The sequence below is a fragment of the Emydura macquarii genome, unplaced genomic scaffold, assembly GCF_026122565.2.
Source record: "Emydura macquarii macquarii isolate MOO-44397 ecotype Brisbane River unplaced genomic scaffold, CSIRO-AGI_Emac_v2 contig_2768, whole genome shotgun sequence".
Classification (NCBI taxonomy): Eukaryota; Metazoa; Chordata; order Testudines; family Chelidae; genus Emydura; species Emydura macquarii.
Genome location: NW_027132905.1, coordinates 47055492 through 47343849, shown reverse-complemented (window position 1 = coordinate 47343849; position 288358 = coordinate 47055492). Strand labels below are relative to the sequence as shown.

Here is a 288358-nt window from a genome sequence, read left to right as displayed (position 1 = left end):
TCTACAGCAATTAAACAGAAATCCTATCTGGAAAACCTGTTATCCGTGACCGCAGCCAGGCCTGCAATATCTAAGATCATGGACGACTCGACAGATCGAGGAGATGAAGGCTTATTGGGGTTATGAGGAACCGAGGAACCTTCATGGCAAAGCATGCCGGTGCCAGTCATTCTCCAAAGCTGGGATCGCTTCCCTGGCTCCTGTAGCACATAAATAAAAGATCATAAGATCATAAAAAATGCAGAGCAAACATATATTTATATTTCATTACTGAATTCAGTAAGTTCTGGTATTGGGAATGACTTTTACATATCCATGTTCACAGCCCTGATTCAAAATCAGGTGTTAATAGTACATATTAAAATCTATTGCCATTATCAAAATATTCTCATATCAAATCAAATGTGCATAAATCCCTCGTGTATTGGTAACTCTGAGGATATTAGGCTACCTTAACAATATAAATTGTTCAATAATGCTTCATTTTCAAAACATATGCTTTTGATTTAATACCTTTCATTTCTTAAAAGTTTTGTAAAGAAATAATTGGCTTATTTACATTGCCATCTTCTTTTACAACAAAAGGACTTCTTGTATGCAACTTCATCACTACCTCTAATTTTTTTTTCTTGGTTCTCTACACTTCACTATAACCCTACACACATCTGTAAATTTAATATTTCTTACTACTTTTATTTTGATTACTCCCTTTTCTTTATCTATGTCTGACCTTCGAATCTCCCCTTCATCAGTGCATGAAGCTACTTGAACTTTCTTCAACAGAAGATCTCTAGTTTCTTTTCCTTAAATACTCTCACCTTTTTTCTGTCCTGTCCACTCCCTTGATTTCCATACCTGAAATCTCTGCTCTTCTATGCTTTTCTGATAGTAAGAATATCTGCAAGACCCATATCCAAATCTGTTACTATCCACTTCATTCTTCCTTTGATCTATCGATCTGCAGTATCCTTCCTTAAACCCTTATTGGACCATTGCAACCTACTGTATTGTTGGCATCCAACAGTCTCCTCACCTGATACCATTCATACGGTGTATAAGTGGGATCACCTTACTTAGCCTTTATTGACCTGTATCAATTATCTTCTCCCAATGAATACAAACTTGATATCAACCAACTGGTTTTCAAATCTTTGAACAGCTTTGGCTCCACTCACTCTCTACCACACACTACTCTTCCCACCCAGCTGTACTTTTTATTCTGTTGGGTCTGAGCAACTCTGATCTCCCCCTTCCTCGCTATTAAATAATGAAGAAGTGTTATAGAAGTGCTAAATATTATTACTATCATAATTCAAGTCTCATTGGTGACTTTTTTTCTTTACAACAGATTCTCTCTGATCTTCATCTCACAGGGGCTATTAATCTTCACAAATCAAAACCTAAAACACAACATTTCCTCTATTCCCTTTTTCCAACTCCCTTCAGCACTTACCTCATCTCACTCTTTTCTACTCAGTCTATCATACTATGGATGCTGCATTCTTTTTTAACAGAATATGAAATATCATGTAATGCTAAATACACAACTAAACCAAACTAATTGGGTAATATTTAGAAAAGGTTTCTAAAGTTTCTGTGCTACTAGGATCATACAGCAACAATATTCTTAGCAAAATACTGTTTTTAGAAGCCTCACTAGAGTCTCATACCTTTTTCTTTAGTATGACTCTCTGTGTCTTTGGAGAAACATCCAGGACAAGCTCTGCATAAGCAACATCTTTATTTGAAGCAACTGGCCTTCCAGTTTCCTCTTGCAAACTAGAATTGCAAGAAAATCCAACATGCAATCAGATACATATCTATATAGAGTTGCTGTCTCTTCTGAAGACTGAGTCAGAACCACACCCAGCTACTAAAAGGACAACTTATGCTTATCCTTCATTAAACATTAGGCAAATTTAAATCAGATTACCCATTACTCTATTTCCCTTCATTTTTTGAATCGCTGTGGTAAACCATCAGCATGGTATTTAAATTATTAAAAGCGTTGTATGTCTGGAATTAATAACGGAGCCAAATGTCCAACTCAGAGTTCAATTTGGCAGACAAAGTAATGCTTTCATTGCCTACATAACTATTGTTAAGAGAGAGTCAGTATTTTCATCACAACTATCTTCAGTGTTCCATAACTCAGTTATACAAGTTGTCTGGGCAGAAACACGGCGGGTAAGTTACAAGCAATAGTTGCCCTATGGCCTAATGGCAGTACTCTGAACCACCATGTGTAAGATCAAGTTTTGGATACATCTCCTGATTGCTCATTTCCCTGGAGGGCAAATATTGGGGTAACGATACAGAAAGCTAAATCCTTAAGAGGCCACTATGGGAAATGAATAATGCTAAGCTCTTCATCTTTTAACAATTAGTTATCTGGAGGAGATACTGACAGGTTCCAAAAGAAATCATATCCAGAAGAACTGGAGGACAATGTGCTTTGTGCATGTGAAAACCTTAAAATTCCTTTAATGTTTAGTTTGCATTTTAACTAATCTCGGTTTAGTCTCCAATGGGCAACAGGTCAATAATAAGCAATATGTACATGTAGTGACATCTTCCACTATAATCTGCAGTAACAAAGATGTTATCAGAAGGCCTCACTCAAAGATCAACTCCCCTCAGTTTGAGACTTTCAGTGATATGCACTTCAACTGGAGATATCACAAAGAGCAGAAACTACAGCTGAAGACACCAGGTCCTCATCTCACTTTTCTCAGAAATCAGTCCCTCAACCCCATCTCCCAGTGGGTACCATACTAAGCTACCTCCCACCCATATTTTCCACAGTGACCTAATCTGGTATGGAACCAGATTTCTTTCACTCTTCCATTACTGCTCTGGCTGACAGTACTATAGCTCTGTCTTTGCTAAAAGGGGAAAGACTCAATACTCTAATATTAATGGCAGCTTGAGGTTAAAAGAACTGAAAGACCAGTACTAATTAAAAGTAGAGATTCATTCTGCAAGAAAAACGTAATCATGTAAGCAGCATTCTTCAAGCAATACACCAGTTACGCTTTAAATATATGTGCCTGAAGTATTGATTTGTTTGGCAATGTGCACAAATACCTAAAAATATTAAGTATCACAAGAGCACATGAGATGAGCATCTTATTATGAAATTTACAGATAATTAAACTGAGACACAGTGAAGCTATTTGCCCAGGATCTCAGAAAAAGTCAGTGGCAGTGGAAGAAATACAACCCTGGAATCCTTTTCTAACCAGTCAGCTCCTCTTGCTGACCCTGTAGCCAGCATAAGTTTTTCAGTATCTGAAATCCTTACAGTGATTACTACTGTATAAAAGCAACAGTTTTTTTTAAAAAAGATAGCTTTAATTGATGGCTGAATATTCACCATTTGCTTTCAAAGACTATTTTCAATATAATATGAAAAAGAGTTACCCTGAGAAAGTATAAGTAGCAGCAATATAAATGAAATTTTCATAGTAAAGCTGTTTGCTGTCTTGAAAGTCGTTCATGCTACAGGTAATTTCTGAGGAGCCTGCCCCTTTAACTGTCAACATGATAAAAGGTGGTAGGATGGGTTCATCCCATGCATAATCCAAAGAAGTCATTGGCTTCACTTCAGTGCAGAGTCTGGGCTCTGCAACACCATGCTGAGTAAAAACAACTGGGACCTACAATAATGAGAGAAGGCTTTAGAAAATGTTATATGTATGTGATTCAGCAGTCAGCTGCTATTGACAGCGTAGTTCAGGGTTGTCATTTTCCAGTTTTTCAGCATGTTAGTTGTATTCTATATGTCATATGTTATTTTCCTGAACTGACTACAATTTATTCCACACCATTTCAATTTTTGCTTCCTTCTCATGGATGAAGGCATTTTACTCCTTCATCCAAGTCTCAACATTAGAGATTGTCTGATGATGAATGTTAATATATCTTTCACCCAAAGCACCCTATGCCTTCAATCCTCTGGGAGATATTATTTTAGCTAAGGTATAACTAAGTTAGATGACTTGCCCAGGGTGGCACAACAATTCAGCATCTAAGCCTGGAATAGAACTCGACAGCCCTGAATCTTAGTCTCCTATTCTAATCACAAGACATACTTCCTTACTGGATAAAAGTACGAAAGAACTTTTTCTTACAATTGCCGGCATGGAACTTATTGTCATTCTCCAAATAATGCCTCACTGTAGGCATCTCTAGTGGATAGGGTGTAGAACTGAGAATCAGGGACCCTGGAATCTATTCCCAGCTATGCTATTAATGTGCTGTATGACACAGGACTAGTTATAAATCATCTACACTTCAGTTTCCTCATCTGTGAGGATAATGATACCGATCCTCCTTGGAAAAAGAGATTTGAGATCTATACATGAAAAACACAACTTGTGTGTTAAGTATAATGATAATAATAATTAAGAATAATAATTCAGTAAGATGTTGCTTTCTAGTAAGAAGCTCAGCAACACCAACTTGTTCTGAAAACTAAAAAGATTTTAATGCTTAAATATACTAATGCTTCTCACTATGAGAGCTTTCTGATCACTTCACTGTGCAAACAAGTGCACCTCTCTTACAGAATAGTTGGGAACACATCAAGCACACACAATTAAAATTGTTTTTACTTTTCAGTGGATCTATAGCTCTTTACCTTAGAAATATTGTCTATGCGAAATGGAGGGGGTAACTGATCAGTATCACTAAATGAGACGCGGTACGTGGCTCCTCGAAGGGTAATTTCAACTCGTAAAAAGTAACATTTCCCAAGAGTGTCCCTGCAGAACATTTAACAAAAACAGTACAATATATTTAAAGGATTCATAGGCATATTTGTTAAATTGAAGCTATTAACTAGTATCTAGACAATGCTGGGTGTAACCAATGCTGCATCAATTAGTCAAACAATTTCTGAAACAGTTTAGGCATATATTAAAAAGGTACGGCAGAAAAATAATATACTCTAATCTTCCATCTAAATAACTTGCTTGGGCAGGATTTCCCCAAGGTATGTGCAATCATTCATTATTTCTTTTATGCAGTTCTGCTTAGGTTCTTAAACTGGGCCCATCACCATGATATGTGTAAGCTGAATCATCTCCATGCTGATAAAATCCTTGGATTTTAACACTCTAGTACAACATGTCTCACACACACACAAAAAAAGGGCATTTAGACTGTTTCATAGCAAATGTACACATGCATTCACAGCCCTTTTAATTAAGATACCTAACAGTCCACCAGTCAAAGTATCTGCTTTTCACATTGACCTCTTTTTCTTTTGGTTTAAACACAAGAGAGCAGAAATCTGATCTGTGTTATTGCAGTCACAAGTTTAGACATTAGCCTCTTTAGACATAGAAGACAACTTTAAAAATATATCATCTATGTACAGTAACTACCTCATATTGATATGGAAGGAGCTATTTTTATTGACTTCAAAACCCCCAGACCAAGTGCAGTTGGGAACCTCCATTAGCCGTACACATAATAACTGATCATAATCATTACGTGGCCAATGAAACACAACGCTGGAACCAGGAAGGGTGGAGATATAGCCATCAGGATTGGAGATACCCTAAATACAAAAAGACAGACGGTAAGACCACCATGCTAAAAATGATACACTACAAACAAACAATCTATAAAGACCATGAAATTTAAATGAAGTAATTTTTTCATGAAATTAACTGTGGCAACTAGATAAACAGGAAAAGATCATCTCATAACCAAGCTAGAATAGTAGTTTATTTAGTCACATTAACTTTCATCCTCAGGCATCTCCAAATAATTTACAATTATATACATATAGCAACACTGCAAAGGCATCACTTCTTGGATGGAGGGGGCCAGAACCTACAGTCACAGAACATGTTGCACAAAGGTAAGGGGACGGGATATTTTGGGCAAGGGCACATGTACAAACCTCTATTTCTTTAAAAAGAGTCAGGATTTTTAATGTCCTTACAAATGAGACAGGAGCTCATTTTCAAGGTCTGATCCAACAGTCTTTCAAGAAACACAGGTATATCATTCAGAATGGCAGTCAACCTTATTGGGATTTTACCTTATGATACATTTCCCCTCCTTTAAAGAGAACCTGCTATGAAAAATGTTTACACTATTAAAAAAAAATACTACATAATCTCTAGTAGAAAGGAAGTCTTACCTGACCTCTGGCAAATTCTCGTTGAGCAAAGGCTAGCTTGTGTGTTGATTTATTATCTAATAGGTAACGGGGTGCAAATGTTACCATGCAAGTGTCAATATAACGACCTCTGCCCTTCTTAACATCAATACCTAATAAGAAGAAATAGTCTGTTAAAAATAAAAGTATCTACTGCCTGAAAAAATATTTAGTATAAGAAATGTAAAACTTTTAAAATAATGTTTTTCAGAGGCAATACAGATGTTCTACAGCTTGCACATATTTTGAACAGAAATAGTAAACAAAACCTGGTTTATAAAATGCCATCTGCTATACTTTTTTATAAAGTGGAATGTAGTAGCTGGCAGTTTAGTCCTGTCAGCATTATAGATGGCACAGAAACAGCTTGGGGTCCTTTTCAAAAGTACCTTTATTTTCCGCTTTAAAAGAATACTCCAATCCATCTTCAGCTAGAGTCTTACGGATGTGAAGTAAGAGAGTCACCATGATCTACTCAAATCACGAAGACCAGATACATGAACACTGACAGGCAAATACCAATGTTTTTGAGCACTCCAGAAGTTCCTCAAAACACGGTGGGGGGGAAAAAGCACTTCATTGTGAAAATTCAGCCTGAAGTTTGAGTGAATTGTAGAATTCTGAAAGAGGAGGAGTGACTACTTCCTTGGCATGGGGCACTGACAGAGAAGTGAGTAGTCGGGCTCTCCCATTCCTTTTACTGGCATTCTAGTCAGTGCAGTGATTTCTTAGAGATGGGAAAAATGGGACTACATTTTTCTATGAGGCATTATAGTCAAATTGCAGGTTACTGAGTTCTAACCCATTTTGGGCCCCACTCCCTGTCATGCACTTTTATTCAGAATTATATGAACAACATGAGAAAAGAGAAAAACCCAGGAAACAGACACAGTAAAAGGATGAAGGGGGAAAAAAGGAGATAGAAGAGAGGTCTGGAAACAAAAGCACCTATAAATACCCAAACACGGGAGGTAGCCATGTTAGTCTGTTTTTAGCAAAACAGTGAGAGTCCTGTAGCACCTTAAAGACTAACCAATTTATTTGGGCATAAGCTTTCGTGGGCAGAAACACACTACATCGGATGCATGAAGTGGAAATACAGGGAATTTATGGCCTAGAAGCTACAGTACAGAAACCTTCAAAAGAAATTTAGGAAGCATACAACAGCGCCTGCAGAGAGAGTCCAAATGGTGCTTTGGAAACTACTACATAGCTGTAAATATGTCAACATAGGAAGCCTGGAAGGACAGTTTGCAAACAGAGCTCACAAAAACTCAAAGAGCACTGAGGAAATACAAAATAAAAAATAGCTCAGATAACTCATGCTCTTATTGCTTGGAAAGCACATTTTAAATTCTGTAGTCGCTGTTCTAAATAATTCAAGTATTCCTATTGAACTTCTTTGCAGTACTACTGATTCAGTACTTTCCCGATACAACGCAAAAAACTAAGAACTTCAGCTTCCTTTATTTTCCTTAGGATTTCAGCTTCTATCATCATCTATAGCAGCATGCTTCTCTGAAAATACTTTGTGTACATTGAATCAGAAAACATTGGAGCCAGTGGTGCAGTTCCTTAGGCTAGACTCAACAAACCTGAGGCAAGCAAATAATGTATTAAAAATCTGAAATACAGACTAATTTAATTTATATTCTCTCACCCAATTTGACAGCACACTGATATCAGGTTAGCCTCAATATTCGTATGAAAGTTCCAAGTCACTAGCAAAAAAACCTTCATGCAGGTGAAGCCTGTTTTTGTATCAAGGACCCAAAAGTCCAATGAAACCAAAATTTTAGTCATTTACTTTCCCCCTCTGCTTATTAGACTAAATGTGCAAAATTGATTGTGGTAAATTGACACATTCAATTATAATTAGTGACAGCTTGTTTTGATGGGCATGGGTAATTTGCCTCATGCCTTGGTAGTTAATCTTATAGCAAGATTTCTACAGCACATCAGGCAAAAAGGTCCAAATAACAGAAGATTTGTATTTTAAGTCTAAGGATATGTTATAGTTGCAATGCGAAACTACCACCACAGTAAGATGCCCAAACACAGTTTCACTCCATGATTGTTTAAAGACGACTGACTGCTTTGGGAAATGGACCAGCTTGTTATGTTTTCCATTAGCTGAAATAACATTCCTGAACAGCCCCACCTTGCTAATATATGACCTGTGCTGGCTTGCTTCATTAGCTGCACCAAATGTAGATCTGAACCTGAAACCCTGCCTCAGAGAGAAAAACCTCTCTATTCAGAGAGTGGGGCAAACATCTTTTAATGAAAAGGGAAATTGACCCACCCCAAAATTTTAAGGTCAGATTTCTATTACACACACACACACAGTGTCAGCAATGTTTATGTAGCCACTCAGATTGCATTCCAGTAGTACCACAGTCTGTTCATACTAGAAACCCTGAAGTGTTAATGGCGATTTCCATCTCACAGGCCACAAGGACCAAGGATCAAAACCAGAAGTATTCCTGTGTAACATAGATCAACAGAAATAAATATAATGACATTTCTGAGACTGTGATGTTTCCAGAAAGAAGCTAGTCAGAACTGATCTTTACAGGAAAAATCAAGGCAAACAAAATTTTCCACTCATGTTAAAATAATGGAGCAGGAGCCTTAGGCCTAGAGAAAGAGCTAAACCAAACTTCTTTTCACTGCTATGAAAGCATCCTTAAGTCTGCTGCAGGAAAGGAGAGAGAGATGCATTTCCTTCATTGAAGACTGTTTTTTTAAATTGGTATTTGAATGAATGTATCTATAAAATGTATTTATTCCTCAAACAAATTTAAGCCATTTAAATTCTGTTCAAAACTTGAACTGTCAGGTAATCTACTTTTATTTTACCAATTAATTAACACAGTACATACTTATATGTTTTCAGGCATAAATTAATGTTTTTCAGATAGGTTAGATCAGAATGAATCAAGAATGAGATCAAAGAAAAATGCAAGCTGCTGGGTGCTGAGTTCTTTTGAAAATCTGATGTTGTTACTTATAAGTAACATCACAACATTTTAAAGCACTTTACCCTCTTTATTCTTACAACACGCCTGAGGGGTAAGTACAGTAGGTGTTATCCTCATTTTACAGATGGGAAAACTCAGGTAGAGTTTAAGCTATTGCTCAAAGCCACAGAAGGTATCTGTGTCGGTTAGGATTAGAACACAGGAATTCTGGGGTCCAAGTCCCTGTGTTTAGATCAAACCACTTGCTTATTGTATTAACCTTTCCCAGTTAGTTTTGAAATCCCATTATACCATTGGCATAATGAGTTTAGTAACCTAAATCTGTCCATATCACAAGAGCACTGAATAATTCAGTGGAAAAAATCTTGACAACAATTTACATTAGGAAGTCTTTCTTCACTGAAAAATGAAGTTATAAATAAAGTTAAATGTAGGGAGGTTGCTCCCCAAAACTCTTTATATTCACTACAATATCTGAGATACAGAGTATGCATGTGCGGTTTTGTTTGGAGAGGTAGAGGAAGAAAAAAAAAGGTTTTACACAGTTGTGCAATATTTAAGGAATTGCTCCATGATTACATACCAATGTTATAAATGAGGCCAGGTCGGTGTCCCTGCTGAATCACTTTAAGGGCTCGGACACCGCTGCCTCCATCCAGTGAGAATCCCTGGCACCAGCCAGGCATACCTTCGGGATGGATTCCTTTCCCAATTCGCATTGTACAACTAAGGATAGTGAAAGGACATGTTGATTTACTCCTCTAAATGAAGAGTTAAGTATCAGAACAATACTTTGGTGGTGTTCTACTGAATGCAGATATATTCAGACTGTATACAATAACACAAAAACCATTAAAAACCACAAGCAAAATCTCTTGCCTAGTAATAACACATTACCCATTTCAGCATATTTTATCTAAAACTATTTAAGCATCTTGCAAAATTAATGAAAACTCAATGGCCACAGGAGGCAGGTATTATTATCACTATTTTTCAGATGAGAAAACTGAGGCAAGAAGCGGTTCAGTGACTTGAATAATTTTTTTTAGAAGGAAAATACGTATGTGACTATAAACAAATTTCAATCACATTTTTCTAAAATTAGTAACCAACTTAGCATTTTTACCTTCCAATGTTTTGTTCATGGAACACCAGATAAACCACCTCTTAAGAATCAACAAGTCTATGTTTCCGTTCAATAATAATAACCACCACCACAACTACCTAGATCTTATGTAGCACTACTCATTAGTAGAACTCAAAGCACTTGAAGAAGCTGTGATGTACTCAATAAAATGTTGCCAATCCAAATAATTTTCCTTCCTCAGATTAGGTTCAACTTTATATTAGAGAAGTCCTATTTTTCAGAGCACATTACAAAAATCACCATCCCAATTGGCAGTATCCGTTATCCTTCTGACAATCTTAACAGAAAGGCTTAGGAATGAAAGTAAGCTTGGAGAGAATTTTTCATTTACAAAACTGAAAAAAAATATTTTTTTAAAAAAAAGTCAGGATTTTTTAAAAATATACCTTTTCACCAATGATTAAGAATAGTTAAATGGGTCATTAAAGTGATGGTGAATCTTGTTTCCAGAGCATAATCCATTAAGAAATCTCCTGACAGACTGCTGTATCTATAGCATTCCTTGCAACCATACATCATGGGGATCAATGATCAGCGGATCCATACGGTAACAGATTCTCCGAAAGAACAACTGTTTATAGCTACACAGGAAGCCTGTGCAGAGATGAGCTTCATGACGCAACAGGATTAAAAATATCTGATGTGTTGGCTCCAAAATCCTGCCATTCCCTTGTGCATCAGAAATATAGCTGCTCTGTTACAGGCAGTACTTAACTCCTAAATGAAGTGGATGGTTTGGGGCAGTTTTTGAGGCTGATGGATATGTTCAGAATAATAACTCAAAACAGGAAGGAAATCACCAAAGAACTAAGCTATGTCCAAAATGAGTCACTGAAGCAATAATAAGCCACCACAAATTATAAAGGCTTCTCAATTTTCCCTTTTTGCTATTAAATATTTTCAATATGTTTATATGTTTGTGTGTGTCATTTAAATTTGTCCCTATTTTTTGACAAGTTCAGTCAATTAATTTGTTAAACTCACAAACATAAAAAGGTAGACTTTTTTTTAAAACACATTTTTTGGGTAATTGTTTACTGTTTACCCAATGTGCTTGTCTTTTTGTGCTAGTCAAACTATTTTAGTTGTAGTAAGGACATTATCAGAGTGAGCAGTCTGATAAATGTCCTCAAGGAAAAGATAATTTGCATTTTCGTGCTTTACCAAGTTATGAAAAGAAATATCATTTCAATATATGTGAAATAAAAACACAGCAGACTGCATTTACAATAAAACTAGCCAACTAAATGGTTAGTGTTCAGTATTAAATGTCTAAATATTGCATAAACTCATGTCAATATCTCAAACCAAATACCTTACCAGGTCATCTTGCCAATGAAGGATTTTTCCTACAGGATATTCATACTGAAGTATCAGCACCTGATCCTTTCACTAATTATTTTCATTCTTTTTAAACATTTTTCCTTCTCATCAACAATACTTACAGGTTTGGCTGTTCTTTGTCAGCATAACAGAAGAGAAGTGGGCTCAGGCTTCTGGCAAGCTCATGTTCTTCAAACTGACCTGCAGCATCTGTCTTTGCATTGTCCTGTCTGAAGATCAGTGGTAATCCTTTAAGCAAACAGAATCATAAATGAAACTTTAATTTACACTCAAATTTAAAACAAAAATATATACTTCATTTAGGACCAGGGATTATATTATTAGTTGTGAAAATGGGAACAATAGCAGCAATTTTAAGAACAATTTTAAAGTTTGATGTAATATGTAAGCCACTGGTCACCATATGTTGTATATTACACTCTGTGACTGACCCACAGAGGACATGAGACTAACAGTTCCAAGCTATACAGCCAGGCTTTTTAGTTCAAGCTGCAGAGTCTGATGCTTTCAGCTCCGAAGTTCTCTGCTTCATATCCTTGTGTATTGGCCAAGATGGCACCATCACAATACAATTACTGCTCTAGACTTCTGTTACTTGATGAAGGTTCTTCAGTGTTTGAAAAACAAATTCTTTTATTTTGATGTATACAGAGCCTAACCAAGCTCTTTGGGTATTTCTATACTGATGGTGGCAAAGTCGCCGCCGTCAGATCAACCTATCTGGATCGATTGAGCGGTCAGTGAAGACCCACTCAATCGATCCAGAAGTTGACACTGGTAAAGCACCCCCTCAAGTGGCGTAGTGCTGCGTCGACGGGAACGTGGTTCCCATCGGCGCAGTGCAGTGAAGACATCGTGAAGACGGAAAGCACAGCAGTCGACGGGAGTTACGCAAGCTCCCGTCGACTGCCGCCGAATCGCCAGGTGAGTGTAGACCAGGGATTCGACACCTTACTACATTTAAAAACGCATAACTATGAAGTTTTAAAATCTTCAGCACAATAACTCAGTTATTTAATTATAATGTAATTGTTTATAAGACCTGCACAATAAGAATGGCTATTTGCTATTTGATGCAGCCTATTTTCTGCAACTTCATTTTCCTTAATCCATTTTCAAAAGTTCTACATGGCTGCACAGCAGATCAATTCTAAAAGGAATCTTTATTTCCAAGTGAGTGACCATCATTAGTGGTTATGAAAGTTAAACATACCTGTTTTGTTAATTAGCCAATATGGTGCAGAAATGAATATTTTTAGAGACCCTTCAGCTCGGCATACAATCCTTATTGTTAGGTTTAGTTGTCGCTTGTTGGCATCATACAATCGCATTCGGACCATATAGTTTTGTGTCCCAGGAGGAATCAACAGCTCCTTGCACAGTGGAAAATTTTCCAGTGATACCCCTAAGAAACAAACACACACAAAAAAGCATGTTCTCCGGGACTGTTATGAGAAGGAGTCGTCTTCCTAGAATATTTCATACAGCTTTCCCTGACTTTACTTCCTTTTAAAACTACCTGTTTGACCTTCGAATATGAGCTAAGAAGGTACTGTGATCACAGTCCTCAAACTAAATCTCAAATGATATATAAGCTTTGTGCAGGCTCTCTGCACAGGAACAAATTTCACCTTTTGAGAATATTCTCACAGCACAACCACCGTTCAGAAAAATAATTCTGTCATATCTATATCTACCTTCAATACCAGTATTTCTAATGCACTCTTCCCAGTAGCACATGGACACTGAATATCTGAATTTAAAATTAACTAGGATATTTTAAATAGCTATTGTTAAAAATAAAGCAATTTCTTGTGGCCTTAAAATTAGCTGATGAGAAAATTTTCCCATGAACATGAATACCTGAAGAGGAGCACCCATTCAGACACTACTCAGAGAAGAAGTACCTCATACCAGTCTGCTGCCCACTGAACATTCCCTAGTGCACTCTGATCAAAGCACACTACTGACCTTTTAAGCACACAGCCACGGAGTCCACACAGACACTTAATGCACATTAGGCTAGTATGAGGTAGATTTATACCCCAGCTTGCTGCGAAATAAGTTTTTATACAGCCACGCCTTCATAGTCCACTAAAATCTGAAAACGGGTCTAACTTGAAAATTTCACGCATTACAAATTTTTCACTGTTGCCATCTCATGATTTTACTGCAAGTTTTGCAATATTAGAGCAAAGGGAAAGAGGTGAGGGAAAAGGGGAGCAATTCGGATATCTTTCAGGTGTGTGTGTGTGTGTGATGAACAATTCCATAAGAAATGTTGCAAACCACTGAAAATATCACATTGTATCAAAAAAGCTTATTTTTCCTTTTGCTGCCATAGTTGTTTGTGTAACAAAACATGCAGTCATTCTGAGCTGCTTTTGTAGTAGCAGCAAATAATAATGCCCCTGTAACACCTTACCGAGCTCGATGTTCTGAGATGTATCAGCTGTATGCAATGCTGCCTCCTTGCCAGGTTTTAGTGTCCCGGTAATTGGCATCCCTTTAACATAAAATTCGAGTTCACAAGGTAGCAAGTTACAGATTACCACAGTTGGCAAGAGATAAATGGTATGCCCAGGCTGTCTGAAAATCTGTTTAGCACTGTCAGAAAATATGTTTGAGGGCATGTAATCTGGATAAGTCTCTTTCTTTATAGCCACACAAAACCTATGAAGAAAGACAGATGTGTGTGAAAAATAAGCCATTTCTTGAATGGAATAGTTGTACTTTGGCTTCCCAAGCACTAGATTGAATCTCATGCCACAGTGCAATTTACACAATTCATAACCCATAGAGTATTTAGAATTATTCTCCATAATCAACATTTTAAACTTGATTGTAAAATATTCCAAATATTTTGCACTTATACTACCCCTCATCTGCAACTCTCAAAACAGTTCACAAACAATTCCACCTCATAAGAAGTCTGTGAATTATAACAAGTAATTATACTAGAATTCTCCATCTACAAATCTGATTATCCTTTGCAAAAAAAAGGTCTCATTGCACTTCTCAACATGTACTTAATAGCAAAGCACAGTATGCAAAGAGGTCTCAGAGGTTATTAAACTTTTATTTTTACAAAATATATTACAATACATTTGCTGGTATGCTATGAAGTATTGATTAATTAAAACTAAATTATACTAGTCAAAATAAATTAAAATTACATTCTGTAATACAATTGGATTTGTGTTTTTCTTGTCCTCCCTGCTCTAACCAATAGACAATATTGTCTTTGGGGGTTTAAATTAGACAATCAAATGAGGATGTAAGATAATAATACTTCTTCAGATAAGTTCTTTGGAGAGGTACTCATGTCTTAGAAAAATTGTTTAGCATCCTACAGTAATGACCTCAAAACAGTATATATTTTTTAAAAATCTGAACTATAAAGTGATGTCTTTTTGAAATGATAACTATTCACTAAACAAAGGTAATTTCCCTCAACTATTTTTAGGAATGCTATATATAAAGCCTAGAGAGACAAGGTGGGTGAGGTAATATCTTTTCGTGGACCAACTTCTGATGATGAGAGCGAGAAGCTTTTGAGTCACACAGTGTTCTTCTTCAGGTCTGGGAAGGCCTAACAAGTGGATGGCATCACTAGTTGTATCAAACTAAAGAAGTATGAGATACCATTCAGTGTTCATTATAAGTTGACATTATGGGGATTAAAACAAAACACTGAGTATTTTGGACAAAAAACATGAACCGTAGGGAACAATCCTGCATTAGCGGAAGGACAGGCTAGGTAACCCAGCAGGTTATACCCATCTCTAATTTCTATTATTTGACTTTATTACATTGAAGGTTAGTAGAACGTTTGTTTTGTAATTTTACACTTTTGCTATACGGATGGTCAAGTAAGGGTATAAGAACTATTTTGGTCTTAAGACAGAAACTGAGAAAAAGCCTCTAGTGCTTCACTGTTTTCTGATTCCTAAGAAGATTCTATACTCTCCTGATGTCAGCAAAGAAGAAACTGCCACAGCCAAGCTAATGCCAATTTCTGCTTGCTGTTCCTGTAGTGGCTTTTTATCGAAGGAAGTTGGAGGAGTGAGTTGTGGTTTCCTACCCTTTTACATTCAGCCACAGTTTGTGGGATTGGGAATGGAGACCTGATGATCTTCCTTCCGACCAACATGGCAGGGCTCATTTCCTATTTTTAAATAACCTGATGGATATGACCTCATATCCCATCTAACCTTCCAGGTAAAATTACAGTATAGCCGCACTTAAAAATCTCATATTATAAAGGTGTCAAACAAAAAACAAAACACCACAACGGTTATCTCGGAACAACCAACCACTTTCCCATTCCCCTTTTAGCTTTTTCTAGCATTACTTACTTTCATATTCATTCACCTATCCGTAACTGGTCAGTTATAGCACAATGTTTACCCTTATAACGTCATAATTACCTGAAAAATCGGCTGTTTTCAGACTCCATCGAATGGCACTCTCGTTTGCTGCTACATACCTCTGCTGCCTTCTGCACGTTAGTCCAATGAATGGGAGTCTTACAGAAAAAGACTCCCATTCCTTTTGGCCTGGCCTGCAATCGCCAAGATGTAAGGTGCAATGGAATAGCAAAGGAATCCCCTGGCATTACTGCTGGAAGCACTACAGGTTCTGCAACCAAATCACAAAGAAAACACATGCTTCAGGTTGGGTCCTTTGGTCAAACTATAAATAAATTTCTTCCATTATAAACTTTGTATCATGCATTTAATGAAAGACGTTTCCCATTATACGTAGATCAACCAATCCAAACGCCAAGCTGCTGTTTACAGCGCCGCTAGTAGTGAGTCAAACAGCAAGAAAGTCCTGCTTATAAAGCTAACGGTCTGATTCTAGATAAATCAGGACTTGATTAAAAAAATATTAGCGGGAGTTCTAAACTTTGTTTCTCTGGCTGTTTTGGTTAAAAGTCCCATTTTAAGTGTGTGTGGAAAGAAAAGTTACTCATCCATTACTAGAGATCTTCACGCAAATTGTCAAAATAGATCTACACTCCTGGACTATATCTGCACACAGTGCCAAAGAGTGAAACCCTCCGCAAAGTTCTGACTGTTGGATGGCACAATGACTTCATCTCAACTGTGGCACGTTCTAAACATGGACCCATAAGGAAATGTGGCCCTCTTGCAGCCTCAGCTCCTCCAATTCACTTAAGCCAGCAAGTTGAAACTCCCTTTGGTCTCTTCAATGTAGCTTGTTGACCATTTTCTCCTTAGATAGGGCTATTTTGTTGTCAGTACAAGTAGGATTGAAATCTATAGGGTTTTCACCCCTTCTTTTCCATCAGCCCCATCCCCCCAAGAAAAAGCAAATTCAGGTGTTATTCAGAAATTTGGTTCCAGAAACCATACTTCTAACTTCACTGAGCTAATCAGTTCTTCCGCCATTATAGTGGACACAAAAAGACAATTTGGTTTAAAAATTGTTCAGGGTGGATGTGAGATCACTATATCTAGTACCTCAGATCTGTACTGAAATACTCCAAAGTACAGGGTTCATTTCTTTGCCAGTACTAGTGTTTGCCTTGCTGATGTGAAAGATGACTGTTACCTAACTGCTGTTAAAGAAAACGAAGCAGCCCTCTCTCACATTAAAATATACTGTAAACTCTTTCAAATGCTCTTGTTTGTAGAGCTCTTAGCTGTTTGACTAAGATGATGAAGTTGGATAAAACATCTGTTGTAGAAAAAAAAACTTACGTAAGTTTTGACTTAAGGCAAAGAAATGCAAGATAGAGAAGCCTGACTCTTCTAAACTGACGGTAAGTAAACAAAGCACAATACTTTAAACATTCCTTTCTTCTGCTTTGAAGAAGCTGGGGACAGGAATATCACACTCTAACATGACAACATCGTAACACAAATTCTATCTGTTGCTTGAGATTTCAGACTTTATCCTCAGGAAAAATCTCCACATAAGATTTTTAGGGAAGTCTTACTTGCTTTTATACTTTGAATATTTTGATGGCATTTTCTAGACATTCTTTTTTACTAGAGAACAAGACAAGAAAACATTTGAGACAACCAAAACTGGGGCCATCATAAATGGTTCTGACCGTAAGGTTTTCCTCACTGATATGTTGTAGGGTGTGGTGAGAGTGTTCTGAGACTTACTGTCAGGAGCTGAAGGGCTATCCAGCCTTAATTCCATTGGTGTTTCCAGCCTGTTTTTCACAATCAACGCAGAGCGCACAGTTATCACCTTCCGAGCGCTACCTTCCATAGTAACTTCAAATACCACACGAACTGGAGGCAATGTAGAAAACTGCAAAGCCATTTAAAAAGTTTAAGTATCAGAAAATGCAATGAAGATATCTAGAAAACAAATGCCCCAACTTTGCAGTAACTGCAGCTTGCCAGTAGCCCAAGGGCCACACCTAACTTATACATTTAATATATTTTTTAAAATACCCATAATATTTACTTGTGCTTATATCATCTTTGATAAACACAAACTCATTATTTGGGCTTGTCAACCTAAAGAAAGAAAGCAATGAAAATAAAAATACAAGCAACTCACTAGAAAGCAATAGCAGATTTGGCCTGCTACAATCCTTTATGAACTGCAACTCCCTAGACATGATAGCAAACAGGAAAGTGGCTGCATCCTGGACTTTCCTGAGCTAGAATATTGAGAGCATTATTTATGCTAAGCATTTTTATTAGTATGCTTCATGTTGTCCAAAAAAAAAATTCAAAATAGTTTCTGATAATTCAAGGTTCTGTTCATTCTCCTTTTCCTTAGTGCTTCTCAATCACTGCCTTCTACGTACACAGCCAGAAAAATAGCCTCAGATATCTAGATTAACACATAGCTTTTTATATATATACACAATGCACTATTACAAAATCTTTAGTGATATAAACTTTAAAACAATTCATTTTCCCTTCACACTACAGAAACGTAAAAAAATCCATACTGTATATGGACCCAAAGAAAAATCGCAACAGTAAATATTATTTTAAGAGACTGTGCCCAGAACATGCTGACAATGTTTTTGTATTTGAGAAAGAATGGACAGTTGGGCCAGGATTTTGAACTGCCAATATCTTTATTAAAACAATGTAAAAAAAACAAACACCACAATGAAATGTACATAGTTTTGCTGAAAGTTGCCAGAAGCACATTCAGCAAGTCTAAGATCATAGGGAAAAACACAGAAGTATTTTATTTTTTTAAACACAGCTCCAGTTCTGGCTACAAAGCTCACAGGAAGGGTTTAAATAAAACAACTGAGAGACCTCAACTAAACTCACCATCCAATGAAAGCAAGTCACAATACTAACTTTAGTTATGGGGTTAGTAATTTACTTGAGATTTTCTATTTAAAAATATTATGTCAAAAAAGAATTCTAAAGATTTTGAAGAGAAGTATTAAAAATATAATCTTGCTATCATGTTATATTATAGTATTCTTTATTTAATTCTTAAAAGTTTTGCTCTGAAATATTGCTGGTGAACTCTGAATCCAGTTCAGGTGGAACATGAATAGTTCTGCATTTAACCTTGTGCTCCCAGCTCTGCTGACAATAACAGCAGCAGGATAAAATGAGAGGCGCCAAGATCTCTTAGCTTCACCATTTAGGATTGTTGTTTTTAAACTGATTCAATAAAAAAAAAAAAAAAAAAAAAAAAAAAAAAAAAAATTCTGGCAGGGAGAAACTTCAACACTTTTTTTTTTTTCCCTGGAATTAGTGACTCTGTCCAAGAGTCTTTCAATGATAATGTTTGCGGAGACAGTACTCTTCTTTCAAAAATATAGTTTGTCATTCTGCTATTTGTGCAGACTGATTTTTGAATAATCTTGCAGTTTGGCTCTTTTGTGGTTATGGCGGTTGCCAGTACCAATGTTCCCTTCCTTTGCAGGTAGCTCATATTACTGCAACACTGAACACGTTTTATAAAATTTAAATCAAAGGTTTACGCTCTATGGGAGATGCCTTAATCTACCTTTCCCTAAGATGCTATACTTTAGCACCATAGGATATGATCCTCAGTGGAATTAAGGGACATGCTCCAAAACACTGTTAGGCAATGGAGAATTTCCACTAATTTCAATAGGCTTTGGATCAGGCCTCAAAGAGGTACACACGTGAACTGAAATTTCCATTCAATTGGCTCATGCCTCAGTCTTCCCCCATACCTAATTGTGTACACTAAATATCATAGTTTGAAAGAGAGTTTTACGGTGTGAAGATGTGCCCAGAACCAGTGTTTTATTTAGAAGGGAAGCTGGATCTTTTTGTTGTGTGTATGCAGTACTTGGAAGAAACCAAGATTGGGGCCTCTAGGTGGTATCACAACACAAATAAATAAACAATAGGTTACAGGTAGAGAAAGAGGAACTTGCTATAGCTTATGCTTCCTTTGCATAGGAGTATGTGTGTCAAGCAGTGCCAGCTTGTAAAAGATTCATTCTCCTTTGCAGTTTGGTGCACATTAGGGTGTCAAAGTAGATGAGAACAGAGCTGAGAAAACAGACTGCAATGGTTCTTAAAGCCAGATCATGATTGGGGGGGGGGGGGGGTGTGTGTGTGTGTGTGTGTGTGTGTGTGTTCTGGAACAGCCTTCCAAGGAGAGCAGTGGGGGCAAAAACCCTAACTGGCTTCATCAGCTTGATAAGTTTATGGAAGGGATGGTATGATGAGACTGCCTACAATGGCACGTAGCGGATCTGCGACTGCTAGCAGCAGATACTCCAATGGCTGGTGATGGGACACTAGATGGGGAGGCTCTGAGTTACTAGAGAGAATTCTTTCCCAGATGTCTCGCTAGTCAGTGGGTCTTGTCCACATGCTCAGGATCTAACTGATCGCCATATTTGGGGTCAGGAAGGAATTCCCCCCCCCCCCCCGCATCAGATTGGCAGAGACCCTGGCGGTTTTTTGTCTTCCACTGCAGCATGGAGCATTGGATCACTTGCAGGTTTAAACTAGTGTAAATGGTGGACTCTCTGTACCTTGGAAGTGTTTCAATCATGATTTGGACTTCAGTAAATCAGCAGAGGTTAGGGGCCTATTACAAGAGCGGGTGGGTGAGTTCTCAGCCTAGATGATCATGATGGTCCCTTCTGACCTTAAAGTCTATGAGTGGTCAGTTCTCAAAAAAGATTTGCATTAAAATATACAGAAAATTAAATAACTATCATAAATCTATACCAAGAAAACTCTCCCAGATACTCCTATTATCCTTTTTCTCTCTTACCTGCCCTAAAAATTCACAGATCCTCTTCCCTATTTAAGAAAGTCATTGCCAGAGCGAACTAGTTACAGTTCTGGACAGTCACATTTAACAAGTGCTCAGTCATCCTGGAAAATAGTGAGATCTTATTCTCCAAATGCTTTGCCCTTTATGTAATCATTTACATCTGGTAACACTTTTATTTTTACAGCAACAGAGAGCATATTCAGAACAAAGCAGCAAACAAGAGGATACAGGAATATCTGCATTGAAAGAAAGGAGAATATTTCTGGTAGAAAAGGACAGTGAAAGAGGAAGAAGGATGAAAGGAACAGGATCAACAGGAGATGAAACTGGAATCAAAGAAGGTGAAAAGCTAGGCAAGAGCTCCAAACGAAGTCTGGACTCATTTCACGTATACACAAAGGTGTATATCATCTGGGTTTCTTGTGAATTGTTCGAACTATGGAGTGAGGTTCAAGATGCTCCCTAACCCACAAGAATGCTATTTTACTAGCTCAGTGGATTCTCTGCCAACAAGAAAAAGCACTGCAGTTATACAAACAACTTTCCACATTTGTGGTATGTGGAAGATCTGATGTTGACTCTTCATTTCATAGAATCATAGAAGAGTAGGGTTGGAAGAGACCTCAGGAGGTCATTTAGTCCAACCCACTGCTCAACGCAGGACATTTGAATATTGAAGAATGATGAACAGTTTTCTTGGGTCTCCTGAATTATTACTACATAACTATTATTGCTGTGCAGCATCCCCAGTGCCTCAGAAATAAAATGATTTATAAATCATCTAATGTGCAAACAGACCAGTGTTCCACCCAGCACTGCTTGAGATGATGGAGAAGCAGCAATGTATGGGGCCATTGTAAAATTCGTATGAAATGAGGCAAGTCACACGGAAGAGTAAGGATCTTTGTTTTTATGAAGAGTGCCCTTTAAGGTGGAAATCAGTTGTTATTCCTTGGGGATTTGAGGCAGACGGGGTGGGGTGGGGACTTTTCTTGCAAAGGAATTTGGAATGAAAGTAGCCATACAATAGGTTCATTGAAATATGAGTGATTAAATCAGATGTCAAATACACTGCAGTTTCCATAATCAGATAAGCATCACTGCCTGGGTACAATTTGTACCAAGTCTATCAAACTGTTTTATAAAGAGAGAATAATAATCACTCCATTCATAGAATTATGCTACTTTAATTAAAGCAAATCTGAAGGAACAGTGATAAAATGTACTCACATAGACGTGTGGATGTATTTTATTTGTTCTACTGATGGGGCTCCCAACCTACACAAGAATAAAGATTGATTAAAAAAAAAAAAAAAAAAAAAAAAAAGCTTTACCAATCAGAGCACACTGTAACCTGCAAATGTCATTTCTAAAGTATCTCATTGCTTTGTAAGAAACAAAGCTAAAATGTAGTCAACAGTCTTCCTGATGTTCTCCATGGCTTTGGAGAGGTATCAGGAAGATTAGTTCCAAAAAGTAATATGTGATTTTTTTTCCTGTACTTTGTAGTTCTTTTATTTTGTAATAAAGAATGGAGGAGAGTTGCCTGAAAATGTGTCAGTATAAGAGAGAGATGCAGATTAATTTCAAACACCGAGTAATTCTTTACCACATCATTTTCCTGGTATAAGCAAAAATAGACCTTCAATATATATGTATGGCAAGGAAATTGAGATGATACTATACTTGTTATAATATGCAACTGTCAGGACTACTGAAAATATTTAACAACTCCTCCACCTCCAAAACTCCTGCTGAATAGCAATTTGCCCTTTCAATAATCTTATAAAATTAGAGCCAAGTCTTGCCTGATGCCAAGAGACGATCAACTCTTCATTTCCCTGCGGGCTCAGCAACTTGCAGGAAAAGGCTTTTAAGTTTCTTTATCTACTTCTCATTGCCTACAGGATTGCTTTGTCATTAGGTCCCACCATGAATGCCACTGTGTGGGCTGGCCCAATTAAATTATTTCATTCACAAAACAGACTCAAAGCAGCCACACCCCAACATAGCCCCAAAATTATACAAAATTGTCAATATAGTTTATTTTCAGTAAATTAACTACTGAAAGCAGACCTAATAAGCCTACAACAGAGGAACAGGACATAGGAGCAATGTTGGTGGGATTCATCATTTTAATCAATGGATCCATGACACCATTACTATGCAATATTTCTGTCATTCCAAGCCCTGATTCTCCGCTGAGCACAGATTTTAACTTTGATTATTACGGTATGTATGTTGTTTTTGCAACGTGTAAAACTGTCAGGTGATAACTGACCCAAGATTTGTTTTACTGAGTGAAGAGAAAGAAGGTCCCATCAGTGAACACGCACTGCTTTAGAAAAGAAGATTACTACTCAAGTAAACTGTGTGAAAAGGTATCGTCACTGAAATACACTCCGAATCAGAACTTACAGTGGAAGATGATGTGTTCTTGTCAGGTGCTGCATATCGGAAAAATGTTCCAACTTTGTCTACCGACACTGGACTGACTTGTTCCCAGCCATTCACTCTCACTTGCAACTGATGAATTCTTAAATCGTGTGTGTGCCTAACAGTTCCAAAAAAGTCAAATCATCATTAAGGCATCATCTCACAAGGGAAAGCCAAGACAATAATCAGAATCAATATATGTCTGGATTCATCTGTTGCATTAAGAGATTAATTCTTGATTATTCAAATGTAAACATACAGTTTTCTATTCCAAGGATAAAAAAATATGCTTTTAATTTATGAGGCAGCGAACATAAAATATACCCATATGCAGTACACACAAAACAAAAACTAAATATTAAATTTATTAAATATGTTAAATATTTGTTTGTATCCTCTAGTTTTAAATTCAGCTGTTAACCAACATGCAATCTTCAGAGTGTGCAGACATTCAGTCAAGCAAACTGACAATTTTCTCTAGAAATACAGGAAATATCACTTTTACAAAATTAAAATGAGAAAAACCATTTATATTAATAAGTTTCAATGGTCAAATCCTGACCTCAGATGCACAACTCCCATTGACAGGAGTGTGACTAGGTTGCTGATGGCAGAATTTAGCCAGAGATTATATATTTCCAAGTATGTAAAAATCAACGAAAGATTAAAAAATTGCCAAATATTTTTTAAAAATCTACTGGACAGCATCCCAAAAAGTATGTTCCCATGAATGTTTGTGTGTGTGTTTCCATGAAAGTGTGTATAAATTCCCAAGGATAATTGATGGTTTGCTCCTTCACCTGTGTCTTAGTTTCCCTCTGGCTTCAAATTCGAATGGAATTTCCTCACCAGTGAGAACTTCTCGCCACTCACTGACATTGTGTGCATCATCAAGAAACGTTCCATTTTCCTCAGGAACAACACCTGGACTCCCACTGTGAGATAGTGCTGCACTGTAAACAGAATCATACCAAACTAAAGCTTATACGGTATAAATTGTTGTTCTTAATTTATACATATTCCTGAACAAAAAGGCAACTTAACAATGTGGTAAAACCTGTCTTCTGAGAGAAAGCAAAGGGCTCTCCAAAAAAAAATTTAAAAAAAATTGTCTAATGAAGATGGTCTTTAAAAGATTTAAAAAGAAAACCAAACATTATACTGAAAACTTTGGGAATGCTTCAAAGTGATTACAGGATTATTATGATTAGAGATTTTAGTTTTTGTTAAGAAATGTAGATCCAATACGAATAAGTTTTTTTTGTTGTTTTTTTTTAAAAGTTTGTTCCAAACATCACCAAGCTTTCTCTTGGCTTCATCTTAAAAATTTTTCAATAAATAAATATTAAAAAGTTGCTAGGAAGGGCAAGAAACATCAACAGAAAACAGATCTAAATTTCCTCTCTTTTTCCATGGCACCTGCATCGGAGAAAGGCATGACAAATATTGTTACAATGACACCATAACAGTTCTTTACCGTGTAGGAGTGGTAGTTAGGGTAGCAAACCATAGAGTGCAGCCAGTGTGATTCCGCAGCGCAAATGGTACAAAGGGCTGTCTGCGTTTTGGGGTCTTCATTTCAGCTATGAAAGAATAAAAGAGGGCTTTATTAAATTATAATAAATCAGAAAGCCTATATTCACCAGACAGGTATACAGTGAGCATAGGAAGCTCTCCCCACACAGCCTCATGAATCTGCATCAGCCCCATATCAGAGGCTCTTCCCTTTAGGAATCAAAAGTCAGTTTATTCGTCATGCCTTTCATTCCTTGGTGCCTTTACCTAGGCTGGCAAACAAATATGTCCACACTGGTGGTGATTATTATGTTAATAGCTGTTCAACTAGGAGATCCACCAACACACTGCATATATGTATACGTGTATATGGTAACCACACACAGTTACTAGTAACCTGGGCTGGATTTAAGTCATCAGCTAAAGAAGAAAAGCTCTGCATTAATCACTACAAACCATTGAGCCATCCAATAACCACTTAAAAGCTATTTTTAATAATTAACAATGACAACAAGGCAGAAATATGTTCTGTGCATAGCTTAAGGTGGTTTTAAATCACAAAGTAAACAAAAACAAAATCAATGCATCCAAAGAAAAAACCAAAACTGTTAAAATGTTGCACTAAAGACTACAAAAACACTGAAAAATGAAGTTCATCTATCATATTTGACCTTTTTCATATAAAAGTGTGCATATGTTAAGAACGTTTTATTAACAAGAGAGCAGATTCTACACTGCTATTTCGTATTATATTGCATTCTGTCAATTTAGGCTATTGTCATAACAGGATATTGGTTCTGACAAAAACAAATCGGCAACTTCAAAGATTTTATTATTTTATTATTATTATTATTATAATAATAAAGAAAAAGTGGCTGCTCACTAGACCTAATCATTGGGAATACAACACCAGAACAAAATGGTTTTAAAAAATATAAAGGAATGAAGCCTAACATATTACTCAGGATACATTTTTCTAAAACATGAAAGTCAGAAAAAGAGCACAATATTTTAACTATTGCCTTTCATTGCCTTCCGGTGGTGACTGGATTCATGAAAAAACAGCAAAGAAATTAAATATTATAAATCATTGACAATTTATTTATTTTCAGATATAAATGAGTGTTTCTAATGGTTAATTGTTGCCTTTATTTTAAGATGAAAATCCATGTAAGTACAGGTACTTCCACAATTCAGTATTTCTCATACTCTGCGGCGTTATTCTCCCACCACAACATACAGGCCATAGTTACTGAGTTCAACAGGAGTTACATGTACCCTGAAGCAGGTCTCTAGTTTTCTATACATACTGGGACAGGTCCTCAGCATGTGCAAGTTGTCATAGCTCCACTGACTTTAACGGAGAGATGACAAATTACAGCTACTGAGCATCTGCCCCATGAAATACAGGAATGTATCAGTTGGTAAGAGAGAATACCATCATTGCCAAGGGCTTAGTCTTGCATGGTTTGTTCAATTGTTTACTCACATAAATAAAATACATTTTCTCCACTTAAAGTCACCCTGACACACACATTATCTTATTTATTTTGACACTTTTATATATTCTTATGGCAATATAAAGTTTTGAAAATATGTAGAATTAGAAAGTTGAAAGTTAAGGAATAATTATGAAGCTTCTCAGCAACAGTGGTTAGGACTGCCTATCAACAGTAAAAACTTTACAGCAGTCTAGAAGGTCTACAAAATATAATATGGCACCTTAGTATGTCTTTCACACACATACCCTCAAATTGCAAAAAATAGTCCATTCTTCCATGTGTTACTGATCATCAGATTCAACTGTATTCCAAAGACTGAATGAAAAAGGCTGTCTATATTCTTAAGAAAGTCAGCTATGGCTTAATACTGATTCCACTGAAACTGGTAGCAAAATTTCTAGTCATTTCAAAGACAGGAAGATCAAGTTCTTCCAGATCAAAATTTTGTCTTCTGCCAATCACAGATTCGCAATCATCTTTCTAGAGTTAGTAAAATATGGTTGCCTCCAGTTACATAGAATTACAGAGCAGAAGTAAAACAAACTTTTAATCTGGCACTTAATCAGGTGTTGATTTATATTTTCAAGAGTAATTACAAAGTAAATTTTTGAATGTCAATAATGTTATGGTATGATGATTTTCATAATAAAACATGCTGTACAGACTGCAGCGTTTCAAACTGCTGATTCAAAATATCAGACGTCAGAACCAAGAAGGATTTTTTTTTGCACAAGTTACTTATTTTCTTTTGTTTTGTTTCAACTCTCATTAAAGTCAATTGTAACAGTGTAAAACACTATAATTTAGTCTTCCAGTAACCAAATTTTGGATCAACTCCAGGAACTCTTACTTAGGCAAATTTTCAACAGGATTTTCACTTTTACATACAATATTCTGAATGTATCCGTGTGTATTTCATTTTAGTACAAAAACTCGTTAAACTGTATAAGCAAACTAATTTACATCTCAAAAATTAAATCCCCATATAGTTCTTTTATTTTAAACTTTTTTTTTTTTATTCTATGAACTATCTGTGCACCAAGAATAAACATTTATGAAGTGTGATATAAAAAGACTTCAAATGTAGTTTTATGGCAGGCTTTCCCACCAACCATTTGTTAACCTTTTCTCATGGGGAAATGACTTATGGCAAACATGTTATTTACTTTTCCATAATGTATAAAATTGAAAATAACCTACTATTTTCAACAGGAAAGCTTTGTCAAAAAGTCAGTAGACGTTAAATAGCAAATAAATTAACATTTCATTTATTAAAAATGTTTTACTTTCTGATACTCATTGAAAACAGATAAATATGCTGTGCAAATCATCCTAATTTTTAATAGCTAAATGTGTACACTGATTATAGCAGAGGTATTCAAAGACTATCAGATCATCTTGGTATTTAAGTATTGTATTTATAGGACTTGTCCATATACTGAGAAATTCCTACCAAACTTCTACCCTATTGCCTAGGAAATGGACTCAGAGCACAATATGACTCCTCTTTCATACCCTCAAGGAGATAGCCTTCGTAGGTGGGGCTAGCTGTTCTACTTCCCACTCTGCTGACAGACCAAAGAAACCACCGGAGAAATATATAGGGTGCATGACAGGGATGAACAACATATATGTACAGCAATTGTTAGCTTTTATATATAGGAATTAGAGGCTTGATTTATAGGCAAGTCACATATACAGTGCAGTATTTGTTGTACAAGATCATTCATAGAAAAAGCAAAGCATTTTCTCTCTCTCTGCAGTACAGTACCTCTAGTATAGATCTGGTGTTCTAGGTTAGTCAGACTGGCTGTACTCCTAGTTCTAAGGTAGACAAGGGGAAGGCCTGGCAGACAGGAAAGACAAAGTTAGCAGGTAAGGAAAAATGCAGATATACAGGCAGTTGCTTCTCCATTACGCATACAAGAATAAAGAGAGTTAGACAGACTGTTGGCATCATGCAATCAGTGAATGGGCACTGTCCATTTCCTAGTGCTAAACTAGAACTTGAGACTTTCTAATCCTTGCGGGAAAAAAGTCCCAAACACCACATGAGGGGAGGAGGGCAAGTCAGGAGCTAGCATACACAATGTTCTGTTAGAATTAAGATGAACATTCAAAGCAAAATGTTTAGCCACATTTAATATAGTTTCACTCAGAAATTCAGTTGTTGTCAAAATGGTTAATCTTAATATCTCCTGGTTGATGTGAGAGACATGGAGTTAAGTCAAGGAAAGCTGCAATGTTTATTTCTCAACTGATTTAAAAAACAAACCAACAAAAAACAGATCATGAGGATCGTATTTTCTCTTTGATGGAGATATTTCATTGTTCATATTCAATGCTCACTGTTAAGTAAAACGAAAGTAGTCAGGCCAAATTATAGTCAGTATAACACCACCATAAACCTTGCTTGGATATTAAATGAATAGACTCTTGGTGCTGGGACCACCATTGTTACTGCAGTTTCACATTGGAAGCTGGCACTGATACAAAAAGGTTTATAAGTCCCAGGAATACATTTGCTATGACATCAAGAAAACCTTCAATAAAACAAAAGAGACATGTACTTTTTTTCTTAGGCCAGGAGAGGTGTTGTTTTAAAAAATCATGTTTCTGCAGGAACCGACTGAGTAGCAGTGAAGTGGCATTTGGATTGCAAAATGAACATATGCCTCATCAGGGCTGCAGCTCAGACAACTGACATCATCCAAAGATTTTAGAACTTTCTGAAACTTTAGGCCTGTTCATTGAGGAGGGGAAACTTATCTTCTGTATTCTTGGGCAAATATACCTCATAGTTGAATAGGGCAGCCCAGTGTGAATGAGACAGACGAGTGTTTTTTTCTTTTTTAAATTGACTCCTGAATAATCTAAGAACCCTATGGAAGAGGAGCCGAAAAATAACAAACAGCTGCTTTTTGTTGTTTCTTCTTTTTTCCCTATTCTCTTTCTTTTAGATGTAAAAGCCAAACAAACAAAGTAACTTTGCCCATCTGGAGGAGAGAAATTGATTCAAGCATTTTAGGGGTAAAGAGCTTTTTATTTGGCAATGAAATGTTTGCTGAATGGAGGAGAAGCTTTTTGCTGAATGAATGGAGAAGCTTTCACTGGAAATGTGGAGTCAAGACAAAACCTGAATTCTCCAAAGAAACTAGAAAAACTGCTAAGACTCCTAGAACTTCAGAAAGATCACATTAGGTCATGTGACAACTAGAAGCAAGTCAGCTGTCCAGCAAAGAGTTCTCTAACTCTCAACACCCTTAGGGGATTAAGACTTGGTACAGAGAAGACTGGAGTGAGCTTACTTTGGAGATCATTAACACCACCACACAGTAAGCAAAAGAGGTCACCACTGAGCAACACGAGGCACAAAACTTCCCCAGCGTTGAATGTACTGCTACTATTATACTCCTAACCTGTTTATTCTTTTATATGATAGTGTTATAAAATAGTTTGCCATTCAAAGTGTCTGACAGACGTAAAGATGTAAAATTAGCAATGCACATTCTTAATTCAAAGCCAGTAGCCTGACACAGAAAATGCTCTTTAGAAAGATTATTGCAGTGCAACAGAAACTAACATAGCTCTTCTTCTTGCCCTAAATTCCTTAAAATGCACTGTGATAAACTTTGAGCTTGTAATTGGTAAGAGTGAAATGGCTGCATGTGTCAGGACTTCAAAATAAAGAAAGACATGATTAATGAATATCATACTCTGTCCAAAGGATGGTGGGTCCACAGAAGATCCCATCCATTCTTCTGACTTGACCGTGTCCACTTCTTTGTCCTGTTTACAGTAATCTGCCATCCATGACTGTTTGGTACTAGTGTACTGTTCTAGAGAGACATAAAACAAAAAGCTTGTAAGAATAAGGACAAATGCGAAATGTCTGTTGATATGACAGTTAAATAAAGTACCAGCTAAGTAAGTGAAATGTATGTTAAAGTCATAGGACTAAAATTAATCTTCATATTGAAGTGACTAATAATTAATCTCAAAAGTTATTTTAGCTGCTAGTTGCAATAGGCCATTTTCACAGGTTAATTTCAAGCCACAACTCACAAAATCACAGCAGTCTTCTCAAAACAACTATTCTCAGTAGCACTCACATACTGAGTTTATCTATATTATCTTCCTATGATTGTTGTTGTGATACTTTGATAACATGCCTACCATTAGTTTTCTTAAAAGGTTCTTGGTGGGTAATATCACATTTTACAGGGGAAATTCATCTTATTTGCTATATCAGCTTCGGGCACAACTTGTAATGGTTCTGAAAGTACCATGCAAGATTATGGTTCTCTTTCATATAGATATAAACCATATATATATATAAAACCATGCACAGGGGAGAATAATCAAAGTAACATTAATCATACCAGTTTGCTGGTTTTAACAAGTTTTAATAGAATGCCTAGAAAAAAAAATAAAGTGTGGACTGAGATGATTCCCCACCACCCAAGCTCCTCTGCTCTGCCAGCACCACTTGGAGCAGGACAATTTAAGAAATACTTGAATCCCTGATGTGGCATTTGAAGGAGACTATAAGCCTTCTTCCTCACTGCGATCAAGCCTAGAGTAAACCAAAGGTCCTTAGGCTGACTCAATAAACTCATGAATAAGGACAGCTAAATGTAAACTGTTGATGTTTTGTTGTTTGCAGTTTATTCTTGTACTGCTGTACCATGGATACCTGGAACCTTGATCAGAACAGGAAATGTGTATAATAACCACCTCTCCACTACTGATGCAGAAAAAGACAAAGGCAAATATTCTGTTTGGTTAGAAGACCCAATATCCAAAGTGTCAGGTGATGGTGAAAGGGCATTTATTTAGGCAAGAGGTCACTCTTGGCTTTAAAGCGGAATCAAAGAAGTGAGCACTTCACGATTCAGTCTCCCTATAAGAACATCTATACATATCGTTACTGGACTAAATGAGTAGTCATTATACATCATACCTGTCAGATTGCTGAAAATTGATAAGCGTCTTAAAATATTTTTAAATTCTTAAAATCTGAGACGTTTTAAATGAAAGCCTGCTTTTCATTAAAAATACATTACTCCTAGCATATGAATTAAGAGAATTCAGATGACCAAAGTAAGAATGCCTACTAAGCTGTAAAATATGTAGTTAAACACTTCACCCTTTTACAAACGCTAATAAAATATAGACTGAAGGAGCACCTGCCTACAACAACAGTCTGAAGAATCTAAAGACACATATGCCAAGGCTTATGTCAGAAGATACAGATGGGACTCAGTTACCAATGTCTACTGTCAGTAGTGTGTGCAAAAATGAAAAAGCTATACTGGATAATATTCTAAGAGTATTCTCATACACACCTGTTAACACAGAGGTAATATTGATATCTAAACGATGTTTAGCCTTTGCTTCCAGCTTTAGACGAGAAGGGTGGAGGCGGCTGGCTGCCTGTTGTTGCCAGGATACGGAGCATGGCCATGGCTCAATAAATGGCTCCCAGCCTAAGAGAACACAAGAAATGTTACCTCTATTACACAAACATCTGAAGTTCATGTTCGAAAGCTCTTTACATAAATAAGTGTCCAGTAAAGGCAAACCTTGGTGAAAAGTCCTACAACTTTCAATTGCTGTTCAAGATGAACTTGTATATTCAACAGTCGAGCAAATTTCCAGATCATATAAAGTTGTTCAAATAGGAACCATGACATATATACATGGAGATTCTTAACTAGTCATGGCAGGTCTTAGAAAAAACTACAGTCTCGAGTGAAAATCAGTTAGTCGTATGACTGAGTACCAAATTCTTTCCTTGTATAAACAGGCAGAATTTCACACAATAGCCGAGAATTTGGCCTTGAATTGATTGATGTCTACTACATGATATTATGAAACAAGAGGATTTGAAATACATCCCAAAACTGGGAAAGAAATTACTCATCCTGTCTAGCCAGTGTAATGTAGCTTTATCATTGAAAGATTATTCCTGAAGAGGTCTTCACTGTCAACATTGTTAATAATTGAGGTTTTTTATCTAAATTGTAGACTGTAAACTAGCATAAAATTTAGTTGTTCCTCCCTCTCTTCTTTTATACGCTGATCCAGGAGAGTTTGTACACTTTAAAAATATCTTATCTAAAATCATGGTGATGTTCTCATTGTCCATGTAAATGTCTAATCCTATTTGCCTTTTATCAGCTCCAAATGTGTTGGATTTAAAATTTAATTGGATGTCCTCTTTAGAGAAACGAAAGTGACTATAAAACAACAAGAAATAGATTTATTTAGGTTGTAATTAATAATACAAGTAAGGAGTTTAAAATATATTTTATTTTCATGTTGACAGTGTCTCTATAAATTTCTTTTTCCATCATGTGTATTTAAGGAAACCCCTTTGTTCCTTTTACAGACGACTTGCTGACACAACAGCCGTTCCCACCCGTTACATAAAATTTATGTTGAGTGAACTCCAGACTGCTAAAGCATGCAAGACTGCTTTCCAACTCCTACAATAATATATATATTTTATATTTACCTGAAAGCTCACGGTTATAATAATCTCCAGAGAGTATAAAATAAGCATAGCCTTCAGGACTGGCTCTCACATGTTGGAGAAAATTCAAACCTGTAATGAAAGTAAACATTATACTAATATAAGAAATATATGACTGAGTCCTTAATTTGAAGTTGCATTAACAAGCAATGAAGAGTTTTATAAAAAAAATTGAATAGTACAAACAAAACACCACACTTGACAATTTTCTTTAAATCAAATAATGTGATGTACAAATATTTAAGGGTAATTATAAACAGATATTATTAAATTTAAATTATAAACAGAGAATTACCATTACAGTACCCCAGGGCTCCAAACCAGGGCAGGGGCCCTACTGCACTAATATTCTGTGCAATCCAAGGTAGACACAGTCCCAGCCCCACAGAGTTTGTAATCTGCCTATTGACACCACCATTCCCATCCCAGTAACACAGAATGAAACACTCGTGATTGTCATAGGTTCCCAGAAATATTTAAGTCTACTCTAACACAACAGACTGCTCAACTGAATCTCCTTAATTTTCATAGATTGCCAATCTTTTTTTTTAACCTCAGATTAAACAAAAAGTATGACAAGGTCACTTCTCCAAATATAATATGGCAGAAGGCACCAAAACAAAACCCACTACAGTATAGTCACCCAGGTTCTAAAGCAGTGCCAAACAGCACAGCTAAATTTGAGGGGTTAATGAATGGCCTTAAGGTTTAGTATCTTGATAACTAACAAGACTAGAAATAAATGCTGCATACAAGTGATGAACTGTGAAAGCACTGGAATGCCTTGATTGATAGCATTCACAAATTGCCCCAAAACAATCTTAGTTTTTAAAAATAGTGTATATGGAATTACCATCTTTTTGATTCACATTTCAGTTAACATGAAGATAGCAACTAGTATTTTGATAGCTATTCAAAACTAAACACCATTACAAAATACTCTCTGCAAGTAGCTAGGAATACCAAATTTAAAGTAATATAAAGCATTCATCTCTAATTTTAGCAACCTGTGATAAAGTTAGTGCTGGAATCCTTTGCAATTGAGGTAGGGGAAAACAGCAAATGGTGGTCAGCATGATATAATTTAAAGGTCCAATACCACAAACTTCAAGAACTAGAAACACTTCAAGAGACCAATACGAATACTACCAGGACCAATACATTTCCCAAGCTTTGTCCTGGACCAGCGATCAGAAAGGAAGTAAATGTTATGAGCTCTGCAAGGTAATCTGCCAAAAGACATAATTGTAAGTTACTTTAATGGAGGAAATGTTCCTTTCTTTTCCTGTGTGTGAGATCTATGCATAAAACACTGAGTCACTTTTGTCCGAGGTCAAGATGGACAGTTATTTAACTTCCTTCCTTAATAAAAGGCTTAATTACCTACTTTAATGGAACACAGCCTCCCATAACCTTCAGTCGGATTTCATAGGCAAAGGAACACAGTGAAACAAAATGAAAAAACATAAGGCTGGAAGAAAAAAATTCCATACAAACCATTTTGATTACTTCTCTTTTATCAAAGGTAGGCTCTCTTCAGTGAAAAAAGCATCAACTCTATAGCAAAGGACGCATTTTGAAATCACAAGTCATAAACTTTAAGGCCAGAAGGGAACACGGTCTTCTTGTCTGACCTTGCGTAGAGCACAGGCCACCAATACCACCCAGCAGCCGCACACTAAACCCAACAATTGAAATTAGACCAAAGCATTACAGCCCACAAGGGACTAGACTATTATGTGCACAAACACAGAATAGGACAGACTGAGGGGCACCAGCAGGAAAATGATTAAGAGAGATATACCCAGATAATCCTGGCAAGTGACCAGGACCCCTATGCTGCCAAGGAAGGAGGGGAAAAAAATCTGATGGTCACTGCCACCCTGAGGGGGAAGAGGTGAATTCTTCCCTGATCCCATATATGGCGATCATTTAGACCCTGAGAATGTGAGCAAGAACCAGCCAGCCAAGAACCTGTAAGAGAAAATGCTTAGTGTCATCTCAGAGCTCTACCCCACCCCATCCAATGTCCCATCTCCAGCTATTACCATCCTTGATGCTTCAGAGGACAAAGGTTTTAAAAAAATAGAATATATTGGGGGGGGGAATCCCTTCCTGACACCTGCAGGGGGGCCATCTGAAACCCTGTAGCATGAGCTTTTCGGAAGATATGACATAAATTGGAAGTGAGCTCCAGGGCTGCTGAGGGCCCTGCCCCTACCACCACAAGCAACTCTGTCACAATCCCACTCAATGTGTTTAAAAAAAAACAGCTGGATAAATTTAAATTGTCTGCCTGCACACAACTCCTATTGGCCTGAGTTTACTCATGACCAGTTTATTCCCATTTGGTTTTGAGTCAACATTGTCCTTTAGCTTAAATAGCTCTTTACCATTCCTGGTACTTACCTACCTCGCACATATTTCTAGAGAGCAATCACATCAGCCTTCTTTATTCTAAACTAAACAAGGCAAGCTCTTCCAGTCTCCTCTCATAACAGAGTCCCTCCATTCCTCTGATCATCCTACTAGCTATTCTCTGCACCTGTTCCAGTTTAAGTTCATTTTATGTGAACCTGAGTGACCAGAACTGCATTCAGTATTCCAAACAAGGTCCTACCGGTGCCTCGTACAAAGGCATTAACATTTCTCTATTGCAACTGAAAATGCTTCACCTCATACCTAGCATTCACCAAGAAACGCATGTGCTTTTTCCACAGCCACAATACATTGGTCACTCAATGATCACAGGATGATTACCAGCACACCCAGTTCTCCTCTTCCATATGGAAGCAAGAGGAGTCCATAGCTTGTAGCAGAAATTATTATTAGACTCTAAGAGCATGACCTTGCACTCCATACTATTGAATTTCATCCCATTTGTGTCACTCTGGTCTTCAAAGTCATCCAGATCTTCCTGTATAATATTCTGATCCCCCTCTGTATTCAAGATGCCTCCTAACTTTATTTCATCGGCAAATTTCATTAGCAGGCTTACTTTTTGTGCCAAGGTCATTTATAAAAATATTGAATAAGAAAGGTTTCAAAACCGACCCTTGAGAAATTCTACTAGTAACCTCCCTCCGGTCTGATACCTTATCTTTCAGTACAAAACACTGTCTTCTCCCGTTTAGCCAGGTCCTTATCCATCTTGCAGTTTTTCTACTGATCCCCACCTCCCCTAATTCAACTAATAATTTCCATGTGGTACTTTGTCAAACACTTTACTGAAGTCCAAGTATATTAGAGCACTGCACTTCTCTTCTTTAAAAAAACCAGTTACTTTCTCAAAGAAGGAAATCAGGTTAGGCTGCTATGATCTATCTTTGGTAAACCCGTTTTGTATTACATTCCCTTCACCATTTAATTATCCTTTCCATCACAATTTGTTCGAATGCCTTGCATATTACTGAGGTCAGACTGACAGGTTTGCAATTGCCCAGATCACTTTTCCCCCCACTTACTAAGACATAGGTACGACATTAGCTATTCTCTAGTCAAACGATACTACCTTGCTACCAGACTAGCAATCTCATGTGCCAGTTCTTTCAGTATTCTTAGATGGAAATTATCCAGTCCCCATGATTTGAGTTCACTAAGTTCTTTTAAGTTTTTCTTCCACCTCAGATTTGATCATTTCCATTTCTAGACACTCATTTCTATCAACTTTACTGCCTTCACATACCTGTTCCATATCATCATCCCTACTGAAAACCGAGACAAAGCATTTGCTCAGTTTTGGGGTAATACCTAAATTATCTTTAATCTCTTTCCCATCCACTCTACAGAGTGGCTAAACCTCATCCTTCCTTATTCTCTTTATTTATAGAACAAAACACCTCATTTATTTATTTATTTTAATTTCCTTGGAAAGACCTAATTCAGCTTGACTTTTAGAAATTCTTTATTCCTATATTTTCTCACCTCCATGATGTAGCTTTTTTTGCTGATCAACCCTTTTTTCCACTCCCTATAGGCTTTTGGCTTACTCCGAAGTAAGGAGGGGGGTGCAGCATCTTCCTATGATTTTGTTCAATACTTAATGAAGCAGAGCACTGATCTCAATTAGCTCTTTTAGGCACTACCACAATACAAATGGACAGCAACACAACCACTTGGCAATTTTACAATGATTTAATTAATAACATCTTATTTTTGTGCTGAGCACTGACACCCACTTGCTCACACATATTCCTCTGTGGAAATCATATACACAAACGCAGGCTATAAACATACATAGTAGGTGGCCCAGAGGAAATCTTCAAGTTAGGGAAGTGATTAGAAGACAATTAAGGACAATACTCACGTGAAAAAGTTAACTCAGCTAGGGGTACATCACAGTCCATGCAGTCATCAATGAAACAAATGCATATGCTTTCTGCTTTAATCTCAACTCCAGAGATCAATTGAACTGGCATAGTTCCCTGGCTATCTCGACCTCCAGAGGCTAGTGAAAGGGATTTCAGAGGTTCAGCATTCTTAAACAACCAGCTTGCTGCTTTTTTCAACTGGCCTTAAAAGAAATAAGCAAACAAACAATCAAGGCATTTGCTATGCACACTATTTCAAACAAAACACATTTATACAAAATATCCCTGAAAAGAAATCAAATGAATTCCCAATAAAACCAAAAGGTTATAGCAAAATGTAGAAGTGCCATAAGGTTTGTTTTATTTAAGGAAAATGAGGGAGATTAAAGTTAGGAAGTATAATGACACTCTATCAATACAAAGTGATCTTTTAAGGTTGCAAATTGAGGAACAACAGAGTTTTTTGTTGGATTAAAAATGTGACTGACTATAAATGAGAAGGAGAATGATGATGTTAAAGAAAAACCAGAAGAGAATCTTGTGCCTTAATCTTTAATTTCTTTTTCAGGTTTTGTGTAATTTATGAAAATGAGTAAAGTAAGTAAACCATGTAACAAGAAGAAATGAAGAGCATGAAAAAAAATCAGTGGGTGTAAAAGAAGAAGAAATAAGTACAAGTGAGGAACATAAGCAGTGTAGAAACTGATGAGAGTTTCTAAATAAAAAATAATTTTAGGATATGGTGGGAGAAAAAAAATACATGAATCATGTAACAGCTACAGGGAAACTGTAATCATGCTTAGTGGTAACTTGAATAAAATACACTAGGGTAATGCATTTAAAGTGAGATGTGTCATTCAGAGACAAACTCAAAAGAAAAATATTTAGGGAAGAAACAGCAGTGAGAATGAGAATATTTAAAGGATGTAGATATGATGACTATTTTATGATGGCTATGGGATAGAAAACAGCCACTTTCTATTTTGTCTATGTATCAAGCGACTGCCAATATGTCTGTTTTGATGTATTAAGAGCCAGGCTCTTATTTACAAAAACTATAATTGCAACTAATAGAAAAAATATTTGGAATTACCTTGGCAAATCAAAAGAGCTTTACGACAATCATCCATACTAAATCCCAGTTCCTGAAGTCGAGCCAGCTGTATCTCTGTAATTAAAGAAACATTTAGCCAACCATTTGTCCTCATATGAATTAGTTGCTTTACTTATTTTTTTAAATGAAATGAATTATTGTTTAAAGATTAGTTTCCCTCTACAACTGGATCAATTTCTGAACATACAAGAGATTTCTACTTAAAAAACAACAACATTCAGGGATGTTTTAGGCCAAACATTTTTTTTAATGTTTGTGTGTTAGAACACAAGCTAGATCTCAAGTCCAGTAGGGTAATTTTAGTGTATGCACTTAATTTCATTCTGTACTAACATTTCTTAGATCCATACATCAAACCTTTCTATTCTGTGGGGCTTTCCTCATCTACTTTCACATTTCCCCATTATACCTAAGTACTGTAGTAGAGAAGACAGAGCCTGTTTCACTCTTGTGTAATTCTTTGCTTTCATAAAAGTTGTGCTCCTAGAGACACTCAAATTTTAGAAATAAACTTTTACAAAGCCTAATAGTGAAAAGTTGCTGGGGGAAGGGCGGAGGAAGGCTGGTGCTGGTTATTTTTAATTATAATTCTCAATAGAAACAATTTAAAAGGATAGCATTCCCCTGCAGTGATTGCAACCTAAGCATTACTGCATTCTGCTGAAGTAGGAAGGCAAATACTAATTAAAATTGATTGAAGACTAACATTGAGTAGTCTGCTTTCACATTACAAGAAGAATAAAGAGTTTCATCACTATTTGATGGCATCCATCACCATATCAGAATTGATGAAATACAGATTTTATATAATCAAGCTACAACCATCTGTTTTGTTACAAATTACATCTGGCTTTACTCTGCAGAAGCCTCCTTAAGGCATGGAAAATGGCTTTAGTTTAATAGTTGAATACATACCAAGAACAGGATCCAATACGTGTTTAGATACGTCTTTGTTTTCAGATGTTGATGATGAGGTCTCGTTTACCCAAGATGAATTGGAAAGATTATTAGCAGCAGTCTCGCTATCCGATACACGGGACTCAGGCACAGCAGCACTGGTCTGCCCAGGGATGGACTTTGCAATAGCCAAAAACAGCTGAACATCATTATAGGACAGTCTGATGTTCAGTGCTTGTAACTGAACCTAAATGAAATTTAAAAATCCAATATGATTAAAGCTTTTAAACTATCATTTTTTCATTCATTTCCCTTTTGCATGCCATATTTTGTAGCAACACACTGCCAGGAATGAAAGTAAGAATAACCATATCAAAATCAGATGTTTATTTTGTTTTAAAACCTTGATACTAAAAATGCCAAGTTTCTGTCATTAACCAATAACGTAATAATTTTAAAAATCCCAAATGCCAATAACTACAGGATAAACCATCTGAACATGCTGAAGAATCCTAGATTTTAGTATGTTTTGTCCAAAGAGGGATTAACCAAAATCCCCACTCAGGAGAGGTATTTTTGTTTTGATTTAAAGGGGAGTAAAAAGCTCTAAATTTATTTCCTACCAGGAAACGTTAAGAAGAAGATTTACGGAAAAATAAAAGTTATTTTACTAAACTTACGGCCAAGACTCAAAAGTTACTTTGTGGCATCTCTTGCTTTTGTCACAAGTTATTTTTCCCCTATTGATCTCTGAAATAAATGCATCTAATACCCCTAAAAATACCACCAGAAATCACTCTCTCCTTACCACTAAAAAAAATGTTTCCAGCTTGTCTCATTTTTTCATTTTTATTTTGAAAAACAATTTTGTCTTATTCTTTTCTTATATTATGACAAAGCATTATTCTGAATTTCCAAATGTGATGCACCAGAATGAAGTATTCTAGATTATTATGACTATGCACATAAAATTTGTTTCAGTCACTTTGATCTTACCTCTAGAATGGGTGGGAAATCTTCACTATTGAATGCATCCAACAGTCCTGAGCCACTAGCATAGGAAGAATTCCCTACAAGTTCCATCTGAATATGCACAGGATCAATGATGGACAATGCTGTGTCCTGCTCATTTCCGAGGCGGCATGAAAAAACCTAAATGATTGAAATGAGTGAAAATCAAAATACATTGCTAGATATGCTAATGCAAATTTTTTCTGCTCTCAGTTGTCAGAGTGAAGCTCTCAACTCCCTGTTCTAAGGGTTATCGTATCTATAGAGAGAGAGCAGATACATGAAATAAATCAAGAAATCTTTCTCAAAACTATTTTTAAGAAAGTCTTTCACTTTTACTTTCATTCTTAATTTCACTGACACCATTTCATATAGAGACTATGTAAACTAAGAGCTCAAGATGATTATAATTTTAAATATTTTTGTTTGAATTTAGGGCTTATGAAAGATTGCTGAATTAAGGTTTCTAGACATGCAAGTAATCTATGTCATCCACCAAACATGACAAAGACAATGGTACGGCAAGCTTCCCCCCCAATGCCCCACCAACATGTTGGCCCTATAGGAACCACATCTGGGAAAGGGGGAAGGAGGGAACACAAGAAACTGGCTCAGTCTTCGTGGCTCATTCAACACTTGGTCTCTGTTGAAAATATCAACGAAGTGGCCAATTAGTGGTGATTGCAGTGGTGATTTTTTTCACACTGACATTTACCTACTGCAAAGTAAATTGAAACCAAACAATTTCAAGGATGCCACCAACAGCCATCAAATAACTAACAGTCACTGCTCATATGACCTGGATTTGAACTGGTGATCTAGATTAGAAAGCCGTTTATATTCACCCAACAGTTTAGTAAAAGTATTTCAGTCACGGTATCATTATGACAAAAGAAACTATTAGATTGGCAGAACTTTCCAAATTCCAAGTCAGAAAGAAATCTCAAATATTTATCAAATAGTATTTCTAGGTCTTATAGACAGGAATTTATTTATCCCCACCCATCCACCCACACACACACGTGTATGTATGTATGTATGTACGTACAGAAGAGTTGGAGTCAGTGCTATTGCAAGGTTATCAACCTCCCTCAACCTCACCAAAGCTAATATGCAAACTAAATATATACAGACTAAAGATACCAGTTCCCTACTGGTGTTCAGAAGTGAAATTTCTGCAGACATATTAAAGCTTGACTTAAAAATCAAAAACATAACCTACATAATTGCTAAACACCTGGAAAAAGACCTGAGCAACACCATTGCAGACAACAGTCCTTTGCAAGTTCAAGTTTAGAGGTTAGGTCATTAAAAAGATGTACCTGACTGACAGCTTGGTGAGTTTCCAACCAAGTATTTTAACACTGTGACAAGAGCAGTGCAGAAATGGCCTTTCTACTGCAATGGGTTGAGAACATTTGATAAGGAAATTAACAGGCTATGGTAGTAAAGCACTCCAGGAGATCATTTTTAATAAATTCTATTTGTCACTGCATTTCAACCTAAGGTTTTAACAGAAAAGCACCATACCCAGTTAATCCAATATTAGAATAAATGCTTATAAAATTCAAAGAGTTTCATCTTACCTCAATGCCAAACAAACTACCAGAGAAAGGACGATCCACCAGTTTGGGCTTGTACGTGAGAACAGTAGTTCCTTTCAATATAATTGCACTGGTATCAAAACAAGACATGTCTTCAACTACCACAAATTCGGTACCTGACCAAAATAAAAGACAAATACTCAATTGTGAAATCTGAAAACTGCATTTATACTTCTTTAAAATATTTTAGTAGAGGATTCTTCATTATCCGTCCCCCATGCACCTGACTTTACATTGTTTCAGCACTGTTCTGTGGAATTTAAATGTGGCACCTCCAAAAGGCAGATAGTCTATTCTCTTTGTGTAAGCATAAAACAGTATGTATTTACCCGTAACATTAATCTTGACTTCCACTTGTTTTTCAGTAGTCACCTGGAGAGAAGAACGTTTCGTAACTATGCCACTCTTCACTGTTTTAGGAACTACAGTTGTTTCACTGCTATAACTCCGTTGCCGGGAAGAAGTCAGATTATCCTGCTTTTTAACATCACTGGGAGTATGTAGAAAGCCATGAACAAGCAGCAGCCAGTCAAATATTAAAAATACACGAAGATTGTTCAAAACAACTGTGAAACAGGAGGAATCCTTAGTAGATCTAATAAAAAAAAAAGAAGAGCACGTATCATATCAAATTCACATGTGGTAAAATCTGTTCTTTAGTTCTGGCATCTGACTTTCCACCTTAGAATTTATTTTAATATTAAAGATTTATGTTTCTGGTGAACAGGTAATATAGTGGATTGTGTGTGAATGTAATTACTTACATGTAGTCTTCTGGAACTCTATTACAGATTTTTAAAAGGTCTGTTTTTTACATCAGTCTAAGTTTGGGGGCTTGCTGTGTGCAAATAAACCTAACAAATCAAAAATCATTAAAACTTTAATAAAAGCAAAATAAACAAGGAACAATGGTATAATAGATTAATTATATGGGGCTTTATGTAAATATAAATATTTTCCAAAACCACCTTTACCACAATGTAAGTATTCTGTACATACGTGACAATGTCAATTTTTAAAATTTTATGTTATTTTTTGACATCTGTTCAGTATCACTTCTGATGGAGTGTGTGTGAAATTTAAACCTGGCTCAATGCCTCTTAAAAAGATTTGAAATACAATACGTCTCCTTTCACACCCTGACCACATTTTGTAGCACAGGCAGCTCCTTTGTAATTCAGAAAAAAATGCTACCCTCTCTGAACTTTTTAGCTGCATATTTTGAATATCCCTTCTGGAGGGACAGAAAATTTGACTTAATGATCTGGAATGTCAATTATGTCTGGTCATGTTAACTGGAAAATATTTCAAGTGTTAAATACCTATGAATCAAGTTTATATCTGACACACTCTAAACTGTACAGTCCCTAAGGAACAATAAATTCCTTTGCAAGAAGCGACATGCATGCCCCGCTTTTAACAGTAAAATCCTTTAACCCTCCCTGGATATCTGGAATATTTCCAAAGGCAAGAACTAGGGTAAGACTGTCACTTAACTCCGCAAAATCTTTTATCTAATGCCAATGAAATACTCAGCAATGAAAAAGTATAAAATACATTTATCTGTCTATATACTCCAAGACATATTATGTAGATAGTGAAAACTATTGAAACAATTAGTAAACATATTTCATATGATGTGATCTCAACATAGCTACAATCATTAATGTTCAAACTAACTCCCCATTTAGATAAATATTAGGGTCATTCAGAACCATTTCAACTGATTACATAAAGCACTACTTTACAAAATCTCCAGTATTACCATAATTGTTCTTGATAAACCTATGTAATTATTCTAAGTGAGTTCAAATAGACAAAGCCATCAGATGTTCCTGATCCACTTTATTCTACATAGTTACAGTACAACCTATGCAACAAATATTATATTTACACAGGTACCTGTTACAGTTTTATAAGATACAGGCCTTCAAAAAGTTTATTTATCATGGAATAAAATATACACTACAAAACCTGGTATCTGTCTGCATTCTCTAGTGACTTTCATCAGAAGAGCTCAAGCATTTTAAAAACATTAATTGTGCTGCACACGATCCCTATGAGGTATCACACTAATTTTACAAAGTGTGAAAGAGTTAGAGGTCAAATGACTTGACTCAGTTTAGTCAGCGAATATATGTCAGGACTGGGGATACATTACACGAGTCTTACTTCCCTCTCCCTTTAACCAACTAGACAACACACACCCACAAAAAAAAAATAAATAAATAAAAAGATGTCAGATTTAGAACTAAATGTTGTCACATACAAAATACATACATTTTTCTTACATGGTTAAATTATCACAAGGTACCTTACATTTCCAACAAGATTTAATCAAAACTGCACAGAACTCAAAATTTCTGATGCTTTCAAGCATTCAAAGAGTACTAGATGAGCAAAGACAGCAAGGGAAAAAAATACCTACTTACATGAGGGAGCATGGGGATATTGTGTTAAAATATGTTTTGTAGATGAGGCGCCATTTCTGGATTTATTTAACTCCCCAAAAAAGGAAAGAGCAACATCTACTGGAAAGTTATTTTAACTGCAGGTGCATAATCCCTTTGAATAAAAAATTCCATAATTTAAATACACATTTGGGGGGGGTGTGTGTGTGTGTGTGTGTGTGTGTGTGTGTGTGTGTGTGAGTGTGAGTGTGTGTGAGAGAGAGAGAGAGAGAGACCCGTTGTGGGCTTTTTTTTTTTTTTTTTTTAAATTACAAAATAAAGGGTAAAGAAGAGTTTATGATGAAGAAAAAATACTGATGTTCTCAGATTATAAAAAACACTTCACTGTGAATTGTCCCTAGAAACGTGTTAACTACTTATACTAAACAATCTGTTCCATCTTGTCTTTAGCTGTGACACTCTGAGTAAGTTTCCCAGATCTGAAGAAGAGCTTTTGAGCTTACACAGAACTCTTCTTCAGGTCTGGGCTCTGTGTAAGCTCGAAAGCTTGTCTCTCACACCAACAGAAATTCATCCAATAAAAGATATTACCTTACCCACCTTGTCTCTCTTGACTCACATAGCTACAACAACATGGCATATATTTAAAAAAAATAATCATTTATACACCAATATGTTAGTTTCTGGATTCCCCTACCTGAAATGCAACTCAATCTGTATTGCTCCTTTATTACTACTGTTCTTTGATGACTGAAAGATGCAGTTGAACACATTGGGCATGCCTAGAGTTGTCTTCTGCCCAGCATAACGAGTGTCAAATGCCATCATAGAATGGGAAACCAAGTTAATAGATTTGGTTTGATTTGAAAAACTCTCAAAAAGCAACTTCGATTTCTGGAAGTCAAACCTGGCAGATTTAAATGAAAAGAAAAATAGTTTATTGTTATGACTCTTCCAACATATACTCTTACAAAAAAGAAGAGCCAGGGAATTTTAAGTGTCCATGCAATACGGACAGGATCTCTGTTTTTAAGGATTAACCTGAAAGTCCTTCAACCCACAAATGGCATGAAATCCCTTTCGTCTTGGAACAATAAAGGACGGAGTCAATCCATCTGGGATTTGAAACCCCTTGGGTTTTCCATGCAAAACTCAACTATTAAGTTACTGTTCTTATTCCAAAATACAATTTGGGAGAGGCAAGGAAATTAAGAGGTTTTTAAGTAATACAATACTTTTCTATCAAGCCATCTAATTGAGACTCCATCTGGTTTATGCATACTGTATAGATATTTAAGCATCAAATTGTATAATAAATCAGCATACTTTCTTTCCTTTATAGTATGTTAAGAAAATTATTACACTTAAGCATTAATTCAGACTAAAAGCAGCATAAAAGCCATACCTGGCTAATGAGCTGAGTCCATCCTTTCCTTTTGGATCAACCAGTTCCAGACTCACATTAACCATATTAATAAGGAAAGACATACAGGTATACACTTCTCCACTCAACACAGTCTGCAAATGGAAAACACCAATATTCACTATAAAACACCTTGATTATTTCAGATCTTTGATTTAATAATTTTCTAATGAGCACAGTAAGCAAACATTTATGAGGCCATATACAGTGTCCTCTCAACTAAATTTGATTAACATACTTCAGAAAAATTTTAGAATTATAAACACAAACTAGAATAAATGTAATTCTGTTCCATTGTAATGTCAACTGACTTTTTTTTTTTTTTAAAGCAAAAAGTAATTTCAAATTCTTTCTATAATGAACATAGGATGGCCAGACAGCAAGAGTGAAACATCAGGACAGAGGCGGGGTAGAGGAGGAGTAGTAATAAGTGACTATATAAAACAAAGCCCAGAATATCAGGACTGTTCCTATGAAATCAGGACATCTGGTCTCCCTAAATGAACATAATTTTGTTACCTATGAAACAGTGTCATTTATTTATCTTAAATAAAGTACTCTCCATGCCAGGCTTTCCACCAAAGCCCTAAAGGAAACAGCAATCCAACTACATTTTCTTTTCCTATTCCAATTCATTCCCTTCCATGAAAGCTTTGAATTTATCTCAAGTATTAATCAAATTGATTAACTAGTTAAGGATTTGCTTTTTAAAAATAAATACCTGTTTGGTGCTCATATTAGCACCAGGAAGGATTCAGCCAGGCTTATCTAAAATCTTTGGAGAGCTCTGCATGTTTTTCTGATAAATTTTCACAAAATATAAATTTGCCTCCATGGCAGATAAGGACTAGGTGTGCTGTGGAGACAATACTTGGGGTCCCCACAAGGTACAAAGGTCAAATTTGTTGTTAAGCTCCTCCACCCAACAAATAAAAAACACTGATGCATTCCACATGATGTGCTGCCCCATTTTCCCAGAAGGATGATATCTGATGCTGAGCCTAATGAATAGGGGACATTCAGGACTCTGCCACAAGACACCCAAGAAAAAAGTATGCTAGCGTTTTAACTCACAAGCTTTCAGGTTTGTTAAAATGATGAAATTTTTTATTATTTTTTTAAATCAGCAGGCCTGTTTAAATGTCACTACTGTCCATAGGCAATGACTACTGTTCATAATCTCTTTTCAAGAGAATCTCTGAACAAGCAACAACAACAGGTTACGATAGAAATGACAAATATGCTCCTCTTTATTCCTTTAACTGCTCCTGAGACAACACATAATTCCCAAACATTCAAACAAAGAGCTTCACCATCACCATTGTTCTTCCACTAAAATCTTTGCCTACCAGTGAAATAGTCTGTCATTTAACAAACCCTAGAAAGAACTTTTTTGCGCATGTTTTCAACCTAACAAAACTCAAAGTTTCTCTCACGTGAATTCTTGGATCCTGTAGATCATACGGTCGCATAAACTCTTCTATAGGTTCCCCAAGGTTATTCTCCAGTAGTCCTCGAATCAGTTTATATTTACTCAGATCCAGAGAGCAATGGACTGATGACAGATTGCCATGAATTGATATGTCTGGAACTGCATGACTTATCTCCCTAGAAAAGAAAAAGAATCAAGGTCATAAAATCTTCAACTGCAATGCCTACTGCACAGGAAAACAGACAAAGAAATTACCTAACAGAAAACAGTTCTATAGAAAGAGTTCCACCTCCCTGATTGAATTGCAGATAGGCGATTCAATGGTATCTGACAAGATAGCAGATATTCTTCCAATCAAGACAGGGCACCAATTTAAGGGACAAATCGTAGACTCATTATAGTGTTTAACTGTTTTAAGGTAAAATTTTCAAAAGCACCTAAGGGACTTAAGTGCTAAAGTCTCACTGAAAGTCAACGAGTTTGACTGAGGCACCTAAGTCACTTTAGTGCTTTTGAAAATTTTACACAACGCCTTAAAAGGACCAAAGTTCTTGACTACTTTCTAGATCAATAAAATAATTACAGAAGTTCAAGAAAATGCTTAAAGTCCTTTTTTTTTTTTTAAACACTTATTAAAAAGAAGCAAAATATTAAGGCTTAATACTACCCTCCCCCCTTCAAGTGTTTAGCACTTTGCACACTGGCTCACTTCCATGGTTTTGAGGAGATTTGCTAAGAGCCCTTGTGGCTGTAAGAATGCATTTCTGACCATCAAAAGATGGGGCTGAGTGAAGATTCTTGTTTGGAATAATTCCTATTCGGCCCTACCTCTCCACTGCTTGGAACTACCTCCTCTCCAGGAGCCTCTCTTGAAATACCCTCTAACTCCTTCCTTTCAGACTTAAAACCAGCTGATGGAATGAGTGCATTAGAAAGACAGGCCTGGGGAAATAAATAGGAGGTCAGAGTGGAACTAATGGGGGAAAGGGGTAATTAAAGCCACTTCTGTGTTAGGAAAGAAAGTAAGTGAAGATGGCCCTCACTCTAGAGTAAGAGGCAAGTGGAGCTTCTGCTGATGGAGAAGGGAGGGGGGAAAACAGGAGAGGATTGGGAGAAGGGTTTCTTGGCAAACATCTCTCAAGTTAAAAACTTCAGTGAGAGGCAGTACACTCAGCCTGAGAGCTCTTAAGTGGAGTATGGAGCCTTTTGTGATAAGTTGCCCGTTTTTCAGAGATGCTAAGTACTCAATGATTCCAACTGAAGTCAATGGCAGCCGCACATACTCCGCCCCTTTGAAAATCAAGAAACATATACTTAGGTGCCTCAATATGGGTTTATGTATTTAATCCAACGCACCTACATTTGTTTTTGTCCGTATTTTCAAATACATGTCAAAAACTAGTGTGAAATGCTTCTTATCATATTTACTTACAACTGCTGGGCTGTGTAACACGGGTAGCAATATTTCAAAAATATCAGTAAAAACAGGAAAAACACAACAGATTATACAGTTTAGATAACACTATACATTAAATCATAGTGCAGAGTATGAAATTATTTACATCACTGTAACTCACTTGTCTAAGTTTCTCTCTACTTGCAGCCTCAATCCAAAAGGTTCTGTTAAGAGACTGCCTCCTGTCTGCCTGACAAAGTAGGAAGAGAAGGTCAGATCTGCACCAATATCCTCCGTAGCCTTGGAATACTCTCTAGGGTATCTCTCTGCAGCAAAGATGTCCATGTCCTGCAGATCAACCACAATGCAGTCTAACAGGCAGATATGATCCTCTGTAAGAGTACAAAGATTCATACATCAAGCAAGATTAAACATTCTGAACTAATGAAGCCACCTACTTTATTATAGGAGAAAGTTGACTTTATTATAGAAATAATTCTATTCTGCTTATGTTCTTATGCTGCTGCACTGTGGCATTTGATGCACATAAGCATTAACTCAGACAGGATACCATGAACTCCTCAATTATGCGGGTGCAGAATGTGGCATGGAATCCACTTCATGCTGCAGAATTGTGTACCAGAATTTAAACTTTCATGTTTTAGGTAAAAGTTATGTTTCTAATCCTTGGGGTTGCAAACAAATCCTTGAAAACATGAATCATGCAGTAACATCTTTCTGAGTTTGCAAACAGAGTGGAAAAAACACAACTCTGAGTTGTAAACTTCCCCACTCCTCTCAATCGGTTGTTAATTCTGAAACCTAAAGATAAACACACAAATCTCAGCATTGTTCATTATTTCACTGTTGATTATTTAAAGCCCAATCTAATTCCCACTGAAGACAATAGAAATACTTCCACTGACTTCCGTGGGAGTTGGACTGGACACCTTGTTAACAAATTAATGCCAAGAGATCTAAACTGCTTATTGCTCATCCCCAGAAACCAAAACTCCAAATGTCCACTACTCTGTTACCAAAATCTTCAGCTTCCTCCTTCCTCTATAATGCAGTTATGCTCAGCCAACATGAAAACCTGTGGCCTGAAAATACGGGAGAGCATAAAATAAACCACATAGGGTCTAACGTACCAGACACATTGTTAGTTTTCATATTTCATTAACATCTCTTTTTTCTTTTCTTTTTTTTAATTTTCAACAAAACCTTACAGTTTGAAGCACAACTCTGTGGGCAAGCGGTGGAGATGGGGAACCTGTTTAGGTTTTTATCACTATGGTACTCAAAATGCTTTTCTCCTCTGTTCCTAGGCTTCTATTATCAATGATGATACGTTACAGTGAAATGGTATTTTGTACAAAAAGGAAGAATGGACATTCCCGCACCCTGCAAGTGAACAGTAGCGGACAGAAAGATCAGCCCCAAAATCATGACGTAACCACGCCACAGACGGTATCTCCTAAACTAAACTGAATAATTGATATTAAAAGAAGGAAAAAGTTAAGTAAGCTGTTCTATTATCTCTCACATACCTGGACTGTCAGGGATTTGTGCAACAGGTGATTTTAGCGGTTGTCCTTGCTGCTTAGTCACTGTACTCAGTACAGGCTCACTTTTCAGATTCATAATATTTGTTCCAGAAGATGATTTCATGAATAACCCTTCTGTCAGGCTCATGAGCCCCTTAGAGTCACCTGCACTTGTTGTTTTCTTCATGCCATGTTTTGGGGTTCCCAGCGGTGAAGAAAACTGAACAGAATCCCGCTAATGAAAGGAATACAGTGATTTACAATAGAGATTTAACTTCTAATTTTAAAACAGATTAATACATGGAGTTTTAATGAAGTAATTTTCTAAAAAGTAGAAAGGGTGGAAGCGGTGATGTAACCACTATTCATAAACAAAGTCATCTATCTAAGAAACAAAACATCATTCAAAATTGTGGCCCACCTTAAATATTAGAACAGTTCCAAAATGCAGTCATGTGATTACATATGAGTTCTTTCCCCCTGCTTTTAAAATAATTGTATTAACAATTTAGAACAAGATTTATAGTATAATAAATTTAAAAAAATAGGAGTGAAAAGTCTATACAGCAATTAATTTTTAAAGAAGTTTCAAAAAAATATTTCATTAAAAAGATTATTATTAAGGGGGTTATATTTTGGATATTTCTGATATAGCTGGAAATGTCAGATTGCATACATTTTATGATCAGTTTTGTGCTAATATTTTTCAGGCCTTTAATCACTTGGCTAGAATGACTGCTGTAGATTCACAGTTTTGTTTTGTTTTTTTAACAGCACAGTATCTACTTTTCATAATCATATTCCTCATATGAGGATTACTGTGAGCAGCAAATTACAACAAAATCAGAATTTATTCATTTATTTATAGAACTGTTAAAAAGGTTGCCTTTCTATATGCTCTAGGCACCTTTGACATAACATAAAAATGCATCCGAAATGAAGCAAAACAATGTAAGATAAACTCCGCACCAGTTGACATCTTAAAAATGCAAATGTGTTTGCCTCAGAATAATTGACCACCTTTACAATTCCCCCAGAAAGAAGATGAGCTTTGTTTATGTTTGTGTTTAGTATTACACCTTTTTCTTCACTCGGTTTATAAAAGTTTCATGCACAAAGGTTTTCCGTCTTCAAAAGACAGCATCTAACACCAGAAGGTTACAAGGGACCTATTAGTTCAAACCTACATGAAAGGTTTTTGTTTGTTTTTTTAATTTGTCTGGGTTTTCGGAGCAGTGGAAAGATGAATTAAAAATATGTTAATGTTATGGGATCTATTTGCCCCCTTAAATACTTGTCTCTCTCACTGAACACTACTGGGGATTACACACCTTCTGTATACCCCAAATCCAATTCAAAGTTATATTTGAGGGTTTGGTGGGTTTTTGGTTTTTTCTTTTTTTTTTTTTAAAACCACATCCCTTAGATTTAACTCCATTTAATTCTGCCTGAGCTAATGACCACCTATTTTCTCCATTTGGTTTTTCAGTCTTGGATTTCTCACTTTCCTGACCCTACAGTGCCACTACTAGAACTTACTTGCTCTTTCACTTTTGTACTCTACTTGAAATGTTACAGAAAGCCATCTCCTCTCACACGCCATTAAGTAATTTCCGTCTCTTTAAATTTTCCCTCAAAAACTTCCTTTTAGCTTTAAAGTAGAAATTTTTCTAGCCGTAAAGTTTAAGGCATTTTTGACAGGATTCTTCGTATGCAATTGTCATCATATCCCTAATTAATAAATACTGATATAGAAATGCCTTCATGAAAGATTCACAATGCTCTAGATATGTTAGCATAATGCTTGAGTTAGAAACAATGCAAAGATAAGCTTGAGAAGGTTAAAGAAAGACCATGCAATCCAAAATCATATCACAACACCCATAAATCTACGAATCTATGTAAAAAAAATCCAAACACGGTCATCTTCAGGCATGTGTGAAACACTTAAAAGGAGAAATAAGCGTAAGAACACTGCAAAATAAACTCAAATCCAATCCTTATGGAATTCTATAAAATCAATGCAACAATAAATGCACATTTTTATACTATGTGAATGTGTACTGAATTCCACAATGATCTTTTTTCTTTAAGCAAACACCTAAAACCTCTGCAAAGATGTATTAAGTACCTCACATAAAATGGGATCCTCATATGCACTGTCTTGCAAAATCAAATCCTCAAAAACAAGTATGAGAGGGGCGGGGGGAAAAAATTCCAATTAAAGTTCCCAAATGATACACATCTCCTATTAGTCAATGTTTACTAATACAGCTGCTTAGGCAAAGAGCTAAAGTGATTGATATTCACACAACTTCTCCTTAATCCCCAAATATTAATGTAAATCCTGTTTTAATTTGTTAATGCAGCAACCTTGCATGGCATCAATTCACCATTAGAATTCCATTATCACCTTGTAGTAGAGACACCTCACATCCCCTGGTGGACATCTCAGTCACAGTTGGGGAAAGATATGGGGATAAAGGCACCAAGCATCCCGATAGTAAGGGATCTATCTCAGTTTGCTACAAGTAGTTAACTGTCCAAACCAGTGGAACTACATTTTTGAACATCAGGAGGAGGAGGAGCAGCGTTTGACACTCGCTACCAACAGTTCATTTGTGTGCTACAACCACAGTCTGTCAGCTCTCTTCCATTTCTCCTGCCCAGTGCTGCTTTCTATAAGTAACGGATCCCAAACAGCCTACTTTGGAGGCAGAGGTGGAATAGGAAGGTTCAACAGAGATTCCTCACACAAATTTCATTGCTGCCCTTTTCAATATCAGTCTCGCTTAATTTTGCTCCCCACCACCAAAGAACATATGCTTGGCTCTGTTATGGGGGAAGAGGAGGAAGGAGAAAATACATCACACCACTTCTGCTCTCGAACTTCTGTCTTATCAAGCACATTCTAGCTATTCTTGGAGATCTAGCCCTAACTTGTCTCTACTGACCAAATGGGAATTTTGTCTGACTTATGACGGTTGGCTCAGACCCTGACATTAGTAGCTAATTATTGGAAGAAAACTGCAGCCACGCATAAAAACTAAAGGACTTGTACATCTCATTCAAAATTCTGACACAATTAATTTTATTAGCAGCAAAATAATACAGAAAGATGGGGAAAACTTGTTGGAGGTAGGAGCAAGAGCTCACAAAGTCATTACACAGATCTTCAAAAGAAAAATACACTATTGATTAAAGGACTATCTTCTTCTATTTTATCCTCTAGAGTATGTTGTGATGTAATAGTCTATCTGTACAGAGAACTAAAGAAAATTCTCTTGAAGCTTCAAAGAACCTTTCCACATTTAGATAGAGAACTGAGACAGACGCATTAAAAAGTAAACATCAGTAAAAGATATTCTTTCAATTCAGAAAGTTAATACACAAAATTGTTCTTACCTTGTCTTTTAATGAGAAGGTACCTGGGGTGCCTGTAAAGAGAAACCGGTTCTTGACTTTCAGTTTCCCAAGATTAGCCACGATAAGATTGTTAGACTTGGAGCTTTCAGGGATAAGCAGAACAGGAGCACCAGCTTCAATGTCAAGAAAAACTCGGGAGGCTCGCTGTGCCTGATCTCTGACCTGGAGGAATAAACATCCAATTTAAAATATACTTTAAAGTGCCACAGAATAATTTACAAAGATGTAATGATTCCCATAATACCACCCGTCATTTTTGTAATCTCTCTTTATATAAACTTTTTAAAGTGAAGTCTTACTTTCTACTTCATCTAAAATTCAGTATGAAGCAACTTCCTCCTATTATAGCACTTGACCATTCTATTATTAAAATACATTCAGAGGCAGTCAAATTAAAAATTGGCTAGTCTACTGACAAATGCTGATGACAGCTAACATTTATATTAATTTAAGACCAAATAACTATATAGAGTTGGACAGAAATATGAGAAAGTCTAGATTTTCTGCCCATCTACAATAGTGAACTCTTGTTTCAGCTACAGAGGAACAGATGACTAGTTTGGAAATAGAGGGCTGTGATGAACACCGTGAAAACAAGCCAGAAGTCAAGTGGAAGCCAAGAGTAAAAGCATAAAATATTTTACTGTCCCAACCAAACTCAACTATGTATTAATATGGTATACTGAAGTAAAATTGAACTGTAAAAAAAAAATCTAAATTTCAGTTTAGTTACTAATTGTTATTTACAGTCATCTCAGACTGAAAGGAAGTAAATAATCACATCTATAAATCATTGCAGCTGACAATACTTTTCATCAGCTCTTTATTAGTGAAAGCAGATTAGGCTGAAATTTGATCAGCAAATGAAGGAAAGGGTTTAACCGTCTACTTCAAATCAGCCTAATTAAACCAGCTAGGATTAAAGATTGCAGAAAGAATCAGGCATTCTTTGCAACACATAGATGTACCAATCTAAAATCAGCAAACGGAATTTGAGCCAGCATTTACTCTTTCTCCTTCAGAGTTTACCCTTACAGTTAGATAAAAGCACAATGTAATCAATTCCCATCCTCTCAAAGGCCAGTGAAAAACAAATTAGCCATATGTTATATCTCTTCATTTCCTGACAGAAATAAATACGCTCCACAAATAAATATATAAAAGTTCCAAATAAGAAGCGACAAGAAACTGTATAAACAAAATCCAAAATTTCAAATATTTGTCATTATTCAAAAGAAGTTATGCTAGGAAAATAGCTGTTTTTGTTTCCAACACTACCCTCCTCCGCCCAAAGATGTTTGTACATTTTCAGAGCATTAGCCCATTACATTTCTGAAAAAAATATTTATAATACTAAAATAATATTCAGTCTAGTATCTAGTAAATAAGACCAAGATACAGTAAGGATTAACTCTCCTTGTTAGAGTGAGAACAATTTAGGATTTTATATGTTACAAATTGAAAACATCAATTAGACCATCAAACCCATTCTCCTGCAAAGCCGGGTTACATTTTCTTGGTAAATTCACCAATTAGACCTTCCACAGGAGATCAATAATTTTATTTATTATAATATAGGTACACCACACAGGATAGCTGGCAACAGACTGATTGATCTTCATTTCTTGGCTCCAGTCCCAGACATAGGTCAAGATTGCAAAAAGTTATATGCCATCATATCACAGGGATTAGTATACACTGACACATACTTGACTAGTGTACACTGCCTCATGTCCATTTAAAATGTAATTTTGGGGGGCGGAGAAGGGATCAGAAATGGTTTCCAGTAAATTAGATCCCTCATAACAGCTAATATATTAATAGTGTTATCCATCTCCAGCAATACTGGGAAATCAGACCTCATTACAGCCTAATACTTCTCAGGTTACTATGAGATGATGCGGTAAAACAAAGTGCATGCCATATTTCAATGGCCAGGAATGTTTTACACTGTTCTAAGAAAGAATGTGAAAAAAACATACAGTCTGTCCTTCAATTGCTGCTCTCTGGCGCCCTAGGACATCCTGAAGCTGAGTGAAATGTTGGATGAAAGACACCACCTCCGCCTGAAAGCGCTGAGTATGCACATACTGAACTGATGCCATCCGCAAGCTGACACGAATATCACACTCTCTTTGTAGCAAGGGGTCAGGTCGCCCATATCTGTGGTAAGAAAATAAAACAAATTTCATTATAAAAAAAATTTTTTTTTTTACATTTTAAAATTCACACACAACTGAACAGCATTTGCAAATTCTGTTACAATGAAAATTGGTAATTTTAACAACTTTAACAGCACCTTATACTAGCATAATTAAAAACTGAACTTAGAGCACAACTTGAAAGAATAAATTCTTAATTAAACCCTAACTTATTATGCACGTATGTATAAAATACCACTTTCATTAAATTAAGCTAGCCGAAAAAAAATGAAATTCTGAGTTTTGACTGTTGCTCCATCTTGCTCATGCCTACATTCAGCAGATATCTCAGAACAGTGATATTTTATATCTCAAATACTGTATTATTTGTTACAATAGTTAGGTCATAAGTAAGGTTAAGATTTTGTCATGGTTATTTTTAGTAAAAGTCACGGACAACTAAAAATAACCAGGGGGAGAGGAGATCTGAGCAGGTTAGAGGGGGAGGAATGATAGCTGGAGCCCCACTGGGGGAGGTAAAAGGGGGGGGAGGGGAAAACGATGGGCACACAGTCCCAGCTCCAGCCCTGGCCATGAGGAGGGGGCACACAGCCCCTGCCACAGACGCAGGAAGTGGAGGGGGGGGGGGGGGACATGACACACGACAGCCACAGCTGAAGAAACGGAAGTAGTCACAGAGGTTCAGGTAAAGTCACGGAATCCATGACTTCCGTGACCTGTGTGTCTAAATGTATAGTTAGTCACAAGTGATAGTAAAAGAAGAGAAGAATATTCAACTCTGATCTCAATGTGTTCTGTTGGTTTCAGTTAATCTCAAGGCTATCTGAACAATTTTTAAATCTACTTTTTTGCTAATGACAGACTATGAAGAAAAGATATTTAAAATTGGAACATCTGAAAACAGCATAAAATGGCATTTACATTGAGCACAACAGCTTGAAGTACATGACGTTGAGAAACCTAACTCTGTAAGTGAGACCAGTGGAAACGAACTTATTGCAGTTCACAAATGGTACCAGAGATACCAATTATATGGAATGGGAAGCTCTGAGGACACAAACAAAACCCAAATGTTATTAGAATAGTTCAGATTTTATAAGACTACCTGATCCCTTACGGGGTCGAGGGTTGCTAAAATTGTGACACTGAAGGAGGTCCTCTCTCCTCTCCCCACAAAACTTCCCTTCTTATTTCATATGTACATTCTCTGTAGCCTGCAGCTACAAAAATATTCCATCCTTTAGAGGCCACCACACACACACAGCCCTAGGCGAAACCTAAAGAGGACCAGGGGGTTGCCTGTATATATTTTTCATGAATCTGATGCGGAGTTCCTTAAAATGAGATTTTTGCCCAATATGTCAATGGGAGCTTTGTCTTTGTAAAGAACACATGGCGGGGTCTAGTGTGTTTATCTACACAACATGCGGTTTTCTAAAGTTTTAAAGTTTACTTTTGCTCTAATAATAATAAATACATTCTTTGTTTAACAACAGATGTATCAATTTACACAAAACTGTTCAGTTTCGAAAAACAAGTGCTGTTTTATTTAGGAAAGGTCAAAATCACTCTTGACAAAGCCATATGCAAGATTTTTAAAAAATTCCTTCCCTGTTATGTGTTGAAGTATACCCAACATCAATTAAAATTACCAGTCATAAACCCCTAAAAACAGAGTTTACAATAGATACAACAACAAATTTTTAACATCAGAGGCTTTCAAAATAGAGCACTTTATAACCTGAATATTCTAATGGTTTTTGATGTTTTGTTTTAATAATCTGCTGAACATTGTGCAGCAAGAAAATGTTCCATTTCATACTTGTAAATTTGGAAAATGAGTGCCTCTTCACCACTTGTAGTGAAACGTTCTCTGTAAAACTCTCCGTGAGAGGTAAGATCACTTAAGGACAGGCTTCCAATGCTTCCCTGTAGGGCTAAATCTCCATCTACAAAACAAAAGAAAGACCATTTATTATGTACCTTTGAGGATATTAATATTAATTAATGCTCTGAAGTAAACCCCTTGTTACTGTCTAGTGGGCTTACCTTTACTGGGATAACCTAGACCTTTAACAGACTACTGAACAAAACAGATGGGTAAACACAAAATCTCACATTCTAAAAATTAAAGCAAATCACAAATAACAGAAAAAGGTTGTACTAATCTAAACAGTTTATGTTGCCAAAAATAAGGCTTGCATATGTAGGCTAATCATTACATTTCAACCCCTTATACTTAAAAATTGACAAGTACATATACATTCTGAAAACTAAACAAGATAATCTCATCCTGGTCAAATGTTCACATTTTACAGATTTGAAAAGAACTCTTCCATTGTTTAAATCAATGACACTTTTTATAAAATAGGACAAAAAAGGATTAAAAACGAAACAGATGTAGATCCTAACTGATCTCAGAACAAAGAATTAAGTGTTCAGCTTGCTACAAGGGATGCAAAAGTTCCAAAAAGACATTGTTGTGAGATTAATCCTCCACCCTCTGCTGCACAACACACTGGAAATTAACTTAAATACACATGTCTGCTTGGGGTTAATTTATAAGACTAGAAAATAATGGCTGCAAGACTGTTTAAAGAGAATAGCTGTGCATGACAACCATCTTTCATTTATACAATGGTTTAAAAAAACTAGACTTGTCAGGATATAAATTGTCATTTACAGAAAATGAACTGGTTCTATGCGCTTACGGAATCTTCAACTACTGAAAGTTACCCAATCTCTAACTCCCTTGTTTGAAGCAGGGCTTCAAGTGAAGGTAGTTTTCACAGTTTTCCTATTTCAGTGTTTACAGGGAACACCATGTGACACAGGACAAGTCATGTGTGGAAAAACATTGATGCAGCGGTTTAATCAATACCAATTAACCACTGAAAGTCTGCATTCAAATTTGCCTTACAGGACAAGCAAAAACAAGCTCCCAGTAAAGGAAAACCAGTTTAAAACACTATTCCAATGTAGCAATTCCTCTCATTCTAAACTGTATGAATTTTTTAAATATTAACTTGCACCTATACTCACCAATTATTTCCAGATACGTGACGAGTTTCGACACATTAGCTTTAGCTAGCTCACTGGTCACCTTATTCAACACTAAGGATAAGGAATGAACCTGGTAAGCAAAAAGAAACAGATTGGTAATATGATCACATAACTGGAACCAACTTTGAACTGACCTAGAGCAGAGGAGACAAAATGAACAAGATGGAGGTAAAGGCCCTCTTTCTCTCTGTAACTGAAAACAAAAACTCAATTTTAAGAGTGAGAACTTACGCCTTTAATGCCCATATCGTACCCTCCTCAGTCTCCACAGAAAATAAACTATCTTCTTTGCCTGCCTTTCTGATGATTTGAGTCCCCTCTTGGAACACCTCATCGTCACCCATTTCTCCACTGCATAAAGTTCAAGGTTTTCGTCCTTACTCTCAAGGTCCTTCACAATTTTACGCATCCTTTCACATCTGCTAGGGTATGTACACACTGACGGCAGCAAATTCGCCGCTGTCAGATCGATTTATCCAGATCGACTGAGTGGAAATGAAGACCCGCTCAATTGACCTGGAAGTCAATTTAGTAAAACCACCTCCCCAAAAAGCGTAGCGCTGCGTCGACAGGTACGCATTTCCCATCAGCGCAGCATAGCAGAGACAGCACACAGAAGAGTATTTAGGAAGTCGATGTAAGTTACGCAAACTACTCCAAGTAGCTTGCTAACTCCCATCGACTGCCACCGAATTTCCCCGTAAGCATAGACCAGGCTCTAATCTCTTACTGCATTGTCCACTCTTCCAATAACAGCTTTAACCACCCATTTATCCATTCTCAAACGGCTGCCTTTGCACTTTCCTCCAAATACCCATTATACATGGAATGTCCAACTGAACTAGTCCTTAAGGCCACTGCCCTATCCTCCTCAATACACCTCTTCAAGACATACTTCTACGGTGATCCCTAAATGAAATCAATCCACTAACAATGGGTAGGTTGGAAGATGGGTGTCATTCTTTTTAGTAGATATTTATTTACATTTTTAAAAAATTCAGATTATTTGGAACCCCTCAAACTGTACACCCTGTTATCCTAAGTAATCATAAGAACATATTACGGTTACCTTCATTCTCCCTCCCCCTCCCTCTTAATGTTTGTGCCTTGTCACAAATAGATTGCAACGTCTTTGGGGAAAGGACTGCATTCCTGCGTGTCTGTACAGTGCCTAGCATAATGAAGCCCCAATTATGACTAGGCCTTTGGGACCTAGGTGGGTGCAACCACCACCTGATTAGTCTTAGTTGACTCATCAGGGACCTCTCAATCCTCACTGTCCTTTAGGGAACTTGTTGAGCACCCTCTGCACCTTAGGAAATCTTAAGATTTTCAATCAACCTCCCACATTAGCTCTAGAAGGATTGTGGGCTCCAGTGAGCCTTGAGAACCATTGCCTAACCCCCCAATCTTCCATATGAGGATTCTTCAGAGGTCTCCCAAACACTGACCCCTCACAAAGTTTTAGGAGACTCATTGGAGCCCTCTTAACCCCTAACCAAGGCAAGCCTCCTGAGGCTTTGGCAGAGGCCTTCAAACCTGCCAACTTGAGTGGAGTATTCAAACCTCAAGAGGGTCATGGTGCAATTAGTAATTCTCTGGATGCTCTCTGGAGGCCCAACAATGCCAACCTCTCCCCAGAGGCCTTATGAGGCGTGTTGGTCCATGACACAAGAGCATAACTCTATTTAAGAGTCCATCAGATTCTACCAAGCATAAGAAGATATCTGGGATGTCTGAAAGTGATGAGCTATTGGGGTTCCAATCAATCAGATAAGGTTAGCAATGAGTAGGAAGCCTTCCTAGTGGCTTGCAGAGGTGGCGGTCGGATTGGTGCTCTGACTATTCTCCTACCATAGAGTAGCCGACAATTACTGAAAAAAGGCAAACTCCAGTATTCCAAAATATTGGCTATCCAAAACTCTTTTCTCTAAAAATTCAATCTATTCCCTTATCCAAAATTTACATAAAATGTAAATTCATTATTATTAAACCCCTAATTTGCAAATTTTTGTATTTCCCGCCAAAGAAATTTGTGTAATTGGGATTTATTATGTAGGTTTTATATATATTGCGCATAGGATACATATGAACAACCTCCACTGTAAATATAAAATGTTTACTTGAATTAAAAACATAACTAAATTTGCATAAAGCAATGTTTTATGGAGACAAACATAGTTAACATCTAGCAGTTCTATTTCTAGTACCTTAAGATCCAACTTGGTGTTTATAGGATCCTGAACTTCAGAAGTGGACAAGATACTTGCTTCTGACTTAACCATCTGTTGAATATCCTCAGGCTGCGGCTTCATAGCATGGTTGTCAGCAGTGGATCCAATCCCAAAAAAATCCAGTATCACCACCCAGGTTTGCAAAGTTATTAAAACATCTAGACAGTTAAAGTCAACATCCACGCTACGGTTAATTTTGTTATAGCGAGAAGAAAATTCAGAATGTTTCTTGTCCACTAGGAATATATTGATATGAACCAATGAATCATCAAAGTTATTCTTTTCACAAGGCACCTTGGACTTGTTTAATGTTGGAGAAGGAGGTGGGGTCAAAGGATATTCAGAGTCAGCATCTTCTTTTTGCATCTTACGGGAGGCACAAGTTGGTCTTTGGTACAACTGAAAGACATTTGGTGCTTCTTCCATGTGGGAAGGGAGGGAACGTGGCATGTCTGGATACTCCACATTGGATACTGAAGGGCAAGACTGGGAAAGATATTCCTTGTGTGCTAAACTGGATGGTTTGGGTGCTCCGCGGGACACCATGAGGTTCTTATGCATGGAGTCTGGACTTTTTTCCAACAGATCTTCCATCAGCAGAGAACGCAAAGTAATCTGAACAGCTAAAGTATGTGGATGCTCCTTAGTGAATTCAACATCAAAATCCTGAAACTTTAAGCTGACCAGACCTTGTGCTCCAAGCGTAAGATCTCCACATAATTGAACCTGGAGTTCTGAAATACGGAAGTTTGCTTGAATCTGGGTAAAAGATTTTGTTTCCCGAAAAGGCATTGACTTGTTTGGAACAGTAGAAAAGCTGGAATGGCTGAACAATCCATTCTCCTTCCGTTCATTCGAGAACTCTGCACCTATACTGTGAAGCGATGCTGAAGGAGAACTTGGACAAGCTGAAGATGTAGAACTGGATGGAAATTTATTCAAATCTTCATTGTAAATTAAATTGTCAAGGGTTTGCAAAACTTGCTCATATACATGTTTTGCTAACACCACCTGCATTAAAAAACAAACAGTCAGAAGTCTAGCTATATCTATTAATAATTTCCAAGCTCAGATAAGTGTGTAAAAAATCTCCATATTTTCTTAATATTAAAATATCATTGTTTCAAGTACTTTAGGCTCCAACAATTAACTTGCATTAAAGTTCTATGGCAAGTCTTGAAAAACATTCTACTTAGAATCAATATTGCTTATCTGCTTAGGTGGATTTGCTTTGCTTCCCTGCATCCACCACCTCCACCACAGTTACTTGATTTTTAAGAACATTCACATGAAAAAGGCATTTAAATTCTTAACATTTCATCCGGTCTACAGCTTCTTCCTCTGTGTCACACCATCATAATTTCCACAGCAACTAATCAATATCACAGGCAGAGAATTAGGCTTTTAAAAAACCACAATGGCTCAATTCATGGTGAATGTTTAAAATACACTGCATTCTGTTTCAGACTGAAGCCAGAATAGACCTGACTAGAGAGATCCTGCCTGCAACACAGAAGCTGGTACACAAATTGAACTGTTCCACAAATTCAAAATTTCAACATAGCCAGTAGCACAAAACTTGTGTTGGAAATGCCAAATTAAAAATCAGAGAATTAAATCCCAAGGAGAAAAAAAAAATATATATATATTTTTAAATCAGTTACCCCTTTTCGTTCAGTTACATACAAAATTAGATCTTCTAAATTCCGCTTCACACCATAGTTTTTGCAGGAATTGGATTTTTTTTTTTTTTTTTAATTAATGCTGGTGAAAATTACCAGAATGACAGCTTTGAAGAGTTAATTCTTTTGTTTATCCACTGAACAAGTACAGCCTGGACAGTGGCAGTACAGGCTTCCCAACACCAGTCCAAATACCTTGACCTCAAGGTAACACTTCTGGGATGAGAAGGGAACCAACGTGCTATTCTCCTTCCATCCCTGATCTTTGTTGAGACTGCTAACAAACATGCCAGTTAGGACAATGATAGAGGGTTCTCTGGCGATGTGGACGAAGGATGACTGGCAATGAGAGACCATCAATTCATTTCAAACAGGCTACCAAAACGCCTTATGATATTAACTTCTGGATAACAGTGCCCTGGGTTAGATTTGAACTGGTAATCTAGAGGTAGAAAGCTCTGTATTCCATTTTCCAGTCCCCTAAACAATCCAGTCCCTGACAGTGTTCTTCTATAGCATCAAAAAATACTTTAATTAAAAAAAATGGCTATATTCAACTGCGAAGTAAAACATCTATATTAATACTGGTAAATATTCAATTATTATACCTGAAGAGGGTTGACAAAATTCCCCTCGATCCTCATAATGCTTGAAATTCCAAAATCTTCATTACTCAAAGGGAACATCAACTCTAAATCTCTTTCTACTGGGATCTTTTCCAATTTAAACTGGATAGTGGTGTTGTTCAGAATGTGGAAAGCTGTTATTAAAAAAGATATATATACTCATTTTTATTCTCCATATCTAGAGTATTAAATACTAATCACATCACACTAAAACATAACTGTCAAATTAAAATAAAGGCAAAAATCACATTTCCAAGGAACATACAATTAACCTGTAGACTGAAACTGGCTCTTTTTTAATACGGCACTGAATAGGAACGGCCCAGAAAAGACAACAACATAATTCTGCTTTTGCTGATCTAATTCTGAATCTTTTGGTTGCTCTAAAACGTTTTTTAAAAATTGTAGTTCTACTTATATTTTAGAAAGGCTGTGCATGGAGGCAACAATTCAGTTTTCTGATTAGAAGTGCAAAGAATACAAATAAATATGAATTTATCCAAATAAATATGAATTTATTAAATTCCCAGGCAGTACATTTTATGAAAAGTCCCTTTTTAAACAGATATTTATTCCAATACGCTCAGGTTTTAATACTACTTGCTCGTCAAAAGAAAAAGACCAGAATTTTTCATGTTACTTACCATGACCTTTATGTAAGGACTCAAAAAAATCATGACGGGTAAAGTTGGATTCCTCCTGGCTAGTAACACTGGCAGTACCTGAAGGAGGGTGCAGCCCCTGAGTCACGTCACAAGTAGATTCTTTCCTGACCATAAACTGGATGCTATTTAAAGAATACATTTTAATATCTTTAATTTCAACTTGCAGTCGGTCACTTCTAGACTCATCTTCTCCAGGCACAAAATTCTGAATAGATATTTGTCCTAGATGTCCTACAAGCAGTTCAGGACTACCTGGCTTGCGAGGTATTGATACAATTGGTGATTCAACATTTACATTTAAAATAAGCTTAATGGTATTGGTTTTGATAGATGATGGTCCAAACCCATCTTCATTATCTTCTGAACTGAAAGGGTCTCTTGACCGTGGTGTTGTATCAAACAGAGAAACCATTTCACTGTATTCAGCAGTTTTAGTTGCCAGGACAGAGGTGACTTTTGTTGCTGCTGTCTTCAGCATGCTGCGGAAATTCTCTTCCAATTCATCCATGGATAAAGCTAGTTCTTTTAGAAATTTAGCCGAGTGGTTGTAATGTAAAGAAGCCATTTTGAGGTTCAGGGAGCATTCTTCTTTTGACTGCTCTGTGAAATTGAAGCTTAAGGCATCTGGCAGGTTACTTCCGTCATCAAGCCTGACGAATACAGATTCAAAGTAGTCAATGTCATTGATGAGATTTTCATACCTTACCGTATTCCCTATGCTGACAACATACTGGTTCTTAATGTTATCTTGTGTCAGATCCATAAGATGCAAGCAGCCAAGAGAGCCATTTACATCCAGCCTGCTACACATCGAGACATTAACTTTGGTGCCACCAATGCTTGCTGTTGCAATTTTTCTGCCATATTTTTCTCCATTAGTCATTCCAACTGTCCTAAGGAGGAGTATATTTAGCCAATGAATGTCCACTGATACTTCTATATTTCGTGCATGAGTAGACTGAAAGGTTTCCTGCTCCCTGAAATGTCTTTCCAAGTCTGTCATTAAAGGTTGAGGGCTAGAATCTCCTTTCTCCTTTGGGAAGGATTTTTGGAGAAACCCAATCAGCTCAACAATTGTCTCCGGGTTAAGAATGATATCCAAGTTGTTCACCTGCAATGATATCACTTGGAGTGTGCTATCCAAATTCATCGATGGGCATTCTGCACTCACAAACTGATATTCCAGTTTAATCAAAGATTCTTGATCTTTTGCATAATTACCAGATGAAACATTTGAGGCTCCAGTACATTTCTCTGTCAAACTAGCCACATCAATTGGATGGGCTTCATTTGGTCCATAAATAGGAGACTGTGCCCTACTATCTCGAAGGCTTCCTGTCGGTACATCAAAACTAAGGTTCTTGTGAGAAGCCATCAAAAGATCAAAATCAGAGCCATATGTTTGCATAGTGTCAACCAGTAGCAAGCCATGAACAGTTAATGAAACTTCTGCATCATAAGGCCTCTTTACAAAATGGGCATTGGTACCAAAAACCTTGAGTACAGAGATATATCGCCCATTGCTTTCAACACCTAGCTGCATACAGTTAACTTTAAATTCAGCTAAAAGAAGTTGAGACTCTACAAGAACCTCCCTAGTATGTTGTTCAACCATCACAACACTCTGTGTTAAATTCATTACAGAATCATGCAAACTTCCACGCTGGTCTACATCTGAGAAAATCTTCTCTTTCCCTATGTGCAAAGCATCTGGGGACTTAGTTTCAGACGTACTCAGCCTTGTAAAACAGTTCTTCAGAGCTGATATTTTATCCTCATTGATATGTATTTTCAAATCTGGTAAATTACCAGACAAGACAGCTCCTGGATATTTTGGATCAGATGTGTACATCAATCTGCGCTCCAACTGCAAGTGAACGTTGAATTTTTCTACCACGTGAGTTGGACCCACATCACTATCCTGGACATGTTTCCAGTTATCCTTCACTCGTCCAACCATGATCTGAAGATCCATAAATGACAACGAGTATCGCTCATACATTTTTTTACTCATTAAGTGTGCTTGTAATTGCTCTTCACTGATTTCTACTCCAGTCAATTCAGATGTTTTGATTCCACTACTCGCAGTGGCCTCAGGAGGCGGGGTATTGGGAGGAGTTGCAAGAGGTGTTTTATATTCATCATCACTCAGTTCATTGACCTCTGATGACAAACCACCTGCACTCTTCTTTTTAGACTCATCTGTAAAGTAAGAAGGAGGGACTCATCAAAATCATTACATTGTTTTCCTTCGGATACTTCTAAAATATTGATCTTGTTCTATGTTTTGATTTTAAACAACGGTCAAGAAATTGTCAAGTGCAATACTTATGTAATACCTGTTTCTTATCACTAGTTTTGATAACAGTAAGAAAGCAAAATGAAAAGTAACCACTATATTTCTTGTTCCTGGGGCAAAAGTGACAGATGTGACATTTAAAAAAAATCAATTTTAAAAAATTACACTCGTGAATTTTTTCATCAATAATTATTACAAGATTTACTATTACTGCAAGAGATTAAAGAAAAATATTGTTTCACTCTCTTGATGTGATATATTTGACAATACTCTGGGCCTGATTCAAGAGCCACTGAAGTTAGCTAATACAGGACTAAATTGACTCCAGTGGGATCAACCTTTTTGTGCCTAATCAACTTTACTGTCCTTAAAGGAGAATCAGTAAAGGGCTAATCTTGCAATTTCCACTTTTGTTTTTGTGTGGTTTTTACATAGCAAGAGAGGAGAGTAAAATCATGCCCTCCAAAATAATCTAATTTCTCTTTAAAACCTTACCAGGGAACCCAAATGAATATTGTGCAAATAATTTACTCAGTGTGCGCCCACATCAATCCATAATGTAGCAATAACTAAAAAAAACTGCAAAGACCTACAGAAATTGGTTTGCTGATGTGCTAAAAAGAGATAGAATGATATGTCTAAGGACAGAAAGTGAAAACCTGGCAAAACTCCCACTGACTTCAGTGGGGCCTGGATTTTGCTCCTGGACTTAAGAGTTTATCAGCGTCATACCATTTTCCACTGAGGAGACATTCAAACTAGGTTTCTTTTAAGGCTAGACAGCATCATTTTCAAAAATGAGTACAAAATAGAGAAATCCAACTGTTAAACCGTTACTTAGCTATATTGTATTTTAAATAGATTTGGATTTATATAAAAAGTTTAATTTTTTTTGTATTGTGCTTGAGTTTCCTTTTCAGTTTTTGTGCATCACTATCAGCACTGTGGATTGGCTTAGTTATTAAAGGAACTGTTTTATTTATTGATACTAACAAATAAAAAATATTTCCTTCCACTCTCCCTAGGCTAGCCCTAGGGAAATGCCAAGAATACAGCCACAGAGGGCTCCATATTTTGGAAGCCATCCTCAAAACATGCTTTTTCTTGGACAGCGGTCTCAGAAGAGTCCAGACACATCTCTGTTTCTAAGCCCCTCTGATTCCCTATGACAAGCACCCCCAATCTGCTCAAATGTGCCAGACAGCGTGAATGGCCTTAGGCAGACTTCACACTGAATGCTGTAGAGTTAAGGCCAGCCCTGGACTGAAGTCTGCCACCCTCCCTTCTTCTTCTTCTTTTTTTTTTTTTTTTTTTTTTTTTTAAGTCTCAATAAATATGGCGTTAATACTAGTAAAACTGTGTGTGTGTCCAGGCAAATAGCAGTATGCTAGATTAGAAAAAAATATGCGCCTTATAGATATAAACAGGTACAGTTTATTTCCAGACCATACCTTGAGAATTGGTAAGTAATATTCTCCCCAGATCCAATACTACTAACACTGGGTCCACAAATTTGAAATCATCAGGGAAGATCACTTGAGGGGCAGAAATATCGAGGCACACTGTCCAACATTTGCTGTCTTCCTGAAAATAAAAGAAAAACATACCCCATCAGGAATATTTTCCTTCCCATTCATACACATACACACAAAAAAAAAAAAAAAAAATGCAAGAGCCAATCCTACCCAAATCATAAATTTCAAATAGCTAATCTCCCCTGATACTAGGTTACCTGTGTAAGCATAACATGCCTTTGACAATATTTTATGAAAAATTATCAGGAGTCCAAATATTTTTTTTCTCACTTACAGGGTCAAGAACAGGGCAGGATTGCTCTACCATTCACCACTCAACTTTTTTTTGTTTTGTTTTGCATTAAATAATTGGATTTTTTTCACTGAAAGATGACTACTACATACTTGGAGAGAATTTTTCAAAAATGCTCCATACCCAACAGCTCCTAATGATTTCAATCAGAAACTGAAATCTGGGAAGCTTTGTGGATCACCCTTCAGTGTTTCAATAACTAATATAAAAGGCAAGGAAACAAAATCATTTCTGAGAAAAAACTTACAATGAAATCTCCCACTAGTAAACGATCAATCGTTTGCCTGATTTCGGCTTTTGTCTGCATTTTCAGTTTGTTGTACTGTCTCCTAGCAGCTTCGGCCACTCTCACCTCTAGCTCAGACTGATATCCAAAACCTGCATGAAAGATACAAATCTGACTATGTATAATTTTGTTAACATATTGCTGAGTCAGGGAGAAGCAATGAGAAACGTATTTACTGGGATTTATAAAATGTTAAAAATGTAAGCTAAGTTGTTATTTTTCTCTCTCTAAGAGAGAAAACGAAAGCCAGGAAAGTGCATAACAACAGACAGCCAAAGATTGCATCTAAAACCTGGAGTGACCATTCCCAATAACAGCCCTAAACACTAATTGTATTGCAAATGATTATTTGCCAGAAACAGAGGGGCTCTGAGGCAGCCAAAATTCTTCCAAATTGTATCCATGTCCCTTTTCGCAAGATCAGAAAGTGTTTCTTCCTTGAGGAACAATTTCTATACTAGGCCTGTCCCATATCTTGCTACTGTCACATTACCATTATTGAAAATACTAAGGACTCACAAAGAATCATTTATTGTTCCTTATTCTCACCCTTTCCCTCCCTCAGTAGCAAACATACGGAGCTGATATTATAATGGCACCTGAAACAAAGTTCAAGCTCAGGTACTAAGCCCCCAGCACAAGCAAGGGTTGGGAGTCCATGAAGCTCAGTCCTTACAAAAGGGACACAGCAACTGTAAAAAGGAAGACACTCCCTCTGACCAACCCAGGAGTGGCAATCACAGACTTGACAGAGGGACAGATTGTGATAACATGACATCTGCAAGAGTAGAAAATTAAAGGAGGACATGTGGGGAGATATCCTGAAGGCATGCCCTATTTACTTCAGAAGTCAAGAGAAGCCCTGCACTATTTCTTTATTTGAATTTACAATGGAAACACTTATTGCTGCTTTACTGTACTAAATATGAAAAATCAATCAAACTTGAGAAAATAAATAAGACATGAAAAAAATATAAAACAAAAAAGGTTAACCTGAGGTATGAACCCTTCCCTTGTAGAAGAAATCGGCTACTTTCTTAATGGCTTGTGGATTGTAAATAATATTTAGAGGTCTGGTACTGACTTCCAGGCGTCTCTCAAAATTGCTGCGGGCTGGGTTTCTCTCATACAGCATCTCAAATACTGGAGCTTCAGGGTCTGCATCTGAATCAAGATAAACAAAAAATCTAAAAGCAATTCTCTCTAAAGGAGGAGTATGGGGGGGTATAAAAAAAAAATCAGTTTTTAGTTTGCATTTTGCAGGGTTTTAATGTCTGATGGTCATTCATACTACAGTATTTTAAATTTTTAAAATACAATGATATGCTTGTGTTGGTACAACAAAAGCAGCTCAGTTTAAAAATTAACATTCATAGACTAAGGCCAAAAGAGACCATCATGATCATCTTTTCTGACCTCCTCATCGTAGGCCCAGAATTTCACCCACTCACTTCTGTTAATTGACCTGTAACCTCTGGCTGAGTTACTGAAGTCCTCAAATCATGATTTAAAGACCAAGTTACAGACAATCCATTCTAGTTGAAACCAGCAAGTGACCTGGGCCCCATGCTGTAGAGGAAGGTGAAAAACTCCCAGAGTCCCTGCCAATCTGACCTTGGAGAAAATTCCTTCCTAATCCCAAATATGGCAATCAGTATTGGTCTATAATGAAACAACTATAATTTTCAAAACTGGATGCCTGACTCAAGCAGCAATATCATTTTCAAAAATGCTGAGTATCTGCAGTTCCCAATGAGTTCAATTTATCAAAATTAGGCCACTTATTTAGGTGCATAACAATCCAATCTTGCAAATCTGCTCTGCAGAGGTGGATCTCTCCACCCATGCAAAGCCCCCATTGACTTCAGCGTAGGAGATAACTTGCACGGAGAAGAGCTTAAATATGGATTTAGGAGCCTAACGTTAAGCACCAATGTTTGACATTTTTAGCCTAAGTATTTCACTGATAGATTATGCATTTGAAAAGATACTGTTTGCGTACTCAAGTCAGGAATAAAAATGAAAAATATTACCAGTGCTCTGATTAGTCATTTCTGAAGATGAAGTTTGAAGACCAAAGGAGGAGACGCAGCCAACCTCTTTTTGCTAATCAGAACAAAAAAAAATTGAAGACCATCAAATTGAATATAAGAATAAACCATGTAATCTACATACACAAATTCAAGTTGTGGTTTTTTTATTATATTTGTAGCCACTTTTATAATGCAATGTGATTTATAATAATTATTATAATGTCATTATGCCATGTATTTTTCTTCATATAACTAAGTAATGGAAGAAAGGAAAACAATCGGCATATAAACATATAAGAAGGAAAATCTATCCTTCTTAGTCAACAAGCTGATGTCTGAATAAAAATTGCAAGTGGAAATCACATTTCTACAAATTTCAGAATATTATAGTTAATAGACTTCAAGTCTTCAAGGCTAAAGCAAAATCAAATCTTTGATCTCCCTCTGATAGAAAAACTTAAAGTCCTCAGTGACAACACTAGAAGAAACATTTCTGGATCCTAGGTTTGTAGTCTAGAACTAAATGAAATTGAAAGAAGTCCTCAAGGGGAACCATGGTTTTTCCAGGCAGGGGGACGGACCAGTTGGGAAATAAAGCAAGAATAACAAACTCTCTAGCTCAGTGGTTCTCAACCTATTTACCATTGTGGGCCACATCCACGCTATACACTACCTGTATGGCCCGGATGATATCACATGGGCTACAGCTGTATGCTGATTGGGCCGCAATCAGCTGGTGGGCCACAGGTTGAGATCCACTGCTCTAGCTAATTAAGCAGCAGCACTGATTATTCCAAAACTAAAATCAGTCCAACAATTGGCCCTGAATAATGATATTCAGAAGAACGGTCCCTGAGATTAAAAACAGGACTACATAAGAGCTTTATAAGGGATCCTTGCAGATAAAAAGAGACAGATTATTCAGACATTTTCCAGTTTATAGATTTTCTTCCGTGCTGATAATGTAAATGCTTTATACTAAGATACGAATAAGGATTTTTATAATCATGATTTGCCATAGCTATGTTTTAATTTAAATATCAGTCCTGAAACGGCAACAGTAATATATAAAGATGTAATTGCATTATTTTACATACAGGATTAGGGAAGACAAGAACAGGAAATATGGTCCCTTCTGTTGCTAAATCTCGCAGAAAAAGGCCACCAAGTTGAACTTTGAGAAGAGAAGAATTTCTGCGGGGAAGGGATTCTGCTAAGATCTTTACACCTGGAAAATAAAGACATAAGTGACTGTATTGCATTCTAGACAGAATAAATGACAATAAATGTATTTATGGATGATCGATACAAGTGTCATCTTACAGGTTCATAAGCAAGATAAGAAACAGGACAAGGGCTGAGATTGGTCAATTATGCTTCACTGACAGCCTTTTAAACCACCAGCTTTTCATTGCTAAGGGTTTCCTCAAATTGAAGAATTAAAGCTCTTGTACTATAAAGGGGAATTTTTTCACAAGTAATGTGGTTAAAAGGGTCTGCACATATTTATTTGCATCAAAAAGTTGAAAAAATGCATTTTGGGATAGGTTACTCACAGGGTCCCGTGGCACATTTATTTCTATAGATTTTATTATCTGAACTAAAGACTAAATACCAGAAAAAAAAATTCCATTTATAAAATGAGATGACTGTGAAACTGTTCAAATAGCTAAAAGTAAAAAGATTTACCACCACTCTATACATAATAAAACTCAAATGAAAGTTCAATAAATTGGTTTCGTATTCACAATCTCAATCACCTATTTCAATCCTAAAATAGTTAAACGGTCAAGGTAAAAACTAATGAAACATGGGCTTATCAAGGAAAGTGAGATCTGAACCTAAATTGTTTCAGTACTGTTCCATGACATTAGCTCAGTCATGAGCGGTTGCCTTGTTTATAAAGCAGGTTTGGTTTTTTTTCCTCTTGTCCTATTTTAGGAATGATCATCAAAATTTGAAATAAGTTACCTGAAAATTCCAACTGCATGAAAGCACTTTCATTTGTACGGGGAATCCTCTTCCCCTTATGCAACAAGGTGACAGTACCACCATGCAGCTGGAGATTTAGTTTAGCAAACACATGATCTCTCTTTGTAAATGTGTTCATGCTGGAGGCATCTGCAGTTGGATCAAAAAATTCATCAGCACCTAATTCAAAAAGGAGAAACAAGGTGAGTTTAACAAATGAGCTACAAGACAGCTAGTGAGCAAAAATCTCAGACTATGACTATGCTGACGGCGGCAAATTCGCTGCCGTCAGATCGATTTCTCTGGATCGACTGAGTGGTCAGTGAAGACCCACTCAGTCGATTCAGAAACCAATGTATTAAGACCACCTTCTCAGGTGGCGTAGCGCTACGTCAACAGGAATGCGGTTCCCATCGGTGCAGTGCAGTGAAGACGGCACATTGAAGAGAAGCAGAGAAGTCGACAGGAGTTACGCAAGTTTTTTGCGTAGCTTCCATAACCCCGGTCGACTGCTGCCAAATCTCGGAGGTAAGTGTAGACAAGCCCTCAGCCTTAATTTTCAATGAAGGAAAAAGATGACCCAATTACTTGGGGGGGGGGAGGAGGAGGAGACATGAAACCAGGGGGAGCTTATTACCTGCTCAACCAGAACTCAAGGGTCTGTATTTTTCTTTCAATAGTTATCACTACAAACAACTAAAATAGTGCAGGCAGTTGCAATCTTTGCCAATTGCTAAAGCAGCATAATCTCATCAATTCTTAACAGGAAAAAAGCACAGAACTTTTCATTTAGATTTTAGTTGGTAATTAAGAAAAAGTTAATTTTTAAATGTTTCTCCTTTATACATATTTATTTAGAAATATAAGTGTACATCTCTCTCCTTTTAATGATATGGAATTTTAAAAATTGTTTCAGTTCATCTTTAACAAGTACCTAACTAAGGGTATGTCCTACACTGTGAAAAAAGCCCCATAGCAGCAAGCCTCAGAGCCCGGGTCAACTGACTTGGGCTTGTCAGGATCGCTCTACAGAGCTAAAAATAGCCATGTAGACGTTCCCACTCGGGTTGGATCCCGGCCTCTGAGACCCACACCAGACACCAAGACCCAACCCGAGCAAGAACGTCTACACTCCTATTTTTAGCCCCGTAATGCAAACCAAAGTTAGTCAACCCAGGCTCTGAAACTCACTGACACTTTTTTCTTTTTGCTGCAGTGTACACATTCCCTAAAGTGATAGTTTTAAGATAAAATACCATACCCAGTATGTCTTCTGGATTCCACTGTTCTTGTGTTTCTGGTAGCAGTCCCTCAAAAGTTTCACCTTCACATGTTTGCTGAGCATATCCATACCAGCCCCCCCACCCAGGAAACCAAGACTGAAGATACTGCAGCATCCCACTGCTACTGCTGCATTCAGGGTCTGTAGTAGGAGAAGCTCCAAGATAATCAGACAAAGGCTCTTTAACACTCTGTTTCAAACAAAACAAAACCAAATACACATTAGCAAAAATAAGTGAAAAGAAAAGAACCATTTTCTTAAAAATCCTGACATACACTCTTACAATGACTCCATCTACTATTTATTTACTGAACATTCCTAAGCATAATTACCATGCAATACTATTTTCACTTATCAAATATATTGCTGTTGTTGTCTCAATGGACTATAATCAGAATCGTGTTTTATACATTCTAACCTTATCATTACTACAGTTAGCTATTGTGTATTTATAGGCATATGTATGTGTTAATGTTTCTGGACGTATTTATATCCGTTTCCTAATTTTTCTTAGTTAGAAACTCTATCAACCTAATAATTGCCAGAATCATTGGTCATGAACACTAACTATAACCCAGCCAATAAGCATTTACTTTTAATAGATCCCTCACGCAGGTTTACAATCAGTAGTCCACATGACATTTCATGAAATGAGGCTTAAAGGGTCAATGTACATTTATACAAGGACTAACTCTGCACTATTTATTCCAGGAAAATTCCATTATAGGTTTCAGTTTTAGTTCTCTCTTTTAACATTAAAGAGGAAGAAGAGCTGCTAGTATAAAGCTCAGTGTTATCATCACAGACAGCCAACATATGTGCGGGGAGCGGGACTTGTGGCCCAACCACTCTAATAATAGCTCTCAGCATATCACAGCTGAAGAATCTGAGCATAGATTGTGGTTTTAGCACTGGCATCACACAACTCAACATGAATATACCGTACATGCTACAACATCTTTTACAATGAGGAACATACAATATCTTGTAATACTGCACCTTCAGGTTCTCAATATTAACCAGTGTACAGAAAGTCACTCACCTCAGCTAGTTCATGGAATTTCTCATAAACAAGCTCATGTAAAATCTTCATCTCCTCAAATGTCTGCTCTTCTTCAATACGATGCATTTCTTCCTGCAGTGGCAAAAAAGTATGCTTGTGATGGGTCAGAGGTAATTAAAGCTTTATGCTCTTCAAAAATATACACTCTTAGAGAGAGATTCTTGCAAGGATCTAAGGGATTTATCAGCACAAATGCACTGATTTTCATTGGGGATTTGTGCTCCTAAATGCCTTACGTGAAGTTGAAAATCTCCAAAGACAACACTGGCACACAGCAATGTAATGAGAATCAAGCCTGATTTGTTCATTTGATATACAATTAAACTGAGTGCAAATATGTATCTATGCTAGAGGCACATAAGAGCAAAAATTGGAATAGAATTAACAAAAATGGACAAGGAAAGCTATGAAACTACTTTCTGTGAAGAGAATTCACTCTCTGAGGCCAAATGGTAGTCTTGTTCCAACTCCTGCATGATGAACGAGCACTTTAATGACTATTTACCACAGAGGGGTGTTGCACAAGAGGATTTGCAATCCTAGAATAAAGAACAGCTATTTCTTGGATGTTTGAGGGACCCTACTAACAGCAAAAAATATATATATGAAACCAAAGATGGTTTTCAGTGCCAGAAAAAGTCTGGTCTATTAAGTATTGTTTCCAAGCTTCGTGACTGGGTATATAGATGATCAAATCCAATTTCAAAGAAAACAATGTGATATACTAAGTAAAAATTTGCTAAACTAATGAAATTTACATTTAACAACTACATTAAAAACGTTATTTAGGTTACAAAGTCAAGCCCTCCCTGTGCACTGGATGAGGTAGGGGGGTCAGTGGAAAAAATAATGTTATAATGAAATTAAAGATAGTGTCAAACTGCATAGGCATAAGGAACCAAAACACATGCTGCATTGGCAACCATACATCTGACATTCCTTAACTTCCAACTGCTTTATTTTGCAACCTAAATAACATTCCTTTTAACATAGTTTTCTATATAAAATTTTCTGTGTTTTGGGGGGGGGGTTTTTAGAAAAAAAAATGTTTTAAAAATATTCTGTTATATACAGCTAACAACCCACCTATCATGCACTGTAGGCAAGGTTTCAGCCCTGAACCTTCAGCCCTGAAGCATAGCTTGAATTAAGAACTAACTACATTAGTTTCATTTTAAAAAGATGCTATGGTCACATATTGAGATATTATCGACACTGTACAGTACTTGCAAATTTCAATACCTGTTCCGCAGTAGACAGCGGGATGCCTTTTAACTTATTGTAATACATATCTGTGTAAGATACCGCATCTTGGGCCCGGTGCAATGCAAAGTCCCAGGTAGAACGTTGCCTCTGTTCTCTGATCTCTGAAAGATTAGCGTTCAAAGCAAAGATCCACCATTCTCGGCAGCTAAAATATGTCAAATGAATATATTTCCAGTTACTTTGATTCTCCATCCAAGAAAGTTGGGTGAGAAAAATAGAGGGCCACTAACCAGGAAAGATGCCAGAATAAATGGACACCATAGCCACAATGGCAGACCAGCATGTCCTACTACTACAGTAAAAAGCACTATCTTCATCAGCTCCTGGGACCTTTACTCTGGATACAGTTATGTGAATTTAGGGTAAGGGATTCCCCAGTTTCTTCAAACAACAAAAAGTCAACTCATTCAAAGGGATGTGGGGGACACTCCTATACTATTTCCATTGGTTCTTCTAACTTGTGAAAGAAGCACTGGGAGCTTTGGATCAGTGCAATTTTTATTTTAGGCATAAATCCAAAATTAATTAAACATATGGCAATAATTCACCTGGTAGAGCACAGAATATTAGAACTATAATATAATTTAAATAATCATTAGCTACCACCTTTGTGATTTTTGCCCTAATTTTAAACAAAACAGTGTTGTTCAAATAAGTGAAAAATAAACATAAGAACATATAAAAAGGATATTTTTCATCATTACATAAAATATAAGCAGTATTAAAAAAAAACAAACTTACTTGTCAGCTATCATAACCTTTGGTTTCCATTTCCTGAATTTTAGTTGTCGCTCTTTTCGATCCAGTTCCTTTAAGAACCCCATGATTTGTTGATACTGCATCTTTTAATAAAACAGCATGTAAATAAAAATAGTCAGTGTTAATGTATTGTGTTAAATTATCAGAATGGTTTTTAGTTTATCTGCACAATGATTAAATCTCAATTTTATGTTCTGTGGATGAATTGAAAATAAACAACATCTAAAGCATGGTCTAGAGAAGTGCTTCATTAAGAAATCATCTTACCTGTGAAAGTTTTAACGGTATTGTCTCAAGCTGAATATCACATTCAAGCCGTGGAGTATGTCGTGATCTCAAAGGCTCCTTAGAACAGTTTCTCTTGAGAAGAGCTGAAGTACATATAGGCTCCATGATGTAATTATGATCACGGCTCTCCATACTTTTGTCCATTGCTTCCTGTGAGTTACAAGTAAATGTTATCAGTCATTGCATAGAACACACATACACGATTTATTTAAAATGACCTGATCTCCTAATAAGGATCCTGCTAGGTATCTTACACTGTTGGGATTCCATTTCTTTTAACTAGGTTTTCTCCTCAGGAAATTGTTCTTATAAAAGGAGGTAATCTTGTTTATATATTAGGGAAAATTATTCTTACGGTGCCATAGATGTGCCATGCACTTCACAATTATAATACTTTACATTTCTATAGTGTCTTCTGAGGTTCGCAAAGCACTTTGTAAAAATGAATGAATTAGTCCCATAAAACACTCCAATGGAGGTCAGAAAATATCATCCCTATTTTATACTAAATACACTGGGGCATAAAAAGACGATTTACCAAAGATCATACGAAGTTGGGAGAAATGCTGGTCCCATATTTTAGCCGCAAAACCGTATTTTGCATAGTAATTAAAAAGAAAAACCTATCCTCTGTCCCTTGTTGTCCACAATCTAAAGCATCTATCCTGCAGTGAGATCCACTCTTAAATCCTGAATGGTCTCCCATTGAATTCAGTGCAATTCCACATAGAGATAACATCCAATCGCCACACTGAGGCCTAAATTAGATCAAGAACACATTACAAATCAAGAGGTGGACCAAAGAGACCGAGAGGAAAACTGCTCTTAAGAGAAGGCAGTTAGGTTGACAGCATCTCATTTGAATGGATTAATTTTGCATGTTTCTTGTTTATTACTTAGGTTATTTTTGTTTAATATGTATAGGTTGAATTACTATTTTATAGTCTATATTTGTAGTACCATTAGCAGATCTCATGGAATCAACGTGTTTTTAGGAGGCTTATTAAAGATGCAGAGGGGTAGCCGTGCTAGTCTATATATAGCAAAAACAACGAGAGTCCTGTAGCACTTTAGAGACTAACAAATTTAATTTCTTCAGGCATAAGCTTTCGTGGGCTGTAACCCACTTCGTCAGACGTAAGGAATAGAAATCAGACAGCAGTTACGTACGTACACACGCACGCACGCTAGCTAGCTTAAGGAACAACAATGGGGAAGTAGTTGAGGCCTATTCACAACCATTGACTAGGAGGTGAGAATGTGTGAAGAGTGACAATTACTTCTTGTAATGAGATAACCATTCCAAGTCCTATTTAGACCCAGTTTGATTGTGTCAAGTTTGCAGAACAGTTCAAGCTCAGCAGTTTCTCTTTGAAGTCTGTTTTTGAAGTTTTTTGTAGAAGTATGGCAACTTTCAAGTCATTTACAGAGTGTCCTGGGAGACTGAAGTGCTCTCCGACTGGTTTATGGATGTTTCTATTTTTTATGTCTGATTTGTGTCCATTTATTCTTTTGCATCGTGACAGTCCGGTTTGGCCAATGTACATGGCAGAGGGGCATTGCTGGCACATGATGGCATATATTACATTAGTAGATGTGCAGGTGAATGAGCTCCTTATGGTGTGGCTGATGTGGTTAGGGCCTGTGATGGTGTCACTAGAGTCGATGTATGGGCAGAGCTGGCAACGGGGTTTGTTGCAGGGGTATGTACTAACTACTTCCCCATTGTTGTTCCTTAACCTTGGATATGTATGTATACATATATATACACCCCTGCTATCTGATTTCTATTCCTTACATCTGACGAAGTGCATTACAGCCAATGAAAGCTTATGCCTGAAGAAATTAAATGTATTAGTCTTTAAAGTGCTACAGGACTCCCGTTGTTTTTGCTATTAAAGATGGTAAGTTAAATAGGCAATGTCGAGGAGTTCATAGTTCAGTTTTCACTTGGTCCCATACTAATCTTTCCATTACATCATCAATCCACAACTTCAGTTGTTCCAAATACTCCTAAACCTAAATCCACCATAAAATGTATTTTAATTACATTACATGGCAATGGCAGAACATGAAAGTCTTGATTTCCCCCTTCCCATGCAAGTAAATATTGTTCCTTCCAAATGTTCATCTCATACCTGTAGCTCACCAGGAGGTAGGTCTCCCAATAAAGTGCAGCAAGTATCCCAATAAATACTGAAGTCAGCAACATCCAACTGCTTTTTCCGCATCAACCTCTCTACCTTAAGTAAAAAATTTGAACTCAATCACAACGCATCAAACAAAATGTGACAAAATATTTTAAATCTGTCTGTACTGTCATCACCAGTAAATATTCAGTGTGTAACATGCGGCTAGCTGTTTTTGACTTTTTCATAGTATCTACAACAATCTTACCCTTAAAACCGGAAAAAGTTATATTATTCTCATATAAAAGTGACATCACATCTTAGTGGTTTCTTCAGGCAGTGTTAACTTTGACCTATACTCACTGGCTCATTTACAGCATTTTGCATTGATACATTTTTGATGCACACTCCAAAGGCAAATGACTGTGAAGGATTTGTGATGCCATCCTCAAACCGCAAATGGACATCTTGAATTTTTAACTGAGGAGAGAGAAAAAAAAAAAAAAAAAAAGAGACAGGGAGCAAAAAGACTGTTTTATGCTTGAAACAGATATAGCGTATTGCAATGTTGATAAACTATATTCAAACTGTTCAATACTTACATTTCCAAGAAACAAACAAGATTTATTGAAATGGTTATTCTGTGATGGAACCTGCCTGCCATTTCCTGACTGCACTCACACAGGCTCTACTCCATAATTCTTCTTCCTCTGTTCTCTCTGGTCTATCAGTCTCCCCAGATGTTAAAAACACCAGCTATGTGATTTGCCATTTTCACAAAATTGACTATTCTTCTCTGCTGTTTTACTACTGCCAGATGCTGCAGCCACACAGAAACTCATGTTGCTCAAATACATTAGAATCATCAATACAGACTAGAATTAAAGCTAGTGCTGCATTAACAGAAGATGAAGTGGTGACCTGAATTAATTTTACATGTGGCAAAATTTCATAATGGCATGGAACCAATGGAATTTTACCGATACGTTGTACAATAAAGCATGATATACTTGGCCCCAAGATCTCACGCCCAGAATATCTAATTTGTGTCATCACTACATGCCATATCATCTCTGGGAGACCCCTGTTATTTCTAGTTATTGTTAATGACAATGACAACTCATTGTTATCTCAGCTTTGTGTTGCATCTAGTGAGTTATGAGATCAGCATCAGTGCATGGAAGTGATCCCTCCTTACATGTTAGCATGAATTGTATCCTCTCCATAGAAGTGAAGTAAGAGGACGAAATCATTCACATGGCAGTGAGCATAAACAGACTTTAGAAGATATCACAGGGAGGGTTGCTTATTTTTTGGTGTCTTTAGACACAGGTTTTTTTAATAATGCAGATGTCCTTAAGAGATTTTAATTAGCAAACATATAGCTAAGAATAAGTAACTGTGCAAATCTCATTAGCTTTATTATGGCTTTAAATGAAGAAAAAAGAGCCCAGTAGCTAGAATTTTGAGTGAGCTTGCAACTAAAGAGAGAAACTTTTTACTGAGTGCCTATTCAACTTTTCAGTATTGCTAGATTAAGACTGCATATAGATTTTAGTTGTGTGTGTTAAACAGTGTTTCAGGCAGCATCAAGCTTCATGTTCCAGAAATAAGCAGAATTAAGTAAAGGTCAAATGACCAGAATCTCCAAAGTGTAGTTCCGTTTTCTTCTTTACATACTTTAATACTACACTACCATCCTGTGATTAAACACAGCTACAAACAACACTGCAAGCAACAATGGAAGACATCAAATTTTGCCATTTAAAATGGAAACTTTCAAACTTCACACCATGAAAAAGGAAGCCAAACTTAACAGCAACATCTACTTCCTAAGCAGATGCGAGAAACGAAACACAGAACTTGGTCTAAGACAAGGTATTACCTCATCAAACTTGTTACACTCACACACAGGTTTATGAATAATGTTTTAATACATTATAACACGAAGTATTATTAATTGGGAGGCACTCCAATACTATGGTGAGGAGAATCATATAGCTAGACAGCTTTTATTTGGATCTATCATCCATTGACTCCTACAAAGCAAGGAAGAATGATGCTTCTCCAAGGCATGGGCAAGTGAAAGATTCCCTTCCTCCCCAAATCCCCTTACTGCACCAATTCTGGCTTGGTTCAGAATTTAGAGGTGAAAGGATTCTAGTTCTGAAAGTAAGTAAGTAAGTAAGTATCTACTAAGTATCGACCTCCATTTTACACATGTTGAGCCTCCTGAAAACGAACAAGAAGCACATTATGTACAAACCAAGTACTCTTTAGTAAATAGAAGGAAAGATTGTGGGTCCTATTATACTTACTTCAATGTTCTCTACAATTCTTGTAACAACAGATGCAGTAACTGAATACCAGTAAGATTCTCCTTTCTGCTGCTGTTCTTTCTGAAAGAGAGCGAGAACAACTATTTTATTAAAAAGGTAATATATTCTCTTTAAATAGAAGGGCTGGCAAATAAATTTTAATGTTTACATAGCCAGAGGAAAAGATATATAAATAATATAGGAGATTGTTAGTCTGACACTATATTACAAAGGGATTGTCAGGTTAAAATCCCTGTTTAACAAACAATGATTTAGTAAAGTGACATTTAAAAATTCGCTCTGTATTATAATCTACATTTTTGGTAACTCAACTATTTTTTAAACCATTTATTTTCAATGGCTACGTTAACTGAAACACACAAAGTAAACTAGTCAGCTTCACAGTCTGGTTCTGATCCACTAGCATGACGTTTGCATTGCAAACACTGCTAGGGAATGTTTACTTCTAAACAAAAGTTTATTTTCACTGAAATAGTCTATTTTCAGAACATTTTAAAACTATTATTAGCAGCTTTGGTAATATTTTTTAAAAACCACAATTTGGGGCATGAATTACATGACAGAATTTTTTGGTAGATTAGCATTAGAAGTTTTGAAAGTCAAAAATCTATTCAACAAAGGTAACTTGTTAATGTTATAGAATGTGTGTATTGAGACAAAATAATATAATTTACACATCATATAAGGAAAAAAATAGGTAACAGATGCTTTTCTTGATCAGTATAATTACAAGTTGTCTACTGATTACACTACCTGAGTATAAGGTTAGAAACTGTCTTACAACTGTGCTTAATATCAAACTATCAGTAGTAATAACATCAAGGTAAAATCAGGCTAACAAGAAATGTATAAGAAGATATTTATAGTTAGCTACTATTATATGATTTTATTATTGTTCTGGGGCTAAAGTGACTTTTTTTTTTAACCTCTACTTTGATATTCTGAAATACCGCCCCCCACACACCACTCGCCAACTATTAAGAAGATGGATTTTAGTAGAAATGTAAAGCAAATAATCCTCACAGCATGTTTTTTCCTCTATTTTTTGTATTAATATCTCTGTTTTAGTAACATATTGTCTGCCTTTATTTTTTTGACTTATCTATTGCTGTACACATGTATCTTAACTCCAGTCTGGAGTATCTATTGTATTTTATAAATACGGAGGGGGGAAAAAAAAAAAATCTATCCATTAGTACATTCCAAAATCCACCTATAATGACAGCGTCAGCCACCAACATAGTATGTGTGTTCTTAGAAACAACGGTTTCTGTGCTTATGGTTCAGATTAACAGTGTTTCGTTAACTCAAGTTTATATCAAGAACTCACAATAAGGCCCCAGAGCTGCTAACATTATGTATGAAAATAAACACGCATTAAAGACAGAATTTTCAAAAGTGCTATAGAAAATCCTTCCCCACAATCAAAATGACAACATGATCCAGCAATCATCACAGTAAGATTTCATAACACGCCCACAGCATCTTCCTGCCAAATAAAACTAGAAACAAAGGTTTGAGCTACATATTTACTCTTTCCTATATCTAGAAAGAAAGCATTCCAGAGCTACAGGCTCTCAGTGGAGGAGAGCCTGCCTCCCATTCTCTTGAGAACTGAGACTGTGCCAATCACAACTGCCAGGAATGGGAAATTGGACAGCAGTCAGTTCCTTCAGTAGATTGGTCCTATATTTAAGATTTTGCATACCAATAGTCAGATCTCAAAGCACATTTGTGAAACAGGCAATCAGCATAGTTCCTAAAGCATGGAAGTAATCAATACTCATAGATAAAAACTCTTGAAGTTGTGCGGCTATATCATGCAGGCTGCAACTACCAAAAGTGGCTCTCCATGGAAATTCCAAACAAAAAGCGTATTTGTAACTTAGCCAAAGCATGGTCCTGGTCCAGAAGAAAAGGAAACTTGTGAATATCCTGGAGGGGAAATAGCCACAAGCTACCATGTACAACTCACAGTAAAAAAAAATAAAATTAAATTAAAAAAAATATATATTTTTTTTGGTACAGCTAAGCTACTACGCTTACCAAACTTCCTAGGACAAACATTAAATAATCAAGGGAGATTCTCCAGACATCCCCAGCCCATCAACAATATTTCTGCTGATCTGGGTTAAGCTTTAATCAACTCAGAAACACTAGGCAGGTAGAAGCAGTACAGTGCTACAATGAAATTGCTGTGATCTGAAGTGATGATAAAATAGATCTGAGTATCCTCAGTCTACTGAGGAAACCAAAGACCATGCTGCCTTATCTGCAGATCAAAATCATAACTTAGTTTCCTAGATATGACTCAAAAAGAGAATAACATTTGTTAGAAGATTTAAATGTGATCAATTTACCATAATGGCAAAACAGCTGTAACAGCAAAACAAAATCAGCTCCCTTATTTCAAAATAAAAGTCCTATGTTACTCACTTTCCATTTGTCTTCCAGTGCTACAAGAAGAGCTTTCTTGTGTTCTCTTTCCAGCAACTTCTCCCTTTCTTCATCAAAATCTTCTTGCTTTTCTGGTGCACCAATTAAGTGGAGCTTTGAAATAGATATCACCCATGGATCCACATGTGGGCGATAAAAAGGTATCTGGAGTGTTATCTTGCCAATGAAACCTAGATTCACCAGAATGAAACACTGTTAGAATCCTGCACAGGTACACTGTTATATTCTATGTAAAGTGAGAAAGGAAAAGGACATAAGGATTGCAATGTTAAAATAGAATTTGTTTACCATAATTTCAGATTACATTATTTGTCCAAGAACCTGACACTTAGATGCAAACTCTTATTTTAAGGTCAGCTCTAGCTATGATTTATTACTAAGAGATATCAGAATCACCAGTGTACGAAATGCTTCATACTTGTAGCAGGAACTAACAAAATAAAAAATTCCTGTAGGGAATACCTATCACTCACAGAGGCACAAATATATACCTGCTTTGACTTCAAATGGCAACTCCAGTTCCTTCAAGGCATCTTTCTTTAATGGTAAGTTTTCCAATTCAACAGCACCTGCAGGAGGAAGAGAAATAGCAGTCTGCTGAGCAAAACTAAGTTAAAGAATGCTGGTCTGAGGATTATAAATTTAATACCAATAACAACAAGTGTTTTCTTTAAAACTAATAAAAATAAATAAAGTGGGATAAGAATGCTATTTCAGGAACAAAGCAAATCTATCATTTTGAAGAATGAGACAGTTAGATGTGATATTTAATATTTTGTAATGATTTTCAAATGCCACATGCCAGAATTATTTGATATATAGTCACGCCATATATTTCAATGTACTTAATCTGATCTTCTCCATCTGGACAGCAACATTTTTTTTAAAATAACCAAATTAGATGTTCTCTGGGATTTTACGAAAATACACACACAGTGATTTTAAACAAGAACACACAAAGTTTCCAAAAACAAAACACAGAAACTTTGACAGTAATATGTATGAAATGAAAAAAAAAATAGTATTGTTGTTCTAAAATGTCCCCTGCTAAAATTATAAGTAGGACAATAAACAGATTAATGGAAAGTGATTTTTTTTAGTTTTTGTAAATGTAATGACAGCCATCAGTAGCATGGTATAAATAAATGTTACAATAGCAAAGAAAAACATATTAATGCTCAACATGCAACAATAGAGGCCAAAGATGCTACAGTTTAAACTATAGTTCCATAGCAGGCAATCATATTTTAGTATTTTTATGAAAAGTGATATACAGTATATGTATTTTAACTCGTATTTCAGCATGGGGAGAGCTGCTGGCAGAGACAGGTGGCCCTTCAGGGTTGTAAAAATGATATCTGTGGCCATCCAGACAAAAAGGTTAGGAACCACTGCTGTAAACTCTTCAGGGCAGGGACAATTGAATGCACACTTCTATTTGTTTCTTACCCTCCAGTCCTATTTCTGTACCTGATAGCCTTGAGTTGTATGCCTGAGCCAAAGAAGAGTCAAAGAGAACTTAACACTATACACCGACAGTCAGAGAAATAGTTCTAGGATGGAATTTTGACTAAGTAACCAACCGTCAAAATCAGCTCCTTACAATGTAAAGAAATTTCTTCTTAAAACACGTGAAGGTGTGAGGGACTATATTACGTAACTCAGTCAAGACATTTCTTTTACATGAGTTATTACCCCACCTTTCATGAGTGAGTCAGTGAGGATTCCAGTAAATGCTCACCATTATCTGTTATGTACATTCTATAGTGTGAGAAGATATTGCACAAACATGCACACACACTTTCACTGCAACCACACAGAAAACTACGGCAACTATTACACTCCCTATATTCCATCCAAGCTTCTCTCCAGCTCTCTCCCCTTGTTCACCCTGAATACGTTCTCTCTCAAAAGCATCTCTATATGCTTGATACAACTTTCCAATTAACATGCGCCAAGAACTATTTCTCACCTTCAAAATTCTCTTGCCACTGTTTTATTGAATTTAAAAAATTACATGAATAACCCATGACGTAAGCTGCATTCATATATGCTTTTTGATATATGTTCTGTAAAAATACTTTAAGTATTGTACTAAATATCTGGAGAATACAATGATTTCTTGAAATACTCAGTATTGCCATTGATGTTTAAAAGAATGCTAATTTAAAAAATCCTATTTCCACTGGAAGATGCACCTACTACTGTTACAAGCAAGCCCTATGATTACTATAACAATGATTAAAGAAAATATTATTTCTTTCTGTTTTGTCAATTTCTTTACTTGACACACAAGTACAGTGCTATCAAGTACATAGTCAGTTTCACTGTTTGTTGATGGTGCCTAATCTTTGCAAGGCTCTGAAAGAAGTCCCTTACTAGTAAAAGCAGCAGCAAAACTGAAAATGAAACAAAAACAGGCAGCAGACAAGACTGTGCGCGCATAGAAAACGGTGTGCCTGAGCACATTTGGAGTTGTTGCTCCTGGGTGTACTAGAAGACCCTTCAAAACATCAAGAGCAGAAAACCCATATAGATTTTGTTATAGATTTTTTTTTAAAAACCCTCAGTACACAGTAAAAGGGTGCATGATCAGAAAATCTTTTTTTAGTTAGTCTATTTAAAAAAAATTAAGCTGGCGCTAATCCTTCACAAAGCACCTCTACTCAGAAAGCAAGAAGATTTGCTCACTATTGTGTTTTAATTCTATATTCTTATTTACGCCAATTTGTTACTACAGTATAAGAACAAGGAGACATAAGTGCTAATCAGTAAGACAAGTGTAAAATATAGTCAATATATCTACTCCAGCTTCCAATGAATACAAAATCATTCTACCATATAATTCCTGAAATATAAAACAGAGCTACATCAAACAATGCTAAAAACCCTTACCTTTCAGAAGAGCTACTGAAAGTTGGTCTGTGTTCAGGTTATTGACATATTTGCCCAAATAGGTGTTAAGGACCCAGGCTACTAGTCCCTCCAACATATTGCGTCCTGGGAGAGGGTGGCTAAGACTGTGTCGTCATTCTTTGTTCCATAGTTCAGTTGTATTCTCTTTTAAAGGCAAAAGAAAAACTATTCTCAGAAATATACCATACCATCTCTCAAACCACTTCTCATCCTCCAACATAGAGAAATTGTAACACAATTGCAAACAATTTTCACTTTAATCGTCCCAACCCAAAGGCACTGGAAAATTAATATTAAGTACAAGCTATTTTCCTAGAGTAGCTGCTTAAAAAAATGTAAGAATTTTGCTATGCACAGCGACTTTCAACTACCCTGATAATCCTAGGTCAGAGCATAGTGTAATGAACTTGCTATTTGCACTGATTTTATTTATACTGTATTAGACTGTACGAACTCTCATTATACCTCATCTGCTGTCATCTTTATGGTGGTAGACTGCACTAAGTTTTTAAAACCTTTTCCTCACTGAGGTCTGTAGTGCTTTGGTGATTAAAAACACCAAGCAGTGTGGCCTGGTGAATAGAGCACTGGACTACAACTCAAGAGCCAAGGCTTCTATTCCTATCTCTGCCACTAGACTTCACTTTTCTGTAAGTCACTTCACTTTTCTGTGCCTTAGCTTCCCCATCTGTGAAATGGGGATAATGATGATAACCTGTCTTGTAAAGCACTTTGAGATCTACTGATCAAAGCATTATGTAAGGTCATATTATGTAAGTATAACCCCCATTCATTAAACAAAAAATTAATCTTTGAATCCTTCATATTGCAGCACTGTCCTATTTTGAAGCAATAATTGACAAGAAACCACATTGTCCTCTCTGTCTTCAGGGAGGAAGGAGACTAAAAAAGGTAGCTCTGGATGAAGGTTAATGTGCTGTCTCTGTAGCCTTATACATCTTCCTCAAACCCTAGAGGAAGCCCCGCCATAGGTACTCCATAAGGTTTGGGCTCTCCAACTTTGGAAACTGTGGTATGGAGTGGAGGGTGGCTACTCTCTGTGGCAGTGTTCTCTCCAGTGTCTACATGCAGCTCCATACCCTATCTATCCTGCTATCTGAGTGCACGTGTACGCACACACACACCCCTAACTTATTTTAGCTCACATTAATGCTGATCTTGTCACTATTACTTGCTGGCCCCACTGCATTCTGTGTAAGACCCCCTGAACAAGATTCCCAGGAGCAGCAGCTAGCAGGGGAAGTCCTTGCAGCACTGCAGAGCCCAGAGACTCTACAGATCAGGTTATCTGGGAAGAGAAGGGAGCCATTATAGGAAGAGAGAAATCCAAACTCCCTGAAAGTAGAGTGCACTGAAAATGGATCGATTTCCTGTCCTCTAACAGCATTTACTTTTGTAGAGGACCATCTAGCCCTAGAACAGGAAAATAATGGGTAATTTCAGCCTAATTTTTACTTCGTTCTGTGCACAGGATGCAAATGTAAGCATGTGCCTTCTTTCAGCACCATTTCTGTACACTGCATATATTCTATACATTTAAAAAAATCTAGAGTGATACAGTATACGCCTTTAGTAGTTTCAGTTTGAAATATGTATGTTGTATTTATTTAGTTAGTCTTTTAAGATCTATGACCAATCATGTTCATAAAATAAGAAGCTACTTAACTATGCTGGGATGGCAGCACCCATTGCTGAAAAGTCTTGCCACAACGGACATGAATGGAAAGAGTAGTGTGTATGCATGGAAAGCTCAACTCAACTTTTGCTAACGAAGGCCCCAATTCTACAAGCTGATTCGCGTAGGAGGATCCTCACACCCAGTGAAGTCAATGGGTACAATAAACAAGTAGGGATCTACTTGTGTGGATCAGCTTCCAGGACAGAGCCTTTCATTCTATTTCCTTGTGACACTCTCAAACACTTGCAAAACTAGTTACTCAGTTTTAATTTCTTGTCTGCTCAGATACAATAAGCTCAGATAACATCAACAGCTACCATGACCTTACAGTTTTAAACACACACTGTCAATATGCTAGAGCTAAAATAAACACACTTTGACAAGGGTCACACTTCCAATATTTTACCCTCACAATCTTTACCAAAAATATCTTTTTCAATCCATGTTGCTGCCAGAAAATAAAAAGGCACACTGTAATTGATGCCTCAGAGTGCTGTCATTGAAGTCAATTGCTGAACTACCATTAACTCAAATGGGAACAGGACCAGGCGCTTACTGTTTAAACTACTGGTAAACAAAAGGGTGAATGCAACATATGATGTGATTAAAAGGCTGTACATATCCCTGCTGTATTAATTGGGTGTGTGGGGGTACATCATTTTCCCCCAAGGTAACATGAATAATTTTTTTAAAACATGGAGTTGCAGGTGGTGGAAAGTGAAAGATACTTTATATAAAGTAAGTGGGACAATAAAGGGAAACGATTAACTTGGGAGTCATATTTTAATTTTTATATTAAAATTCAGGATTTTTCCATAGCTAATATGAGTTTTACTAGCTTGATGGTTGAAACGTGAATGGTCGCATTTTTTGAAAGGTCACTGAAACCATTTATTTACTAAAAACAAAAACAAAAAAACAAACATTCAATTTCTCTGCATTGTGCTAAGGCTGAAAAGTGAAACTGACTAGAACCAAAAGTTAAACACACACAGCTTAAAATAAATAACTTACACCATTAAACCCAAAAATATTAAATGTCAAGGAGTTCATTATTTAAAGTTATCTCATCTTTTGTCTTTATGTGCCTTTAATAGTTCCATAGGCATGCTATCTACACTCCACAAGCAAAAGTCTTGTCTTTCACACAGCAGAGACTGGCATTCACTAATACAATTTTTCACTTTTAGTTGAGATTGAAATTGCAGATAGGACTAACAAAGTCAAAGTTGTAACCAACATGTAAGCAATATCCTTATCCTTCTCACTCAACCCTTCAGAGGGAATTGCAGAGGCAAAAATCAAGAAGAAAACCTTGAGACACCGTTGAGGTGGACTGGAAATGTAATTTTAAAAACAGGATAGTGTGAAAAGGAAGATAAACTCAAGTATGAGGACTTGCAGAAATGTGTAACAGAAGGAAACTGTGACCTTAGTAAAATTAACTGTGGGTTAGACACATCCTTACTTGAAAAATACTAAAGGGAAGTTAGTAAACATTTATCAGGAAGGATTGGGAGCTGAATTAGGAAAGGATGGGAGGCTGCATCAAGAAATCTCATCAGCCTCATTCGTGTCTCTTTGGAGAGGAGGGGACGTTTACACCAGTGGCACAGGCCCTGCAGGACAGGATTCCTGTGGCGGGGGGCTGGCCGCCTGGTACAGCCGAGGGGCGTCTCAGCGCAGGATCAGTGTCGGCGGGGTGGGGGCCGCACACCTCGGACGCTGGCGATGCAGCAGGAGGGGAACGGCGGGCGAGGTGATGGTCGGGGGGGGCGGGGATCAGGCAGAATTAATTCCCTTGGGGAGACGGGTCCTGCCGGCACGTGGGAGGGAAAGGTCACCTTGGTAGGATTAGAGCAGGGGCTGCCCCAGAGACTGGCGTGACGTGGGTGTGCCGGGGTGGGGGGAGGGGGGACTGGAGCATTGCTGGAGCGAGGGGGTCACAGGGGGGGCACTGGTGCCGGGGCCCTAGCAAGGCAGCCAGAGAACTCACGGCCAGGGCCAGAGCCCCGGGTGGGCCAAGGGAGAAGCCGGGACGGTGGGGGGGGGTATTCGGAGGGGGGGGCCGGGATCTGGGGGGGGGCACTCTCTGGGGACCCGGGGGGGGGGGGCCCTCACAGGGCCAGGAGTCTAGGCAACCTCCTCTGCGGCCCGCTCCCCGCAGCCGTTAGCGGCGCCTCCTCCCCCCGCCCGGTCCCAGGTACCTGCCTCGCTCCCCGTCCCCTCCGACTCCAGGCGCGTGGGGCCTGTTGTGACTGTGAGAGAGCCTGACCCGAAGGCTCAGCCGCCTGCGCCAATCGAACCGGAGCTGACGGATGGGGCCGCCTGCCTTTAGAGCGCCGAGCGATCGATCGATCGCTCCCTCTCCGCCCCAGGAGGCTAGCTAGGGCCCATGTAAGGGAGCGCCTGCGCATGCGCACACCCCGCCCCAGAAGGCAGGGAGGGAGGGCACTGGCTTTCCAATAGACCATGAGACCTAGGAGTCAAGAGAATGTTTGGCCGTGGCCACCTCCTTGCCCCTCTCATGTGTCTTGTGGTGGTTAGGGTGACCAGATCGGAAGTGTGAAAAATCGGGGTGCATTGAGGGGTCATAGGCGCCCATATAAGAAAAAGCCCCAAGTCTCAGGACTGTCCTTGTAAAATCAGGACATCTGGTCACGCAGTAGTGGTGCCCTCAGCATGAACAATCACGCTGGAGCCTCACCCTCCCCACGCACCCCCAGCCATGGTAGGGGTACAACTCACAGGTTGTGTGCACCACTACAGCACCGCTACCGCCAAGTATTCAGAACAGAGTCAACGTACACTGCAACCCCACTATCATCAGACTTGGCTTAAAAATCATGAGCTTTTAAAATATAATATATTGGGCTGTTGATTTATTTTCCATTTGGATTTTGAGCCAGCCGGTTTCCCATTTTCAAGCCTGTCTCCCAACTAGCAGGGTCACAATACTTCTATTTTTCAATGAAAGCTCAGATGCTGATGTAATCACGTGACTCCAGCAGCTGGAGCATTACAGAAAAATTAACACATTGTGCAAGACTTGTGAAAAAATCACAAGAGACAGCAACTCTGCTAGGTGCACACCCGCACAATAGGCACGCACCCAGTGCAACCACTGAGTGTACTAGAAGCATATATACCAGTATTGTGTGAGGTATATACCACTGTGTATGTAACTGAGATGTTAAAGGATGAGTATATCAACAGAACCTACATTTCCAGGACAAAGGAGAGTTATGGAAAATGCAGGGTAAATTTTATTTGTAAGGGATGCCACCACACAATGTGATACAATTAAAAAAGTGTGTGAAACTATGTTTTTTGCTTTAAAACATATTTTCAGTCTGATCAAATGTTCTTTATGAGCACCTTATTTGATAATGATCATGAGCCAATAGATGCCAAATAAGGGACATGTTTTAAACACAATAAATGTGTTTCCTCAAGGAAAAAAGTTAAACAAAAAGTTAATATCTGATAATGGTTGAAATTCTGCTTTAGCATGGCTTTATGGTGAAAGGATATTTTCCCAAACAGACTCTAATGGCATGATTTAATGCCTGCTGCAGTCAACAGAAGCACCCACCGACTTCAGTGAGACTATTCATGAGCCTGTAGTTAAACACATACTTAAGTACTTTGCTGAATCAGGCCATAGTGCTCAGCACTTTGCAGGACTGAATCTTAAGAGTAACCCATAGCATGACTGATCACCCCTGTAAATAAGTTACCGTACATTACCAGGTAAAATACAATGTGACTCTTTGTGAAGCCCCTAAAGTAATTTACGATATTTCAAAAGTGACCCCTTGTAACATTGTGTGGCCGCATACATTGAGACAACTTTCTATATATCAGTGTTTTGAGAGGAAGGAAATAGAATTCTGGTATTTCTGCCTATAAAATGACAGACCTCCCCACAGGATATAAAAGGAGAGTCTCCTCCACTAGGTGTCAGTAGCATAAAGGTTTACAGATTAGGTTGTAACAAATATTTATATAGGCCTGTTTACATGCAGTACAGGACTTGGGGATTTTTGTGCACCAATCCCTACATTGTATCTTTTTACATAATCACTAAGGCCCCTCATCCTGTAATGAGTTCCACACAGCTGAAGTCAACAGGGAGTGTGGATGGGAACAGGAGTCCATTACACAGAGCAGATTGCAGGATCATGGCTTTTCTCATTTTTTCTGAATTTCAAGATGAATGGCTTTTTACAACATCTGAAAATGTTAAATTAGCACCAACATTTAGAAAGTGGCAGATGAGACTGCACTTGATCAAACCTGCTTTAAATCAGGCAATAATGATAAAAGAGCCAAAAGCAATGTTTTCAATACAGGAATAAAGGCATGCAAGTGATATCAACAAATGTAAAGGTTTTTTAATTTTTTTAAGAACAAAGAAAACGTAAAGGAATTCGGTTTAATGAAAGGGACAGACAAATTCAAGTCATACATAAGTTATAAAAATAAAAATCTATTTTTATAAACAGCTATGAACAGGTTTATAATTGCTTTGACATTATTTACAGTCCGGATTTTTCTTCCATCATGCAGCTGCATGATACGAAGAGCCCAGAAAATGAACTGCCATGGCTGGATCCCTGATTTTTCCTTTGGGCTGTTGTTTCAATGCTCATCACTTTCCAGAAGTGGGTTTGTAACAGATGAAGATGTTCACCACATTGCTGGAAACAGCTTGCTTTTGGATCAAGTCCTATGTAAGCATAAATTCTTTGGCTTTGGATTAATTTCAGTGTTTCCATATGTTAAGTCATTTCAGAACACACACTCACATGCAAGTTAAAATATAATTAAACAATGTTTCCCTCTGACTTCCACAGCCACACAGGATAATCCTGAAAGTTTAAGTCAAAGTGTAAAATGTACTTGCTCTTCAGCAGCTGTTGAATGCTACATAAAGGCATTTTTCTTCAGCCAAAAGCTGCTGGAATAAATTTTGCATTCAATTACAGCTGAGCAGCTCCGATAGGTTTGCACATGTTTTAATGAAGACAGAATTTGGATCTGTCTGACTTTGCCTGAGTCATTCAGGCTCTTTGTAAAAAAAATTATGTTTGAATGCAGACAATTGCTGGTTAAACCACACATGTGTACAACATGACTATGGGAAGTATAATCACAGAACTTGAGCTTCAAAAGCACAGACTTCTGCCACATGCACTGAAGAAAAGTGTCCATTAGTTGTCAGTAGGAGTACATCCTCTTGTAGATCAACCACCAGAGGACTATATAATCACAAAGATCTGATTTTGTGGTTCTGAGGTTTCATTCAATTCAGACTTTCACAGCATATACTTATGCAATCATCAACTGAAAACCCTTTTCCTAGAGTCAACCAGGATGAGCTGTATGTAATACATATTTGCCTGGATCTTCACTATTACTAACTGAAATGTAGAGGAAAATATCTGGCACACAGTTTCTCAGACCTCAAGAAATGAGGTAAGAGTCAGGCAACGAGCAGCATTAAATCAACCATGGCACAAAGATGGCAACCCTTAAAAATGTTCCTTTGATTGACAATTACCTACTTCAATGTAACAAATTCTACTTAATATATATTTTCTTTGTTGAAAAAAATATGAAATATGTACAGCTGACAAAAATAAGTGCATTTTTGCTATTGTTGAATATAATAGTTATAATCTAGTATAAAAGCTCATGTACAAGATGGTGCCCTCTGATCCACATAAATATCAGTGAACAGATATGCCTCCATGGTATGAGAGAGAGAGAGAAACATCAGCAAAAAATACCAGGGACAGAAGGAAAGATCAGAAGCACACAGCCCTTAAAAAAGTGCATATTTTGACAAGTGGGTGATCAGATGGGAAATGGTATAATTTGATGCCATAAAACATGTGACTAAATCAACTGCACTGGATTGCTAGTTGCCAACTCATTTCTCATGGAATGCTGGTCTTAGTCTGGTTCTCAGGCAATGGGATGTCAATCAAAAATGCCATCATAATTATTCCTAAATGGCATTCTGGAGGCAGACTCAGCAGATAAGACTGAACAAGCACAAAGACTGAATACACTTCCTTTTCAGCTGTAGAGGAGATCCCTCAAGGCAAGGATCAAGATACATGTTAAGGTATGACAGATGTAAGCTTGCACATGACAATTTGATGGATAAACAGACTACTAAATTTAAAAGAAAAATAAAACTGTTAAAAATAACACTGAATTCTGCACCTTTAAAAGTCAACAGATCTGTCATTTTCTTTAGCTAAGTTTTCATCCCCACATCTTGAACACTCAGAGGAAATGGCTTTCCTTCTGGAAACAATAAGTTTGGAGGTAAACTATCCGCAGCTTCCACTAAGATTTGAATTTCAGATTCTCTTTTAAAAGGGTTTTCTTCTTTTGAAAGAGGAATTTCTTCCTCTGTTGGAGCGCAGTAGGGAACATTTCCATAATCCATGCTGGTTGAAGTAGTCTGTTCTGGAAATTGTGGGTTGTGGTTTGAATTACACACGTTAACAATACAAGTTACATTCACCTGCGTTCCTCCGTTAGCAGAGTGCTCTGTCAAACAAACAGAAAACAAATTAAACGTGGAAGAGTGAAACCCACAGCAAGATGATTAGATTCTTTATCCAATTCAACGACTTAAGAAAAATTATCTATAAGCTTTAAAACAGACTATGTAGCTGAAAGATATCCAGTCCCCTTTCTTCTCTTATTATAGGCAGAGCTGGTAGCACCACCTAGGGTATGTCCACTACAATTCAATACCCACGGCTGGCCAGCTAAATCAGATTCGCAGGGCTCAGACTAAGGGGCTACTTAATTACAGTGTAGACATTCAGAGTCAGACTGCAGCCCAAGCTCTGGGATCCTCCCACCTCGCAGGGTACCAAACACTTTCCTTTATAAGATCCTGTTTTCAGTTGTTTATAGCTTTGCCAAACTATCTGGACTAAAATTTCCATGTCAGGTGTCTGCCATAGGCTGAATTTTTGGGGCAAGTTTCAGCTCAAACAATTCAGCTGTTTTCAATAATTAGGTTAGGGAAACCTTAATTATGCACCAGCAATCTTAATTCTGGAATTCCCTAACTGTTGAGTGTTTGCCTTTGCAACCTTAATGTTCTTTTAACACTGATACTTTGGATGTAATACATAAAGATGTTGTGCCTGGGTAACAATCAACATTCAGAGTCATATGTATGGACACTTGGATGATTTTTGACTCCCTGGATATTTATTGACTTTTTTGCTTACTCCTTATCTCATTCCCTACATTCTTCCCAGATTTCTTGCTTTACTGTCCCCTTTGTCTCTCCTACTCTCTCTCCCCGTTTAATACCTACAACTATGCTGACCCCTTTGCCTGTGTTTTTCTGGAGGGGGTTAATGGCTTCCAACAAGCAGCACTTTAATCTATACACTACCAAAAGCTAATGGACCCCCTTCTTTCAGGCTAAATGGAAGGAGCAATTAAATGGTCCTTTATGTAGTGATAGCTGGAAACAATAGGTGACTACCACCCAAGGCATTGGGCCACATGATAAAGCAAGAGTAACAAAGCCATGTGGTCTGAGGGGTTCCCTGAATATTGGTTGCAGCTGTGTGTGTGTTTAGGCAAAAGCCAGCAGACAGTGAGGGAAGCTGTTGTGAATAAGGCCCTCAGAGGAAGCAGAGACAGAACTTATTGGGCATGGGAATGGCTGGAAAGGCAGACTTGAAAATGGTGACCAAGAAAACTGCCTTTTGTTTGATTCTAATGTGTTCAGGGAGACAGGACATTGTGTACATTCTTTGTCAATAAATAGGATTGCATCAAAGAAATACCTGACTCAGATCATAAATTTTTCTTCTGAACAGAAACAAACCTGCTAGGGCCCCAAATATTGGCTAACTGCTCAGGCCTACAACATTTTGCCCTCATCCATCAAGCACCCTATCTCTAGCCTTCCAATCCTACTTCTTAAAATTCCATTTACATTTATGGCACTTTCTATATTAAAAATAAAGATAAGAAAATACCAGATGGCTCTGGCATGCTTACCTGAGCTTGCAGAGTTGGGTCTGGTTCCACTGTGATGCTTACAACCTTCTGAGGTAATCGGTCTCTGCTGAGTTTTCTCTGTTTCTTTCTTTTCTGTGTTCTTAATACTTATTCCATTGATTCTTGCAGCTGATTTGTCCAAAGAGTTGCTGCTTGACCCAGGAGTTTCTAAGAGATGCTGCTCCTCCTGCTCAGGACCATTGGAGCTCTGTGCTCCTGCACATCGTTGCCTTTTGTCAGGCTGCTTCTCAGGAGACAAGAAGGGCTGGGATGGTTACAGTAAAATTGCAAAAGGTCAAATTTTGTGAAACTTTTAACAAGAAAAGAAAATACGAGATTGAAATAAAGCATAGGGCTTTATTTCATTGGTTGGTTCAGACCCTCAGCTGTTGTCAATTGGCATAGCTTCACTGATGTCAATGGAGCAACGACAGTTTACACCAGGTGATGGTCTGATCGTTTATGTCCTAGGTCTGTACTTAGGGGTCTGAAGAAACCTTTAGTGATCCCACTAGCATACTGACCATTACGGGGTCATCGCAAACTGGTGCATCTGAGGTTCTAACTTGTTCAGAAGGCAACCCACCCCTCTTATCTCTCCAGTTATATTTTTCAGCTATTCATTTTTATTATATTTTTAACAGATATTGATATCGCATGTATTTATAAAACATTAATTAATTAAACGGATCAGCAGGGGAGAAGGAATGAACTGGTACTCACCAAAGCTGCAGCTTCAATCAGACAAGAACCAAATCATGTTGCAAGTGAGAAAAGAAAGTTAAAATTAAAAACAAAACAACTGCTATCAATTACAAAAGAGCTGCACTTTAAGAGCTGCAGAGAGATGCTGCCTGTCAGAGGTCTGTGTTTTGTTCTTGTATCATCTGTTGGTAGGGCAGACCTGATTGTGTACCTTGCTTTAAAATGTTATCAAACATTTGTTTTATACTCATTCTGTAATGTGCCTAGAATCTGAGACAAGTGCAGTGGGCAATTGGGATTCTCATAAATTAATTTAATTAAATAATCAGCACTCTCTAATGTGGTGCAGAAAGGACAAAGGGTGCTGATCACTGTCAAAATCATGGCAATAATAATTAAATAAAACAATAATTATTGATGTCTTGTAATTATATTATAAAGCATGAAATGCTTTACAAACTGCAGTGGGAGATTTTGTTGACAAGTTCTTGATTTCATTAGGACATTGGCGGTTTACAGGACAGTGTCCCAAATACAAGGGATTACATGAGGCTTCAGCGGTGAACAGGTCTCATAACAGCCTTCCACACAGGGAAGAATTTCCCAAATGTATATTGAGTATTGTGGACAGGAGATCATCATTTGCATATCTAACTTTGTTGTTCACTTAATTTGGTCTGTGTTATTTTCACTCCATGAATCTTACCTTTTTTTCTACAAGCAATAAAACAGGCAACCACTGCAAGTGCCAGGAGTACTAGAAATGTCAATCCTATTATTATACCTAAAGAAAACAAGAGAAATAAATTGGCAGGCAGATCTAAGATGCACTGTGATTTTTTTTCCCCCCAGTTCTCCTTTGCTAAAAAAGTTAAATATCACACACATCAGCTGTGCATCTAAGTTTAACAGTGAGCATTGGTTTTGGTTGACAGATACAAAAGATCCTATTTTGATCTCACCTGCCTCATTAATTTGGACTTTCCCAAAAGTGGGGGATGGATTCTGGCCCCCACACTACCCATAAGGGAGCCACAATGGGCCAGGAGGAAAATTCCCCAGCTGCAGAAGCACAGGATTGACACAAGCAACCGTATGTTGCCCTCTACACACACAGAGGCCTCAGCATAAAAGGTATGCCAGAAGCAGGAGAAAGCATGCCCATAGCGTTCAATACTGTGGAGATTCTGAGCTGCTCAGAGGTAGCCCAAATAAGGCTGCCATCCATTATAATAACTCCCAGGAGCTTTGTTAAGCCAGAGGCAATTTTGGCCCTTATAGCAACTCAGTCTCTAGGCAATACACCTTTGCAGCTGCTCTTCCTGGGCTGCAATGCTCTGAAGACACAGCACATAACCTGGCACTGGCAGAAATTTGCCATGGTCACAATGGAAGTGCAGTGTACTAGGACTGGGCAAATATTTTGGAAAAAATGTACAAATCATAAACAAGCCCTTTTGAGCTCACCAAAGGGACTGCAAGCATTGTGAGTTTGCATGTGCAAACAATTTCCTAAGCGATCAGGAAAGAAACACCGATGCATCACCTTGCTTCCTGAACAGGAAAAAAGCGAACTTAAATCACTCGATAGCTCACCAATGGTTTGAGAGACATCAGCTGAAGGACCCTGATGGACAGCTTTGGTTCTTATTTCTGGAATCCTAAAAGTCGAGCTTTGTGCTGGAAGTTGCCTAGTGCTGGGTGCGGTGGTGAGAGGAGATACTGTTATGACAGCGACGTCTACCTCAGATTCACTGCAGACTGTGTCACTTCTGTTGTTTCCTTGAACAGACACTGACTGACAGCTGCAAGAAACAAGAGGAAGGTTTAAAAACAAAACAACCTACAGACACAACTACAGGCTGTTGTCTTGTTAGATTAGAAAGACAAATTGGTGCCTTACTCTCTGTGCAGTTTGCAGGAGGCAGTTGAGGATTCCTCATCTGAAAACATGCCAGGGGGGCAGGGAGAACACTCTGTATTCCTGCTTTCTGTTCCTTTAAACAAACATTTTCAAATGATTCCAGTTAGTCACTTGTTGAAAAACACCAATGGAATCATAAAGTTCTAAGCGTTTCGTACAGATCCTGGAAATGTTATGGAGACAGTAAACAAGAGCGCAGGCTTTGATACCCTCAGAGAGGATTAACCCAGCCACGCTTCCCACATGATGCTCTTGCTAAGGGCAGAATCCCAGTTACAGGAGGAAAAATTAATTTGCTGTTATATCTAGGCCCTTCAGTAAGGACTTCAGGGTTTGGTGACCCTAAAAAATTAGCCACCCCCACCTCTTGGTCTGATGCTTTTTCTTCGCATCAGTATATTCACCATCATTTTGGGGCCAATCAAGGTAGGCACAAAATTTAAAACACCAACTAAGCCTTGATGCAATCCAAATAATGCTCAGTAAGCAGGAATGACCAAAACTGAGGATGCATATTTCTTATTAAGCAAAGAGAGAGAGGATCATAACAACAAGTCCTTTCCACTGTGTGGCATGGGGAAGCAAGATTAGAGAATGAAAAGAAAGCTCTGCAATACAAAGCTGCTGGGGTGCGAGCGTACAGTTTAAGAGTCACATACTACATCCCATAGTCCCAGTTTAATGACACTTAAAACAATACAGCCCACAGCAATATACAGCAGACACCCAAGGCACTATAGTGCAAGTCGCTATTAAAAAATAATGTCTCTACTCTAGAAACACGAACATTTTGATCATTAAGGATGAAATTCAGAGCCAGCACAAGCTCAGATACCATTTAAGCATTCAAAACAGGACTTAAGTAACACATAGGCTTTGAGCTGCACAGAGGTGTATTTCACCCTAAAATAATATTAAAATATCCAACATGGTTTTAGGGGCACTGTGCTGCTGGACGTGCCGTCTCTCAGCATGGGTTCATTAAAGGTCCCATGGAAGCTTTGACAAGAGTAATGTGTTAGCCCCAGAGTCCTGGCCAAATTACTTCCCCTCAGTAAATACAGTTTGCTCACCTAAAGTTTCCACAGAAGTTTTTATCATGTTAGGTATTCTTCCCTTTTTGTCCTGAACAGCAGTGTTGTGTTGCTCTGCAGACCCCATGATAACATGCACTTTATAAATACACATAATAACAGTTGTGATTGCCACCTTCCAGCCAAGACGGGCTGCATTTTACTGATGGGTGACAGAATCCCTGAGTGGAGACTACAATATTGTCATTTTTACTTCATCTTTACTCAGGAAGCACTCCCACTGAAAACAGGACTGCAGAAATAAATCCACAACTACAAATACACCGTTCTGTGGAGTCTGGTAAGTGGTTGGCTGAATGGCACTACATAACTCTCATTAGAAAATGTAACAAAATACCCCCTGATGCAGAGTTGGGACACTGCCCTTCTAAAACTTCTTTTATCATAAACTTTGTTTATGTCAACAGAAGGGCATTTGCTGACTGCTTCTTGTGACTGGCAAGTCATTTAAGAAAAGAACTAGTGACAAAATGATAGACAGGATAATTTAGTGTTAAAACATCACATTGAGAAACATGCTTGAAGCAGAGTGACATGAAAGGTAATGGAAGGAGATTTAATGAGCACTTTTTGTCCCAGACTTGGCTAGCTCTCCTGCATTTATAATGTGTATAACCTATGTTAAATAACTAAATACTGAGCTGATTAATGCTCCTGATTTACTTATTTATAATAAAACCCAGAAATTAACAGGCAGAGCAGCCAGCTAAGCCCCAGGTAGAATGCTGATCAAGGCCCATTCACTAGCTTTCATCTCCAAGAGCTCCCATAGCTGACTAGAGAAAATGAATATTTTAAAGAAATAGACCAAGAGTTGTTTAAAAGAAGACGGCAGCCCTAATTCTCCTCCTATTGTACTGTGGTATAATTCCATTTATTTCAGTGTGAGAGAGGGCAGAATATGGCTCCTTTATACTCTGTGGATAATGACCCCTGGTGACACCGTCTACCAAAAGCTGGGAATGAAGCACTAAATGGAAGCTCATGACATTCTGTAGGTGAAATCTTGGTCCCACTGAAGCTATGGCATAGCTCCCATTGATGTCAATTGATTTCACAGTGTCTAAGATGATTTCTCATTTTCTTAGGGTTCTTTGCTGATCCATCTGTTTCAAGATTTTTTTAGCCATCTTGAGACAGCTATGCTGTCATAGGGTCCTTGGAAAATGCAGAACCATCTATAACAGGGTGAAATTCACTAGCGGGCAGTGAGCCAGCACAAGATTTGTTCTTCACCTAAATCAAATCTCAGCCCTATTTCCAGATCTGAAATGGGATTTAAGTGGTATACAGCCTTAATGCTGACATTCACACAAAGGAGCAAATCGCAAAACAGAGCAAAATAACAAAGCAAAGAGAGGGTCAGAGTGGAGAGAGATAAGGAGGGCTTTATTGAAACACACACCATATATCCCTCCAACTCTATGGTGACTCTTAATTCTGTATTTGGTGCATTGATACTGTTATGAGGAGTACATGAGAAATACCCAAGAAAAGTTATTTAGGAGATCAGAAGAAAACGTTTCTGTAATGTAAGGTGTGCAGGGAGGATCAGGAATTATTTTTATGGGCAGGCAAGTAGCAAAAACACTCACGCTTCATCCAATACATGGAACCTGCTCACTCAAACAATTTACCTGGTTTGGAAACTCCATAGCCTTTTCCACATATTTTGTGTGCTTTACAATATAGGCAGCGGCTCTGACTCGTTTTTGTAACACAGTAGGTGTTGGCTGCGCAGATGCAGATCCTGTCCTGCGTCCCTGTGCATTCTTGAGTCTGCACTAATTCTAATTCCAAAAAACAAGAAAACAAGTTGCCATGATAGATTAGGAGCAATTAGAGTGACAGTCCTCACTATTGCACTGTGAGCACATAATGGAATTGAAGGTCAATTATTTTGCAGCAGGTGACTAGAATGCTTAGATTCCACTTTAAAAGAAAAGATTTTTGCAGTGAATTTTTGACCGGGTGTGCATATTTTCTGAAGAGTGACCTCTCTTGTACATGCAAAATCTGCCCTTAGGTTTTCACTCCAGCAGCTGAATTGCAGCCATAAATCTAGGCTCTTGTGCCTCCAATTACCCAATTTTGAATACAAAGAGAGGATAGGACCCAGAACAGCTGAAAATATATTTTCCTCTCACTGTAAGGTATACCATTTAATAGAGTGCTTTACAGTGCTGTCTGCAGAAATGTTTCACTCAGTACACATAGTTGAAATTGCACAGTACACCCTCACATCCATCCCCCTCCCGCATGAGGGCTCCCCACCCACCACCCCTCTCCCGGCTGGTTCTGTCAGTTTCGTCTTCTCCCTTTAGACCTAATCCATAGCTCACTGACATCAATTGAAAGACTCCCATTGACTTAATAAGCTTTGGACCAGGCCCTTTATTCTTTATGATGCTTTCTCTCCCTTATAATTGCTTGTGAAGTGAATGAGAGTGTTACTTCTTCCCCGCTACCTCCACTATGGAGTCACATGCAATGGGAGAACAGATTTTGTTGTGCCAATCTCCAGCCACCATCAATTACATTATGTAACACTGTGCGCCCTGGGATGGATTTAGCTAACATCCTGATACTGCCTGAACTGTAGAGCAAATGAAACAAACAAAATCAACATCACACGTCACCCTCACAGCTGGTGCTAATTACTAGAGGCCAAAAAAATAAATGGACCATGGGAGCTGAACTATCCCCTCACCTGCTAAGGCACGAGCAGTGTAAGGAGAAACTGGCACTACTACCGGTCATGTGGCACCAATTTTGAGGGCTTCAATCTCCAGGAATATCAGTCCGATGCCACAATTATTAAGAATAAAAAATTTGGGAGGCAGCTGGAGTTAGGGACCTAGAAAACTTTTCCCTCACTGATTCTAGGCTATTATTAATATTAAAATTGTTGTATAATGAAAATGTGCACTGGGAATAGCCAGGCAACAGAAAGACAAAAGCCCCAAAATTATTTAGAAGATGGGATACCAGGTTAAACCAAAGCACACCTCGGAGAAGACCACTAGTGCCATTTCCAAGCAACAGATTCCTTCTGGATCGTGCTCTTCATCTAGAATGAACTTCACCCTCTGTGCAGATGACCAGTGCAAAGCCCACACGCCACTTCTGTCTTCACAACAGAGCTTAAGTGAGACTTAAACAGGGCCCAGGCAGGCTCTCGACACAGAGGTGAGTTTCAACTTAGGGTATAATTTAGATCACCTTTTCATTCTCAGTACCACTCAAACGAAACAGAGCTGGCCAAGGCAAAAGCATACCAAGCAATGACTTCAGCATACCGGTTCTGCAGGGAGGTGAGCAGCCAAAGCAGCGCCGAGCTCTGTTCCAGATCGCTGTATACATGTTACGCTCACATGGTGCACATTCTGTGTCAGCACTGCTATTGCAACCTTGAAGCACATGGTAACCTACAAAATAAACATTGAAAATGTCTGGTTGGAGGGAATGACTGGGTAGGAATTGCACATGCGGTAAGTTTCATTCATAGCTGTGGGACTGATTTCCCTTCATCATCATCCTGTTTGCTCGTTGATTAAAAGAAACATGAAGAGGTTTTGATAACCACAATATAGATGTTAAAATAATGGTGAGACTGAGACATTAAAGGACACGAGTGAAGAATTGCCACAGCAACTTCAACTCCTTATCCTCGTTCCTAAATATTGCAATATATATTATACCAAATTCCAACCTAAGATAGAAGAGTTCCAGAGGGGTAGCCGTGTAAGTCTGTATACAGCAAAAACAACGAGAGTTCTGTGGCACTTTAGAGACTAACAAATTTATGCTTATGCTTGCTGAAATTAAATTTGTTAGTCTTTAAAGTGCCACAGAACTCTCGTTGTTTCAACCTAAGATAGTTCTTAGTTTTGTACAGCACTTGGATACCAAGCTGATAAGCACCTTAGAATTACCATAGATTCACAGATATATGTACTCAAGTCCCATTGATTTAAATTCGAGTTGCAAACATTTACTCAAGGGTAGAATTTGTTCTCTGGTGTGTAATAAAAATATTTGATACCTTTTGGCACCTTCCTTTCAAGGAACTCAAAGCACTTTACAAACATGAAAGGCATTGTTTTAGCAAAGAATTTAAGCAAAGACAAAAGCTTCACATTCAAAGTGTGAGAGATCAAAGGAACACAGATCAACTGCCTGCTCAGCTGCAGCATGGCAGCCATGAGGCCTAGTGAGGAAGAAAGAAGAACTTGATGGAATATTTGTTTGTACATACCCCTCACAGGATTCCTAGCCCATTACTTCATTAAGTGGAAACTGAGTTAAAGAAAATGTAGCAGATCGGCATAATCGAGAAAATCTCTGAGCCAACAGCAATGTGCAACCCCCAGTAATACCAGTTATAAAGGAAAATGGGAAAATACAACTCTGCATGGAATTTAAAAGATTTAACGAAGCAGTTTTGAGAGAACAATATCTCCTCTCAACATTGGCTGACTTCCTCCCCAAAGTGAAAGGAGCTACAATATTCTCCAAGCCGGATGCTTGGAGCAGATTCTGGCACATTCCTTTAGCCATAGAAAGTGCTAAACCAACTACATTTATCACACCCTTGAAAGATTTTGCTTTCCAAGATTACCTTTTGGGATTACCAGTGCACCTGACATTTTCCAAAGAAAGATGGCAGAACTGTTAATGAACACAAATGGAGTTGTAGTTTTCATAGATGATATTTTGGCTCTTTGATGGAAGAACACAATGAAACCTTCAACAAAGTCCTACGGGCTAATAAGTCAGTCTGGACTCAAGCTAAACATGGAAAAGCATGTTTTCCACTTACCCTATATAGAGTTTGTGGGACAAACAATAAAAGATGGAACCAGTCCTAGCCCCAAGAAAGTAAAAGCAATTCAAGAATTGAATGCACCAATGAGGATACCAGAATGGAGATACATACCAGGGATGGTAAATTACCTTGGCTGAAACATGCAAAACCTTTCTTCAGTGACAAAACCAATGAATGAACTGTTAAAGTCCAACAAATCTTGGCTATGGGGGTGAAATCAAGACATTACCTTCAATAAGGTAAGATAAATGATCTCAAGAGCACCAGTTATCAAGTATTACAACGTGTACAAACCCACAATGGGGGTCAGTGCCAATGCAGACGGCTGCAGCGTAGGTGGGGTATGTTTGCAACAACAGGGCTCTGAGTGGAAGCCAGTTGCTTTTTTTTTTTTTTTTTTTTGCACACTCTCAGAAGCAGAAAAAGAAGATGCAGAGATTGAAAAGGAGTACCTGGCAAACGTATGGACATGTGAGAACTTTTACAAACACCTGTGTAGACTGGATTCATTTACACTGACAACATACCATAAATTTCTCTAACCCTCATCCGTGGAAAAGCCTTGGATCAAGCACCATTGCTTGAAAGCACCATAGCTGCAGGGGGCGCTAGAGCCAGTTGGTACAGGTATCACTAAGGGAAAAAGTTTCCGGCACCAGTGCATGTGGTGACCACACACACCTAAATTGGGAATGGACATGAGCAAGCACTCAAAGAAGAACTGCCAGGTGTAGAACATGGTGAGAGTGTTCATGTCAAACTGGATCGGAGGGTGGGGGGGAATGGACAACTCCAGCTGTTGGGGGAAAAAATTCAGGTCCATATCATATGTAATCGAGACAGACAGACAGTGGAGAGTTCAACAGAAACCACTGACATCTACAGTCTGTTCCTCAGAGAGAGCAATGAACAGAACTAACTCGACAGATAGCAGATGCAGAACAAGAAGATGCCTCAAGGATTCCAAACAGACCACTGCCAGTCATTGCAGCTAACAAACAGCCAGATGATGAAGTTGCTACGCATTCAGGAAATGTAATTAGACCAGAATGACTATGGGGCACTTAACAGATCGATTCATATTGAACTTCAAAAACAGTGGGATAGTTTTCATTTTGTAAATGGTAGGAATGGAGAACTTAAAAGGAGATGAAATGAAATGCTGAACTGTATTATACAAGTCAGCCACTAAGTGGCACTGTGGGAGACATACAGTAGAACCTCAGAATTACAAACCCCTCGGGGATGGAGATTGTTCATACCTAACCAAACATTACAGTGGTTCTTTCAAAAGTTTACCACTGAGCATGGACTTAACACAGCTTTGAAACTTGAAGAAAAATGATGCTTTTAACCATCTTAATTTAAATGAAACAAGCACAGAAACAGTTTCCTTACCTTATCCAATTTTTTTTTTAAACTTTCCCTTTGTTTTTTTTAGGAATTTGTGTTTAGCACTATGGGGGTGTGTGTGTGCGTGTGTGTGTGTCGCTCTCTCTCTCTGCTGCTGCCTGACTGTGTACTTCCAGTTCCAAATGAGGCGCGTAGTTGACTGCTCAGTTTGTAAGTCAGGTTTTCATAACCCTGAGATTCTACTGTACTTCATTTCAGCTAATCTCAGCCAAACAGGCAGAGCATTGAAGGGTTTTACAGTGAACACACCTGGTGTATATCGCTCAGAAGGAAGCTCTGGAGCAGTCCATATCTGGTATAGGAGCATGACATACAGGAACATGCTGGAGGACATGCGTGCTCAATAAGGGGAGCACCAAAGCACCCCAAGAAACCCTTCATAACTAGTTGTGGCCTCTATTTTGAGAATCTCCATTTTAGGGATTAATGATGTACTGGAGACACAGGGAACCATGAAGCCAGGCCCTGACAGTTAAGTAACAGGGGAAATTATTTCCAAATATTTTGTTTTCAAATATATTTTATCTACAATTTCTAATTCCACTCCATGCTTCCTGTTAATGATTGAGGTTCTTAGACCCAGATTTTTAAAAGCTATTTAGGCACTGCTGTGCTCAGCATTGCAAAGTCTAATTGATTTATGAGCCTAAATCTCATTTTTCAAAAGAGATATAGGCACAAATTTCTGGGCCTTTTTATAAATCAATGCTAAAAACCCTTCAGTTCAACTTTACAAATATCAACAACTACAGAGACTTTGTTTCCTATGCATTGGCCCAAGTCCTGGGCTTGTTATTGTGAAATATTATAATAAAGGGGAGAGGGTGGCATTGAAGCTTGATCGCTATTTACTGCAAAAGTATGAGGATTGAATATGAATCATGACATTTGCCTCCATTGCGTTTCTAACACAGGAAACCCAAAAGATATTTCTTGACATTTTTAGTCAATTCGAGCAGCTCAGGCTGCTTCAGTACATGCTTGTTTCCTGCTTAATCATCCAAATCTCTGTGACAGGAACTTTGCATTTACAGAGACTAAGAACATCTGCTCAGCATATTGTGATGTAAATGCCAAGGGAGTCAGACTAACTTTAGTGGCTCTTCTCTTTCATGACAATGTATCTGCAAAAGTTCTGATCTCTTTCTGGGCTTCGTATCTGTATTAACAAAATATCTGATGGGCAATTACAACAAACAGCAATTAAAATTTCTTCACCTGCAACCCAAAAAAAATGCTTTCTATGTTCTATAACTACTTACCAACAAGATATCACTACTAAATATCATTGGAGCATAGGTGTAGGCCTGGCTTGACATAAGTAACTTGCCTTATTTCTTAGTGGGCATAATTGGAAAGGTGAATGGAAGGTTAAGTTGTAAATAGGGGCTTGACAAGCAGTATGCTGGAGTAAGAATATCTGTGCTAGCTAAGATATGCAGCAACACCCTGATGTGCTAGGGACTATGGACGAGATAAACCTGGAAAGTAAATATCAGGTTCCATGTAAACAGCACATGGACACATGTAATGTATAGCAAATACAATGTAATGTGTGAATGTATATAAAGGAAGAAGTTTTATGTGTAATTTTAGATGCGTGGTCCATCTTATACCCACCCCCTATGCTTGAGTCTGATCAGCTCGGCATAGCTTTGCTGTATGCCAAATCAAGGAACCTGAGTGAGGAAATCCAGAGTCGAATTGAGTGTTTTAGAGCCCAGAGAACTGGATGAAGTGTTCTCACAGAACTGGACAAGGTGTTCTGAATAAACCAAGTAGAAATGGTCTCGGAGGAAACCCCAAAAATAGGAAATGCCATTGCAAATCAGACCAGTGATCCATGTACTCTAGCGTTCTGTCTTTGAAAACGGTCAGTACTAGATGCTTCACAGGAACAAGGCAACTAACTCCATAATGAACAATTATAGAATAATCTACCCAGAGGTAGATTGTACCTAATAATATTGTGTAAATACTGCATTGTACTCCATACAGGGATTAACAGTATATTTGCTATTACTGTGCTTGGGCTGATATTGGCTATTAATCTTAAATTGAGGGCGAGGATTCATTTTTGGTGGTTTAATTAGTTTTAGATGTTCTTTTCCTTGTTTAAAAATATATTTTTACAAATATTTTAATAAAAAGATTATGCACAAAAATTGGCAGGTAAAGCTGCATCTGTTCTCTTTTAAGAGCCTAGCAAGTTCCCAACAAACCCCCAACATTGCCGTGAAAGAGCCAAACCTGCCATGCTGCTGCTGGCACAGGATCCAAATGATGTCAGATAACACTTTGGCCCCAGACTCATTCCAAGGTTCGGCAAACCAGATGAACCTTTTGGTAAACCCTGGTCAGCTTCCAACTTTATAACAAACTAATTCAGGCGACTGGCTCCAGGCACTGCGGTAAATGTTTCTTACAATCCCAGTATCAACAACATAATAAGGTCTTATGGCTGGGAGTATATTAAAGCAGCAAAAACAAGCGACTCCTCTGGTTCTCTCAATGATGCAGACACACCACATTTATCCAGAAATCAGATGAATTTAGCTTTGCACAGTAATAGTCATAAATAACTTAAATCCATTACCTGGAGGGCATTGGCTGCAACATTTATTAATGTTTTTTTCAAAGTATTCAGAGCCTGGGTCTTTGCACTGCTGGGACTGCGGCGTATAAGGCAATGAATATTCCTAGGAAAATGAAAGGAAAAGTTGTCAGATGCAAACATATTATCATCCTTAACGCTGTTGGTGTGTTTTATTTTTTTTAAATACAGGAACAATAAAAAGGTAAGGCTGTTTGAGAAGGGGAACATCATTTCATTGTGTACAGACCTCCAATCCCTAATTGGGGCTCCTAGGTGCAAGCTCAACACAAATAAATAATAAAGCAGAAATTGAAGAGATAGCACTAGAGAACCAACGTATTTGCAGCCTCTCTTTTCAAGCTGCTGTTGTATGCATAACCCAGTAGTCAGAGGAGGCTAAGGCCATCTCAGTCTGTGGTGTAGCATGGGTCAAAGTTTGCCCTAACTTACATCTGTTGTTTTCAGCTAACAAGTTGTAAATTGAAACTCATTTAAATGGCTAACGAGCAAACCTGAGCCTCAAGGACAATGGCTAGTGTAAGCATCCGATGGCTCAGGAAGCCAGATGTCCTCTTAGTGATTCTAATTCCAATGAGAACAGCACATTTGCTTTTAGAATTTCTGCCTCATCTACCACCTATCTGTAAGGACCCCCACCCCCCTTCTTCCTCCACCCTACCCCCCACCTCGAGTGTAACCCTAGCATCCTTGATTTAAGTAGAGTGATTAAAGTGTCTCTGCACATATGGAATGACCATTATCACTGTTGTTCTCTCCGGATGGGACAATGTCTATATTTGCAAGTGAATAGATAAAGAATTTAAAACATACTATGTAATCGATAAGAAAGTGTATATAATTGGCCACTGTAACACCATGAAGTTGAAGCTGACTTATCAGACTTCCCGATATCGTGAATAAACCTCTTCAGTATTGTCTGTGCTGCCTGATTCTTGGAGAAAGAATCCTTTGTGCTTTACACACCCCAATGAGTTGCAGCCAGGGCAGAAGCTTGTTCTATGTTCCAGCAGTTCTTGAAGAGAAGTTAAATCGTCATTTCAGGCATGTTTAAGTATCTTATCTCTGTGTCCTCATCATCATCCCTTGTCCTGGCGAACCTTAATGATAACTTGCTTTCTTTTATGGGCTGCTCCAAAGGTAAAGTTTTTTATCGAGTGAATGTTTCAAAAATAACAAACAGGTAACCCATAAAGTTAAAGGGGCAAAGTTATAAAACACTACATTACAGACTATTTTTAAAGGAGACTTCCCCCTTCCCCCCCCAATAAGTCTCAAAGCCTTTGCAAAAGAGATTCCAAATGCCACTGAAATTTCCTGGTGAAAACTTGGCCCCATTAACATCAATGTCAGTGTTACCAACTCTTGTGATTTTTATTGCCTGTATTGTGATATTTGCTGTTTTTTATTGAAGCCCCAGGAGCTAGACTGAAGAGACTGCACGTGAATCTCAGTTCTCATTTTTTTAAAGAATTAAGTTTCTAGCTTTCTTAGATGTGGAGGTAGTTAGAAAACATGAAGCAAGTGAAGCCTGAAGGCTTAGAAATCAGAAGGCAAATACAAAGAACCTGCAAAATATATTTTGTAAAAAAAATCCTCGTTTTTTTATCTTATGATTTGTTTGGGTGTGCCTGTCTCATGATTTTTGCAATCTTATGATTGGTAATACTGACAGTTTTAAACAGTAGAGATGCGGTCAAGCTATAAAATCTGGAACTGGATTCAGATCAGATTTCAAACTTGCCCAGTGTTTGTGGTTGTTTTATATTGTTGCTGGTTCAGGCCATTACAGAGATAGTCCTGACTTGTGAAGTTTGGATTATCTGAATCTGAACTTTCCCAAAATCTAGGATGAAGGTAGCTGTTGCAGTCTGGATTTTTGATTCAAGCTTTTTGCCACAAAACATGGAGGGCAAAAACCCAACTGTTGCGTGCCCATGAACAGCAGAGTAAACTAATTCAATTCTCAGCAAACTTAGTCCACTTTGCAAGAGGACTCCAGATTTTCCATTAAGTGCAGACTTAATGCACTGTGATGCACTGCATCATGAGTAGGGCTTTAGTTTTACAAGCAGGTTAACTACTTCAAAACTGCCATGTGGACATGCCCGCCCTGTGTGTCTTGATAATTGTTCAGTATAGTTATAGTTGAGTGATAAGTATAGATAATTAAGTGATTTAGTTAGCCTTGGTTCCATGTCATGGTGGAGCTGAAGAAAAAGAAGCTGGGACTCAAGAGATGCTTTCAGTCTGGCTGACTTCCTAGTGTCGGATGACCACATTAGGTGCCTGAAGTCTTGGGAGAGTGCCACTCTCCTTCCGGATGTTCCATCTGCTGGACTTTCACATCCAAAACTCAAACGGAGAGGCAAAAAAGATTGCAGGTGCTTCTCCTTGAGGAGGATCTTGAGGCTAAATTCTCCTGGTTCCGGGCACTTGCTGGATCCAAGGTCTAAGAGGCCAGTCTTGCTGGTGATTGCCACAGACTGGGCTGATTTTCTGAGCCCTCTTCTTAAATACTCCTAGAAATGTTTTCCCCTTTTTTTTTAAATCAGCTAGAAGAAAAACAGCTACTTTCCCTTTAAATGAAAGTGGGAAGTGGCTCTCTATCTTGGTGGCTGAAGAGGAGACATAATGGAATATGAACACGTTTTTTGTTAAGGAGGAAGGATATTCTTGTTGCCAGTCTCCAGATAGCTTGTTCCTGTTTTGAGTTCTCTTTTTATCCATGTTTTAAGGCACTTCGCCAAGTTTATACAAATTTTACAATAATAATGAGGTGTTAATGAGGTTTCTCAGAGTCTCAAGGAGTGGTCTTTTTACTCTGCATTGAGTTAATCACCGTCAAGTACTTTCTGACGTGAGCTGTGCCCTTTTGCTCTCTCAGGAAACTCCTACAGTCTTGCTTCCGAACAAAAAGCTTCTCTTTATTTTTAAAGGCACACTGAGTTTTTTGTTACCACTGTTGCTTTGAGAATTAAGGGCCAGATTTTCAGACATTTATCCATTGAAGTAATTGACTTATGCTAATTTATACCAGCTGAAGACCTAGTCCAGAGTATTTTGTGATTGTTCTCTGTTCATCTGACCTGCAATGCTTATAGGTTTAAAAAAAGAAAAAGACTCGGAGTCAGCCACTTTCCTTTAGAAGAGGCATCGCTGTTGTAAGAGGAAGAATTTTGTAATTTTATTTTGATCAGGTTTTAAAGTATGAGGTCTCTGAAGTCCACAATGGTAGAAGAAAGTACTGACGACGCTAAAATCCCTTCCTGCTTTCATCTGGCAGTATGGGTTTGATGGCACAGGTTCTTTGCCGAGAGGGATGGGGTTTCTTGCCTTCACTGTAGTTGCTTGGGTGTAATTAAAGGCTGCAGAGGAGAGGAACTTAGGGTCTCATTCAGTGTCTGTTGAAATCAAAGGAAAGATTCCTGTCCATTTCAGTAGTGCCAGATCAGTCCCAGAGTTAATTCTGTTGATGTTTGAGTGACAGCATAATCCAGCTCCTTCTCCCCCTGCAGTGATGGCTCACAAGGCCTGATAGGAGTAAAAAGTTGTAAAATCGTATCTTTATTTAAAAAAAGTTAGGAGATATGATTCTGAATACACACAGGGAGCAGAACTGCCAAGGTGCCACTGTCATGTAGTCACTTTTGAAGACTAGAACCACGTTTCAAGCGGTGCTCTGGGCCTACTGCTCTGGGGTGGGTTTTATCCACCGAACTGCAATTAAGGTAATTTTGATCACAGCTGATTTTGATGGACCAGGGATTTTCAACCAGAGTATTGATGATCAAATTGTTTATTGTGCTATGAAATTACAAGAAAAAAAATTGCAAAGCAGTGGTGTACAAGCTACACAATTTCTTTTTGTGTGCAGGGATTTGTCACTAGAAAGTAAAAAGTCCATAAACTGCAAGTCTAGTTAAATGCAAAGTCATCATGAAAATGAAAGAAGGCGGCCCAGTAACTTTCAAGCTATACATTTACTGTGGTTTTGATGAGTGTCCAGCAGCGGTGTCTGGCTGATGAAATAGTTAGAACTGTAACATGATACAAAACACATTCTAATTTGCACGCTTTCAATGGCTATCCCATATTGCTTTGTAGTGGTTACTAACCTGTTTACCTGTGTGCCCTCCTCTGCTCTGGTGTCAAGTTCCCAGGACAACCCTTTCCCCATTTAAAAGCTGGCATGGAGCCAGATTTTGCCTATTTGCTCCTGGATTCAAGTGATTCTGGATTCTTGTGATACTACAGCAATTCTACTCCACAACCCGCACAACGTGCCTCGTGCTGCTGCTTACAGCTGTGCGAAGATCCTGGATCTCATTGCCCTCTGAGAAGAAGTAATCACTGTAGTAAGCTCTTGTGGCCAGCCACCGGCACAAAGACCTGTTTGTGGACATTGCAAAGCAGATGTCCGCTAGGTAATGTTGCAGGTCTTAAACCCGGTCTTGGGAGTCCCCAAAATAGCTGCTGTATCCTGGCCATCACCCAAAGCCTACTGAAACCTGGTGTGGGCTGAGAAGTTACTAGGATTACAGCCCCAGCCAAAGCACCACCCACAGGAGCTGTGATTAGACAATCACCCGGCTCCATCAATTGGTCCAAGCCAGGAGAAGACACACAAAGTTTATCTGAGCATCAAGGTGGTTTCCTGTTGTGGCTGCATTGGACCCTGCTTGCACGTGCCTCCTGCACCCAATCCTGTTCCTGATTCCTGCTCCACTCCTGGCTCCTGCTTCACCCCTGCTCTGTGCTTGATCCTTGCCTCTCCTCCTGCCCTTACACCTCACCTCCAATCCTCAGTAGCCAGTCCTGGCTCTGGCCTCCAACTTCTGGCTTGACCCCTGGCTCTGCTAACTGGCAGTTGACTCTCCACCCCTGAAGCTCCACAACCAAGACGAGAAAAGGCAAACACCCACTTCTGACTCTAACCCCCCTTAGCTGTCCTGCCATGCCATGCCCTTTCAGTGGTGGCTGCCCTATTTTTTAATGGTTTTTCCACAGGTGGGGTCTGGTAGCTTGTTGGTTAAGTGCATTTTCAAACAACAGTTGTTTTCATACTGGTTCAATTAAAACTGTATTTTGATTTGTTACATTACCGTCTGTCATCTCATAATGAAACCAGTTTAAAATTCATCCATTATAACCCACCACAGCACTGAAGCCAAAACCCCCTTTACATAAAGGGGAAAAGTCACGGGCGGGGTCCCACCTCTAGCAAGTTATACCACACAGCTCAAGATCAACCGAGACACCTCCCTCCGCAAGCTAACAGCTGCACATTTTCAGGCATGAGACTCAAGAACAACGGGCATCCCTCATAATATCCCCTGGGTGTTTCCATTTTCTATGGGACGCCTTGGTAGCCACTCGAGCTGCCGGGTAAGTGTCTGCACCTCAGCCTCCCACTCATCATAAAGGGTTTCTCCCTTAGTCTCACAAATATCGCGCAAAATGCAACATGCTGCTATAAATGAGCAGCACATTTTTTTCAGCGGCTTTTAAACCTATTCCCCAAACAGAACCATCTCCCTTTCAATTGGCCAAGTGCACTCTCCACTACCATTCTGCAACTGCAGAGTTGGTAGTTAAAAAGGTCCTTCCTTCTATCCAAGAGGCTTGTGAATGGCTTCATTAACCAGGGAAGCAGGGGATAAGCCAGGTCCTAGAATAACCAGAGAAACCCCAACACCATTAATATCCATGAGGTTCCTGTGGGTAAATGTCTTTTCTCAATGAATGCAAATACAGCTGAGCGCCGAAAGATCCTATCATCCTAGACCCTTCCTGGCCACCCTGCATTTGTGTTTGTAAACCTGCCACAGGGGTCAGCCAGCCATTGGAACCCATTGGGGAAATGCCCCTTTCTGTGCCCTGCAAATGATGGGGCAATTGATGGAATCCATGTGCCTAATACAGTTTGGGAACCCATGAGTGCAAAACCATAAGTAATTTTCTGAGCATTACCCAGCTTTATAACCTGGTGCAACAGTATCTTTTTCATGACATGACACATCTGCACAATTTTGGCCTCAACAGTTGATCTCCCCACACCAAATTGGTTGGCCACAGATTGGCGTCATTCTGAAGTGGCTAGCTTCCAGATGATAATGGCGACCTGCTTCTCCGCGGGCATGGGGGAACACATATTGGTATGCTACCTCCACAACTCTGTAGTCAGTTCACCACATATCCAAAAAAAAAAAATTCCCCATCCTGAAATTCTCATGCCACTTCTGGTCATGCCAGGTCCACAGAACAATCCTTTCCCACCAATCCACACTGGTCTCCCAAGCCTAGAAATGGTGTTGCATAGTGTGTAGCTGACCCAGGAACTGGTCCTCTAGTACCAACTGCTTGGTATCTTCTTCCTCCTTGCTCTCATCCCCCTTCCACCACTGCTGAATCTCCTCCTGCTGCCAGAGGAGCTGCTGGTGCTGCCACCTCATTTGTTTGGCAGTGCGACAGCTAATCTCCAAAGCCAATTTTGCCCAGCTTTGAGTGCTGAAATACACCCCAAGCAGACTCTGTGTGATCATGGCTACCACCATAGTGGAGCAGAACATTGTTGGTCCATGCAGGCCAACAACAATATAAAAATGGTGCTAGCCGGCACAAAGGGTAAATAGAGGGGTGGAGACATGGGATTTCTCAAAAATTTGAAGCCACCTGGCTTCTCACAATTCATAGCAAAAACAATCCCAGGATGTACATTGCTGTGCAGCGAAGCAAAGTCCCACAGGATACCCTCTGAGAATGCAACACCCAGTTCACAACAAGCCAGCCCTGCACACACACATGATGCAAACAGAAACAGCACAGGAGTTCCAAGTGCAGGCTACTGTTGCAGCTTGCATATAGCGCTTTACCAAATGCAGAGCAACAAGCTTCGCATTCATCCACATGCACATGTCGACATGCCCCAAGAACAGAGAAAACCCTGGATCTGAACAGACCAGAGTGGTTCACTTCCATTTGGCACAGCAGTTGGAAGGTGCTGAGGTGGTAAAGGGCACTGCCGCCACCCCTCAGCTTGTTCAGAGACGCTGAGGGGAGGGATAGAGAGGGTGTGTGTGCGCACTCTATGGGAAGCTCTTTGAAGACCGTTCTACCATTAGGTCCCACCAGACAGTGCAATATCCCTAAGCAGGAATGTGCGAGTCAATTGAATGACTTTCGCTATCAGGTGAAGGTGGGGCTGAGCCATCCCTTTCTGTCAAATGTAAGCTTTCATTTAAAAAAATAAAAAGTTTTGAATACTTATGGTGATTGTAAAGAAAATCTACTGAATTAAACCAACCCAGTGCCTCCTTCCAGAGTCTGCAAAGCGAAATTGACAGGACGCTGGTCAGTTTCAAACTGTTCTTCAAAATACTGTGGACATTGTGGGTGGTTGTGAAACTGACCAGAATCAGGACACTTTCAATCTGCAGCTACTTCAGATATCTCTGAACAAATGTGTGCATTCACTGGGGGAAGGGGACCCAACAGGAGAGGCTGGAGGGGGGCGGGGTAGAGCAGCATAGTCTCCACTCCATACCAGCACCGAAGCATGCACAAACACAGCTTACAGCAGACAGGCTTCTGGGGTGATGGGTTGAATAGCACAGACCCCCCCACACACACATCCTAGGGGCACCAGGAAGGGGTGAAGAAGACAGACAGGAAACCCCTTCTCCCTTTCAGTAGCCACAGAATGTCTTCGAATTTATTAGATCCCTACACCCCAGAGTCTGATATAAAAGGTGGAGGTCCTGAGCAAGGTAGGAGTCCCAGAGCCCTCCATCTTCTCAGCACCTGAGGCTGGTGGGCTTTTCACCAGGATATTCCCCCTGGACCTCATCTCTCATAGCTCCTGGACAATAGGTTCGGTCAGGCCTGGCTGCTGAGTGCATAGAATATTTTTCAAGCTCTGTAGCATACCCCTGAATGAAAACAAAGCCAGTTTTAAAGGAGCCACATTCCAGTTATAATGTGCTCCAAAAGCCAGCATGGTCTGCAGCTCCAGAGCACATTCTCTTCACTGAGCAACAGCTTCAAGGTTGGGGACTTTGAGACAGACAATGCAGCCCCTTTCACCAGCAGGAGGTTTGATTAATTCTTGTTTATAATTATTCTCATTTATATAAACAGGAAAAAAAATGTTTTCAAAAACTTCTAGGTTCAGGGATCATTGTTAAGGCTGGGCTTTGCTACAGTAATCTCACAGGAAGAGTAACAAGTAATAGAGAAACCACAGCATTTGCAAATGTGAGCTGATAGCACTTCTGCTGCAAAAACTAGCAAAAGGAAAATAGTTCTCTGAAGGCTCTCTGCCAAATTATTTTTATTTGAAGCTCTTAGCTTGTTTATTAAGAGGAGGCCATCAAGTGCTCTAGCTGCAATTCTCTAGTTAAGTCATGTTGAACTGTATTAAGTCAAACACACCTCAGAAACTTTTTAAATCTTAAACCTTCACTTCAAAAACAGAGAGAGAAATAAAACAAACCACATCACAAATTATCCTGCTGGTGAGGCTTCCCAGCAAGACATGTTCTTATCTCATTTTCTGCACAGTCTTTTAGATGTTGCAAATACTGGCCTGGAAGTCGAAGAGACAGGAAAACCTGTTGCTCAGTAGGTTCACATCTGCCTTTTAGAAATTTTGCTCGACATGGTGCCTGTATTGACTGATACGATCACACAAAGTTTATCTGATTAGTGGTGGCTGCTGCTGATGTAGGTTTAATTGACAATTTCTTATCAGTTAAAACTAAAGTGCATTATGAGAAACTAAAAAGAATTTTAACACTTTGGACTTGAATTCATTGCTGAATACAATGGGCTAGATTCTAATCTCACTGATGAAACTTCCACAGAGTTAATTCTAATTTACACTGGTGTAAGCAAGAGCAGAGTCAAGAACAGTGAACCAGATCTGGTCTGTAAGGGCAAAGCCAGGCGTCTCATTTGATGCAAAGCTGTCCTAAAGATAGCTTACTTGACCAAAGGAAGATTCCCCTTTTCCAACCCATTCCCCCTATGTCAGGGGCCAGAAGAGGACAAGTGTGATAACCGTTATGCCAGGGGAATTTTCAGACATATAGATTCACTGGCTTTTACGGCTGCTTGGCACCAGATAGCGACAGAACACAGATGCATTAGGGGCCAGGGTCTGACCCAATATCTTTAAATTCCACCCAGTTTTTGTGTACCTCATCTCTCCCTCTGCTTTAATTTGTACCGCTAATTACTGCACGTAATATGTATGATGAAAATAAACTCTTTATTTGAAAAAGAATACTGTAAATGTGAAACCTTTTTATGGGCTGAAGTGACTCATAACATCACTCAGGAATAAAATCTGATCCCAGATTAAAGTCTCAGTTACAAGCAAATTAGGCATAACCCAGAGTAACAAACTGGCGAAAGACGAGTTTGAGAAGAACCTTGTGCTCAATACTTAGGATCAACTTTCGAGTTGCTCAGACTAGACAATAGCATGTGAGGAAGAAAGAATTTGTACAAATCTCTTTAAACAAAATGAAAACATTTGGAGGATGCATAGACACTTACACCAGAGATTTGAGTCACCCTTTTATAAAACTGTTTTCTACTGCAACCTCTGTACATTCGTCGAACATACTTTGGCATATTGCTATTGTGCTGGGATGTCAGCAGGACAAAAGGGAACAAGCCCAGTACACAGGAGAGCACAGGAAGAGGTTACAGGCAAGAAGTCAGTGACCCAGGACTCTATTCCATTCAGTTAAAACCACAAATGCTTACAGCACCATTCCACTCTGCTGTGTTTTTTATAGACTCCCAGCAACCCAATGACCTAACCTATTGCATGCTCATGAGAGAGCTAGCAGCAGCCTCTGTACCAAACCAGGGCTGCAGCCAATGGCTCATCAAAATACCCATCTACAACAAGCCTGTGCTCAAAGATCCCCAAAATGGAAATGAGCTATGGCCCCTTCTCCTCCCTGCCCCCATTGAATGATTTGCACCCCAGCGAAGATAAATTAGCACAGAGCATCTCTGCATTCCATGCAGTGCAGGGACTGCAACTGTGCTTGGCCTCTGTGATAGACCCTTTGGGAGACAACTCTCACACCCCACCACAATCCAGACCCTAATGTTTGTATTAGAGGTGGGCCTGGGTCGTAAAGTTCAAATCCAGATTTGGAGTCACACTTCCCCAAAGCTTGAGACTGAGACCTTGTCTACACTAGCACTTATGCCGGCAAAACTTTTGTCACTTAGGGGTGTGAAAAAACACACCCCTGAGCGACGTACATTTTGCTATCATAAGCGTTTGTGTGGACAGCGCTATTCTGGCGGGAGATGCTCTCCCACTGACATAAATGTGACTACACAAGCGCTTATGCCAGCAAAACTTATGTTGCTCGGGGTGTGTTTTTTTTCACACCTCTGATCAACAAAGGTTTTGCCGGTATAAGTGCTAATGTAGACAAGGCCTTAGGCACTGAGTTGGGTCCATCTAACAGACCAGCTCAGAAGCTGAGAGAAGGATCCTCCCCAGAGTTCACAGGGGATTTACCCAGGCCACTCCCTAGTTTGCACAGCGCTGTGACAATGTGAAGCACTCCACACACACTAAGTATTATTAGTATCATGTTGACTTTCTCTAAATCCTGCCCTTTTTGCTTGGACCTCAGGATCTGCTTCTATCCAGGAACTTCTACATTGCAGCCCTTTATGTTACTACACAGCACGTACTGGTAACATTTCGTTAAAATGCCTTCTCCAAATTCAAATTAAGTGGAGGATTTTAAACAGGAACTGCCTCCTGTACGTAACCCTGGTCTACCCGCCTGAAACCACAGTGAAATCACCAATGCTCTGACATCAGAACCTGTTGCTATGGAAAAGACAGTTAGTTCAGAGATGCAACAAGATCTTGTTCAGCAACAGGGGGAAAAAAGAGCTTTATTTAAAATATCTTAGCTGGTAATTTGGAGGACAAATACTGCCAGGGCCAAATCCTGCTCTCAGATGGTGGCTGTCACGCTGGCTGGATTGGGGGCGGGGGGAGAGCATTTATTATATTTTTAACATCAATATGTCAAAATCACAGCAATTCATGTGAGATATGCCATGTCAGGTACCCCTAGAAAGGCTGTAATGTGCTAAGTAAGATGATAATGTTTATGTTCTTGTGTTATATGTGTAATGGAAGTTATGGATATGATTGATATATCTGTATTTCAAATTATGCTGTGTCTGGGCAACACCCCAGACAGAATGGCTGCAGCAACAGCCTGCTTAATGGCCCATTAAGAAATTCACAAGTACAATGGGTCAGGGTGAGAAGACAGGGATATACCTGATGAGTCACCGGGACTTACTCATACTTTATTCCTGTAAATTTCCACAAGCAGCATGGCAAAGCCCAAAGGACATAAAAGGCAGCTGTCCCACATCCATTTTGTCTTTAGTCTCCAACCTACCTCTGGATCAACTCATCTACAACTGAACTGAACTGAAGCTGTGAAACAAAGGACTGAGACCCATCCAGGTACTGGATGTACACCAGAGGGATTATAGAAGCCTGCAAACTCCACAATTCTACTAGAAACCTGATATATATGGACTTTTAAATCATTTGTATGAATCTGATTGATTTAATCCTTTAACATGTATCTTATCGTTTGTTTCTTTCTTTTTATAATATACCTTTAGTTTTAGTTATTAAAGGATTGGCTGGCAGCGTGGTATTTTGGGTAAGATCCAAACTTATATTGATCTGGTACTGTGGCTGACCCTCTGGGGTCAGGAGAAACCTTTCTGGTAAAGAGCATAGAGTTTTAAATAACTCTCTCTTTACCGGACCTAGTGGCTCATTGGAACCCAGAGACTGAAATGCAGTAAAGGGGGCTGTGTATATTTTTATTTTGGCTTCTTGATAACTAGTGTGGGGAATCAGAAGCACTGTTTGTGGCTGGTTGGGAAATCTGACTTCAGTGTCACCCACCAATGCTGAGAGAATCTGCTCTCCTTTTACAGCCTGCCCTGACCTTGGCATTTTCAGGTGTCTACCCTAGACGCGGATGGGTCACAGTGGCAATGCTCACTGAAGTCAAGGGGTGCAATGCCAGCCTACCTGAGATCAGAATCCGGCCCTAAGAGCTACACTCAAAGCATTGAACTCTTCAAAATCACTTTACTGCCAACACTGCTCTAATTTTATGGGTCCATTGTATGAATGAATAGTTCATCCATCCTGTATTCTCTAGGAGTAAAGATGGCTAGAAAAAGGCCTATGAACTACCTAATGCTTTGTGCAGGTCCTCTAGCCAAGGGTGAATTTCACCCTATAAGCAAGGAGCTTTGCACACTCAGATAGCAATCGACAGTACAACTCTCCTTCCCCAACCATCATGCCCCACAACCCCATCATGATCTGTATTTTTTTTTCTTATAGCTATGGGATTTTCTTTTTCTATCTTATCTTAGGGTTTTATACTGTTGCCGATCACCACAGTATCTAAGCACATTTTCCCCTGCATAAACTGGGAAAGTAGGAAACTTTATAATGCATGGAACCCATTCGCAATGCGCAAAAACAATGTAAGTGTCCAAAAATGCCTGGCCCACACTCTGGCATGAAGATGCAGGGCCAGAATCTGATTGTTGGTATACTGATGTAAAACTGGTGTAACCTCAATAAGTAGAGTTATTCTGAATTAACAATGACAGACAAAAATCAGAATCCAGTCAACAATACTTAATAAATCCTACGAGCCACCTGATTTTCTTCACTGGTGCTTGTCTACTACTGTATCTGAATCTAGTCTGTAATATCAGATCCAGAGACAGATTGTTAAGAGACCACAGTTGTCAGTGGCATTCTGATTTGTTGTTGATGGTTAACTTTGGTTTACTTTTGATGTTACATCTTCCAATACCAAAATTCAACAATAGGTTGAAGGTGAGAATCATACTTTTGAGATTTTAGTCATATATCCTGTTCATTTTCTATGATCTTGCTCAGCTAACCATCACTGGCGTATATAGCTAAGACATACAGTGCTCTTGGGTATACACGAACAATATGTTTGGATATGCAGGGTCACAGCATATGCTAACAACTATGGGGAACTTTATAAGAATAGTTATGAAGCTGCGTTATTTTTCCTTTAATTCTGGTATTGGTGGGCTCAATGACGGGACTATATCAGTGCATGCACTGATACAACACTCAGTTTCACTGACTAGGCCCTAGTCTACATTACAAACTTATGACCGTATAAACTGTGTCACGCAAAATCAACATCCGTCAATGACACAGTTATACCAACCGAACTCCTGGTTAGGCAGCATGATGTCAATGGGACGGCTTCTCCCATCGTCATAGCTACCACCTCTTAGGGTGGTAAAGTACCTACGCCAACGGGAGAAGCTCTCACGCCAGCGTAAGTAGAATTTTCGCTAAGCACTACAGTGGCACTGTAAGCATAGACAAGCCCTGAGTAATCAACCCATCAAGTTTTCTAGTCTTTTTTTATCTAATATTTTACACTATATGCATAGTGTCCTGAGGCCTGGATCAAGATCTGGAACCCAAGATGGCAGAAACTGTACAAACACATATGAAGAAGACAAGGCCCGAACCAAAGACCTTACAATCTAAGACAGCACGCAGCATATGAAAAGAAGGTTGTCATTTTGTGCAGAGTAAGCGAGAGGAAGAAATCAGAGATGACCACCAAATTAAAATGCCTGAAGCCACATGGAGAATGGTGTTGGCAATACTGGCAGAGAGAGGGAGCGGGCTTGGAGAAAGTTTGAGAGGGAAAAAAACAATGAAGCAGATTTGCCCATATGAAATATAAATGGATACTGAGACATCCACGAAGAGGCATCAGAGACAAGTGGAAATGTAGGATTGGATGGAGAGGGGACAGAGTGGGAGTGAAGAAGATAGGCAAGTCATTAGCATAAAGATAGCAGGTGAAATCATGTGAGGAGACGAGACTGCCCAGAGAGAGGGCGTAAAAGGAGAAGTTATTACATAAAATTAAGGGGAAACATTCATAAAGGCTTCTTGTAATGTGGCTTTTGGGGGATTTTTAATATACAATTTCCTGGTTCTGAGGTGTTTGTGTATTTTAAACTACGATATCCTAACTAGATTTTTTTCCCGTTAAGGTATGGAGACATATTTACAACCTTAACTCTGGCTTAATATAATTAGGGCTGTAAATCATACAAAGGGGGTTAGTGCATTATCCTCAGTCATTGCCAGGTCTCCTTCCTCTTGTGTATTCTGCATTGTGCTCCATCTGAGACTACAGTTTCTTTGCATGATACCCACACTCTGACGTCACAGGGAAAAAAGAGGAAATAGTACAAGAAAAGATGGGCCTAAAGCAAAACCCAGATCCTAACACTCCCATCCTTTGGGGAAACTGGAATCTGGATCTGAATGTTGCAGTTAGTTCTCTCTCAGGGTATGTTTACACTGCAATTAGACATTCATGTGCCAGTTGTCTTGGGCTCCCAGGGCTCAGGCTAAGGAGCTGTTTAATTGCGGTAGAGACATTTGGGCTTAGGCTGCAGCCTGAGCTCTGGAACCCTCCCACCACGTAGGGTCCTAGAGCCCAAACAGCTCCTTAGACAGAGCCCCACGAGCCCGAGTCAACTGGCATGGGGGAGCTGCAGGTTTTTAACTGCAGTCTTGATATACCCTTACCAGCCAAACAAAAACCTGGCTCCACAGACCTAGGGAAAATTCACAGATGGCTCCAAATTTGGCAACTTGGGCCCATCTTTAGCTACAAGGAATTCCAAAAAGTATGCTGTTCAAGGAACCTAACTAGCAGCAAAACTGGTATTCTCAACATTCCTATACCTGACAGTGGAAAAAAAGACTTTGGACCAAACAAACTGCAAACATTAGTGACATTTTTGCCAGTATGTTAAAAACATGGAAACACAGAACCATAGGTTTAGAAGGGATCGCAAGGGTCATTTAGTCTAACCCCCTACCCAAATGCAAGACTTGTTGTTTCTAAGCCATCCAAGACAGATGGCTATCCAGCCTCTTCTCGAAAACTTCCAGCGAAGGGGCTTTCACTATTTCCCTAGGCAGTCTGTTCCATTGTCCTATTATTCTTATAGTTAGGAAGTTTTTCCTGAGATTTAATCTAAATCTGCTACACTGTAGTTTGAACCCATTTCCTCTTATCCTGTCCTCTGGCATGATCTGTATGCAATCACTTTCTCTGTGGCACGTACAGCTTTGCACAGCTCTGTTCACAGTCTGAGACACGGAACTCCTTCTTTGCTCCAGCACAAATGAAAGTGTGTGCAACAGCACACCAGCACTGGCACACAGCCCCTGGCCTAGACCTAGTAGTGAGACAAGCAAGGGAAATCAGCACTGTTATTCTGAGCCTTTTGCTTTAGGTTTTTAACAACCTCTCCCCCATTCCCATCCCTCGGCTGCCCAGGCTTTGTATCATGGCCACCACACATCCTGCCAAGGTCTAGACACACTCAGCTTGTAAAATGAAAGACATTTATCCTTGTGTCTGCTGACACCACTTCTATTAAAAACACCAAGATATTCTGTCTGGGTGACTGAAAGGTCAAAATTTAGGCTCAATTCCTGTTGGTAAGTGCAGACTGACAAGAATCTTTCAAGTAACTCAGACTGAATGAGAAGAAAAAAAAAAAAAACCAAGAAAAAGTGTGTCATTCAAGAGCTATTTGCTTCACTAGTTTCCCCTCACTGAATCCTCCTGCCCACAAATAAAATGCTGAGCTTTCATTAGGCCCACTATGCACCGGTTCCTTGAACTAATCAAGTTTTGCACTAATGGCCAGGAGATCTCTTTTTCCAAATCATGAGGGTGATTTTTGAAGCTATCGTTTTGTTTTTTAATCAGCATCTGATTTATTTTATTTTATTTTTTGCTGGTGAAAGATTGAAGGTTCACAGCCCACAAGACCAAATACCCCTATTTGTCAACAGAATGGGTACAGCTTGGGCAGTGATGGTGGAAGCTTCCCCAGTTCTCTGCCACCAGTGTGGGACTACATATAGGAGGAAGAGAGGAATTCACTGTCCATAACCCAGTCAATCTTTGATCTCTCTATTTGGCTGCCAGCAAGGGGCCCAAGCAGGGCTAAGTGTGATGGTTTTGTGATGGGTCTTAAGGCCAGGTCTACGCTTACCTGGAAATTCAACGTCAGTCGACGGGAGTTACGCAAGCTACTCTGTGCAGCTTGCGTAACTCCCATCAACTTCGTAACTCCTCTTCTACTCAGCATCTTCACTGTGTTCTCATCAAGGCTGTGCTAATGCCACTTGAGGGAGTGGTTTTATTGTGTCAACTTCCGGCTCGATTGAGCAGGTCTTCACTGACCACTCAATCAATCCAGACAGATCGATCTAATGGCGGCAAAGTGAAGACATACCCTTAGTCCTGTGGTCGTCTCATCGACTCACTGCACAAAAGCAGACAAACTGGCAACCAAATGCTAATAGCTTTCAGTCACTACTTACCTGAGCTGAATTCAAATCGGAAGACTGTAGCTGAAAAGCTTGCTAACCTGTTATACTCCACCAAGGTATCCAATCCCTCTAAAATACCACTGTGTAACACCAGGTGTAATATATATGCTCACATCCTGGTTGTTGGTCAGATTTAGCTTTTCACCCTACAAACCCTAAATTAATATAAATAAATACATAAAGAAACTGCACATCCTATCAAAGCTTCCCCTATGTGGGAAATATTTTAGATCTTGAAATATATCAGCATGCTGGAGGTAAATTTTGAATGTCCAATTCTGTACCTATCAAAATAACATCAGCCCAAGATGCCATAGCCTATATAAAGCGTTTGTTTTTCAGGTATTTTAAATGTATACAGGTCACTAGAACTACTTCAAAATCACTTCTCCCTAAATATCAGAAAGGCAAATGACACTTCAGACAGTTCGTCATTACTGTACTGTGCATAGAGGTCAGTGTCAAGGTCCCACGGACATACTCTATCGCACCTTCATTGGGGTCCTGTTATCCAGGTCCCACCCCCGCTATGTAAATTTGCTTGCATGCTATTTTCAGCTCTTTGAATATCTCAATATATCTGGTGTTCTTTTCTCCAGATTCCTAGTCCTGTTCACTAATGCCATTCTGGTCTCCAGACTTCTACATTTGCTATAAACAAGCGTCAAAGAGCCAAATCTTGGATTCTCTGCACATCCCAAGCTATGGGGGATCAGAGTCTGCAAGGACACAAGACCAGGTCCAGACAAACTTTATTTATCTTTGCAGCACTGTACATTTCCAAGAATAAAATCAGTTCCAGGAATACAGTGTGTAAACACAATGTTCAAAGTCAAAAAGTCCTTCCCAAGGTTTCCCACTTGAAAAATTATGTGCTCTGCCAGACAGAAACAGTTTGAATTTGAAGACTGAAGAGGAACAGTCCCAGCTGTAGCTCTAAATTAAAGGATTTTTCTGTGTCTATAAGAGCGGATTTTAAACCGTCTCAAAGTACAGCCAAATGTTCCTGTTTAATCCACACAGTAACTAGGGTGCACACAGTCTGTGCAAAAAAAGCAAACGGTCTGAGGAAGTGGCTATAGCGCTAAAGCTGATTCCGTGGCTGTTGCTTTGGCTGTGTAACAACGCTAAAAAAAAAAAGCCGTGACATTTGTAAAGGTGCAAGGGATTTACGGGTTTGCATCGCTCCAAGGGGGTTGGGCGCAAGCAGAGAAAAAGGACGGCAGAGTGAGAATTACAAGCGGTAGTCGTAACAGTAAAACAACGAGCCGTTTATTTTCTCTCTCGCTCGGGGCTACCTCAGAAAAAGCCTGGCACCAGCACTACACACCAGCCCCATGTGTCACCCCACCCCGGGAGCAGAGACAGGCGCTTATTTCACGTTTGGGGCCGCACTGCAGTGCAAATAACCCCCGATAATGACCAGCAGCAGCAGCAGGGTGCCCCCAGAGCTAGGTGCGCTGGAGAGAGGCACTTTTTTGTGGCACGGGTTAGGGCATCCGAATGCGGACTCTGGGCTTCCCAGGAAGGGCTCCCACCTCTGGGAATGGGGCTGGGGCAGGTTCAATGAGGGGCGGGCGGTGAAATCCGTATCCCCAGAAGGAGAAGCAGCAGGGGTTTAATGAAGGAGCCGTCCGGGGAGGCAGCGGCGAGTGGAGGAGGCCCTTAGGGCTCAGTGTGCCGCGACGCCGTGCGACCAGACCCCCTCAACGGTCGCCCAGCCTAGGGGCTCCCACCGCCCGCTCTGAGTCAACGGGGGGGGAGGGGCAGGCGAGTGCCGGGAAAGGGCTGAGGCCCTGGCGGGCTGTGAGGGGCCGGCTCCAGGGAGGGGAGGGGAGGGGAGGGGGCAGAGCTCACCCACCTTGCCGGGCAGCGCGGCCGCCGCGCCCAGCAGCAGCAGCAGCAGCAGCGAGCCGGGCCCCATCCTGCAGCCCCGCCGTGCGGACCGGTACGTGGCAAGCCCAGACAGAGCCGGGCCGACGGGCGGCAACCACCACCCAGCTCCGCCGCCAGCAGGGAGCCAGCTAAGCGGGGCGGCGCCGGGCGGGATAACATCACATCCTCCTCCCCCGCTCGCTCCATCCGGGGCTGGGCGGGAGCCTCTGACTCGGGACCGGCTTTACCTCAGAGCTGCCGGGGCGGGCGGGGGGGAGTCACGGCGGGCTCCTGGCGCGCTGTGAGGGGCTGCTGCTGCTAAAGAGCTGTCCCCTTCCCCCGCTTATGGGCGGCCCTGCACGGTGGGGGGACTTGGGGGGGACAAATAGCCCAAGGGAGCCAGGCAGGGTTTAGGAGCCGATCCAGCCCCCAAAGGTCGAGCCCCGCTACGAGCGCACGTGCCTCCGGTCTGGGCAAAGCGGCCCCCTCCCGCTTCCTCAAGAAATATGTGTGCCGCCCCCCTGAAGAGGACTGAGGGCATCATTTCTTCCAACCGAAAAAAAAAACCCATCCCAAACCCCCCCCCCCCCCCCCCGCGCGCACGTGTTAAAAAGTCCCCCTTAAATGAGATGAATGGCATGGGGGGGGGCAGGGCTAAATCCAGGCCCCCTCCCGCTCCTTGGGGCCCTCAGCAATTGCTTGCGAGCCCTGCTCCCCATGTCTGGGGGTATAACTGCCTTGGTCGGGGCGCAGCAAATCCGCCTCCCTGAGCGCTAGGTACAAAACCCCTGGTGTGGTTTCATACCCGTGAGTGACAAAAATTTTGCCAGCAGAAGTGCTACTCTAGAGAAGGCCTGTGTCTACTTACATCTAGTATCATCACTGATTACACTAGTAAGGCCTGTGGTGGATTAGATTCCTCCAGGGCAGATGACAGCTTTTCTCCTCCTGCACCTCACCCATTTACTGTAATATCTCCCAGCTGCACCTGTCTGAGTGGAATCTATTCCCCCAGGCTTTGTGTGCTGGGGGAAAAAGTGCATCACATTAAAAAAACACATAACCTAGCATGCTATTAAGCAGGATTTTGTCTTCAGTGCAGACAAAGAAAATTGTGTTTAAGAACAGGTCAGCTGGTTGTGATTAACCCTAGGGTAGCTTTCAAGGTTAAGTGTGACCAGCTAACTAGCTTTAAAACAAACATGACTTAGCACCTAGTGTAGATAGGGGCAAAGGTTAACTCCCAGGTCCTTTCTAGAAATAACCATGACTGAGTAACACTATCCCTGGGTGGGAGTGGGGGAAACCAGGACCAGCTAATAGGTTTTTAAACATGCTTTGTCCCGGTCTCCAGAAGGTGTTGTCATGTTTGACATCAAGATACATTTTCCCAGGATAGACACCGCCTATGACTATAATGCCATAAAAGTTTCTCTGACTGAATTTACTCTTTGTAGCAATAACTGACATGTTTTATGGGTCCAACATTACTTCCCTTACTCATGAATATTCCTATTGGCTTCAAGTCGCCTAGTGGGCAGGGGAGCAAGGTGGAACTCAGACGCTATAGGGATGTGAGCCATAAAAGCACCCAGATTGATTAGGGTAACACAGATTAAAGGGGTAGGGGAGATCAGAAACTAAATAGAGTGGAGGGGGGAGGGAAATGGTGGTTTTAGTAGGAATTTCTCCATCTGTTTAGCCACTTTTCCTTTATTCTTTATTTCTCCGTTCCTTGATCTGCTGTTTTGCCTCTATGAACATTCCTGCTTTTACCAGTTCCTTCTACAGCTTCGTCATCCACCAAATATGCTTTCTAAACTCGTGGTGGCGGGGGAGGGGAGGAGATTACGTTCTAACGAAACCAAAGCCACTGTACACATACCTGCAGATTTGCTCCAGTGATTGCTTGCAGGCTAATAAATCAGCTATTACTCAGCCCTGTCCATATATTCCAATGAAGCCAAGCTGCAGGCTGAACCTGTTATGTAATCTCAGACTCCCTGAAGGCTGCTTTTGGGTCACACTTAACTCATTTGAGTATCCAGCCTTGAGCCTGCATCTACTTCGATAGTCCTATTCTAGAAGGGTGTGCAGAGCCACTAAAATGGATGGGAGAACAGGAGAACCTAGTATGGAGGAACGGGGAATGGGGCACACAGAACCTTTGACAGGGAGGGATAGTGGGGGGAAAAGGAGACCCCTGGCATGATGGGAGAGAATGGAGGGATGGAAGGAGGCCCTGGTGTGTGTAATAAACAAGGCCTACACAACCTACTAAGTGTGCAAACTCCACATAAGATCAATTAAGGCAAGACTTAAACAAAGTTTTTGTGGCCTGATCCAAAGCCCATTGCAGTCACTAGAAAGGACAAAAGTCACTGCAGTCAGTGGAAGCCTTTCTCCAGCTCACCCTCATTAAAATAAAACATAGAATGAGGCTGGCTCCAGGCTAATGCTCTTTGCCCCATCCCCAATTTTGAAACTCTTGGGGTTTGCTCTAATTTTTTTTCTCCCCCTTAGGCACACGTGCCTGCATGTTTGAGTTCAGTGAGAGGGGAAAAAAAGGGAAATGACATTTTCATCAGTCTACTATCTCAGCCTTTCTTAAGGAAATTATGGTGATAGCTGGGGTTTACCTTTACCCCCTCCATCTCCAACACTGTCACCATATTTTATAAACCACCTTTGGAGCAAGCAATACAGTTAAGTACACGTATGATCTCTGTGGCTGAGATTTCTGTTCTAATTAAAAATGGGAACTTTCCATTCTAAGGCTGAAGTTTCATTTACACTAAAAGCTTATTTACACCCAGAACGAAGGTTCCTTTACACATTGCCTGAATGGTGTAAATAAGCCTTAATGGAAATAAGAATCAGAACCTTTTGGATTGTGAATTGCATTTCTTGGTGGTGAGAAAACCTCAAGCTGCCCAACTGCTTTCTTAAGCATTAAAATAGTTTTGTCTTTGCAATAGGAAAAACAAACTTTTAGCTTTGCAGCTACCGCTCGGATTCTTCAGCGCTTGCAGAATTACAGAGCACTTTATGCAGTTTCATCAATAATAGCATAAAGAAAAAAAAAGTGTGCCCACAGGCTAAAACACATTTAATTTTTTCATTACAAAGGTTAGCAAAATTGTAATTTTAACCAACTACACTAGATCTAGTAAGATTTTTTTTAAAAGCATTTGATCACTCTAGCTAGCACATTGTTGTATTAACACGATTAATATATACACAGGGCATACACCTATATAACTGATTCCATTATTATGGAAAACCCTTACAATCAATCACATGAGCACTGTTATTCATAAGAGCGTCAGCGTTCATAGCTGAAAGAAGAGTCATTTTCCATGCTGAGCCCTGGGAAACAATGAGAGACACATGGTGGAAGTGAAGAAAGTTTGGGCAATATTCGTCCTTTATGGTTTCACTTCCTCCTCCCACCTTAGTTTAACAATAATGTTTGGTGAGCTGACCTTCAGCTGCACTATATTAAGCAGGTTTAGCAAAAAATCTTATTTCCATTTGCTTCCTTCTTCACCACATGCAACTGCCACTGAAGGCCACTGAGAAAAAGAGAGACCCCGACTCTTGTCTCTTGGTTTTAGGAGCAGCACATCTTCTGCACGTAACAAACAAGTATGACAGAGAATGCACACACAAGAGGTTTCTTTAACCACCCTCCAGCAAAACTCTGCAGAGAAGCCAAAGACACGTGCAGCTGCAATAGCAACTGGCATTGAGCAGCTCAGAAGCTTTATGTCAAGGAGAGGAGAATTCGAGAAGAAATAAGTGAAGGGGCTGCCCACGTTGTACCTAGCACCATTTTGCAAATGCATTGAAGGCAGGGAAGCTAGTGGTTAGCACTGCAGACTGGGACTCAGGATGCTGGGATTCTCCAGCTTGCTCTGCCTTACATTGTCCTTAGAAAAATCACTTGCTGTGCCTGTGGTCCACACCATAACATAGTTCTTCCGGTCATCACATTGGTAGCATGAGACTTAACTGATGTTTGTAAAGTGCACTGAAAGTCTCAGTTAAAAGGCAGGCTGAAAACTAACATTGGCAAGTTCTTCTTCACATAATGCACAGTCATCCTGGGGAACACATTGCAAGGGGATGTTGTGAAGGCCAAAAGCATAACTGGGTTAAAAAAGAATTAAGTAAGTTCCTGGAAGATAGGTCCATCAATGGCTATTAGGCAAGATGGGCAGGGATGCAACCCCATGCTCCCGGTATCCCTAAACCTCCAACTTTCAGAAGCTGTGACGGGACGACAGGGGATGGATCACTTGAAATTACCCTGTTCTCTCCATCCCCTATGAAGCATCTGGTACTGGCCACTGTCAGACAGGATACTGGGTAGCTGGACCATTGGTCTGACGCAGTATGGCCATTCTTATGAATGCACTAGAGAAGCACAATTATCCATCACTGTATTTTATCCAATGTAAAAACTACTGCGCAGGTAGTAATTCTGTTGTTCCTCTTTAAAAAAAAAAAAAAACCTATTAAGAAACACTTTGTTGTGAAGCTCATTTTCCATAATGGTGTGAAAGCATTGTCAGCACTGATGCAGTACATTTACAGTTATAGAACTAGCTGCATGAGAGATTAGCGTCTTGCGCAATTTGCCAACACAAGTAAGTTGACCACAAAACTTTTAAAAAAACAATGTGTAAAATAAGCCCTTCCCAGATAATCACCAACACTTCTTCCAAAAGCAGCAGAAATTGACATGATTTTAGAAAATGAGCAATGTGACCTCTTTTTTTTTTTTTTTTAAATCCTTGTTTTCTTTGGGAAATCAGTGTACTTCCTTAGTTTTCCTTATAAGACCATATTCATATTCACCAAGTGGCCTGTGTAATTCAGACTCCGAGGCAAAGTTCACATTCTTTAGAACATCTAAATGTTCAAAACACTGGCTTTTACTGGAGAAGGCCATTATGTAGCAGCACTGCCAATCCCAAATGTCAAAACCTCGAGTCTGTGAATTCAAAGAAATGTGGACCCCATTTCTAGATACATTTGGATAAAACAGATGTAGAGAGGGCTCAGAGAATGCAAGACCTCGATTCCACCTAACCCCTCCTCTTTTGCCCTGTCCCTTGGATTCCTACTTCCCTCTTCTCTCTGTTCATGTATGTCTTCTCCTATTTTATTATTAGCATGTTATATCTATCTAGTAGTGCCTGATGTTGTATTGTCTGATCTTGCAGCTTTGACGAGTCATAAAACTGCATAATTGCATTGATGACCTGTGAAGCATGCCATATTTGGAAATATATACAAGCTGTAAGTCATTTACCTTTTTGTACTTCTCATTGTCTATTTTCTTTATCAAAATCATTAAAAAAGTTAATCATAGAAGTCCTCCTTAAGCTCAGCCTCAAACTATTTATGAGATTGGTTTAAAAAAAATCATGAATAAATGTTGGGTTCATTTTATTTGCACTCTTTTCTGAGCCTTGAGGGCACACTTAAGTCCACATCCATGAGGGCTATAAACTTTCATTTAAAAAGAAAAAAGTGAGCTGAGATTCCCATGTGCTCACATGACTCCAGGAGCTGGGACTTTCAGAAAAAACACAAAATGTCATGAGTATAGCAATAAATCCCAAGAGTTGGCAAAAATGAAGGAACACCACAACTATAGACAGAGGATTTAGAGACAGGCCCCAATCTTCAGCCTTTGGATCCTGACTTGAATTTTCACAACCATGGAGGTGTTTGGAAATAGATTTTATTCCATTCAGTTATGAAGGGAGGCACAGTTGTGCGGCTTGGATCAGGATCCAAAAGTCCTCAAAGTTTTGGAGCGTTCAGATGTGAGGTTTTGATTCAGTCCCATCTGTAACTGGATGTGGGGAGGAAGAGGGGAGAGAAATATTTGATGTGATCCATAAAAGTGTAAATTTCTCTTGTTACTATTGATGATTCTCTTGTTTCCTGGTTTAAATCAATTCTATGACACCTTGTACCAAAGTTCTCCCATGACCCCCAGCCCTCCTTCCAGCAGCTGAGAAAATAAGGCATTCATGGCTCCTTACTGCACTGGAGATCACTAGCACAATGGGCATCTCTGTAGCTTTAGTCTTCAAGATCTGCTCTCCAAGACCTCACTTCTCAGTAGCAGTGGTAGGGTGATGGAATTCCTTGCCCTCCTCCTCCACTGAAATCATTACATTACTTCCTGGAAATGATTCTGTCTCCTGCTGCGGATAGTGCATTACCAATTCTTTTTCCTCCATGTTTTCTTGGGCCTCGACATCATTTTCACACCCTCTAACAGCACAGTTCTTGCCGACGGGCACTTCCGAAACGGACCCCACAATCACAGTGTCAGCTTTCATTATGTATATTTTGTCTGCCGGAAGAAGCAGATAGGAGTCAGTCCTGAGCACTACTAACCACCATTTCTGGTATCAGCCAGAGATGGTTCCCTCTGTTGCAAAGCTTCGGTGCCAAGCTGCGGTTTCCGAAAGTTCGGAGGTATGCAGATCTGGCCCATCTGATCTGAGCTTAATTCATCTCTCTAATTAATGGTCACAGCTGGGCCTGCCTTTGGAATGTGTCCCAAGACTGGCTATTCATAAGGCACCTTTCGTTTGGAATCAAAGTACTGAACACAATGAAAGAAAGGGTATGGAAAGGCCATGTGGAAGAGAGACCTGGGCAGGGCCGTATTATCCATTAGGCACAATAGGCACAGTGCCTAGGGCCTACGAAACTTTCAGGGCCTACAAAAAATTTTGTAACTAAAATAACATTTATCCGAAAATTTGAAAAGCAAATGATAAAAATCAAAATTCATATCTTCTTAAATTAAATATATTTATCTAAGGTACACATTACTATTATATTATTACATATATCCATTGTACATTTAATTCTGTGACAAGATTTAAAATTTTCTAAGCTTTTAAGGAAAATGGTTACAATATTAGCAAAAGGGAATGCATTAAATGCAGGTTTCACTGTTGAACAATTTTTATTTGACATTTTGCTCAGAGTGGCATAACTAGGGGCCACAAAACCTCACAATTAATGTGCTTAAATTAATAGCTTAAAATCAAATTAGTTATTTCGGTCGGGGGGCCTACGAGGGCAAGTGTGACTAGGGCCTATGAAGGTCTTAAAATGGCCTTGGACCTGGGTATTTTATACAATAAAATTTCCAAAAATTTTGGACCATATAGAAAAGTTTTGGGTCAATATTGTTCACTTCTCCTGCAAATCTCATCTGTGGTTACTGAACCATCTTCCCATCCCACAGCAATATAAACTATGCTTCAAGTTCTTCTCTAACAGGGTGATGCATTTACTGTTTAACAACGATCAAGGCTCTGGCCCTTCAGAGAAATAAATAAAGCTAACTACCAGGATGCAAGAGCCTTCTCTGATCCCAGGGCATACACTCTCTGAGCTTTGTGCTTTAATCTACAGTAACACCAATATCTGCATGAAAAGGCTGCCTTTAAGACAAGTTTTCAGTTGGCAGGAAACTCAGATCTCTGTAACAATAGGAGTAATGGAGCTGGGCTCTGAGGACTTGCAGGGGAGAAATGGTATCAGGTCAGGCAATGCAGGATCAGCGATGCTGGAAAAGGTATTTTAGGACAGATTTGTAGGACTTGAACATAGTGTCCAACATGTTAAACCTGGCCCCGATGGGAAAGGTAATTCAAGGCCTTCATTAGGACTCGACTGGCCACATTCTACCCCAGAGGTCACTGCAGTTCTGTGGTGCTGGGTGGGGGGTACCTGGGGATGACAAGCCTTACAGACGTGTACATCATCATAAGTCCATCACTCACAGGATGGGAAGGTTCTGCTGCCTTTGCAAGACTTATGAAAGGCACTTAGTCTTGAAAGGTCAGCACTAATGAGGCAGGGTAGCCCCGGTTAGAAGCTGAATTCCATGGACTACCATACCAGGACCTGGCAGCAAGATGCTACTGGAATAAGTGATTTATATAAAATAGGCCCTGCAGCCCAGTTCTCTTGGGAATGTTAATTCAGAGCTGTTTACAGAACTCTGACAGCATGCTATGAGGTCCCAACAGACACACAGTTTGAAAACTGGCACATAAACCACTTAAACAACAACCTTTCCAGGTGAAGCACAGGGCGGGAGCTCTGTTCCAAAATCCCACCTGCTGTGACCACGCAAGTGCCCTCTGGTCAATGTCACTTAAAAGTGTTTCTCAGCATTTGCACCAGGCATGAAGAGAGAGTGGACTGATGCAATACAAAATCTGCAGTACCCCCTTCCCCCCATCTTGTCATTTTGAATATTACCTGACAATCAGGCTTTGAAATGACAGCCATCACTAATAAAGTCCCTTCCCCATTACACATGTGCTTAAACAAATAAAGGGAAGCTCTAGAACCAAATTATTTCGTAGTATCAAAGGGGAGCTTGTTCTTCTTCCTTCAGACATACATGTAGGGCCAGATCTCAGCTGGTGTAAATTTGCCTCCCTCGGCCTCGTGGAGTTTTGCCAATTTATACTAGCTGAGGATCTGGACCATCACCCAAGATTTTCTGCAGAGCAGAGGAGGCCCTCAAATCACATCTTCCTCTCCAGCCTCAGTTCGGAAACTGCCTGTGAAACATCTCATGGGGAAAATTACCACCATGGTTTAAAAACAGTTTGCCAGGCTGGAGAAGGGTCGTGATAAATATATTTTTTTAAATGTATTCAGTCATTAAATCTTTATACATTATATTGCTTAATCCCACTCTGGGTGTGCACTCGGCTACAAAGGAAATTGCCTTTGTTCACTTTCCCCCCTTTGCTTTATCTTGGCTCTTGATTTCCCTGTAAGAAGTTTTCTTTGGCAGCAGTGACTCTGGGTCAGGATTCTGTGTTGATTATTTGAGGAAATGTTTGTATCTAAAGTCATGCAACTGACAGTAAATGAAAACTTTAAAGAGCTGCTAGTTACTTATACAATTGGGCTGAATTCTGGGCCCACTTCACACAGAGCAGGAAGTTATACCTTCGCCCCAGATGGCCACTTCAGCTAGCAAACTCAGCCCAATGCAGAACAGCTCTTTCTGCAGAGAGCAGGCATAGAGAGATGCAGAGGAAGGAGGGGTGGTGGGGGAGAGAGAGAAGGCAGGAGGAAAAGGTCTGGGAACTTATGGAAATACATTCCCTGTCACTGCCCACTCATCTTCCCAAGCAGCTCTCTTCTTCCCCGCCTGGGATTTGTGGTGAAGAAGCCTGAACTCTAAGTTGTCCAAAGTAACAAAGCTCAACTCAGTTTGTTACCGTAAAAAGAAAAAAAAAATCAGCAAAAGTTAGAGAAAAATAGGCTGTACAAACAGGATTGTTTAAGTTAAAAGAGCTGTGAACTGGGATCCTTAAGCCCCCTAAAAAAGTCACAGGTTGGCATGATAACAAGCTGAAAGATTCTAGAAATGAGAAGAAAATACTTATGGTTGAAATCACCCAAGTGTCCTTTGATTGGTTCATGTTAAATGGGCTGCCACACCTTCCTGGACTTTGTTTATCGGAAGGGTTGGAGGGGGTCACTAACTGGGAGTAGTGAGATGGGTGGACTTGAAGGAGACAGCTTTGCCATCACGGCTACCACCCCTGGACCTCAGGATCCCCACTGGGCCTTCATTATCCTGCTCCTAAAAGGCATTCAGGCCAGACCAGGCCAGGGAGGGAACCAGATGACCTGGTCACCTCCAGTGGTCCAATCCCGACTGCTGTCTGGGTTATAAGCCTTTCAGTTCCTGCTGTCAGCACCCCCCACGAGTCATTTTCGTTCTCCCACCTTCTCTTCCTCTTTCCTCTCTCCCTGCCGTCCGCCTCTCTCTTTTCCTGCCTTCTGTTTAATAGGAGTCTAGCTCAGCCCACCAAGACAACTCCATTTTTGCAGTCTTGCTGGAACCTGTCCAGAGAGGCCATTTGAAAGCCATGCCTGTAACCAGCCAGCTCTCAGACTGGCTGATCAGACCATGTGCTGGGACTGCAGTGAGGACACAAATGAAAGTCAGCACCAGAGACAGAAGTCGCATTCTGTAGCTATTCTTTTCTCTCTCCCTTTGCGCGTGTTTGTCTTGCCTTGTTTGAAAGGAAGCAGGATTGGATTCCAACAACAGTGGCAATAAGAAACAACTCCAGACCATCTTAAAAAAATAGTTTCCTCTTTTCCGCCTCTCCAAAAGGGCAGCTGATCCCATCTTTAATATCATCTCAAAACCACCTGGCAAACAGGGGGGGTTTCCCTGTAAAAGACACTCAACCGCTAAAGGGAATGGGCAGAAAGAATCATGTTAAAATAAAAACCTTACTTCGTACTTTACATTTCAAAGGCTTTAACTCTTTTTCGTTACTTTAACAGAAGGTCAGAGAGATTTTTAATGCTGATTGTTGCAATGGGAGTCGCCAACAATAGCTTGACACAAAACCCCAGACCACGCTTAACTGTTTAAGGTGGTAACAGTAGTCTTTATTAACATCTTGTCCCTTGCTGGGCAGGAGGTTCCCCTTTTCCAACACAACAGACTGCGAGGGTGACTCCAGCCCTACGCTGCAGTGACGCACCCTGTGCAACTCCAGCAGGGGAAGAGAAATGGGACCAAAGCCAGTAATGTCTTTGGACAGTTTAAAATAAATAAATAAGCTCTATCCTGGCTGCACTGAACTGGGAGGGAGGGCAGAAAAAGGGAGGGTTTAAGGGAGAGGAAATGGGGTTCTTTAGCCAAATGGGCCCTTGCTTACATGGGTGGCTGATGGTTACCTGCCCCAAAAATGGGCACAGGTCCCACAGGTGCCACAAGTGATTTACAGCTGCCTCGGAGGGGCCTACCCATTTCATGGGCCACACAAGCATCTGTGACTGCAGGTATCACATGGCCCACGTGGCTTCTAAGAGCCCTGGATGCGGATGCTTTGGGAGCCAGGATTTCACTCAGACCGTTTTGGAGTTTGGGTTGAAATATTTCCGTTTTCAAATTTCTGTTGAAAACCAGAACTTTCCATGGGAGAATTTAACATTGTCCAGCTAGCTCTGTAAGTGACTGAGGGTAAATATGAATACAAGAGACTGTCAGAGTTACTTGAATAAACACACCGGTGCATAGGTGCATAAGAGTTTGCAGGATTGGATACTAATTTTGTTAGAGAGGTTTTGGTCCTTTTCCAGCCTGTGTGTAGCGTACAACAACATTATTACAGAATTCTATTTTGTCCCGTCCCTCCCCCGCCACCCACACTATTCAGCAAAGGCTCACAAGACTCACCAATTCGGTTATTAGTGTGGTCCCTCACGCGGGAATCAACAGGGTAATCTGTGGCATTCCCGGTACTCTGGATCGTTTCAGCCAGGCTTGAGTCAGGAGAGTGATTTTTCTCTGTGCTGGAGACCAAGTTGTTGTTGGTTTCCACAAGGGGGATTCTGTTAATTAACTCCCTCTCTTCGGACTCTTTGTCAGCTTTCAGCATACTGAATCTCTTCTGTCGACACAAAGAGGAGACGAACAGGGCATGAACCTACAGCTCACATAATGGGAACCAAAATGGGGAGAGACCACAGTAGCTTTGGAAGCAGGTCAACCAACAACACCTAAATCAGTGAGAATAGGAGTCATATTTACAGAATACCTTCCATCAGTGGGAAAGAAATTTTCAAGAGGGCCTAAATGACTTTGAATTAGGCTCCTAAGTCCCTTAGGGACAGATTTACAAAGGTATGTGAGTGGCTCAAGATTCAGATAGGCACCTACTGGGATTTATACAATGCCTAAGCAGGTTCAACACCGATCTGCTTCTTTAGTCCCTAAATATCTTTGCTTGTTGGGACCCTCAGTGGTTTTGAAAATTTTACTCATGGTCTAAAAATACTTGATATGCATGAATGAATGAATCAGAGTGATGAATGAACAGAGGAGTAAACTGAGGCAGAGAAAGCTTAAATGACTTGTCCAAGGTCACAAACTGAGGCCTGGTCTACACTGGACATGGATTTCGGCGGCAGTCGACAGGAGATACGCAAGCTACGTACAATAACTTGCGTATCTCCCATTGACTTCCTAAAGTCTACTTATCGCGGCGTCTCCACTTTGCTGCGCCGACGGGAAATGCCCTCCCATCGTCGCAGTGCTATGCTACTTGATGGGGTGGATTTACAGCGTTGACTTCCGGGTTCGATTGAGAGAGTCTTTACTGCCATTCAATCGAACCTGCAAAAAAAAAAAATCGATCCTGCACTGCCGGCTGTGCCGCCAGCAGTGTAGACATAGCCTGAGAAAGTGAGACAGAGCCAGTGATAGAACCTTAAGTTCCCAGGCCTGTCCCATACACACAGACCATCTATCCTGCAGAAATTGGATACAGTGAACTTTCTGACATGAGATCTTAAAAAATAAATAAATTAGATCCTGCCTGCTCTGCAAGACACCCTCAGCGATGGGGATGTATCACTGAGAACCGGCCTCGAGAGCTATCATGAAGTTGTCATTGGCCACCACAAGCTGGCCCTTTTGGGTCATGTTGCCCGCCTCAGAGAAAAGTCCCCAGACATTGACCTCTGAAGATGGACTTGAGGTAAAGAGGAGTCACAGCCTGGTCATAGATTGGCGGCGGTCATGTGGCCGCCCACACTTAACCTGGCTGCAGCCGATCAGTAATGATCCTGGGGATCTCTTAGATGCTGTACGGTGTGGTCATGGACATTTAGTGCTACAGACTTTGGCTGTCCAAGCATATTGTAGTAACTGCTCTGTATGGTCCTATAGCATTTTCATAAAAGTAGTAACCAGGGCCAAGACTGTCCTCTCCCGCAACCATAGCATTGCATGCTCTGTATCAGTGGTTGCTATCCTGTGTCCTAAAGTAGCTGCACTTCCCCGGTGCAGTATGTAATTCAAAAAACACTAGGGAGTGTTGTGTAATAAACAGAAATCCAAGGGAGAACTTGGATTTAACTGATGTATTAGGAGGACCAAATGTCTCAATATTATCAGGACCGTCCTGATATTAGGGGCTTTGTCTTATATAGACAACTATACATCCTTCTCCCACCCTGATTTTTCACACTTGTTATCTGGCCACCCTAAAGTGTATTCAGGCAGAACCTCAAGCTGGACTGGTTTTAACTCTGTATTTAGTAGTGATCTAAACAAACAGCACATCATGAAATTGTATAGCTGGGTGATCAAGGGGCAATTAATTTAAATGAAAACAGATGCATGTAAATTTCCCTTGATTTCTTGCAAGGAGTTCCTGCCCTCTTGTGGAAAATCAAAGCAAGTGTAGGCTCTGAACTGGTGTTACAGCACTTCAACATGGAGTCACTGCAATCCTATCTCAGCAGAGCTTCACTGAGGGTCAATAATTATTTTTTAAATTTAGTTTATTTAAAGAGGAAAGTAAGATCCAATTAACAAAAGCTATATAGAGATGTCATGCCACAAAGCCAAATCTGCTGATGGTTCCTAGCTCTGCTTCTATTTCCATATGGTTAGATCAGCAAAAACAAAGCCAGGGTTTTCAAATGTGAAGTTCCCAGCACTTCTCACACACCTGACTCATTTTCTATGAGAGGAAGATTCCTGGAGGGCAGAAGCTGGCAATGAAACATTGAAAACGATGGTAGAAGTTTGTAAAACCAGATTCCTTTACAATTAGGGATTTAACAAAAACATTTCTTTTTCACAGGTGAAATTAAATGCTTTTAAAAAAACTGAACTCAGTTTAAACACCCAGCTCATTAGCACAGCAAACATGTAGGCACCAAACATTAGAAATAAATACATTTAAAACAAGAGACATTGACTTCAATAGAGCTATGAAAATGTACAGCAGCTCAAGATCTGCCCCTTAATGTTACTGTGTTTACTGATATTGAATTTGTTCGTCTGCAGCCTAGGATAGTCTTACTTTATCTTTACCATTGTTTTGTATTAACTGGGAATAGCCCTCCACTGTGGAGGATGTAATTATTTCCAGAGGATCATGTTGGCTAACCAACTTCAATCTGTATTGACCCAGGCAAACAGTATCCTCCTAATAACCATTTTATGACAAGAGTTCTTGCCCACCACTGCAGAGAAGGCATGGTTGCACAAAAAAGTGGGAAGTGGAAGAGGGAGTTCAATCCCAATGACTTCAGTGGGGTGACAAGTGGAGATGGGACGAACCTGCAAAGTTCAGATCCAAACTGCTTCCAAAAGTTCAGGCATGTTCGCCTCTGCAATTCTGGTTCCTGCCCCAATCAAATGACAAGCAGCCAGATCCTGTTCTCCCCACTAAAGCAAAACTCCCATTTGCAGCATGACATTGATAGGAATTTTGAGAGTGCAAGGATTCCAAGATCAGGCCCAAGATAGAAAAAAACCAAAAAACAAACAAGTACTGCTACATCCCCGGTGTGCACCACATAAAGAATCAGAGGTTACAATGAAAAGGGTAAATCGAAGGGCAGGTTTACACTTAAAACTCTGCATCAGCACAACTGCACCTATGCAGTGCTTTAGTGAAGACGCCACTACGCTGATGGGAGAGCTTTTCCCAATGGCGTAGTTAATCCACCTCTGCAACTGGCTGTAGCTATGTAGCTCCCAATCAACATAGCGCTGTCTACACTGGGGGCTAGGTTGGTAGAACTACATTGCTCAGAGGTGTTTTTTACACCTCTGAGAGACATAGTTATACTGATCTAAGTCTGTAGTGTAGAGCAAAGGTTGGTAAACTGATGGTTTAAAAGAACATTTTAAAATACCACTAATTATTTTACCCCTTTCAGGGAAAACAGGAGTGATTTTGGGGGTCTATTTCATACTTACTGCACAGTTCTTCATCAGATCAGAACCTACAGGAAGAGAGAAAAAACACGTATCATAGGCGAGTTTATATTCATTTAACAGCCACAAGAAGAACATCAATGTCTCATCCTGCATTTGTAGAGCACCCTTCACCCTAATGGATTTTATATTATTTTACAAACTGACATACCTTTTATATTCCTTTCCTACCACTAAAATGCAGGCCCCTTTGGAGTGAATTCCATATGAAGAAGAAGAACTCCATATGAACCACACATGGCAGATGTTAGTCACCTGGCTCAATGCTCTGTTGGAAGGTGTTTAGACATTAGGGCAGTGAGAGTGGAAGAAAAGTCTGATAGAACAAAATATTCAATTGAAATTGCAAGGGGAAGTTAGCTGGGCAAAATGGAATTGTGATGTTGGCATGCCAGATGCCAGCTCTTGCCCAGGCTGAAGGCATTAGCTAAGAGCTGACAACCTCCTAGCTGGAGACCAGACCAGCTCACCTGTATGTTAGTTTTGCTCAAAATAGGTATTAGTTTTATAAGAATATGTTAAATGTTTAGACTCTCTGAAATGCTTAGAAGTTGCTGCCTGCATTAATCTCACTTGTAATGTCTGTATACCAGGCTATAAGAAAATACGTACCAATTGATCTGCAGGTAAGTGACTGGTGTGATTTTTGGTGTAAGTGACCATTTATCGCAAAGCCCAGTTTGTCTGGGTGGCAAGTCAGACTGGAGAGTCTAAAGGGGACTGTCTGTGACTCTGTGCTAAGGCTGGGATCGTGACCCAGGAGTTCACATTTGTTACTGGCTCGGTGAAATCCATTTATAGAACACATCAGCAGTTTGAGGTGTCTGCCTGGTTTTTGACAGGCTGTCCTGAGGCCGGCACTCATGGTTGTGAGCCACTCCAGGCAGGGTGGCAGTAATTACTCATGCTGGAGTTTGGTTAGGGCACTGTGGTTGATGCCCGCTCTGCTCTCGTAACACATGCCACAAGGTCTGTAGTGGTCAGGGACCTTGATTGGAAGGTTCATCAAAGACACCACACCTCCCGCCGCCGCGTTGGCCCCGCTAGCTAGTCCAGGGCAGCCATTCAGATGGAAGAACGCCATCTGCTGAGCGGTTTTAATAGTGCTGGAGAGAGCATTGCCATGCATTCTCAATGACACCTTTCGTAGGAGTCTAATATAAAACGTTTCTCAGTAACAGTCATCCTACTCAATACAGAAACTAACTGAAATTCAGCTAGAAAAAAACCTTTGAGCTACACCAGAGAGACAGCCCCAGCCTCTATCAGTCACCTACCCTGACTTGCGGATCTGGGTCTACATGTAGTGACTGGATACAGACCAGAAGCTAAGGAAATAAAGAGACAACATGTTTAGCACAGAGTAGCTCAGGACACCTGGAGGACTGGAATCGATCATTCCCAAGGAAGATTGCCCTTCCCTGCTCTCTGCTTGGTGCTACACTAGTTAACAGCACAATGGCACCCTGCACCAAAGAGACACAATTCCGTGCCGAGGAGACACACATTTTATTACCATTCTCCCAGCGCTTCTGAGAAACTCCCCATGCAGCCCGTGAGCTCCCATTTGTTTCATGGCAGCACCACTTCTTTCTTCTGCCACAAACTGCATATATAAAACTCTAACATTTAGCCCATGGGAGGTCAGGATCTGCCTGGAGCCCTCACCCAGCCCTGCCTCCCAGGAGCTGGTAGCTCCCGCCCCCTTCCTTCCCAACACACTGAAACGGGCCCAGCTCAAACCTCTGGCAGAACAGCCAGTCCCCAGGTGACACATACCAGCACGTCCGGGGTAAACGCACAGCGAGAGGGCTCAGGAAACTCACCTTTCCCATTTGCGGTGAAGATCCACCTCTTGAAAACCTTCCTTTGCCAAACTGCCAGCATACCAGCGAGCAACACTATCATGGAGAGAACCACCGCTCCCTGGGGAACAAAGTTCCTATCACCTGCAACACACAGCAGAGGAGAGGTTGGCTGGGAAAGCAGACCGGCATCGTTAATGGAGCTGTGCAATTACCAGCTAGGATATTTTTATTTTTAAAAAGACATACGGGGTTGGTATACCACTGTTCCCATACCAGAACACACACGCAGACCCAACCCCACCTTCGTGTGCTGCACTCACTATCGACTTTATCAGTGCGCTTACCTTTCTTGGCAGTCTTTCCTGTGGATGTATCTGAGGTAGGGGAAGTGCCAGCTGCGTAATTGGTGCCTGATCCACCAATGGTTCCCCCAGCAGTCAAGCTGGCGTCACCAGAAGCTGCGTCTCTCATGAGGAAGCTGGTCCTGGTCACTGGCTTTGTGGAAGCCAACTGGTCAGCATGGCCTCCCATAGTTCTTGGCTGGTCGCTCAGGGGCGGTTCGCTCGCCCCGTCAGACTCCTTTGGCTCGTTGCTGAATTTTGCAGACAAAGTGGCGGGCGTGAGGTGGGTCGGAGGCGAGTCCATGCAAACTTGGTCGTGTGTGGAATTTCCGCTGTCCATGACTAACTTGTTTAATTTGGCACAGCTGGGAAGGGGAAGAAGAACATGGAGTTAAGGGACACAGAGTAAAACACACGAGGCATCCTTTGGGAAATGGAAGACACGAGAGAGGAGAGAGTGATGACCATCCTCTGGGTCATCTTTGTGCCAGCTGCATAGCCATCTGCCCTGGGCTAGAAGATCATCCCTTCCAGTTACTCCTCCCCCTGCCCCACAGGACCTCTTTAAGCCAGATGCAAAACTAACATTCATGCTCAAGTTTAGCCCACTCTAGTCAAGCAAGCAGGGATAGGCAAGCAGGGTTCATCCATCCCCAATCAAAATCCTCCTGGCCATGTCATCTGGTGTAAATAAAGAGAGAAACAGGGATGCCCTCAAAATTCTGCACACTCGCAAAAAGCTGCCTCTTTCCCCCTGGGCTAGGTCTGGCTAGTTTGTGCCTGAAGAGTGGCAGCTTCTATCCATCCAGCTCTGGTTCTAGCTTTAAACAACCAGTCAGAAACTTGTACTTACTCAGTGTGGGGCTTGCAGAATTCAGTGCTGGAGCTCCGATCGGAGAAGGTACCCGGAGGGCATTTCTCACAGGAGACATCAACTTTTGAGGTGCCTGCAGAATAAAAATAAGTGATCATGGACCAGCATGTGACAGAGTGAGCTGTTTCACCAGCACCATGGGTGGGATGCCTACCTCTGACGAGGACTCCAAATCCTGGCTTGCAGACTGTGTGGGCAACGCATCGTGCACAACTGTTACGAACGACCACCATACAAAACAGCCCTGTTCGGCACTCACACACCCTGCTGGAATTGTTGGAGCAAGGTGCTTTCTCCACAAGGTCGAGTTCTGTAGGAGAAGAAAGGGGGAGTGAGAAAAAATTAGCCTGGGGAATATGCAGGGAGAGGAGAAGAGTCGAGCAGTTTCAGTTCCAGAGTCCTGGAAAACAGGGTGGAACACAGGACAACAAGCGTTCCGTTCAGCGACAACTTAAGTCATAACAGCAGGAGAAGTCTGCAAACGAATGTGCTGGAGTCTTACCAGCCAAGCAGGGATGAGGCTTGGTCAATTGCTGGATGGGAGACCTCTGGGGAAATGCCAGGTCCCGTAGGAAGTGGCACTGTGATGTGGTAGCTGGCATCCCCCTCTCTAAGTACTGAGCAAGTACGGGGGCTATTCTGTTGCTGGAAATGCCAAGTTCTGAATGAAATGTTATTACTGGGGTGCTGACCACTTGTAGGCTGTCAAAAAAATCTCACTGCACGTTCGCAAGATCAGGGTGTTATCCCTCCCATCTGAGCCAAATCCCAATTCAGGCAATTGTGTTCCATCCCCCTAACTTCTCTTGGCAGCTTTACTTAAACATGGTGCAAGCCTCCCTGTTCTAATCGGGTGTAGAGTGTTGTTGTGCACTGTTAAATAGCTCTGCGTATCACCCAAGAAGTAGCTGCAACCCCAGTGATAAGGTTTGTACTCCAGTTCTGTGTCTGCAAAACTCTGTGGGATCCACTGAGGTGAAAGACACAAGTGGTGGTCCACACCAGAACCCCAAATCCAGAGTTTGGGAGAACTGAGAGGCAAATCTTAATTCAGATCCAAATTCCTTGGTTCATTCCTCTCTCTAACCTTATGTCACGTGGTGGGACTCATTTTCAAAAGTGGGCAGTTTAACGGAGCAGCCGAGCCAAGCATCTGGATGCTCAAATAGGAGCACAAAGTAGGAATGTGCATGTCTGCCTATTTTACTCTTCAAGGGCCTGATTCAAATTTCACTGAAGTCAATGAGAGTCCTTCCATTGACTTAAGTGGGATTTGGATCAAGCCCCAACTGCAGCCTTTGGATGTCCTATTGAAATACGCAAATATAAAAATGGGACCCGTTTCACACGTTATTGCAGCGCACATTAATTTGAAAGGGGGATGATATCAGCACCGTGCTGCAGCCGAGGGATCAAGGACTAAGACAAGACAGCTTCCTCTTCAGTCTAGACAGGTCAGGAAATCAAGACACACAAACGGGCTCAGCTCAAACCCAAAGTAGGTCTCTGCAACAATGTAAGTGCAAGGGGAAAGCAAAGCAAATACCTGGCTTGCAGGACACACAGGCCTCACAGCGGGGCTTCCTGGGCTCCCTGTTCAGGAAATACTCAGGTCGACACTGCCAGCAGTCCCTGTCTGGATTTGTGGAACACGCTTTCTGTTTAACGGAGCCTGAAAAAGAAAAAGCAAAATCAATAGGAAGCCTCTTACCAAGGGCTCTGAGGGAAGCAAAGGGAGAGAACCAGCCTGACAAAAGGTGTGCCTGCCCTGTCTTGGCCTCTTCTGGCCAAGCATAGTTCAGCCGTACCATGCCTCAGTTTCCCTTTCAAATAGGCTTCTCTCCTTCAGTAATACCCTGGTTTATTATCATAAACTGTTCTGATTAAAATAAAGTCCTCAGAGTCCAAATTTCATCCTGCCCAGCCCTACCTGGCTGGAGTCTCCTTCTACACCCCTGGAGACTCCTTTTGCTGCAGCCCCCAGCTCTCCTCCTTGGAGCTCAGTGTGTAATTAAGGGCAGCGGCAGAGCCTCAGCCAGCTCCTCCTCCAGCTGGCTCTTTTCCCCAGTCAGTCCTTTCACTCTCCCCCTAGGACCTCCTCCAGCTGGGGTCTGCCCCTCCTTTTGAGAGAAGGAGAATGATAGAATCTATAAAGTCTCCCTCCCAGAGCATGTCCTGACTGGCTAAGAGAAGAGTTCTGCCCTGTCTGCCCACTCTACAATGCTCCTGATCCCAGACCCTTAAAGAAACAGCAGCCTGGGTTTTCCCCCAGGCCATAGAACCATCTTCCTCTCTCCTAATACCTACCTCTGCCTTCCCTAGATCTTCATCCACTCTAAAAAGTCCCAGGACTTAAAGGGACACACCACAGAACAGGTGTTGATTGGGTTTAGGGGCCAGTCACCCTGTTATATGTTCCAAGGCTCTGCAGTGCATGCAGTCACCTTCCACACATGACACACACTAGGCTGGGTTTTAGATCTCTGCACCTGTCACTGTCTTTGCCCCACCCTCCCACTCTCTCTCTTATTAAAAAGTACTAAGACAACAGCCCCGAGCAGCAATAAAGCTGCTATTGCAGGTGCAGCGCTTAGGATCATCATGCAGAATGCCACAAGGTGTTTACAAATGGGAAGATAGAGGTGGCTGGCAGGTCAGCAGCCTACTGCCACGCTGATTCCTCAGACAATTGCTCCTTGCTGGCTCCTTCATGTCTATGGTGATAACTCCCAGGGCTGGTACTAGACATTTTGCTGCCCTAAATTCCCTCTAAAATGCTGCCAGCATCTCTGGGATGTTGGTGCAAATGGGAGCTTGGAGGGGGCCCTGACGATACCATGGAGATTAGAAGGGAGGAGGAGAGCTACAGGCAAGGGAGAAAGAATCCGGGAAAACGGCCCATCTGTCTCTGCACAATGCACCGCTACCGGCTCATGACTTAGAGGAAAACAGCACACTTACTAAACATTCTACCAAGCACCGCGTGGGTGGCGCAGGTGACAGTATCACTACTATATTTAGGTGACTAAATGCCACCAGACAATGCCCCGCTACACGGCTCCTGCCTCCCATTGTCAGAGGCCAGTCTCATTAGGGTGGGGACTACTGCAATCTCAGTGCTCAGGGCTGCAACGCAGCTCTTTAAAAAAGAAATGGTGATGTCCTTTAGCGACCAGGCGTGTGTCAGGAAGTCAGGCTGAAATAATGCACTGCAGAGAGCAGGCTGGGTGTGGCTGTGAATCAGCTGACCTGCAGCCCATGGAGTAAACACTGCTGGGGCCCCTCTGGGATTCTGCTGGGTTCAGGGGTGCAGCTGTGGAGCTGAGGTGGGAGGAGACTGGGACTAGGGTGAGGAGCTGAGGGAGGATAGCTCAGGCAACCTTAATTCTGGCATATCCTAACTTTTAGGGGCTTGATTTTGCAATCTTAATATCCTCTTAGCATGGCTTTGGCTATGTAATATAGTATCTATTTGTCCACGGAATGTTCTTCTCTCTGATCCTTTTTTTATGCTGTTTCCCCCTGGATTTTTTTCCCCTCTGTCTCCTCTCTTTCTCTCTGCTCCTCTTTAACTCCCAGGCTTCGCTAAGCAGAACACCCAGCCAACATCCTTCAGGTACAAATCAAATTTAACAACTCCCAGATCTGCAGCTGCTATAAAAAATGGTGTAAAATGGTATAAAAATTGCCCCTTCGAAGGCAACTGACACACACCAGTTGAGGATCATAAAGTCATGGGTTAGCAAGGACCGCAAGGGTCACTATTATAACCCCCTGCCAAGATGCAGGATTTGTTATGTCTAAACCATGCAAAGCAGATGGCTATCTAGCCATTTAAATAGGTTCCAAACTGGGTAAAAGCAGCTTCCTCATCTCTAATTTCTTGTTTTAATGGAAGCAGTTCCCCATTCCTAATTGCTAAAATCTTGGCTGGTCGCACCCAGGGGTGGTTCTCTCATAAGTCTTGGCGTAGTTATGATCATCCCATGGCCACAGTGCAGGATGGCCGGATAGTGACCTAATACAATTTCATGCAAATATTAGCAGCCCAGCACAATACTCCTGGGCACTCTCAGCCTAACAAATAAATGTCAAAAATTTCCTTTTTAGAAAAAAAAAAAAAAAAAAGAGAGAGAGAGAGAAAAAACACAATATTTTTTACAAAGAGGGAAATACCACAACACACTCGACCCACTGAGCTATTTTGGCCAATGGGAGTAGCTTCAGGCATTTCCAGGACTCGGTTTCACTAAGCCATTTCCTATTTCTGACCACAAGCCTCGTTATTCTTCATGAGTCATGGCTAGTTTCCGAGTGGTCTGCTCTCTGAGCTGAAAACAAGCTGCCCACCTCCCTCTTCTCTGGAACACTTTCTAAAATGGTTTGACTGAAGAAAGCAACAGAGTTTCCCCAGTACTGTTTTCTATTTTTAGGACCTGCGATCACATGCAAATTTAGCTTCACAGTTTGAAACATTGCAGTAAGCAAATTCTTAGGTCTGATTCTTGTGCAGTCGCTTGCAATAGCACAAAGTGGGTGCAAAACACTAGCAACTCACGATGGTAGCGTTTTACATCTTCTGTCCACTCACTTTGCACAGGTGTAAATGACAAAGAGCAGGGTAGTGCAGAATCAACTTCATTTGGATGCAAATTAAGGTCCCAATTCTGCAAGGCTCTAGAGCACCTCCAAAGAGACTTTGAGTGCCTTCAATTCCTACTGGCACAGCTCCTTGCCAGACCAAGTCCTCAGGGTATGTTTACACCACGGAGACTATATTAGCATAGCTGTATCACTGTAGCTATGCTGGCATAAACTCATAATAGAGACACAGTTTACACAGATGGAAGGGGTTGTTTCATCAGCGCAGGAACACCAGCCACCTCCCTGAATGATGGTAGCTAAGTTGACGGAAACATCCTTCCGTCAACATAGCTGTGTCTATGAGTGGGGTTAGGTCAGCATAGTTACACTGGGCAGGGGGGTGGATTTTTCACCCCCTAACCGACATAGCTACGTCGAGCTAAATTTTAAGGTGTAGACCAGGCCTAAATGTCAGAGAGCTGCGTTGACAAAACTGTCAGTGCCTAAAAATGAGCAAGGGGGCACGCATGCATACTGTGGATCGCTGGGAAGTTGGAGGGGAGGGTATCTGGATCCAGACCTGTTGCTCTGTGCACTGCTCACTTATGCAGAAAGAACTACCCCCGCCATTGCACACATGCACGTTTCCCAGTGCATTTGCACCAGTCAGATGTGCCGTAAGGTTAATTGTTCCTGAGTTACAAACATACTGACCTGAGGGACATTGGTAGCAACAGCTTTGTAGAGATTCATCATAGATCCCATTCCCTAGTGCATCACAGGACTTAGGGGAGATGACCAACGTCTAGAAAATCAAACAGACCAAAGACATATTAAAACTCAATAACAGAAGCAGCAGTATGCAAGGTACAGGACTTAATTATTCAACATGCACCCAATCCAAAATACAGAGAAGTCCGTCTTCATGCAGCTCTTTTCTGTGAACGAGTCGATGACTTGCATATGGGAGTGGGGTGCTGCGTTCCACTCCGCCCAGCTGCCATTTCAGTGCTCAGAAGCCAAATCCTTCTTACCTACGCCAACAAACCCAACTGCACGGGCTGCAGCAATGTCCTAGAATAATCCCCTCTCCACTCCAAACCAGGACTTTGGAATGACCAAAGTAGAATCCCAAAGGAGTCCACGTCAGGTTCCAGACTTGGGGCATGCTAGACTTTGGGTCCTAGCCCGTGCTATGTAGCTACCAGCCAGAACTGACATGATAAATAAAAACAACACTTCACATTGATACTCAGTCAGTGTGTTATTTCCAAGCATTTGGTGACCTGGGCCACTCAAACAGGCACATGCCCTCCTTCTCAGGAGTCCTCGAAAGCACCTTTTTACAGTTCTGCCATTTTGTTAAACCCCTGCTGGGTCCAGCAACCTCCTCTCCTATATATCACTGCAGTAAATACGTATCTCTGCTCAACTGTTTAATTGGATGTAATCCAACCTGAAGACCTGCTCATGACTCAGTTGTTTTGCTGGTAACACGGAGACAGAGCCTGCCCTCAGGTCAGTGGCAGTTTGGGCGGCGAATGGAGCCTGCAAACCGTTACTCCCATCCCACGGATTTCAGTGACACTTCTCTTGGGCATGAAAGGTTTCCAGCTGCAGCCTCTTCGCTGAAGGTAGATAAAAAGACTCAGTTGTGAATTGCGCCAGCAGCAGGTAAGCCAGGAGGCACCTCTGTGTGACATCAGCCACTTGGCGTGGAGTAGCTTGAAGCACAGACTGGGAAATTTCACTGCTACAAGTCTTCTGATGAGATTGTTTCAACTCAGCCTTCCCCCATTCTCCCCACCTACTGTTATCTGAATTCCATTTTCAGCTCCTGGTGGAAAGGGTCATATCCTCTGACACAGCAGCTTGTCTCAGAAAGAGATGGTGCCAGCAGATCCCCAGTAGACTGCACCTCTTCGATAACAAGGAGCTCAGGAAATCCACAGCCTATCAACATCCCCTCAGCTCCTGTGGGAGAATTGTCACCAGTCCTTTGGCATAGCGCTGCACCCTTCTATAATGCCTGCTGTAGATAGCTGGGAAAGCACATCACTGAGACTCTGCACTAACTTCGCCCTTATCCTCACACCCAGCCTCTGAAGCTCAATATCTCCTTTGTTACAGATGAGGCACCTGGTGTCCTAGGTCACGCAGACCAGTAGGAAAACCTGGAAGGGCATGTCTACACTGCAATTAAAAACCCACGGCTGGCCCTTGTCAGCTGACTCAGGCTCGGGCTAAGGGGCTGTTAAATTGTGGTGAAAATGTTCGGGCTCTGGCTGGGACTCGGGCTCTGGGACCCTGTGAAGTGGGACGATGGCAGAGCTCAGGCTGCAGCCCAAACCCAAATGGGTAGATTAAACAGCCCCTTAGCCCGAACCCCACAAGCTTGAGTCAGCTGGCACAGGCCAGCCACGGGTGACTAACTGCAGTGTAGATACACCCACAGGAATGGAACCCAGGAGCCTTCAGCCCAATAGCAAATTAGCAGCAGAATTGGAAATAGAACCTCTCTAACCACTAGCACATACTACCTTCTAGAGAGAGTGATAGGACCAAGAATCCTGACCCCCCAACTCCTTGCTCTAACTTCTAGGCCTTAAGAAACAGGACCTCCTTGAGATGCCCTTTTTTTTTTCTAGCCCGTCACCTAAAGGAAACAGCTGGCATCCACTTCAAACTGACAAGAGAGAATTACCCCAGGGATTTCAATTCATGTGTCAAGAGGTTGCCTGAGTCACAGAAAGAGGAAGTGGGATCACCTTGCCTCTCTTGCAGAGTCACCTCAGCCAGCCAGCCGTTCTCAGACTATTTTCAGCAGCAAGAAATGAGGATGACATTATTAAGGCAGTCACATTTAAGGTGGAGGGTCACTCAGGGTCTCCCTAGTGTTTCAACTAAGACATCGTCCTGTGACGCGGATTAGAACTGAGCCCAGTTTTTCTATCCAGCTTTAAAAAGACAAATTAAAAAATGCAGTCAGTGGCCATGTCTAGGTCCTGCTGAACCAACTTTTCCGTAAATTCTCTGGATAGTCACTGGCAGGCTCCGCTTGCTTTCCTTTCCTGGTTCTTGGAGAGCCGAATTTGGGCTGCAAATAATGGTCAGCATAATATCAAGGTGAGCAACGTCACTTTAAATGATTTATGCAGCACACAACTTCTTCCACTTAATTTGCTGAGAAGAACATAGGAGATTTTCATAATTTAATCAAATGAGTGCATTTTTACAAAGTTTAAAATATTGAACATACAGGACCAGATTCTGCTGTTAGTTAGTTACGCAAATCTGGGGTATGGACTTAGCCCAGATTTACATCTGAGTGACTGAAAGCAGAATCTGGCCCAAAGTCTAATAACGATGGTGATAAATTATTGCACGTCTGCACAAAAATGTGAAATCGATTACTTAATGCATCATTTTTCCACAAGAGGGCAGCAACCTGCCAGCTTACTGCTTACTCGCTGTATGAAATCCAGAGTCTGGCAGCTTGATCGCGGCCACAGTCTGAAAATGACACAGCATAGTAACACGTACTCCACCCACCGTTACCACTATGCGGCCAGCGTAGTAGCGTTGCTGTCTTTATTAACCTCTACGCAAAATCCCAAAGTGCTCAGGGTCTGCAGAAAACTTGGTAAATTGTTTTCTTAAAATCCAGGCATGGTTTCTCACCATGTACGCTCTTTTTGCTGACCCAGTCTCCCTATTCCTTGGCCATCCTTCAAAGATCACAGAGGGCTTGTCAGCTGGCCGCTTACAAAGTTTCACATGAGCATGAGTTATTCATCATGCTCTTTCCACTGTACGCTCAACAGCAGTGAACCTCACATTTCTGACCCAGGCACTACCTAGCTCAACCAACATAGGCCAGCTTCTCCTTTTCCATTCCCTGAGTTATTGTTTCCTAGTTCAACTGGTAAACATCGGGGCTGAGTTCTGTTACGCATGCTGAACCGACCAATGGCCCTTGAAAAAGGACACACCGGATAAACAGGGTACTAGCACTGGCCACGCATTTCGCCCCACATTACCCAGTACTTGTAGCAGCAGCAGCAAACGAGTAATGCCTGATCAAGGTAGAGAATGAGTTACATAAGCAAAACCGACAGCAGAGAAAGGCGGGGTAGCTCAAAATGGTGTGGGCTTCATTTCTTTAACACGTACTGGGTTTTCTATAACCTCAGTTTCAGAATTTCACACTTCCGATGTCAAAAACATACCGTGACAACCACAAGGCTGGGTGGGACGAAGGCAAATGTGTGTCCAAAACTGAATGATGTGCCTCATAGAGAGTGGCGTGAAGGCCTTCGGGGGGGGGGGGGGGGGGGGGGGGGATAGCGCATGTTAAAAATTAGGAGGCCAGCCGGGTACACACGTGAACTGAATATTGTGGGGAGGAAAGTTACACACGGGAAAGCGAGTCCACAGGCAGCAGGGAGGATGTACTTTACACTTCCTGGCCACTTAGGATGTAATTCATGGCACAGCTGTAAATGAACTAGAGAAAAATGCAGCCAGGTACAGAGGAGATGTTGAAAGGGATCAATCAACGTTATCCATCAGTAAGTGGGTGTAAGAGAGTCTGAACTGATGTAACACACTCAGGGTGATTTACCTCATCTTAGCCGCCCTTGCAAACATGCTTACCAATGTGTCACTTTCAACCCTCTACACATCAGGTTTAATTAGGCTCTACAACATTAAGGGGTTGGTTGGTTTGATTTATTTTCAGTTCAGTTAGGTGTTTTCAGCTAGCATGAGTGGCATAGCAATAAATCACAATACTTTGCGGGCGCAGAAGGGAAATGGATCACAGTGATTAGAACAGGGTAGTCAACAGGCAGACCGTGGGCCAAATCCAGACCACCACATGCTTTTGAATGGACCATGAAATCTTTTTATTTATTTGTTATCATTCTTGTTATTATTTTTGTATTATTTTCTCTGGATCCTGCACCATGACTATACCTTGCCCAAGAAATTTGGACCTTAACCAAAAATAATTGATTACCCTCCTGGATTAGAAAGTGGAGTGGATTTACTGCGCGGGCCAGAGACCACTTCTGAGATCAAGTGTGCGGCTCTCCACTGCCCGCTCAATCGATCCCGCTGCATCGATCTGTGCAGTCTGAGGCAGCCCCCAGCTGTGTAGACGTACCCTCAGATGGTTCCAAAGTAAGAGACTGAATGCATTGGATCCTCAAATGAAATCAGAGCCCAGTACTTAAATTTCTGCTTTTGAAGCAAAAAGAGAGGCCAGACTTCCATCGCCATCAGTGGAAGGTGCACTCCCATAACAAGAGGGCAGAAATCATACTTTATATTATAGCCATCCCCAACCCTCAAGTACCACTCTCAGACCCTGTTACGAAGCAATTCTAGCACAAGTACTGCCTTTAGGTTACATTTTCACTAGGGCTGGTCAAAAATTTTCCATCAAGACTTTGGGGAGAGGGCGGAAGAAAATTGGGTTTTCAACAGATCTAAAATTTTCACAGCAACTGCTTTCCTCAAAAATGTTTGATTTTTGTGTTGTTGTCATCAAAAAAACTAAAAATAAATTTTGAGGCAAAAGAACAATTGACCCGGGGGGGGGGGGGAAAGGAGGGGCTTTCAGTTTTTTGATGAAAAGTCAACATTCTCCACAGAAATGTTGATTAAAATGACTTTTTTCCATGATTGTCAAAAATTTTCTTCGGACCAACCAGCTCTCATTTTTACTGACCTTTCATGAGAATTTATACATGTGAGAGAGAGAGAACGATACAGGTGGGCAAATTCAAATCCTCACTGCTGCTCAGAAAGTGCTAGATAAAGAGCCATCTTTCTGCTTTTTCTAATCCAATCGATTTCATGGATTATGGGTGTTTGTACAGAAGGATAAATTTCAGGTTAACAATATTATATTGCCCTCACACAGTACTTTTCACCTGAAAGAATTTTACGTCAATGGTTTAATATCATTACCCTAATTTTATAAGTGGGGAAACTGAGGCAGAGAGGTGAGCAAGTCAATCACAAAGCCTAGATTTAGAACCTAGATTTCCCGACCCCCAGCCCCACACCCTGCCCACTGCACAACACTGCCTATTAGAAAGCATCATGCAGGACAGCACTGAGAATTCTACCTTTCAGCCTTACCCCCACCCAAAAAAAATCATCAAAATTCCAGTACTAACATAATCAAATGACTTTTAATGTGCTTTCTTGATTGGACTATTATGTTGGACCCTTGTCTATTATATGCAAATAGTCAAATTTATGTGATTTCTCCCATTCCAAGTTGGGTTTTCTGGAGACAATCCCCTGGCACTTCTTTTTCCCCTTTATCCTTAAGGCCATGTAGCAGCTGCTCATTTTCTGATTAAGGAAGGCTGAACACTGCTCCTTCAGGATCCCTCCAGCACAGTCCAGTGAGACCGCACAGCATTTTCTTGCATACTGTCCCCTCCTCTGCTGCCCTGAGACAGCATGTTTCATGCCTTATCCTGAATGATGAAATATTTGACATTCAGATGAAGAAAGACTTTTTGAAAAGAGGCGAGAGGTTTCAAAGGGCTGACCACAAGCCACTGGTCTTCCATGGAATCACAAACAAAGTTATGAAAGCAGTTTTAAGTGACTTCTTAGGAAAGTAACTTTGTCAAAGGCCATCTCTGTCCTCGATGACACGCATGACTGTTTTGCACAGTGGACGCCTAAGTACTGAAGTCAAAGTGGGAATCCCTGTCCAGATACTGATAATGAGTGGGACGTTATAACAATGCAGAAGGTAATTCCACAAGTAAATGTCAAGGTCTAATCTCTGGGGTAGAAGGGAGATATACAGTCTAGTAGTTCCAGCAGAGAACTGGACTCATTCTTTTATTTTCAGCATGAGAACCATACAAGTGTGAGGACACAACAGTGCCAATGGTTTCTATCCCCCATAGATTGTAGGTTCTATTCCTGGCTATTTTTAAATGTAAGTTAGATTTCTTTAATTTAAATACATTTTTCTTGATAAAAATAAACCAATTTAAAATAAAATTTGAAAATATGACAACCTATGTTAAAGCCTAAACAGTTTAAATTATTTAAATTGAATGTAAATGTAAAAATATATATATATTTTCAAGCAGCCCACATTCACTGCCAAACTTTTAAAGAAAGTCAGCCAAACAACTGCGGAAAGTCACTGTCAAAGCACTGGAACCAGAATTTGCTTAAGTGCTGAACTGCTGTAGCCTGCAGTAGCCTTTTGATTGCTGCGGTTACAGAGAATTTTCTTCATTTCAGTTTATTCAACTAGTTTGTGCAAAGTTGAGAAACCGATTGGGAGTTGAAAAAGCAGGAAAGCGTCTTTTTCTTTCACACCTCGTTTTTATTCATTGATTGGAAGAGAATGAGATCTACTGTTTCTCAACTTTGAAGGACATGGCCATCAGAAACAGTTCAATTCACTAACTTCAGATAATACTTCTTTTGTTTAATAAAGAAGTTAATTTTACATGCAAACATGTTTTGATATACTTTCTTTTCTTACGCATCCAGTGCAAGAAGAGTAGTTTTATTTCAATAATTTTTAAATGCCATTTTTGAGCCTTTTTAATTGAATTCTAACTTCCATCAAAATGCAGCTTGTGACACAAATCACAATTTAAAAATGAATCATTACCTACTAAGAAATGCATCATTCACCATTTTCTAACATCATAAAAAAAATGTAAAAATTAAGAATCTGAATAAATGCATGTTAAGACATATAATTACTTAAATAAATCCGTATATATATAGTGTATCCTTCTGGGTAGCAAAAAGCAGTACTAAGTTATACCAACCCATGAGAAACAACCTTTTTTTAGGAAAGTAACCAAAAAGTACAAATGCAAAAGAAGATTAAAATCAAAGATTTAAACCAAGGTTTCCTCTTTCCTTATTTAAGTCATAATAAAAATGGGAGATTGAAATCAGTGTGATTTACATTCATCCACCCTCCAGGCTCTATCACTGTGTGGCCACAGTTGAGTTGCTTAAGATCTCTATGCTCCAGTTTGCCCATTAGAAAAAAGGTCTCTTCTTATTTTTATAAGCTCCAGTCACAGCTGAGGAACCCGTAGTGCTAGACACTGTTCAAACAGAACAAAGACAAACCCTGCCCAAACAATTGGAGTAGGTAATAATAATGACCTATCCCTCAGGGCTGTGGTAAGGATTCACTACTTAGTGTTTGTACAGCATGTTGAAGATGAAAAGCATTGCATATGTGTTAAAGCTTATAATATCAGGATATGGTGCAGTATGCATGGCACATTTCTCACATATAGCTAAAATACCCATTACACAATGCATTTATCTGTGTACATGTTTCTAGCCTTCTTACTGGTTGTGCGTAGCCAGCGTCTCCCCTGGCAATCATCTGAAAATACAGCTGTGTCAGTGAAATGGCTGGGCTGTGCTGTAGATGCAGTGCTCTGTAACAGCTAAAAAGGACCTCCTGTCCCTGCTCCATTAAGAACGGATTGCTTAGTTCCACCCAGTCTCGACTGGGCTTTCGGCTGTGGCACCGGAACTGCTTTGGTCCTGCTTGCACTAGCAGTTAAAACTTTTCAGCACCGGTGCAGAAGGGACGTCCGCCGTCAGCAATGGGTCAGTTTCCTAAAGCAGACAGGCCTTTTTCTAGGGAAGCTGTTTTAGCACCTTTCCAGAACAAACCAACCAACCCATATTAACCCAACCTGCTAGCGAGGCGCGAAGATGGCATCCTTCTGGCTGTCACTTAGACCTGGGCTGAGCTGGGCTACGTGAGACGGTGTTAACAGTGGTCACAGCCACAGGAGCCTTGCAAACACCGGTTGCAATGTTGGGAATCAACAGTGGAATACAGTTTCCCTAGTGTGAGGTAGGCCCTAAAATGCTCAGTGATCACCTGCCAGAGGGGAGGGACTCACAGGTGACCATTCACATGCAAGCCTGTTTGTACAAGGGCTAAAGAAAAACAATTCCTGTAGGGAAAGAGCTATTGACGGTACAAATGAATACTCTATTTGCATGAGTTTCTAATGCACTCATTGCGGTAGGATTTCAAGACAAATAATCATCTCTAATGTCCTTACAGATTTAAGGGATCCAAACTCATTGAGAAAACCATGCATCTTGTAAAATAGTTAGTAAGCAACTTGGGAAATGCAGTAGATCTAATATTCTTGGATTGCAGTAAAGCATTTGGCATGGTAGCTCATAGGAAACTGGTTAGCTAAATTTGAGAAGATGGTGATTAGTACAGGAATAGCAAGGTGGTTAAGAAACCAGCGAAAGGGGAGAAGGCACTGAGTTGCACTGAAAGGTGAATTATCGGCCTGAAGGGAAGTCACTATTGGAGTTCTTCAAGGACTGGTCTTGGGACCAGTCTTATTCAATTTTTTTATTAATGACCTTCGCACAGAAATGAGGAAGGTTAGTGAAATTTGCTGATGATACTGAAGAGGATCAGAATATTATACAGGAAGATCTGAATGACCTTGAAGACTGGCGTGACAGAAATGGGATACATTTTAATAGTACAAAGTGTAAGGTCATGCACCTCAGGTCTAATAAGAAGAAGAAGCTATAAGCTGTGAGCCCATCAGCTGCGAATGAGAGAGGAGGAGAGACCGACCTGGGTTTATGGGTCGATTGCAGGATGATTATGAGCCATCAACGTGACATGGCTACGAGAACAACAAATGCGAACCTAGACTGTATCAGGCAAGGCATTTCTAGTAGAGATAGAGATAGAGACGTGTTAATGCCATGGCATAAGGTACTGGTAGGACCTCATTTGGAAAACTATGTACAATTCTGGTCATCCATGTTCAAAAATTGGAACAAGTGCGGAGAAGAGCTACTAGGATGATCAGGGGAATGGAGGGCCTCTCTTATGAGAGGAGACTGGAAGAGCATGGTGTGTTTAGCTTAGCAAAATGAAGGCTGAAAGGGGATATGATTGCTCTCAATAAACATATCAGGCGGTAAACACCAGGGACAGCGAAGAGCTATTTAAACTCAAGGCAATGATGGCACAAGAATAAATGAGTATAAACTGGCCATGAAAACATTCAAGCTGGAAATTAGAAGGTTTCTAACCACCAGAGGAGTAAGTCCTGTAACAGCCACCCAACAGAAGTTGTGAAGGCAAACAACTTAATTGGTTTTAAGAGCAAGCTGGATAAATTTTCATGAGTGGGATTGCATGACGAGGTTGCTATGGCTGACAAGGCTCAGCAGCCCTGAGGGTCCTTTCTGCGTCATGTCAGATGTTCCAGAAAATCTCATACTTCAGGGCTTCAGTCACCCACCTCCAGGTTCATCTGGGTCTCTCTCACTTATTCCCTGCCATTGCAGGGGCCTGAGGCATTGGAGCATTTCAGTCCCTCCTGTTCTCTGCTTCTGTCACCCCATAATTCAGTCTCCTGTCAGCTATAATATTTTGGTCTAATTTCATTGTTGGGTTTAGGGCACAGGCGCTGGTGGCCTGTGATATAGGTCATCCCATGTACCCTTAAATTCTATGACTCGGTAAGATAGGATAGTAGGATTTAGTTGCAGAAGGCAGTTGATCTAGATACCTGGGTTAAGTCACTTAATTGCTCTGTGCCGCAGTTTCCCCCTGTGTAACGGGGAAACTGGGTAATGACACTGACTTTTTTTGCAAGGCATTTAGAGACCTTCAGATGAAAATCATTTCACAAGAGCTAGTTATTATTACCGAAAAAGAAAAAAGGCACGTTGCCAAATACTCTTTCTGGAGATACGTTGGTCCTTCTCTCATTTCACCTTTCCCCCTTGCAGCCTCCCCACGTCCGCTGAGGAGGAGGATTTCACCATTTGATATATTGTCCTTTAAGTCAAAGCCAGCACTTTATAAACAAGTCACACAATAAGTGTGGGAACCATCAAATGCAGATTCTGTGCTGAGATGGGTTTCAGCCAGTCCTGACTCATTGTTATTAATATCACTAATAACTGATTATTTCAGAACGAACATGGTCTCATTAAATACTCTTTGTTAGCCAAAAGCTGAAGGTAAAGATTTGACTTAGCCAACCCCATTGCTCATATTTAGCTCTTGAAATGAAGTGAATGGGGTGGGGAGGGAGGGAAAACTAAAGTGTCAGCCAAACTCTACAAACCTCAAAATTATCACCTTCTTACAAAGCAGCAGCTGCCACCATCAATACACGGGGATCTACCCTTCAGACACTCACTTTACTTTAAAAACTCTGTTTAAGGGACCACTAAAAAGAAAGCAAGAAACTTTCCAGAGAGCCCCTCCACCTCTCACCAACTTGGATCATTCATTCTTCATGGACCCAATGACCCTGCAGACTTTGGTTGTTGATTAATCAGCTGGAGAAGTTTCACTTCACAATTTTTACCCCTTGTTGCTTAGGTCATAAGAAATGATTTCTGTATGAGAACTTCACTTCTGCCCCATTCCCTCTTTCTTTCCTGTGAAGAGCACAGGGTGATATAACTGGTATTCATTTTCAACGCAGCATATGGGTTGGCTTTATCAGGGAAACCTCCTGTGAATTTCAAAAGTCAAATTCAGCTGCTTCCCTTATCTGTGAATGGTACAGAATGAAAACATGGTAACCTCAAACGCTTTTTAATCTTCTGTGTATCTCTCCCCTTTTGTCTTTTGACTGTGTTTCCTTCCCCCATTGTCATCTCTGAATCTCAATGGCGAGGCAAACTGAACACAGCATCTTTGGTCATGTGAATCCAAAGAGCTGTTCCAATTCCATGTGCAAGTCAACATCAGTAGCAACCATCACCCACGCTTGGGTGTCACAACCGTTCCTGGAGGCAAGAGGAGGGAGGAGGATTAAATTGTGCATTTCCCCATCCAAAGGGCCCTCCACTCCAAATGAAAAAGTTTCAGTTTTTATCCCAGTGACATATAAGCCTGACCAGCTCTGAAAGAGAAAATATATTAAGTTATACAACTTCCAGGATTCTTCACCTGCAGCTTAAGGGTCAACACAAACTAGCAACAAGAAGTGGTATCCTGCCCACACAAACGTTTACAATTGCGTTAGACCATGACTAAAAGTTCAGGTATAGACATACCACCAGCTTTAGAGTCAGAGGCTGGGAGTGAGGTGGACAGCGACTCTTCCTTATCTCTGGAGGTGACTATGAGCAGGATTGATGTGGAGGTGTTTTTTTCTCAGAGTGGACTAGCAGAGAACACACGGAGACCAGACTCAGCTAATGGACCCGTGAGCAGTGCATTGAGGGCCCACTCCTGCTGCCACTGGGGTCAAAGAAAGTTTTATCACTTCAGTGGGAGCAGGATTAGGCCCCACCTGTTCCCCAATAAATTTGAGGCTATCCTGAATATTAGAAGGTACCCAAAACTCCAGGGTTCCCCTGGGCTGTAAGTTTGATGGATTCCCAGATCAGTTCTGCTTACAAGGAAGCTAGATTCTATTTTAAAGAGCAAGGTAACAAAGACCAATGAAATAAAGTGAAGGGGAGAAAAATCAAGGGCTCAAATACAAAACGGGGAACAACTGGCTAGGCAGTTGAGGCAGTTGCAAAAAAGGATCTGGGGGTTATAGTGGGTCACAAATTGAATTTAAGTCAACAGTGTGATGGTATTGTGAAACAGGCAAAGGTCATTATGGGACGTATTGCCCATAATTGTAAGACATGGGAGGCAATTGTCCCACTCTGCTTGGCACTGGTGAGGCCTCAGCTAGTTTTGGGCACCACACTATAAGCAAGATGTGTACAAGTTGAAGAGTCCAGTGGAGAGCAACAAAAACGATCAACGGTTTAGAAAATCTGACCTAAAGGCCAGTGAAAGAACTGGGCGTGGTTAGTGTAGAGAAGAGAAGGCTGAGAGAGGACATAACCACCTTCCAATATGTAAAAGGTTGTCAAAAAGAGGACAGTGATCAATTGTTCTCCATGTCCACTGAGAGTAGGACAAGAAGTAATGGGCTTAGTCTGCAGAAAGGAAGATTTCGATTGGTATGACACAGAAGCAGGGTCTCCACATGGGACGGGAAAAGGGTACACTTTACAAGGGCCCGGAGGCCCTGGGGGGCCCGGCCCAGATTGCAACCCCCATTACCATGAGGAAAAAATTTTTCATGGCTCACGATTGCATGTATGGGATGAGAGATTGTGATATGTGCGTGGGAGGGGGCCCGTGTTACAAGTTTGTACTGGGCCCAAAAAAATTATGCTTGGGCCCTGCACAGAGTTCCATTTGGAGTTCATGTCTGTGTCAGCAACTCTTGTCAGGCTTGACACTAACACACTGTTGTCACAATATATCCCCACAAGGTGACATGTAATCTCTCACTGGAAAACTAATCTCACTGATCCTTAATCTTTTTGTGTGTTGTACATATGGGGTGTACGCAAAAATGAGCTAGAACTATGGTCTTAAAATGTGTTTGGCAAGCAATGCATAAGCACAGTCAGCCTTAGACAAAATAACGTGCATTTGCTTGTCTGACCAGCTTGGGTCATTAGGCAGAGACGAAGGTGATACATGTATATAAAAAGGTAAACAAAGCCCTCAGACTGGAGACTGGGGAAGAGAGCTTCTTAACTATAAAGACAGAGGTCTGTACCTCAAATGATAAACAACTGAATCAATGGATAGTGCTATTGGGCAACTAAACTGATTGGGGTATGAAACAGCTTCCATATGAGGAGAGATTGATAAAACTGGGACTTTTCAGCTTGGAAAAGAGATGACTAAGGGGGATAGAGGTGTATAAAATCATGACTGATGTGAAGAAAGTAAATAAGGAAGTATTGTTTACACCTTCTCATTACACAAGAACTAGGGTCCACCAAATGAAATTAATAGGCAGCAGGTTTAAAATGAACAAAAGGAAGAATTTCTTCACACAACGCACAGTCAACCTGTGAAACTCTCTGCTAGAGGATGTTGTGAAGACCAAGACTATAAAAGGGTTAAAAAAAGAACTAGATAAATTCCTGGAGGATAGATCCAACTATGGCAATTAGCCAGGATTGGCAGGGATGCAAAACCATGCTCTGAAGTGTCCCTAGCCTCTGTTTGCCAGAGGCTGGGAATGGGCGACAGGGTCCGGATCTCTTGATGATTACCTGTTCCGTTCATTCCCTCTGAAGTACCTGGCCACTCTCGGAAGACAGGATACTGGGCTAGATGGACCATTGGTCTGACCCACTATGACCATTCTTATGTAGACAGTATTATAGAAGTATATTGAGTAAGGTCTTTTATGACAGCCTGTGGCATGCTGATGATTAATATCGTTGTGCAATGTATGCATTAATGCTACATGAGGAATTATGGTTATGCTTTAAAATCTGCAATCAAATACAAGGAAGAGCAGATTTTCTTCCAGACAGAAGAGAAGGCAGCTATCTACCTGTCTCCAATATAAATTAAGCATTATGGAATCAAAACAATGGAAGCCCTATTTACATTTGAATCAGCAGGGAGATGGGAGGCACAGCAGAAGGTCTTCCTTCCTCTTGAAACAGAGTCAATGAACTTTGGGAAGACAGCCTGGCATCTGCACCCCACCTCAGCGGGAGTGGCTGGCTGACTTTCAAAGAATAAATTTCAAAGCTTTAGTGGGCTATAAAAAGAAAGGAGAGAGGCCCCCATAGTTGTCCATCACTTGGAGGATTCAAGAAGCGAGAGGTCTTGAAATCACAGAATGCTGGGGCCTTCAGCAAGGGGAGCTGAAGTCTCTGGGAACTGAATACAGATGAGAAACCTGCTTAGGCAATGATTGAAACTTGCTAAAATGAAGTTCTTGTCTTAGAAGCGTATTTTTGCTTTTGTTTCTTTGTAAACCCTTCTCTCTTTAGCCTTAGCTTCAGTATCACTTAAACCTATGACTTTATGTTTAATAAACTTGTTCTAATTTTAGTATAAACCAATTCAGGGTTGTATTTGAAATAAGAGTATTTATCAACCCCCAGTTAAGTTAATGAGATGCAGTGTATTGTCTCTTTAAAGGAGCAATGAACTTAATAACCACTGTGAGAGGACTGGGCACTGCAGACAGATGTCTCTGGGGAACTCAGGAGTTGGGCTTCAGTGTTTATTACCTGCCAGCAAGGATTGGACAGAGTCCTAAAGAGTTTGCTGGCAAGGCAGACAAGCTCATGTGTCGGAAAGTTGTCACACAGCTTAGCAGTAGCTAAATTCCCACTGGCTGAAGCAGAGTGGGGAAAAACACAGTGATTCAATACTGGGAATCCCAGCAGCTTGTCACTCTGGCAGATGGTTTGAAGGAAGTGCAGGAGTGGATGGTTTGCAGGGTGACCCCAAACACAGTAACTGGGCGGTGGAAGCCTGCAGGTTTGTATATGGGCTGTTGGTGTCAGGGCAGCGAGCCACAGCAGCATAGCGTTTAAGGCACCCAGAGTTGTAGGGCAAGGGATGAGAACTCTTTTCTGGTCTGGCTGGAGCTCCAAAGCACCACGGCTGGATATTAGGAAAAAACTCTCTAGCTCTGAGAATAGTTAAGTACTGGAACAGGTTACCTAAGCAGGCTGTGGAATCCCCAGTGTTGGAGATTTTTAAGAACAGGTTAGATAAACCCTTGTCAGGGGTGGTCAAGGTTTACTGAATCCCGCTTCAGCTTGGGGGATGGACTTGATGATCTTAAGGTCCCTTCCAGCCCTACATTTCTATGACTCCATGCAAATGAACATGTATTTGGCGTGGGAACACTGAGCCCTTTGGATATCAAGTTTGTTTTAGAGCATCAAAGTTTGTTCCTCATCTTCACCCTTCTGGTGCCGGAAGGCATGTAAGATATCCCAGTTTGAGTGATGGTCATTCCAGAGGTGGTGCTGATATCAGCGGGTTATGCCACAGTTCAGTCAGCACAAGACTCAACTCATTCATTGATATTCATTTGAGCTCACAGAAGACAAAAGGGGTGGTGAATCACAGTGAGATGAGAAAGTCAGTTTGCTACAGATGAGTAGTACATCAGGAAGAAAAGTATATTACAGTAAAAAAAAAAAAAAAGGATCTTCTACCGGCACTAGCTTCTCTGAAACTGACTAATGCAATTAAAGACAATTGCCATCATCTCAGGCTTTTACTCAAATACTGTAGAATAGTGAAATTATTTCAGAAAGAAGCTGCCCAAGTCTAAGAATGTGAGCAGATGAAGTTCATCAGTGTGATGGGGCATTTGGAAAAGGGATTACGAATAATTTAATGTAGAAAAAAAAAAGTAAACATTTAACTGAAGAGCAGAAAAACAATGTAAAATATAAACAGTAGGATTGACTAACCAGGCACTCAATAGTAGCATATGAATTCCAGCAATGAATTCAGGCCACCAGCAAGAGACGTTATACAAGCAACACAGTAAAAAGCCAGTCCTCTACCCAAAGCAATCATTATCAGTGTGACTCCAGGTTTTAACAGAAATGGGATAAGTAATGGGTGAGACCTGAGGCTGAATATTAGAAAAGCAAATACACTCTCGCTTGCAATTAACCACCACCAATAATTTTGCACTGATATAGTTAGTGCCTTTTCCTTCAGACCAGTCTGTGGTGTAGACCATCAGGCAGTCCTGCAATCCTTACTCAGGTGAGTAGTCCCAAAGATTGCTCATGTGAGTAGGGATTGTAGGATCAGGCCCTATCCATCTACCGGAATCACTCCACCGTGAGGATGACAGCCAACCAGATCACCATAGCACAGCGCTTTGCATCAGAGTGTGGGAGGGGAAATTACAGCCCAGGACCACAGGGCAAACTCCTACTCTTACCAAAAGGGCCCTGAGGATCTTTTAATATCAGCGCAGAACAGGCAGGACTAAATGTTCTTAAAGATCTAATCCAGAAAACCTACAAGCTTTAGAGGTGGCTTTGATTTCTATTTAAAGTCTCCAAGCACACAAAATGATGCTGAAACATTTCTCCATACTTTGTAGTTATAGGCACATCATAGTCACAGTATACATACAAATGACTCCTTCACATGGGAGGGCTCTGATTCCCCCAAGCATTCACCCCTATACTTGACTTCACTCCGGCAAGGAGTTCCATCGGTCTCAATGATATTACTCCCAGGCATTACCCACACATATAAACCTGCACAGGACCAGGGCAATTATGGGGAATTACACCCTGTACCAAGATACTCAAATAACTAGATGATCTGTTATTTCATGATAACACAGGACCGAGAGCAGGGAATCTAAGTCTTAAATGAATACATTTAACTGCTAGGTCTTAAAACAAGGAGCAGTTCAGAGAGAGTAATAGCTAATCTCGATTTTGATTTAGTCCAAGGCAGAAACCTCACCCCACTTATGAATAAGTTATTGCAGAAGGGGAGGTTGGTCCAATGAAGGAACTTTTCAAACAAACCCCTGACACTTCACGCTGTGCAAATCAAGCCCTCGCAAGTCTGAATTGCAGCTTGTAAATGGGCTTTACGATCCCTTTGCCGGGCAGGTTTTCCAAACAACCAAAAAACCCTCCCCCGGTAAGTAATGGCAGGGCGTGTGGTTACGGTGCAGACAGGAGCCCGGGCGCGTTGCCTTTTAACACCTCGGGTTCCAGCAAGAGGCTCGACTCGCCCTCACGGCCGGTGTGTGCTCGGACCGAGGAGTTGCTGGGGGGATTTTTTGGGGGTTATTAAAAACAAACAAACAAAAAAAGTTCAGGATCAAACAAGCGACCCGGATAAGGCTCGCTGGGGCAGGCATCCCTTCCTTCCCAACCTGGGCACCTCAGCCCGGGGAGGCAGGGTCGTTATTCTCCCGGAGGGGGAGAACCGGGATGCGCTCCGGGACCAGAGCCCGGCTGCCTCCCCGCCACCCACCCGGCTCCAGCCGCCCCAGCGCCTGCAGCGTCCCCCGGGGGCCAGGGCGCACGGCCGGGGAGAACCCCCGGCTGGAGGCGCGGTGCTGCGGACACGCGTCTCGGGGGATCGGGGGGGGGCCGGTGCAGGGCAGCTGCCTTACCTGCGGGGGCGCCTGGGTCCTCGGCAGAAGCAGCAGGAGCAGGAGCCCCAGTGCCAAGCTCCGGGCAGCCATGGGCCACGATCCCTGCTCCGGGCAGCCGCATGAAAGACTAGCGCATCCGTCCCTGGGCCGCCAGCATCCCGGGAAGGGAAGGGAAGGGGGACGAGCTCCTCTTCCCGACCCGCCCTGCACGGGTCCGGTGGAGACAGCCTGGCTCAAGAAACTGGGGAGGCAGAATCCGAAAGCCCGGGATCACACCGAGAAAGAAGAAAAGGAGGGGGGGGGGGAAAGCGCGTCACTAGCCCAGGCTGCTCCCCGGGGCGATCCCTGTGCTCACTCCGCATGCAAATTGCAGGGCCTCGGGTTTTGACTCATGGGCCGGAGAAACAACGGCCTGCGACGGGTCAGCGTCTCTCGCCCAGCCCCGGCTGCAGGGGTCTGGCACAAGCACCGCCCGGGGCGAGGGGGAAGCCCCGCACCTTGGAATGAACACGGAGCCCTGCAAACTCCGGCTCCGGTCACCCCCCGCCTGCCCGGCCGCCTCGAGAAAGTTTCCAGCGAGGCGGGAGGAGACAGGCGTTCGGCTCCTGTTTGAAGGAGAGCGAGCTCCCGCCCCGCCGGGCAACTCGGTGGCTTTAAGAGTGATCAGGGACCGGTCCTCCACACGCTGAACTAAGCGTTTAGGGCTTGATTTACTGCCCCTTGAGGTCAACAGGAGTCCTGGCCCTGATTTCAGCGGGATGTGGAGCAGGTCCCTGTGTCTCACACTCCGGGGTAAGGGGCCCCCTGACTTCAGCAGGCCACGCTTTCTTTTGATTTGCTAGGTCGTGTAGCCTGCGGGGTGCGGTTAGATTTTATACACAGGAGAATTTCCATCAGCCGCTCTTCACGGTCAGGCTCAGCATCCGAGCTCCTCTCCAACCCCTCCCCACAAAAGGTCTGTAAAGAATAAAAATAGCATCTTGTACCCGGCCCGAATGGAGTTTTAAAAGTCTGTGAGCCACTCAGCAAAGTACTGAGAAGTGGCATTTTCATGACGATGCTTTTTTTTTTTTTTTTTTTGGGTAAATTCTGGTTAGCCAAAGGTCACAGCAGAATGAGTGTAGGGTAATTCGCTGATTTATCACTGATATGCAACAACCCCACTTAAACAATCCCTGTAATTACCCGACATTTCACTCTCCTGCAACAAAATCCACTATGCAAAACGAGAACACTTTCACTGAAACGGCTTTTGAACGGCTTCTTTAACTCAAACCCGGTGTCGTTAGTAAAAAGTCACTGCTGCTCTTCTCCTGCCTTCCCTCCACAATCACCTAGGCACCTACTTTACACACCAGTCATGCCTTTGGACCAGTGGGACTGACCAGGGTTTGCAGGATAAACCCCTTGCTTGTAAAATTAACGTCTGCTATTTTAAAGAAAGCAATCTGTACATTTAAAAATGTAGTTACTACTTTTAATAGACTCCCAGTTTGTTCTCTTGGGTCATGGATTGTTATTTAAAATAACACCCCCTCTTAAGAGATGGTGGGGCGCGTATTTTGTTGTGAACTTTAAACACCATAAATAGAACAGTAGAATTCGGGGATAGGAGATCTGTTTTATTAGGGCAGGCACCAATATGGGACTGCATCTGCTTAACTTTACTACGGGAGTAGTCTTACCGAAGTACCTGTAGCTAGGTAACTGAAGAGCCCCTCAAGACGATAGTACTTGAACCTAATAGAACATGTGACTAATATTAAACAAGTGCTTAAGTTTTTCCAGGATCAGAGCTGTGGGATTAAACTAAATCAAATTAAAACTTCGCTGAGCATGACTTGCCAGTAAACCCCCCACTAAAATGGTCAATACGGGTTGTTACTATTTATAGTTTGAGGTAGGTTCTGCATTAAATAATACAATAGTCCCTTTTTAGGAGAGGTGTTCCAGTCCACATGCATTTTAAATAAACTCAGTGTTTTGATTTCATTCAGATGAACTACCAGGGACTTTCTGAAAAGAGCTATACCAGGAACTACAACACCCACCCCTGCATCAGCAAAATACAATTATTTTTTTTCAAAATGTTCCATTCATTTCCTAGAAAATAATCCTCTGCATGGGGAAACAAAAACAAATGCTAGAGACCAATTATTTCTTCAACGTCCAGTTTTCCATAAGGAAGTTTATCTAAGGGACAGAATGTGCTACTAAGGATCTGCTCTATTTATAATACCCAGCTAATGGTATTTGTCCCTCTATTTAAACAGGTATTAAAATTTGCATTTGCCTATAAATAGTCCTTTTGAACACAATGGTACTACAGGCAGGTAAAGTTATTTAAATGTCTAAGGCTTTTCAAGAGGACAGCTTTATTAATTTTCAATACTATTACACCAACTCCAAGATAAATTGTCTGGCAGCAATAGAAGTGAGAAAACAGTTGAGAAAAGAGGTATCATGTCTAAATACTGTCAAATGGATCCAAGAGATCACTTTATCAAAGGAGACAGTTTAAATTGCCATCTTTAGAAAAACTTGGATTTCAGAGTCTCTCACAGCTGCTCTCTAAGCCCTCAGTTGTGCACCCATTTATCAGTGGGAGCGTTGCCAATGTACGGGCTCAGACGCAAAGGACCTAACATCTTTGCCTCCTACTCACAGAAGTAGTTTCCCTGCCTTCCCAGGAGCCTCTTGATGGAGTTAAGGGCTATGCTATGAGCAGGCTGCAGAATCAGGTCCTAACAGAATATTCAGTGAACACAGCCCTATTACATTTACAGGTCAAGGATTCTCGTGGCTACAGTGATACTCAAGGAAGGTATTTGCAGCTGAAGATCATTCACCAAGAATCGTGGTTGCCTTCCCAGTTTTACCAGGGGAGAGCTTCCAGCCTGAGCATCTTGGAGGATCACACCTGCTGTAGTATCACATGGGGGAGAGAAATGGCAGCTCCTGTAGTCAGTGCCCAAACCATTTAACACCTTAGAGGTAAAAACCAGCATCTTAAAGCTCTGTTGGAAATCAGCTGGCAGTGCAGATCAGGGGCCATGGTGGAATGTGTTCATATCAGGAAACACCACTTAGGCCTGGTCTACACAAGAAAATTAAGATGTCTTAACTACATCACTCAAGGGTGTGAAGAATCAACACCCCTCAGCAGCATAGCTGAGTCAATCTAACCCCCTCATACTGACAGCGCTAGGTTGACAGAAGAATTATGTGAGGCCATTATGGACAGACGTCACCACACCAAATGTGTTTAGTTCTCTTCTTTTACTTGCCCACAGTTCCAACATTTGTGTATTCTTACTATGTCATGTTAGCGGTCGTCCAATGTCTCAGACAGTAACCTTTCTTGAACTGGATTTCAAATTGGTCACAGGGAGACTTTGCTATTTCTATATATTTTGATTATGAGTTGGCTTGCCTAGGTCTTTATCACACAAATTATGCAATTTTCCATTGAACTTTTAGGACTTGATACTGCCTTTCCTTTCACACCCAGAACTCCCACTTACGTCATAAAGGTTTGGGTTGTGCAAGGAGTGCTGGGTTGGGTCCTTATGGACATTAAAAGAAAGTTGAATGCTGCAGCCTTGGATATGTAGCAACGTGCTCAAGAATTAATTCACACAATACAACAATCAGGGGTTACCTAATAAAATTAATAGGCAGCAGGTTTAATACAAACAAGAGGAAATCACACAATGCACAATTAAGCTGTGAAACTCACTACCATGGGACCCCTTGTGATGGCCAAAAGTATAAATGGGTTTTAAAAAAAAAAAAAGCTAGATAAGTTCTGTATGCTTTGCCTGAAACTCTGGTACCGGCCACTTTTGGAGACAGAATACTGGCCTAGATGGACAATTGGTCTGACTGAAAACGGCAGTTCTTATGTAATAAATTTCCCTTTTATATCTCTCCCATACATTTAATCTCTAAGAATTAAAACAGAAAGTCCTAGGAAAATGCTAAGAACTTCTTGTTGTGAACTTAGAAGCAACAAGTCCCAGTACAGAGGGAAAGTCCCAAACTACATCCAACTACAGGGGACATCCTCATACTGAAGAGTAGTTCTGTAATAACAGCAGGGGGAAAAAATCAACATCCCTAAAAGTACATAAGGTTCCACACTCAATATTTGCAATAGAAACAAAAAGAAATTAGAAAAACAGACTAGAGTTTTTTGTTTGAGCGGGGAAGGGACTTTGTATCAATCAGCTGTGCTATTGCAGAGTGATAATTTAAGTGCAGAGTTTTTGGGAGGAAATTAATGACCAGCTATAGGAAGCTGATGCATCCTGGGCCTTTAAGTCCAACTAGGTATTTATCCCAAACAATACCAAGATCATTATAACTATTACAAAATCCAATTTTGAAAAGAACCTTTTGGACATTTCTCCACTTGTTTTGCCCCTGTATTAGACCAAATGCTACTCTGAACCACCTTAGTATAATTCCAGGGGTAACTCCTCTGAAGACAGTAGAATTATTCCACATATACATTGGTGTTATTGAGAGCAGAATTTGGCCTTTGTAGGATTTACATATCAGTCACTCCTATCATGAGGTTACTTTTTTCTCCAAGGTTCCATTTCATCTGCTACTAAGTTCTCCTGTAAATTACAAGTATTAAGGTAGACACAGACCCAAATGAAAAACTTGCATTTGAACTCCCCCTCCACCAGAAGGCACTGCTTCTGAATTCACAGATAAGCTTTCCAAAGCACCAAGCAGTTCAGATTTGGTCCATTATGGGGAAAGATTCAGCAATGTTGATCTGAACCCAGATCCAGTGGTTTTCATTCAGTCTCAGCTGTACAGTGAGGATGGGTGTGGCAGGCATAAAGCAATTTTATGCAAGTGAGCATTTAACTAGAATGTAATTAAAAATGTATTTTCATTTTGTTTGTAGAGATTTTCTTCAAAATGAAGCTCTCTCTATGGAACTACTGAACTTCTCCTTCTGAAAGCAGAGTTTCTGAATTCCCACCTCATAAATTCCCCAACTCACCTTTCCTTCTTCTAATGACCAACATCCTTCTGTTCTCCGCTCACTAGAGACCTGATCCAAAGCCCACTGACATGAATGGAAAGGCTCCCATTGACTTCCGTGAGCTTGGGATCAGGTCCTATAAGTAGTCTGAAAAAATACATAGATCGCTTAATTAATTGGAGGGGTGGTTACAGAGCCAGCACGGACCAGAGAGGCCTGACTGCAGTCACAGTTTACACAAAATTATGGAACACATTCAATGGGAGTTATGCTCCCTGACACCTCCGCTAAATTGAGCCCTAGGGATGGAATGGGGGCGGTCAATGGAGAACCTAGTTAACACCAAGGAAAAGGAATTGGAAGGTTTGCTTTAGCCCAATTCCATACACTCTTTGCGTATAAGGCACAGAGACCCAATGAATGTACCCAGATCATCATCACAGTCTCTTCCTCCCCAATCTTGCGACTGACTTTATAGGCTGACCTTCAGTGAGGGCAGCTGTTGCTATATGGCCATCGGAAAGCAGCACAGTTGCTTTGCCTGTATGAATAGTTGATCTGCTAGAGGGCCAAAGTTTCTGCAGTTGTAAGTCTACTGACATCAGCAGAGATTTTGGCCCATTGTTTTAGTGGCCGATATTAGGCATGACAATACGTATGATTTTTTAATTTGTTTTTTTACTGTATTGATGCAGTCAATATTTTCATTTCAACGAAAAGAAAAGCTGGCGTAAAATATGTGTCAGACTCTTCCATCTGAATCATGACAGCCGGGGCTTAATTTAAAAATAAACGGCAGTTACAAAATGTTGTAATTTACATAGTGTTGACTTAAGTAGGGAAGTCCTCCGACCCTATTTTTGGCGTCCCAACTAATAATACCATCTTTTATGTAGAGATGAAAGTACCCTAATATTAAGAAAGAAGAACCTATGTGATAGATGTTTTTCTTTTTGAGCAGTAACATCAAAACCAAAAATGCTTTCTGAGTCAAACTGAAAAATGAGAAAGCTGACAGATAACCCAGTGTGCTGTCAGGAAACAGGCTGTTGGGCCTTCCATGAAAGACACCACCATCCTGTTGCAGAATTACTATCCCGAGAGGTTGGCTGAGAGCTAGGCGACCTCAGAAGAAAGATCAGAGCACATCTGATGTTTTTGGTAACACTCATGCTCCTCCTGACCAGACAGAGGGATTGCCTCGGGGATGGCTTGCCTTGGGAAGCAAGCGTTCGCTTCGCAGTTTGTGTTCTCTGCTAGGATTGCTTCTGCTGAGACTTCATTCTTCGCATGCCATGATCCTGCTTTGCCATCCCTTCTGATTTATAACCTTGCTGCAACTGGCAGGGTTCAGGCAGGAAACGATGAGTCACCATCACACTCAATGCTGTGAGCTGATCAACCGACATAATCAAATGTTATAGTTGGGAAGAATGTGTGTGTGTGTGTGTGGGGGGGGGGGGGGGGGGAAGGAGGGAGGGGAGGGGCAGCGAAGACATCACGCAAAGACTGTGAGGCATAGATTTGCTTCAGCCGACGCTGCCACCCCTTGCTTCTCTTTGCACTCCTGTAGCACTGGCCTTGCCTATGATCCTGCATGTAACCTCACGCCTGTACAAGCGTCTTCTCCTCTGCAGCTCGTTTCCTGAAACAACCCACCTGTATCCGTCTGATTTAAAAACCCTCGCCTGAAACAATTATTTGCTGTTTTATTTTTTTTTATGATGTCAGCAGAAATGTGCCCAGCTGCATGAAGGCTGACTTAGGTCCTCCTAAATCTCATGCTGCTCTGAAGTCCTATAAAGCATGCACGGGCATCAGGGAGGCTGCGACATTGTCCTGACCACAAAGCGCAGGGAGGCCATTGTGAAGCCATCCACCACAAGAAAGGACTGGTAAAAGGCAGGAAATAAAGCATACACTTGCCTCTGGCTGAGACGTTTCCAAGTGCACAGCGTTTTAATATGAGGTGGCATAGGAGCTTCATTAGCATTTGAGGAATCCATGATATACATTTCCAGGAAGCTACTCCCAGATCCACCTGGAGTTAGAGACAGGGCCCTCCATTCAGAGCCAGGGAATCTCTGTTCCATAAATCAGAGAGAATCTGCTCCTAGGTCCATCCTGCTCAAGGAATAATCTGATTCTGGGTCTAGCCTAGATTCACAAGTTCAGTTCCCTGCTTTGTCAAGCTTCCTGGGTGACCTGCACCAAGTCATTTAAGCTGCGTTGGTTCCCCATCTATAAAAACAGGGATAATGCTTCCCAACCTCACAGGGATGTGGTGAAGACAAATACATCAGTGACTCAGAGGTGCTCAGATACTAGGGTGATAGGCATCATATAAGTACCTAGCTGGATGTTCTTGGTAGAACAGATCAGTGGGTCCCTTCCCATTAGGGAAAGCAAAAACATAATGTATATGCCCAATACAAGAAAAAGAAATCTGGTTTGAATCTCTGAGTCAGAGAAGTTCCACTGCAGACTCACCCAGAGCACTGCAGGACTAATATGGTCCATCAAATGTGCTTTAAAATCTACATGACCTGATTTCAGTCCATGTGCAGGGTTGGTAATATTGCCTCTTATTAAGGCTTCCCGGTGCTTCCCAGTTTCTGTTTTAATCTGCTTATAACTTTGGCAAACTTTGTTTAGGCTGAAATTATTGATGCTGAGAGTCTGCCTCAGGGTGTTTTTTTCTGGGAAATTTCAGCCTCAACAGTTCAGTTGTTTCCGAGCATAAGGATAAATAAAAATACGTTTGACCGTGTTCAATTTTTGAGACCTATTCTTTGAACAGCTATAGCCCTCACATGCTTTGAAACAAGGCCTTAAAATTTGACAGCAGGGTGGTCTGTGTCAAGGATGTGCCTTTTACAGTCCCTGTGAAAATCTGTGCAAATTTGGCCAAGTTACAAACCTGTAAAAAACTGCAGCTTGTATATGCTCAGTAGAGACTTCTTTGATTTCAGTAGAGAAATCTCTGAAGATTCCATCCTCACTGAGCGTACTCCATCCCCTTACAGCTCACGTGTATGATCGGATTGCACATGTGACATCCCCACACACACAAATACATTTCCTAACTTTTGAGTGTTTGACTTTGCAACTTCAATAATATTCTTTTAACTTTTGTTTTTGCATGTAATGTACGTATAGCTCTCGCTTGTTAATTAAAACTGAAATCCATCTCCAACTGGTTTAATATAAGCCCAGTCCTTCCAAGTCTGTTCTAGTTTTCACTCACAGTCTTTGGAGGATGCTGCTCTTCCAGTAAGAACCAGAATCAAGCTGGCAGGCAAACACAGGACCTCAAAGAAATTAAATAAATTCCACACTGTAAATTACTTCAGGAGATGTTAAGTAAACTAGTTCTACAGCCAACAGCATGAAAGAAGAGATTCCACCCAGGGCCAGAATGAGAGATGAATGGGTTTGCTGCGGAGACCTCCATTTTATTGTTTTATGTAATTTAACAAAGATCTAGGGCCTGATACTCTGCTGGCGTAAATTCACACAGCTCCACTGAAATCAGTGGGAGCCATCCTAATTTACACCAGCAAGTATTTAACTACTAAAACTCACCTGTCAGTTAACAGACAGTTACTGAATATATCAAGCTGGGGTTTCAGGATGAAACATCCTATTTTAGCTTTTACTGGAGTTTACTTATGAACTCCCTGCCTATCTAGTATGAACTGACTTTTTGGTTTAAGAATAAACTCCTTCTGATAGAAAGTTACTGCATCTTTTACTGCCTTCTGGAGACAAAATTCTGCTCCTTTTTACACCAGTGTAAAACCAGAAAAAACCCAGTGTAGTCAATAGAATTACTCTGGATCCACACTCTTGTAAATCAGAGCAGAATCTGTCCCTAAGTGTATTAATGAGGCGCAAAGGCACTAATTACCCTGGCTGTAACAATTAACTATTGTTTGGACAGCACCTTGAATATGTTAAGAGTTAACAAATTGTTATTATTTGTTGCAAATGAAGTGGGTGCCAGCTGCTTACATATCCGGAGAGTAAAACAGGGAAATTGAGAAAGCACCAAGAGTTCCATTTCTATCTGTTTCAATTCAGAATAAATATATATATATATTGGGGATGGACAATCTCATGGCTAAAGCACAGGACTAGGAGTCAAGAGTTCACAGACTCATAGACTCTAAGGTCAGAAGGGACCAATATGATCATCTTGTCTGACCTCCTGCACAATGCAGGCCACAGAACCTCATCCACCCACTCCTGTAATAAAGCTCTAACCTATGACTGAGTTATTAAAGTCCTCAGATTATGGTTTAAAGACTTTAAGGTACAGAGAATCCACCAGCAAGTGAGCTGTGCCCCGTGCTACAGGGAAAGGCGAAAACCTCCCAGAGCCTTTGCCAATCTGCCCAGGTGGAAAATTCCTTCCCGACCCCAAATATGGTGATTAGTTAAACCCAGAGCATGTGGGCAAGATTCACCAGCGAGACACCCAAGAAAAATTTCTCTGTAATAACTCAGAACCCACTCCATCAAACGTCCCATCACAGGCCATTGGCATATCTACCACCAGTAGTCAAAGATCAGTCAATTGCCAAACTAAGCTGTCCTATCAGACCATCCCCTCCATCAATTTATCAAGCTCAGTTTTGAAGCCAGCTAGGCTTTTTGCCCCCCACTGCTTCCCTTGGAAGGCTGTTCCAGAACTTCACTCCTCTGATGGTTAGAAACCTGCGTCTAATTTCAAGTCTAAATTTCCTGATGGCCAGTTTATATCCATTAGTTCTTGTGTCCACATTGGTCCTGAACTTAAATAATTCCTCTCCCTCCCTGGTATTAATCCCTCTGATGTATTTATAGAGAGCAATCATATCTCCCTTCAACCTTCCTTTGGTTAGGCTAAACAAGACAAGCTCTTTGAGTCTCCTCTCATAAGGCAGGTTTTCCATTTTGCGGATCATCCTAGTAGCCCTTCTCTGCACCTGTTCCAGTTTGAATTCATCTTTCTTAAACATGGGGACCAGAACTGCACACAGTAATCCAGATGAGGTCTCACCAGTGTCTTGTATAACAGTACTAACACCTCCCTATATCTACTGGAAATACCTTGTCTGATGCATCGAAGGACCGCATTACCTTTTTTCACGGCCACATCACATTGGCGGCTCATAGTCATCCTGTGATCAACCAATACGCCTCTGTCACATCCAACTGCTACATCCCCAGTTTATAGCAGAAATTCTTGTTATTAGTCCCTAAATGCATGCCCTTGCACTTTCCACAATTAAATTTCATCCTATTTCTATTACTCCAGTTTAAAAGGTCATCCAGATCTTCCTATATGATATCTCAATCCTATGTATTGGCAATACCTCCCAACTTTGTGTCATCCGCAAATTTTATTAGCACATTCCCACTTTTAGTGGTCAGTAATAAAGAGGTTAAATAAGATTGGTCCCAACACCGATCCCTGAGGAACTCCACTAGTAACCTCCCTCCAGCCTGACAGTTCACTTTTCAGTATGACCCACTGTAGTCTCCTCTTTAACCAGTTCCTTATCCACCTTCCAATTTTCATATTACTCCCCATCTTTTCCAATTTAACTAATAACTCCCCACGTGGAACCGTATCAAATGCCTTACTGAAATCTAGGTAAATTAGATCCACTGCATTCCCTTTGTCTAAAAAACCAGTTATCTTCTCAAAAAAGGAGATCAGGTTGGTCTGGCACGATCTACCTTTTGTAAAGCCATGTTGTATTTTATCCCAATTACTGTTAACCTCGATGTCCTTAACTACTTTCACTTTCAACATTTTTTCCAAGACCTTGCATACTACTGAGGTTAAACTAACAGGCCTGTAGTTACCCGGATCATCCTTTTCCCCTTTCTTAAAAATAGGAACTATGTTAGCAATTCTCCAGTCATACAGTACAGCCCCTGAGTTGACAGGTTCATTGAAAATCCTTGCTAATGGGCTTGCAATTGTGTGTGCTAGTTCCTTTAATATTCTTAGATGGAGATTATCCGGTCCCCCGTGATTTAGTCCCATTAAGCTGTTCACGTTTGGCTTCTACCTCGGATGTGGTAGTTTCTACCTCTATATCCTCATTCCCATTAGCCACACTACCACTATCCCCAAGCTCATCATTAGCCTCATTAAAAACAGAGGCAAAGTATTTGATTAGATATATAGGCCATGCCTAGATTATCCTTAATCTCCAATCTATCCTCAGTGCTTAGTGGTCCCACTTCTTCCTTCTTCGTTTTCTTCCTATTTATATGGTTATAGAACCTTTTACTATTGGTTTTAATTCCCTTTACAAGGTCCAGCTCTACTTGGCTTTTGGCCTTTCCCACTTTATCTGTACATGTTCTGACCTCCAAGAGGCAGCTTTCCTTGCTGATCCCACTCCTCTTCCACTCCTTGTAGGCTTTCTGCTTTCTCTTAATCACCTGTCTGAGATGCTTACTCATCCAGCTTGGTCTACAACTCTTGCCTATGAATTTTTCCCCTTCCTTGGGATGCAGGCTTCAGATAGGTCCTGCAACTTTCCAAACCTCCTCCACGTTTAGATCCATGAGTTCGTCACTCCAGTCCACTTCCCCAACTAATTCCCTTAATTTTTGTAAAGTTCTGAGTTGTTTTCCTAACTCTTTCACACACTCGCTGTGTGACCTTGGGCAAGTCACTTCTCCTCTCTGCACACTAGTTACTCAGCAGCAGGCAGACCTCTCTGTGATCTTATCAGCTGCTCTTTCTTGAACTGTTCCTCATGGTTATTATCTACTTCACCAGAAACAAAACAACTGATCTGTTCTTGGTTCTCACTTAAAGAAGAAAAGTGCTAAGTTCTTGCCTTATAAAAAGTTTCACACACCACCAAGCTGATCTCGTGTGCTGCCACCATTCTGTCTCACCAAACTGTTGTGGGGGGATCCAATCCTTAAATCCCAGGCTGTTTTAAACCCCCCCAAATCTGAACAGAGTCCAGGCATAGCTGCTGTCTCAGGGCCTCTGGACATGCTGTTGGGGTGCAGATCTTCTATCTGCTACCCCTTTCTAAGAGCTTAGACTACCCAGCCCATCCCGGGCACCGGTGCTGAACTTCTCTCTCCCTCACCCCTCCAGTAGCTGAAATACACCCTCTTCCAGAATTCCATACAAAGGCGAGAGCCTGCTGGCTTACCAATTCAAGGGGAACATGATAGATATCGCATACAACCTCCTATCTAAAAACTGGGGATAATAATAGTGACAGGGGTGTGACAATGTTTCATTCATCAGCATTTGTAAAGAACTTCCAGATCCATAGATGAAAGGAGCTATAAAGACACACAAAGTATTGTTATATGAAACAGTTAAATGAAAGTATTTCAGGGCCATATGTTTCTTCTGCTTCTGGGTCTATGGCTAATCCAGTCAGGTCTTTGGTAAAGAGTTGCCTTTTGTCAGACAAGCTAAGCTTCTTCTGTACAAACTGCTGAGAATCTGAACACAGAAAAATCTAGGGCCCGATTCTCCTCCCACACAGTGGTGTAAATCAGGAGTAACTCTACTGAAATCAACTGATCAGGCCCCTAGCCTGCTGACGAAGTAAAGCAGCACCCACCATTAGCCAGGACACTGGTTGAATGGAGGGTTTCAGTGATGACTTTCTTTCACATGCTGCACAGTTCAAAAGTGAAGATTTGCATTCTGGTCGTAAGAATGCAACAGTGTCTCAAAAGATGAAAGCTGCCCCCAAATCAAAGTTGGTAAATCATTCCAAAAGCAAGCCCTGGCTGGAGGTGGGGGAGGGAGGGTAAGGCCAGCTGAAATATATCAAAGGGGCTCTGTGTGGTTGCGACAGTCATTTCCTGACAGGCTGATTACTACTTAAGATGAATAGCGCAGCGCTGCACACTCATTCTGAGGTCTTGGTGCTACTACGAGGAATGTGTTGCTAACGGGAAAGCTGAATGATGAAACAACTCAAAATATATTTTACCATAATCCTGAAGGCAGGCAGCAGGTAAAAGCAGACAGAGTAAACCTGCTGGCAGCGTGCACCGCTACCTCTAAGGAAAAGAGCAGAGTTTAGCCTTTAAACTGCTGAACATCTGCTCTGTACTATGCCAATCAAAAAAGCATTATTTACTACACCATATTCATCCATTTAAGCATACCGGGGTTTCCCATGCTATGGGAAGTAAACTGCGGCCACATACATACAGGCAATACAAGGGATGGTACCCTAGACTGTCATCACTGAAGCAACAAGCATAAAGGAGCATACCGTTAGCTGCCTAGTACATGTGCTGGGGCCAGTCACCAGCACATGTAGTCACACACATTAAGGCCTGGTCTAGACTGACAATGGAGGTTGACATAATGAGGCTTACGCTGACCACATGAAGTATGCGTCTCCACTGGCATGTCAGTTCTGCCAACCTAAATTGCGGCAAAATTCGACTTAATAAAATCACCTCCGCAGGCGGCGTAGCGCTGAAGGTGAATTCTGTGAGTCGAATAAGTGTCAGCGTAGGCAGAGCACAACGTAAATCGACATCATTGGCCTCCAGGAGGTATCCCATAATGCTCTGTTTTGACCGCTCTGCACATTCACAGTCTGCTGCACTGTGGCCACGTACACAGGAAATAGCGCCTCCCCGCAAGCCCCGGGAAATTTTGAATTCCCATTTCCTGTTTGGTCAGCGTAGAGAGAGCTTGCCAACACAACTGATCATGGCGACTGCACATCCCAAATGTGCTCCAGCCTGGAGTCGACCTGAGGTGCATGCAATTCTCGGTGGAGACCCCACCACTGTGCCACCACGCAGCATTGATATCTTGGGGGAATCTGAGGCCAGGATGAATGAGGACGAGTCTGCGGAAGAAGAGGAGGAGGATGATTAGGAGAACAGGGGGCAGATGAGTGGGGTATCCCTTCTCCCTGAAAGTCAGAAACTGTTTGCAACACAGGAGCAGCCCACCCAGATGCAGGAAACCGTGACTGACCGGGATGCCAGGGAAGGCACATCTGGTGAGTATGTACAGCAAATTGTATGTCTTTGGTTATATCCCCAGTCCAGAATCTTGTGCCAGCGGGAAAAAGTGGGGTGTGTGGCGATGGGGCTGTGCTTCCTCGTACTTGGTACTTGGTACTAGGGAGCACGGACTCGTGGAATATGGTCACTGGGGATTTCCTAACATAGATGCTCTCACCCCTTACTTACCATGGCTGGAACAGCACACCAAACCCTGCAATAGTTAGGCATTATAACTATACAGGGAATTATTTATAAATTGTAACATTGCTTTTCGTACACGGGACAAGTTAACAATGGGTACCTTGTGCTTTGCTTCCCTTATAGTGGGCAACGTGGCCTTCAACACACCATCTCATTCTCCTGCAGAGCGCCTGTTGCAGATAAGAAAGCAAAGAAACAAACCAACCGCGGGATGGCATGTTTAATGAGATAATGAATGCCTCCACGGCTGCTGACAGAGAGCTAAGAGCATGGAGGATTTCATTATCTGACAGGCTGAACGTGGACATAGACAACAGGAGTGTGAGTGTTCAACACAAGGTGAGACGCTGCGTACAATGCGTGATCGGTCAGACATATTGAGGCATGGTTCAGCTTCAGAAAGCGCAGTGGTAAGACAGACTCTCTCTGCAGCTCTTGCAAAACTCTGAGCTAACGCATTCTTTCTTAGCCCCTACCCCAAAGCGGTTTAGAAGGAGGTTGAGCAGGGTGCAGTACGTGCTGCACTTCTCGCCAATTGAGGGGAGCAGAAAGAGACGACGGCCCCTTTAAGGAGTGGGAATGTGTGATTCTTTCACATGTGCACTGCCAAAATGAGCTCTGTATCCCCTCTCAGGCCCCACACAATGCATGCGAAACGTTCAATTATCTTCCATTCCCCCCCTCTGTGAAGGATCACCAATAAAAGAAGTACTGCTTTACAATTCATTGCTGTTTGTTTATTGATAAGGGAATAAAGGGAGGGGAAGGTGGCAGGGGGAACAGGAATGGTGGGTGAGGGGGTGGGGGGGAGAACTGCATCGGTGAGGGATGAGTAGGAGATGTAAAGTGAAAGCACAGCACAGATAAGCGACGTACATTACTGTTGTGTCTTGTTGCAAAAACAGTTTTTCAATGCTTCCCTGAGGCGCAGCGCTCCGCGATTGGCTCTCAGCGTTGCAGTGGCATCTGGCTGCTCAAAATTTGCAGCCAGCCTATCTGCCTCCACAACCCAATCCAATGGGAACTTCTCCCCCTTTTGTCTCACAGACATTATGGAGTGTACAGCAGGCAGAGATAACCATTGGGATGTTTTTTCACTGAGGTTTAACTTGGTGAGCAGACTGTGCCAGCGCACCTTTAAACGGCCAAATGCACATTCCACCACCAGTCTGCACTTGCTGAGCCTATTAAAATGCTCCTTGTCACTGTCCAGGTGCCCGGGGTAGGGCTTCATTAGCCATGGGAGGAAGGGGTAGGCAGGATACCCCAGGATCACTATTGGCATTTCCACATCGCCAATATTTATTTTTTGGTCAGGGAAGAAAGTGCCCACCTGCATCTTTCTGAACAGACCAGAGCTCCCAAAGATGCACGTGTCATGCACCTTTCCAGACCACCCCACACTGATGTTAGTGAAGTGTCCCGTGATCCATAAGGGCCTGCAACACCACTGAGAAGTATCCCTTTCGATTTATGTACTCTGTGTCAAGGTGGTTCGGGGCTAAGATAGGGATGTGTGTGCCATCTATGGCCCCCCCCCAGTTTGGGAACCCCACTGCAGAAAAGCCTTCTACTACGTCCTCCACATTTCCCAATATCACTACCCTTCTTAGCAGAAGTCTATTAATGGCCCGGCATACTTGTATCACAGGTGCTCCCACGGTGGATTTACCGACTCCAAATTGATTCCCAACTGACCAGTAGCAGTCTGGCATTGCTATCTTCCACAGAGCAATGGCCCACTCTCTTCTCCACTGTCAGAGCTGGTCTCAAGTGAGTATTCATGTGTTTCATGGCTGGGCAGAGCTCTGCGCAAAGTTCAAAGAAAGTGACCTTTCGCATTCGAAAGTTCTGCAGCCACTGCTCATCATCTCACACCTTCATAATGATGCACACCCACCAGTCACTGCTGGTTTCCCGGAACCAGAAGTGGCGCTCCACCGACTTCAGATGGTGTGTGACAGCCTGCAGGAAACAGGAATTGTTTCATTCTATGATTTGTAGAAAGGTGGCCTCTGTAACATCGTAATTTTCAGCGCTGCGGCTCCTGCCTCACCCCTGAAAACACTGCAGAATAAGTCGTGAGGTGTTTGTGATGCTCACAATAATAGTGCAGAGCGGAGTGGGCTCCATTTCTCTCAGGCAATGGCGTGCACACGGCAGAGAGAGACGGCTTGTAAAAAATGGCACGAAAAGGCGATCATCTGTTTGTTTGAACTGGGACAAGAAGGGAGGAGGGAGGGAGTACGTTGCATCATGGGAGAACGACAACCTTCCCAAAAGCCTCTGTGGCCAGTTGCACTGTGGGATAGCTACCCACAGTGCACTGCTTTGATTGTCGACCCAAGCACAGCTGGTGAGGATGCAATGCCCCGATGCAATGAGTCTGGTGTGATCACGCGCCTCCAACTTCTAAAATTCGGTGGGTGAAAGTCGATTTAAAATAAATCGACTTCACTCCGCAGTGTAGACATTCCCTAAGCCAAAGTATTCCAGGCGGTATTAAAGGAAAACTAAATGCAGAGGAAGTCCAGGATGTTGGACTTCGCCCTGGCCATTCAGGCAAGTGGTGGAACAGACAAGTGGGTGCAGTAACATCTTCCAATTCCCCAAAATACATGCAATATTCTCCTAGTTCACAGTAGGCAAAATCTTGAAGCCTCTTCAGTGCCCTCTGTGCGCCTCAGCTTGAGGCTGTATTAACTTCTACTGCTTTGCCTCTCCACGCTGTGTAGATCCCAGCAGCCTTTACATATGGCTCCAGGAGCAGTAACAGGCAGGGATCCCTGGGGCTGCATATATCTGCCTAGGAAGGAGAAAGCCAAGATCTAGGTGGAAGCACAGGGCTGCTGAACGAGCAGCCTGGCCGCTTGCAGATCCTATATGATTCAATGGGCTAAAACCTCAACTTCTTCCTTAGGAGAAGTGGGGGTGAAACCTCCCTCCCCCGCAACAGAAGAATTCCCAGATAAAATCCGCTCTTTGAAACTTACCTCTCCCCAGATGAGTCTAAAAGCAGCATCAACTGTAGCTACCATTGGAGAATATTTATTCTCCAGGACCTGCTTATCGCAAAGACTGTTCTGGCTTAAAAGAACCACCAAGAGTTCCTCAAACTATGCACATCCCGGACATCCCGAGGATCTGCTTAATGTAGCCCGGGTCATGTCTTTGCTTAGCCAAGTTGTTACACCACAGAGGAAAGCATGGGATATTTTAGGAAAATGTGGCCTGAACTCCAATTACTACAAAACTATTGTAACTTTTCAAACCCTAGTTCTCAGAAAGCACCACCAGACACGTTAGTAATAGCCTCTCCCACCATGCGTCACTGATGTTCAATAAAGTCAACCAGGATTTGTGTCAGCATTGGGATCTCACACGTGATCAGCATCCATGCCTCTCAACACTCACCCTTTCTGACCTCAGTGGAGTGATTGTGAGACACCACATAAGAAGGAAACACTCATTTCCCTTAGCTACAAGCCACAAGAGGAGATGGATTGAGCTGTTCACTGGTGATTGAACACTGGAGTGTGGTTTTGATCAGAAGAGTGACTATGTAAAAACAACGTCTTCTTACCAGAAGAAGATCATCCCTCAGTGTAAACTCAGAGTAAGATCTCCTTACAAAAATTAAGGTTTCAATAATTTTTAGCCCTCTTGACCCCAGAGAGCTAGCACAGTTATAAAAAAGGAAGCTGTATTCTCTTCTGGCTCATATGTCATCAATTCAGTTCCAACAGCAAAGTCTTTGCAAACAGTGACGACGCATGGAACAGAAAGAGAAGGTTGAATCTGTAGAGGTAGCCATTAGAAAAAATCATTTTTATACCTGTAAACTGAACACATTTGATCCAGCAACACCAAGAGACAAAGTCATTCTCACAGAGTCACTTTTCAGAGTAGAACCACCCTGTAAAATAATCTAGGCATCAGCTAGGCTTATGTTGGAAAAAACAAATTACAGACATTTATTATAATGTGTGCCATTTAAATGTTAAAAAAAAAAATCTGGTCATTCACAGTGTTACTAATACACAATCCAGATTTCACATGCTTCAGAAAAGTAGCACACACAAGCTAAAGTGGAAACCTCAGATTGCTCCTTAAATCAATTCAGAGAGAAAGCAAACCATAGGGCAGTGGGTTAACACGAAAATTAATGTTAGTCAGAATCTCTTCCGACTGTAAGGCTGAAGTTTGCCAGAGTGGACTGTAAAGGGAATGGGATTTGCAGTTCAAGAGCCTTGTGATGAACTAGGCTCAAAAGAAAGAAAAAAGAAAATCCTTCCAACTCTCTGTGAAAAGCTCAGTTCCCTCCCACACCCACACCCACGCCCTGCAAAAGGACAAGAATGGGGAGAACTGGAGGCCAGGGTAATACGAGAGCTGGATTGGAAGGTTCTGTGCCTAAAGAGGAAAAAAATTAAGTCTCCTTATAAAGATTCACGGCTGCTGCTGAAGGCAAGACCAGGGAATAACCCTGATGCTCTAAGCCTGCAGATCCACATGAGAAAGTGCAGCTAAACGAAGTATGGAGGGGAGGCACGGGGGGAGCAGGGCGGGAACAAAAAGACATTTGGCAATCAGAGGGGGTTCAAATAGCCAAAAGGGCTTGGCAGACATTTTGCAAGCCACTCAACAATGGTCATCCTGAGCTGAAATCAGAACAGACCCATTGACAACGATGGAGCTAGGCCAATTTACACAGGCAGAGGATTTGGCCTACTACCTGCAATTATTCAGTGCCCAACAGGCTAAGAGAGAGTCTTATTCTTACCCAGAACTAGTTAATTCCATCCTGATTAACAGAATTGTGATTGCAGTGACGCCAGTATAAATCCAGAGTAATAGCATCAGCGGAGTTACTCCAGTTTTACCACGTGAAAATGGAATCAGAGCCTGGCCCCGGAACATATAATCACTTCTTGTACTTGGGAAGAAGATTCCCAAGACAGTCAGTGAAACATGAGAAATCTGTGTCCAGCCCATCCACCAGAGGGTCCCTAGCCCTGTCAGTGTGTGTAAGGAGAGACGCAGAAGGAAGAAGTATAGTCCAGGGTAGGGTGACTAGATAGCAAGTGTGATGGCATGGGGGGGGAGGAGGGGGTATAGGTAATAATAACCCTATATAAGACAAAGCCCCAAATATCAGGTCTGTCCTTATAAAATTGGACATCTGGTCACCCTAGTCCAGGGCAGTTACTGAGAGAGGAAAAAGTCTCAGGACCAATCTAGCAAAAGAGGGAGCAGAGGGATCTGGGGCCCAGTTCAGCTAAGTAAGGACAAGAAACAGTCCTAGAACCTGCTCTGGCTCTGGAACCTCAGGAAAAGGTGCCCTCCTGCTGCAAATGGAAGGAAGGCCATGCTGGGTCTGGGTCCAGTTAGTGGAGGAAGGGGTTCTGAGATGGGAAAAGGAAACGTTAACTTTCCAAAGATCATTACATCTCCATTTAACTTTATTCAAACCCAGTTGTCATCAGCTGTCATGGAGCCCTTAGTCATCCAGATCAGATTCTCGATTCCAACTCAAGCAGTTGCTCCAGCTGAGTGTATTCCTTCCGCTCCATCTCGCCATAGGCTCTGCAACCCTTCTCCTCAATCCGTCCATGTCCCTGTCTTGTCTGTCACAGCAGAGTACAGCACAATTTCCAGAAAGTTACACACCATGCCCTTCTCTGCCATTACTTCTCGCCAGTGTCATCCACCACTGGGAGACTTTCATAAGATTCAAAGTCAGTGATGCTCATAGGAGGCGGGTTAGCATTGCTGGGCTTTGAAATGGAGAGATGTTCGAATTGGGGCAAGAAACCAGAGATCCTCGGGCTGCCCGGACACTCCTCCGGCTTGCACATAATGCAGTCCCGCAAGGAGCAGGCCTTTTCCTCCCAGAATTCACCAGCCTTAAGGTTCACTGTGATGTTTTCAGCTGAAACCACAAAGTGCCGGATACGTGCCTGTTTGTGTAACTCGCACATGCAGACCCAGGGCTGCCAGTTGTTCCAGTGGAAAAGCTGATCCCCTGTGGAAAGTCAAATCAGACACGTTGGCAGAGAGGATGGGAAACGGAGCCATTTGGAAATAAGTGATAACAGACTATGGAAAAGGGAGAGTTCTAAATGGCAGACTTCAGTGGGAAAGCAGCAGTATCCTATACATAGGGTATGATCCTACGCTTCTTGGAATCAATGGCAAAGGTCCCATTGACTGCAGGGCCATGTGGTTAAGCTCACATAGGCAGGCCCCAAGAATTTAGAACTGGATAGGGGAAGAAAGACACAGGATTTTGAAACATGTAATTGAGATAACTTCTTAATTCTGCAATACACCCAAATTGTGAGACACTCAGACAGCTAATGGATTGGTTCTGGCATGTTGATCATTACTTATACTGAAACAGGATTGAATAAGGTTGTATGAAAAAGGCCAGTTAATTTTGTGATGGCAAAAGGCACCTGATCAAAAGCCTTGTAGATGGAAAACGTCCATCCACAGAATGGACAGCAAAACATTCTCCCACACCTCCATGCCACTGGGCCTCATCTCTGATCTGGTGTGATCATCTGGAGGCAGGAGAGGATTCACTCTCCAGGGCCCTTAGCCTCTCTGCTGAGACTATCAGCAAAGACTTTAACTGGGACGATCATCTTGGTGATGTCATCACGCCTCTTTCAGGAATGGTCTGACACTCACCGACTCATTTCATGAAGTCACCAGACAGACATCAGATGAGAACATCTTTCACCATGACCAACCTGATCCGTATTCAAGCCAGTGATCTAGCTATCAGAGGCTTTGTAGCCAGCTACTAATCCCCGGAGCCACACAGGCCGTGACTAGAGCATCAGCTGGACGCTAAAGGTTGAACAAAATCATCTTCTGCATGGCGTTGCTTGAGGTCGTAAGCTCTTTGAGACAGGGAATGTTCTGTTTTTGCACAGCGCTGAGCCCAGTGAGGTTCTGGTCCATGACTGGGATTTGTAGACACTACCACCATTCAAATAAATAATAGTAACAATTACCTACAGTCTGCTGTATACTGGCACCGCTGACACACCCCAGAAACCACAGCTCAGAGCTCAGGAGCAGCAACATACTCAGTCCTTTTTCCATGCAGGGTCGAGCCGGACAAGTACTCCGGCCGGATCACAAAAACCCTGATCCAGAGTCCAGCTGGAATTGCTGGAACCTACCAGGGGATATTTACTTGCTCCCATAGCAACATCAGAAGAGGCCATTAAAGAGCTGTCATTCTATAGAACACACGCACCGGTCAAGGTCTTCAGAACTTCCTGTGCTTGGCTTCGTTTCAATTCAGCAGAGCCTGGCTCATTACGAACCTGAGAAGGTGGTCAAATGTAGACTAGAAATTTGATTTCCCTTTCATGGCTTCCAGTAAAGGATGCTACTTATGTTCAGGTTGACCTGTAGCAGGACACTAACAGAATCACTTGTTCTCCCAGGCTTTTCTGGTTTCCATATGGAGCCAAGTGTTCACATCCCACATTTTTAGAAAGGCAACATGGTCTGGAGGAAGGAGCATAGTCCTGGGAGCCAGGAAACCTGAGTTGTAATCCTGGTTCTGCCACTGATGTGCTGTGCAACCTTAAGCAAGTCTCTTCACCTTCCTGGGCTTCAGCTTTCCCCATTAGTCAGATGGGGATAACTTATGTGGATGTTGGTGTAACAGAAGCAGATTCACATAGCTATGATGTAGCTGTGGTAGTGCGTTGAACGGACTAATGGGAGTGGAGCATTCTATGTAAATGCTGTCCATTGTTCCAGGGAGGAATTGCAAAGGGTTTATGATCTGAGGGTTTAGTGGTGACACTGGTGGTGAAAAGGTTTTAAGGAGTCCTGCCTTAAGATACAAGTTCTCATGATGAAGTTTTACTGGTGTATTTTGTATTAGTTTGAGATGTATTTCTAGTTTCTGTGCCCCAAAGATGGAAAGAATTTTACAAATTCCATGTCCTTTGCATCATATTTAATATGCTGTTTGTGGTACCTTTTTCATACTAGATTCAGATTAAGGCAGTGAAACTAAACTAAGTCACGCTGTCCAGTTATAGTCAGTTTCATTTTCTATTTTTTGTCCAGTCGCCTAACGCAGTCATTTCTAAACTTCCAACACCAGAGAGGAATGTTTAATTTTTTTTAAAAAATTGCTTTAAATTAAATACTGTATTAAAATTATTCCATTCATAGTCTTGTAAAATTAATTCCCCCTTTTTTAAAAAATTCACAACCTATGTTTTGTACCAATTGTAAGTCCTGTAACACTATACTGACAATGAGACTAACTCATCCCTGGTGTCAGCCCAAAGAAATCAATGATGTTATACCATAGGGATAAGTTTGGATCAAGATTTCTAAATACACTTAAGAAGGCTTGACTACAATCCATAGAATCTCTATGGTAGAACTCTAAATTCCAGTGTTAGACAAAAAAAACCCATAAAACTGCTTCTTTATTGATTTCAAAAGGGAAAATAAAACCACACCACATAACACAAACAAACTCAAACACATCATTTCAATGCAGTGAAAAAATTCCATGAGCATGTCTTCAAGATGCCTTCCCACCAGCTTTTAAAATCAGAGGTAACCATGACTTCAGAACATTCTAAGGTATTTTGTGGCTTTGATTCATAAACTGCCTCTTTCTTTGATTATGGTTTCTTTTTTCCCCCCACGCCTATGCTTATCATGATCCACCAAATCCTCTGCCCAAAGATAATGCACAAAAAACAAACCTGCTTTTCTTATTGGAACTAAAACACAGTCAGGCTTGTTTAATGTAAGAATTTATCATGTTCCAAACCTCCTGGAAGCATGAAATTGAGCATCTTTGCATACCTCATGCTGTGCCATGCAGTTCACCATCCAGAGTCTCGGAATCCTTGGTTTGACGAGTCGATCTTATCGCTTTTATGAGTTGGTTGTTAAACTCTCTGTACGTGTCTATTGCAATACACCCTATGGCTGTTCTATTACAGGGAACAGTACTGGTCATCCTGTTTTCTTAAACCCATTAGATGTCTCCTAAGAACGCCAGCAATGGATCACGTACACTCAATGTACACACTCCTGGGTGGGAAAGTACACATGCACATGGAACTGCGGCAACTGCATGTACAAATGGCCAGTTAGATGCAAGATTGGCCAACTGCAAGCAATTTCTGCAATTGTCGAATTGCAACTTGCACAATCCATTCCAACACACATCTGTATGTGGATCTTTGTGAGGGCATTTGCACTTTCAGAGCTCGGAAAATCTCTCCTCTAAAGGTTAATTTTAGCAAATCCCGTCATTTCTACTCACTCCCATCACCCCACACGTCCCCTGGGTAATCAGGTCAGCACCTCACACGGTTGAGACAGCAGGACTTTAATTAGCAGTTGCTCTGTAGCCTAGTGGCTTGTCTTCATCTCTCTGCTGAGAAGCATTGCTAAGTCTGAAATGAGCTGAGCGGGATAGATTTAGGAGCTGGTCCGTTCTGGTTCCTCCTGACATTCGGGACGCCAAGGTCTAGAACCCAAACAAAGACTCAATCAATCTACACAACCAAAAAACCCACTCCCCCAGCTCGCCACAACACAGGAGCCTTTCAAGCCACCTTTGGCTCAGTAATTTGTCTCCCAGCTCCATTAACGCTTTCACTGCTACAGCACGCTGCAGCAGCATCGTTCCGCTGAAGGGCGGACATCCCATTGGAAGGCTGATGCTTGCCCGCTTCATACCCAGTACACGGGGCAAGTGGGGAAACTGAGCCCAATGTGCTCCAAGCCTTTTGCTCAGCACTCAGTGAATTCCCAGCCTTCTCAAAGCCCACAGAATAAGCTGAGCCCCAGAGAACAGTGCAAGTGCAACTCAGAATAGCCTGTTCTTACCAGGTGAGAATGGTCAGTGGGTTTTTGTTCCAGTGAAGTTCGCAGATCCAAACCGCTCAGCGTGGGGTTGCTGGAGGGGACGACATTTTCCCAGCCAGCCAGGCAGTGCTGCAGGGAGAGGGCTATCTGTGAATGCCTTCTCTGCTAGTGTACATACCCCCAAAAAGCAATAGCCCGGTCTCTCCAAAAGGAGGCGTTGAGAGACCATTGATTTCAAGAGCTTTATATGGTTACAAAGAGGGATCGACAAAACCTTCAGAAAGGTCCTAAGGAGTTGTGGCCGGACTTGCTTTCCCCTTCACTGGCTTCCAGCCACCTCCAAAAACTGTTCTAAAAATGGATTAAATCAAAACAATTGGATTTTTTTTCAATTTAAACCAAATACACGTTTTCTTTTAAAAAATAAAGCTAATTAAAGTTAAATTTGAAATGACGACAAGCTGTATTTAGGCCTCACCTTCTTACAGTCTATTAAAATCACTTACATTAAATACAAACAACAACATTCAAGCAGTACATGTTGGCTGCTGAAGTTTTAAAGAAGTCCTGAACTGCTGGAAGTTATTGGCTAAGCATCTGGAACCAGAATTTGTTGAAATGGTTATCCAGATTTTAACAGCTGTAGCCTCTTCTGCAAGGGGAAGAGAGATTTTTCTTCATTGCAGTTTATTCAACTAGTTCAGCTCAAAGTTGAGAAACTCACAGAGAGTTGGAAAAGCAGGAAAGGTTTCTCCCACCTCCCCTTTTTAATCTATGGATGAAAATTAGGTGTGAGCGGATGAAATCTACTAGTTCTAAAATCTTGAAGGACACAGTGACCAGAAACAATCTGTTGAATTCACTAACTAGAGATAAGACTTCCTTTGTTTAATAAATCAGTTAGTTTTAAACACAAAACATGTTTTGATGACCTCACTTTGTGTTTTCTTATGTAACCAGTACACTTAAGGCAGTTTTATTTAACTAATAAAAAAAACTCTTTAAAATGCTGATTTTCTGCATTTTTAATTGAATTCCAACTTCCACCTTCCAATACAGCTTATGACACAAATCACAATTAAAAAATGAACCGTCTACTAAATAAGAAATGCATCATTCTCGAACATAAACAAACATAAAAAATGCATTATTTTTAACACAATAAAAAAGTTGTAAAAGTTAAGAATCTGAATAAATGATTGTTAAGCTATAGAATTTCTTAGATAAATGTGTATGGATATAATGTATCTTCCTGGTTAGCAAAAAGAAGTACCAAGGAACGATAACCAACATTTCTGTTGAAAGTAAGTATAAACGCAAACAAGATTAAAATTGATGATTTAAACCAAGATTTCGAAATCAAACTTAAAAATCAATGATGGCAAAATCACATGTGGTTGCAATGAGAGACTAAGTGGGTGAGATAATACCTTGCCACCTTTCTCTAACATCCTGGGACCGACAACCACACTGCATGCAACATGTAGTTGCAATATCTGTCACACCAACTTCCTGAGATCTCCGAACTCAGTGCACCTGGCCACATCTCCATTTACCCAAGCAGCTCCTCCAGACGGAATTTTGACAGAAGCCATGCAAATAACTGGCTTTTAAAAAACCCAACAGTTTCAGGTTGCCCACGAATAACAAATTTTCAAGTTTTTTAGTGAATTTACAAGTCAAAAGAAAATTTGTTTCAGGGCAAAGCAAATGTTTTGCTGGACTCAAAACATAACGTTTTGTTCCAATTTCAGAAGGGCTTTTGGCTTTTTGGGGGGTTTTTGGATTTTTTTAAAATAAAATTGAAGGAAATTTCAAACCAAAAAGTCGTTTTGAACTGAAAAATCAGAATGCTTCATTCAGAAATTGTCGAAACTAAATGTTTCTTTCCTGGAAAACAAAATTTTATCTTTTTTTTTGTTCACCCAAACAATTTGACGACATCAACACAAATTTAACAAAATGTTTCGGTCGACTTAAATCTGCATTTTTCAATGACAAAAGCTTCAGCCAAAAAATTTTGCCCAGATCGGTCTCTCTGGAGCCCTTCTCTCTCCGAGACACTGAGAGTCTGTCTACACAGCAACTAGATGCTCGCCACCGGCCCATGCCAGCCAACTCAGGCTTGCAGGACTTAGGCTGTGGGCCTATTTCATTGCTATGGAGAGCCCAAACCCCGGGGCGATCCTGGAGTGTGGGCTCCATCCCGAGGCCCAACGTCTACATAGCAGTGAAACAGCGCCACAGCCGGAGTCCTGCAAGCCTGAGTCAGCTATTTTTCTTTGCTGCGTAGTTGTTCCCTGATTCACTTTGTTTTTAGAAATACCAGCCTTCTCGGTTTTGACTCAAACTAAACCCATTCACCCTGCCCGTCTACTTTTACCACAGCCTTCTGTTCAGCTCGCACAGCATTTTCTCTCTAAAACTGATTATTTGTGTCTTTAGTGTTGCAAACTGCAGCTTGCTCTTCTCTCTCGGACGCATTTCTTTGCCCTACCTGCTTGCAGGAGAGTCGCTGTACCCAGCCCTGCAGGTATCTGCTCTTTATTCTCCCTCAGTGTATAGCATTTGGACACACACTGTATGCTGAGGGGTCATATCAATCATACTGTATTACAGATGGGCATGAGCTGCAAAGTTTGCACCTGCGTTCGGCTCTTCCTGAATGTCACAATGATTGGGTCAGTCGCAAAGCCTAGCTATGAACTGCCCCATAATTTGGGGCTGTTCAGCTCTGGAATCTTAGTTGAGACCCATCTCTGGCATGAACACATCAAGGCTTCTGGTATTCCTTTTTTCCTAACATGCTGCTATTACCATTCACCTGCTGATGCTGCAGCCACCTGTATAGCAGTCAAATGGGAAGGGAGAAACTTACCGAGGGTAAAGCCAGATTGTCTGCTGGTTCAAAGCTCTTCCTGCGATGGATTTTGTACTTATAGGCAGGCAGGAGTGTGGACCTGGGAATGCTGACCCTGCAGACAAACAGAGGAAGTAACTGCGCGCATCCTGCAGAAGAGACATCGCAAAGCAGAAGCCATCTGCAGTCCTCCTTTCACACCTGGAGTCTTAGGGCCTCATCTAACACCTCCTGCAGTCAATGGGCTTTGGATAAGGTCCTTATGTATACACCCAGATTCTGGACTAATTTCAGCCCTGCGGTAAGAGGATGCACCTCTCCTTGCCTTCAAATGTGAGCTGATCCTGCTTACATCAAAGCTGAATTTGGCCCTTTTGCTTTTCAAACCCCAGAGCTTCCTCTCCCCTAAGACAGCAACTTTGTAAGGAGGCATCTTCACAGGGTCTTTTCCCACATTCTTAGCTCTTTGTCTGTCTACCCTCACTGTTTCCCGTGACACTCAGACTACGAGCACTGCAGAGTCCATCTGTACAGACCTGACATAGGCTGGTTCCTCCAGCGTCTCCGGAGGCCGCCAGGCTCTCGGGGTCTTACACATGGGGCAGGCAGACTGTGAATCCACAGGGACAGTAAATAGGCGCCTGTTTAATCGATAGCAATAAACACCTGCCACACAGAGTAGAGATCATTACTTCATTTGTAGCCTGTAGCTCCTCCTCCGATCCAGGCTTGTAAGCACCCTTCTCCCCCAATGCACCACACACACACCCTACAGAAACAAACCCTGCTCTTCTCCCAAAGTACTTTTTTACACATTAATTTCCCCCTTCAACTGTTTCCTGGAAACAGATACAGATTTATCTGAACTTCTTCAACTTACAGCACAGCTGGGCAGGTCAATTACAGAGAACTCGGGGGAAACAGAGACACACTGCATGAAAGAGAATCAACAAAGGGGTTCCTGCCTCTTTGGAGTGGGAAGTTGAGGCTGGAGAGCGGCTGAACTGTAAATTCTTCCTGTGCTTCATCTAAGAGGTTTAAAGCAGGGCTCTCCCAAAAAGAAAACAACAGAGCACAGCTGCCTGTGCCCTCAAGCTGGATTTGGAAGGAATCTCATCTTACACTGATGGGAACTGGGAACCAAATCTGCTTCTTGTTCAGGTGCCAAGTAATCCAATGTCTCTGGCCTAAGGAAACAAAGATTCAGTCACAGCTGTGGAGAACGTGATGGAAACATGGCAAAATCCCTTCTTACTGTCTAGACCTCCCTTTACACTGGCTTGGTCAGGAAAGTACCTGTCACACTGTACATTTAGACCAAGAAACCAAAAGGCTATTCACAGAGCAAATGCCCAGCTCTGGGAAGAGGACAGACCCTGTGCATTAGAATATACATGATGACAGGGACTAGCTCAGAAATCCATCTTAATCGCTCCCTGACAGCACTGGTTTCATGACCAGGCAGGAATGGTACAATTCACCCTTGGCACCTGGCTCTGGTTCAATAGCAAACAACAACTCCCCAAAAAGATAGCAAATGCTCTGTGACCTGCTGATGGGCTGGATGAACCATCCCTGGGCCATCCTCAGTCTCCTACTCGTCACAGGAGGTGGTAGACCCTCCCACTAGTTCTTCCCTTGTTCCTGGTGTAGTTCATTACCCTCGTAGTCCTCTCCTTACCCCAGGTCTTGCTCATGGACACATGCTTCTTTATTCACTTGCCGGAACTCCCTGAGCTCAGAGAAGTACTGCTCGGATTTCTCGGACAATGACGAGTCTGTCTCCAGCAACCCTGGGAACGCGAAAGAGAGAAGAAAATTCAAAGCTGGAATACATCAGAATACATGCAAAGGGGTCAGCTAACCAGGGCGCTGGGTGCCAAAGAGGGCAAATGATCAGACCAGTAGGTATGAACGGAATGCAGCAGGACCCACTGCTAAGCGGATACTGCCTCGGTCAAAGGAGAGACGCTTGGCAGCGCCACTGAGCCGGGGGGCCCCGTGACTTCAGTGACTTTGCACACCTGGTGCAAGGAGTGAAACGATCTCCACTCCTCATGTCCTTCATTCACCTCCTGCTGCTCTGTGCGCCCCAAATTCTCTTAGCCACGCAGCGGCTGCACGGCTTCCCAGGCCAGTCTCCTCGCTGCCAGGCCAGGAAAGCATGGCTCACCTCTGCACTCACCGGGTCTGGCTTGGTAAAACTGCAGCTCTTGTGCTGAGACCAGTTGCCAACGGAAGACTTTTCAGCAGTACCGGGGACCTGCGGGCGTGCTGCAACGGCTCACGCTGTCCCACCCCCAGGGCGGGCACAGAGTCTCCAGCCCTGGGCCTGCACCTCGGTCTGTACTCTTCGGCAGACAGGAGGTAAATTGCGGCTTTAGCCCCTCAGATTACCAGATCAGCCCAACGTAACACAGACTTGCATAGGACTCACCTGCAATCCAGTCATAGCCCAAGAAAGGTCGCGCTGACCAGCTCTCCGCGGGGATGGTGTATTCCTCAGGGTCTGACTGAAAAGTCACACGGCCAGCTTCCTTCTGGGGTGGAAAGAGTTTGCAGCTCACTGAAGACTCTATGCAGCTAGAAGGACACTGGGCTCCACGAAAGGGACCTATGTGCTAGCTGTAGACATGGGGCAGCTGTAGTCTAGTGAACGGGGCTGAGAAATCTGGGCTCCAGACTCAGCACTTTACTGCCTGGGTTTAGGTGAGTCACTCACTCCTCCCTGCCATTAACCCCATCAGCAAAACAAAAAGACATTCCCCCGAGGCCCCAGAGCACGTCAGCGTGAGAGCGGCAATCAGAACGCAGGCTTGCCGACTTCTAGCTCCCTGCTAACAGCACCACACCCAGCTGCCTAGCAGGGTGACAGCAGCCATTTGTGCAGGAGGTACACTCTGTGCTTAGGGGGACAGGCCGTGTAACGGGGGTAACCCACCGGGCCCTCCGAGGGAATCCAGGAGCTGGGCTGTGTGAGCAACCTGTCCCGTGTGGACAAGAGCAGCAGCAGGATGGAGAGGGCAATGGAGAGGGCTCGGCTCTCATTCCACAGACAAGGGGGGGAGAGGGGCCTTCACCTACTAGGAACAGAACAATCCTGACCCCGATCTTTACTCCCCCCACCCCTGCTTTGAGCGGCTCAGGCCGACGGGCTCAGAGCCCATCTTGCTCTTTACCTTGGATTCTTTAGACTGAGGTGTCAGCAGGATTGATTTGGGGGGCCTGGACTCTCTAATGGCTACTCGCTGCCGGCCATTCCCTTCCGCTGGGGTCCTGCCCAGCACTGGCTCTGCCTCAGCCCTCGGCCTGTCCCTCTCCTGGGGCCTGTGGAGGAGGGTGGATTGCTTTCTGCTCTCTCTGTGTTTCACAGGGATGGATTCTTCCTCTGGGCTTCTCAGGGCACTGCCGTCTCTGGAGGTTTCTCTGGTGACGGCAGCTGCTGGTGTGAAGCTTCGTTCTGCCCCGGGGGCCCCCGCTCGGACATGCAGCACCCCTCTGCCCTCTCTGCCGCACGCTGCGGGTTTCAGTGGTGACCGAAGGGCTGTCCAAGCCGCGCTGGATCCGGGTTCCACAGACACTAGCGTCACAGGGTCCATCATGCCCTTCGCAGCCAGGCCCTGATTCTCCTTCTGCAATGAGCACAGAGACCCGCCCATCACCACAGAGACAGCTTGGGAATGATCTCCACGATCACCCAGTGACAGCTCAGCCTTCTACGCACCCCCTCCCTGCCAGGTACACTCACACAGAGGCTTCTGGGGAGAGAAGGGGGACAGGTCGCATGCTCCGCTTGAGCTCTGCTCTGATCCCTCCACCGAGTGGGTGCGAATCGGCTCCAGAGAGCGCTACAGCCAGGCCTCTCTGCCCACAGGCAAGAATCACTGCAATGGGCTGCCTCTGAGGTGGTGGGGAATTAAGGGACAGTGGTACAGGACACCCCTCTTCCCACTTCAGTTGGGGATACCTGCGTATCAGAGGCTGCCCGAACTGGGCACTATATTCTCCAATCTTGAGTCTCATGGGGCCGAGGCTTTGCTAGACAAGCGTATTTCAGATCATGGGATCAAGGACAAAACCCACTTATTTCTCCAGCAGATTCTGCAGGCACAGGATCCCATCCCTAGTACCACACACATGCACCTCATCTACCCCATCGCTGCCTTTCACCATGGTACCCGCTTGCTTTCCAGCCCTGTGCCTGGCGGATCTCAGCATAACTAGTCCTGAGCCTCTGGGTGCCGCAGCTTTGAAGAAATACCTTTTATATTACGAAACCTCAGAGCCAGGCATTGAACAGTTAAAGAGGAAACTGCATTTCTACTACAGCATCACTTTTCCTTTCCACCACTGCCCAGCCCAGCCCAGCCCCTACCCCTCTCTTAGGAACAGGAGCAGCTCTCTCTGCAGGAGTTGTTCTTTTGGAAAGAGAGGATGGTGATCGTGGTTTGTGAGGAAGTCTTTTCCTGATTTCTTCCTGCTTCGCCTTGAGCCTTTCCAGAAGATCGTGGTTTGCATGACGCAGCCTCTCCAGATGCTCTGACTCCATCTTCTGCATGCTGTTCCTTGTAGGCAAAAGCTGCAGGGCCAGAGAAAGGTGGGTTGCATAACTGTGAGCACTCCACAAAGGAATAGATTGGGGGGAGCCAGGTGAGTTACAAATTGATGTAAGTGTCTCTAGAGAGGATTCCCAAGTGCAGGGAGGGTTTTCTGACAGCTGAAGTTTTTATCAGATCCCCTGAGAAAGGAATCAGCCTCAAATGTCTCCATGCTTTAAGCACTCTAAGAACAAGCATCATTCTTCATCCCTCTCCCCTTAGGGAAGTTATCAAGTAATTTTGGCCAAAATCTGAGTGCCGTTGAAAAGAGAGATTATAAAACCTAACAGAGGAAATAAACCATCATGGTTTTAAAAAATCTATATTTAAATTAAATTGGGTTTAAATGGCCCCGCACGGAAAACGAGAATGTGAAATCCAGTTAAACTGATTAACCTAAACTTCAGCACCAAACCCAAACTCTGATTTTTTTTAGCAGGGTGGAACTCCTGTAACTCCATTTGATAACTTTGGCCTAGGGTTTAAAATATTTCCTGGTTTAATCACAGCTATTTTAATAATTCCTAGAAATGCACAAAACATTCAGAGCATTGTACAGGTAGTAATTAATCCGCAGAAGACCCTGGAGAAATATGTAGGTCAGTATTGTCACCCACGTTTTACAGATGAGCTAACTAGAGCAGAAAAAGAGGAAATGACTTGCGCAAAGCCAGAGTGGGAGTCAGTGACTCAGACAGGGCGAGAATCCAAGTGTGCTCACATCCAATCCAATGCTTTAATCTCTAGACCGTGTTGCCTCTGTCATAGTAATACAGGTAAAGGGAGTTAAAACAAACAAAAACTTGTCTTGACAGGACGACTGCCTCATTGTCCAGCATGGATTCTCCTGGCAAGCTGGCCCACAAGCCAGGGAAAGGGATTTTATAAAGGAAAAAATCATAGAAATTTAGGATCTCGAAAGGTCATCTAGTCCAGTCCTCTGCACTAAGGCAGGACTAAGAATTAGCTAGGCCATCCCTGACAGGTGTGTATCTAACATGTTCTTAAAACCTCCCATGATGGGGATTCCACAACCTCCCACGGTAATTTGTTCCAATGCTTAGCTACCCTGACAGTTTGGAAATATTTCCTAATGTCTAACCTAAATATCTCTTACTTCTTATCTTGTCCTCAATGGATAAGGAGACCAATTTACAACGCTTCTCTGTATAATCATCTTTTACTGTTATCATGTACCCCTCAGTCTTTTCTCCAGACTAAACAAAACCCAAGTTTTTCAATCTTTTCTCAAACTTCATGTTTTCTAGAAGACCTTTAATCATTTTCGCAGCTATTCCCTGGACATTCTCCAATTTGTCCACATCTTTCCTAAAGTGCGGGGCCCAGAACTGGACACAGTACTCCAACTGAAGCCTTACCAGTGCTGTGCAGAGAGGAAGAATTACTTCTTATGTCTTGCTTACAAGACTCCTGCTCATACATCACAGAATGATGTTCACTTTTTTTGCAACTATATAACATAAAGTACAGTATATACTATGTTTAATTTGTGATCCACTCCCCCAGATCCATTTCCACAGTATTCCTTCCAAGGTGATCATTTCCCATTTTGTATTTGTGCAATTGATTCCGCCTTCCTAAGTACAGTACGTTGCATTCGTCCTTATTGAATTTCATCCTATTTATTTCGGACCATTTCTCCAGTTTGTCAAGATCAGTTTGAATTCTAATCCTGTCCTTCAAAGGGCTTGCAACCCCTCCTGCCTTGGTGTCATCTGCACATTTTATAAGCACACTCTCCTCTCCACGATTTAAGTCATTAATGAAAATATAGACTAGTACTTGTCCCAGGACAGATCCCTGCAGGACCCACTTGATATGCCCTTCCAGTTTGACTGTGAACCATTGATAAAAAACCCCGAATGCGGCTGTCCAACCAGTTGTGCACCCACTTTTATCTAGGCCATATTTTCATAGGTTCATCTAGGCTATACTTCCCTAGTTTGCTTATTAGGTGGTGATGTGAGACAATATCAGAAACCTTACCAAAGTTGAGATATACCACATCTACTGCTTCCCCAACCTCCAAAAGACTCATTACCCTGTCAAAGGATAGTAGGCTGGCTGGACATGATTTTTTTCTTGACAAATCCATGGTGGTACTTATCTTCTAGGTGCCTACAAAATGATTATTTACTCCATTATCTTTCTGGATACCAAAGTTAAGCTGACTGATCTAAAATTCCCTGAGTTGTCCTTACTTCCCCTTTTAAAGATAGATACTATATTTGCCCTTTTCCAGTCCGCTGGGATATCTCCCGTCCTCCAGGAGTTCTCAAAGATCATCACCAATGGTTTCAGTCAGTTCCTTCAGTATTCTAGGATGTATTTCATCAGGCCCAACCAACCTGAAGACATCTAACTTGTCTAACTTTATGAATACACAGGAAGCAAGAGGAAGGCCAAGGACAGGGTAGGTCCATTACTCAGTGAGGAAGGAAAGAGAGCAGCAGAAAACACAGCAACGGACAAAGCGTTCAAAGCCTTTTTTGTTTTGGTTTTCACCAAAAAGGTTAGCAGTGACTGGACGACTAACACAGTGAAAGGGATGGGATCTGAAGCTAAAATAGGGAAAGAACAAGTTAAAAATTACTTCCTGTCTTTCCTGTGCATTGGGATGGTTTGCTCTGGTGCCTTTAATAATGTCTCTTAAAAAACTAGCAACTTTCCTGAACTCATTTTTCCCTTAGACTTGCTTCCCAGAGGCTCTTACCTACCAATTCTCCAAGTTTGCTAAAGTCTACCTTCTTGAAGTCCATTGTCTTTATTCTGCTGTTTTCCTTCCTACCATTCCTAAGAATCACGAATTCTATCATTTCATGATCATTCACCCACGCTGCCTTTCACCTTCAAATTCTCAACCAGTTTCCCTGCGTTTCAGAACCAAATCCAGGACAGCTTCTCCACTAGTTGCTTTCTCCCTCTTCTGTAATAAAAAGTTGTCTTTCTTGAATTCCAAGAATGTATTGGATAAACTATGCCCTGCTGTATCCCTTTCCCAACAGATGTCCATGTAGTTGAAGTCCTCCATCACCATGACGTCATACACTTTGGATGATTTTGTTTGTTGTTTAAGGAAAGCCTCATTCACCTTTTCTTCCTGGTTAGGAGGTCTGTAGTAGACCCCTATAATGATATCACCTTTGTTTTTTTTACCCATTTTATCCTTACTCAGAGACTTTCCACTTTACATACAAGTAAAATCCCAGGTCGGCCTCCCACTTCTCTCTCAACTTCAGTGCAGATGTATACATCTTTGATGTACCAGGCAACACCGCCTTCCTTTTTTCTGGGCCTGAGCAGGCTGTAGCTAACATGTATCCATTGACGGACACGGGTTTTCTCAGACATTTACTTTTCTATGGCACCTTTTGTCCCGAAGGATCAGTGAGCCCCGGGCACACACGGCATCGGATTTGTTTACACCTGCCTGTGACCCGGGCAGCTGGACACATGCCACAGATCAAATCCCTGTGCACACAGCGCTGCTGGGAAACAACACAACACAACACAACGCACAGCTGCAGGGCAGAGTCTGTCCCAGGGCCGATGGGGCTTTGAACCCTCCATGCACAGAACTGGGGGGGTCCCGTCCCGTCCCCCCCACCCCGGCTCCAGCCCCAGCCCCAGCCGCGCGGATCCCCGCCCGGGCTCTGCTGCCGGGGCGCAGGGGGGGATTCCCCAGCCCAGCCCCGCACGCACTCACCCTCCACTCGCTTTCGTCTGGCTTGTAGCAAAAGGCCACCCCCCAGCCGCCTCCTGATTGGCCAGCGCGCCTGCCCCCAGCATGCAACACACCAACGGCCCGCCGCTCGGTTTAAAGGGCCGGATTCCGAGTCTCCTCCCTGCCCCCCCCCCCCCCCCCCCAACAGCTGGCAGGGAGCACGTGGGCGGCTGGTTGGGTCTCAGGCGTCCGGGCCGCTGTGCCGGCTCCCAGCTGCAATCCAGCGACTCCGGCACTGCCCGTCCGACGGCCGGGATCTTTCCCGCCCGCCCGTCCTGGGGAGCGCCCCGCTGAAGATCCAAGTCATGCAGGCTGTAAGAGCCGCCCCCCTCCCCCACAGAGGTTTGCCCCCCCTCTCTTACCCACAGCAGGCAGGGCTGATGGAGACAGAAGCACGGCTCAGGCAAAGGATTGATGAGGGATCCGGCTTGCTCAGAAATCCATGATTTATTACAGGATACATTCCTTTGTCTGGGAGCCTGATGCCCATCGCTTTCGCTGGGGAAGCCAGGCGGTGTAAGAAGGAAGTTCATTACTTAGTAATTCATTTAGGGCAACTCTGGACAGAGATTTTGAATTAGCAAATATCACACAAAGCTGCTCAGTCTAATAGTGTAGAGGCATGCACAAAGTACTTAGGGACAACTAGCACACACGGGGGACCAGTATACCTTCAAGTGTATCCTGCATGTTATTAGGTGTCAGAATGGTTTGCAGGCCTACCCTTACCTTTCACAAAATTGCAGAGGTATTTCAGGTAAAAGGTCTCAGACCCCTCCCACTGGGACACTCACAGGCAGTAGCCATGAAAAAGTCCCTTTGGCTCTGATTTTTCTAAAGGGCTAAACACCCACAACTCTAACTGAAGTCAACAGGCACTGCATGTGGTCAGACTTTCCTGGAAATCTGGCCTTAACCTTTCTGGGTCAGCTATGTAATCTGTGAACCAGGAATACATCTTATTCTGACAGCATAAGGATAATTTGCCAACCTCAATTTCTGCAATCTTCTCAAGAAGTCACTGATTCAGCCCCTACTTGAGACATAAAAGAATCCCACGCCCTGAGATAATATGAGCTCACACTGCTGGGCCTGCCAAGTTTTTTATGTGAAGAAAGTACAGTGAACTCTCAAGTGATTGATAATTGGACACTGACAAGAAGCCATTATTTTCAAGCGATGAATAAGCTATGCACTCTTGCTCCAAAGCATGTTTTCTTCAGCATTTAGTGAACTAGCTCATAAAGATTTTGAATCAGGATATGTAGAACAGACCAGCAGAATTTTTCTCCAATTCATTTTTATTCTGGTTTCCAATGTTAACAGCATTGATACAGGAGTAATTCATGCAAATCTATCACCTTAAATACAGCAGAGAGAAAACTCACTCTTAAGAGGATTTTGAAGAGCTCCATCAATTCAACACAAAAAAATACCAAGAATAAAAAATAGTAAATTAGCAGCAATAAAATAAAGTGCATTTAGCCAAACTTGTTTAATATGAGCCTGGGAGGAGTCTGTTCTTGCAATCTTTTGCTCTCCTATATCAGAGTCCATCATTCCCCCTGGGAATCTAACAGTCTTTAGTATATAGCAAGAGTGTGAACTCTTCCACCAGTCTCTGTATTAAAGGAGTTCAGCTGTATTTTGCTTTAGTTTTAGAAGAATCAAACTCATTGACAATGATGTTTAACTTTGATTCTGTTAATATAACATGCAGAAGGCAATCTTCTCCAGACCCGAATGGCTAGGGTCACTCAAGAACATTTCTCTGCCTGTATTAGCAATTTTGCTTTAAAAATGGTTCAAGTAATTCTTACCCATCATTCTATAGGCCAGGTTTCACTGCCACAATGAGAATGCCCAAGTCACCAAAATCTCTGAAGAAAGCATTAGCAAGATACCCTGTTCTGCTTCAACAGCTTATAAAGGGAGTTCAAAGACCATAATATAGTGTCTGATTTGAAGCCCTGGCTACTTGAACAGCTCACATCTCGGAAAGTCAAATCAGCACTTTCCACAGTCCCCATGTAGCTCAGCATTGTCCTTCCTCCACCTGGAAGAAAAATTTCCTATTGCAGCAGGGATTTGCCTATTGTTTTGATTTATTAGCAAACCCCACAGCCTACTGTAGTGCTGGATTAGCAGTTCTGCAATCTGAAGGTTGTAGTTTATCAACAGAACATGCTGCTGCTTAAACACCAACATATTTCAACAGTTACCCGGAGAAACCATTTTCAAAGCAAGAATTCAGTCTTTTTGCTTATTCGGTCTTTGACCTCAGGAGAAAGTTGCTGCAAGCTGTGGAGGCAACCGTGTAACATGCTTTAGGACACAGACCAAATTATTTCTATTCCCCAAAGGCTATTGAAGAGCTATTAGAAGGCAATGACTTTCCAGTTTGGGCTGGATTCCAACCAGCAAACTGGAAGTGACATTATCCCATTGCTAATCCCCTGAACCATCTCAGCCCCTGGCACAATCTATTACCTTCCCTTCCACCCCAAAATGCAACTGACTTGCTTCCTATGGCCCAAGGACTTAGCAGAACTCTCTACCACCACTCTGTGCTAATCCCCTGGGAAATCCCAAATTATAGTGCTTTGAGGTTAAAAACAACATAATGGGTTTAAATGTTACTTTACTATTTATTCTCCCTCAGATACTAGACGTCTCCCCCCTTTTTTCTGGGACTAGATATGAAGCAAGTATGCTGGTTACTGGCACAGGAGTATCCACACCTGTACATGAGCAAGAAATCAATCAATCATTCTAAAGCCCGTAGATTCCACTTTCAAGTATCATTGTCAATATGACAAACGCCCTTCAGTCTTTCTAATCTCAGCTAGGACCTCCTTAGAGTTATCCCAGTGTTTTCTGCAGTGCTTGAGGCCAAACAGACCTGAATTGGCACTGAATAGGAGAGACCCACAACAGCCGAAAGCAACGTAGTGACTCATTCTGGATTCTTTGGAGACATCTCTGACTTTGGATACATGTCAGGGGAAAAAGAAAAGCCCCATCACTACACATGGTGGATATCTTCCACAACTGAAGATAGCTTCCTGACAAACTGTGGGGAACCTAATCCCGCTGCTATTGAAATCAATAGGAGTTTTACCCCCAGTTTAATTTAGGAATTACAACAACATGGGCCCGACCCTGTTACCAATTAAACTGCATTTGGGGAAAAATAAAAACCAATCCGATCTGTTTACAAATAAAGAAAAGCTTAAAAAGTTAACCACTGCTGCCCTGGCATGGAATTTCCACACCAGTACATGTCTCCTTGGCTGCACTAGATCAGCACATCTTTATTTTGTTGTCTTCATTAAAAGAAAAACCAAACAGACCCAAACTGAACCATATTAATGCACAGACGGTAATATCCCACGGAAGCTCTACACGAAGCAAGATCTCCTGCAGCTTGTAATCTACTCTATCCTAAAGGCCATGTAGTGATAATGGAATTCCAGGGGCCTGCATCCCAAAAACACGCACTCTTTAAAACCACGTTTGTCTACATAATTCATAATGTAGCTATTCACATATTGCCAACTGGCCTATCTCCGATCCTGCTTATCTTTCTCAATAAGATACCAATTTACCAAATCACAAAATGCCACCGCTAGTTCCACTAACTCCACAATAACTAAAGGATGACAGCCAGTTTTGTCTCTGCCATCATTTGTCTCTGAAATAACACAGGGCTAGTCAAAGAGCCTTGGGGAGGAAGATGCCCAAAGAGATCAGGAGTAGAAATTTACTATAGCAAGATCCCAACCAGAAAAGATTTGTTTTCTGCTCCGGGGTCTGAATATTCACACTGGCACTTCTCCATGGGAAGAAAAAGAGCAAGTCTTCTCTCCCATTGTATTGCAGTTGAAGAGTAATTGAGAAGTGTTGATAGGTTTGCATGGGCTGTCAGAGCGTTATATGAGCCTCTAGATGTGTGTGTGTGTGTGGGGGGGGGGGGGGGGAAGGGTGTGCGTTTAGATGAATAGCTGCTCGTCACACACACACCTGAATTTGGGGCTTTGTACCTCAAAGGTTTATCAAGTTCCAGCTCTATCTATTAAGGTGATAATTCATCAAGGAGAAAAACTTTGTTAGAGTAAATCTGAACTTGATAAATTTTGGTGACTAGCGAGATTTTTTTTTTTTTTTTTTAAACAATTGATAACTACCATACTTCATTCTTCATTAAAAAAAGCCCCCAAGTTTATGAAGCAGAAATTCCTCCTGGAAACAGTCTAATCTCCCCAGTAGGCAAGAAGAGAGTTTAAAACAGCTAATGGTGAGAGGTTGGACATGGTACAGGGAAGCGGAATCCCAGTGTTCACATGGTGATAGAACACCCAACAATTTGCTTCTACTCGTGCCCCTTAGGGATTCCATCCCCCCACCATGTTCTCTGTAGCGGTTAAGATAGCACTGAAGGAAAATGGTTTTTTTCCCTTCCCACATTATCTGCTCTGCTGCAGGTACTGATGTGTGAACATGTTGAGCTCACTGTCCAGCCAGCCTGCTTTATTCCTGAAAGAAAGAAAAAAAATCTCCGTTAGGCCTATGCACTGAAATTAGTTAACATTCACTACCCACTCTAGTCTGAGAAGGTATGAAAGTGGCAAAGAATGGAGAGAGCTGCCAGAGTCCCATGACTAGAGGTCTCTACTCCAGGTCAGGGACCTTACATGGACTGATCTATAGGTTTTGGGGTTCAAACCAAAATCCTAGTTGCAAAAACTAGTTTAAAATTATCTTATTTTCTGCTTGTGGAGCATTTGAGAGGGGAGCTCCTTGCCCATCTGGAATGAAGGTGAACAGCAGAAACACACATGCCCCACAACCAGGAGGGGGCAGGCCATTTGTCTCATTTTAGGAGATGAGACTGGTCCTGAAGGACCTTGTAGGACCCATAGTTTTCTTGAGTTTGTGATCCTGACCAGATCTAGAGTCAGGAGGAACCTGTGAAGTCCCAGATATCTAAGAATGTCCGGCAGTGCAGAAAAATCTGTTTTTCCTACTGAAGAAGGGGCTAAGGTAACAACCCCACTGCTACCGAAACTCCAGGAACATCCTTACAAGCTGAATGAAGGAAATGCTATCTACACAAAAAGGACATACAACAGCTTCGTTGTTTCTATATGTAGAAAATTTGGTCCGGTAGGAACACTCATTGGCTGCTTGGAAGATACAGACATCAATGATCATGTTTACTTCACTTCCAAGCAGGGGTGAGTTGATGCTACAGTTGAGGCACATCCTGACCTGGACAGTCCAGGGAAATCTCTACATCACATGTAATTGTGACTCCACTAAAGATGCCACAGTGTACAGATAGTTCTCCATGAATCTGCTGTCAAGGAGCAGACATCTCACCTGAGCAGTTTTGCTTTGCTCTGCAATAAGTCCAAGACTTCAATTTTTTTGTTCATTGCAGTAATATCCTGCTCAAGATTCTCCCGGGTGACATCCACCTGCTGACACAAATGAGCAAATGTCCCAGCAAGCTCCCTAGAAAATGGTGAGAGGAGGAAAGAGAGGAGAGATCAAACACCAAACTCAAAAGGTACTTACACTATGCAATGAGTTGATTATACCACCTCCAGAAAGCCTGGGCTGAGAGTCTCTCTTCCCATTCCAGCATTAGAACATTTCAGAGTTAATGGGCAACAGGGAATTTACTACAGGTTCTGGATAATGGCATAGGAACTTCAGAAGTTTAATATTCTTGACATTCCTGAAGAGTTTGTGCTCATGTTTAAAAGCATCCAGTTACTATGACAAGTGCTTTAGAAATACATGTGATAAAAGTTTCAAAGCACGCTCATCCATCACTGTACATTTTTAGACCTGGAGCACAGATTATGTACAACAGACCTGTCGTGTGGTGGCCAGGGTGACTGCTTGCCTTAAGTGACTTAATGGAGAGTACCATGAAAAATGGTCTGTTATTTAGAAGAGATTGGCTGAATCGAGGCAACTCACTGTTGGACTTGGTGGCTGCAGTTGGAGCCTGTGTAGCTGACTATGAGCTGCAGTTTCTCACTCGCATACTCCACAAACTGGCGTTTGAAGGCTCTCTCCTTCGCTTTTGTAGTCCAGGTGAGGCGCTCATATACATAAAGGAGCCCATAAAGGCCAAAAGAGAGAGCAATCAGTCTCCAGCCCACAGCCTTCCAGACCTGCAATAAGCACAGCAGAAAGGTGGCACAAGTCACCAGCCAAGATTGATGTTAACTTCTTACAATGGAACAGAAAGCATTGTTCATTTGTTCTAAGTAAAGGACCCTGGGCCAGGAACATTCAAGTTCTAGTCCTCATTTACTGGGGGGAGGGGAAGAGAAATCACTTCTCTTCTGCTGGTTTCCAATCTATACAGCGAGAATAATAGCCTGCCTAGCTACCTACCAGTCAGGCGTGTTGTATGGACTGTCATTTGTAAAATACTTGAAAAAGGTCTGTGAGCGTAAGGGATCGTTTTCCTGTTCACGGTATCCCTGTTTCTGAAGTATAGGCCATCAAGAAAGAGCCTTCTTGAAGGGATCTTCCATCTTCAGACAGTGTGTTACACGGACTAGGGGCCTTGGGGACTCTAGTGCCTGCTCTAGAAAAGATTTGCTGTGCAACTTCAGCCAAGTTTCTTGATCTCTAATTTTGGGTGCCCACCGGAAGGTATCTAGAGCTTATTTTTGAAGGAGCTAAGGACCCACAGATCCAAGTCAATGGGAGCTGCAGGCGCTTAGCGCCTCTGGGGGAAAAAAATAAATCAGCCCAAAATGTCTGAAGTTGGGAATTACCAAAAATGAAGGTACGCAAAATCAGAGACTGATTGTGAAAGTTTCAGCCTCCACCTCCGTCTTAGTTTCCTCCTCAGTGGAATGGGAATAATACTTATCTACCACCCATCCTCAGAAGAGTACCAGTTAGTGTTTGTAAAATGCTTCGAAAGTGTTATTTTATCTTCTTAACAACTGAACCCAACCCCAATCTTCAGGTGCAATAAGATCAGTGGATCTCTCCCTTTTGATGTTCCTTGGGATATAACCCTTCATTCTAGGCTCCATCAATGTCTGACAGAAGCCTGCAGTCTAGATACTTTCCAAATCAACAGCGCAGTTACCACTGTACAGACAACTGTTTCTCAGAGGTTTTCAACCCACCACTCCACCAACGACGAGGATCCCCATGGAAGTTCTGGAAGTTAGTGATGCCAATCCAGTCACCATAGACACCATGAGTTCTTCCTGGGTCATAGAGCCCTGAGATAGGGGAGGCAGACTGGGATTCGCTGGGGTTAAAGGTAAAGGACGTTGCACCTAAGAAGGGAAAAAGAAAAAAAGCTGCAGATATAAGGGAGAATGCAACCCACAGCTGTTTCTTTCAAAGCTTTGACAGCCACTGAAGTCTTAAGTGGAACCCAGTATCTACTACTGACCCACTCACCACCTAATGAGATGTCTTACCTGGTCATTATAACCCATCAAGGCCCGGCGACTGTTCTTTGGTCCCAAAAACCTATTCACGAGCATTGTCCATCCAAGAGAAAAATGGAATTCAACATCCTCCTGAAAGTCGGCACAAAGCTTGTCACAGTTCAGGTCATAGCTGAGTGCGAAGCACTGCCGGGGGATCAACATGTCTATCTGACCACGCAGAGAGACTGGGAGAAGAGGCTTTAAACCATCTGCACAGATGAGAAATGGGAGAGGATGGGGAAAATGTCAGCATAATTGAGAAGAAAGAATGGGCTTCATTAGAATCAATCAGGCTCTCAGTTCTGACATTAAAAGTGGCAAATGCATCAAATCTCCACCAACATTTGGTTTTATTTAAAACAGCCACTTTATTTGCCTTGACCACACTAAACCCTGAACTATGTTTCATAAAACTGTTTTGAAACTGCTTCAGGAAAAGTATGGTTCCTGCCAGTTGTGGGCGGGAGCTTTGCTAGAGCAACACATATCACAGCCAGCAAAAAGCCCCTGCAGTCGGACTAACTGAAAGTATTTTAAGTTATGCACGTCACAGTATCGAACCCTCCTGCGGTAACATGGAGAAGATTCCTATTTCTGCAATGAGGTCTTGTCCTGAGCATCTTGTCACAGCAAGATCTGCAAGCTTTTTAGTTAGTACCACTGTATTTTTGCTGCATAAGCCTAAAAAAAACAGCAGAACTTTTGATGAAATTTTATAGAACAAACTGCTCCCAGGCAGAAGAGGTGGGTGTGAAGTTTCAATCTAGAATGAGTTTCATGACATGGAAAACCCCTGAAAACGGGTATTTAAGAAGGGACACGTAGACACTCTGAACTAGAATCTCAATAAACAAGATATTATTAATTGAGACGTTGCCACCAGTTCATCAGCCCTCACAGCCCAATCTAAGCCTACACGGATACAGCTGCCACGCAAGACTTATTTCCATTTGTCTATAGTGAGGGCTGGTTCTTTACATGCTGTACTGACCTATCATTTCTTGTTGCACGGTCTGCAGGGAGGCAGTGATGGCATTAGAGCACCGATCTGACATGTTACGGCCCAGACCCTCCTCAATGTGTCGATGTAGTTCCTGAAACACGCAAAACAGAGGCTGAAACTGAAGCAAATCCAAACACAACACGCATCTCTGTCCAGACAACTCATTAACTGCAGGTCCTGGAATCTCCCAAACAGGCAATTCTTTGAAGTAGGGAATTGTTTCCCAGAATAGGGAGCATAAATTCTGTCCACCCACGATTCTTCCATCGGTTAAAGCTAGTTCAGTATTACAAGAGGGAAATGAGGGGGCAGGGAAGAATAGAACTGACCATCTGCTCTCTGTTTTGGTGAAAATGCTGCTTACTTTTAATCTACACCATACAAAGTGCAATAAGAGACTAAGGCAGTTAGTGCCTTAGTGTCATGTACTGCAATTAAATACTATTTACTTTTATATCAGTCTATTATACTAGGTTAGTCTGGAAAGCCCCATTTCCTTTTTTGGGATGTAATGAAACTCTCAAAAGGCAAGGGACAAATATGAACAATTTCCGCACTACAAAAGAACTGTGCCTACACCCTGTGCACTTGAAAATAAGGTCTTTTGAACAGCTGGTGCAATTACTGAGTCATCAGAGCAAGACAATTGTTTGGGTGCTTGGTCCAATGTGTTAAAAGTCAGTGGTGTTGCTTACATTCTTGTAAACTTTGATGACAACTGGAGATGGGTGGAAATCCATCTGGTAGTCATCTATCAACACTGAAAGCCGTCTGATCTCTTCAGCCATTGCATTTGAAACCTGAAAGAGCAACCACATACTGTTTGTGCAGGCTCACCTGGAACACTAGCTGAGAAAATGCAAGACAATTCCAGGGAGAGCTGAAACAGCCATTAGAAAAATTGATTTGCTAATAAGCAGAAGCAAACAAATAAATAAGTTACCCCTACAGCAGTATGTCCCCACCATGTATGTTCTGGCAGAACAATAAGCTTCAGTGCTTATTCAGCCTATTGGGTTTTCTCAGCTCCTAATCTGCCTCCCATGTTCTAGACAGCCCTTCACACTTCTCTTTTCATCTCTCCAATTGTCCTGTAGACAAGGACAACTCCTGTTCCTCACCTGTCTCTCTACTTCTTCTGTGATCTGTTTTATTTTCAACTTGTAGTCTTGAGTGAGCAGCTCCAGCTGTTTGTCAATAAAGCCCAAACGCTCCTGTTGTTCCTCTCGCATCTCCAGGCAGTAAATCCTGAGGAAAGAAGGTGCCCATCACAACATCAGCATATCTCTCATCTACAAGCTAAATGGAATTCCAGAGGTCAGACATTTGGAGGGAGCACAGATTCTCTCTCCCAGGGACAGGAGGTAACACTATAGAAGATATGTTACACACAAATAGCATATAGGAGAGATAGGAGGTTTCTCCATAATACATTAGATACAGGAGTAGTGGTATGTGTCCTCCTGTCCCCAGAAATTTTCTATGCTGTACTGTGATTTTAAAAGTAAAGGCCGGATGCTCATGCTTCCCAGACTCCCTCCCAGATATATTCAGCGTAAGCTTCAGTCTTGTGTGCACTGAGTCTCTGCAGCTGCTCACCTCTGCTCCTGGGCAGCAATATGCAAAGAGTCCATGATAAGGCGAACATCTTCAGCTATCTGCTTCGCTCTCACCGTGTGCTGCTCAAACTTCGTTTTCACTGCAGACTGTGAGATACATTCCTGTGCACACAGAGGCAGCCATCAGAAGATCAGCAGTGACCTCTTTCCTGCATCATTTTCTGTCAAGACACAGCCTCAGCCCAAAGTTACAGGCTCCCTTCCCCCTCCCCCGCCCGCCCTGCCCCACAAGAGGGCTGTGACTCAAATAGAAGCTCGGTATGAATGATGGTACTTACTTCAAATCTTCTCTCGAAGTTTTGAAACTCAAACATTCTTACTTGAAACCCTTCTGCCAACGCTCCACCTAGGAGGACACCAGGGAAAATTTACAGAAAGCAAAGAGAGAATTTGAAGCACCAGGAGGAAAGGCAGGAACATCTCTGGAGCTGGCTCTACTGATCTGCTAGATACCGTCTTTAATTTTGGCTTCTCTTCCCTCCCACAGTTTCTAGTTAATTCACCAATTGATTATTTGGGATAAAACTCTCCACCTTCCCACATAAATGAAAGGAGAACTACCAGCTCTGTCTACCTCCTTCTGGCATCCCTTGAGCTTTCTGGATCCTGGCATTTAGCACTTCCTTCGCCGACACAAAGAAGATGCGGTCCCCAGCTTGAGTTCGATCCACCACACCCAGCTCATCCACTAGGAAACTGCTGCAACGCTCCATGTGCTGTCGACGCACCTGAAGGATCAACCCCCACACACCGTTTTAAAGTCTGCATAACAGTCCAGCTCATTGCATTCAACTGGAGCAGGCAACCACACGCCCCCTGCAGGCTCTATCTAGCGATACAGGTCTACAAGTCAAAAATATTTTGCTTTTTTATAACTCCTTTGAGGGTCTCAAAGCACTTTTCACACATTGGGCCTCACAAAACCCCTGTGGGATAGTTGAATATTCTAACCATTTTATAAATATGTAAACTGAGGCATGAAGATATTAAGTGAGTTGCCCCAGGCCCCAAAAGATACAGTGACAACAGGAACTCAGAAGTTCTGCATTCCAGATCCTTGCTCTAACCATTAGACTACACTTTCTCCACATCTCCCTTTTTTCCAGATGAGTCCACTTTACAGTAAGCAAAGTCCATACTGTGAGCAAATCATCCCCTATTACCACTAGTCCCTCCACTCAACTGGGAGTATCCATTCTATGAGCAGAGAAAACCAATTAAAACGTGGTACAAACCTCTTCCATGTATTCAGGTTCTGAAGCTGATGCATCCCAGCGGTTATTCAGAATAAAAATGTTAGGGCGAGACAGACGTTCATTCACTTTGTGGAAGAATTGCTTCTCCTAAACCAAAAAAACCCCATATATCAATGCTCAAAATGCAAGAACATTTACACCAAAACAGCAAGCATTTACAAGTGAACTTTGAGTTACCGTTTGCATCAGTGTGGACTCAGAGTTTGCCACCAACACAAATACATCAGCATCCAGACAAAACTTGTCAATCCAGCTGTCCAGCTCTGTGGTTACATCAATGCCAGGGCTATAGATAACAGAAAAATCAGACATCACTACAGCGATGAAACTTCAAAAATACAATTAGACATTCCCCAAAGAAGTAGAAGAAGGAAGCACATTACATTTTCTTATAAAAGAGGCTTTCAAAAGATGTAGCTGCTCAGTGCAGCTAATGTCTGTACTTGGGCTACTCTGTGTTGTGAGGTTACTTAGTTTGGGAAATGAAAGGAAGTAATTATTAAATGGCACTCCATCTGCATTTCTCAGTTCTGCTTCCAGGTCACTTCACAGCTGAGGTGCTGTATAGGAAGACAAAGTTTCTCACCTGTCCATCAGCACCAGATCATCTTTTAAGAGAGGACATTTGGAATTGGGCCACATTACACTGACCAGGCTCCCAGCATTCAGAAGTTCATCTTGATGGAGGGCATGAGCCAGCTGGTTGACTGTCTATCAAAGGGAAGGGAGGAAGAAAAAAATCAAGAGGATTGTGTTATTAAGTGTCTGAGAACTGCTAGAATAATTATCTCCCCACCTTGAAATATTCACAGACAAGAGTAAGTCAAGACCAAATGAGAATTATTTTCTTCCTTGACTGAAAAAGGGGTTTCCACATAAAATTGCACAGGTCTCCCTGCTGAGAAAGGTGTCCAGCTATTAGGAACCACTCCAGGACAGGATTCTTCTCACACATTACTTAAATTCCCTTCTGAAAGTCTCTTAGATTAGGTCAAATTCCATTTTCTTTATCATATACTAACTAGGAACTTACCTTGACACTCCTCTTCTCCTCTGAACCTTCAGTAAGTAGGAAGGCATCGTGACCATCTGTCCCCTCCACACGCAGGAAACAATTTGTGGTGTGTCCAATTCCTGAGGGAAGGACTTTATCCCACAGCATGGCATTTATCACTGTGCTTTTCCCATTGCTTGTCCTGGGGTTAAATGCAGAATGGTTTAGTGCGGTTCCCAAGACACAGTTGTGCTCTTTGATTATTATAGCCACTCAAATCTTACGTCCCAACCAGCTCCAGAAAGTGTTAGGCCATATACTAGAAGCAGTCTATTGGTACAGGAATATTGAAATACTACACCAAAAAAGCACACCCAATGTGGATGTTTTGTTCGGCATAACTTATTCTACCTCCCCTGAGCAAAACAAGCCATACCACTAATGGTGCAGTTTTGCTGGTATATCTGTGTGTATACTAGGAATTTCTGCTGGCACAGCTGTGTTGATCAGAGATCACACCTCTTCACACGGTCAGAGCTGTGCTAGCAGAAGCCCCTCAGTGTAAACATGACAGTGTATTAGCTGCCACATGCAACTTGCTGGCGAATCAGTACTAAATAATTACTTTAGAAGAAATTTTTAAAATAAGAAAATAGAGAGAGGGATTCAAAATGAAAGTGAAAGAATACCAAGGATGATCAGACTTTTACATTCCAAAGTCTGGACAGTTGTGTTCCTATAAATCAGTGGTTCTCAACACACAGTCCAATCAGCACACAGCTGTGGCCCCTGTGACATCCTCAAGGCCATACAGGTAGTATCTATATTGTGTGGATGCAGCCCACATAACACATAGGCAGCATATGCAGCTTTCTACAATGGTAAATAGGCTGAGAACCATTGCTATAAATACTTTTCACTGGTCTAAATTCTAAAGATCCTAGTTGTTTTATCGAGTAGAATCTGGACAACACAAGTATCTGACCCACCTGCCAAAAAAAGCCACTTTCATGTGTCGCCGTGCCAGTACCTCACTAATACCACTGACTTTTGACAGGTATCCTTTGACTTCCAATACCTGCTCTTCTGTGGTGACAGGATCAAGTTCCACATTCCTGTGTGTTTCTAAAACAGAAATAAATTGCCCCTCTGAATTTCAGAAGTAATTTATCAACAGCACATGGTCAAAATAATTTCAAAGGAATGTAATCTAAATCTCTGGAGTGTAGTTATACATTTATTTGCATTTCAGTCAGACAATGCTTGTCGGAAAGCCACACCAAAAACACACCTTGCCAATGCCCTGAAGACTGTTTCACTGGCTATTAAACAGTGCCTCTCTCTCTCTCTCTTAATTCTAAGGGTTTTCATTTAGAAAAGAGTGCCTTGAACAGCACACAGCTGAAATGTCAAACCCTCAAAGACCCTTAAATACAATGCTGTGCATTTCTTAATCTGTCAATGCCAGAAACTGGCTCATGTGACTGTCACACATTCCCAGCAACGAGATGTCAGGACAGGAAGAATTATACGATTACAGACAAAAAACCCAATGCAGCATATGTACAAGACTAATTTCCTTGTTTTTTTAGTGTCAGTTCATTGATAATTATAATCTGAGATCGTCTTTAACATTCAGAAGTTTGTACTTTCAACCAAATTTGATGAAAATTTATCTCTATTTTTATATGTATACAAGCCTAGTGATGACATTTAATCTAGTGTTTTTTGCATGATGTAAATAGTTACCAAAATAAAACTGCACATGTGTTGGCGGGTTACTCAAAAATACCATTTACCTTCCAGGAATGTGGCACTCTCCTGAATATATGCAGCCAACTGCTCAAAGATGCCATTGATTTTCTTCTTGGCAGTGACGAAATGTTTGAGTGGAGAAGCATTTACTTCAGACATGTGTCTTTTATCCTTCACAGCAACGATGGACTTGGAGCGAGTGAACAACAGGGACATTGCGCTGTGGGGAAAACAATATAATAAGATACAATTCTTTAAATACTAATTCATGCCCAACCAAAGTTTTTTTAATGTGTCTATTGCCCCAACAGCTTAAAATACATATATATATATATTTTTTTTTTATAAAAAAGAAAGTACACCCTGTTGCAAAAAGTCTATAGATTTCACAAACATGAGTAGCAGATCATGCTGGTTATTGCCATCCAGCTTTCTTGTATGGACTACATAGATTTTAAAACCTAAATTTGATTGCAATTTTTGTTTCACATGGCATTTAAACCACCAATCTAAGGTCACTGAGAAACTCACACAGAATACATTATGGAACAATCAGCAACAGCCAACTGCTCTGAGAAATGATAAGTGTACTTCTTCTTCTTCTTCCCCCCCCCCCCCACACACACACACAGAGAGAGAGCCTCCATTACCATAGTATCTAAGCTCCTCATAATCTTTAGTGTATTCATCTTCACTAACACTCCTTGATGTAGGCCAGTACTACTGAAGCAGAAAGATACTCTGTGATTTACCATGCTAATACCCTAACCCAGTGGTTCCCAAACTTTTCTCTGCCATGGCACACCTTGATACCTTTAATTATTTTGAGGCATACCATCATATAGTCTCCAAATGAACTAATGAATATTCATGAGTCAATTCAGAACTCTTCAAGTAGTTTTTCAAAAAATTCCGAGGCACATCTGCTCAGGCCTGAGGGCACATCACTGTGCCGCTGCACACCGCTTGGAAAACACTACCCTAACCATTGGCCATCCTGCCTTCCTTCCCTTTTTTTTAATCTCTAGTTCCTTCTAATATAAGTGAAGTTCAGCCAAAAGCATCGAGAGGATACAAATATGACTTAACATTTATGGTTGCATTGTTGTTGTAGCTGTGCTGGTCCCAAGATATTTGAGAGAAGGTGGGTGAGGTAATATCTTTTATTGGACCAATTTCTTTTGGTGAAAGAGACAAGCTCTGTGTAAGTTCAAAAGCTTGTCTCTTTCTCCGACATAAATTGGTCCATTAAAAGATATTACCTCACCCACCTTGTGTCACTTGATATTTATAGTGCTTTACTTTTTAAAAGTACTTCCAGATGTTACAGAATATTTCACAGGGATGTTGAAGTATTGTATTCCCCTTGTACTGATGAGGAAAGTGAGGCAAAGAGATGAAGTGATGGCTATAGAGGGTGTCTTTCTCAGAGTGAAAAACAGAATATGGAAGTCCTTGGTTCCCTGTCAGGTGCTCAAGTCACTCCACTACCCATGCTGCCTCTTGGACACAGATCAAGCACACAGACACCAAGTGCAAAAACAGTGAACTTTAGCCACAGAAAGCAATTACGGTGCATTGGTGCAGCTCCCTATAGCATCAGAAGAACCATTACTGCATTCCACCATCAGAAATGAAGGACAAAAGCATCACTCCAAGACTCCAAAAAGTGCAACTAAATAGTCATCTCTGAAAAGTTACTTTAACAGCCCACCCTAGTGCCCCTTCATCCAACTGTGTTGCAATATGAAAGAGAGCCCTTGTGGGAAGCGTGAAATTAACACCGTGAGGAACCACTACTTCAAGAGCTCATAGAGAGACATAGGACCACCTCACCTTCATCCCCTCTGCCCTTTCATGAACGGACCGTGTGCCTCCCTGGGCGGGGGGCCGCAACTAACTTACTTTCAGGATGAATGTAAAGTTTTCACAAGCCAGGCATGGTCAGCTCCGTCTATCCCGAGTGCCAATGACTGCTTCCCACAGGGCAGTGCTCAGTGCTCACTCCTCTGGGTGGGGCTCAGCGTGGCAGCTCCTGGGGCGACGGTGGATCCAGCCTGTCTCAGGCACGGGAGAAGCAGCGAGATCAGACGGTGCACACCGGCTGGGGAGGGGGCGGGGTGAGTGGCTGCAGGGGCAGGCAGCCCAGGGTCTTGCACGCGTACGTGTGCAGCGGGGTAGGTGTGTGTATTACCCACCCGGCCCCCTCCAACCTCTCCGGGCGGGCACGCCCAGAACACACCCTGAATCAACGTGCCCTGCACACGTGAGTGTGCACACCCTCCTCCCCCCTCCGGCGCCCTGCACACCGAGCCCGCGTACCACGCACACGTGACTGGGCACACGCACCCCGTGAGACCACCCGCTCCCCTTGCACACGAGGGGACGTGCAGGACCTTGTGCGTAGTCGGGGGGGAGGGGAGCGGGCCCAGCCCCCGCAGCTGCTTCCCGGGGGGGACGTGTCCGTGAAGCCCCCCCCCGCCCATCCTGCTGCCGTTACCCAGCCCCTGCTCCTGCCCCGCCTCCTCCCCTCCCGGGGCCCGGCCGCCGCCCGGCTTCTCCTCCGCCTCTCACCTTCAGCCTCGCCCAGCCGCCATGACGATGGCACGCCCACAGCAGCATCGTCATCGGAGAGCGCCGCCGGGCTATGTACGTCACTACCCCGGCGACTGGCGGGCCGTCACCCCCCACTGCCGCCGCCTCACGGCTCGGCGGCAAAGAGAAGTGGCTCGCCCCCCTCCCCTCGCACACACAATGCATCATGGGAGTTGTAGTCCACGCCCTCAGGACCGCCCCTTTCCCAAGGCCTCATGGGAGCTGTAGTCCTGAGAGGTTGACCTCTCTCTCTCGCTCCCGCTCTTTGGGAAGCGTGATGTGGCGGCTGGGAGGGCGGCGAGACTCACTGCTGCAGGCCTAGGGGCGTTGGGCGCGCCTGAGGGGAGCCGGGCCTGCTGTCCTGGGCATCACGTAGCCCCCGCTCCCGTCACTCACCAGTGCCAAGGACTCTGCCAGCTCCACCCCCGCCCACCGCAGCTGAAGGGGCAGGAGCCGGAGGGGCGGTGGACCAAGGCACCCAGCCCCGGTGGGGGCAGGCAGGCTGGAGGAGGAAGGTGCCCCATGCCCAGAGGCATAGCCAAGCAGGAAGCTGGCTGAGGCCTGGTGACTGCTGATGCCCCAGGACTGCGTCCGCACCTGGAGCCGGGGAGAGGAAACTGAATCGAGCCCGGCAGGGGAAGAAAGAGTGGCTGAAATACAGGAGGGCCCTCGCTGAAGCCAGGGTGGAGGTGTGGATCACCCCGTCCCTCACCAGCAGCACCCCTGCCCCCGCCAGCACCAGCATTTTATTCCATTTATTTTATCAGGCACCTTCCTGCTACCCAAACCAACTGTCTGAACCTCCCCTAATCAAACCAATAACCCGCTGGTTGAAAGCCTCCATAGGTCCCTGTCAGTCTCCAAGCCACCCGCTAACTGGGAAGAGATCGCTTAATAACACTCTTACACCAGCCCTCGCGCAGGTCGTTACTGTGACAGATCAACTTCTTTTGTTGCCTGCTGGATTCTTTTTAAAAGAGCTTTGTTCTTCACAAGAGTGAGACTGAGAGTCAATTCTTTAAATATTTAGCTGAGATCCTCCATCCCAAGCAAAGCATATGGCATACAGTCAAAATACAGTAATCCAGTGGAATGTCCGGAAATACTTTCTTCTGACAAGCTTGTCCTACAAACACTTGACTCTTAACCCAAGCCCTAGACAAGAGACTGTTACTGATCAGTAATGTGTTCTTTGTTACAAAATGAAAATGTGTATGAGAGTCACGATTTTCCAAAACAATATTCTAATACTTTAAAGTATCTGTTTTGGTAGATATTTGTACAGCTCCCCAGCACTGAAGCATATGAACACGCCATGTGCCTGAATGCATTTATTACAAACACCCACATGAGGGAGAGAAGAAGAATTATTGTGCTTTACTCCCCTACCTCTAAAAGAGCTAAGAGATTAATCCTGAGATTTATCAAAGATCACCCAGCATGCCCACAGCAGAACCAGGATTTGTACCCAGACTGTCCTGATCTTTAACTACAAGGCCGCTCATCCCCTCCTCATCAGGATGAAGGATAAATTACCATGTAAAGACCTATGCTTCACCACAGTAGTGCGTGACATCACTTTTCAGCATCTACTTGACAAGTTACTGTAGATAACTTAGTGGATCCCCAGTATATCAGGGCTATGTGCTCTGTCATTAATTACATAAAGCCTGCCTATCTCATCCACTTTAAATATTCATATTAAAGAATAAAATTATTGCACACATCATTTTGTTAAGTTTTAATGTAAAACTTGCCATTTAAAACTGTACACCTTGTGCGAAATACCATGAGACCTCCTTAGTGATTCCAATCAATTCCTTAGGCAGAGGAAAAAAACCCAAATAAGTGGATTAATCTGTTGAATAAATACATACAACTCCTCAATGTCTTCTCACTAACGACTGGCCTGCATCGACCATTTGTTTGGCGACATTGAGCAATTAACTTGGTTAATATTTTCATTAAAAATATTAACCAAGTTTTGCTTTTTTAGCTGATCATTGGTGCATGGATTTTTCTCCCTTCTTTGTAGATGTGGTTGTAGACATGCATGCACATAGGCCCAGAAAGGAAAAGAAAGAAATGGTAAAAGGAAAAAGGTCAGTGTCCCCTTCATCTGTCCTATACTTACTAGTTAAAATTCTCTGTCAAAACACACATCTGTCCATCTCAGTCCTGGAGCAATTCCTTCCATCCGTCTGTAACTGCCTGGAATCAGCAACAGTAGGCTTCACTACCTGGCAGTTATAAACAGATGGCAGAGTCGCTTTAAAAACCCACAAAGAATTTGGTTTTAGAAGGTGGCTGTTCAAAATAATTTTTGGTGCCAGTTTAGTGCTCAAACATCATCCTAGTTTGGCAGACCTGAGGACTAAAGACTTCGATTTAATAATCAGAATAGCTACGGCATAGATGGTGATGGTCCATGCTTTGCAGACACTGCCCAAGAAACATGCCTCAACCAAGATTCCTTTCTACACACGTTCTTATAATGGGTGTATCCCAGTAGAATCATGCTTTACAGCAGTGCATTAAGCAAACATGGGACCGATGTTAGTCATGTTGTTCTCTCATCTTCCAGGAGAAGTGTGTACAATGCAATGTTTTGGAATTTCTTTTAATAATGATCAATAATTCTCTCCTCTCAACCCTAGAGGAAATTTCAGTCTCCATGGCCCATTGAGTCTAGATAGAAGGGACCAGTCAGTGTCAAGTGTAATATGGACAATTGATCACTACAAAATAGACTGAGAGCACCGAGGACATTTCACAGAGGCCACTGCACACCTACCAGATGGTAACTTTTGACCAATACTAATATGGGATACATTTGAACTAGTAACAGAAGTGAAATGCTCCAAATCCCTGAACTGTCCAGTTCTCCACCACCTCTCCTGTCTAAGAAGCACCTTACACACACTCACAGACACATACAAAGTTTGGTTGGGTGGGCACAGTTCCTTCCAGCTGCAGCAAGATAAGGTTGCATGACATCTTTTTCACCTCTTCAATCTAATCACAGAAGTTAAGTATCATCAGCCAACCAGGCTTTGGCTAACAGGCTCCATGGGGGTTCTCTCATTGCTGTTTTTAACAAAGTGATGTGCTTCTAAGAAACTTCAAAGAGGTATGGCTAAGATGACTCTCAGGTTGTGGCTACTGGGTTTCATCCAATGCTACAGCTGATCCCACTCATGTTTCGAGCAGTGACCAGAAAGGATTCCCTAAAGTCCATTCCTCTGTAAGATGCAAATAGAAACAGGCTTACTGCTGCTTGGAGAAGGAGCTTGTGGGGAGGAGAAAGAAGCGACCTGCTCCCCAAAGAGTTGAATTGTCAGTCCAAGAAAGTAGTCCGGCAAGCCATGGCAGATAGCAAAGAAGTAAATGGCACTTCCAAGCACAGATGAGTATCAGAAATGAAGGCACAAAGCATCTCTTTCCAAATTCTAGAACTACGCTTCTACTTATTATCTGCAGTGTTACAGGGGGCGATCTTCCAACAGTGAAGTCTTAAACCATCATTTTAAAAAAAAAAAATCAATATCCAAATAATTTTGATGGATGCCTTGGAAACTTAGCAGCGTTCCTGACTCCCACCTCACAATAAGCAGTGAGTGATGCTGGGAAAAGTTCCTTCTCAGGAAGCGTAGCTCTAAGGGTCGAGAAAGGACACTGCGATGTAACGGGTCCCTTTTGTGGTTGGAAGACCCTCGTGATAATGGGTCAGCCGGCCGGGGTGCAGGAGGGTCCAACCCTTCCGAGGAGCTCGAATGGAGCAGTTGTAGCGCAGAAATCGGCAGCCTCCTCCCTGCATGAAACAAACGAAACAGGCATCAGCCAAGTGCCAGAAGAAAAAGGATCCCTGCATTATCTCAAGAGTCTCTTGATTTCCTGGACTCCCTTGTGGTGGCTTGGTGGATCTTTCTGCCACCAATCTGCCTCTGACTCTGTCGCTGAGTGCAGCTATGACCCATCCGTGCCTAGGGTAGCCACCTGAAAACGCCAAGGTCAGGGCAGGCTGTAAAAGGAGAGCAGATTCTCCCAACTATGATGGGTGACGCTGAAGTCAGACTTCCCAACCAGCCACAAACAGCGCTTCTGATTCCCCAAACTGGTTATCAAGAAGTCAAAATAAAAAGATGCACAGCCCCCTGTCACGCTGGCTGGATTGGGGGCGGGAGGGGGGAGGGAGGGTAGCATTTAGTATATTGTTTGACATCAGTATATCAAAATCATAGTAATTCATGTAAGCCCTGGTGACTCATCAGGTATATCCCTGGCTTCTCTCCCTGGGACCATTGTACCTGAGTTTCCTTAATGAGCCATTAAGCAGGTGCTTGTGCTGCAGCCATCCTGTCTGGGGTGTCGCCCAGACACAGCACAATTTGAAATACAGAGATATCAAACATATTCATAACTTCCATTACACATATAACACATGAACATAAACATTATCATCTTACGTGGCACATTATAGCCTTTCTTTCTAACAGTACCTGACATGGCATCTCTCATATGAATTATTATGATTTTGACATATTGATGTTAAATAATATAATAAATGCCCCCACCAATCCAGCCAGCATGACAGCAGCCTTTTGGCATCAAGATGCCAGAGATGGAGGAAGGGTTTCAGATGCCTGGAATGAACTGGGAGGTGTTCTTGGTACAGGAAAGAGAAGACCCTAGATTGGATTGGGAGACTTCCAGAAGGACCTCCTTGCAAGCCCTTACCTCATAATCTATCCCTACCCTGTTCAGGGCAATGTTGATGGTGAAGGTAGAAGCGTCATGGTGAGGCATTAAGGAGGGTTGCTCATCGGGTTTGTAACGAACGACAAAGGCCAGCTCAAACTGCGTCTGCAGGAGAGAAGAGAGAGGCATACACAGACAGTGCCACAGCACCCAGGGGGCATTCAGTTCTAGGGGATGGTGCGTACACTGGTGAAACGGGGCTGAAAATACACCTTAAATAAGAGAGAAGAGTCACGGAACTTAAAGGGCATGTTCTCATTAAGAAGTATGGTGCACACCTTGCTAACATGCTCTAGGGTCATTTCCTCCAAGATGGTGTATATTTTGGTACAGTACCCCAGTGTTGTCTCTCTGGCCACGATCCTGAAAGGTACTGAGCACTCAAATCCCACTGACCAAGAGTGTTTGATGCCTACCTTTGTATAGTATCCTGGGTATAATTTCTCCGTGATGGGAGCAATATAGTCCAGAAGGAACCTGTACCATTCTCTCTCGTAGCCAATTTGGTTCATGTGGATGTCAATAGTTGGGACGTTTTCATATCCCCCTTGCAGTCTGACGTCCTGGAATTGAACCGTAACATATACTGGCGGCAAATATATCGTAGATTGTAAGTATGAAAACAGTTGGATGGTGACATGCAAACATGTAATGCTCATCTAGAGAATCTTTTCAGGACTGTAATGCAGGGAAGTATCATCCACATTTTATAGAAGGGAAGTCAAGGCACAGAGGAGGTTTGAGCCCAAGTTTTGAAACGTGGCTGCTGACTCCGGACGATCGCGGGCGCCTAACTTTACAATCTCTTGGCCCGCTGAGTACTACAACTCCAGTGGAAGCCCGTGGAGGTTGCAGGCTCTCAGGGCCTCTGAAAATGAGGCCCAAGGGGTCTCAGATTGATTTTCCTAGTGACCACTTTGGAACATTTGGGCCTACATCCAAGATCCCACAATGAGTCGAGAGCAGAGATGGAAGCAGAACTCAGGAGTCCTGACTCCAGTGCCCTGCTTTAACCACAGGATTAAAACTCCCTCCTACAGCAGGCTGCAGCTCTCAGCAAGGACTCAGTGTCAGGGGTGTGATCTCTGGCTTAGGAAACTTCAACTTACCTTGTTATCTCCCTTGGACCACTGGCCAAAGTGCTCCATTTCCTCCACCAACTCGTCACATGCGGTGTCAGTGAATATAGGGAACCAGTAAACATCTGGGCAGGGCTAGAGAGACAAGACATAAAAATTCAGACCAACAGAAGAATGAGACAAACAGAGCCAGACATAGGGGACTGTCCCTAAGTTACATTAAGCATGCAGGTGGGGAAGTGTTCCTTAAGTTTGCATGACAGAGCATTACAGGGGTGTTTGTTTCAGAGTTACAAGTGGGTGGTTGGATGGGTAATTAAAAAAAAAAAATTAAAAAAAAGTCACCAAACAATGTGTTAGATAATTTATGAACAGCCCCTAGACAGACAAGAGGAAGATAAAGTCAAGCAGAGGGAGAGACATTGAATTAAACACAGAAATACAGTCACACTCCCTGGAGAATGTCAAAGGTTGAATCCTGCCTTCAGATTCATATGCTCTGCTCCCAGTAAAATTAAGGGACCTGGCCAGATGCCTCTGAAGGAGGGATTTGTCCCTAAGAATACTTTTCAATAAGGACAGATCGCTTTCTCTCTGGATCCAAAGTTCTTTTAGGCAGCCCTCTCTTCTGTAAACTACCTATTCCTGAGGGCAAAAGGTTGAAGTAATTGAACAGTGACATGCTGTTCTCTCCTTGGCTGAGACACAAGATGCGTTTCTTACCGTCTCCACCAATTTCCCTTTCAGAGCTAGCGTGTAGTTTTCATGGATGTATTTTTCTTTCCAGTCCTGTGGTTAGAAAAAGACAAGTGGTCACTTCGGTGGCACATGGCTATGGCTGGGGTATTAAGCTACAGGGGGCTAAGGACGAGGTATTAAGCCACCCTCTCTCTAATGATGGAGAGGGGAAGTGGAGCAGTAAACAATAGTTCACAGCATTTTCTTGACTTTGAAGCTCCAGGGCCCAGAGGGGTTTCTGGGTGAAATACTTCCCCCCCAAGCCCTGCAGTTATGTGCCAAGGGAACCCCACCAGAGAGATGTCACACAGCAGAGCTTGGATCCTCCCCTTAGGAGACACTGCTAATGGCGGCGTATCTAACAGGGAGGCTGGGGGCATACCTCATCTCCCTATCCTACAGGGACAGGCCTGCGCAGCCCCCAGATCCCCTCACCTCAGGGTTGCTGAAGATCTCCCAGAGGTCGTTGTGGAGATGAGTTGTCTGATAATTCTCCAGAGAGAGTGTGTGTCCAAAGTGCTGCCGGTTCGTCACGAACATGAAGACCCCCTGCAGAATGGAGGGATATCCTCAGGCTGCAACAATCCACATGGCTATGACTCCCCTGCCCCTGCCATCCCTCCTTCCCTCTCTTCACAGGGAGCAGACCCTCCCCAATGGGCCCCTTATCATTCAATCCAGGCCCACCCTGGACATAGAGAAGTCTAAATAGCCATAATCAGAGCCATCGATGGAGGCAGAACCTCTGCGCTTTCCATCAGCTATAGATAGTAGCAGGATAAAATAGCCCACAAAGGGTCAGACTTTGCCTTCGACTATATGCATGTAGCTCCCACTGACGTGACCAGAGCCGCATGAGTCCTAGGGCAAAACTAATTTTAGGCCACATTTTTGAGGTCACAGGAAATGATCCCTCCTCCCCCACCAGACCACATGTACTTTGGGGAAGGCACGCAGGGTTTGTTGATGACAGTTCATTTCTTCCCACCTAGACATGCCCAGTTGTAATGGGTGCTCTGAAACCTCTGCCCACAGAGTGCTTTCATCTCCCCCCTGGCCTGATGCTCCCTGCCGCTGGCCTCCCGCACTGACCTGATCCCGGACATTCTGGCAGAAAGCCATATCCGCATCTAGTTTGCCGCTGTGGAAGAGGTCTCCCTGGATGAGCTGGGATCTCAGGGTGCTGCCTTTTATCAAATAGAGGCTGGAAATGTAGGGGACATTCCAAATCCCACTGCAGAATGGGGAGAGGGAGATTTGGACACCAAGTCAGAGGTTACAGGATACTATAGTGCAGTGATTGCAGGCAGCGCTGCAGTACCAGTCAGTCGGGCATATGCAGACCCAACTGGGATCAGCGGGGGAGAGTCACTGGTCAAGGTGTTATCATAGATGTGGCCCATGTCTTTTGAGCAGCACAAGTCCTAGGCCATGGTGACAGCAATTCATTGGCATCACACATTTCCATGAGGAACATAATTAAAGGCCTGATCCATATCCCGCTGATGTCAGTGTGGGACTTTTCATCAAGGGGAATTGGACCAACCATCACAGGGATACACTTATTTACTATGTCTATTACCATAGCACCCAAAAGCCATAATCGGGATCAGGACCGCAGCTGTGCTGTGCGCTGTAGAAAGAGCAGGACACAGTCCCTGCCTAGAAGAGCTTACAATCTGAAAAATTAAGGCACAAATCGGTATCCTTAGTCGAAGGATCTACACTTTTAGGTACAATCAGTATTTTAGAAGCTCTCTGCAATGTTTTGCTCTCCACTTCTTACAGATCAATAGACCACTCAGTTACTGCAGTTCTCCTCATCACTGGAGATTTTAAAGAACCGCTTAGACAAAGACCCATTAGGGGTTAATCTAAATATATTTGGTCCTGAGTCAGTGTGGGAAGATGGACTAGATAACCTCTCCAGGTCCCTTCCAGCCCTATGTTTCTATGAGCCTATGAAACATACTTGCTGCTCCTACCCTGATGGATAATTCCATTGTTTTAACAGGGCCACTCACAAAAGAGATACAGGATCAGGCCCCAAAAGACTAAGGGATAGATTTAATTGTTAACATATTTAGGGGAAAAAACAAAAATAAAACACTGCTGTTCCTTTGAATTTGTTTTGTCACAAAGTTTAAAGGGTCAGACTCAAACCCCCAAAGCAACCAAGCACAAGGACATACACAAACCCAAAGAGCAGCAAAGCAAGTCTGCAAACCATTCCAGTAATCGGCCTTTGTATATCCACAGCACCTGCCATCCAAGCAGCATGCAGCCCTTTACAAACACTAAAGACAAATGACCGCCTCGCTGTGGAATGGTTAAGCATCACGTCACTCTCCTTAGCAGATGGAGAAAACCAGGAGAGATTAAGTGACTTGGCCATACAGTGAATTAGCGACAGTGCTGGAAACAAAACCCAGGGCTCCTGACTTCAAATCCCCTGTTCTGGTCACCAGACCTTACTCCCCCACTAATGCATATGGCATATAGAGGACAGGTACATAAAACAGCTCCTGCCTGGAAGGAGAGACTTCTTTTCCTCTGTTAAACACCGTGATTGGCTGGTACTCTTGTCCCTGGATCCCAACCGGCTTTAGACTGATTTAGGGGTACATACTCTCCATCCATTGAATGCTTATTCACTTGACTTTGGGGATTCTGAGCGGCAAGGGTCCCTCACAATACTCACACCCTCCGCCCTTGAACAATATCCACGTAATCCTCCGAGCGGGCGTAGTACCCCTCAGGACTCAGTGCACCCCAGAAATTCGACCACAGCTTTCCGTGACGGCTCACCAACGGGGCAATTACCAGCCTGCAGGCACAAGAGGGAGAGACGATTGGAGAGCGGGGTACTGCCAGGGGAGCAAAGGGGGAAATAATCACTAGAGCCTCCGGGTCCAGCTCTGACTTCACTGACACAGATGCTACCACCACCGACACCTGCATAGTGAGGGCAGAACAGGACCCTAAATGTGTATCTAAACATATACACCAGTCATCCCCGAGGTGATCTAAGGAGTTCTAGCAGCTGGAGACAGAGCTGGAAATCTTTCTTCTTGATAAGTGTGGGAGGAAAATTCAGTTACACAGCTTATGTTTTTCTACTCTGTAACCAGCTCCCTAAGACTGAGACTCCACCGAAACTCTTGAGCCAGAGACAGACATAACCAGGAATGGGTCCTGTTCTATATGAAGCCCCAATCTTTGGAAGCTTCCGATCAGTAGCGGGCTTGAAAAACTTCCTGGGTCAGATGCTCAGCTGTTGAAAGTCCATGTGGCACCACTGACGTCATACACCAGTCAAGGATCTGGCTTTTTGGATCCGACACTCATGATCTTTTTAGGGCTGGGGAAGAAAGAACTCAAACTTTGAACCTGGATACAGATTTCCCAACAAATCCCTCCCTTTATAATGGGCTGAACCAAAACCTGCATCTGAATGTACCACCCAGGGTGTTTGAAACATAGCTCCAAACCCAGACCTCAACCCTTTGGGTTGGACCAATGTCTGGTTTGGAAAAAACGGCTGATTCTGGCTTCTGTTCCCAAAAGCATAGACTCTGCTCCAAAGAGATAAGGGTAAAACGAGGGAGGGTTTACATCCAGGGCCCATTGCGTCTGAATCCCATAATCCAGGGAGGGGATGGAAGGTGTTGGATAAATGGATCTGGTCTGGGTCCATCTCTACTAGAGAAAAACCTTACGTTTCATTCCCAACAATGTTCTCTCCTCTCAGCCCCTTACACTTTTCCCAGGAAAGAGGGAGCTCACTGTTTAGGCTCCTGACCTGAAACTTGCCCAGTAAGGATTGCTTAGACTCACTTGTTCTGTTCAATCAGGATCCGTAGAACCTTTGAGTTCTTCAGAACCACTTCGGCATCCAGGCTGAAGTAATATTCACAGTCGGGATCCTGTCTGCACAAATCCCTGCAGCCAGAGACCCCACATGTCAGGTATCAAGCCACTCAGAACAGAGAGAATAGAATCAGGGATGACCTTCACTTTGTGGTCAGGGGGGCCTTCTCTTGCAGGGGATGGGGGTGCTTATCCTTTATAGTCCGGGTGCAGACCATATGACGGGTTGGGGAGAGAGAGGGTTAAAACCCCATACATGAGCAAAGGAGTAACAGGTGGCTGGCCCCTCATGGCAGGGAGGAATAGGGATGAGATCAGGGATGTTTTGCACAAGGAGGGAATGAAATTGAAGAGCCATTGCTCTGGAAGGTGAACTGAAAGGGAAGCAGGCCACACCTGTGGCGAGAGAACCTCAAAGTCCTCTGGATGTCGGAGCCTTACTGCTTTTGTTTGTTTGGATGCAGGCTGTGAAAGATTGTTTACTTTGCCTGGGAATCTAACCTGGCTTTAGCCCATGTCGGCTTGACAATAAGCATGGCCTAGTCCATTCCTGCCACGGGCAGGTCACGGGCTGGTGGCAGAGGGATGGGGAACATTTATGCAGCATAGACAGAGAGCATGTTTTGTGGACAGAGGCGGTTCTTGGCAGAGGGTCTGAGAACCCCTTTGGCAACCAGGGCATTGAAGTGCGTTTGTAATGCTGTCACTCCAGATAAGTTGCACCTAACAGGCATGCATAAGAGGAAATGGACAAAAGGGGACGGGGGAATGATTTTGGGTGTTACACAAGCCACCACTGCTGTACCAGCCATTGTTCCTGTAAAGCTCCAAAGCAGATCTCTATGAAGGAAGCTTCTGCTGATCTGGCCACAGAGGCCTGTTATCTTGGATGCAAGAAGCCTCTCCCAGTAAAGATAGGCTTGTGCTACTAAGCCTGGACAGAGGGTGGGGTTGACGCCAGTATCCCTGCCGGTTGGCCTTTCACACTGGCATTTTCACTTACATGCCCATGTTCCGAGCATCAGCGTTCTCCAAGTGATCTTCCGGCCCAACCACTTTGACCCTGTGATATTCTTTGTTGTGCTCCTTCACAAATGTCTCCACCAGAGAGAGATGAAGTTGCTCCTGCACAGAGAGAGAAATGACACAGAGTGAAACGTAGGTTACAGGAGCTTCACACAGGCTGCCTGGCCTGGGCTAAGGTTAGGATCACCGGCTGCCCGGCTCTGGAGACTCCGGCAATGCCAGAGCATTTGAGCCGCACCTACTCTCACCTCCACCTCTTTGTGGCTGGAGGAAATTGATGCATAGGCTTCTAGGGCACCAAAACATGAGTTGAACCTGACTTCCAGGTCCTGGCAGTCTGGGGAAGTTGCAAAGACTTCTGGGATATGGGAGGAGGCAAGCCACCCCTCACATGACAAACCAATCAAAGAGACGAGGTGGGTGAGGCAATATCTGTTCTTGTTGGTCCGATAAAAGATATACGACCTCACCCACCTCGTCTCTCTAGTATCCTGGGACCAACACGGCTACAACACCACTACGACAATCAAAGGCAGCTGTTACTCACGTGATTGTGAATGAAGAGCCAAGTGCGATTCTTTGGGTACTGGAGATTCAGAAGCCGCAGGAAGAACTGAGAGAGAAATGGAGTGGGCTGCTCGATGAAAACTCCAATCAGAACCAATGGCAACACATCATCCTGCATTCAACAAGAGGGTGAGATGCATGATGGCTGCTCTCCGGCACCAGAAACCTGGCTACACCCTCACCACCTCCAAGGAAAGCCAAGAATGGGTTGTAGGAGTTCTCTTGGTAGCACCAGGCCTCTGCCATTCTAAATATGCATCAATCCTTACCTTGAACCCTGTGAGACTTCTCAGGTCTTCATCACACACAGTGCAGCCCATCTCGAATGTCCAGATCTGAGGAATATAGTTTCCCAGGTAGTTCAGCTGCAGCTGCAAAGAGAAATGCCCGATGTGCTTAGTTACAAGGCAGGAAAGAATCTCACCCCAGCCTCTGATATTCAATCAGGTTCCATTGCTAGCCTCATCTCCTTTCTCTCCCTGGGAGAAGAGGAGTAGAAAAGGATGCAAGTCTGACAGATCTAATTTCCTGCGGTGGAGAATACCGATGCGCTGGGATAATGTTTTGGGGTGAGAACACAGTTCAGTCTCCATGGCCTGCTCAGGCCTTGGCATCTAGGTGCTGAGACTGGCAAGAAAGGGATGAAGGGTGGCAATTATTGTGATGTGGATACCTGGCCACCAGTAACTGGACTGACACCACCAGCTCACTGCATGCTGGCCAGTCATTCATCGGGTGGGGACACCTTTGGTCACGGCTGATCTCGGTCTTGATTTGACCCAGTGACCAAGAAGTGAAGAGCTCCATGTCTTGCTGCCATGGCAGTGAGCCATCCAATCCCCCCTCCCCCCCCCCAACCAGGGAATTTGTGGGGGAGATGTCAGTGTGTGCAGGATGGGAGCCTGATTTCCCAGCATTCCCTAGGCAAGTGCTTGGCTACCTCAAGCCGAAACAGGCTACTGGCCTTGGTTTCATACCCAACCTTCTCCTTCAAGGCTCCTGCTTACCTTGGTGGGTCCATTGCCATGAATCAGGACTGGCAGGGTGTCATACATCATGTTTCTTGCTCTCACTTGTGCATTTTCAAACTTCAGCACAACCTCATCTAGAAATCACATCACAGCGATGTTATCGGCAGGGTCTTTAGTAGCCATTTGGCAACACGACGAGTCCCTGGGAAGATGAGGGGTGGGGCTGGATAACCATCTGCTAATCTATGTGGGGCACAGACAATTCATGGAGGGAGAGGAATTGTTTAGAGCGGCCCAAAGGGGTAGAATGAGGAGTGATGAGATGGAACTTAAGAAAGGATCAGATCAGTAAAAGTTCTGGAGAGTGCAATCTATTTAAGTTGTAGGTCAGTCTCCCAAGGGGAACTCATAAAACCTCACTGAAAGCGTCCTTTAAAATAAGAATAAGCAAAGAATGTGTGGAGAGGAACAATTCAGCACCAGCAAAGGGGTTCCAGGCAAAAGCAGCTTGTCCACCTCTGAATTCTGTGCTCCCCTATCTGCCCAGTGTCTGCCTCACACCCCCAGATGGCATTATCCTGCGACGGCAGAATGACCAGCCCGGGGGTTGCATAACTCAGCCTTGCAAAAAGAGCAAGTACAGGCACAGAATCCAATCACCCACTGTAATCGGGGCCCTCACCCCTGCAACAGCCCCTGGCAGCCCGGTGCAACGTTGCCATTGTGTTCCCGCCTCATTTTCCCCAAATGAGGGTTTTAATAAGTCCACGGATGCTTGTCTCTTGAACAGCGCCCCTTCGGGGCTCTAGCTGTTCAACCGCAAAGGCAGAACAGCACACAGGTAACCCCTCCTCCCCGCCCAGCACTGCTAGCTGTAGGGAGGAAGGGCTGAGTCAACCTTAGTTGTCAACCCTCAGTGATGGCCAAGGTCCCTTACCAGCAAGGTCTTCATGACCCAGAACCCCACAGAGACCAAACCACAAGGACCCTTCCTCAGGACATCATAGAATTCCTCTAACCCAGTGTTTCTCAACCTTTTAAGTAGCAAGTACCCCCTAACTTCTGAAAATGTTAATAAACAGCCCAACACTCAACTTTCCATGGGATTTTATACTTACAGACTAATGTGAGCCATATGTTGGAAGAAGGGCTGAGTATATAAGGCCGTGATATGACAGATCTAGTGGGGGTAGCGTTACCACCTTTACACCAAGGGTGCACAGCTCAAGTATGTACCTGGGCTAGAGGTGATGTTGGCCAAAGCTAGGAGGCTTTGAGCGGCATGCCAATGCTGGGGAATATAAAGCACCGCGCCAAATTTTTTGCCATAGATTTGAGAGGAGGAAGGGGTGAGAGAGAGACAGGAAAAGAGGGTAACTGATAAAATGCCGGGCTGTCATAGTTGTCAGTTTCACTGCTGGGCTAGAGCAGTGAAATTGACAAGTTTTCTGGGCACTGGGCTTTGAGCCAGGGAGGGGAGCTGCCACTTGGGCAAGTTGCAGGCAGCTGCAGCCTGGCTGCCAGCCCTGGAGGTGGGTGACTGCCACCTAATCTGAGCTGGGGCAGAGGAGGCTTCCGCGCCGGCTAGGACCCAAAGATGTGGGCAGGCGGCTGCTGCCTGTCTTCAAGCCGGGGCGCTGGAGACTGTCCCTCGGCTTGGAGCCGAGGCACGGGTGGCTGCCACCCAGCTCACGAGACGCAGAAGGCTGCCACCGGGCTCCCACCTGGGAGCTGGGACCCGGCGGGTAGCGGGGGGCTGCTGCCCGCCTTCCCCAGAAGCTAGCAGCTGCCATCTGGCTCCCAGCTGGAAAGTAGGGGGCTGCCGCCCGCCTCCCCCAAGAGCCAACGGTTGCCGCTCGCTTCCTAGCTGTGGCCAGGTGGGAAGTAGGGGGCTGCCGCTTGCCTTCCCCAGAAGCTGGGGGCTGCTGCTCGCTTCCCAGATGGGACTGGGTGGGAAGCAGGGGGCTGCTGCCCGCCTTCCCCAGAAGCCAGGGGTTGCCACACACCTCCCAGCTGCGAGCTGGGACTGGGTAGGAAGCAAGCTGCTGCCACCGGGCTTCCCCAAAAGTCAGCAGCTGTCGCCTGTCTCCCCTGCACACTGTTTTTCCCTGGGTATTCCCTGCCTGTGTCTCGCGTGCCCCCAGGAGTACGCGTACCACAGGTTGAGAAACTATGATCTAACCTAGGGTTTCTGCTGTTACCCGGTGGAGTCTTTCACAGGAGACAGGTTTCTGGGAGATTTAGCTGTCGTGGGCCCTTCAACGGGAAACTCTTCCACTCAGAAGCATTCTCCCTGGGTTTCCTTTGCTGGTGAACCCCTCTCACCAGGTTCCCACCCAAGGAGCTTTCTGTGTAGGCATGTTCTCTTCCTGCACTTTAGGAACTCTTCCACTCCCTAGGAACCTCTACCCTCCAAGCCCTGTCCCACTGGGAGCAGCAACCTTTTATCTCACCTTGGTGCTTCCCTGCCTAATTACTGCCTCCCAGTAACTCAACTGTCAATGAGTTAACTAGTCCAAGGGGAACTGGAGCTGCCTCATTTCCCCCTTGTGAAGCCTGTCAGAGCTGGGCTGGGCCCATGACCCTTTCAGAAGGCCAGCAACTCTCTGATTCCTACTCTTACCAAGATAAGAACGGGACCCCAAAATCCCAGAATGATGATTTCCTAGCTGATTAAAATAATGGGAAAAAAGACATATTACACTAAACTAAAATAAATACATACATTTCTCGGCTCTGGGAGAACAAGTGGATAAAACTTTCCAAGGATGGAATAACTGCACTGGCCAAAAGCATGGTAAGGGTGAGCGAGCACACTCAGAGGGCGTCTGAAAGTGTCTCAATAGCTCACCCACCTTTCACACCGTTCAATCCAATGATCTGAACCAAGAAGGCAGGCAGGTAGCACTTGTCCCTGCCCAAGCCTCAGGCAGTGTTGCGTGTTGCTACGTCTCCACCAGTTTCACTGCCCAAAGCTAGTGTAATCTGATGTGTGGAGATCAAAGCGGAAAGGAGGTGTGGTATGGAAAACCCGACCTGCAGGCCTAACGCTGGAGAAGGCATTACAGTGAGTACCTGGGCCCCGGGGGGACTGCAAATCAGTTCCAGGAGTCTGGGCAAAGGTTTGTAACAGAAACCTGTTCTGGGGATAGATTCTGGAGTTTCAGCACTTCGGCCACAGTGTGACTTTATTTCTAGGTGCTTTGCGCTCCCCATCTCACCTAATGCTCCATTCAGGTTCTGGAAAATCCGGCATCTCTGATCCAGGCTGATGTTGATATTTTCCTTTAAAAGAATGAAATAAAGAACTTAATTTAGAACGCACACAGACATAGACATAGGCTTTGCAAACAGGTGGGTCCTGCCAGCCCTCCCTCTTACATGCCAGCCCTCTTACTGCCCCTCCATTCATTGTAGAAAACACTAGAAAACCAGTATCCCTTGCTTTCCAAACCCTCCATGGATTTGCTCCAGCCTCCCTCACGGACCTAGGCCCAGATCCTTAGCTGCTGTAAATCAGTTTAACACCATTAGCTTCAACGCCCTAGGAGCCCTTAACCTGGTCCCTCCACTCATCTGTAACTGCCCTCATCTCTGCCCCTTCACTCAGTCTCACCACTGTTGGTGCAAGAGCCTTCTCCTCTCTGTATCCTGCTATTTGGAACAGCCTCCCCCATCTGCCGTGGATGCTCCGTCTCTTTTCAGATCTCATATGAAAAACAACTCTCCTTGCTTACACTTCTTCATGTTTCCCTTCCTGGGCTCATGTTGATCTACGTCACTCATTTTTAAACACAGTTTGTGTGAAAGACCATATGCTAAATAAAGACGTGTTGTATCATTCTGATCACTAGCGTGTCCCACAAGCTTCACAACTTTAAACGCTCTGGGTGATCCCCAGGCTCATCTGAACCTTAGCAATTCTCCCTTTTCTAACATAATACCTAGCTCGTACACAGCATTTTTCACTGTTAGATCTCAAAGCACTCTCCAAAGGAGGTCAATTTCACTGTCCTCATTTTACAGAAAACGGTTTTTAGGCAAAACCAGATGACACAAACAGCTTAAAGCTTCACAGAGCATGAAAAGACGACAAACAAAAGCACATTGACAGAAATAAGCCTGCCTGCCTGCACAGCAGTATATAAGCCATAACACAGTCAGGAGCGCAGGCATGGCATAAATATCTTTTGTGAACAGCCTCTAGCTTCCACCTATCTTCCACTGACAGGGGGTGCTTGTCTCAAGTGCTGTCCATGTTACCAGCACAACATAGCAATGGTTTAAGACTGGCTGGTCGATGTTGCCTTTATGCCAGACTGCTTCAAACCACAGTCCTTTGGGTTTCATCAGACTCACACTCAAACACGGGTCTGACTTCACACAGTTCACTGCCCCTCCAGGCATCACGTAAGACATGTTAGAATAACTCTCAGAAGGGAAGGCTGGATGTAATGGCATTGGGCTTTTGAAAGCTGTGTTAATAGAACTATTCAAATCCGGGCTGGCTTTGTGCCAGGTCTTCCGCTGAGAACACTGAAGAGAAACTGCCATGTTAAAAGTTATGAGCTGGACTGAGACCTGGGGATAAGCAAGTGCGACTCCACGAGCTTCTTGTGCCTTTTTGCATTTCTCTCAGCTTGGATAGTAACAACAGATGACTCACTTTCACTTTTCTTTATAGTCGCAAGTTTCACTTCCTGGTTCCTATGCACTTGCACCATCCTGCGATGTTTGGGTCACAGACACTCTTGGAGAAGGTTGACTTGCTCAAAGATGATCAGCCTTTTTAAATGTTATGATATCATTGCCATTGGTTTTCAGGGACATGAAACCTTGTTTTAAAAACACCTGCCGTCTGGGTCAAATCCGATCCGGCAGTGACCCTTTAAAGAAAAAAATGGCAAGGACAGCACAGTGGGCGTGTCTACAAGGGTGCACACTGGCACGAACAAAATGGCTATCTGTATATATAAGTGACCATTTATATGCGCAAATGCCAGTGTAATCCTTATTGGGGCAAGAGAGAGACACCCAGGGAGACATCCTAAGGAAGAGGAGAAGGGTAAACACGGGGAAAAGCTGCTGGGCGATAGGTTCCTAAGTGGTCAACCTCTTTTATAGCCAGCTGAGATGCTGCATGGGGGATGGAGGGGCTCAACACAAGCAGGTATGGATGAAACAGAAATGGTACACATGACAAACACACTGCATGGCCAAGAAAAGGGTGCAGGATACCAGGGATCACTAGCACGGGCCAGATGTGGCACCCAACCCCTCCTAAACCACATCACCTCCTCACACATACCCTTTTTTCTGGATCCAAGAAGATATTGGTGTAGAAGAGCTGGTCGCTATCATTGTCAAGTCCCTTCCAATCCTCCACCAGCCTGTTTAGGTTAGGAGCGTAACCTATGAAACCTGCGGAAACAAGGCGAAAGATGAAGCGAGCCAGTGTCTCAATCCAGCCAGCCTGGAAGGGAAAATTCACAGGGACTCATACACGTGGACAATGTCTCAGTCCCTTCTCCAAGGGTACATATACACAGTCTCAGTCCCCCCTGCAATGTAGTATGGATACACACAGTTTCAATCTCTCTGCAAAAGCCTGCGTACTCACTTTCCCCTGCCATGGGTCATCACTGGGGATAGAACCCTTAATCTTCAACTCCCAAAGCACAGACTCCTGTAACCTGAGCTAAAGGAGTAACCCCACTAACTAAGAGTAAGTTGCAGGTTCTTATCCTCTATGTGGGCTGCAGTCAATGGAGAGAGACATATTTGCATGTGCTTAGCCTATGTGCTATGAATGTGTACACACACAATCTCAGTTGCCCCGTAACAGCGCAGTACTTTCCCAACCCCCCTCCACCACTCCCACTTCTTCTCAAAGCCCTGTCTCATGGAAACACAAAGCTGGGAGACGCTGACCTGTCTCTTACCTCCAGAACCCAGGAAGCGCTTCCCATCTCGCACCTGAGGGTACTTGGCTTCCAGCCTCCGGTCAGGGTAGATGAAGGTCTCCGCTGAGAAAACCACCTTGCTCTTGGCCTGTTTGAACTTCTTCAGCAGCTCGGCAGGGCCTGATGCGAAGAGCACATCGTAGCTACAGAAGCAGCAGAGCAAGGCAGAGAGAGAACAGAAAGAAACAGAGTCAAGAGAGCAGGTCCAGCAGAAGTGTGTGAGAGAAACAGCAGATGTTCAAGGAATCCCTTTCTTTTAACCCTGCACTATGGCATTACAATCCCTGCAGTCATTACAGGCATCAGTACGGTGCAATAATAGCCTATGGAATCCCCATCACTGGAGGTTTTTAAGAACAGGTTGGACAAACACCTGTCAGGGACGGTCTAGGTTTAGTTGGTCCTGCCTCAGTGCAGGAGGCTGGACTTGATTTCTCGAGCTCCCTTCCAGCCCAACTTTTCTATGTTTCCCTGAAAACTCCTGGAGAAAGATATGGTATTTATTCCAAAGTGTGGGTGAACAAAATGCCACTAGGTGGATTGTTCCTTACATCCTTAAACACCCACAGGGTTTACTTCTGCAGTGCATTCCCTCCATGTCCTCGCAGCCTGTGACAGACACTGGCATCCGAGACCTGTCCATTGTGGGTGCTTGGACTCTAAGCCTGGCATCTGCTAGCCTACTCTTCCCCCCTCCGCCCTCACAGCAGATTAGTTCTTAGCTCCCATGATACCGCTTGCCTGGCTATCCACCTTTCCTCGCCAAGCAGATCATTCCCCTGGGAAAGGGAAATAATTCCCCTGGGAAAGGCCAGGCCACTGATCACTCAGAGGCCAAATTCAGCCTGGCGTAAGCAGGTGTAACTCTATCACCCTTATATAAGAGTTGGATTTGATCCACTGAAGCGAGAGCTTCCCAGCTGGCACTGCTGCATGTAACATTAGCAGTCAGCATGGTGCAGGGAATCCCAGCAGACAGCAATTTAGGAGGTTTGGACACGTCCCCCCACAAACAACCTCCTTCATGGTTAATTAACCCCTATTAAAAATCTGCCTCATGACTCAACTCGTGGCAAATCCTTTCCACCCGTTACCTTTCTGTGAAGAGAATGACCAAGTCCTCCTTATCCGCATACTGCTTCAAAGCTGATTTCAAGAGACGGACCTTCTGGCCGCCTCCTATTGCCTTCTTGTCAGCTTCACCACGCCACTCCTCATGCAGCCCCAGCACCTAAAGGGTTACAGGCACCGTTTAACCCCGGGTTCCCACTGCTCAGGCAAAAACTTGTGCCCTCAGCAGGACTCACTAAAGGATGAAAGGCTGTAGGTGCACCAGCTGCCAGAGGAACTCTCTGCTACTTCACTGCTAGCCTCTGGCTGGACTTCTGCCGAAGAGCAATCGTGCAGCAGCACTGGTTGTGGAGCAGTTCAGTGACACCCATCCTGGCCTCTCCCAGTGCAACTCACGGTGGGCAACGGCTTAAGGACACTTGCTCTGGTGGACACACAACTGCTGCTATGCCATCCTCTGCCACTGCGTGTCAGCCTGAGAAAGGGTGCAGGAGAGCTGGCTGTGATGAGCGCTCCCTGGTGTCGCTCCGCTGAAGCCCTGCAGGGAATGATTTGGGGGGGGGCGGGGGGGCTGGCTCTCCGCAGCAGCGTTTGAGTCATGGGGTCACGATGCTGCATCACCGCAGTGGGGCTTGATGGAAATGTTGTGTTCTGGGGTTCCCTGTGGAGCAGCGCCTGTGGATCTCCCCTCGGCCCACCTCTGGGCGTAGAGCAGCTCGCTGTCCTAGCGCTCTCCGCCAGAGCGGTCACAGGGAATGCTCTCCCGCGGGGGAGCTGTCTATTATCCGTGAGCAGACACGGCCCCCGCCCTCCCAGGATACCCATCTCACACTTCCCCTTTCACGGGGCACCAGAGGCTGTGAGGCTTCACCTGGACTTTGTAGTTGAAGAACTGGGCTGATCTTTTGAAGCGGCTGAATCCCTCCGTCTCCTTGGTGGCCACAGTAAGAACTAGCAGGTTTTCTGCAGGCAAGAGGAAGCACAAGATAAAGAACGGCGCCCCGCTCTTGTCTGTGTCTGTTTACTAGTCCACCTTTAAAAAAGAAGGCTGTACTATTAGAAACAGGGTCAAGGGGAAGGATTGACCGTCTTAAGGCCCCCGTTGACTTCATGAAAGTAGGGAGTATGGGGGAAATGGACTGCATCCACACAGCCTCTGCTTTTCATTGAGACACACAGGCCTATGAAACAGACGGAAGGGAGGTCTACCTTGACTATAGCGTCAACTGTTTGCAAGAGCATAGTCATGCTCCATTACAGATGCCCAGCTCCTAAGTTTGGACCAAATTCCACATGTGCTACTCTACTGATTTCAAGGAGGGTGATGCGCCTCTGTCCCTGGTGGGGAAAAGACTGGTCCTAAATTACAGTCAGGATTTGATTCACAGCCTGGATTCCACTGGTGGAAGCTGGGCTGCAGGCCAGCAATGGTGGAAGATGCCCACCCACAGCACTGCTCCCCTGCAGCAGCCAGCTAGCGTAGCCCTGTAAATGAGTGGGGCTCGTCAAGAAACAGGGCCTGGCTAAAGAGCCCTATCCTAATACCACTGAAACCAGTGAAGTTACTTTGCCTTTACACTGGTGCAACTGAGGTCAGAGTCTGGCCCTGCGTGTAAAGTGTGATACGTGACAAAACTGTAATTTCATTGCATGGCTTCTGAGACATAAACAGAGAATACAACGTATTGAGGGTTCCTCTGTTCATGTAAAATGTAAGTCTCACTTTTCTCATACAGAGCTTAAAGAAAATTAAACGTGAAGGTTAAAAAATAACTCTACTGTACAATAAACTGCATACTTGAAAATCAACTACTTAGTTTAAGGGCTTCCCTGCACCATGCCACATCGCTCTCTCTCTCTCTCTCCAATAAGCATTTACACTGACGTAAAGAACACCAGAAATTTGGCCAGGTAGCTGTTACATTTCTCTTGGGAGCTCCTCTGATTTTCTAATGTATTCCGGATCTGTATTCCAGATGTCTACTATATATAATGTGGATTTATTCTGTCACAGCCTCCATCCAACATTTTCTCCCTTCTGCTCTTGATTTTTGTTTCCATTTTCTTATAATTATGAGGCCAAATCCTGAAGTACTTTTTCAGGTTTTGCTCAGTCCTTACGCTGGCAAAACTCCCCTTGACTTTGATAAGAGCTTTGCCTAAGTAAAAATGGAGTAAGAATTTTAGGATTGGACCCGTGATTTATCTGATGTAACAACTTTTTGGCAGGTCTTCATGTTAACACTTTCACCTTGATAGGAACGCGCATCTGTCCTGGCAGCAGTTTTTAAACAGGATCCCTGGCCATTTGAATAGAACACTGGAAAATTCCAAGAACATCTGATTGCACTAGAGAAGCATTTTCTTGGATCTAGCAGGCTTATCGGGTGACATTGGAGGAGTGAATTTCCTAGTGGATGCACTAGATGTGTGTCCTCAATGCGTCTGGATAGATTTCCTGGACACACAGAGCCCGACACCTCTGGATGCATCAGTAAAGCAGGATTTCTGGATGGATGTGGCAGACCACTGAGCATCAAAATGGTGAAGGTCTGATACTAACCCAGAGCAATTATATGTTGGAGTCTGGGATATGGATGAAAGTATAGTACAGTTGCAGAGAGAGATCAGGAGATAAGGAGATAAGTTTGGGTTTCCCAGCTGAGGGAGAGAAGGGATTTTAACCAGAAATCCATGAGATCCTTTATACCCATCAGAACAATAGGAAGAGAGATTGCAGGTCATTAAGAGACTACCAAATTGGATTTAAGTATGTTTTGTTACAGATAAGATGGGTGAGGTGATATCTTTTATTGAACCATCTTCTGTTGGTGAAAAAGACAAGTTTTCAAGCCCACGGAGCCCAGTGCTATCCGTTAGGCATTTGGATACCACAGTGATGAGCCTGAGCCAATGGATGGACAGACAGGCAGATGGACAAAGCTATAAAAGAACTTGAATGACGCATAAGCACAGTTTTTAAACTCAGTTCTTTAGCCAGTATAGATGAGGCCTTACTTACACTCCCACTCTTTAGGATCTGTTGAGCCAGAAGATGTAAACTGCTTAGGAAAGTATGCAGTTCCCCAGGGAATATGCTAAAGCCGGCAAGTCTCCAGCCATGTGACAGCATTCAAAGCCTGGGATAGGGAGTTATGAGCTCAGGATTTCCTAGAAAATGGGACTCAGCCTGCTGGAGAGAAGGGATGCAAATGTGGAATACCAGGCAGGGGTTTGGAAGAAAGACATTAAATTCCAGCCCCTGCTGTGAGAGCTGAAGATGTAAATCAATTGTATACGCTGAAATAATTTATAGGAGCCCACTGCTAGGCAGCTATTCCAGCCTAAATTCTCTCCAAGGACCAAGGATCTTAAATCAAACAAACTAGGAATTCATTTTTCATGCCATCTTCCAAAGACAGTGAACAAACTATTTACACTAATTTTATGGCTTCCAGAATTTTGCTGCATCAGATGGCCACTCTGGTGGGAGTGCGAGAGGCTCCAGCGGATAGCTGGGGAAAAGGTGTCATATTTCTGAGACAGAAAAAGGCTTCACTGTGCAGTATATAAATTAATTAGAGCCAAAAAAAAAAAAAAAAAAAAAAAAAAAAAGGCCAGTGTAGACTCACCATCCTCCCCACACAGACACTGGACAGAATTCCTCAGTCAAGATTCCCCTTTATTACTGATCTGGCAAGGAGGAAGGACTTTGATAAACACTAGGCTTCATTTCTGTGCGGAGGGACCTCTAGCTTCAGAGATTTTTTCCACCCACGAAGCATTTTTTCAGTCCGATCCTGGGAGGCATAAGGCTGAGTTATGCAACCTCCAGTCACCTTCCCCTTTAGCCCCTTCCTTCCTCAAAGTTACTGTTGCACACTGGTGCAAGCAAATGTTTGCTTCCTAAGCTGCAGTAATAACCTATCTCTTTTCTTTCTATAACCTGCAAAGCCCTTTGCCATATTCCCCAAACACTCTTCTCTTTCTCCACATCACCATTGCAAATCCTAACTCCTTTTTCCAGCCATAAATCACTCAGGGCCAGATCCTCCGCTGGAAGTCAGGGGAACAATGCCAGCAGTTTATACCATCATTCAAAAGCCCTTGTGAGCAGGGTAACATATGTTCTGTATCTCGTGGAAGTATTAAAAGCAGATTGAGTCTTTCCCATCTTCTGTCTCACATTACTTTTTGTATACAGAAACACTAACTCCCTTCTGCAAAGCAAGGTCACCCAGACAACCAGAAACCTGAGAAATACAGTTCATTGTATCAACACAATATACAGAGGCAACATGGATCTGCTGATCAGGCACGGGATTCGGATTCAACTGACCTGGATTCTACCTCCCACTGACCTGCTGTGTGACATTAGCAAGTCCCTTCACTCTCTGGGCCTCAATTTCCCCATTTGTAAAATGGGTATATGATGCTTACCAACCTTTCTAAAGCACTTGGAGCACTGTGTGGGTGAAAAGAACAATGTAAGGCAAAGTATAATTACAGAGACAACTTTTACATCAATACTTAATGCAAAGAGCAATACTATCAGGGTGAACATACATGTCTCCACATAAATAGTTAGAATCTGCTTGCTGGGGAGTTCAGCAGAAGAGCTGATGATCTTTTATCTTGAGGGAAAGCGCAGCTGCATTTTAAAACATCAAGGGCAGCATTTCGCCCTAGGCTGCGCTTTGGGAAGCCTTACTGTAAAGCTTCCTAGTAAAATAAAGCTTAAGAAAATACTATTCACCCCGGAGGCAATTAGTAAAATCAATGCCCAATTCGATACCTGAGAATTTAATTGCCATATTACATTGACTTGTAGCACACTTTCTGTTTTAGTAGGTAAGGCAAACAAATAAAACACAAATAGTACCAAGGGCTTACAAAAAGATGGGTCTCCAAGTGCTTTACAGAGAAGGATAGGTAGCATTACCCTCATAGTACAGCTGGTAAAGTTGAGGTACAGAGAGGGTAGCAGGTTTTTCTTAAGGCCACACAGCAAGTCATTGGCTGTATGGGAAGAGAGCCCCTTGCTCAATCCAACAGACCACACTGATTCCTGCATACAGCCTAAATTTCTGTTCCTAGCACGCCCTGGACTCCTGTTAATAAAATCAGTCAGAATTGGGGTGCACAAGGAATGTAGGATGTGACCCAAGGTTTGCACATAGTTGTTATTCTTACTCTAAGTACTCATCTGAGGACTTGTCTATACAAACCTATGATGTTTTAACTATTGGTGCCTTATACCGGTACTTTTAAAGCAGTAAATCACCCTAGTGTGGACACAGTTATACAAGGAAACAGTGCTTACAACAACATAACTTATTCCCACAACTTCAGCAAGTCTCTGCAAAAAAAGGGTTAAAACAATAAAGATGGTTGAAATAGAGGGGGGGAAAAAAGCCACTTTGAAATTATCTAAATAGAATATTTCTATCTACCTGAACAGAATATTTTTTTTCTGGTTTCTTGATTTTCAAAAGTTTTCAAGAATCTGACTGTTCGTCCTGATTCAGGATGGGAAACTTTGTGGAATCCTGAAAATTTCCTACTCCTGTTTTTGAACATGTACCCTTCTTCACACAACTTGCAGTTATATGCAGCTAAATCACATTGCCTCATAATTACCACTTCTTTGATAAAAATAAATGTAATTATTCAAACTTCTCTTCAGAGTTAAAATGCACAAAACCCTATCATCCTTCTGGTCATTTTCAGTAGCTTTTCCATTTCTTCTGCATTTAGCAAAATACTTCTGAGGTTCTCTCACCATCCGTATATATAGGGATAAAAAGATGGTCTCTTCTGATTGTTCCAGACCTCAGATAATCACATGAGCATTCCAGGGCACCAACTCTCAATTTACCCATCCCTGTCTAGGTACCCCATATAAGTGTAATGGGCACTGACCACAGATTATGTGATGCAAAAGAGCTCAATGGTGCCTCTGAGCCATAGGCCTTTACCTCAGACTGGGTGGTATCTGAAGTTCATATTACATTATTCTGTGCAGTGAGCACTGATCCAATGCTGGGTGTTACCTGGGAGCTCAGACCTCTCTGGACAGTGACCAGAATTCTCTGTGCAGGGGACACTGGCCCCAGGCTGGCCAGGGCCAGATCTCTCCATGCAGGGAGCGCTGGCCCCAGGCTGGCGCTGCCCAGATCTCTCCATGCAGGGAGCACTGGCCCCAGGCTGGCGCTGCCCAGATCTCTCCGTGCAGGAGACGCTGGGTCCCAGGTTGGCGGTGCCCAGATCTCTCCGTGCAGGAGACGCTGGCCCCAGGCTGGCGGTGCCCAGATCTCTCCGTGCAGGGGACGCTGGGTCCCAGGCTGGCGGTTCCCAGATCTCTCCGTGCAGGGAGCGCTGGCCCCAGGCTGGCCGTGCCTGGGAGCCCAGAGCCCCCCATCCTGCTCCCCCCGGGCGGAGCCCGGTCCCCGCCGCCCCGTCTTACCCTCCTCCTTTGCACCGCAGCTCCCCGCCGCGACCAGCAGCGTGAGGACCAGGCCGGGCAGCAGCAGGAGCACCATGGGGGCGACCCTCCGGCGGATCCTGGGGCTCCCCGAGACCGGTTCCCGCCGCGGCGCTGCCTGCAGACAGGGACCCCGCCAGCCCGACGCGCTGGGGCCCTGGGAGAAACTTTTGCAGCCACCCGCTCCAGCAAACTCCCGGCGCGCCGAGCTCCTCGCTGCCTGCCACGCACGAAACCCGCCCTCCGGGCCGGGGGCTCCTCCCTGCAGGCCTGGCTCACTCCTCCCCTCCCCTCCCCTTCCCTTTCCGCCCGCCCAGGCAGCGGGGGCCCAGCGCCGCCGAGCCGGGGATGGGGTCATTCTTTGCCGCCTGGGGCTCTGGGGTAGCCGCGCTCCGGGCTCAGTAACGGAGCCCCTGGCTTGTTTTAAGAGTCGGGGGTTGTCTTCATCCGGTCTTTGACCAGGTGCGCAGTCAGCTGTGTGCCCCGGGGGCGCGATCCTGCACCCCGGGAAGCTTTGTCTTGGGCACGGGACCAGGCAGCATCTGTCCTCCAGGTTGCAGCTGTCATCCCGCCCCCAGCCTTGGACACGTTTCAGGGAGACGATTCAAGCACGCAGAATGCTGTAGGGAGAGCATAGATATACCGCTATTGAGAAATGAGCTAAACTGGCCAAGCTCAGCTCCCAACTTTCCCGGAGCGTGTGTGAACGGGGCAGGGAGGGTTTTCAGGGGAACGCCGGGTTTTGCTGTCGATCTCCCTTCTAGTGGGGCTGCCTGTGAGGCTTTGTACTGGAGGAGATGAGGGAAGTGGGGCATTTAACGGTGGTCACAGCTGAGGCACCACAAGTAGGAGGATCACTTCCTCCCCCACCGCATCGCATGCCTGCTTCCCATGTGGTTTGCACAGTTGCACAGACATTGAGTATGAGAAAGTTGCAGCAGAAAAAGATTACCCGGAGCTTTGGAATTTGGGGATCATGATTAAATACTTTCCTTCCACCTGTTAGTTCACATTAGTCATCTCCTACAAGCATAGTACAAAATCTGTTCCAATACTCACATGGATACTTGGGAGCGGATATTGCATCAGCTACCATTTATTGCTCATTTTTTCTTACATTTATTTTTTTGTTCATCATTAAGAAGCTGTTTAGTTAACCTTTAATTGTTTTGTTGTGTAAGTATTTCCCCCTTGTAGTTCTGCTTAGTTCTATGATATGACTTTTATGTTTGTTTTGCCTTGTTGATGTAATAAAAAGATATTAATTTAAAAGAAGGAGGTCTGGGGGTTATGGGTCTTTTTTTTATAAAAGTACTGAAAGTTTATCCATTCAGGATATAAAGAAAAATGTGGTCTGGAACAGCATGCAGACTAGGACCCACCTCTGATACTGACTGTGTGCCCCTGGGCATGTTGTTAAATATTATTTATGATTACTATTTTTATTGCAGTAGAACCTGTAGGCTCCATTGTGGTAGGTGATTACAACAGGTCATACTTAAAGGTGAACTGTCAGGCTGGCGGAGTGGAGGGGAGTTCCTCAGGGATCGGTCTTGGGACCTATCTTATTTCACCTTTTTATTACTGACTTTGGCACAAAAAGTGGGAATGTGCTAATAAAGTTTGCAGATGACACAAAGTTGGGAGGTATTCCTAATACAGAGGAAGACTGATATCATGCTACAAGAACTGGATGACCTTGTAAACTAGAGTAATAGAAATTGGATGAAATTTAATAGTGGAAAGTGCAAGGTCATGCATTTAGCGACTAATAACAAGAACCTTTGCAATAAGCTGGGGATGCATCAGCTGGAAGTGCCAGAGGAAGAGAAGGACATGGGCATATTGGTTGATCACAGGATGACTGAGCCGTCAATGTGATGTGGCTGTGAAAAAAATCTAATGTGGTCCTAGGATGCATCAGGCGAGGTATTTCCATTAGAGATAGAGAGGCACTAGTATTGTTATACAAGGTGTTGGTCAGACCTCAACTATGTGCAGTTCTAGTCTCCCATGTTTAAGAAAGACGAATTCAAACTGGAACAGGTGCAGAGAAGGGCTACTAGGATGATCTGCGGAATGGTAAACCGGTCTTATGAGAGGAGACTCAAAGAGCTTGTCTTGTTTAGCCTAACCAAAAGAAGGCTGAGGGGAGATATGATTGTTCTCTGTAAATGCATCAGAGGGATCAATACTAGGGAGGGAGAGGAGTTATTTAAGTTCAGCCCAATGTGGGCACAAGAACTAACGGATATAAACTGGCCATCAGAAATTTTAGTTCCCTAAGGACTCTCTCTTGGGGAAACCTAAGGAAGCAAGATCTTGAAAGGGAAGAGAAAATATGAGGTACATCAAAGATATCCCAGAGAAACGTAGGGGCTATAGTTTGATAACTAGCTGGGACATTCTGCTTTGCTTTATGCAACAATACTGGCAACCTTGACAACTCAACAAAGAGCCACGATTTTGATTTTGTTTGTGCCAGAGTGTGTTTAATGCACCTTTGATTTCTTTCCCTGACCTCAGAGTAGGAATTTTCTTGTGATCGTTAGGCAAACAGAAAAGGGTCTAGTATAAAACAGTGCACTCAAGTATCAGTCCAATGGGCTACGGACTCTCCATCGAGGAGAGAGAATTTCAGGGAACCTGCCCCTTCAAACCTGCCAGGTCTCAGTCATTTTATTTATACGGATGATTCTTTCACTTGGAATTTGTTTAATTAGAGACAAGCCTGAACCAAAACCCTGGATTAAAATTCCAAGCAATGTTCACAGCTCAGATCCATCAATGCTCCCAACCTGTAGTAATCTCTGTAATAAGGCAGATCCAAACCCCAGATCTGGACACCCTGAACACTGGAAAAGTTTGGATCTGGATTTCAGTCAGGGAAGTTCATATACAAGGTTTTAGTTGAGTCCTTTATATATAGATTCAAATTTCAAATCTGTAGTTCAGGTTTGGAGCCAGGTCTAAAGTTCAGATCCAGTTTTGGTTCAGCACTTTATGTAGATTCAGAGCCCCAGTTCATCTCAGATTTTTGGAACAGATCTCTCTCTCATTTTAAGACAGTTTAAGTATCTCCATTCTAAGATGAGAGATTTCTCAGTGCTTTTAAAACCTAATTTTGTCCTTGTTTATAATCTCCCCCTATTCAAATTGTCCCAGTGTGGCAGTCTTGCTTGCATTCTGCAATTACCAACCATCGCAGTGAGCGTATGTTTCTTTCCTGTTTCTGTTTGTCCTCCTCTATGCCCTCCTGTTGGAATTCGCTGCCTGTCTTTTTAAACAGTAGTAGCTGCCAATGCAGATGTTCCAATGAGTACGTGCAATACGTGCTTCATGTGAAGCATCAGCTTGCCAACGATTTAAAGAAACAGAACTGAGTTTGAATAAGTCCTCAACTAAATGAGTGGATACTCTGGATGAAATTGTGGCCCTATTGGAGTCAAAGGGAGTTTTTCCTTTGACTTGATGGTACTGGGATTTCTCCCTCCATTTTTTTGAAAAGTTCCCAGGTGCCAAAGAGCCAGCAAATTATTTACAGGAAGGAAGCCAAGAAAATTTCCTCCTCTCTTTCCCCTCACTAAACTGTCTAGTCCCTGACTCTAAACAGTCAATTTTCCACCCAGTGAACACATTTTTACCCCACTTCTGCTCGTTATATTTCCTCTGTGATTTGCATAGGAATTTGAAAACTATATTACAATGCACAATTTGCATTGGCTTGATCTGTAGATTTCAGTCAAAGCATAAAGCTTATTTTTTTCCATTCAGTATACAGTGTGGGCAAATATTTAAACCTAACAGAGAATCCAGCTTTTTCTCTCTTAGCTGTACAGGCTCTGCTGGGATAACAGGAATAAAATGTAATTAAAAACTTGCATTATGAGAAAAAAATATCTTGGTGTTGTCAGTAAAATCAGCAGAGTTAAGGAGGCAAAATATAATTCCCTACATTGAAATGTGACCATGACTGCTTGGCTAACATCTTGGCTGGTACAAAAGGTACCATGAAATCTCCACATGGTCAAGAATTTGGTTTGAAGTCTCGCTCAAAAGACAGTATCTTCAGCAGTACAGCACCCTCGATGTTGGGGCACTGATTCAATAACGAATCACTGACACCACTTCTTGCAGCAAACAGATGTTCTCTGAAATAGTCTCATCCAAATAACAACTAATCCTCAAAAAAGAACTGCCTGGCCAACTTCAATTTTATAAGAGAAATAATTCTTTTTGCCTTGAGACTAGTGTAAAATCTCCAGAAACTATAGGAAATGTATTTATAGAGCAACTTAAAATCAAATGAATGGGATTTCTTTATAAGTGGCTCATTTGAGCCAGCTGCTAAAATATAAAATTTTAGACCAATGTGATGCAAAATGGTTGAGATCTAAACGTTTAAAAAGAGAGATTTATAATAAGAAGCTGGTGGTAGCAGAGCTGCTCTAGGTAATGCTCTATTTATAGTGCAGTAACAATACCCACTTTATATTATAAGAAACCTACTGCCAAGTCAGGCTGTTTTTTAAATTAAACTCTGGAAGGCTGCCTGATTTTGGTATGTGTCTACCAAGTGGTAGCCAGACAAAACAGCAGATTTTATTTATTACTAATGATCCAATTCAGTGGATGGAATTGCTGTGTGTAGGATCTTGCATATTACCACAGTAGAGACTTGAAACAAGCCCCTGATATGGTAAGTTCAAGACTAGGCTGGAAGTTACTCTTTGCATATCTTAACTAGTGGTGCAATCACATTAAAAAAAAAAAGTGAGTGGCGGGCTGGGGGAAGGAGAACAAGAATGAAATTTAAGAGCCTTTCAGCTACATGGAGAGAGTAAAGCTGAGAGGCACAGTTACCTTTGCCTCTCCAGTGGTTTCATCTATGTCTTACACTTTACAATGTGAATGTGTTTTGAAAATGTCGCCCTACGGTATCCAGAAATATAACAAATCAAGTTGGAACTTTACAGAGACTGCCCAGTTGTGCCACGCTTGGTTTCAAAGCACATCTCCAAACAGGAGAATATCTCCTCTTGATTTCATCTCCGTCACTTTCTGTTTGGCTTCTGCCTGCACCAGAACAGTAACAGCTAGAAAGTCTTGTCTGATTGCTGGGAAGAGAAATCTAACAAGGAAGTCACAACTGGGGGCACCAAGTGCAGGAGTCAGATTCTAGGAAAGAACAGATTTCACAACAACCTTTTTTCTGTAACTAACCATGGACGTCCTATGACACATATAACCTAGCAGCACCACACAGCCCTGGTACTGCCTGCAGATAGCTGGAAACTATTCCACAAAGAGACACACAGAGACCTAACATTGGCCCTGGCAACATAAAGCCTGGCGCTTCCGCCCATCAGCAAACCTTTGAGCTTGCCACAGTCAGCATGGTCAAAGTCTAGCACTGCTCTCCCTACCAACACAGACACATCCTGGCATTGCCTTCCAGCCCAGCAACCCACCACCACAGCAGAGTACAGTCTGACAACCCCCACATTAAGACAAGCAGAGACTATCTCCAGCTCTCAGCACAGATACACTCTAGCACTACCCATGTCTCCTATTGTCTGCCCTGCTTCCCTGGCAACCACCAGCACACACAGCCAGGCACTGCCCTCTTCCATGAAACACACACATTGCTTGGCACTGTTCCCTCATCCTCTCATGCACAGCCTGGCACTGCCCCTGTTCCCCCAGCTCAGCACTGTGCTCCTCCCCACAGCCTGGTATTGCCTCCATCCCATCCCCACAGCCTGGCACTGTGCCCCCATCCAACCACACACAGCCTGGCATTACCCCATCCCCTCCCACACCCCCATCACACACACACACAGCCTGGCACTGTGCTCCCCCCCCCCCTCCACAGCCTGGCATTGCCTCTATCCCATCCCACCACACCCAGCCTGCCCCTGCCCCTGCCCCCATCCCACCCCACAGCCTAGCACTACCCCTACTCCATAACACACAGAACCTGGCATGGCTCTATCCTACCCCACATACAAGAGCCCCCCTGCCCCCTAGTACAGACACAGCCTGGAACTGCCCCCCACTCCCCATAGATCCTGGCACTGCCCCTCCCCCAGCGCACACAGCCTAGCACTGCCCTTCCCCCAGTGCACACACAGCCTGGCACTGCCCCCCCAGATCCTGGCACTGCCCTTCCCCCAGCGCACACAGCCTAGCACTGCCCCTCCCCCACACGGAGCCTGGCACGGGACGGACCCTCCCCGCGCCCGCGCGCCCCGAAGGGTTAAGCCCGACCCTTCCTGTCGTAAAGTGTCGCGCTCGGGGGGGAGGGGCAGGCTCCCCTTTCCGGCCGTGGTGGCGCTTTGCGACAGTTCGGGCAGGCGCGGCGCAGCACAGGCGGGCGGAAGCAGGGCGCAGGCCGGGGTCGGTCGGTCGGTCTGTCCGTCCGTGGGCCGGCGGGCGATGTGAGCCGCAGGGCGAGCGGCGGAAGGCGCACAGGCCCGGGCGCGGACCGGGGATGAGGGCTCCCCGGCGGGGCGGCTGGTAGCTCCAGGTCGGGGACAGGCCCCGGGCGACTCTCCGGCCGGACCCCCGCCCGTTCTCCCCGCCCCCCATGTGGCTGCAGCAGCGGCTGAAGGGGCTCCCGGGGCTGCTGTCCAGCAGCTGGGCCCGGCGCCTCGTGGCCTTGCTCGGCTTCCTGCTCGTCGTCTACTGGTACCTGGGGGGCTCCCGCCTCCGGTTGCCCTGGGGCGGCGGGGAGCCGCGGGGCGGGGCGGCCGGACTCTGCCTCCAGGCCGAGACGCGGGCCTGGCCGGGGCTGGAGGAGCGCGGCGATGCCCTCATGCTGCGCCTCCCCGGGGACGGCGGCCCGCAGCAGGCGGCGGCGGCGGGGGGGTCCCCGGCCCTGGTGGGCAACGGCTTCCTCCTGCTGGACGTCGCCTCCAACCGGCTCTGGGTATCGGCCGCGGCCTCCGCCTCCGGCCCGGTCCACTCCACCGACTACCCGGCGCTGGTGCAGCTCAAGGCGGTGAACGGCCAAGCTGAGGCCCGGGCCGCGGCCGCGGTGTTGAGGGACGGGGCGGTGCGGCGGGTCCGCTGCATCCAGAGCGGGCAGGGGGCGGCGGCGGCGGCGCAGACTTCCCCCCGCGACTGCGTGACGGTCCGCGAGGAGCTGCTGGCTCACCGCAGCCGGCTCCACCTCTACCTGCAGCGGATCCACATCTCCAACCCCACCGAGAGGGTCACCGCTTTCGAGGCCTCTGCCCCCTCCTCTTCCTCCTCTTCCCTGGGAGCCAAGTTCGCCACCAGCCTGGAGAAGGTGGGGGACCGGCAGTTCCTGCTCTCCTCGGGCCAGGTGCTCCTTGCCGACAGCTCCAAAGTGGTGCTGGTGGTGGTGGCTGCCAAGAAACTGGTGAACCGGGTGCAGGTGGCACCCAAGTCTCACTTCCACGAGACAGTGCTGTCGGTGGTGTACACCTCGGAGCCCATCGAGGCCTCCAGACTGGAGGAAACCTTCAGCAAGCTGAGGGAATCAGCCAAGAAGGAGATGCTGGAGGTGATGCAGATGGGGGTAGAGGACCTGTTCCAGGAGCACCAGCAGACTTGGTCCGATTTGTTTATTTCAGGTAAGGAGAGCAGGCTTGCTTTAAAACCAAATAGTGAGAGTGTCCCATTGCTTAAACAGGTGAGCCCCACCCACAACATTTTGGTCACTAATGAAGCATTTCCCCTCATATGAAGTTTCACCTTCCCCATCAGACTGTTCGCTGGACAATAGGGATGTCTCAGGGTGTTAATAACCAATACTTTTTGCTCAAAGCACTTCAAAGATGGCTAAGCAATACTATATAAAGAAACTGAGGTTAAGAAGAGAGCTGTAAGAAGATCCTTGCTCTGGATCTGCCTCTGACGTGCTGTGTAGTCTGAGGCAAGTCACTGAGGCCAAAATTAAGTAGCCTCTGATCCTGCCTGCCCCATTTGAGAAACCTTAGGTTAATTTTTTCAGAAGTACTTAGCACCCACAAGTTTGCTTGAAATTAATGGGACCTGTGGGGCTGAATACTAAGACACTATCACTTAATAGGGCTGGAAGCGACCTTGAGAGGTCATCTCATCCAGCCTTGTATGCTGAAGCAGAGCCAAGTATACCTAGACCATCCCTGACAGATGTTTGTGAAATCCCCATCATTGAAAGTTTAAGAACAAGTTAGACAGTCTCCCTTGGAAGCCTATTCCAGTACTCAAATATTCTTAAAGCTTTTCCCTAATATTTAACCTAAATCTTTCTGGCTGCAGATTAAGCCCATTACTTCTTGTCCTCTCTTAAATGGATGTGGAGAACAATTCAGCACTGTCCTTTTTATAACCGGCCTTAACATATTTGAATACTGTTATCAATTCCTTCCCTCCTCCCCCCAGTCTTTTTTTCTCTCTCAAGACTAAACATACCCATTTTTTAAAACCTTTCCTCAGAGGTATCCTGTTGTTACAGGCTGGAAGTCAGTTCTGGGGATCAGTAGGATGAGGCTACAAAGTACCTAAATAAATGTGGTAAATTACAGTTTGCAAACCTTTTCAAAAGGCATGGAAAATTCACCTACATTAATATGGAAGTTAGTCACTATTACACATACATTCACAGGGTCCCAGAGCAGCAAAAGTGCCATTAACTTAACTACAGAGAATTCAACAGCAGACACTCCTAACTGAGAGCACCTTGATTTCTCCAGGAACAAGTTAATGGTCCTGTACTTGCTTTAGATTGGGTAGGACTGGCTAACATTAAGTTAACTTTAGCTATGTGAGTGTACTGGATGGAGCTGAAGTAGCCTGGGTGTGTCTCCATGTGTTGTAAATGTGTATAGTTCTAGGGAAAGGTGTATCTAAATCTCCTCTCACAGGATATGTATTTTGCCCATTAAAACTTCCTCTGGGCTGAAACTTAGTACAAAGACTCCAGCCAGCATTTTTTTTTTAATGAAAAAAATGCAACTTTTCCTGTTTTGATTTATAAGAAATGGAACATGATTAGGTCCCTGATTTGTTCCATTCAGTTCAGTGTTTTGAAAACAAGTTAAAACGGAAGATATCAGAATTAGAAATGGCCAAACACTAGCAGCCAGATGGAGGCTTCTGCACTCAGTTGTTCCGTTTCACCCCCACACCAACATCTGTGTGGTGGTTGGCACCAGTATCTGCAAATCTGAACTTCCTGTTTTCTCTGCTATTTAAACACTCAATGTCACTCCTGTCTGTCAACCTCGGTAATTTTTTTGTTCTGTATTGCAGGTGTCGAAATGAGAAAGATTACAGATTCCCACACACCATCCAGCAAGACAGTCAATATGACTCTCTACTATGTTCTGTCCAGCATGCCAGCTCCTCTGTTGGATCCACTCATTAGTGGGGAGGATAGAGAAAAAATGGAAGCCAACTTGAACTATGCTGACCACTGCTTCAGTGGCCACGCAACCATGCATGCAGAGAACCTGTGGCCGGAGAAGCTGTCCAGTATTCCTCAGATCCTGCAGCTCTCAGACTTGTGGAAGCTGACTCTCCAGAAACGGGGATGCAAAGGCCTGGTAGCAGCTGGGGCCCATGGCCTCATGCAGGGGATGGTGCTCAGCTTTGGAGGCCTGCAGTTCACAGAAAACCATCTGCAGTTTCAGGCTGACCCTGATGTGCTTCACAACAGCTATTCCCTGCGTGGGATCCACTATAACAAGGACTTGATTAACCTGGCTGTTCTGCTAGATGCTGAAGGAAAGCCCTTTCTGCATGTGTCCGTGAAGTTCCAGGACAAGCCAGTTCGGCTGTATGCCTGCGAGGCAGGCTGCTTGAATGAGCCTGTGGAATTGACCTCTGAGCTGCGGGGTCACACCTTCCCTGTCATGGTGACTCAGCCTATCACACCATTACTCTATATATCTACAGACCTGACCCATCTGCAGGACCTAAGACACACTCTACATCTGAAAGCTATCCTGGCCCATGAGGAGCACATGGCCAAGCAGTACCCAGGTTTACCCTTCCTCTTCTGGTTCAGCGTGGCCTCCTTAATCACACTCTTCCACCTGTTTCTGTTCAAACTCATCTACAATGAATACTGTGGGCCAGGAGCCAAGCCACTCTTCAGGAGTAAGGTATAAAGCTGCCACTCCCAGCTGCTTTGTTGGGAGCCAAGTCATCAACCTGGTTTTCTATCAGCTGTTCCTAGGGAGGTTTGAGTTTGTCTTGAAACACGTGATATGTATGTGCACTGGCACCGGAAAGGCAGTAGGATTAGGTCAGACAGGACTGCAAGAGTAGGGCTCACCCAACCATTAACAAAATAAATCCATTGTCATTCCTTGTAAAAACCTTTGGATGGCTACAGTTTAAAGCAGACATCCTCTTTCAGTACAGCAATGTGGAGTTTTGTTTGTACTAACACCGCAGTTGCAGCAGTGACACCAGATGGTATTTATCATGCATTTATACAGTAGTGGAATGCTAGTGACACCCAAAGCTGCTGTACTTTTTCCATGGAATACTCTTATCCCTGCTGTGGTGAGGGCGATGCTTGCACACTTGTCTACCATGCGTGAATTGTGTCGTATGGCAATTCCTGTCCTAGTCCAGATAGTTCAGATGCTTATTTGTTGGGTCTGTGGAATAAATATTCTAGATTAATATTTACTGTGTGGTTCGCACCAAACGTCACCTTTACCAGTCTCAGTTTGGAGAAGTGCTAAACCAGTATTAGTTATCCTGCTATTTAGATTAAATATGCAGGCATCTTGAAGGTGGGACAGTGTTCTTTCCTGGAAGCTGCAGATTGGGCCCCAAGATTTGTTGCACCTCCCAGCTACATAAGGTCTTTGAGTACTTAGTACACCAAGTTACTTTAGGATTAGTGGCCAAGGTGGTTTGGCATAATCAAGGTCAACAGCGGAAGACATGGAAATTTAGTACAGAACAGAGACTAGGAAACTGATTCTCCTGCTCTTTGTGCCAATACTATTTAGTTGCACCTTACTGGCAAGGAGAGAAGATAGAAAATTAGACTGACTTGCTTTGTAAGCCAAGTGCATTGTTCATAACCTCCTTTCCCTAGGATCAATTGTAAAACTTAAGTGCAGTCTTGTGTGTTTATTAATAAACAGTCACCAAATAGAAATGTGCTTAGGGGAAACATTCTGGCTTCAGCTTGTTCTGCTTTTCTAAATCAGAAAAGCAAATTAAATGAAGGGTAGCTGAGGCTGGACTTAGACACTGGATTTAGTTTAATGCCCATCAAAGAGGGAGCTAGAGATGAACTTTCAAGGAGATTCTCTCATCTCTCATATGCAAGTAATTTACTGGCTCCCTGACTGCTATTGGGAGACTGAGCCTGAGGGGTGCTGAACATTTACAATCCTCTGAGATCATTGGAAGTTGAAGGTGCTCCAGCAGCACTTGCATCTAGATTCCAGGTAGACATAGGTAGATGTAGATTAAATGTACAGATGAAAGAAACATGCAAACAGTTGCATTCTTTCTCCAGGTATTACCCCATGATCATGATCAAAATATTAATGCAAAGGGAGAAGGGGTCAGGAAGTCATTTGTATTGTGGTATGCGCTAGTGCATCCTGGAACTCAAACTGTCTCATGACCCTTCTTATTCACTGCTGTCTGTATCTCGCTCTGCCTTTGCTACTGGAGGATTGGGGACTCACCTTCTGCCTTTTACATAAAATGGATTGTGTTCCCCATTATAGCTTATTAACACTGACACTACCCACTCAATTACTGAGAAACTGCACAACCATAGACTTGGAACTGAATAAGCATCCGTTTCTTGCATTGGTATTCTTTGCTTTGCAAGGAGTTGTGAAACGTACAGCATATTAGCTCATTCAGTTTCTAGGGCTGGAGCCAGCTACAATGAAGATGGTACAGAGCCTCTGTGGTCTTAATGACAGCTCAGTACCACAGACAGGGATGAAGTGAAATCTGTTGCTGAAGTATAATGTTTCAGTGGTTGTAAGCAAGATAACACCTTGTTTTATTAATTGCACAGGAAGATCCCAGTGTCTGAGCAAGTGAACTAAGAGTCCTGCTTTCAGCCTCCATTTGCACAAGACACCTAGAGCCTGACAGTTCTGCGGCTGAGAACAAGGATCTTCTGAAAGCAACAACCCTTTTGTGCCTTGTTAAGCGGGGAATCTGTGACTTGGAAAGTTTATCGTTATTCAAGGGTTTTCACTAGAAGCTCATCTGTGACGGGGGTGTCTTTTTTCCTTGTAAGATGTTCCAATTCTATCAGATTAATCCATTTGGTGAGGAATACTTGAAAATATAATGAGTCCTTTGATACTTTGATTCTTTTTAATTTTACAGGAAAATAAAGAATGAGAATTCCCTTCAGAGTTAACCTAACTAGAAAACTTGTTAATTTAATGTCACTTCTCCTTTCTAGTATGCATTTTAATTTATTGCATTGCGGTGCGGGGGGTGGGACAGGATGTTAATTTTTGCATTCAACGTGGATCACAAATAACAACCGATTAAACTATATATAAGTGCTGGTGACAGGTTTATCTCCACCTTTGTGATTGTAGAGTGCAAAATAATCAGTTTAATGAAGTGATTTCTGGGTTAAAATTTGGAAGTGCTGACCTGTCAATTTCCTATTCTGAGCATGATATTGAAACTTTGTGCATTGGTTTGTTCTGGCTACTGGGGAGGCATATACTTTGTAGTGATTTGAAGATTGTTTGGTTTTAAAATACCAAAGCTGTTGTTTTTAAATAAATACCTTTCAATCTACACTTATGGTTCACTTTTTCCTTAGGTTAGAAAGAAAAAGTAGCACCTTTTGGAAACGGAGTGCCAGAAGCTCTAGTTACAGCCAGAACCAAGTACGCTACAGAAACGGGTTTGGATTTAAGGGGAAAAATTATTAAATAGGAAAAAATGGTGGGAAAGGGGTAAGAACTCCTTATGGGAGCACCTGTTGTGACCCAGGTGACTTTAGTAAATGTTCATCTATATACTGTGAGTCTCCAAACTTTCTGTGAATCATGGGTAAAACTAAAACTTTTGCACACATAATAGCTAGATGTGGAGAACTTATTTACAGGCAATTATCTGTTTAGAGAGAACACAGAATGCTATTACTCAGTACTTCAGGAAGCAGAATAAAGAAAGTAAAATTTCAGCCTTGCAAGTATAGTTCCAGATGAAATGGGAGGGAGGGGGAAGGGAAGAACCAGCTCTTATTACAAACTTGTTTTTCTGTGCTTTCCCTGTTATACTGTAGGCCAAACAATGATCCCTTTAATCCACCCCTGAAGATTTGTTCCTCAAAGCAGTGATATTTACTCATTTTATATTGTATTCTAATGTTGAGATTTTTAAAGCATTCTGGGGGATTTGAACATCTTCCATTAATTTTAAGTATCTAGATTCCCTAGATTGTCTGGAAAATCTTAACCTATGTTTTAAAGTCAATATTTTAAACTGAACTCTTAGAAGCTATGTTGTAGGGAAGTGCCAATTAATAAGATCTGATCTTGTGGTACTTCCACTGTCTACTAAAACAGTACCAGCTCAGTATGTGAAACAGGGTCATGTCCCCAGCGTCAAGGTTTCCTCTGTTATCCAAACTTATTCAGTGTTCCTGGTGCCATTTAGATGATTGAGGTAGTACTGTGAGAAGACCTTATTTCACCCCAAAGATTACTCAGGGCACAATTTGCAAAACCGTTCAGGGAAATAGTCAGATCATGCCAGAGAAGGGAATAAGAGGAGAGTATTTATTAGCTGTAAGCTAACACCACACCAGAGACTAGTGTTTCTGGAGAAAAAAAAAAAAACAAAAAAACTTCAGATTAAATCTTGTTACAGCAGAAGGACTGATCAGTGGTTTATCTGTTAAGGACAGGTTGGAGGCAACAAGGACGAAAGTGTCAAGCATGGGGAGAGTGGGCAGATGACTCCATGCTTGCTAGAACGCACACCTCTTCAAAGCCAGGAAAAGAACCCAAGACTCCTTATTCCCTCTGCTATCAGCAAATAGCTGAAATCCACTGGTGAAGCGTCCTACCCTATCTCGTGCTGGTCCACATGCATGGGGAACATTGATTCTGTCATTTCCTAACTTTTGAGTGCTTGATCTTGCAACCTGAATAATGTTCTTTTAATGTGTGTGTCAAATATCCATTTAATGCTGCCTTTAGCAACCTCAGCTAGCTTTCTCCATGTGCATCATAGCTGCCTTCCCCATGGCCCTCAGCAGTAAGAGCCTGAAGGCTCTTGGATTTCTAGTATGTAAGAAATGATTCATCAAGACCTATAGCAAATTGTATTTGAAGTTAGTGACCTTGCACACAGTACAGAGCACCAGACAGCTGCAGTGGGCTGGGTTAGGGAATGCAAAACAGAGAGGAAGATTAATCACAAGATTATAGGAGTAGGAGGCAAAAAACAAAGCAAATGCACACAGGCTACTTCCGCAGACCAAGCTTTTGAACGTGCCAGTCTGTTGAGAAGGGAGCAGGTGCCTGCCAGAGGCCAACTTCAGTAGTCATCAAGTAAGCGATGTAGTTCGAGCCGCTAGGCTGAAACTATTCACATTTAACCACGTGTTGGCATCATTAACTTCCTCAGCCTTGTGCTCCCATCAGCAGCCCCCTCTATCCTCCTCAGGGGGTCTTGGCAGAGAGTTCCAATGGTAACATTGCTCCAAAAATATCCATATTGCCCTGGGGGATGGAAAGTAGAACGTAGCCACCGGCCTTTCTGCGAGAGCCTTAACCAGTTGCAGATGTCACAAAGAGCTCAGGACAGTTGGGGGTTAGGTGAGCTACAACTCTTGTCTCCTCTGTGGAGGCATACGTAAACTGACAAGACGATTTGTAGGCAAGCTGACACTCCATTCGCTGGCCCTCCTGAAAGACATGGACAGGATTTGGCCTTGAATCTTATTTGTTCTTTCCATCTCATGGAGTTGCACCCTTTTGCCTTTGATTTTTGAATAGCTTACTTTCCAAGAACAGTTTGTGGAAAATCTTCTGAAAAGTCAATTTCAACACCTGCTGTTTTAATGTATTTGCTACCCCAGGAGTGAATGGGCTAAAGGGGAGACAGCAAATGGCAGGCATTATAACTCTTCACATAGTAAGAATTAAATAGACTATAAGACAAATTTGTTCTTATGCCTCAGTAGAATCTGAACACATACAGGCTGTTCCTGCTCTTTCTTTTTCTGAAGTTCCATGGTCTGTTGTGGGTCTGTGCAGCATCTGGAATGAGAGGATGGGATGAAAGGACTCTAATGAAGATGACATGAGCCAATAGCAGCCCTCTGAACTGGGTCCTTGATCATCACTGGCTCCAGCTGTGGTTTGGAGCTTTTGGCCTCTCCACCAATGAATATCAAAAGAGTTTCTGGGGCACAATTATTCCAGGGAAGCTACTTTAACTCAGTTAGGCTTGCTCACATGCATATTAAAGATTGGACCTGAAAAGGGTGCTGATCACGGGAGGCAGAAAACAAAGACTCTCAGGGGATTCTGCATTCAAAAGACAATGTGATCTACCTTTCCACTTTGTCTGAAAAAGTCCATACAATTCTTTTGTATAGTAAAACAGTGGCTCCAGAGTTCCCCTAGGAAACAAAAGCACCAGCAACTCTTAACAACTACCTATCAGTATATAAAGCACAGGACGCGGATAATCTCTACAGTGGGTGGTATGCACACAATTCCTTAAAAGAAAATGTGTTAAGGAATCAGATGCTAGTTTTAAGAACTTGGAATCTTATAAAGCACAAAGAGGACAGTATTGCAGAATACCCTGGCAGTGTCATTTGAATAGGCAGCAGTAGTACCACTAACGGACATATACCTGAGTTGGAGAGTGATTTGAAAGCAGACACACATTTGGTCAAATTCCCTTCTTGATTACACTGGTGAAACTGGAGTAACTCCAGTGGATCCCTAGGTCTATAAATCTGGAATAACAACAGATGAATTTGGCATTTATTTGTTCAGCTGTTTAAGCTCTGAATATTATTGTTGTTTTAGTCTGATTTATTTCAGTGGAAGTTTTGCCTGAGTAAGGAATGCTGGATTCAGCTTTAAATAGACCGAATAATGAATTTTCTTATCTTCCTCCTTGAAATGCCTTACAAGCCACTGCCTCATTTTTCTTTTCATCCCTGATCAGCAGGGTTTCACACTGTCCCTATTACAATTGCTGGAACTCGTTTTTTTAAATTGAATGGGATGGGCTCTTAGATCAATTGTGTCCGCAGAATATCCACTTAACGGCTGATGAAAGAGAAAGGACCTTTCTGATTCTTCCTGTTATTAATTTAGCAGGGGTGCAGAACACTGCCTGAGTCAGATGACACTCTGCTTTCCTCATGGAGGTCTCTTTGCAGCAATCCCACTGTTTGGAAAATGAGCAACCTGTGCAAGAAAGGATTTAGTGAAATCACTCATTAAGTAAAGCTGGTGAAGGAGGAGGGATATCAATGTGTCATCAGTTTGGCAGACATGGAAAGAACACAACACCATAACCCTTGCCCAGACTTCCCCACACCAGCTGTTAAAACAGATCAGTCAGAATGGGAGGCTGGTGAGTCAAAGACAAGTTATGGGGTGATTGAAAATAGCAATGTGTTTGTGAGAAATCTAGTGCTTAGGGCCTGGCCAAAGAGTCTGGAACCCTGGGTTCCGTGGCAAGCTCTGCCACACTGAATAGTTGGGCAGTTCCTTTTCATCTCTCTGTGGTTTCCAAATGGACAATGGAAAATTAGACGGCTCGCAAGGGGTTTGGGGAAGCTCAGCTATAAGTGCCAATACACTCCGTGCTATAAAAGAGACGCAAATGAGACTGTTGCCTTCCCCGATAGCTTACAATCAAAGTGATCATTCATATTAGTAAATGTTCACATCAATTATTGTTAGTGAAAAAGCTATGCCATAGTAAAAAATGACACATTTTCAGTACACCAAAACCTCCAAAAACTGAATTCTGTGTTCTACCCAGATACCGTTGCCCTAGAAATCGTTGACTCAGATGAAACAGTAACTTTATAGTCTCCATTCATTGAGGCTGTTTTAACTACCCTTTGGTGCTGTTCTCTGATGATAAACAGTGGCTCAGAAATTATCCTTCTTGGCTTGGCAGCCTGTTTGTTCTACAGGAGAGTTTCTGGGAAGCATATGAGAATGGTTCTTCCAAGAGAGGCGATGTGGATGAGTCGCAGTGGGAGTCACAAAACTCGAGTTCTATTCCTGGCTCACTGATTCACTGAGACGTGCCTACAATCACACACATCTATTTGTGCCTCAGTTTCCCCATCTATAAAGTGGAAATTATACTCTCCTGAGCGGTTTGACATTTTTTCAAAATTTCAATGACATTTTGAAATTAAAAACACATTGGGGAAAAAAATACTGCTGACCTTTTCACAAATTGTTTCCTCCTCTTTTTTTAAACCTGCTCTATTACTGATCTTTGCAAAACTCTTTGATATATACATATATGGATGAAAAGAACTACGCAAGAGTAAGTAGTTTTCCTTATATTTAAAACAATAATAATACTAGGATAGAGTTTGACTATTCCATTCTTTCAGCTTAAAATACATGGTTAGTACTTTAAAAAAATTAATTTTTGAAGAGGTATTTATTAATATGAATTGTAGAACAACTGTTCTGCTGTTTCCTGACAGTTTCTCTTTAGTTTCTACCTTGGCACCAGTGACTGACGAGTGGTCGACGAAAGACATGAAGCATACACCACTGAGGTTTAAAACTGGTGGATTTACTCAGTCAACAGCTGATGGCTTTGAAAGCTAAAGGCAGGAGCTATTGTGCTGTTGAGGGTGGAGAAGAGAAAATCTGGGTAACTAATTCACATAATCTAAAAGGTTTAGTGATACAAGTCCTGTTTCCCCCCACTCCATATACCACAGTGTGGCTCCGAGTTGTGAATTTGGATCCATTTGACGTGGAGCTAAAATGGTTAAATGTATTGTCTATCTAAATCTTAACAATAGCAGAGCTGGCACTCCACTATAATTATGTTAGTCCCTAGCTGACATCATAAAGTTATTTTTCAAAATAATTAGTAAGGCCTCAAATCTCCCATTACATTGCTGTAAATCCCAAGTGGGGCCATTGAATTTGGCTCTTAGTTCCACAGTCTATATTTCCCTTTGGAAACCTGTTGATGGACTGTAAAATATCAGAGACAGTGTATGCTAGGGCCATTATGTCCCCAGCTGCTCTAAAAGCGACAACAGCACAAGCAACCTCTTATGAGTTATTCATGTAACTTGTCTGGGAAATAAGTCTACAGAAAATCAAAATCTTGTCATGTTTCAGACTCCCTCTTAGTAGTATTGTGTCCCCATGCTACATGGTTGGCAGTTATTGGGGGGTGAAATGCTGGTGCTACTTCATTGAGATCTTTTTAGATTGTAAAATCTGAGGCAGGGACTGTGTCTACCTCTGTGTTTGAACAGCTCCTAGCACACTGGGGGACCCATCCTCATTGTGGCCTATGGGTGCTGCCATACTGGGTCAGAACATGGTCCTTCTTGCCCAGTATCCTGTCTCTGACAGTGGCCCATACACAGAGCTTCAAGAGGAGTGTACAGAGCAGGGCAATTATGGAATGATTCACCTGTCTTCCACTCCTGGCTTCTGGCAGTCAGAGGTTTGGCATCACCCCAAAATGGAGCAGCCTCCCTGACCATCTCGGCTCATGGGCATTGATGGACCTATCCTCCATAAACTTATCCATATAATTTTTTGAACCCAATTATGTTGGTCATCACAACATCCCCTGGCAATGAGTTCCACAGGTTAGTTGAGTGTTGTGTGAAATATACACACCAGTAATACAGAACAATAATTTTTCTGGGTGCTTAATAGAGGGAAAATGAAAAGGGGCATGGCTGGTTCCTAGTCCTCATCCAGTGCTGTCTATAAAATGAAATGTACAATTCACATTGGATTGCACCTTACTCAGTACTGCGCTAGCTCAAAGTCAACAAAACTGAAGGGAATACGGACATCAGAAAGTAAACTTAGGTCAAAGTTTCCAAATTTGCGTGCTTGAAGTTAGGCACCACAATCCATATTTAGGCTCCAAGCAAGAAAAATCTTAAGCATATCACTAACTGGATGCAGTAAGTAGTCCCTTGGTGTTCAGGAGAACTAGCTACATGCATAAGGACTTAGGCATTTAAATACGTGGCCTGACTTTCAGAGATGCCCAGTGCCTGCAGCTTCTACTGAAGTCAATGGAAGCTGCAGCGTGCTGTCCACTTCTGAAAAACCAGGCCACCTGTTTAGCTGTCAAGTTTTTTTTTTTTTTTAAATGGCTTTAACAGTGGTAAATAAATCTGATTCCATACAGATCTGTCTCACCTTCAGATTGCTGTTTTCTGGTCTCACACACAGGTTCGAAGTCATAGATGCACAAACTGTTATTTTACTTTCTACATGGAGTTCTCTTGCTTAATAAAGTTTCCCTGGTCGTCTCCCAATCACTTTTTCCTGCTTGTCACACCTATTGTGTGCTGGTCTCACATTGCATTGTGAGCTCTTCTGGGCAGGGGTGGTTGTTCTACTGTTTGCATGGCATTTAGTGCACCAGGGCCTGATCCTAATTGGAGCTGTTAATCGCATCACAGTACTGCTTAATCTTTAGGAGAAAGCAACAGCCTCAGTTCACATACCATCACCGTCGCCAGGTGATGGAGAAACAGGCATCAGACCTCCTTCCCCCGTCCTGACACAATGCCCACCAAAGGTTCATATACCAAGTACTGCTAAAATGAAGCAAAAAAGAGACTGGAGACCATTTTTTCTCAGACCACTCCGCTGAAATTTCAACTTTGTTTTCTGATTGTGTGTGGGAGGGATTTATACTGCAGTACGAGACATGCTTTCTGATCCATGCGCCCTTGAGTAGAACGGTCCAGGCTTTCCACACTAAAATGCATTTAAAAATCAACTGGCATAAACCTGACTTGTCCCTTTTCCTCTGAAAATTACAGGTTACTGAACCCACCATGCACATCAAAAATTAAGGCCTTAATTTTCAGGAGTGTGGAGCACCATCAGCTTGCTCACTGATTTTAACTGCAGGCGCTCAGCACTTCTGAAAAGCAGAGCATGCAACCCAGGAGGAAGGATGGGCTAGTGCTTAACGTGCACACTGTATGAGCTGGGTACAATTCCTTGTCTGCCACCGACTTCTTGTATGACCTAGGACAAGTCAGTTAGTATCTCTCTGCCTCATTTCCCCATCTGCTCAATGGGGATATTTGCCGGTCACTCCTTCACAGTAGGGCTGTGTATTAAATATCGTGTTAAAGGAGTAAAGTCTGGCAGTGAGATTGTCTATACCCTTCCCAGGAAGATACAGAAAACACAGGAAAAATGCCATTTTCTGTAGGGGGGTTTCCTCAGGGATACAAGCTCTTAGGGGGGAACATTGAGGCAGGCAGCAGGGACCAGTGGAGGTGGTGGTGGTGGTGGGGGGGGGGGGGAGCCCTTGGCCAAATTTTTGAAATTGACCAACAGTTCCTATCTCTTGCCCAGGAGGGTTTGTCTGTGGGCCTGTTGGGAGTTGGCGGAGGTGCCATTCAAACCTAAAAGCGCCCCTCGCTCGCAGAAACTGAGCCCGAGGAGGCGAGGAGCCGCGTGGACAGAGGAGGCCCTGCTGACCCGGGCTGAGACAAGGCAGGCAGCGGGGGCCCGAATCCCCGCGTTGGAGGAGGGAGAAATGAAAACCTGGAGACGGAGCCGTGCCCCACGGAGCTCAGCACTTCGGAGCGTCAGCACCAAGGACAGAGGCCACGGCCTTCGGCTCCCGGCACCCCATCTCGGGGGACAGGTGTCAGTCCGGATCCAGGATGTATCGGCTTCACACCGGCCTCGGAGCGGAGCCGCCTTTCGGGAGGCCCTCCATCCACCGCCCGCGCTCGGCGCTGCGTGGAGACGCCCAGGCAGCGCCGGACAGGAGCCAGCCTGCTCCGGATTCGGTCCGGATGCTTTTCCTGCGGCCGGGCAGGGTGTGAGGAGGCCGGGGCTGGAGGGAAAGCTTTGACCCAGGCACACGTGCAAACAGGGACCTGGTTCGTCGCAGGAGGGAGGGCCAGGCCTGGAGGGTCCCTGCCAGGATCTCCCAAGGAGGAGATGATCCCTCTCCACTCCTAGGTCTCTGCCTCGGGGCTGTGCAGCTCAGTGCCGGACCCCCACGGGGCTAGGGACCCCCCTCGGCCTTCGGGCTCCAGCCAGGGGAAGATCAGGCAGGGGCGGGTCGCAGCTCGCCTCTGGCCCCGTCCCTCCCCCGGCTCCTGGGCGGTGGGTGCCGCTGGCGGCTGGCTTCCCATGCTGGGCGCAGGCAGCGGGGACCGCTGGGTCTCCGCAGCCCCCCGGGGGGACCGGCCAGAGAAGGAGGCAGCCGGCGGAGAGGAGGAAAGGATCGCGGAGCCAGCGGAGCGGGAGAGCCCCTGCCAGGCCTGCAGGTGGGTTGGGGAAAAGGGGGGCTGGGGGGGGCGGATGGCTAGAACTGGGGGGGACAAGGGTCAGAGGTAGGGGGAGGGCTGGAAATCTAGGGGATCGGTGGGTGTTTGTGGGGGGGTGAGGACAGGGCTGAAGCACGGGGGCATTTGCCCGTTGAGGGGCTCCCCCGGGACGGGGAAACTGGGGGGGGGCTTCGTATCCCGGCCGCAGGTACGGAGCAGACAAGCAGGGAGCCCCAGCGCACGGCTGGATGGGGCGGAGGGGGGGGGGATGTATGGTGTTTATTTAAATCTCAGCATCCTGGGACACTTTCTAACCCCCCCCCCACACCCCGCAATTCGGTTTCATGATCCACGTGGCTCGTTATCGACCCGCTCAGTGCCACGTGAAGCGAGGGAACCCCGGGGTGTAGGTCAGGAGACAGGGGGACGAGGCTCAAACTCCAGCCCCGGTCCGGCCCCGCATCCAGCCCGGTCCCAGCTCCTGGGCATCTCCCTTCGCAGCGGGCGCTACATTCAACCGCCCAGCAACGAATGGCAGGGCTGGAAGCGGCGGATCGCAGCCCCCCCTGAGCCAGCTCAGCCCCCGGAGCACCCAGGGGGGAAGCCGCCCCATTTTCGGGGGGTGGGGGGCAGGGACCTGAGAAATAATGTAAAGGAAGAGAAGGGAGGAAATGGCCGAAACCCGCCGCCCGATCCTGCTGCAGCGGAGATCCAGGGCAAAACTCACCCCCCGTTCACTAGCACCGAGCGGGACCCCGCTTCCTACGGGCGGCCAATGCTCGGGGCACCGGGGGATTACAGCTGCGGAGTTACCGCGCCCCGGGAGAACGGGCTCACACACACACATCGGACACGGTTTGACCCAGTTCGTGGGGTGCAGGCCCGGCCTGGCTGCAGGGAATGACTCCCCCCAGGGTAACGCACGTCTGGGTATACACATATACAGCTCCAGCGAACAGCTCTTAAATAATCGTTTGTATCCGGCCCGCCTGAAATACCTCGAGCTGTACGAAACAACCGCTCCCGCGATTAACCCTCGGCCCGATCAAATGCGGAATCAATAGTCCAGTGCCAGGGATGGTAGCTGAATACTGAGCCCGGCCGCCAACGCCGGCTGCTAGCAGAGCGAGAAGATATGACACAGGTGGTTTGGACATAAGATTTGAGTTAAAAGGCTCAGGGCAGAGTTTAACCTTCAGCCCCGAATTGCTGCTCGAACAGCACGACTGAGTTAAGAGAGGGGTGGAGGTTGTTGCTTTTTGCCCTCGCTGAGAAGCGTTAAGGAGCAGGTTAACCGTGTCAAACATCTGGCCACAATTCAACCCATTTCATCGTAGTAAAATACAAACAAACCCATCACCGCCCGGGTTGTGCTGACTTAAAAAAAAAGCCAGCTCCAGTGACCTTTCTGTGCTGAAAAGCAGGCAGTAGAAAGTCACGTCCAGCTTTTGTTATTTTCCTCCTAACATTTATGGATAGTTTCAAAAGTAATAAAACGATTGAGGAAAAGTGTGTGGGAAGAGGCGGGAGAACAGTGTGCATGCAAGCAACCCTTCGAGAGGGGAACAAAAAATGAATAACAATTGTGAGGATAAAGCCATGGAGCTTCGGGATAAATCTCTCTAGGTGTGTGCTGGTAGGAGTATTTTCTGTGTGCTTGTCTTCCCCCTTTTATACGCGACTGGTAAATGTCAGTATCGAGGAGCATATTTACTGGACTATTTTTCATCCTCAAGGACAGTTTTTCTTCTTCTTTACAATAAGGAATGTCTTTTGGTGCTGAGAGATCAGGAGAAGCTTCTGATCTGCCAGAGACCTGCCTGGGCTTAGAAATACCGTTTGGTTGTATTTTAAATCATCTTTCTGCTAGAAATCCAATACCATCCATCCAACCAAATAGGAAATCTGAGGATTTTTGGCATGTGAATTTTCGTAAATTCCCATTTACTGCAGACAACAAACCAAGCAAAGCAGAAAACTGTCTCCTCAGTGGAACAACTGTGAAACGCTCCAGTTCCCCCATATCTGCATCAGGGGCCAGATCCTGCACCCATAGAAGTAACCGGCTAACCCATTGACATCCATGGTGATCAGTTCCCAAACTGCTTCTCAGTTCTATCAGAACCATTAAATGATGACTGACTGATTACTGGTTCTGAAAAGCAGTGTGTTCCATATGACTGAGAGAAATAATTGAGCATGGATTATCCGGACAGCATGGAAGAGAATGGCACAATGAGAATCTGACCATTGGAGCCGGCCAAATATTTACACACACTCACTTTTTGTAAATAAAAGCACCAAAATCAAGTTCACTTATGCACCAGCATGTGGACAACGAGTGAGTGTTCATTCAACGCTCTATATGTCCTAAAGGTTTCACAAATTTTAGCACAAAATGATCCCACATCTGAAAATTCATTCCAGCCAATGAATGCTCACTTTGAACATTTCAGTCATCCAGAGCCAGAGTCAAAGCATCTTTTCCAGGTCACCAATGAAGGAGCAAAACCAAATACCATGTGACCTTAGGTGACCAATCCTACACAAGACCAAGACAGTCTCAATCTGTGTGTTCTGAGCACAGCCCTGAGCAGGTTGAGAGAGCTAAACAATTCCCCCCTCCCTCCCCCATACACACACTTTCTTTCTTAAGTAGCCTTGAGCCATAGGACACCATAAAACAAAACATATTTTAATAACCCTTGAAAGATTCTCCCATGATGCACGTCCCCTGACGCTTTACACATTTAACGCATGCAAGTTCTGAAATGTTTCCAATTCTGCTTGTATATTTCCAGTGGGTGGAAAAATTGTCCCAATTCCTTCTTCTCCCCCCCCCAATTTCTCTATTCTAGATGCTCTCCCAACTCAAACTCTGGAAGTAGCAGAACAGTCCAGAGGATTTTGGCAGCATGCATGGTCTCCCTGTTTACCCTCCTAGGAGCGCTCTCTCTGGATTTAAGCAGCAGCTTTGAAATATGGAGAAACACGGAGAAGGCCCTACAGGGACTTTCCTCCTGTGAGACCCTTTTGGCCGTTCGCCTCATAGCTCTCCTCCAGGAAGAAAGACGTACCTGCTGTTGGGACCGATCAGCTAGGAGTAATGACTCTTGGCATACTCAGCTACTGGGAAGGTTAAACTTTCTCTGCCAAGAGACTGAAGAGACGTTGTATAGCAAGAACCACCAATGCGAAGAAGAGAAAGGATCTGCCTGTGGGATTTACATCACTCACATGAGACAAAGACTAAACACCACCTGGGATGTTGAGCTTGGTGTGGCGTTGTCGGGACTTATCTCAGAGTTGCTGGAGGCTTTTGATAGCCCCACTGAGGACCTCAAAACTCTGAGATCCAACCCTGACTGGGCAGATGTGATGTCCCTGAGACTCCTACTGAGAATAAAGGAAGTCATCCTCAGAGCTCATGAGATGCCCATAGCATCACCCCCACCTGGAAGCTTTCAATCAGGCTGGCATCCGATCACCACCATTCTGAACTATGTCATCTTCACCTCAGAGAATGTACAGGCGTGCTGGATGGAGAACGTGAACCTGTCGCTCTATTTCACTCACCATGAAAGCGTTCCTCTTTTCACCCCATTCTCGGGCTCATCCCCACCAATTCCCAGCAGAGGTCTGGCCAAAGAACTCAGTTATGTGCAGAGCTGCTTATTACAGAAAGGGCCCGAAAAACTCCACAGGAAGTCTAGGGAAATCCTCTCCACCATTAGCCTTAAGATCACGCTGCTGGTGATAGCCTGCCTCATCTACCCCATAGTCTTGGTGTCCTTCAAGCAAATGACAGATTGGATCCAGAATTATGCCAGGAGTCTTAAGGAAAGGACAGAAGATTTGAAGAGGGAGAGGCGGCTGGCTGAGGACCTCCTGCACCAGATGTTACCAAAATCTGTGGCAAAGCAGCTGAGGAAACACAAACATGTTCAGGCTGAAAACTATGACCAGGTGAGTCCATAATGTGGGGGTGTGAATGGCAGGTCACTGCAGCCTGGGCGGAAAAGTGTTATGGATCTGACTTTATTTTAAAGGAGTCTCTGCCTGGTCTCCATTGCTGGATGTGCGATTTTCCATCCACAGTTAACTGTGGGTTGAAAGCCTACCATGCAAGGTGTGTTTTAAGCACTGATTTGCAGATATCTGACGTACAAAAAGAAAGGCTGGTTTTTAAAAGTCTAGCTCTAAATGTCAAAGGCCCTGCTTCTACAAACTGCTCTGTCTGGGTTGAAGGGACCGCGCTGTTGGATCAGCTTGCAGGATCAAGTCCTGTGGTAGCAGGAGCTGAACTGCCCAGTTCCAAGATGGAGAGAAGCACCTTGGCCGAATGGGCCAAGTTCTGCCCTCAGTTACATCTCTGGATCTGCCTATCAGCGGGGTTGTATGGCTGTAACTGAAATCAGAATTTGGACCATGCCTTTGAGAGAAGGGCTGGATTAACTCTTGGCTATATCTGTGCTATTGCACTGACGTCAGTAGGATTACAGGGACATAACCAAGCCCAGAGTCTGGCCAGCTTTCCCTTTCTATGTAATGCCGTACAGCACCATGTGTTCTGTTGCTAATTCTGCAATTTTGTGGCTGGCTGAGGACTGGAGCTGGGAGAAAAATACAAACATAATTCGCTTGGGCCACGTCCGTAATCATCTCTTAGCCAGACTATACACACTTAGCTATTTCATTCCATCCTCCTCAGTCATTTCCCACAAGCAGTTTTTGTTGCTCTTTTCTGAACTCTGTCCAGTTTGTCAAAATTAGTTCGAGGAGAACTGCCAGAGGATTTTCCCCCACCTCATTTATGTGGCTCCTACACAAAGCCAACTAAGGGGACATTTATGCTTTATGTGCTGTCTGCACAGCCCATAACAAAGATCATCACACTTAAGAAGTCCTGTTTACTGGACACTCCATTACTTTCCACTGAGGCGCACAAGAAGGAATATTTGCATTTAATTTCTAGGTGTCATTACCCAAATAATAACCTATAATTAGACAATTACATATAATTAACCATAGCTGTGCCATCAAACACAGCTAGACCAAAGCAGAGTTTAAAATAAACCATCTGGAATTATAATTGCTACTAACATGAAACAAAAAAAGCCCTCGCCTTCAATTGCACTAGCACAGGATAGTGAATTATTTGTCAAGGCCGCTAACACACATTTTCATTGCAGTTGTTAAGGGTGGTTTTTTAAATGTATCTTCCCTTCTCTGGGAGTTCTTTGATGAACAACAATAGGAAAAACAGTCTTGATGTGAAGGGAGAAAAATTCCCAGTTTGGAATATTTCCTAATATGAAAAAAAACCCCCACATATTGAGATTTTATTTCTGAATCTTTGCAGATACTTGAACTTGGTCTTCATCACAATTTGAATAACGAAAACAAATGTAGGCCTCGGTTGTGGAAGGAGCTTGCTCACTGTGTTGAAGCCTTAGGAAATCTTATTTTAAAACTTCCTGGTAGTACAAGTAATTTAAATGGATTCAGACAAAGAACCTTGGTAATCAAGGGCCTGATCCTGCATTCCTTTTTCAGGCAGGCAGTTCTATTAATGTCCTTGAAATAAGGCTTCAGCGGTGCACCTGCTGTGTGCTGCTCCTTCACACAGAGGTGCATTTCACTCGATAGGCGGGAGTGTGAGCACCTTTGCTCATCATTAGGGTTGGAAAAATTTGGATCCTGAACTCTTGATCCCACCGCCATTATTCTGGGAAGCCAGCCTAATGATTTCCAGTGGGACTACCTCACTGAGTGAGGACTGCAGGATCAGGGCCTTGTTTGTAGTTTTAATCAAAATAAGACACACAAAGACTTCAAGAGCTCTGCCACCTTAGCATCATGCCACCCATCTCCCTCTGCCAGGTCACTATCTTCTTCTCTGACATCGTGGGGTTCACCAGCATCGCTGCCTCCTGCACCCCCCTGCAAGTTGTCGAGATGCTCAACAACCTCTACAACTGCTTTGACACCAGGATCGAGTCCTATGATGTTTACAAGGTGAGCGAAATTCTTTGCTGGCGGGTTGGGTTGGGGAGGGGACTACGCCCATGGACCTGCTCATTCACTGTCTGTGAGAGGGGCGGTGGTGGCCCCCCATCTGCTTTGTTGCAACAAATGCTGCTGCTGCTTCAGCTAATTCTCCCCCCACGGAGCCTTCTGCTCCTTATACCTAGACTATTATGGAGAGGGGAGAAGCTGTGTGTAAATTCATGGGGGTAGCAGATGTTAGTCATATAAAAATTGTACATGTGTGTGAGAGAATCAGCCACTAGACCAAGGCAGGGATAGGGTGTGTGGTGGGGAGGAGGCAAAGCCAGGGTCCACCCCCACCCTCCCACCAAGAACTCCCACCAGATGAGGAAGAACTTTCTCTCCTCTCCATTAACAGGCTTAAAGATGGTGTCATGATTCAGCTCACGCTAGCCCGAATCTGCAGGGCATCCCTGACCATTGAGGGGCCAGCAAAGCTCTATTATTAACACAAGATTGCAGACAAAGTGAACACCCAGTAGCTGGACCGGAGGAACTAAACTAGGCACATACCAGGCTCCTTCAAGCTGTGGAGGGATCCTGTCTCTCTCCCAGGGCCTGCTGGTATTTTTTTTTTCTTCGCCTTAGAGACCTCTGGGCCTCTTATAAACTCCTGATTAGGCAACCAGAGTCACCTGCCCTTATCAAGGCAGGCTCAGCCAGACAGCTGCTGTTTCCCCAGCTGCACAGCTGCCTGCCCAGTGCTAGCCCCCGGAGACCCCAGCACAGATGATTAGGGGCTGGGATTGGGGAATTTAACCCTTAATCTGCTAGTTTCTGGATGTCATAGCTTTGATATCCCAGTGCCCCTGCCTGGAATAATGGGGCTCCCCCCCACCCCCAGAGAGATAAGTAGTGCTCTCAAAAACCTATACAGCTCTTCACAGCATGGGAGAACACTGAACACCAGCTGCCTGGCAGGACAGGTGTGATTTTAAAACCCCATCCTAGCGGGAATATCCAACTGCTTGGCAAGTGGGTGGGCCCCATACGCAACCTGTTTTTTCCTGATCCTTGAATCAGGAGCCCCCGTGTCCCGTTGAGAGGGAGATTTGGCATGACCAGCTCCAGTTCAATGATGCTTGACCCCTCCCCACCAGGTAGAGACCATCGGCGATGCCTACATGGTAGTGAGTGGCCTGCCAGAAAGGAATGGCAAGAAGCACGCTGATGAGATTGCCAAAATGTCGCTGGACCTGGTGGCTGCGGTCCGACAGGTCCTGATCCCCCACATGCCAACGAGCAGGCTGCAGCTGCGGGCTGGGGTCCACACAGGTGCGCAGACGGATAACAGAAAACAAAAACAGGAGCGAGGCGGCAGGCGAGGGGTTTGAGGAGAGGGCGGGGACAGGAGCGGGGGCTGCTGGGTTGCATTTCCAGGTCAGCCACTAGCTTCCCGTACGATCCTGAGGTGGACACGTCTCTGTGCCTCAGTTTCTCCCACTGCCAAGTCAGGCTAATGGTTCTTACCTGTATCATGGGAGTGCTTAATTAATATTGGCAAAGTGCTTTGAGATCCTCGGATGACAAGTGCCACCTCAGTACAAAGTATTAATAGCTGGCCAAGTCCTGCAGTCCTTACGCAAATCAGGCCACGTCCTGAGATGCCCTGAGGACGCACAACTCCCATTGACTGCAGAGGGGCAGGAGTGATGTACTCAAGAACAGACTAACGCTGGCAGCTGCAGCTCACGTTTCTCTGGCATTTCTGCTGGGCCTCTCTCAGCCCTGGACTTCCTCTGCCTCGTATTTCCGCAGGTCCCTGCGTGGCTGGAGTTGTGGGATACAAAATGCCCCGTTACTGCCTCTTTGGGGACACAGTGAACACGGCTTCTCGCATGGAGTCCACCAGTCTGCGTAAGTGATTCAGGCGCGTCCCTCTCTGCCCTCCTTGGTCCGGTCTCTCCCTGAGCTCTTTCAACAAACATTCTGGGGCAATGCCCCAAAGAGACTCATGCCAGTGTTTCATGGCATGGTGGTACCACGATGACTGGCTTCTTAGAAATACCCAACCTATCAGTCACACACACACACACACCCCTTTCCCCATGGGTGAGAAAAGGGGAAAAGAGAGACAGTCAGACCTGACAAAGTGACTAGGACGTCACTTCAAACCCTTCAGGAAGATGCTCAGCTACGACGGTGAGAAGGGTGATGCAAGAACCTGACTAGAATACGACCCCTAGCAGGGAAAGGCAGTAGCAGGACGAGGCAAGCTAAGCATCTGTTTTTAAGGGGAGGGACTTTTGATGTAAGGTACCTTAGCAATACCACGGATACACCAGATGTGGCAGCAATGCAGTTCTTCTTGCTCCTGCTACGGTGCTGTGCATTCACAGCTGATGCTGCCACCTTGAACATGCAATCTCCTCCGCTCCAAGAACAGAGTCCTCACTCTCAGCTGGTCTTGCACTCTCTATTATTCACAATTTCCCCCTCAACCCGCCATTTACCAAGACTTACCATAGACTTAGCTTCACACAGCTAGTCCCACTGATTTTTAAACCGGCTCAATCCCGCGCAGGGCTGAAAAGGCAGGGCCAGTCTGACGCGGAAGCAGGAGGGACAGAGTCCCTGCTATGAGGCGGTCAGGCACTATGCACTCCTAATGCTTTGTCCTGAATTATAGCTCAGAAGATACACATCAGCTCTGCTACGTACCATGCTCTGCTCACGGACAACGCCTATGAAATCGAGCTGAGAGGGGAAATTGATGTCAAGGTAACAGGCCCCTGTGGTTCTGCAGTAATGAAACCATTTAACAGGACAGGGAAGAAATAGAAAACTGATCGTTCCCCCCCCAAGTCCCGTCACCTCAGTTTGTGATCTTCAGTGACCTCACAAATTAAATCAGGACTGGGCCTGGTGGGTAATTGGATAGGAGATCACGAGGGAAAAGCCAGCCTTATAGGAAGAGGTACTGGTGATTTAGTAGGAGGCACTCAGCCCTTGGATGAATTCTTGATGCCCCGTCATGGTTTTAGGGCTTACTCTGCTAAGAGGAGTGCTACCTTTCGGGTAGGACATGAAACTGAAAGGTCCCTCCCCCAGCATGATCATGGCCTGACACTTTTTCCGCACAAGAGTAGGGGTCTTCGCTTTGGTTTTCAGACCTAGTTCCAACTGCCGGCCTAAGTTCCCCCTGCTAATTTAACCGGATGTGGCAGAAGTCATAGGCATGGCCGCAGCAGTGGGTCTCTGTGCTTTTCGCAGCCCATAGAAATGGGTTTTGTTTTGCTCTCTCCTCCTTTTTTGCCCAGGGCAAAGGAAAAATGAAAACCTACTGGCTCCTTGGGAACAAGAACTACAGTGTCCAAAATGACAGTCTGGTCTGTCATTGGAATCCAGCCATTTCCAGGAAAAAGAAGATGGAAAACAGTCTGATGTCTGTCCAACAAGTAAGGGGCTGAATGTTCGGGAGGTGGGATGTCCTATGTAATGAATGGTAATCGGCTGAGACATGGGGTACTTGGATTTTTTTTCTTCTCTAAGTTATTCAGAGACCCCTGCAGCATGTAGAGGATAACCACATCTTCCTTCCTTTCTGTTCGATAGTCTAGTACAGGTACCTTGGGTGCAGTAAGTGAGACCTTAGCATCTCAGAATGAGATGGGCTCAGCCAGTCACGCTGCAGTGAACTCTGACTTGGCTCCGACAGCTGGGAGTTCTATCAGCGACACAGGCCAGGAGCTAAAGACGGGATCTCATCACAGCTACCCACAGAGTCTCAAGAATAATATTCTTCCGCTGGTCTCTCCAGTGTCTGAGCCAGGGGACAAGGGTGCCAGTCTGGACCACGGGGAGTACCTCGGAGACTATGGGAGTGGATTGCTGGAAAAAAATGGGTTTCTCCCAGGGTTTGTGGATGAGATGTGACAGGCTGGGGTGTGATCAAGGATGAGGGACTGGACTTTCCCAGGGTAACACAATTTGCTATTAAAGTACCCCATCTTTTTGTATTCAGCAATAATTCTGGCTTCAGATTAACAAGGGAAGCCATCCAGCTCTAGGATGTAAAACTAGAATAGAAATAGGGAAAGCGTTTTTCTCTAACCCAGGAGAAATCGTGATGCTGGGACCCCCTCACCAATCGGAAAGAGAGATGTCGGATCAAATTCTGCTTCGTTACTGCAGATTTACACCAGCAGAACCTCAGTCACATTATTCCCGTGTTATTCCAGTGTAACAAAGCAGAACATATCCCTAAAAGCCCAGAATCTTGGATAACAGGATAGGGAGCAAACAGAGAGAAGGACACATGTAAATTCAGCATGTGCAGAGCATCAGGAAATATGCTTTAATTCTAGTGTCTTTCTGGTCCGTGTCTATGTGATACAAACAGAGCGAGAAGGGGACGAAGCTCTGCGTTTCTCTAACTCCTGCAGTCCACTCTGTCTTCCCAGCTCTTCCCCAGAGCAGAGGAAATCCCCCTCCAACTATCCGTCTAGGCCTCAGGAGAGTCTGTGGATCACTGAGTGCTGAGCCCTGGCTGCCGCTCAGCTAACACTCAGAGGGGAGGCTAGTGCCCTCTGTGGAGAGTTTAGCTCGGTTTTTCCCCTCTGTTGGATTTAGACACCACTTAACTGATGAGCAAGTGGCAGCGGCTTCCTCTCCAGAGAAACCGAGGTGCGCTAAGCCAGCCACCACTCCACGGCTGAGGTCCCCATTAGGCACCTCACCCCCACCCCTTCTCAGCCTCAGTTCTTTTAATGAAGCCCAAGGGCAGCAAGGACCATGAACCGAGCAGGGAATGGGCCGGACAGGGCCCACTTTGTGGAGAAGCTGCAGGGAGGCAGGACTGGAAGTCAAGGCCCCAGGCGGTCTCAGGAGCAGAAGTCACAGACTGGAGTGGCAGTCAAGATTGGAAAGCTGCAACCTGCCTTTATTTTTCTGTTGTCAGAATAGAGGTTAGTCCATGCTTCTCAGATCAGTTTGGGCGGTGCTGTCCCTCTGCAAGGCCATCCCCGGCCCCTGGCTGCTGATGAGAACTGTGACACATCCAAGGGATGCTGCTGAGTTTCTCTCTTCACAGGCCGGAAGCCTGCAGCAGCCCCTTCCAACCAACCCAACTAAGTCACTGCAGGGAGCATGTGTGTGTCCATCTATGGAAAGCCTCCTAGACCCCTGAGTGAGGTGAGGTGATAAAGTCACTCCTCAAGCAGGGTGGATAAAAATCAATGATCTTTTTAAAAAAAAAAATCTGATTTTTTAAATTTAAATCAGATTTTTTTATTTTGTTTTAAATCATCAATAAAATACTACATTTCTCTCTCATTTAAAAAACAACAGTTACAATGAAATCTCATCACAAACATGCTAAACCTACACTTACAGTCTCATAAAAATGAATCAATGGCTCTAGTCTGTCCAGCCCAACTACCAGCTCTTGCTTCTTCAAAGTTCTGGGCTTTCAGTTTCTGTTTCTCAGCAGACTAAAGTCACATGTGCAAAGAAAGACACAGGCTGGAGAGGATTGTTGTTGGTCTGTGCGTATGTGGTGGTGGAGCTGGGCCAAGCAAGGCAGAGGAGTTAGTTAAGACACGGTCTTAAAGGCACAGAGAGAATATTTTCATCCTTTGGTATTATTCACTCAATGCTGGAAACGTGGCAAAGATGAGAAGATACTTAGAAGAAGAAATGGAAGGATGCTCCTGAATAACACATGGCTGCAGTGCCCATTTAATGCATCTTTTAGCCAAAGACTTAAGTACGTCTTCTCCAGGAATAAAAGAAAATGTTGAAGTCGCAAAATACTTCTGTAACAACCATTTCGCTTCAGCTTCACCGAAGAGAGCAGGAGGATCCAAACTAATTCTCCCTCAAGATGTTCGATGGAACTCTGTGGTTGATTGTTTTGAACAATTTATTCAGAACTGGCCTGTTCTCGTAAAACTTTGTGAAGAAAACTGTGATAAAATAGATGGAAGGATCTCATCCAAAGTATCTAACATTGGATGAAAGAGGAATGTAGAGGATATGCTCAGTATACTGAAGTCTATATCCATCGCCTTAAACAAACTTCAGAGAAATTGTTGCTGCATTACTGATGCTGTTAAAATTTGGAAGGCACTTCAAGAGACATTGAAGAAAGAAATACCTCACCAGGAAGTTAAACTGCAGGCAATAAAGAAGTGACTGGATCAAGCACTAATTCCACTTCATTTTCTAGCGAACATTCTCGACCCCAGATATAAAGGTAGATGCCTAACTTCTGAAGAAGATGCTGCTGCCATGGCATGGGCATCTCAAAATCATTCCTCATTTACGCCAGTCATAATAAATTTCAGGGCTGGAGCGGAACCATTTAAACAGTACATGTTTACTGATGATGTTTTGAACAAAGTCACTCCCCTGAATTGGTGGAAATCATTAGCCAGGCACCTTGAAACAGAGTTCCTTCAGTTGCTAAGCCAACTTTTCACAGCAGTAGCTTCTTCTGCTGGCACAGAGAGAATATTTTCATTGTTTGGTACTCAAAGCTAAGAAATCGACAGGGAGTTGAAAAAACAGGAAAACTCGTATTTCTGTTTCAGTCTATGAATAAAAATGACAGCAGGAGTGGGGAAGATGAGAGCTAGTTGTAGAAGTTTTGAGGACAGCGTACGTTTAGTGTTGTGATGACTTGTCTGTTAGAATTAATAAAAAATTAAAATTAAAAAAAAAAAAAGAGTTTAAGGACGGCTGTCAGCCGGCAACTCAGGAGACTGCTGCAATTGCAAATGTGAAACATTTATGTAACATTTAAGATTTAGTTTAATAAAATATAAGTGCTGTTGTGTTTGTGTGTGTGATTTAGTTCTTATCATTCCTAATGTATTGCTGCTGCATCTAGTATTATGTACTATTTCCTACATTAATAAAAATCAAGTTATCTAAAAAATTACACAGAGTGTACCCTCCTAGATGTTGTAAAATGCTGTATTGAGTTGTAAATTAACATGTTTTAATGATCAGATTTGCACCATCGTTTAAGAAATATGTGAAGTATCAGTGGGAAACTTGATTTAAATCGCCTTGATTTAAATCAATCCATCCTGTAAGCTCAAGGGCTGTGGATTAATGTGTCCAAAGATTATAAGAGCTAAAAGAATACTTTGCCCTGCTGTAGAATCTCCATCCAAGGATCTCGTTGGCATTAGATAGCTGAGCCTCACAACACCTCCCAGAGCAGTTATCTTCAACTGACATGGGAGGAAAATGAAGCATGAAGGAATAATCAGTATTTTTAGTGATTTTTGGAGACCTTGTTGGAGTCAGCAGGAGCCAGTCTTTTTCAAAGGAGCTGAATATCCGCAGCTCCCATTGTCTTCACCAAACTCTGCATTGTATTGAGTCCTGCTGAAAATCCAGCCCGGGGTGTGTCTGCAGTTGGCCTCTGCCAGTTGATACACCCCAAATCAGTGGTTTGCTTCAGTCACATAAGAAATCATGCGAAAGCTGGGAACAGGACCTAGTTCTCCCGTTTATACCCACACACAGGTTGACGTGCACACGAATAAGTTACATTATTGCCCACTCTTACAATTTTATTCTGAGTCTTGTGAGTTTTATCATGAACTTGGGCAATACTGAAGACAGGTGGATGAGAACATAAGAACGGCCATAGGGGGTCAGAGTAATGGTCCATCTAGCCCAGTATCCTGTCTTCTGACATTGGCCATTGCCAGCTGTTTCAGAGGGAATGAACAGAACAACTATTGAGTGATCCATCCCCCGTCATCCAGTCCCAGCTTCTGGCAGTCTGAGATGTAGACACACCTACATGGAGATCGCAAGGATGGAATCCTTCCACCAGGCTTCAGCTGATGTGATGATGTGATGCAGGTAAAGCAGGACTAAAGGGGGAACACCGGCAGATAGTGATGGCTCTTCAGTAGTGTCGAGCCAGAGAAAGAAATGCCACAGGTGCAGAACAGGCAGCCCTAAAAGGAGAGGGCGAGGGCGAGAGACAGCTGGTTGTGCAGGGCGGCAGGAGCTGGATGAGCTCCTCGCTGTCTGCGATTGTTACGAAAATCCTGGGCTGAGATCAGAAACAAGTTATTTGCATGGAAGAGACGCCTGCTCTGATCTTCAGCTCTTCGGCGGCTTCAGTGCAGATTTTCATTCAGAAAATTGCAGAAAATGGCTCCGTCTCCATGATGACAGGAGCAATTAGTATCACTAGTGCAGCCTGCTTCCGTGCAGCTCAGCCATGGTCTGCTCCTGTCACAGGCGGGAAGGAACAGTGTGGGGTGTCTTTCTATGCACTGGGTCTGTGCTCCTCCACGATTAGCTGAGTTGTGACAGGGTAGCTGGGCTCCAGGTGATTTCGGAAGTGCCTGAAATGCAGCAGGCCAGCACTAGGAGAGGCGTGGGGCTATGTTCAGGCAAGCTGAGTCCTCAGCTGATGCTGACTCTTGGTAGGGCAGGCCCTTGTCTGGGCAACACAGGACGGGGTAGGATGGGCCTGAGCCTGACTGGAGTGACATCTTTTGCCTGCATTATGCCTCTCTCTGTGGGTGGTAGCCAGGCCTGCGACTGGATCAAGGCCCAAGATTGCCTGGGCTGGAGCAAAATCTGTGGTTGAAATTAGAGACGCAAAGTAATTTGTTCCAGTCTCAAGCCTTCTGCTAAGGGGCGAGAGGCACAGACAGATCTCTCTCCTTGACTCCCTACCTGTCTCTTAGCATGTCTGTCTCCTGGATGGATGCAGAGTTTTATGCAAGGCGCCTGTCGTCCTGACAGTGACAAACATGGTTTTGAATTCGGATCCAAATTTCTTTGGCTGCAATCAGCACCATAAGTCCAAAGGTTAATGCAAGGGAGATGATCAAGGGGGGGGGCATTAGATAGAAAACTGTTGATACGTCATTTGTTATAAAATGACAGGCTGGGTTCTCAGGACTTTGGTTTTTCAGCAGTGGGAGACCTTGCATCAGCTGGTGTGGTTTGCTCTCTGTGTCACTAAACCAGAGGAGGGAAGTGATCAGTTTCAAGAGCAGGAACTCTGTTATTCATGGTGGGGAATCCACTACGCATTTACACAGACACAGATGTACGTTCTCATGCATTTGCAGTCTCCTGTCTTCTGACAGGCACACTACTGTTATGTATGAACCTGAGTGCCATTTATCACCAGGTTCACACAGAGCAGACTTGCTAATGAAGCTTAGCATGTCTCAGAATTTTCTGCCTGTATAACTAGTTAATCCTCACAACCCCTCTCAGTGTTAGGGACATCTCTTCTCTCTTTTGCAGGGACAGTCTTTTTGTCGCTTGCTGGTACCATGTGTAGCACACCGAGGGCCCTGGGCAATACTGCAGTATAAATAATTAATAATACTATTACAAATGGGGGAAACTGAGGCAGAGAAAAGGTTAAGTGATTTGCCCAAGGCTACATAGTAAGCCAGTGTCAGAGATGGAATTAAAAATTGGGAGCTCCTCCCAGCCCTATGTTCAGATCTCTAGCCCTCACCCCTCTCTTTAACAGGATAGTGAGAGGAAAAAACAGCAACGCTTTGAACTCCATGAGAATCTTGTGTCCTTAACTGGGTTTCACTTAGCCAGCCACCATAGTACACATAAGAACCCCGAGAGATTTGGGATCTCCCTTGTGCGACATCCATAGGATGGGGATATATGGTGAGTTTAACTGGTTACTGGATTTCAATCCAGCCAAAGACATCTGGAAGAGCATTTACCACCAGCCCAGCTAGATCAGTTCAGACAAGGTTGGAGAGTTACCATTCGATATTTAACTCTGGCAGCATGGGTTTAAGGAACATGGGTGTGTTTGTCTGTGCTCAGCCTCCTCCAGCCTTTCTATCTACTGAATCATGGCTTGTCAGCCCAGGGATTCACATCTCAGCTCCAGGAGGCCAGGCCAGCCGTCCAGCCCTGCACCACCTACACTGCTGCCTTAGCTGAAAACTATGGAAGACAAGACCCTGAGCGGAAACCGTCCTGGCTGGAGGGGGAACACCATGACCCTCTCAACAAACCATGAAGAGGAACCTCTGCATCAGCTCCGGGGCTCCAGCATTTCAGCCAACTTGTTCAGACTCTAATTCTCACGTGCCAGCATAACCGGCCCTTTCCTAACAGGTTCAGGGCTCTCCTGCAGCCGTGCCACAGAGTGCCCAGGAGATGTCGCTAGAGGCTTGGCTGAGGCCCCTCAGCGCGGTTTGTGTGAGCAGGGCTAGCCACCCAGCAAAGCAGGGGACAGTGATTTCAGGGCACTTTGCTGTCAGACAAATGGGAACTTTCTGAAAGCAAAAGCAGTTGCCTTTTGCCAGCTGCTGAAAGCAAAAGGGGAAGAGAGGAGCTGCCTTAGAGTCTGTTAGCAAGGAGGAGCGACTCAAAGTCCCGGCGTTGGTCCTATTACCAACTCCAGGCATTCAAAACCCATGAGTCAAGCCCCAGAAAATCATGAGACTGGTTTAATTTTTTTTTTTAAATGAATACGTTTTAGGCTTCCCTTTATTGGTCCTCTTCCCCCCCAGCATTTAGGAGTCATGGTTTTTCTGCAAGCACAAGGGCTAGAAACATACTTCTTTTAAAAAGAAGAAAGCAGAGAGTCCCACGAAATCACATGCCTCGAGGAGCTGAATCCAAAAGAAGAGGCACCGAGACTGAAGGTGGATGGGCAACATGCTCCAACCTAACGTGCTAGGTGCTGGGAAATGCCACAGAGTGGTGCACAGTGATTGTGGTAACTTGGGACGCAATCACACACCAGGTAAATGAGAGCACTGAGGAAGGCCGAGCTGGCTTGGCCCTGCTCCTTGGAAGTGTGGAACAGAGAATGGGAAGTGCCTGTATTGTTTTTATATTGCATGCTATCGCTTTGAGTCATACGGTGTGGTTTGCTAAAAAGGTTACCAGCAGTTTCATTTCAACAGGAAAGCGGACAAACTTTTCTGATAGCTGTCGATACTGAAAGGACCATGTTTAAGACTTAAAAAATACTTAAGAGAAAAGTGCTGTGAAGTCTGTCCCTGACACAGCCCCCTCTGCCCATGGGACACAGGAGGAGGGGACACAAACCCACATTCAGGCGGGCAAGGCAGACAAGTGAACTTGGAGAGGGGTAAAAAAGGGCAACCCTCGGAGAGCAGGAAAGAGGGCAGAAGGCAGGCAGAGGCTGCAGGGGCTCAGACAGTCATCCTCGGCCCCAGCAGTGGGGGTGTCTGGATAAGCTGGGCTTAGCTTAGTTCTAGGTAAGACAGTGATACCTGTAGACTATTTGTGGTGTTAATATCTCTTTGCTCTTGGTACACTAAGGAGGCAGTGTTGCCTAGTAGATAGGGCATTGGGCTGAGATTCCGTAGAGCTGGGTTCTGTTCCTGGCTCTGCCACTATGTGACTTCTCTGTGCCTTAGCTTCCCCATCTGTAAAATGGGTGTAATGATAGTGACCCCCCACTTTGAGAGCTACTGTGAAACACACCATGTAAGAGCTAGATATTATATTAATTATCATCATCATTATTATGCAGTGTTCCCGCTGCTGAGGTTCACACCACTTGGTTTTTAAAAGGTTTGTGTCACTGTCTTCACACCCATACGTGTCCGCAAGGGGATCCAAGCCAGGCCCGCTGGGCAATCACAGTTGGCCCCAGGGTCCTGCATCCTGGGGACCCAGTCTAGGGAGTGGGCAGATCAAAGGACAGGTGAAAACATGAGACCTGACCTACTCCCAGGGCCAGTTCCAGAGACAGAGCTCACAGCCTGAGCGAAGGGAACAGTATTTCCTTGCTCTCCATCCAGATTTCCCTTCCCACATTGTTGTGCAAAGTCGGTCATCTGGATGCTGCCCTCCACGCAAGAGGTAGCTGCATTTCAGAGGCACGGTATGTATGGAGCCTGTGAAGCACTTTGCAATGCAAGGTTCTGGATCAGTGTGGTAGCCTCCTAGGCAAAACAGCTACAGCAATCTGGGATTCAGCTCAAAAGCCAACCCTCCTGCCTGCTCCCCCCCAAAGCCAGGAATGCACCATGCAGCTGTGACTGATACCAGATCCAACCCAACTGAACACACTGCTTCTCCAATCCTCCCTTCCCAGCAAACCTCTCTCCCCCACTTTATTTTGGGAGAAGAGACCTCGCTTCTTGCCTTGCGCATGCCTGGCAGTCGTGGCCACAAAACAAGCAGCTGATTCCCAGCGTGATCAACGGGGCCCTTGAGGTTTTCCGGATGGGGTGGGGCAGGTCAGCCTGGCATCACCCAGCATGAATGGGTGCTGACATCATTCCCCCTGCTTGCACTAGGCTCGCTCATTTCAGTCCTTATTGAGTCTGATAACGAGGTGTTTGTGCGAAAACATCCCAGAATCACTGCCTGGCTCCGGGGTGAGAAGGGAGGGAGCTGGGATGGCTGGAGGAGATTTCGCCATTGGTCTCCCCAGGCGGAGAGGGACAGAGCCCCATGTCCTACCTCAGGTAACACGAACCCAGCTCCAATTATAAGCCCTCCTCTAAACTTGTCCTGCTCCTACCCAGGCCCTAGGGTTGGAGCTTTCAAAGGAGCCCAAGAGAGTTGAACACCCAAAGTCCCACGGAAATCTGATGGGTGTTGGGCATCTAATTCCCTTAGGCCACTTTGAAACTGGGAACTGAGGCACGGAGGCACACAGGAAGTCTGTACAGGAGCAGGGAATTGAATCAAAGGTCTCCTAAGTCCCAGGCTGACCACAGGACCACCCCTTCCCCCCCTACAGAAAATGCCATTTCATCAAAACTACAGCGTTTCATGGAAACACATCCTTCTAAACAAACCGTTCATTGGGAAGGTTTCTCAGGCCCAGTATGCAATTTCTGGTCAAAAACGAGAGGGAGAAGCTACATGTGTACTACAGAGATAGAACTATGCTGGCCTGCCCCCCTAGTTCAGACACAGCCTCCCGTGACAGGAGTTTTTCAGACACATTCTTCCATCACCAGGGCTGCATCTGCACTGGTGTTTGGTCGTCATTGCCACCTGGGAGGGTGATGTTTCCACACCCCCAACGGGCGTCGCTAGGCCAATACAACGTAAGTGTAACCCAAGCTAGAGACAAATGCACCCAAAAATAGCCTATGGCCTGGGTGTTAGGGCACTCACCCGGGCCGTACGTGACCCAGGTCTAAGTCCCTGCTCTGAATCAGGCAGAACAGTGACTTGAACCTGCATCTTCCACATCCCAGGTGAATCTCCCAACCACCAAAATAAAAACAAATTTTGAAACCTCAATATTTCACTCAATGGAATTGTTGTTTTCCAGCCAGTCCTAGTCGAAACCCTCCCATGTAATCCTGTGATGTAAGAGGGCATCATGTTATGCCAAATAGGATCAGTTATTTGGTGCCTTCCACTCCTCCCTGTCCCACACACACTTGGTCTTCTGGCTTTACTGGCAATGGGCAGCGCTTAATTTGTAATGAAAGAGGTGCCGGGGCAAGACCAGAGGTGCCGGGACTATGAACTGCCAAGCCCAGCAGCAAACTCTGGCACAAATTAAGCATTGTGGGCCAGAACCAGAACTACAGATCCGCGTCTGACAGTTTAGTTCCAGATCCTGGCCCGTGCATTCATTAAACGCACAAGACAGAAACCAGAGAAATTCCAGGCACGGGCCAAAGACAAATGCCCTGCCCAGAATTACATCCACCCTCCCTAGTGGCAGTACTGAGGTTTTGGTCTCATTTCCAGCTTTCTCTGTGGAAAGCTCAGAGCACATGGCCCCACAGGCTCTGCTTGTTCCCGTCCATTAAAGCCCAGCAGGGACCACATGCCATGACTTTGGCCTTGAGCGCACTCAGTAACTCCAGCCCCTTCACGCACACCTTACGTGAGCAGTCAATGTTTTTTAGGTCTTGGCTGTGTGATGGCAAACTGTGAAGCCCCTCCAGCTATTACCTGCAGCGTCAATGCAATATACAGGCCCAGAGAGGCCGGCAGCTCTAGAGTTATTGTCCCTCCCACCTGTTTTCAGGGCTGTTCACAAAGGACCCCGACCAGCAGACAGCATGGGACTCAGCTCTGGCTCTGGGGTCCTTTGCCATTTGCTGTTTATGCTCCAGGGCATGCTGCCCTGGGAGCAGCAGGGAGTCCATTAGCTGATCAACTGACCTGCAGACTCCAGGGGTTGGCTAATTAGCCGCTCTGAAAGAGGCACCGGGGCGGGGGAGCCCATGCAGAGGGAAACGGCATAAAGGCAAAGACCCCTGAAAACGTCTTTTCTGTTCCCATTTGAAGAGCTCTGCGGAACACGGCACTTTCCAGTGGCTCCACCAAGACTCTCTGCTAATTAAAAGCAGCAGCTTTGTCCTCCAGCGCCTTCGATTGTTCT

General features: G+C 42.8%; 7 protein-coding genes across 12 annotated transcripts in view; 1 reads left to right on the top strand and 6 right to left on the bottom strand.

Moving 5' to 3' along the window:
- VPS13D (vacuolar protein sorting 13 homolog D) overlaps nt 1-87270 on the bottom strand; it is a 172820-nt gene extending 85550 nt beyond the window's left edge. Inside the window, exons 1-55 of one of the 5 annotated variants that reach the window (XM_067567469.1) lie at nt 86776-87270; nt 84372-84449; nt 83860-84050; nt 81403-81483; nt 79448-79564; nt 79094-79198; nt 76935-77105; nt 76650-76750; nt 75885-76053; nt 74622-74714; nt 73559-73769; nt 72298-72477; nt 71424-71554; nt 70327-70399; nt 69287-69457; nt 68255-68385; nt 67632-67764; nt 63861-66083; nt 63199-63350; nt 60885-61919; nt 58654-58744; nt 57434-57560; nt 55432-55612; nt 53429-53611; nt 50027-50258; nt 48658-48868; nt 47085-47256; nt 45631-45743; nt 44923-45132; nt 42144-42409; nt 41797-41930; nt 40196-40351; nt 39218-39446; nt 38282-38356; nt 37185-37391; nt 32861-32950; nt 31689-31829; nt 30057-30179; nt 28112-28186; nt 24801-24906; nt 24124-24276; nt 23306-23441; nt 22118-22165; nt 17794-17944; nt 16081-16291; nt 14076-14323; nt 12864-13055; nt 11752-11878; nt 9743-9885; nt 6158-6288; nt 5391-5566; nt 4643-4766; nt 3424-3659; nt 1671-1779; nt 37-200 (exon numbers count right to left, since the gene is read on the bottom strand). In XM_067567469.1, the coding sequence (XP_067423570.1) occupies nt 37-200; nt 1671-1779; nt 3424-3659; nt 4643-4766; nt 5391-5566; nt 6158-6288; nt 9743-9885; nt 11752-11878; nt 12864-13055; nt 14076-14323; nt 16081-16291; nt 17794-17944; nt 22118-22165; nt 23306-23441; nt 24124-24276; nt 24801-24906; nt 28112-28186; nt 30057-30179; nt 31689-31829; nt 32861-32950; nt 37185-37391; nt 38282-38356; nt 39218-39446; nt 40196-40351; nt 41797-41930; nt 42144-42409; nt 44923-45132; nt 45631-45743; nt 47085-47256; nt 48658-48868; nt 50027-50258; nt 53429-53611; nt 55432-55612; nt 57434-57560; nt 58654-58744; nt 60885-61919; nt 63199-63350; nt 63861-66083; nt 67632-67764; nt 68255-68385; nt 69287-69457; nt 70327-70399; nt 71424-71554; nt 72298-72477; nt 73559-73769; nt 74622-74714; nt 75885-76053; nt 76650-76750; nt 76935-77105; nt 79094-79198; nt 79448-79564; nt 81403-81483; nt 83860-84050; nt 84372-84449; nt 86776-86872 (11114 nt within the window). In that variant the 5' untranslated portion in view covers nt 86873-87270. The remainder of the gene's footprint in view (nt 1-36; nt 201-1670; nt 1780-3423; nt 3660-4642; nt 4767-5390; nt 5567-6157; nt 6289-9742; nt 9886-11751; nt 11879-12863; nt 13056-14075; nt 14324-16080; nt 16292-17793; nt 17945-22117; nt 22166-23305; nt 23442-24123; nt 24277-24800; nt 24907-28111; nt 28187-30056; nt 30180-31688; nt 31830-32860; nt 32951-37184; nt 37392-38281; nt 38357-39217; nt 39447-40195; nt 40352-41796; nt 41931-42143; nt 42410-44922; nt 45133-45630; nt 45744-47084; nt 47257-48657; nt 48869-50026; nt 50259-53428; nt 53612-55431; nt 55613-57433; nt 57561-58653; nt 58745-60884; nt 61920-63198; nt 63351-63860; nt 66084-67631; nt 67765-68254; nt 68386-69286; nt 69458-70326; nt 70400-71423; nt 71555-72297; nt 72478-73558; nt 73770-74621; nt 74715-75884; nt 76054-76649; nt 76751-76934; nt 77106-79093; nt 79199-79447; nt 79565-81402; nt 81484-83859; nt 84051-84371; nt 84450-86775) is intronic. The other 4 variants (XM_067567468.1, XM_067567467.1, XM_067567464.1 and 1 more) reach the window with 4 other exon arrangements.
- A 5602-nt stretch (nt 87271-92872) lies between these two features.
- Nucleotides 92873-127774, bottom strand: TNFRSF1B (TNF receptor superfamily member 1B). The gene is made up of 10 exons (XM_067566659.1): nt 127520-127774; nt 109111-109213; nt 103573-103701; nt 101911-102063; nt 99159-99252; nt 98852-99060; nt 97962-98039; nt 97274-97284; nt 96551-96821; nt 92873-95065 (listed from the first exon to the last, which is right to left on the bottom strand). Exons 1-10 carry the CDS (start codon nt 127742-127744, stop codon nt 94767-94769), a joined length of 1572 nt encoding a protein of 523 aa, XP_067422760.1. The 5' UTR covers nt 127745-127774; the 3' UTR covers nt 92873-94766.
- A 2869-nt stretch (nt 127775-130643) lies between these two features.
- Nucleotides 130644-188169, bottom strand: TNFRSF8 (TNF receptor superfamily member 8). Its single transcript, XM_067566658.1, has 13 exons — nt 187880-188169; nt 185182-185275; nt 184067-184153; nt 150698-150788; nt 146946-147071; nt 145554-145709; nt 145379-145472; nt 144529-144890; nt 144203-144325; nt 143654-143704; nt 142359-142384; nt 138816-139029; nt 130644-133916 (listed from the first exon to the last, which is right to left on the bottom strand). Exons 1-13 carry the CDS (start codon nt 188167-188169, stop codon nt 133669-133671), a joined length of 1962 nt encoding a protein of 653 aa, XP_067422759.1. The 3' UTR covers nt 130644-133668.
- Nucleotides 168327-203279, bottom strand: MIIP (migration and invasion inhibitory protein). Of its 2 annotated transcripts, XM_067566834.1 has the most exons (11): nt 203250-203279; nt 199300-199503; nt 198104-198556; nt 197362-197464; nt 196606-196717; nt 196047-196111; nt 195461-195590; nt 194943-195039; nt 192086-192193; nt 191558-191723; nt 168327-168918 (listed from the first exon to the last, which is right to left on the bottom strand). In XM_067566834.1, exons 2-10 carry the CDS (start codon nt 199480-199482, stop codon nt 191583-191585), a joined length of 1392 nt encoding a protein of 463 aa, XP_067422935.1. In that variant the 5' UTR covers nt 199483-199503; nt 203250-203279; the 3' UTR covers nt 168327-168918; nt 191558-191582. The 2 variants fall into 2 exon arrangements, with proteins under 2 accessions (XP_067422935.1, XP_067422934.1); XM_067566833.1 differs by lacking the exon at nt 168327-168918 and having other exon boundaries at nt 190643-191723.
- A 762-nt stretch (nt 203280-204041) lies between these two features.
- On the bottom strand, nt 204042-219981 carry MFN2 (mitofusin 2). Its single transcript, XM_067567448.1, has 19 exons — nt 219950-219981; nt 219281-219432; nt 217420-217595; nt 216610-216745; nt 215660-215822; nt 215213-215337; nt 214804-214912; nt 214606-214713; nt 213945-214098; nt 213649-213716; nt 213351-213472; nt 212873-212999; nt 212447-212551; nt 211740-211842; nt 210737-210957; nt 210434-210589; nt 209259-209455; nt 208650-208784; nt 204042-207803 (listed from the first exon to the last, which is right to left on the bottom strand). Exons 3-19 carry the CDS (start codon nt 217589-217591, stop codon nt 207734-207736), a joined length of 2271 nt encoding a protein of 756 aa, XP_067423549.1. The 5' UTR covers nt 217592-217595; nt 219281-219432; nt 219950-219981; the 3' UTR covers nt 204042-207733.
- A 2359-nt stretch (nt 219982-222340) lies between these two features.
- PLOD1 (procollagen-lysine,2-oxoglutarate 5-dioxygenase 1) lies at nt 222341-274600 on the bottom strand. Its single transcript, XM_067567446.1, has 20 exons — nt 274561-274600; nt 246480-247117; nt 240885-240976; nt 240037-240173; nt 238922-239085; nt 238288-238400; nt 236201-236264; nt 233016-233113; nt 232278-232379; nt 231989-232120; nt 231419-231540; nt 230383-230487; nt 229247-229372; nt 227638-227779; nt 226981-227094; nt 226531-226596; nt 225838-225942; nt 225145-225291; nt 224708-224833; nt 222341-223781 (listed from the first exon to the last, which is right to left on the bottom strand). Exons 2-20 carry the CDS (start codon nt 246853-246855, stop codon nt 223626-223628), a joined length of 2487 nt encoding a protein of 828 aa, XP_067423547.1. The 5' UTR covers nt 246856-247117; nt 274561-274600; the 3' UTR covers nt 222341-223625.
- On the top strand, nt 252820-259265 carry KIAA2013 (KIAA2013 ortholog). Its single transcript, XM_067567445.1, has 3 exons — nt 252820-254098; nt 255762-256615; nt 258517-259265. Exons 1-3 carry the CDS (start codon nt 253087-253089, stop codon nt 258532-258534), a joined length of 1884 nt encoding a protein of 627 aa, XP_067423546.1. The 5' UTR covers nt 252820-253086; the 3' UTR covers nt 258535-259265.
- Nucleotides 274601-288358: the final 13758 nt, after the last annotated feature.

What these genes read in the sequence shown, in the direction of transcription:
- TNFRSF8 (XM_067566658.1), bottom strand. Translation starts at nt 188,169, where the DNA reads ATGTGCGAGTTACACAAACAGGCACGTATCCGGCACTTTGTGGTTTCA. An exon ending in TTCTGCAAGCCCCACACTGA is followed by an intron (nt 144,891 to 145,378) that starts GTAAGTACAAGT and finishes TCCCCTTCCCAG; the next exon opens with CTGTGCCAAATTAAACAAGT. An exon ending in CTTCACCGCAAATGGGAAAG is followed by an intron (nt 143,705 to 144,202) that starts GTGAGTTTCCTG and finishes TTATTTCCTTAG; the next exon opens with CTTCTGGTCTGTATCCAGTC.
- TNFRSF1B (XM_067566659.1), bottom strand. Translation starts at nt 127,744, where the DNA reads ATGGAGCGAGCGGGGGAGGAGGATGTGATGTTATCCCGCCCGGCGCCG. An exon ending in TTGCAGCCAATGCCCTCCAG is followed by an intron (nt 103,702 to 109,110) that starts GTAATGGATTTA and finishes TTTATTTTGTAG; the next exon opens with GTTACCATGTGCTTCAAGGT. An exon ending in CTCACCTCCCTGCAGAACCG is followed by an intron (nt 102,064 to 103,572) that starts GTATGCTGAAGT and finishes TTTTGGAATTAG; the next exon opens with AATTAGTGCAGACTCAAGAA.
- PLOD1 (XM_067567446.1), bottom strand. Translation starts at nt 246,855, where the DNA reads ATGACCCCATCCCCGGCTCGGCGGCGCTGGGCCCCCGCTGCCTGGGCG. An exon ending in TCTTGGATCCAGAAAAAAGG is followed by an intron (nt 236,265 to 238,287) that starts GTATGTGTGAGG and finishes ATTCTTTTAAAG; the next exon opens with GAAAATATCAACATCAGCCT. An exon ending in GAACCTGAATGGAGCATTAG is followed by an intron (nt 233,114 to 236,200) that starts GTGAGATGGGGA and finishes TGTGATTTCTAG; the next exon opens with ATGAGGTTGTGCTGAAGTTT.
- MFN2 (XM_067567448.1), bottom strand. Translation starts at nt 217,591, where the DNA reads ATGTCCCTGTTGTTCACTCGCTCCAAGTCCATCGTTGCTGTGAAGGAT. An exon ending in AGTCCACACTGATGCAAACG is followed by an intron (nt 214,714 to 214,803) that starts GTAACTCAAAGT and finishes TTTTTGGTTTAG; the next exon opens with GAGAAGCAATTCTTCCACAA. An exon ending in TCCTCGTCGTTGGTGGAGTG is followed by an intron (nt 209,456 to 210,433) that starts GTGGGTTGAAAA and finishes TGCTTATTGCAG; the next exon opens with GTCTGGAAGGCTGTGGGCTG.
- KIAA2013 (XM_067567445.1), top strand. Translation starts at nt 253,087, where the DNA reads ATGTGGCTGCAGCAGCGGCTGAAGGGGCTCCCGGGGCTGCTGTCCAGC. An exon ending in GTCCGATTTGTTTATTTCAG is followed by an intron (nt 254,099 to 255,761) that starts GTAAGGAGAGCA and finishes TCTGTATTGCAG; the next exon opens with GTGTCGAAATGAGAAAGATT.
- MIIP (XM_067566834.1), bottom strand. Translation starts at nt 199,482, where the DNA reads ATGCAGAAGATGGAGTCAGAGCATCTGGAGAGGCTGCGTCATGCAAAC. An exon ending in ACAATCTGGCTTTACCCTCG is followed by an intron (nt 192,194 to 194,942) that starts GTAAGTTTCTCC and finishes CTCTCCCTGCAG; the next exon opens with CACTGCCTGGCTGGCTGGGA. An exon ending in CCACTGACCATTCTCACCTG is followed by an intron (nt 191,724 to 192,085) that starts GTAAGAACAGGC and finishes TTTGGGTTCTAG; the next exon opens with ACCTTGGCGTCCCGAATGTC.